Genomic DNA, 212,387 nt, shown 5'->3' with positions numbered 1-212,387 from the left:
TGTGAAAAATTTTGTGTGTCACTCGGTGGCGAATTTATTTAACCTACGTGCCTTGAAACCCTCGCAACGCTCAAGTGGTTCGCTTGTTCGGGTGTAAATTTTAGCACATGCAGTTGAGCATTTCTTTTTTTTTTGCCACTTTTATGAAGTGTGATATTTTTGAAAAAAAATATGCTATTTCTACTCAAAATTACTAGCTTTTTCAATCCTAGTAGTTAAAAAAATTGTCCCATACGATTTTTTCTTATTTTGTTACCATTTTTCGTACATTTTGTATGGGGTAACAGAAGAGGAAAGTAACAAAAATGTATGGAAATTCTGGGACACTTTTTGTCTCCTATTGAGATTGAAAGTACTCGTGATTCTGAGTACAATTGACCTAAAATTCCCTAAAACAATTAAAAAAAATTTATTGGCAAAAAAAAAAGAAATGCTCAGTTAAACAAGAACTTTGCCCGCTTATAAAACAAATAAAATAACTATTGATGTGCGTAGCGAAATCATGATTTGCTGTGTATTAGTTGAATTATTTTTACTGGTCGTTTAAATAGTAGTAGTACAAAAGAACTTACTCGAAACTGCACAAATGCAAGCCGGAGGCGCACTGAACAATGAACCCAAACGAATTCATGCATTTTCATTAGAAAACCATAATAACTAGAGATGTACGAGGATTGGGCAACTATTCGGTATGTGGCGGATTGCTGATTACATATTCGGTATTCGGCCGGATATTGTCAACTATTCTGCTGAATGAATAGGTACCGAATATCTGTGACATGTCACAAAAAGAAAAAGAAATGCACAAACCTGGGTAGTAGGCTAGTTTCCTAATATACTTGAGATAATAGTTATTTGTTATACAAGGGGGCAAAGTTGTATTTTAACGCCGAGTGTGGAATTGAAAAACGAGCAAGGGAAAGGATTCTATAGTTGAACCACGAGCGAAGCGAGTGGTTCGAGAATAGAATCCTGAACTTGCGAGTTTTTTAACACACGAGAAGTAAAATACATTTGCACCCGAGTGTAACACAAAACTTTTCCCCTCACTATAGCGAGGAAACTACAACGCAAAAAAATGCGTTTATCACTGCTTCCAGTAGTTCCACAGGTGGTAAATTATCTTTATTACTAGATTCACCTACTTTTATCAATTTTAAAGCAGTTAATTTGGCTTTATTCAAGGTCAAATTACTTTACCCACTAGTGGATAAAATGCGTTTTTACCCGCTGGTATTAAAGGACAAAACACGTGTTTCCGAGCTAGTGAGGGGAAAAATATTTTATGCAGTGCACGAAATAAAGCACCACATAATTAGAAGAAAAACATGGACCGTAGTTATGTTTAAACATAATTTCTATTTAACAAGTCAAAGAGAAAGATATAAAGTAAATGAATTGACAGTGACGTCACTCTTCAGTATTTCATAGTAATTCCGTATTGGCAAATCGTTTTGACAGTTCTTAAAAAGAAGCTGATTTGACTAGTAGGAAACTAGCCTGTTACATACCTTTCTTCGAAAGTTATTACCTTTTTTTGATAACTTATTCATTGAAATAATTATATTTTCCCCTCACTAGCTCGGAAACACGTGTTTTGTCCTTTAATACCAGCGGGTAAAAACGCATTTTATCCACTAGTGGGTAAAGTAATTTGACCTTGAATAAAGTCAAATTAACTGCTTTAAAATTGATAAAAGTAGGTGAATCTAGTAATAAAGATGATTTACCACCTGTGGAACTACTGGAAGCAGTGATAAACGCATTTTTTGCATTGTAGTTTCCTCGCTATAATGAGGGGAAAAGTTTTGTGTTACACTCGGGTGCAAATGTATTTTACTTCTCGTGTGTTAAAAAACTCGCAAGTTCAGGATTCTATTCTCGAACCACTCACTTCGCTCGTGGTTCAACTATAGAATCCTTTCACTTGCTCGTTTTTCAATTCCACACTCGGCGTTAAAATACAACTTTGCCCCCTTGTATAACAAATAACTATTTTTACCCTGGTTTCGATTTGATTACCTTGAACCACATTCGCTATTTCTGAGCATCAAAAATTCAATCTTAATATCAGAGCAGTTTTCAGTTGGCGAACATTGGCGTTGGTTTTCATAACAAATGTGACTAAAACTGAACGATTTTCAAGGCATATAATTATATTCGGTATTCGATCAAGAGAGGGTGCTGAATATTCGGTATTCGGTACAACTTCGGGACATCTCTATAATAATAACTTGATTTTAACCGCAACTCAGGTTTACATGCTGCGCTTTTGTGCGTATCTTACGTGTACTTCGGTAATCGATTTTAACAAGTTTTTTTTACTTTTTATATAAAGCAATAAGTACCTACAAATTACCTTGTCTTTTGCGACATACAGCTAGGTTTTATCTTTCCACATGTTTTGTCACTTGTATTACTTGTATTATAAAATATTAAACAAATAAATATTATATTTCTATCAAAGATATATATAACTCTGTATAGACAGATAAAGTCTAAAAAAACCTACCTCAGTACCATACAGAAAAAGGTACGGTGGCCTAGATGGCATTACACCTTTGGGGTACGCTCGGTTAGATGGCGCTAATATTAATTAATATTTGACATTTTAACACATATCAAACTAAGAATATGGACCAAATTGTCAAAACTGAGGTTCAAAAGTTTTAAGCCTGTGTCAAGAGATGGCAGTCTATGCACTGTGATTACACATTTTACTTTGACAGTAACTCTCTATCATAAATGGGGAAAATGATTAATTGTCAAAATATGTTTTTCCTCTTCACATTGCCAAAATATATTCTTTTAATTAAAAAAAAAGTCAAAAAATCACAAAATTCAAAAAAAAAATCGGAAAAAATCCTTACTGTCAAGATATACTTCCGGTAAAACACTTGACTGTCACTGAATAGTCCGTCTATGAACTGAACTGCAGAGCTAATGGCCAGCAAATGATGGGTCTCATAATCTGTGTTATCTATTGTTCATTGACTTATTACGTGTCATAGCAATTTGTGTGCAATCGCTTTCAAAAACAGTTTGCCACCATATTGCCACCTTGAGCAAAACAGGAAATAGTCGTACCTTAATATTTTTTGAGAAATAAAAGGAAATTATGCAGCACTGCGCAGAGGATGTAATAAATGGGTTACATTTAAACACACTTTATAATAAAAGGTATAGCAGAATATATTTAGCACAAGATACAGGAATATAGAAAATCAACAACGATGTCAATCAATATTGACATATCATATGTACTCGCTAGGCGGCCAGGATTACAATCAGAAGGTTTATACTATAGACATAAATTAAACCTCTATTTAACAGGATGACATCAGAGACCAACCACCTACTAGACAGAGAGTCATTATCATCCTCCTTGCGTTATCCCGGCTTTGCCACGGCTCACGGGACCTGGGGTCCGCTTTGACAACTCATCCCAAGATTTGGCGTAGACTAGTTTTACGAAAGCGACTGACATCTGACCTTTCAACCCGAAGGGTAAATAGACCTTATTGGAATTAGTCCGGTTTCCTCACGATGTGTTCTATCACCGAAAAGCGACTGACAAATATCAAATAACATGACTGAGAGTGCAAACGGAATATTTTATTAAAGCTTGACCAGAAATATTATTTTCCCCTCACTAGCTCGAAAACACGTGTTTTGTCCTTTAATACCAGCGGGTAAACTAAAAACGCATTTTATCCACTAGTGGGTAAAGTAATTTGACCTTGAATAAAGTCAAATTAACTGCTTTAAAATTGATAAAAGTAGGTGAATCTAGTAATAATAGTTATTTGTTATACAAGGGGGCAAAGTTGTATTTTAACGCCGAGTGTGGAATTGAAAAACGAGCAAGTGAAAGGATTCTATAGTTGAACCACGAGCGAAGCGAGTGGTTCGAGAATAGAATCCTGAACTTGCGAGTTTTTTAACACACGAGAAGTAAAATACATTTGCACCCGAGTGTAACACAAAACTTTTCCCCTCAATATAGCGAGGAAACTACAACGCAAAAAATGGGTTTATCACTGCTTCCAGTAGTTCCACAGGTGGTAAATCATCTTTATTACTAGATTCACCTACTTTTATCAATTTTAAAGCAGTTAATTTGACTTTATTCAAGGTCAAATTACTTTACCCACTAGTGGATAAAATGCGTTTTTACCCGCTGGTATTAAAGGACAAAACACGTGTTTCCGAGCTAGTGAGGGGAAAAGATGATTTACCACCTGTCGAACTACTGGAAGCAGTGATAAACGCATTTTTCGCGTTGTAGTTTCACTCGGCTGTAGTAGCACTCGGGTGCAAATGTATTTTACTTCTCGTGTGTTAAAAAACTCGCAAGTTCAGGATTCTATTCTCGAACCACTCGCTTCGCTCGTGGTTCAACTATAGAATCCTTTCCCTTGCTCGTTTTTCAATTCCACACTCGGCGTCAAAATACAACTTTGCCCTCTTGTATAACAAATAACTATTTATGACTATTGACTACGCGCTATCATGTTGCGGAATTTAATTTGAACTATTTTTAACCCCCGACGCAAAAACGAAGGGGTGTTATAAGTTAAACGTGTCTGTCTGTTTGTCTGTCTGTCTGTGTGTGTCTGTCTGTGGCATCGTAGCTCCCGAACGGATAAACCGATTTAGATTAAGTTTTTTTTGTCTGAAAGTTGAGTTAGTCGGGTCGGGAGTGTTCTTAGCCATGTTTCATGAAAATCGGTCTACTATGTCGCAGTCGGGGGTTTTTTTCAAAATTTTAATTTTGTGGTTAGGTTATCATCATACTATAATAAACTGTCACCGCATACCTACATCAGAATACAGCGCCCTCTTGATAACAGTCATTGTATTTCTGGTTATGGGCAATCCCATACGTTGACGAAAAATTTAAAATGTCCCTTTCAAGCGCGTAAAGTCAATTAAACTTAGTTAACGTTTATTTGGCAACGTTTATAAACGTTGCTCACTTGAAAAAAAATAATCATATAATTATAGGACATTCTTACACAGATCGACTGAGTCCCAAAGTAAGCTCAAGTAGGCTTGTGTTGTGGGTACTCAAACAACGATATATTTAATATAGGTACAAATACTTATACAGGGTGTAACATTAATGCTGGTGATCCATTTAAGAGCATAACCGGTATCAAATAGCGGTTACGAATACCACTTCCTTTTTTTAAAATAAACACCATGAAAATTAAAGGTACTATAGAAGGTAATGTATAAGCCGTAGGATTTATCTTCGGCAATTATGTTACATAGTGTATACATAGAAAACATCCATGACTCAGGAAGAAATATCTGTGCTCATCACACAAATGAATGCCCTTACCGGGATTCGAACCCGGGACACGGCTTAGCAGGCAGGGCCGCTAGGACAGACCGGTCGTCAAAGGGAAGGGAATAAGGTAAAGAAATAACGATCGAGTTTCCGATAGCAATAGCTACACGGTATAAAACCTCTCGTCACGGCGTATGGGCGTTACCGCGATCGTACGCAATAAACGTATTATGATCGTACCCGTTAATTGTGACGATAGGCGAGTTTAGCAAACAGCCGGGTTTGAAGGTTTGAACCACCAGCTGCTCAGTGTGCTTTTTATAGGGCAATATCTGGGCGACCGAGCTTCGCTCGGTTCTGTTTCGTATCCTTGACATGTGTCGCCATCTAGTTCAAAAATGAATAATACCTACATCGAGCAAAAGAATTCTCAGCCTTAACAACACAACTACTCCACACGAGATGGCGCGCATTTCGCCACAAAAACTCAAATAGTGTATTTTTCTATTCGTTTTAGCCTTGACCTGTGTCGCCATCTAGTGTTTGCAATAAATAGTACTTACATCGACCGAAAGAATTCTGTCTTAACAGTACAACTACCTACTGCACACGAGATGGCGCGCGAAGAAAAACGCATGAAAACTCGAAAATTCGCGTTTTCCGGGACCTAAGGATAAGTTAGACCGATTTTTCACCCCCAAAAACCCCCACATAACAAATTTCAGCGAAATCGTTAGAGCGGTTTCCGAGATCGTCATTGTAAGTAAATATATAAATAAATAAATAAATATACAAGAATTGCTCGTTTAAAAGTATAAGATAAGATAAGATAAGCTTTAGTTCGCGTTAAATTTGAAAATTGCGGAATGCTACATACAAGCTTCCAGCAAGTTTCCTACTAGCTACTAGTCAAATCAGCTTCTTTTCAAGAACTGTCAAAAAGATATGCGATGGATGATAGGCCTTCCACGGTCGGTGTATGTTATTGTAAAATAATTGTATGTGTCGTTGTAATATATTATATTTTATTGTATATTTTTTGTCCATGTTAGTTTATTCGGTGTATTGGTGTTTTATGCTGTAATTTACAAAGAGACAAAAAGTAGCTTATGTTACTCTCCATCCCTTCAACTATTTCCGCTTAAAAAATCACGTCAATTCATCGCTCCGTTTTGCTCTGAAAAAGGCGGAACAAGCAGACACACATACTTTTCCATTTATAATTTGATAATATTAAGGCGCAGTCGGTAGTGAGCCTGCTAAGCCGAGAGTCCTGCGTTCGAATCCCGGTAAGGGCATTTATTTCTGTGATGAGTACAGATATTTGTTCCTGGTTCATTAATGTTTTTATGTACCTATCCATTAGTCCATACTCAATATTATATCCATATCAATTTGTTCATACTTAATATTATTAATAGGAAAGTGTGTGTGTCTGTTTGTTTGTTCGTCTTTCACGGCAAAACGGAGCTACGAATTGTCGTAATTTTTGAAGTGGAGATAGTTGAAGGGATGGAGAGTGACATCGGGTACTTTTTGTCTCTTTATAACCCCCCCCACTTCCCTAACATAGGGGTTGGAAGTATGGAACATTCCGCAATTTTCCAATTCGAATCCGCTGGTGAAAGCTAGTACAATTTACATAAACTTTATATCTCGTAAGTATTAACTCTATAAACGTAGCGTTTTCAACATCCTTATTTTAACGCCTAATATTATTTATAAAGGAAGGGAAAATTATTCTAAATATTGATGACTTAGTATTAGCATTTATTCACTTAGCAAAATGCACTTCGGACTGCGAAAGACCATTGTGTACCGACATCTACAAGGCACATACCTATTTACGACAATAAAGTACCTATTGCTTATGCTATGCCTATTATAAATTGTATGGTCTGTCGAAATTATGGTACGCACAACTATTTATCAGCCGTCTACAATAAATTATAATAAAATCATCGAAGTGCATTGTATAGTGCATTGTAAATAAATATGAGTGTCTGCAAACAGCGCCATCTTGTGTCGGATAGCAGAACTTGTACAACATATTAGCAAGAACAAGAATATAGTGCTATCAGTGGTGCAGTGGTTCCTTCACGTTCTATCAAACGGTAAAGTTCTGAAGATCGAAGGAGATAGAGCATATATGTCCCCCAAGGACCTAGGGTTTATTGACCATAAATACTCGTGACATGACTCACTACCGATTGTAATATTTATTTGTTTTGTTAGGTTGGTTAACCTCCTGCAATATGCGTTTTTAGTCGAATCACACATAGTTTCACTTTTGTTACATCAGCCACTCTGACCATAGACTGCAGATTTTTATAAGTACTATTTCCTTATCTTTGCCCTTTATTATTCTCAAAATGGCCGAAGTGTAAAGATGTGTGTTTAATGTGTTTTCGCAATTTTGCAATAATGGAGCCCATCAACGTTAGTTACTACGAAGAAAACAAATCTACAAGTTCTACAGACGTAGCGGACATCGTGTCGCGTGGAGATACAGTGTTTGGTCGCGAAAAAGTGATTCCCTTGAACTCTATTGACTCGATTTCAGTGTATCCACCCTTGAAGTGCTCAAGAAAGTGGTGTAGACTCCCTCATAAGCCGTTCCTAGACCCTTTTACAGCAAGACTATTGGACCCTATGTTAGCTTGAGTGCTAAAATGGCCTAGCATCCTCATAGACTTTACGTAGTGTCTTAGTAAAATATCGTAATCACAATGCATACTAATCAGTGGCGCAATAGGCGTAATAATCTCAATTTGCCTTCAAATCCAGCGTTAAACATGTACTCAATAGCTAACTATAGTACTGATACATCAAAGACAGACTTTTCAAAGACTTACGCCGACGAAATGTTGATACACAACTTGCATATGATGCCAAATCCGCTTCAAAAGAACTTAGCGGATACCATACCAACAGCGGAAAAGCCTAAACCTAAGTTTACAGAGCCTATAATTGGGTCCAAAGTATTTCCGGAGCCTAAAATGGAGAAAGAGCAAGCTAGAACGGAGTATACGTTTAGTTTTGGTAGTTTTTTCTCTGGGGTTATAAGTGCAATATCGAGTGGCGTTTTTGGGCGTCGCGAGCCGACGCAGCAGTACTACGATTGTTTTGATCCCGAGCCGAACTGGCAGGAAGCCAGCGAAGCGGATTTAAATAAAATACGCTCGCAGTCGCTCAAGGAAGACGCCATGAGCGCGGAGTGTCGGAGCGCCGCGGCGCATTGCGAGGACAAACTCAACAGGGTGAGACACTTACTTAGCAGCAAACCTGTTCCCACCACCCCGAAATACAGGAGAAAGCCTAAGAGAGTCTTTGTCGAACCTGGCTCTGTCGAGGAATCCTTCGAAGATGCTTTCTCACCGGAAGACTTTATCCGACTATCAAACAGCAACCATATTGAGTGCATCAGTCCGATTAACCATCATAACGAAGAGATAATAGAAGCAGCGGCCTCTAAAGTAAAAACAGAGATGAAAGAGGTTAAGAATACCGTCCAGACGGAGGTCAAAGAAGTTATGGATATTGTTCAGACGCTTCCGGAGACCCAGATAGAGCCCGTAGAAAAACCGAACACTCAAAATGTAGAAATAAAAGTTGCTAAAGATAATACTCAAGTAGAATCACCAGCTAACGACAATCAAAAAGCAATAATGGACCAGATAGAAGCTAAAATTGAAGTCAAACCGGATGTAAAACCAAATGTACCTGAAGAAAAACAAAAACAAGAAGTAATCGCTGCTTGTGAAGACAAAGTAAATAGATTGAAAGCTTTGTTATCTTGCCGAAAACCTAAAACTAGACTAACGAAAACTGAATCAGATTCTACGGAACCTGTGACAGACATAAAAAACAAGAAAGTACAGGACAAACACTTTAAGAACCCGGCGAGAACAACGGACAAAAGAAAGCAATCTCAACTAATAAAGAACATACAAGAAGACATGTGTTTCGGAAACTCTTTAGACACCGAAGAGGTTTCAACTCCTGATAATTCACCGATACTACCGCCAACGAAGCTTTGCGATATGATCAACTTGCAACCAAAGTTGGTTCCTGAACCGGAACCTGAATATTTCGATGAAGTGCACGGTCGCTTCCGTTCAACATCGACAGACAGTGACGACTCATTCCAAATAGTCTTCACGGACAGTCCGAAAACTACAAGACACCGGACTATATCAGACTGTGAATCGGAAGACTCTTTCATAGTCTTTGAAGATTCTCCAGACAGCTGCTACACATCTCATGATGTCTTCGGTGAATCCACAGCGGAAAGTGACTCAGATTCGGATGTTAGTGACTCAGGCTGCGGTGTTTCGTGTAAGCTGTCGCATTCGTTGACTCGGACTGTTGGAGATTTGACGGATGACAGTTTGTTTGACAATACAGTGCGGGAAGAGAGTGAGGATGAAGTGGACAGTGTGACGGTGTGCGAGGAGCTGATGGAGGAGGTCAACACGGGATTGCTTCTGAACGATGCTAAGAAACTGTTAAGGAGACAACAGCCACCTAAGAGGGTAAGTTATTATTTTATTATGATGATATGGATATGATGAAGCGCTGGTGGCCTAGTGGTAAGAGCGTGCGACTTTCGATCCGGAGGTCGCGGGTTCGAACCCGGCTCGTACCAATGAGTTTTTCTGAACTTATACACCGTGTTTCACTTAACACTAAAAACCTGAAAACTGTTTGTTCAGAATCGAGAGTAGAATCGATTTAGCTATATCTTGATGGGGGTAATATTTTTTGTTTTAATTTGTATTATTAGTTATTGTTTACGTGCCCATTCTACAAATTTGTAATACAACATTGTGCATATCATATTGTTAGAGGTTGTATACCTTTTTCAGTATTTAAGGGTATTAATACTGGCTGGTTACTTGGACGATTATTTTTTCCGCTACGAGATAGACGTTGTGCGTCAGTTTAATTTTAAAGTTTATCATAAGTCATAACAAATTGAACTCGTACCTAATTACAACCTTGTCATTTTGAATTTTAGGTTTAAATTTGCTTACTGAGTCACCTCTCCAATTTGAAGTTTACTGTGACACAGGTTAAAGTGCTTTACATTGACATAGCTGTCTATTGGTAAACCTTATGTCGTTGCAGTAACGTACACAATTAAACAGTTTGAAGGTTTATGATGGTAGCTAGCAATTATTTTATTGAGTGTAGAGTTAAAAGCCGAGTAGAGCTGCACAGAAAATTTAAAACTCAATTTAAAAAAATAATAATCATCAGATTAAAAAATGAACATTCTAGATACGTTTAAAAAATAAAAATCAGTTGGGGTGTCTGAGCTTTTGAGTGATACCGGAAACACCGTGTATACGAAATGTCATTTGATATTTGCCAGTCGCTTTTCGGTGAAGGAAAACATCGTGAGGAAACCGGACTAATTCCAATAAGGCCTAGTTACCCGTCGGGTTGGAAGGTCAGATGGCATGCAGTCGCTTTCGTAAAAACTAGTGCCTACGCCAAATCTTGGGATTAGTTGTCAAAGCGGACCCCAGGCTCCCATGAGCCGTGATAAATGCCGGGATAACGCAAGGAGGATGATGATGATATGCCTTCATGAAAATTCTATACTCCTTTATGAAAGGTCTATGTCACAAAACATTCTTATGACAACCGGTCTGGTGCAGTTGGTAGTAGCCTAGTGGCCCTGCCTGCTAAGCTGGGGTCCTGGGTTCAAATCCCAGTAAGGGCATTTATTTGTGTGATGAACACAGATATTTGTTCCTGAGTCATGGATGTTTTCTATGTATATAAGTATGTATTTATCTATTTAAGTATATCTATTTAAGTATATCGTCGCTTAGCACCCATAGTACAACCTTTGCTTAGTTTGGGGCTAGGTTGATCTGTGTAAGGTGTCCCCAATATTTAGTTATATTTATGCTACTTCAGTAAATATTAACTTTCTGCTAACAGATGTGACCTTTCTGAAATGGAATACCACATATGTTACAAACATACCAATCATTATATTTTTCACCACACCAACTGTTAAAGGTTTACATTGCTATTCGAAAACAGATAGCAAAATTGCATTTTATCCTCAAGAGTGCAAAGTTATTTCTTACAAATTTTAACTTGATGTCTTAAGCTGGCTAGTAGAATTTACCTATGAATGATGATTTTGAATCATAAATATTGAATACATTGATAGATTTGATTTAATTTGATGTTTTGTAGTTAGTATTTTGTTCATGTTGGTGTGGTGAAAAATTTTGTGTATCACTCGGTGGCAAAGTTTGTTTAATCTTCGTGCCTTGAAACCCTCGCAACGCTCAAGATTCCACTTTTTGAACCACTCGCTACGCTCGCGGTTCAATATTGGAATCTTTCGCTTGCCCCTTGTAAAACAAATAACTATTGAACAGTTGAAAATATAAATTTAGCAGTGAATCATAATTCAAATACACATAACGTGTGACACATAAGGATAGAATGAATTAGCTATAAAGTATTTCCTGAACCTGTTATTTGACCTTGAGAAGTATAAACACTTGCGTGACCTTTTGTGGACGTTTGTCATAGTACCTAAAGTTTGTATTCTAGTATACATTGACCATTACTGTTCAGGTAGGTACAGTCAGCCAAGAAAGTGGTTTGCCACTTTTCGACTCTATTTTAAACACAAGGTCGAAAAGTGGTGAACCACTTTTTTGGCTGACTGTACTTGACTACCAAAGATAGTGTTATTATCAAAGTAAAATTTAAATTTTGAAAAAAAAAAAGCTCCCGAGTGGACCGATTTTCATCAAGAATGGCTAAGAACACTCCTGACTAATTCAACTTTCAAACAAAAAAAAATGAAATCTAAATCGGTTCATCTGTTCGAAAGCTACGATGCCACAGGCCACAGACAGACACACAGACAGACAGACAGACTTTCATGAAAATCGGTCTACTATGTCGCGGTCGGGGGTTTTTTCAAAATTTTAATTTTGTGGTTTTTCAATCAGTAATTGAACATACCTATTATCGAATTTGTAGCGTAAAATTATAATGTTTATCGTTCTTATCAAAATAAAAATCGTATCAGTAATGATGAGCTGGCCGGGCATCGGCAATGAACAATGAACAACTGAAATGAAATTTCGTATGATGTTAATGACTTGCACCATTAAAATAGATAAGTACTTACTTACTTACTTGGCTAGCGCGATAACCCAAAATGGGTTTTGGCCTCCAACACAAGAGCACGCCATTTGACTCGGTCTTGAGCGGTATCTCGCCAGCTTTCGCCGACGCCGAGCTCACAGAGGTCTACCTCCACTCTATCCGCCCAACGATATTTTGGGTGACCAGCAGGACGGCGTCCAATCGGTCTCCCCGAGTAGGCCCTTTTGAGTTTTGACTGCCAGCCAACGGAGACGATGTGCTTTGGTTTCACCTATTATATTAGTTGACGACCGGTCTGGCTCAGTCGGTAGTGACCCTGCCTGCTGAGCCGCGGTCCTGGGTTCGAATCCCGGTAAGGGCATTTGTGTGATGAGCACAAATATTTGCTCCTGAGTAATGGATGTTTTCTATGTATATATTATAAGTATGTATTTATCTATTTAAGTATGTATATCGTCGCTTAGCACCCATAGTACAAGCTTTGCTTAGTTTGGGGCTAAGTTGATCTGTGTAAGGTTCCCCAATTTTTTTTTTTTTTATATTTGGCTCGGCTACCAGTTTTTCAATTTCGGCATTTTTGCGGATCCTCCAACTGCCATCGTCTCTTTTTTATTTTTTGAAATAGATAAGTAATTTATGTAATGTATACTATTTGAAAGTGTGTCATTTCTACGTGGCATTGGCATGCCACGATTCTTGAGAGCCTGAGGTCCACATTGACAACTAAGGGTCACCCCACATCTAGCGTCTGGCGAGCGTAGCGTCGGGCCAACTGTATGGCAAAGTCTGACGCCACGTCGGCGCGACGTCGACGCTACGCTCGTGAGACGCTATGTGGGGGGACCCTGACAGTGCAACGCATACGTCACAAGCTGTGTGACGTCTCCCATAACAGATCTATATATTACAACTCAAGTACACGCACGCAGTGTACACAGCTGCTAATTTATATAAACAGGCCTTGAATCAACAAAAAAAGAAATCCATTAATCGCTACTTTTTAGCTACATTTGATCCGTTTAAACATTTTGGCAGCTAGCTTGCAGTGTGTGCCAAAAATATTACGTCTTGTACAATAGAATCGTGTTTATTATATTTTTTTAGTTGGCACGACAACCGACATATCTGGGGTCGATATACGATAGATTACATTGTGTTATAAATTTATAACCTAAAGATAATAAATAAATAAATATATTGGGGACACCTTACACAGATCAACTTAGCCTCAAGCTAAGCAAAGCTTGTACTATGGGTGCTAAGCGACGATATACATACTTAAATAGATAAATACATACTTATATACATAGAAAACATCCATGACTCAGGAACAAATGTCTGTGCTCATCACACAAACAAATGCCCTTACTGGGATTCGAACCCAGGACCGCGGCTCAGCAGGCAGGGTCACTACCGACTGAGCCAGACCGGTCGTCAGAAGATATTATACGGAAATGTAGAATCTAGTTTTTTAACCCCCGACGCAAAAACGGAGGGGTGTTATAAGTTTGACGTGTCTGTCTGCCTGTCTGTCTGTCTGTGTGTGTGTCTGTCTGTGGCACCGTAGCTCCCGAACGGATGAACCGATTTAGATTTAGTTTTTTTTGTCTGAAAGCTGAGTTAGTCGGGAGTGTTCTTAGCCATGTTTCATGAAAATCGGTCAACTATGTCGCAGTCGGGGGTTTTTCAAAATTTTAATTTTGTGGTTATTAAAGTCTTTGTAGTCCGTTAAAACATTTATTATCATTAAAAACATTATAATACATTTATTATCATTAAAAATAAAAAACATGTTACACATCACTTTACAAAATGCATCCACAGCGCAGGCTTCGTCAAAGTATGTTATATTATGTAATTTATGTCAAAAGGGTCATCAATACAATTAAGTAGGTCGTAAACGTTATTATAACTAAAATATTCCTCCCTGGACCGTACCTGGCTCAAAAGTCCCCATTATTCCCGCCGCATTACCCCGCTGGACGGCAATGGAGACCTGTTGGACCAGATACGACCCAGAACGAGGATCGCAGCCCCTCTCCCGCAACCGACGCCCTAACTCTTTGAAAAAGGAGCGAGCCTCCGAGCCCCAAGGCCCCGCCGTCTCAATCGCCACCGGCACAAAGTCGTAAGCCGATTCCAACGCGGAGTACTTTGCGTGCTTAGCCTTTGCCGCGGACTCCGCTGCCGAGCCAGCACAACCTATAGTCTGCCTCAAATGGGATGCAGCGTAAGTGCTGACACAAGTTGCATCCCAAATAAGGCAGCGCCCTCTACGCCACGGGACCAAAGTCAGCCCGTCCGGCCTTTTACCATCGGTGCGACTCAACCCTGGCGGTTCCAAGACGCACGGCACATTAGCCGACACTAAGGCTCGGCGCACGATCTCATTAATAGAGTGATGCCTCGGGAATCGGCCAGCACACCTCTGACAGCTAAGGCCGTGGTGCCCATCTTCCCCCACCAATATTCCACAACGGCACCGGTGAACCTCGCACACCCTCGCCCCCAACCTGAGAGCCGTCGAGATTCTCAAAGAGTCATTGTCTAAGAGCGTTCCAAGCTGAGGCGAAGGCAGGGCGTGTAGCCAAGCCCCAGATTCCGGACGCTCCAGAGCTTTAAGACGTGCCAGGTCCGAATCCGATGCATTACCCAATAAGGAATCGTAGACGTGCTTGCTCCACAAGTCATCCCACTGCTTTAGAAAGTGCCACCATTTAAGGGGAGAATGCGAGTGGCAAGATCCGCCGCCCCGTGCGCCGACGCAAGAAACGCGACTAGTCCTAATCCCTCAACCGCGCGTACTCCTAGGCCACCATATCGTATGGGAAGAGCCGCCTGGACCCACTGCGTATCATTCAGCTCTACATTCAAGACCACCTCCAAAGTCGCCCTGAGCTCACGGTCGATATTCCTCGCTTCGTCCACAAATTGCCACGTCGGGGACGTTCGGAGAATATACGTCATCCGAGGCGTGGCAAAGCAGTTCCGCAATAGAGTCAAGGCAACGTGCGATGATAAATTAAGCAAATGGTCCCGAACAGCAACTAGAGCATTATTTTTGACTTGAAGAGCCGCGCCGACTCCTTCCGGGAAAATGGGCGCTCCTAACAAAGATAACCCTAATCTATCTACCGTTTTAACCCCGGGCAGCAGACAGTGCAAGCTGTTTAAATCAGACACTGACACCGATCTCAGCAGGCAGGGTCACTACCGACTGAGCCAGACCGGTCGTCAGAAGATATTATACGGAAATGTAGAATCTAGTTTTTTAACCCCCGACGCAAAAACGGAGGGGTGTTATAAGTTTGACGTGTCTGTCTGTCTGTCTGTCTGTCTGCCTGCCTGCCTGTCTGTCTGTCTGTCTGTCTGTGTGTGTGTCTGTCTGTGGCACCGTAGCTCCCGAACGGATGAACCGATTTAGATTTAGTTTTTTTTGTCTGAAAGCTGAGTTAGTCGGGAGTGTTCTTAGCCATGTTTCATGAAAATCGGTCAACTATGTCGCAGTCGGGGGTTTTTCAAAATTTTAATTTTGTGGTTATTAAGAGGCCTTATTCCTAAAGACGAGCGTTTTTTGCAAAATAGAACCTTTTTCATTCAAAATTATAAAGAAACTATAAATGATTATTAAAAAAATGATAATGTTCCTAAAAGTACATATCTTAAGCTAGAAAGTCAATTGGTACTACTTTAAAATATGTCTTTTTATACTTCCGAAAAATCAGTTTTTTCGGAAGACGTTTTCAATTTTCATAGTGGGATAGCTCGTTTAGAATCGTGATTGTGCTGTTAAAAATGTTATTTGGGGTAATAAATGATCACAATCCTATTTGTTATATCCTGTACGAGTTAGCTAATACTTTGACATTTTAAGATTTACTTGAAATGGTGGATAAATAACCTTCCGTATCCTCCCCATTTTTTCGATAAAAAGAGGTTTACATTATCTATTTTTCCTGCGATTCCTGCATTTTTTGTAACTCTTAAATAATATTATCCTAAACTAGAACTTCTTATTGACCTATAAGAAAAAAATCATACATATAAGACATACCTTTCTGTCGATAGATATGTTTTTAAAACACCTAAAATTCGAATAAAAGACACTGTGCTAACGCGAGCCCGCTCAGTCTGCGCCGAGCGCTCGAAGACAACGGACCTGCGTTTGATCGTCCGGCGCACCTAGCTTTCGTAAGCAGCTCGATAGTTCCGAGAAGTGCCGTAAACTGCGACTAAACAAATCTTGATCCTTTTTACACCTTATGCAATTTTAGCATTCGACATGCTTTTCATATGATTTTGGATTTTAAGTTATACGTGACGTTTGTTGAGAGTTTGAATTATTATTATATTTTGGGACCAGGATGAGGTTCTGGTTCTCATGATGATGGAATCAGGCAGGAGATGTTCAACAGAACTGCTATTCTACTTATCATAACTCCACCATGTTTGGGCTCATTAGATTTGGGCTGATGAGCACCATCGATCTAGATGAGGTCCAAGGTCTCATGATGGAGTCAGGAGGTGGTCAACAGAATTGCTATTCTCCTCATCATAACCCCATCATGTTTGGGCTCATTAGATTTGGGCTGACGAGCACCATCGAACTAGATGAGGTCCAAGGTCTCATGACGGGGTCAGGAGGTGGCCAACAGAACTGCTATTCTCCTCATCATAACCCCATCATGTTCGGGCTCATTAGATTTGGGCTGACGAGCACCATAGAACTAGATGAGGTCCAAGGTCTCATGATGGAGTCAGGAGGTGGTCAACAGAACTGCTATTCTCCTCATCATAACCCCATCATGTTTGGGCTCATTAGATTTGGGCTGACGAGCACCATCGAACTAGATGAGGTCCAGGGTCTCATGATGGAGTCAGGAGGTGGTCAACAGAACTGCTATTCTCCTCATCATAACCCCATCATGTTTGGGCTCATTAGATTTGGGCTGACGAGCACCACCGAACTAGATGAGGTCCAAGGTCTTATGACGGGGTCAGAAGGTGGCCAACAGAACTGCTATTCTCCTCATCATAACCCCATCATGTTCGGGCTCATTAGATTTGGGCTGACGAGCACCATCGAACTAGATGAGGTCCAAGGTCTCATGATGGAGTCAGGAGGTGGTCAACAGAACTGCTATTCTCCTCATCATAACCCCATCATGTTTGGGCTCATTAGATTTGGGCTGACGAGCACCATCGAACTAGATTAGGTCCAGGGTCTCATGATGGAGTCAGGAGGTGGCCAACAGAACTGCTATTCTCCTCATCATAATCCCATCATGTTCGGGCTCATTAGATTTGGGCTGACGAGCACCATCGAACTAGACGAGGTCCAAGTTCTCATGATGGAGTCAGGAGGTGGTCAACAGAACTGCTATTCTCCTCATCATAACCCCATCATGTTTGGGCTCATTATAAATATGTGGAAGGTCGTTAATAATAATAAATGTTTTATTAGGGTACCCCTACATGTAAAGAGGGGGCAGATATTTTTTTTCATTTCAACCCCAACGTGTGATATATTGTTAGATAGGTATTAAAAATTAATTAGGTTTTACTAAGATCGATTTTTGATAATTTTCATATTTTCGGAAATAATCGCTATAACTTTTGAACCATATGTTTAAAAATATGAAAAAAATCACAAAAGTAGAACTTTACAAAGACTTTCTTTGAAAATTTGTTTTGAACTTTATAGGTTAGTTTTTGAGAAAAATACGGAAAACTACGGAACCCTACACTGAGCGTGGCCCGACACGCTTTTGGCCGGTTTTTATTTTATTTTAATACTTTTCTGTGCTATTCATACATAGCCACCCTAGGGGATTCAGTATTGACAGCTTCTTTTTTTTCTTTCTGCATATATTTGTTTCCGCTTTTAAGTTTATTGTAAATAAGACTGCTTGCACTTACATTGAGATTATAATTACATAATGCTATTAAATTAAACCTAATGAAGCGTTGTTTCATTTCCTAAATCTCAAAACCCTTTAAATCGAATATGTATAGTAATGAGCAAAAATTTAACCGCAGGCTTTCCAAACCGACGATGCTTGATCAGCTACTTTTAGAACGAACATGTACACCGTGTCCAATAAGTCCGAATACTCACATTTTACCTCAGTTCTAAAGATATAGGGATCACAGGCCATCAAATTCTTATTTAAACTGAAGAGTATATTCCTTTTAATAAAATACAAGCACAAAGTTCATGAAATTTCCGAAGTGTCTAAGAAAAACAAAGAGGTAAAGTGCCAACAAAATACTTGCTCGGCACGCAGGTGACGAGTTATTTTTTATAAGCAGAATCTGTATGTGATAAAACAGACGCCACGTGTCCAAAATAAACTATTATGGGTACCGAGGATAGATAACGTTCCGGGCAACTAGAAAAATGTGCCTAGGTTCCAGAGCTCACCATCGGCCCAGGTGTGGGATGCAGTATGTAAGCGAGGTAAACTACCTTCAGTACTTACAGATAAAAGCGTTAAAATCAACGTTTTTTTCTTTAAAACCAAGGTTTTGGAGAAAAAAATGCCTTAAAGTTAAAAAGGATGCTTGGGAATGAGTATCATGTGTCCCAACAAGACGCACCTCCAGCACATTCGGCAAATGGTATTCTAGCGTAGTTTCAGACTAATTTGGCAGTTTTTTATCCGAAACATGAGTGGCCACCCAGGCCTCCAGGTTTAGGCGTATTATACTACTTTGTATGGTCATACATGCTTTGAAGACTAAATTTTTATAAAATCATAAACCTAGATCATTTCAAAAAGATTATTGAGAGTATTTGGGATGAAATGTGAAGAAAACGGTGCGTGCCGCGTGTGATCCGTTTGAGAAGCGTTTGAGGCTGGTAAACAAGTTAATGCTGGAGTTATTCCAAAACATTTGTTGTGAATGTAGTAAATAAGAGTGCCATTCATAAAATATAATAATAATGTAGTAACTATTTGTTCATTTTGTTTTATTGGCTATTTGTGCTGTATTCAAACTTATTGGACACGGTGTACATATTTCTATTTTCACCCTTTAAAATGTTTCTAAGACGCAACGTTTTGCAAATTTGGTCACGTCATGCACAGTTAAACTGTGGAATGAATTGTCGCCAGCGGTATTTCCGGACCAATGCGACCATCAAACCTTCAAGAAAAGAGCGTACATCCATCTTAAAGGCCGGCAACGCACCTCCAACAGTTCTGGTGCTTCTGGTGTCCATGGGCGGCAGTGATCGCTTACCATCAGGCAGCCTATCTGCTCGTTTGCCTCCTATCCCATAAAAAAACGTTTAATATTTTTTAAGAAAAAAAAAAACCGCCGCCTTTCGGGTTGTGGTGAAAGCTACTTGCGAATGTTGGATTATGTAGAAATGTGTAGGTATTTTTTAAAACTGCTTTTAATGCTTTAATTATTTGATGGCAACACAAATCAATATACGTATAACGCTAAGGTTTGAGGAGTTTCTCAATTCCTCATGAATCCGATTATAAGAAATCGAAGCTTGACAAACTTTGACTTGAAAACTCAATAATTATGCTTAACAAACATAACTAAATAAATGTCACTGTTCTGAACTTAAATGCATGCTTTTCTTACAAAAATACCAAAGTCACTATGAGTGTGCCGTTCAGATTTGAGGAGTTCGGTTCTGACCATCATCAGCAGTTCCACTGCACCAAATGTCACTGTTCCGGACGTAAGTGCATGCTGTTCTTATAAAAATACCAAAGTCACTATAAGCGTGCCGTTCAGATTTGAAGAGTTTGGTTCTGAGTGTTCTGACCATCATCAGCAGTTCCACTGCACCAAATATCACTGTTCTGGACTGGACGTAAGTGCATGATGTTCTTATAAGAATACCAAAGTCACTATAAGTGTTCCGTTCAGATTTGAGAAAATCGGTTCTGATCTGACCATCATCAGCAGTTCCACTGCACCAAATGTCACTGTTCTGGACGAAAGTGCACGCTGTTCTTATAAAAATACCAAAGTCACTATAAGCGTGCCGTTCAGATTTGAGAAGTTCCGTTCTGGCCATCATCAGCAGTTCCACTGCACCAAATGTCACTGTTCCGTACCTAAATGCATGCTGTTCCTTTAAAAACACAAAAATCACCATACGTATGCCTTTCAGATTCGAGGAGTTCCCTCGATTACTCCAGGATCCCATCATCAGAACTGGGTTCTGAGAAAAATGGGACCAATCTGTATTCATATACATTTAATTTTTTTTTTTATCGGTCCAGTAACAACGGAGATATCGAGGAACAAACATAAAAAAATGAAAAAAATAAATAAATATACAGACGAATTGAGAACCTCGCCTCAAATCTCTCAGATTTGAGGCGACGGTTAAAAAGTGACACATCATGAGCAGTTCCAATTTCCAATGCACCAAATGTCACTGTTCTGGACGTAAGTGCATGCTGTTCTTATAAAAATAAGAAAGTCAGTATAACTGTGATAATTTCCGAAAATATTAATATTATCAAAAAACGATCTTAGTAAACCCTTATTCATTTTTAAATACCTATCCAAAAATATATCACACGTTGGGGTTGGAATGAAAAAAAAAATCAGCCCCCACTTTACACTTTACACTAATAAAACATTTTTTTCCATTTTTCATTTTTGCACTTTGTTGACGTGATTGATATACATATTGTTACTAAATTTCAGCTTTCTAGTGCTTACGGTTACTGAGATTATCCGCGGACGGACGGACGGACGGACGGACGGACGGACGGATGGACAGACATACATGGCGAAACTATAAGAGTTCCTAGTTGACTACGGAACCCTAAAAAACAGAAATCACTATTAAACTATTCTCTAATTTCAAGTTCCTAACTAAAATTTTCCTAATAAAAAAAAAACAAATTGATCCCGCTACAAACTTTCACCCCCTTTTTCCCTCTACTAGGGTTGTAAATTTTCATAATCGATTCTTATCTCTTCGAAATTTTGTTAATGCAATCTATACAAATTTCGACTTTCTAGCTTTCGTAGTTTCGGCTCAGCGGTGTTGGTTGTTGAATCAATCAATTAGGAAACCTGAATTTATATATGTACATGTAGACTAATACTATACTTTTACTACATTCATATACCTTATTTACTACTACCATACCATGAATATGAAATTAAATAAAGAGTCCCCATATAAAATTGAAAATTATGTTATTAGCAATTTAATTCAAAACTATCAAGATTATTCGTGTCTGCGTTGAAACGCGCGTTGAGTTGCCGGTGCTCGCGTACCGAGCGCCAACGCCATCTATCGATGGCCGTTTCGTGAAATTGATGAGCGCTCTAAGGAGTAAGGGGTCTTAAAGTCTTTGTAGTCCGTTAAAGCTCTGAATAGTCAGAACCGAAAATGAACCTAAAATATTATATAGGGTTCGAAATTATCAAGATAATTATCGGATAATTATCCAAGTATCTCACGGTTAGCATAGTACGGTCATGAGAAGGGATGAATCTCACGTAAGGGATGAACCTAACCACAAAATTAAAATTTAGAAAAACCCCCGACCGCGACATAGTGGACTGATTTTCATAAAACATGGCCAAAAACACTCCCGACTAACTCAGCTTTCAGACAAAAAAAAACTAAATCTAAATCGGTTCATCCGTTCGGGAGCTACGATGCCACAGACAGACACACACACAGACAGACACGTCAAACTTATAACACCCCTTCGTTTTTGCGTCGGGGGTTAAAAATTAAAAAAAGTCACACACTCTTATTTCTTTGTTTTATTCCGTCTAAAAATGTTAAAGTAGATCAAGTAATCGCATTTTGTTGTTTTACGTACTACGCCTATACTGACAAACTACGTTCAACAACTCGCACCGCTAGATGGCGCTGCTAAAATCGTTGCCGCTTCATTGTATGGGAAACGTCACAAGCTGCTCGTATTACTCGTAGAGTTTATATAGAACTAGCTTTTACCCTCGGCTTCGCTCGCGTTAGAAAGAGACAAAAAGTAGCCTATGTCACTCCATCCCTACAACTATCTCCTTAAAAAATCACGTCAATTCGTCGCTCCGTTCTGCCGTGAAAGACGGACTAACAAACAGACACACACACTTTCCCATTTATAATATTAGTACAGATTTGGGATAAGGTAGGAAGAAAAGTCTGTGTTGATAAAAGTCAAAATGAATTCTCTTCCTAATGACCTTGTTTTGTAATAACCTAACCACAAAATTAAAATTTTGAAAAAACCCCCGACCGCGACATAGTGGACCGATTTTCATGAAACATGGCTAAGACCACTCCCGACTAACTCAACTATCAAACAAAAAAACTAAATCGAAAGCGGTTCATCCGTTCGGGAGCTACGATGCCACAGACAGACACACACACAGACAGACAGACAAACAGACAGACAGACAGACAGACACGTCAAACTTATAACACCCCGTCGTTTTTGCGTCGGGGGTTAAAAATCACGTCAATTCGTCGCTCCGTTCTGCCGTGAAGGACGGACAAACAAACAGACACACACACTTTCCCATTTATAATATTAGTACCGATTTGGGATAAGGAAGAAAAGTCTGTGTTGATAAAAGTCAAAATGAATTCTCTTCCTAATGACCCTGTTTTGTAAAAACTGGATCCTTAACGACAATTTAACGATTAAGTAATTACTTTAAATGCTCGGAATTGTTGTCGATATTTTAACAAAGGATGTGGTTAGACCTTATCATGTATAAACAAACTTGTCTCATAAGTGAGCTGTGTGAAATTTGAACCAATAAATAATAAAATAATAGTTATTTGTTATACAAGGGGGTAAAGTTGTATTTTAACGCCGAGTGTGGAATTGAAAAACGAGCAAGTGAAAGGATTCTATAGTTGAAGCGAGTGGTTCGAGAATAGAATCTTGAACTTGCGAGTTTTTTAACACACGAGAAGTAAAATACATTTGCACCCGAGTGTAACACAAAACTTGACAAAACTTTTCCCCTCACTATAGCGAGGAAACTACAACGCAAAAAATGCGTTTATCACTGCTTCCAGTAGTTCCACAGGTGGTAAATCATCTTAATTACTAGATTCACCTACTTTTATCAATTTTAAAGCAGTTAATTTGACTTTATTCAAGGTCAAATTACTTTACCCACTAGTGGATAAAATGCGCTATTACCCGCTGGTATTAAAGGACAAAACACGTGTTTCCGTGCTAGTGAGGGGAAAAATCTAAAACATTTATTCAGTAAGTAGGCCACAGGGGCACTTACATTAAATTTACATGTCAACATTACAATAATAGTTATTTGTTATACAAGGGTGCAAAGTTGTATTTTAACGCCGAGTGTGAATTGAAAAACGAGCAAGTGAAAGGATTCTACAGTTGGACCACGAGCGAAGCAAGTGGTTCGAGAATAGAATCATGAACTTGGCGAGTCTCTCAACATACGAGAAGTAAACTACATTTTTTGCGTTGTAGTTTCCTTGCTATAGTGAGGGGAAAAGTTTTGTGTTACACACGGGTGCAATAGTACATTACATCAGAGGCCGGGAAAATGAGGATTTCCGGCCAAGTGGGTATATACGGCCGAGCGAGCGTGCGAGCGAGGCCGGATAGGGATACGAGGCCGGGAATCCGTTTTCACGCCGAGGCATGTATAGTGCTTTTCTCAAACATACAATGAAATAAAAAAAAATGCTCTAAAGGACAATATTTTATAAAAAAAAGTTACTTTGCAGGCCTAGGCCTAAAATAATATTAAATCCCTTTACAGTCTTCTCGAGTTGTTGCGCCCAAAAAGCGATACTTCCCAGCCCATTTTAAGGAACGTAAAGACAATATTTCATTGCATGTTTGAGAAAATGCGTTTATCACTGCTTCCAGTAGTTCCACAGGTGGTAAAAATCATCTTAATTACTAGATTCACCTACTTTTATCAATTTTAAAGCAGTTAATTTGACTTTATTCAAGGTCAAATTACTTTACCCACTAGTGGATAAAATGCATTTTTACCCGCTGGTATTAAAGGACAAAACACGTGTTTCCGAGCTAGTGAGGGGAAATAGTTATTTGTTATACAAGGGTGCAAAGTTGTATTTTAACGCCGAGTGTGAATTGAAAAACGAGCAAGTGAAAGGATTCTACAGTTGGACCACGAGCGAAGCAAGTGGTTCGAGAATAGAATCATGAACTTGGCGAGTCTCTCAACACACGAGAAGTAAACTACATTTGCACCCGAGTGTAACACAAAACTTTTCCCCTCACTATAGCGAGGAAAGTACAACGCAAATAACGCATTTATCACTGCTTCCAGTAGTTCCACAGGTGGTAAATTATCTTCATTACTAGATTCACCACTTTATCAATTTTATAAAGAAGAACATTTGACTATACTCAAGGACAAATTGCTTTATCCACTAGTGGACCTTGTAAAACAAATAACTATTGTAGTTCGTTTTCTGAATAACCTAATCTAACCACAAAATTAAAATTTTGAAAAAAACCCCGTCCGCGACGTAGTGGACCGATTTTCATGAAACATGGCTACGAACACTCCCGAAGTCCCGACAGTCCCGACTAACTTAGCTTCCAAAGAAAAAACTAAATCTAAATCGGTTAATCCGTTCGAGAGCTACGATGCCACAGACAGACACACACACAGACAGACAGACAAACAAACAGACAGACAGACAAACAGTTTTACAGACGTTTTTGCGTCGGGGGTTAAAAAAAGAAACAGAATGTGTGTGCCGTGTGGTCAATAGTAAATTGTATGCAACTGTATGCACACATTACTACTGGGTTAGCTAGGGTTGCTAATAGAAAAAAAAACAAATGTTTTTTTTTTTCAGAATTGTGAAAAAAAAACATGAACAAAAACCGAGCACCGTGGTTTTTTTTCTAAATATGTTTTTTTTCAGATGAACAAATAATTCGACAATAACGGTTTTTCGTGAATTGTAACGTGTTTCAATAACAATAACGTACATTTTAATTCGATTAACATTCAGCATACAAACGTTTATTGGGGAATCCCCGATGCGGCGTGCAGCGTGGAGAGGCGGTGGTGTTGCCAACAATAAATAGTGATAACTACCAACTACAGATTTCGTAAATGTTACTTCTATAAGACCAGAAATTAAAGTTATTTGATAAATTCATTTAATAGTTAACATTAAGTCTAAAAAACCGTATAAAAGTATTAACTGCTTTGCAAATTTTGAGATTTCGTACATTAGAATAAAAACATACTCCAGAAAAAAAACTGGTTTTTTTCACGGTTTTTTTTCATGATTTTTTTCAAGCCAGAAAAAAACCGTTTTTTGCAACCCTAGGGTTAGCTATCTCGCGTCGCATGAGACGACATATTAATTACCATTTGGCGTGCGCCCGTCATAAAAGCCTATGCATATGGCGTCCGTCAATTCATCATGGCGGTGGTCGCATATTTGGCGACAGACTCGACATGGGAATGATATTACGATAGTTTAGATAGCTGGCATGTCGAGAGTTCTGGGTGACCAATAATAGTGATATATTATGTTATTATATATAAAAACCGGCCAAGAGCGTGTCGGGCCACGCTCAGTGTAGGGTTCCGTAGTTTTCCGTATTTTTCTCAAAAACTACTAAACCTATCAAGTTCAAAACAATTTTCCTAGAAAGTCTTTATAAAGTTCTACTTTTGTGATTTTTTCATATTTTTTAAAAATAATGGTTCAAAAGTTAGAGGGGGGGGGGGACACTTTTTTTTCCTTTAGGAGCGATTATTTCCGAAAATATTAATATTATCAAAAAATTATCTTAGTAAACCCTTATTAATTTTTAAATACCTATCCAACAAAATATCACACGTTGGGGTTGGAATGAAAAAAATATTAGCCACGACTTTACATGTAGGGGGTACCCTAATAAAACATTTTTTTTTTTTCATTTTTTTATTTTTGCCCTTTGTCGGCGTGATTGATATACATATTGGTACCAAATTTCAGCTTTCTAGTGCTAACGGTTACTGAGATTATCCACGGACGGACGGACGGACAGACAGACAGACATGGCGAAACTATAGTTGACTACGGAACCCTAAAAAGGTAGCATAAAGGGTATACAGCGATCGTACACCCATCTTAAAGGCCGGCAACGCACCTCCAACACCTCTGGTGTTTCGGGTGTCCATGGGCGGCAGTGATCGCTTACCAGGCGACCTGTCTGCTCGTTTGCCTCCTATCCCATAAAAAAATGTACATAATATAACATTAGGCTGTCCCTATCGACAGTAAGTGCGATAGGGACGGCCAGATGTTTTTAACCCCCCATGCAAAAAGGACGGGGTGTTATAAGTTTGACGTGTCTGTCTGTCTGTCTGTCTGTCTGTCTGTCTGTCTGTGTGTGTGTCTGTCTGTGGCATCGTAGCTCCCGAAGGGATAAACTGATTTAGATTTAGTTTTTTTTTGTCTGAAAGCTGAGTTAGTCGGGAGTGTTCTTAGCCATGTTTCATGAAAATCGGTCCACTATGTCAGGGTTTTTTTCAAAATTTTAATTTTGTGGTTAGGTTATTATGTTTTGCTCCCAGTGCGAAGCACTGGTGGCTTATAATAGTACAAGTACAGAAGGCTCACTCCTTTGATATTCACAAAATGCCGCCATTCTAAATTCTTACATACATTAATAAACGGACCGCACGCGAGCATCCGAGTTTGAATTCTATTCCGCCGCGTGAAGGTCGTCACCACTGAATAGGCCCGCGGGCATGTACTTATTGTACTTGTAGCGTGGCGATAGAATCGCGGAGTGAGGGGTCAGTATAAAATTTACCTTATCGCTAAACGACAATATAGCTGAAACGTTTGGATTGTATTATGTCGTTGTGACCACATAGACATGAATGCTAAATGCCTATTTAGCAAAACGTCTGGAACTCATAATGTTACAACTTAAAATGAGCTAGCAACAAAACTTATTTATCTTCGAATATCTGTATTGCTTAATTGACATTAACGCTAAATGGTCCGGTCGCAAAACATTTGCAACGCAAAATACCCATGAAGCAAAACGTCTGGATTGTGTGACGTCTTCATAATTAAATATGACAAACAAATTCTAATTCACACGTATACTAATTGTTTTACTTCAGACATTTCATGACGTTATGCTACTAACTCGTTCTGTGTTCATGTCAATGAACTTGTATCACTTTCGGCTTATTGGGTATTCTAATCATAAGGGCTATTTATATTTCCAGACGTTTAACTACTTGTCCATTCTAATTCTTAGTCATTCAGCTAAATTGACGCTTTGCTGAGTGTGTATTATACTTTTATGTCGTCGCGGTTGAATTGACTCTATGCTGACCGTAATATATTTAACTTTTATGTCATCTAAGGGACCGGCCACATCAGAGCGTCGCGTGTCTCGGAGCGCGCAACGGACGTCCGCGCCACGCCACCTGAGTGTAATTCAAAAAACGTCTCCTCAGTACATTTTGTATAGGAAGGACGTAAGACGCGCCGCGCGCCACGCCGCCGCCACGCCACCTGGGGCGCGGCCACTCAGGTGGCGTGGCGCGGACGTCCGTTGCGCGCCCCGAGACACGCGACGCTTAAGTGGGAACGCTGGCTAACTGAAATGGTCGTTTAGCGATAAGGTACATTTGATAGTGACCCGAGTGAGCCGCCACTGCTCCCAGTGCGAAGCCAGGTTGAGCGACATTATATATAAACTCCCTCACATATAATGTGGACGTGTATATTCGTTCATAGGAATGTCTACATACCTACTAGACGTAGTGGCGATGACGTCACTAACGAAAATAGATCGTGAGATATCGTTTTGGCAGTTTAAAACAAACGAAACGAAGTCATGAATGAATTACACACACGGGTAAAAAACAGCGATGTCTTATCTTGTCTCGTTTGCGATAAGCGATGTTAGTTATTATAACCTTGAATGACGTAATTTTGGTATTTCCCTCGCTGTTTCTAGGTTGGAACAGATTTTTCACCACACCAACTGTTAAAGGCTTACTTTGTTATTCGAAAACGGGTAGGAAAATTGCATTTTATCTACAAGAGTGCATAGTAATTTCATACAAATTTTAACGATGTCTTAATGTTGTATAAATGTTGAATAAATTGATGGATTTGATTTAGTTTCATGTTTTATAGTCAGTATTTTGTTCGTGTTGGTGTGGTGAAAACTTTTGTGTTTCACTCGGTGGCAAAGTTTGTTCAACCTTCGTCCTCTGAAACCCTCGCAACGCTCAAGATTCCACTTTTTGAACCACTTGCTAAGCTCGCGGTTCAATATTGGAATCTTTCGCTTGCTCGGGTATCAATATTGGCACGTGCGCGTGTGGTTAAACAACAACTTTGCCCCCTTCTAAAACAAATAACTATTTCTTTCAACCCCTTATTTGTCAAGAACCGAACGGATGAACCGATTTCGATTTAGTTTTTTGTTTGAAAGCTGAGTTATTCGGGAGTGTTCTTAGCCAAGTTTCATGAAAATCGGTCCACTATGTCGCGGTCGGGGGTTTTTTCAAAATTTTAATTTTGTGGTTAGGTTATTGTTAACAAGTTAAGCTAATTGGGGGTTCCCAAATTCTGAAAATGCCCTTTATTATAACAAACTTATTTTCTATTCTCGTTAAAGTTACTCACATGTACAATTTAAAACGTTTTTCTTATCGAAAATTGAAATATGTAACGTGCTAGTGACAACACTGTACAAATAGAGACGACAGGTGTGAATTTATCAGTTTTACATGAAAACTGTCACGCCTTCCAGCGTCACTACAAAACAAAATACACAATTGCATATACATTTTTAATTTTTCGTAAGTGACACTTCTCAAACGGGGTATTTGTCTCTGGTGGTTTTTTTTAACCCCCGACGCAAAAACGAAGGGGTGTTATAAGTTTGACGTGTCTGTCTGTCTGTTTATCTGTCTGTCTGTCTGTGTGTGTGTGTGTCTGTCTGTGGCATCGTAGCTCTCGAACGGATGAACCGATTTTGATTTAGTTTTTTTTGCCTGAGTTAGTCGGGAGTGTTCGTAGCCATGTTTCATAAAAATCGGTCTACTATGTCGCGGTTGGGGGTTTTTTCAACGGACGGACAAACAGACAGACACGTCAAACTTATAACACCCCGTCGTTTTTGCGTCGGGGGTTAAAAAAGAAATAAAAGTAATAAACTATTGACACAGAATAAATACTAGTACAAGTACAGAAGGCTCACTCCTTTGATGTTCACAAAATGCCGCCATTATAAATTCTTATCTACATTAACAAGTGGACCGCGCGCGAACAGCCGACATTGAATTTTATTGCGCCTCGCGAAGGTCGTCACCACTAAATGGGCCGCGAACTCGCGGCCGCCGGCATGTACTTGTAGCGCGGCGATAGAATCGCGGAGTGAGCCGCCCCTGCTATTGATCAAAGTCTAATTTAACAGTGCACTACGCAATATATGACACATAACCATCATAGTGTGAAAGAGATAACTATAGCTTAATCATCCTTAGTCGGATAAAGACAGACTTATGCCACGTCAGTCCGTAATTGTAAAATGCGGTTTTGTTGTGCAAGGGATGATACATTGAGTAATTTTCCGAGGTCACTGACCTTCTTTTCCTAGTGACTAGAGGTAGTCTTGTGTTACAAGCTTCTATTTAACTTGCCTTGTTAGTATGTTAGTTTGGGTCAAAACGTAGAAGCTAAATTTGACCCACTTCCCGGTTTCTGATTGATCTGAAATTTTGCACACATACAGGATGTAACATTAATGCCGGTGATCCATTTAAGAGCATAACCGGTATCGAATAGCGGTTACGAATACCACTGCCTTTTTTTAAATAAACACCATGAAAATTAAAGGTACTATAGAAGGTAATGTATAAGCCGTAGGATTTATCTTCGGCAATTATGTTACATAGTGTATGTAAATCACGTGACAATGCAATATTATGGTATCATGGAGCTGATCTGATGATGGAGCAGAAAGGTGGTCATAGGAACTCTATTATGAAACGTCGTATCCCCATCGAGTAAGGGGTTTGTAGAAACGCCTCGGAAAGCAGCAGATGACTGTTGAAAGAAAGGTACAGTCGGCGATAAAAGCTTGTTCCAAAATAGTTATTTGTTATACAAGGGGGCAAAGTTGTATTTTAACGCCGAGTGTGGAATTGCAAAGCGAGCAAGTGAAAGGAGTCTATAGTTGAACCACGAGCGAAGCGAGTGGTTCGAGAATAGAATCCTGAACTTGCGAGTTTTTGTAACACACGAGAAGTAAAATACATTTGCACCCGAGTGTAACACAAAACTTTTCCCCTCACTATAGCGAGGAAACTACAACGCAAAAAATGCGTTTATCACTCCTTCCAGTAGTTCCACAGGCGGTAAATCATCTTTATTACTAGATTCACCTACTTTTATCAATTTTAAAGCAGTTAATTTGACTTTATTCAAGGTCAAATTACTTTACCCACTAGTGGATAAAATGCGTTTTTACCCGCTGGTATTAAAGGACAAAACACGTGTTTCCGAGCTAGTGAGGGGAAAATGAATTTTTTGCAATAAAACTTATTTATTGCACAAAACCAGAGAAATAAGGTAAGAACCCAGCAAACATTCTAAGTGCTTTTACCCATGCTCTAGAATATATTACTAATTTAGGTAAAAATTACATCATACGCACCACATAAATTCACATCTCGTACATTTATACTTCTGGGTAAAAATATAGAGCCATTGAAACGTAAATTTTCCTTCATCAAAGCACCATAAGGTCACAAACTTAAAGGTTGATTATGAGCAAAATGTAAGGTAAAATTAACTTCGAAACTCGACCAATTGTTCATATTTACTTGTACGTCCATATTAGGTGTATATGCGACGTAATTTTTCTTAAACTGGGGACCTTTAGGTCATCGATTTAAGTCGCTTTTGCTACCAATTTCGTAGTAAATATTACCTTCTTGAGAGACCAAATTTAGACCATAAAGTTATAAATACTTGTAAGGTACTAATATTACCATAAGGTTTCATTTAGATTTACCTAATAGTCAAATTAACCCTAAAAATAACCAATAAGTCGACGTTTGCGAGGCGACCTCAGATCAAGTTATTTTTACTCACAAATAAGTCATATCTCGGTGAAATAGGACGTATATACTCAATAGTTATTTCGGTTTTTTAAATCAAAAGTTGTGTTGTGTTAACAATGGCCAAAGAGAAAAAAAAATATAGACATTCCAGTAGTTATTATAGGAAGATTAAGAAGGCTAAGGCTAAGGCTAATTATAAGGACGTTCAGAGTGAAACACCAGAAGAAATAAATTGTGAATTGGCTTCTACATCCGGTTTTCAAGGAGTATCTACTTTGTGTGTTTCTTCTGATCCTGATACCACACACACAAGCAAGGATTTTTTGCCATCTGATAATATAGATGAGAAGAGTGTAGTGGGCATAAGTATTGCATGCATGTGTAAGCGAGTTAGTATTAATAAATCGTTTGAACTATCAACACGTGTTCACCATTAATCGAACCTGACTCCGATCCCCACATGGCGACCCTGAGCCATGAACGCGCATATCGCCCGCCGCCGGGTGCATTCCAAGGCGACGGCGCCGCGCGCGTCAGCATTTTGGACGGTCCGGTGCAGTGATGTTGCTAATATTATTGAGTAATACCTTCATGACTTTTGCAAAGACAATACTTGTTCGTTCGGTCAGAAACAACCGTGGTGATCGATTTAACTGATTTTATGAACTTTACCTATTCGCGTCGTGTTGTGTTGGACGTTTCGTCTGTTGTGCTACATTTAAAGGACGATGGGAAAATCCTACTCGAAACAAGAGGAGAAGGAAGTTATAATTACGCAAAATGCGGCAGGTTCCAACGAAGGACAAGGCATCTCAGAGCACACAGAGCATCTGCGAGTGAACAACATTTTAGTGTCATGCATATTGACCATCGTCGCTATCGGTGTTTTGATCTACGCGTTCTACCGATATAGAAAATGCCACCATAAATGGATACGACGAGAAATACAAAGTGACATGGTACGGCGCATTCGACTGAGGCTTTCCGGACGCAGGCAGACTCGAGGCGATGACGCTGGTCCCGGTGACGTTGCAGAAGAAGAAACACGTGTGATGTGAAGTGAGATACGATAAAAGTGAGGTATGATAAAAGGAGTGTTTTTCGTATTAATTGACGCGATTATTCTTAATTTTAGCAAGTAGTTTAGCAATTACTATAAAAACTTGGCATGTTTTACTTATGGAAGCAGAATTAAATACCATATTAAGTGAACTTGGCAAACTACAAGTAGATTTAAGTAAATTAGGACCCAACCGCCGTTTGCAAAAGATAGGGGTCGATAAAATTAAAAAGGCCCAGGAACTATATTTGTGTTATGTAAAATTAATTGAGTCTACCTCAAGCAGCAGTACAGCGGAACAGTTTCCCGGCTGCATATTTGATGTTCTATGCGATAAAATCGATAAAATATATAATAAAATACTAGAGTATAGTAATTACAGTACTTGCGGAATCCAAAAACGAATCGAAATGGCTGAGAAATTTGACTTAAAGGAAGTAGGGTCTCTGATTCCCTTGTACGACGGCAAGGATGAAACTGTTGAAAGAATTATCGAAGGCATTGAAATGATGGAAAGCATATTACAAGAGGCAAGTAACAAGAAATTGCTGATTTCTTTTGTCCTTAAAACAAAATTGACTAAAAATGCGAAACTCAAATTAAAGACAAGCTACGATACTGTTTCAGCATTAGTTTCAGACATTAAAAAATATTTACTCCCGAAAAAGTCAGCAAATTCATTGTTAATGCAACTTAATAGCATTACACAAAATAATCTATCACTTTCAGACTATGGCGATAAAATTGAGGAATTGTTTACAAATCTCACGATTGCGCAAGCGGACAATGATACAAAAGCTTGCGAAATCCTGAGACCTATAAACGAAAACTTAGCTGTAAAAAGATTTGCAGATGGTTTGCGTAACAGGAGGCTAGGTACTATCATTGCGGCAAGGAATTACAAGGAATTGAAAGAAGCGGTGCAGGCTGCGAAGGATGAGGACAACAGCCAGCCAACACCAGTAGTGATGCACATGAGAGGCTACAGGAGAGGATATCCGGTAAGTAGACACTTCAACAGCCGTGGATACTACTCTCAACGTTATAGTGGTCGATCTAATAGCCGTGGCTCATATCCGCGTTATAACCAATACCACCATACCAGCAACTGGGCACCAAATAACTTTAACAGGTATAGAAGTAGCAACAGTTATCAGCAATATAGAGGACGAGCTACGCGCAATAATTCGCGTACTAGGAGCCAGAGTGCGCGGGACAACCGCGGCACCTCACGGAATGTGACCTACGCTGCTACAACAAGAGAGGGAAACCAGGTAAGTGACGAACACCCCAACCTTTCAGAATTTTTTCGTCCATAAAGTATTAACATGTGACGGAGTAGATTACGTGTTTACATGCGAAGGGTTAAATTATGTAAGTTTAAAAGTACAAGGACAAGAATTAATTTTCATTATTGATACAGGGGCGACGTGTTCATTAATTCATATAGATAGAGTTCCAAATAACTTATTGCAAAAGGTAGATGCAACAATAAAAGGCGTGGGAGGTGATATCACCTGCAATAACAAAGCTTATGTATCGCTAGAGAACGGTAACCAGATATCATTCACACAGAAGTTCTACGTATTAAATGAAATGCCATGTCATGCGGATGGACTTCTCGGTTCAGATTTCTTACGAACTTATGGCGCAGATATCAACTTACGGACGAACTTGTTAACTTTGCATTCTGACGATCGAATGTGTGTGTTACCAATTCACGGAAATGGTGACACCGATACACATTTATCTGTACCAGCTAGAACTGAGACATTGCATTTGATAAAAGTCGATTCATCTTTTCAAATAGGAAATGAATATGTAATTAGCGCAGGAGAGTTATTCGAAAATGTTTTTATAGCCGGTAGTATAGGAAAGGTCAAAAATAATAGGATACCGATTAAAATATTAAATACAACTGACAGGGACATTCAAATACCTATTTTCACGCCAAAACTTACTCCCTTGAAGGACTATGACATATGTTACTTTTACAAATATGACAATGGAGTAGATAGGGTTTCACGATTGCTACAAACATTAAAGTTAAATCACTTAAATAAAACCGATAGGAAGCTTATTGAATCAATTTGTGTGAAATACGCAGACGTTTTTTACTTAGATGAAGACAAGCTAGGCACTACAAATATATTAAGTCAGAGTATTAGTGTTAAACCCAACACCAAACCAATATACGTAAAACCATACAGACTACCAGAAACTATGAAGCCAGAGATTAGTAGACAGATTAAAAATATGTTAAAAGATGACATCATAGAACCCGCAAATAGTGATTGGAATAGCCCAATTCTTTTAGTTCCCAAAAAATCGGACGGTAATACGAAAAAATGGAGGTTAGTCGTAGATTATAGAAAAATAAACAACGTAATTCAAGATGATAAGTTTCCACTACCTAACATCAACGAGATTTTGGACTCATTATCAGGCGCAGTATATTTCAGTCACCTAGACTTGCAACAATCTTATTATCAAACAGCATTGGATGAAGACAGTAGAAACATTACATCATTTACCACCAGTCAAGGACAATTTAGGATGAAAAGGCTCCCAATGGGATTAAAAATAAGTGCCAGTGCGTTTTCGCGTGTCATGTCAATCGCCATGTCAGGACTTTCGTATGAACAATGTTTTGTTTATATGGACGACCTCGTGGTTTTTGGTAGAAATATGGAACAGCATAACAAAAATTTAACTAACGTTTTAGAACGATTGCGAAAGGTAAATCTCAAGGTTAATCCGCAGAAATGCGAATTTCTAAAAACTCAACTCTTGTACCTAGGTCATACAGTAACATCCGATGGAGTTTTTCCAGATCCAGAAAAAACTAGAGTATTAAAAAATTATCCAGAACCCACAAATAGCGATGAAGTAAGACGTTTCGTAGCGTTTTGTAATTATTACAGGAAATTTATACCCAATTTTGCATCAATCACATTACCATTGAATAAATTAAGTAGGAAAAATGTTACTTTCGAATGGACGGATGAGTGTAAACAAGCATTTTCAACTCTGAAGCAAAAGCTTATTTCCCCACCAATCTTGCAATATCCAGACTTCTCAGAAGATAATGAATTCATTTTACAAACAGACGCCTCCGGATTGGCGATAGGCTCTTGTTTATGTAACAAAGATATGAGACCAGTGGCGTACGCAAGTAGAACATTGAACAAAGCCGAGTTAAATTATCCGACTATTCAAAAAGAGTTATTAGCTGTGATATGGAGCGTCAAGTACTTTAGACCATATTTGTACGGAAAAAGTTTTACCATTATGACCGACCATAAACCTTTATTGTATTTATTCAGCATGAAGGACCCGTCCACCCGTTTAATTAAATTCAGATTGCAACTCGAACAATATAACTACAAAGTTGTTTACATTAAGGGCAAAGATAACGTCGTCGCAGACGCGTTGAGTAGAGTGACCATCACTTCGGATGAGTTAAAGAGTATAGGAGAACAAGTTTTAGTTACAACTAGAGCGCAAAGCAAAAAAGCTTTACAACAAAACGCAGATTCGGGAAATACCGCGGATCTTAATATATCCAATGATTCGGGGCCTGATCAACCTCAAATTTCGGAAATATTAAGAAAACCGAGTAATTCTGTTGAGTTACAATTTATAAAAAATATAGAATTAGACAAGTTACGACAAAGAGGTGAAGTAACTACGGAACAGGAATGTTTTTCGTATGTTGAGGCAAAGTCAATTATATACATAAACCTTAGTTACATGTCGCACTATACGCGAGTCGATTTTGCGAATAAACTGAGTGTGTTTTGTAATAAATTAAATATAAATGAGATATTTGTCATTAAGACAGTAGATAACGCGTTATTTTTAAAGAATCTCAGTGAAGAAATAATGAATAATAATCAGTGGTCCGGACCACGCATTAGCATTCTCAGAAATGTTAAAAGGATAATTGACGAAAAAGAAAAAACTATCATATTGAACGACTATCACTTATTGCCAACGAGTGGGCATGCCGGCATACGACGCATGATAAATAATATCAAAAGTAAATATTTTTGGCCAAAACTAGAACACGATGTTAAAAATTTTGTACGAAAATGTAGTAAATGTCAATTTACGAAATATTCGCGAGAAAATAAGGAACCAATGCAAATAACGACAACAGCCACTGCGGCAATGGAAAAAATATTTCTTGATATCGTAGGACCATTACAAACAGACTCAGACGGATTCACCTACATCTTAACCGTACAATGCGAGCTAAGTAAGTATATAGAAGCGTACCCGCTACGCAATAAGGACTCAGTCAGCGTGGCGCGAGCTTTAGTCAACAATTACATATTACGGTATGGTATCCCCAAGGTCATTGCTACAGATAAAGGGACCGAGTTCACGTCAACAATATTCAGTGAGGTATGTAAACTTTTAAAAATTAATAAAATTCATTCGACAGCTTACCATCATCAATCCCTAGGATCAATAGAAAATATGCATAAACATTTAGCGGCATTTTTACGAATTTATTGTGACGAACGTTCTGATACGTGGAGTAGTTGGCTACCCTTTTGGTGTTTTGCCTACAACACCACAATTCATAGCTCAACTAAATATTCACCATTTGAGCTCGTTTTTGGAAAAGTATGCCAAGTACCTAGTAATTTAAGTAACACCTTGGATCCATTGTATAATCCTAATAACTACATGTTAGAATTACGATATAGGCTACAATTAGCACATAAGGATGCCAGAGAGCATTTGCTCCGGAGTAAATTAGCTAATAAGAAATTGTATGACCAGAATGCTCATTCTTTTGTTTACAATAAGGGTGATTTAGTATTAATGAAAAACGAAACTGCAAAGAAATTGGATAAATTATATAAAGGACCATTTAAAGTTGTTCAAGATTGTGGACCAAATATAAAAATAATAAATAAAGGAAAAATTGAAACAATTCATAAAAACCGTATAAAATTGTTTATTGAGTAAAATTCAATGATTTATTATTTGTGTAATAGATACAGGTATAGGAATATATATAACAATTTGAGTCATTTTGACTTTTTCCAGGCTTTTCTTGTTATTAAATAGAAATATAACAAAAAAAAAAATTGTAATAAGTACTATTTTTTTTTCTTTTATTAGCCCGGTGATGTAGTGGGCATAAGTATTGCATGCATGTGTAAGCGAGTTAGTATTAATAAATCGTTTGAACTATCAACACGTGTTCACCATTAATCGAACCTGACTCCGATCCCCACAAGAGCGACGATGAAGAAATCTGTTCAAACAAGGAATCAGAAAATGAAGATTCTGGAGATGAGTATGTGACAAATAAAGATTATTTAAATATGAAACTTGTGGAAGACCTAAGAGAATGGACAGTACAGCACAAACCCACCAAGTCATCTTTAAACGACTTGTTAGCTGTACTGAGTAAATATGGTTTTAAATTGCCTAAATCCGCATCTTTCTGTAGCCGGCTCACCATCGTAGGAGGCCACGACAGAACGCCGTTCTCCTCCCACGCTGAAGGGCAAAGCGTTATTTCCAGTCCCCTTCGGGACGGGGTGGCCACTATCTTATATGACATATTGCAATAATAAAAACCTAAAACCAAAATTGGAGTCAATTAAAAATAAATATTTATGTAATTTTATTACATATACGCGTGCAGCACGTTGATATGTTTTAAACTAAGCAAACATTCATCAAATCAGGTATTATGTTGATCCCTAAAAACACCCGAAAACGTTTCAAAATCAATTGTCACATATAACTTACCTATTGGGAAACCACTATGCGTAATATTTATCTTTGGCACGTCTAATCGTTAGCACGCAACCTACGTCCGCGCTGTCAAACAAAATACTGTCTTGCGATACGAGGTCGAATTATAGTCATGATGGCGGTCGTTTTGACCTTGTATGGTTACTCGACACCATTAGGTCGTAGAATTAAGTGTATATTACGTAAAATTGACTTAAATACCATTACGTCGTATTTTTAGGTATATTTAACTTCTTAGTCGAGCCGACATTTTGTTTTCTTACAATCAGACGGTGTTATTGTAAATTGCATATTATAGGTATGTTGTAATACTAAAACGATAACATTTAACGGTGTTTTTATTGTCATTTATATGACAAAAATATATATAGTTAAGTTAATATAATTACAAACACCGAACACAAAATTACGAAACCTATTTACAAGCAATACATACTATTTATGAGCTTTAAAATAAGTAATACTTAAGTATTTCGAAAGCCCATCAGTACTTTTGAATAAAAACCTAACATACTGCACGAGAAATTTTTCAGCGCACAAGATTTCATCGTATAATTCCTGCGTAATCGACCTAGATAATTAGTTTACGTAAAGTAATGGCCGCCATTCTCGTTGCAAAACTCAAGTTAGATTTTTAGCCAGACATTTTTTGTGAGCGTAAAGAAAATACTCTCGTAATATGTTTGTCTCTTTCTTTGCATGATACCTCGTAAAAAAATAACCTTTTTTAGTAATTTAATGGTAAAAACCACGTTGAAATAACGTTGAAAAATGGTAAGTCTTACCAATTTAGTACATTACAACCCATGGCACGTCGTGTCGACGTCGATTCCACGTCGCAAGAATCACCTAAGTGGCGACCATTAGGTCGCAATTACTTAAATTACGTGGAGTCGACGTAGCCGGCACGTGCTTTTTTTCCCCACTTTGGTCGACTCCACGTGGATTCGAGGTCGATTCGAGGTAACTCATTTTGGTCACTGTCAGATTTGCGACCTATAATAGGTAGTTTTATCGATATTTTTACCTAAAATGTTTGCTGGGAAAGGTGTACTTAATACCAAATTACCTTCTAAAATAACATAAACATGTAATAGTGAAATGATTAAGATAACGATGAATCCATAATTCCATACTAATATTATAAATGGGAAAGTGTGTGTGTCTGTTTGTTAGTCCGTCTTTCACGGCAAAACGGAGTGACGAATTGACTTGATTTTAAGTGGAGATAGTTGAAGGGATGGAGAGTGACATAGGCTACTTTTTGTTTCTTTCTAACGCGAGCGAAGCCGCGGGCAAAAGCTAGTTTAGAATAAATAGGAAAAATGTAAACAACAAATATGATCAAAGATTACTGACGGAAATGACGAATAAAGAATGGGAGACGAAACCAGAATGATACGACTTTAAGAACTTGTTAAAAATATATTTAAAAAAAAACACTGGAAAACATAGTGGACCGATTTTCATGAAACATGGCTAAGAACAGCCTTCAGATAAAAAAAAACTACTACAGACACATCAAACTTATACATCGTTTTTGCGTCGGTGGTTAAAAAACAATATTTTTTATAGAAATTTTATGCTTAATTATCAGTGATCGGTTTTTTGGATTCGACATGGGGTGAACGACCTCAATCATTATGTTAGTATGGATATGCCCCGGGAATCCGGGCTTAATGTTGTTAGAAAAGGCAAAAAAATATGTACAATGTCCACAATGACAAATGGTGTTATTGCTGAACCAAAAATATAAAGCAACAACATTAACATTATAAACTTAAACTAAAAAAAATAGTACATAACGTAATAGGCCTTACTAACATGCGATTTCATAACCACTATAAATCTCTCCAACAATTTAAAAATGTGAACTCTTTAGAAAAAGAAAATAATGAAATGTCAATGTCAAGTTCAATCATGAATATCATGATAGATGTAAGGTAATACTTTGTGGAGGTTCTAATATATTTTGCTTAATAGAGTGTAGAGATTAGGAAAAGAATAGAAGTTTTTGTCTCAACTGGTTGCCATGTAAGAGTAAAAAGTTCCTTAGAGATAATTTCTTCGTATCAATATTAACTTTTCTACTTGATATCCCGCGAGGGTGAATCCAAAAAACCGATCACTGTTAATTATCGTCACAAAACTGACAGTGAGTTAATTTTTGTCAACAAAATCAAAAATCAAAATCAAAATAATTTATTCAGCAAATAGGCCACAGGGGCACTTTTACACGTCACATGTACATAGGTATTTAAGAAAATATTTAAAATTTAGTTGAAATTACAATTGATACTATTATATACTAATTCTAAGTTCTAACTAAAGTTAACTCTATACAATTAATTAGAGATGTAGAAGGTCTCTAAATGTCGAATTACAACCAAGAACTACACTAAATTTTAATATAAAAAGTACAAATACAAAAAAAAAAGTCTAAAATTACTTTAGAGGTGCAAATGACTCTAAATGTCACAACTAAAAATAAAATGTATATCTACTTAATCTAATTCTCCTTAGAGATGTATATGGTCTCCATGAGTCAAAATCATATATTTAAAATATTCACTAAAAGAAAGGAAACAAACGACAACCGAACAAAGTGTCCTAATTTAATAAAAATTAGAATTAAAGTTACTAAGTTATAACAGCCCCAGTAAGCTTAAACAGACCGGTCTTCACAGACGGCACCCGTTCACGAGTATGACGCAACAACTCATTGAGGGGTCCCAAATTATTAAAATGCCCCTACGCAGTCTGGACTCTGGTCGAATAATACACCTTGTTTTCCACGCGACCACGTGACCTAAATGACCGATAACATCTAGACCTGAATCGTATAATGTAGTACTATCTGGAAGGTCGTTGAACCCCGATGTCTTTAGCCACTCAGTTGCTTTTATCAGCTGTCACTTTTATTGAGTGGTTTCACCATGTTAACTATTAAAAACATGTCAGTTGGAATGGAACAATAGCTGTGTTTTGTATATAGAATACCTGTAGTATTTTCTTAGACTTGCGTGGAATAATACCTATAGCAATGTTTTTTTACCCGACTACGGCAACGCAAAAGGAGGGTTATGATTTTGACCGGTATGTATGTGGCTATGTATGTATGTATGTATGTATGTTCATCTGTTCCCTCATAACTTCTAAAGTACTCGTTAGAATTTGACAAACGATATGTCATTCGAATATATAACGGTTATAGGCTATATAACGTCACCGCAAACGAAACATGGCGCCCTCTAGAGGTCATAAAGTAACGAAGCAAAAAAATAAAATGAAGTTAGGATGACATGTTGTATATCATTTGAAAGGGCTTAATTAGCACATTTCAAATATGTACATATTGTAAGCTTTTATTTCCAGAATTACCTGATTACACCGGATAATTCAGTAATTTCTCGGAAAAATTGACTATTTGCAAATCCGCAAGCGCAATGCCATAGTTCCATGCATTATCCGACTTCGGTTACACACGAAGGCTTTTGCCAAAGGAACTAATTTGGCTGCTTTATATAATTATTTTATTAAAGACTTGCAATATTTTTTCGACCTAAAGTTCAATTTCATACAGCAAATTGTCGTAATAACAACTAGAAGTAGTTTGACACTGTTTTGACATTCTGACGTGTATCATAGATTGTAGGACACCCTAGATGTAGTAGATGTTACGTCATCATGGCATGGCATAATGAGTTTCCACTACTACAATATATTATTGAAAGCCAGTTAATCATTTAAAATTAATATAATTTTCATAAAGAGAGAGAAATGCGGTATCACGATACTGATTGTCAGCTATTCCTGTCTCTTTCAGTATATGGTATGCTTCATGAGAGTGTATATACATACCGTAGACGCGGTCCTAAACCTATTTAAAGACCCACGCGGTCCTAAGCGGCGTCTAAACTTAAAGTGTCGAGCGAAGCCCGACGCACGCGATCCCAAGCCGGGCGCCGAAGGCGCCCTATAACTTAAAGTGTCGGGCGAAGCCCGACGCACGCTGTCTAAGCCGGGCGCCGAAGGCGCCCTCAAACTTAAAGTGTCGAGCAAAGCCCGACGCACGCGATCCCAAGCCGGGCGCCGAAGGCGCCCTATAACTTGAAGTGTCGGGCGAAGCCCGACGCACGCGATCCCAAGCCGGCGCCGAAGGCGCCCTATAACTTAAAGTGTCGGGCGAAGCCCGACGCACGCTGTCCTAAGCCGGCGCCGAAGGCGCCCTCAAACTTAAAGTGTCGGGCGAAGCCCGACGCACGCCGTCTAAGCCGGGCGCCGAAGGCGCCTCTAACTTAAAGTGTCGGGCGAAGCCCGACGCACGCGATCCCAAGCCGGGCGCCGAAGGCGCCCTCTAACTTAAAGTGTCGGGCGAAGCCCGACGCACGCGGTTCTACGCCGGCGCCGAAGGCGCCCTTTAACTTAAAGTGTCGGGCAAAGCCCGACGCACGCCGTCCTAAGCCGGGCGCCGAAGGCGCCCTCTAACTTAAAGTGTCGGGCGAAGCCCGACGCACGCGATCCCAAGCCGGGCGCCGAAGGCGCCCTCTAACTTAAAGTGTCGGGCGAAGCCCGACGCACGCGGTTCTAAGCCGGGCGCCCAAGGCACCCTCTAACTTAAAGTGTCGGGCGAAGCCCGACGCACGCGGTTCTAAGCCGGGCGCCCAAGGCGCCCTCTAACTTAAAGTGTCGGGCGAAGCCCGACGCACGCGGTCTTAAGCCGGGCGCCGAAGGCGCCCTCTAACTTAAAGTGTCGGGCGAAGCCCGACGCACGCGGTCTTAAGCCGGGCGCCGAAGGCGCCCTCTAACTTAAAGTGTCGGGCGAAGCCCGACGCACGTGGTCTAAACCGGGCGCCGAAGGCGCCCTCTAACTTAAAGTGTCGGGCGAAGGCCGACGCACGCGGTCCTAAGCCGGGCGCCGAAGGCGCCCTCTAACTTTAAGTGTCGGGCAAAGTCCGACGCACGCCGTCCTAAGCCGGGCGCCGAAGGCGCCCTCAAACTTAAAGTGTCGGGCGAAGCCCGACGCACGCGGTCTTAAGCCGGGCGCCGAAGGCGCACTCTAACTTAAAGTGTCGGGCGAAGCCCGACGCACGCGATGCCAAACCGGGCGCCTTCGGCGCCCTCTAACTTAAAGTGTCGGGCGAAGCCCGACGCACGCGGTTCTAAGCCGGGCGCCTTCGGCGCCCTCTAACTTAAAGTGTCGGGCGAAGCCCGACGCACGCGGTCTTAAGCCGAGCGCCGAAGGCGCCCTCAAACTCAAAGTGTCGGGCGAAGCCCGACGCACGTGGTCTAAACCGGGCGCCGAAGGCGCCCTCTAACTTAAAGTGTCGGGCGAAGGCCGACGCACGCGGTCCTAAGCCGGGCGCCGAAGGCGCCCTCTAACTTTAAGTGTCGGGCAAAGTCCGACGCACGCCGTCCTAAGCCGGGCGCCGAAGGCGCCCTCAAACTTAAAGTGTCGGGCGAAGCCCGACGCACGCGGTCTTAAGCCGGGCGCCGAAGGCGCACTCTAACAAAGTGTCGGGCGAAGCCCGACGCACGCGATCCCAAACCGGGCGCCTTCGGCGCCCTCTAACTTAAAGTGTCGGGCGAAGCCCGACGCACGCGGTTCTAAGCCGGGCGCCTTCGGCGCCCTCTAACTTAAAGTGTCGGGCGAAGCCCGACGCACGCGGTCTTAAGCCGAGCGCCGAAGGCGCCCTCAAACTCAAAGTGTCGGGCGAAGCCCGACGCACGTGGTTTAAACCGGGTGCCGCAGGCGCCCTCTAATTTAAAGTGTTGGGCGAAGCCCAACGCACGCGGTCCTAAGCCGGGCGCCGAAGGCACCCTTTAACTTAAAGTGTCGGGCAAAGCCCGACGCACGCCGTCCTAAGCTGGGTGCCGAAGGCGCCCTATAACTTAAAGTGTTAGGCGAAGCCCGACGCACGTGGTCTAAGCCGCGCACGCGGTATTATTGGGCGCCCTCGGCGCCCTCTAAATTAAAGTGTCGGGCGAAGCCCGACGCACGCCGTCCTAAACCGGGCGCGAAGGCGCCCTCTAACTTAAAGTTTCGGGCGAAGCCCGATGCACGCGGTCTTAAGCCGGGCGCCGAAGGCGCCCTCTAACTTAAAGTGTTGGGCGAAGCCCGACGCACGTTGTCTAAGCCGGCGCCGAAGGCGCCCTCAAACTTAAAGTGTCGGGCGAAGCCCGACGCACGTAGTAATAAGCCCGGCGTCCTCGGCTCCTTTTAAGGTGTCGGGCGAAGCCCGACGCAGGCTTTCCTAAGCCGGGCGCCTTCAGCGCCCTCATACTTAATAAATAAAATAGTAACCCCAAAGTAAGTTAAATAAAAAATAAGTTCAAAAACTAAAACCCGACTACTATAAAATGTGCTCTTAAAAGTATGAAACAAGATAGAATTGTTTTATGAAATTATCATGCATGAAATACACAGTGTGTATTCTTTTCAATACATAAACTCAATGTTATAATAAGTTTGTAAATTTTAGAAATACTTGCAGAGATTCAGAAGATGGCCGTGGTCGTATGCCACTTACCTTAAAGTTTATAATTGTGGCAAACGACCACGGTTATCTTCGGAATCTCTGCAAGTATTTCTAAAATTTACAAACTTATTATAACATTGAGTTTATGTATTGAAAAGAATACACACTGTGTATTTCATGCATGATAATTTCATAAAACAATTCTATCTTGTTTCATACTTTTAAGAGCACATTTTATAGTAGTCGGGTTTTAGTTTTTGAACTTATTTTTTATTTATTTTTAACCTCCGACGCAAACGTGTCTGTCTGTCTGTCTGTCTGTCTGTGGCATCGTAGCTCCCGAACGGATGAACCGATTTAGATTTAGTTTTTTTTTGTCTGAAAGCTGAGTTAGTCGGGAGTGTTCTTAGCCACGTTTCAAGAAAATCGGTCCACTATGTCGGGTTTTTATTTTTTATTTTTTTTTGTGGTTAGGTTCTTCAAGGTCGATTTTGCGACCCTGTGATTTGCAAATGTTTACTCGTCTGTCACCACTGTTAACATAAACTATTAAAACGTAATATTACGTAACGTAGCATACGTGCTATCTGGCATGCGCTGCGTTCACATAGGACTATGTCGTCATAGATTACGATATGTTTTTATACAAACCTTGAAATCTAGTGCGACATTGAAAAAACCCCCGATATATTGGATCGATTTTCATCAAACACGGCAAAGAACAGTCAAGTGTAAAAATATGGGTGCGTACAACTTATCAAAAATATGTCCCATAGCACTTTATGTCGGCGGAATAAGGTCTCGGTACATATTTTTGAGCTGATAAAATCGATACGTATTTTTGCACTTGACTGAACACTCCCGACTAATTCAGCTTTCAAACAAAGAAACTAAATCCAAATCGGTTCATCACTTCGGGAGCTACGATGCAACACAGACAGACAGACAGACAGACACGTCAAATTTATAACACTCCGTCGTTTTTGCGTCGGGTTCATTTTTTAACCCCCGACGCAAAAACGACGGGGTGTTATAAGTTTGACGTGTCTGTCTGTGTGTGTGTGTCTGTATGTCTGTCTGTCTGTCTGTGTGTATGTCTGTCTGTCTGTGGCATCGTAACTCCTTAACGGATGAACCGATTTCGATTTAGTTTTTTTTGTTTGAAAGCTGGGTTAGTCGGGAGTGTTCTTAGCCATGTTGTATGAAAATCGGCCCACTATGTTACGATCGGGGGTTTTTCAAAATTTCAATTTTGTGGTTAGGTTATTAAACTGCCGAGAGCCTCGGCGAAGAGTGCAAGAATATGTATCCACACAACCTTAGGGACCGGCCACATCTAAGGGACCGGCCACATCAGAGCGTCGCGTGTCTCGGGGCGCGCAACGGACGTCCACGCCACGCCACCTGAGTGTAATTCAAAAAACGTGGCGGCGTGGCGGAGACGTCCGTTGCGCGCCCCGAGACACGCGACGCTTAGATGTGGCCGGTCCCTTACTAGCAATAAAATCGTGTATACATGTTTTTGGCTCTTTGTCCGCGTCTATAATACTGCCATTCCCGAGAACGTTCTCCCGTTTGTATGGGAAATGTTCTCGCAAGAGAATATTCTCCATAGTAAAATGAGAACGTTCTCGAGAACGGCACAACTCTACTCATAACTATACATATAGCATAGGCAATTCAAATATGTAGTTTTAATCGTTTTGCATGGAAATTATTGATAGCAATTAAATGCATCAGTGCATTTTAAAGCATGCTATTATAACCTTGTTCAATATGAATATAACGATTATAAAATTAAACACACTTCAATGTGATTAGCATAATATGTGAGTGTGCACGGGAAAACGTCCCACTTTGTCGATTGCTATAAAGCCGATTTGTCAGTTTATTCATATCAAGATACCAGTAAATCTCGCCTTAATGGTAACCGACAAAGTAGTACGTTTTACTAAATACACTCACATATGTAAATACAAAAAAAAACTTAAAAATAAAGCGTTGTATGAGCACACCTCGGACACTGGCGATCAAATATATGAAAGAGGCGCGTTCCTAGCACACATTCTAAGCTCGTGTAGGTGAACGCGTACCTTGTATGAGTGAAATATGACAGGTCGACTGTTCGCGTTTTTGACAGGCGGTAACTGTGAGGTAACAGAGAGGGCCCACCCCCTTGGCAGAGAGGGCACTTTTTAGCGAGGAGCGCGGGAGTGGCCATACTGTACTATAGTACTCTTAATTATACACTGAGAGAAAATACAACCAGTTTTCATGTTCGTTCAACAAGTTTTTTAAACATTAAATAAACATTAAATAAATGTCATATACAAAGAAAAAGTAACCAAAGCCGAAGAGAGATAATAGTAGTGTTACTACTTAAAAATAACAAGTTAAAATATTTTCTATGAAAGTAATTTAATTTGTTCTTAGAGAACAAGTTTTTTGGTTAAATTAGCGCCTACGTGCTCTTTGGTTCAAACAACAAGCTAATACTTGTCATTTGAATCGGCAATATATTTGAATCAACAAGTCGATTTTATAAAAACAACCTGACACATATTGTTTTAAACATACGTTTGGCTGATTCAAACGGATAAACCGCAACAAGTCGAACTTGTTAAATTCACAATGCAAATTTCTCTCAGTGTGCGGTGGTATGGTATGGACATATGCGTTAGATAGTGATAAAGAGTAACATATGTCACTCTCCATCCCTTCAACTATCTCCACTTAAAAAATCACGACAATTCTTCGCTCCGTTTTGCCGTGAAAGACGGACAAACAAACAGACAAACACACTTTCCCATGTATAATATTAGTATGGATGACAGTCAATGTGGGAGATAGTTACATACGCACCTAAGCATTAAAAAACCGGCCAAGAGCGTGTCGGGCCACGCTCAGTGTTGGGTTCCGTAGTTTTCCGTATTTTTCTCAAAAACTACAGAACCTATCAAGTTCAAAACAATTTTCCTAGAAAGTCTTTATAAAGTTCGACTTTTGTGATTTTTTTCATATTTTTTAAACATATGGTTCAAAAGTCAAAGGGGGGGGGGGGGGGGACGCACTTTTTTCCTTTAGGAGCGATTATTTCCGAAAATATTAATATTATCAAAAAACAATCTGGCATGGCGAAACTATAAGGGTTCCTAGTTGACTACGGAACCCTAAAAAACCTCTATATTGGACACAGACAGTGTTTATGAATAAAGTAAAGACAAATTAACAAATGCACGTTGATAACCTTATCGCTCGCAATACGAGCGAGTTGTTTCATCATTTCAATGCTGGTTGTACTTGGTTTCTAAGGGACCGTCCACACTCAAGAGACGCATGTCCGTCGACGCGGAACGGACGTCATCGCCACGCCGCTTGAATGTAATTTAAAAAACGTCTCCTCAGTACATTTTGTATATGAAGGACGCGCAAGGGACGTCGCTTGGCGCGCCCCAGGCGACGCGTCGCTAGGCGCGCGCCGCGCCGCCTGGGGGCGCGTCTTACGTCCTTCCTATACAAAATGTACTGAGGAGACGTTTTTAGGGTTCCGTACTCAACTAGGAACCCTTATAGTTTCGCCATGTCTGTCTGTCCGTCCGTCCGTCCGTCCGTCCGCGGATAATCTCAGTAACCGTAAGAACTAGAAAGCTGAAATTTGGTACCAATATGTATATCAATCACGCCAACAAAGTGCAAAAATAAAAAATGGAAAAAAATGTTTTGTTAGGGTACCCCCCCTACATGTAAAGTGGGGGCTGGTATTTTTTTTCATGCCAACCCCAACGTGTGATATATTGTTGGATAGGTATTTAAAAATGAATAAGGGTTTACTAAGATCGATTTTGATAATATTAATATTTTCGGAAATAATCGCTCCTAAAGGAAAAAAAAGTGCGTCCCCCTCCCTCTAACTTTTGAACCATATGTTTAAAAAATATGAAAAAAATCACAAAAGTAGAACTTTATAAAGACTTTCTAGGAAAATTGTTTTGAACTTGATAGGTTCAGTAGTTTTTGAGAAAAATACGGAAAACTACGGAACCCTACACTGAGCGTGGCCCGACACGCTCTTGGCCGGTTTTTTTTAAATTACATTCAGGCGGCGTGGCGTTGACGTCCGTTCCGCGTCGGCGGACATGAGTCTCTTGAGTGTGGACGGTCCCTAAGGGTATGTTGATTGAAAGTACGAGTAATATAAAGGTAAGGTAGCCGACAGGCGGATATAGTCAAGGACTAGTTGTACCACGAGTTTTGCACTGAGATACTCTCTAACGTCAGCGCAGCTTACTTTCATCTAGCTCTCGCTTATATGCCAGTACGAGCGAGACAGCTTGTCAGTCAAATGGAAGAGCGATAAAGATAGCTAGTTACGCTACGATAACGATATGTATTATCATAACGTTTATGCATTTGGCTAAGTATCCTGAGTCAGTGGACCCCACACCCCATTATTACCGATAAACTTAACAAGTAGCGAAAAGATTTTTTTCACCACACCAACTGTTAAAGGCTTACTTTGCTATTCGAAAACAGATAGCAAAATTGCATTTTATCCACAAGAGTTCAAAGTAATTTCATACGAATTTTAACTTGATGTCTTAAGCTGGCTGGTATAGAATTTACCAATGAATGATGATTTTGAATCATAAATATTGAACAAATTAATAGATTTGATTTAATTTTATGTTTTATAGTTAGTATTTTGTTCGTGTTGGTGTGGTGAAAAATTGTGTGTTTCACTCGGTGGCAAAGTTTGTTTAACCTTCGTGCCTTGAAACCCTCTCAACGCTCAAGATTCCACTTTTTGAACCACTCGCTACGCTCGCGATTCAATATTGGAATCTTTCGCTTGCTCGGGTATCAATATTGACACGTGCGGTTAAACAACTACTTTGCCCCCTTGTAAAACAAATAACTATTTCCCCTCACTAGCTCGGAAACACGTGTTTTGTCCTTTAATACCAGCTGGTAAAAACGCATTTTATCCACTAGTGGGTAAAGTAATTTAACCTTGAATAAAGTCAAATTAACTGCTTTAAAATTGATATAAGTAGGTGAATCTAGTAATAAAGATGATTTACCACCTGTGGAACTACTGGAAGCAGTGATAAACGCAGTTTTTGCGTTGTAGTTTCCTCCCTATAGTGAGGGGAAAAGTTTTGTGTTACACTCGGGTGCAAATGTAATCATAATAATAATATCGTATTTTACTTCTCGTGTGTTAAAATAAAAAAAACTCGCAAGTTCAGGATTCTATTCTCGAACCACTTGCTCGTTTTTCTATTCCACACTCGGCGTTTAAATACAACTTTGCCCCCTTACAACAATAACTATTACTACCCATAATAATTTTAATTTTATGGATGTCAACAGTTTGTTTATCAGTAAGAATTAGGTCCATGTACCTCTCGAAGCAGCTAGTCGTTTCTCGACAGTATCATTGACCCAGTCCGCTTTCGTATCACGCCGTGACGTCACTTATGAGACATGAGTCACCTGGGTGTTTACACTTTACAGATGACTCTGACTTCATATATTGTGACGTAGACTTTTATTTGTGACGTCATCGTCTCGATTCTCTGGATTCTGCTAACTGTAAACAAAACTATATAAGGCAAGGCATAAACTACGATATAAAGGCCCATCTTAAAGGCCGGCAACGCACCTCCAACACCTCTGGTGTTTCGGGTGTCCATGGGCGGCGGTGATCGCTTACCATCAGGCGACCTGTCTGCTCGTTTGCCTCCTATCCCATAAAAAAAAATACGATTCTTTTTTAATTAATATATTGCCACCTAGTATCGAGTAGTGGCACTAATAATTTACGCTAGTTGACGCGTGATTGTCGCTAGATGTCACTTAACTATGCATATACAAATAAATAACCCGCATTTACTGATGTATGGAGTTACAACAGAACTCATCCCTTACTTATTCCTCTATGCTATGTAATATAATAAAAACATCTTACGGAATTTCCAATAGTCTTACATGATTATTAGTGTTTTTAGGGTTCCGTAGTCAACTAGGAACCCTTATAGCTTCGCCACGTCTGTCCGTCCGTCCGCGGATAATCTCAGTAACCGTTAGCACTAGAAAGCTGAAATTTGGTACCAATATGTATATCAATCACGCCAACAAAGTGCAAAAATAAAAAAATGGAAAAAATATGTTTTCTTAGGGTACCCCCCCCCCCCTACATGTAAAGTGGGGGCTGATATTTTTTTTCATTCCAACCCCAACGTGTGATATATTGTTGGATATTAGGTATTTAAAAATGAATAAGGGTTTACCTAGATCGTTTTTTGATAATATTAATATTTTGGGAAATAATCGCTCCTAAAGGAAAGAAAAGAGCGTCCTAACTTTTGAACCATATGTTTAAATAACCTAACCACAAAATTAAAATTTTGAAAAAACCCCCGATCGCGACATAGTGGACCGATTTTCATGAAACATGACTAAGAACACTCCCGACTAACTCAGCTTTCAGACAAAAAAAAAACTAAACCTAAATCGGTTCATCCGTTTGGGAGCTACGATGCCACAGACAGACACACACACAGACAAACAGACAGACAGACGGACAGACAGACAGACAGACAGACACGTCAAACTTATAACACCCCTTCGTTTTTGCGTCGGGGGTTAAAAATATGAAATAAATCACATAAGTAGAACTTTATAAAGACTTTCTAGGAAAATTGTTTTGAACTTGATAGGTTCAGTAGTTTTTGAGAAAAATATGGAAAACTACGGAACCCTACACTGAGCGTGGCCCGACACGCTCTTGGCCGGTTTTTTATATCTCATGAGGAGATACAATAGTGAGACAGACAATGGTCAGCTATTTAAACAATGGCTCTTTGTTATAGCACAAGACGACTTGAAAGATATTTAAAAAATTTGCGATAACTCGTCCCCGTCATTTACGAGGGTGGTATGATAATTTGTGAGCTTTGAAACAATGCGTTATGGCTGAATATTAATAACCTAACCACAAAATTAAAATTTTGAAAAAACCCCCGACCGCGACATAGTAGACCGATTTTCATGTAACATGTCTAAGAACACTCCCGACTAACTCAGCTTTCAGACAAAAAAAACTAAATCTAAATCGGTTTATCCGTTCGGGAGCTACGATGCCACAGACAGACACACATACAGACAGACAAACAGACAGACAGACAGACAGACAGACAGACAGACGGACAGACAGACAGACACGTCAAACTTATAACACCCCTTCGTTTTTGCGTCGGGGGTTAAAAATGTCTTTGCCTAAAGCCAACATCTGTGACGCGGGAAAATATGCAGTTTCAAATGATTCTGTCAATTACTTCATGAATTATAGCTTTTTAAATAACCTAACCACAAAATTAAAATTTTGAAAAAACCCCCGACCGCGACATAGTGGACCGATTTTCATGAAACATGGTTAAGAACACTCCCGACTAACTCAGCTTTCAAACAAAAAAAACTAAATCGAAATCGGTTCACCCGTTCGGGAGCTACGGTGCCACAGACAGACACACACACAGACAAACAGACAGACAGACAGACAGACAGACAGACAGACAGACAGACAGACAGACAGACACGTCAAACTTATAACACCCCGTCGTTTTTGCGTCGGGGGTTAAAAAACTAAGCGGCGTTCTTTGCGTTCAATGGAAATAACCTAACCACAAAATTAAAATTTTGAAAAACCCCCGACCGCGACATAGTAGACCGATTTTCATGAAATATAGCTAAGAGCACTCCCGACTTAATCAGCTTTCAGACAAAAAGAACTAAATCCAAATCGGTTCGTCCGTTCGGGAGCTACGATGCCACAGACAGACACACACACACAGACAGACACGTCAAACTTATAACACCCCGTTGTTTTTGCGTGGGGGGTTAAAAGCAGACTTCATGAACTGTGTAATAAAAACAATTTTATAGGTGCAATGAAACTAAAGCACAGTATAATAAAGAGTACTATCGTACAGTATGGCCACTCCAGCTCCCCGCTGAAAGTGCCACCCACCCCCTCTCGGTTACCTCACAGTTACCGCCTGTCAAAAACGCGAACAGTCGATCTGTCATATCACACTCATGCAAGCATGGTACGCATTCACCTACACGAGCTTAGAATGTGTGCTAGGAACGCGCTTCTTTCTTATATTTGATCGCCAGTGTCCGAGATGTGACTAAAGCAAGAAATCAACGTAGCTCATGATGATATTTCTTCGTTTGCAGGTATCCTTCTCGGAGAAGCCTCCGAAGGTGCGCGTGATGCGAGTGTGGGCGTTCGCGGCGAGGCAGGCGCGCCGCGGTAACTGGGAGCAGGACGCCATGGACCGGGACAGGTTCAAGAGGAAGTGAGTCCATTTTACCATTCCTTTCTTAGGTCAAAGACATGTAACTCCGTATAGACAGATAAAATCTAAGAAAAAAACGTACCTCAAAACCATAATGAAAAAGGCACGGTGGCCAAGATATCGTTACACCTTTGGGGAACGCTCAACTAGATGGCGCTAATAAAAATATTTGACATTTTAACACATATCAAGCTAAGAATATGGGCCAAATTGTCAAGACAGGTTCAAAAGTTTTAAGCCTGTGTCGTGAGATGGCAGTCTATGCACTGTGATTACACATTTTACTTTGACAGTAACTCTCTATAATACTCAATCCTCTTTGCTTAGGCTTATAAGCACACCTTTAGCGGCAACCCACACTCGGGCGACGCATGTCTTAAGACGCGGAACGGACGTCAGCGCCGCGCCACCAGAATGTAATTTATAACCTAACCACAAAATTAAAATTTTGAAAAAACCCCCGACTGCGACATAGTAGACCGATTTTCTTGTAACATGGCTAAGATCACTCCCGACTAACTCAGCTTTCAGACAAAAAAAAACTAAATCTAAATCGGTTCATCCGTTCGGGAGCTACGATGCCACAGACAGACACACACACAAACAGACAGACAGACAGACAGACGGACAGACAGACACGTCAAACTTATAACACCCCGTCGTTTTTGCGTCGGGGTGTTCTTAGCCATGTTTTATGAAAATAGGTCGACTGTCGGTCGGGATTTTTTCAAAATTATAATTTTGTGGTTAGGTTTTATGAGTACTATTATGTTAACTAACCATTTTATTTTACAGGATCGCTGATGTAGACATGGCGGTATCATGGGTCTTGAAGCCCCAACACCGGCGTCGAATCATGTTCCAACGTTTCATGCCCTGGTGGAACAAGCAACGGCGACTAGAGATAGAAGAGAGGAAGAAGAAGAAAGAAGAAGAGAGAATAGCAGAGGAAAAGAGGTTAGAAGAAGAGAGAATAGCAGAAGAGAAGAGAGTTGAGGAAGAAAGATTAAGAGCTGAAGTTGAAGGTGATGTTAATGTAAATGTAGAAGTGAAAGATGGAGTTAGTGATAAAGATGATAATGAAATAAAAACGGAAATTAAAAGAGAAAATAATGATGTAGCAAAGGTTGATAAAAATGTAAAAAACACTAATAGAGTCCAAGAAAATGGTTTGAATGATGTAGATCTTAGTGACAATGGTAAATCTAAATTAGAATTAAAAAATATAGATTTAAACGTAGATGAAATAGGGAAGACATTGGCGAAGTGTGATTTTTATGACAAAGCTGACAATAGTAATTCCATTTTAACTTCCAAAGTTGCTACATGACACGGAATTTGTTGATTCTGTCAGATCCATTAAAAAAATACAAGAATATTTGTTAAAGGAACACATCGTAAGGAAACTGAACTAATTCCAATAAGGCCCTTAGGGTTGAAAGGTCAAATGGCAGTCGCTTTCGTAAAACTAGTGCCCACGCCAAAATTTTGGAGTTGTCAAAGCGGACCCCACGCTCACATGATGTTTTAATATGAATTAAGCAGTAAAATCTAAAGCACTAAGTTTTTTTCAACTTCCCTAGATTTCTCTTAAAATATCTACTTTACGTTATTTTTATAGTTCAATTATTAAAGTTTTTTTTCAAAGGTTTTAGTGTTTAGATCGCATCTAGCAATGTTGCGCTCTCGGCGCTAAAAGTTTTGATTCTTCTGAAAGTTTAAAAAAAATATAACTTTTATACGCGTTCAACTAAGGAAAAAATCAAATTATTGTATTGTTTTTTTTTTTTTTTTTGTTTTTTTTTTTTTTTCAAGTAGTCACAGTACTATATATAAACTATAAATTGAAATAGATATCATACACGAAAGAAAAAAACGGCAAGGCCCACTGGTGGTGGGTGGGCGGGTGGTGTAGTGGTAAAGACGTTAGCCGCGTAAGCTAAAGACCCGGGTTCGTTTCCCGGCTAGGCCACCAGTGGGCCTTGCCGTTTTTTCTTTCGTGTATGATATCTATTTCAGTTTATAATATTACACGCGTTCTCAAAATACAGGGTGCGCCAAGACGTAACATGATGGGAAAGTACCTTCAATATACCGTGTATACCTTTTGCTTCAAAAAATAAAATCGCGTTTTTTTGGGTTTCTGGAAATCACTTTTGTTTTATTATCATTTGCATTTTCTTTTAGAGACACTACGATCTTATATTTTTTTTAAATATTATGAAATATAAGATATTTTCTATCGATAAGAGGATGCTATTGAGTGCCTATTAATATTTTATTTATAAACATTAATAAAACATTATTTAGGTTTTAAAAATATAATGGAATGAAAACAGGACGAAATTCGACGTAGTATGTTTTTATGTGATTGAAAAATTACTATAAGTTTTAAATAAACATAAATGTGGCTTTCTGTTAACAAGGGATCCTCAACCATTTAAATTCCAACAAAAAAGGTCCATTTTTTAACGGAAAACTACATATTTTTAAGGCATATAAAAAAAACTTACACCTGTATCATAGATTAAAAGATGTATATAAAATAAAAACAATATATGTATATTCCTTTAGTGTATATAAATTGTATGTTAACAAAACTTGCCTTATGATATGGAATAAAAAACTTTATTTTCATACAAAAATGGTATGATCACACATTCTTTGCAATTTTTTTTATATTGGTAATATAAGCAAGCTCGTATAGTATATTTACTTGAATAAATTTAAAATACTGATTTTTCCTCTAAAGGGAACATCCAGAACTTAGTATCAAAACTGTTTTTTTTTTTCATACAATTTGAAATGTTACCATAAAAAATGTGAATTGTATATTAGTTCCATTTCTTTTGATATTATTTGTTGTTAAGTGTTGTAAACATAATATTGTGATTTTCTGTAAACATAAAATATTTGTTAATTCATCAATTTAGGATAAAAAATAGTGTTTTTTTTAATCAACGCAAACTTTTTTTTATCCTAAAGTGAATTTTAGTTTTAATAGAATTATATTTTGTTATCTATGGTATATATAGCATATTATTTAGAATTAAAGCAGTGCATTTGTGAGACATTATTTGCTTGAGTCATGAAAATCTTTCGAGTCTTTCAACAAGATATAAATCATAAAAAGCAAGGTTTTTGTTTAACACTTGTTTTTGATTACGAAACATGCAAAAGATTCCTAAAGTACAGTACAGTGTTTATTTAAAAATATTTTAAGCGGGTTACTCACGTATTAAGTCGATATAGCGTTCGACATGTTTCGATCCAATTTTCGAGGATCTTTCTCAAGAGTAGCGACCCCGCCTTAATACGTGATCCTTGATACGTTATGTCGACTTAATACGTGAGTAACCCGCTTAAAATATTTTTAAATAATATATGTATGAGTCTCACGGGACTTTCATAGTTAAAATTACGGTACAGTGTTTTAAAAAAAGTGTAATCTTGAGCGTTGCGAGGGTTTCCTTCAAGACATGCACACATGTCTTGAAGGAAACCTTGAGTTTAACTTGTAAACTGTTTAACACATTAAACAGTTTACAAGTTAAACTCAACATTTTTCACCATACCAACTACAAAATATAAAAATAGTCAAATCCAAATTAACGCTTATCAAGATTTTTTTCGAAGTACTTTAGCGCTCTTGTAGATAAAATGCATCTTTCTTGTCAGAATCTGAAGAGTGAAGTGAGCCCTTAAAGCCTCCGCCACGCATAAAGCGTTTTGATAGCGTAGCGTTAGCGATTCCGCTCTCAATCCGCGCTCCGCTAACGCTCCGCCTACGCTCTCAAAACGCGCATGTGTGGCCGAGCTTTAAGAACTGGTGTGGTGATAAATTGTATGCTACTTTGTTCCTTGAATCATCACATTTATAAAATATCCAAAATTAGCAAATTGTACATTTTCGTTTAAATTTTCGTAATAAATTGTTGGAGTTAGAGACAGACCTAAAATCGCCGTCAATAGAAATTGTCAACAATGTAAACAAACCATTCCATAAAATATCAATATTCTAGCACAATTTTATTATTTTAAAGGTTGAGGATCATAATGTGATATGAATTGATTAAGAGGGCTTTCGTGTGAAAAACAGTGAAATCGCAACCGAGCGCTTAATGACATCGTGTGTGGTATCAAATTAAGGGGCTTTGCGAGTAGTTTACAAATATATAACATATTATAGGACTTTTTCTACTTGGTCTAACAAAATATGAGAAAATGTCCAAAAGTGGTAATAATTGTACCGGTGAAGGCTCGTTTTCAAAAAATTGCCAAAAATAAATAATAGCAATTTATAATCACTAAGGCATACCAGCAATTCAAGTAAACGTTGCAGATTAATTAAGTACAAAAATTATTTCGATGTGATTTAGATTTTCAAAGAAATTGTCACTTAATTTTAGGTAATTTCTGAAAAAAATTGAATTCGTCTTAGCCTCGTTTACTCTTTTTTAAAACCTTATAATCAAAATGTAGTCTGAGAAGTTTGTAGTACAGGGTATACGAATTATAAATTTACCTGTTTTAGTAATCAAAATCGTCCAAATTTTACAAATAAGATCGACTGATTCAGCTCTATACGTGAGTTTTTCTAAACGTGCATTAGAGAAAAAATCATAATTAATTTAGTGACTTGGTTTTCAAAAATCCAGTCTTATAAAAATCAAGATAATAAGATGCTCTAACTGAAATTTGAATTAAATAAATCTGTTGGATAACGGAAAGTGTAGTATTTCACCGACTAAAACTATCAATTTTACATTATTTTGACGTTTTTTTTAAAGCAGCCTTAAATAACACATGGATTGAGTCAGTACCTGATGAGTTAGAATGGAAATTAAAGACATTTTGACTACAAGGTTTGTTTAAATTGTTCACAAATTCTATTGACGGCGACTTTAGCTAACTCTGCGCGGATATTGCAATGACATAGTGTGAGGTGTCATAATAAACAAAATGTATAATGTTGATTACCTTTGTCAAAATCGGTGCACAGTTAGCTGTGATCCACACACAGGCGACGCGCCTCAAGCGACGTGGGCCGGACGTCAGCGCCGCGCCGCCCGAATGTAATTTAAAAAATGTCTCCTCGGTACATTTTGTAAAGGTCGCGTCGCTTGGGGCGCGTCTTAGGACATGCGTCGTCTCTGTGTGGATAGTCCTTTAGACCGTCTGTGTCGTCTCTAACATCATTTGGATGGCACATTTTTGAAGTTACATACGTGTTTGGCATTAATGTAAGGTAAAGGTTCGGTTTTGAAATACACTGCAATAAAAGCAAATACATCGTTTTATTTTATTTTTGAGACTTCCTGCCCCTTTCAGCGAACGCTAGAAAACCTATGATTTGATTTACTTTATTAAACGTAATCCGAATAAGTTTTTTTATTTTTTTTTATTTTTGGCACACGCTTTTATCGCCGACTGTACCTTTCTTTCAACAGTCATCTACTACTCCCCGAGACGTTTCTAAAAACCCTTTACTCGATGGGGATACGACGTTTCATGACAGAGTTCCTATGACCACCTTTCTGCTCCATCATCAGATCAGCTGTATGATACCATAATATTGCATTGTCACGCGATTTACATATGTGTGCAAAATTTCAGCTCAATCGGAACCCAGGAAGTGGGTCAAATCGAGCTTCTACGTTTTGACGCACACTAACATACTAACAAGGTAAGTTGAATAAAAGCTTGTAAAAACTGCGGGTCACAACTGGATGAGATTAGCCCAGGACCGGGAGAAGTGGCGTACTATACTCTGTCAACCAAGTCTGTCAGTAAATAAGAACAAAGAAAACTATATGCATCCTTTTCTTTAGGGTGCTAGAGAAAAGGATACCTATAGTTTTCTTAGTTCTTATTTACTGACAGACTTGTTTGACAGAATATAGAAGACACGCCTATGCTCAGCAGTGGGCGATAGAGGGCTGATATGATGAATTAAAATAATCCATACTAATATTATAAATGGAAAGTGTGTGTGTCTGTTTGTCCGTCTTTCACGGCAAAACGGAGCGACAAATTGACTTAAGTGGGGATAGTTGAAGGGATGGAGAGTGACACAGGCTACTTTTCGTCTTTCTAACGCGAGCGAAGCCGCGGGTAAAAGCTAGTTCTATTATATGTGAGTGTGTTTAGCCTCACTTTGTCGGTTACCATTAAGGCGAGATTTACTTGTATGAATGAACTGACAAAGCGGCTTTATAGCAATCGACAAAAAATGGGACGTTTTCCCGTTCACACTCACATTATTTAAAACGCTTAAAAATTATATTGTGTGGAGAATTTAAGCAAAATTCATAATACATAAATAGTATTTGTCATTACATACATTCAATACATTACATTCTGCTATAAGGTTGATTATCTATGAGATCATATGACATTTTTTATATATTCAACCAGGGGCCTATTGCATAACAATTTACAACTTGTATTACAAGTGGAACTCTCTTTCTTATAAAATGAATTGGAGGGGGACTACCGCTTGTAATATGAGTTGTAACTTGTTATGCAATAGGCCCCTGAATGGATTTACCCACATTTGAAAACTCAACTGTCTCCAGATATTTTTGACCATCTCGACGACATAGTTGTCAGAACAGCGCCATCTATTGTTGAGTAGATTTAATAAAGGTGAATTGCACAATGGAGGGCAGAAGTGACAAAACTGAAGATTTTGTTATATATGGTCGTTTTCTGTGATATGGTATAAATATGTATGCATAAACAGGTTAGCCAATGTATTAAAAATATTCGTCCATAGACTCATAGAGTTTTTTGGTGAAAACTGAACTGTCATATTGACACTTGTCAATGGTTCCTTGCGTCGTTGCACGCGGCTTCTAGGCGGAAGTGGACTATTCGAGCAATTTCCTTTTCCTATTCGTAAAATTTTGATTTTTTTAAAATAATACAACTTTACCAAAGTGTAACTACTTTAAATAGTTTATTACTCTGATCGTGCAAGTAAAAGACTCATGGAGGTGACAGATTTGAACGATCTTCTTAATGTACGCACAATTAAAATGGAAAGTGTAGAAAATGCGTTTGAGGAAGTTTCAAGTAGTGTCGATACATCGGATCCCCTTTCCGTGATTCCCCAATATGTTACTGAATCTGATTTAGGTAAGTAAGTTATTTATAAGATCATTTTAAACACTACAGTAGGCAGGTCTTTGTTTGAAGGTCAAATGTTTATGCTGTTTTTTTATGTTGTTTATTTTTTGTTCAAGGTAGGTACGTAATAATGTTGTTGATATAGCTTATTGTTAGAAATAGTAGACTAAGTATTATCTGGTTTTTCGCTATTCATTACTGGTATATGCACTGAAACGCTTTTATTATGTTGAATTTGCGTGTAAACAATCTTCATGAGGAATTAAACGATAACCAGAGTTCCTTGTTGCTTCGCTCTCCTCAATACTGAGTGTCATGACCTCCTACGTGAATCACATGACTCCGGACAAACTTTTTTTCCCTTAAAAAAATTAATTGGGGACACCTTACATAGATCAACTTAGCCCCAAACTAAGCAAAGCTTGTACTATGGGTGCTAAGCGACGATATACATATGTAAATAGATAAATACATATATACATACAAACCATCCATGACTGAGGAACAAATATCTGTGCTCATCACACCAATAAATGCCCTTACCGGGATTTGAACCCTGGACCGTGGCTTAGCAGGCAGGGTCATTACTGACTGAGCCAGACTGGTCGTCATAAAGCAACCTTGTAACTTCTAAGACATCCTGGACCTCGATGGAAAGTGATTTGCTGATTGGGTCAGACCAGAATCATAGTTAAGTTGCACTGTTAACCGTGGTTAACCGTTTGATGTTAAAACACTTATTGCAAAATACAAATTATAAGTGCAGACATGAATCGCAATGAAAAAATCAACAGTGATCAACTCTAGCCAACTTGGGACTCCAACCCACATCCTTGGATTGCCGGTCCAATGCACCAATTGCACCAGCCGACCATCCGTCCATGACTGCGAATTTAACCATTGCGACTGTGATGCACGACTATGTCACCGTGATATAGTCATGCATCACCAGCGACATCTACATTCTATAGGTTTATATTTAAAACATATGGATTATTAACACTTATTCCAGTGGCTATTAGAAAAGACATTCTATTCAATAAAAGATTTTTTAAATAATTAAGTTTAGTGCTCTTGACCTAGGATATTGTGATTATAACTTTTATATTAATGTATTATTTTCAACTTATTTATTGATGGTAATGAAATGTAAATTTAAATGACTGACTAGTAGTATATTTGCATGCCTTTTGTCAATAGACATTTTCTATTTATAAAAATGGCCTAATATTTTATTTATTTAATTTTAATTTTACTGTAGGTTAAGATATAATTTTGCATGCCATTTGTGGCTAAACATGTATTGCTACTCAAAAATAATAATGTACCACCTAATGTATACCATGTTTATCGCAATAAAGTAATTCATTCATTCATTATATTTCAGGTCTGATGCCGACAGGAGTGGAGATCTTGCAGGCTCCGCTGCCCGTGTTCGAGGATGCTCCAGAGGATGAAGATACCATGCAAAGCACAGAATCTAGTGGTATGAAACATGGATTTAAATATTTATTAATTTCATGACTTAACAACACTTAAATAATCTATACAAATACTTTATTATTTGACCATACTACTCAATAAATGTTTATTTTGCTAATTAATCTTAATTGACATTTTTTGTAATGGTTTATTAGTAACATGACATTATAGTTACTTACTTACCAATATTATAAATAGGACAGTCAGAACTTACATTTTTTTTTAATGTTTTTTCTTTTTATTTTTTTGATGACAAACTTAAACTTTAACGTAAGAACCATTCTATTTTTAAGAGAAATTAAACTGTAATAAAAATAGGACATTTTAATTAATTTGTATTAATTTGGTGCCTTTTTGACTAAATATTTTTGTCCTTAAAATAAAGTCAGTCATAACATAAAACCTTCATTTTAATTTTATTTTCCCCTCACTAGCTCGGAAACGCATTTAAAAACGCATTTTATCCACTAGTGGGTAAAGTAATTTGACCTTGAATAAAGTCAAATTAACTGCTTTAAAATTGATAAAGTAGGTGGATCTAGTAATAAAGATGATTTACCACCTGTGTAACTACTTTAAGCAGTGATAAACGCATTTTTTGCGTTGTAGTTTCCTCGCTATAGTGAGGGGAAAAGTTTTGTGTTACACTCGGGCGCAAATGTATTTTCTTCTCGTTTTTCAATTCCACACTCGGTGTTAAAATACAACTTTGCCCCCTTGTATAACAAATAACTATTTTTCCAGAGGAAGTAATAATCCAGTTGATGGATATTCGGACGCGGCTGTCCAAGCTGAGATGTATGTTAGAATGGCGGCTCGGCGTGGATTTGTCTGACTATACCTTCTGGCTCCAGGACGCTAAAATTGTAAGTCAAATTTAAAATTATTAAGTCAAATTTAAAATTGTTAATTTTATGCTACATTATTTTCCCCTTCAACTTCATGTAAATATTTCTACGCCGTTGCATGCCGGCAGAATATACTGTTCTAACACCTATTTTACTAACCAAAACTGTACCATATTCTTAGAAATAAATGATTATGATTAAATTTCCAGTACAGATGAAGCTTCCTTTATGCACTAGTGCGAGAAGTCGTTCATTTCTTGTTAGATCAAAACTTCGGAGGGCCATCTGCTGAAAAACGTCTTACTATACACGTGCGAAAAGGAAATTCGTAACTCGTGTCTATTTAAAACACGACCGAATTAAATGAGAATTTATCGCTTCGAACTTCCTCTTTTTCGCCTTTTTATTATTTTCAGTACAGATGGTGTTTTTTTTACGCACTAGTGCGAGAAGTTGTTCATTATATGCCAGGTCGAAACTTCGGAGGCTCATCTGTACTGAAAAACGTCGTACGATACACGTGCGAAAAGGAAATTCGTAACTCGTGTCGATTTAAAACACTCACTTCGGTCGTGTTTTAATTTATCGCCACTCGTTTCGAACTTCCTTTTTTTCGCACTTGTATCGTAATGTACTATTATATAATCGTCTTTTAAATACCCATTTAACCAAATTTTCCAAAATTTTCAGCTAGAAAACCACAAAACCCTAGTGGAGCAGTGCATCAGAGGTGAAGGCGTGGTCCAGGTCAACATACAGGTGCGAGCGGCGGAGAAAAAGATCAACATACTCGACGTTTTGAAACCCGACGAGGAGCTAGTCACGCTACCCACCCCTGGTACGAATCTGTTTTTAACCCCCGACGCAAAAACGACGGGGTGTTATAAGTTTGACGTGTCTGTCTGTCTGTCTGTCTGTCCGTCTGTCTGTCTGTGTGTGTGTCTGTCTGTGGCATCGTAGCTCCTGAACGGATGAACAGATTTCGATTTAGTTTTTTTTGTCTGAAAGCTGTGTTAGTCGGGAGTGTTCTTAGCCATGTTTCATGAAAATGGGTCCACTAGGTCGCGGTCGGGGGTTTTTTCAAAATTTTAATTTTTCTTTATTGAATATCACGTAAAAAGTTCGGCCACACATGCGCGTTTTGATAGCGTAGGCGGAGCGGTAGCGGAGCGTCAGCGGAGCGCAACGATAGCGGTTATATATACAGGGTGCCCGGTAATTAATGGACAACCTTTTAACCACCAAGAGGGCACCTTATACTGGTCCAGAAAATCGACTTTAAGGTTTAGTAAAAGACGCCTGGTTTTCGAGATTTTCACACTTTTTAAAATTTTAATACTGCTTAAAATTTTAAAAAGTGTGAAAATCGTATCGTGATAACTAATAAAAACACAGAAGTACATAAACAGAATGGTTCCGGCTCAGCATGAATGCTAACCCGAGACACAGTATAATAAAGAGTACTATCGTACAGTATGGCCACTCCCGCTCCCCGCTGAAAGTGCCGCCCACCCCCTCTCGGTTACCTCACAGTTACCACCTGTCAAAAACGCGAACAGTCGACCTGTCATATCTCACTCATACAAGCATGGTACGCGTTAACCTACACGAGCTTAGACTGTGTGCTAGGAACGCGCCTCTTTCGTATATTTGATCGCCAATGTCCGAGGTAAATAAAAAAAAATACTGTAAATTTAGTTTTTTTTAATGCTGAATAAGTCGGGAGTGTTATTTAGCCATGTTTTGATGAAAATTGATCCAAAATTTAAATGTATCTTATACTATTAAACGAGCAATTCTTGTATATTTATTTATATATACCGATGATCTCGGAAACCGCTCTAACGATTTCGCTGAAATTTGTTATGTGGGGGTTTTCGGGGGCGAAAAATCGATCTAGCGTAGCCTTAGATCCCGGAAAACGCGAATTTTCGAGTTTTCATGAGTTTTTCTTTCGCGGTAGTAAACGTAAAAAATATGGTCCTTAATTTCGCCGCGCGCGCATCGATTTCGCTTAGCTCAGTCGTACGAGGTCGGTCTAATGTACGCAGATAGATCGTAGGTGTCAGGGTTTCGAATCCCGGCCAGAAATTAAGTTTTTGTTTTTTGTCTTTTTTTTTTGTTTTTGTATTTATAAGAGTTTTTTTTTTATCTAAAGACGTGATATATTAAAATAGAGCCGAGTGAAGCTCGGTCGCCCAGATATTTGTTATTAAGTAAGTACTTTTTTTTTCAGCCCCGCAAGCTGAGGAAACAGTGGAGGCGGCGGAAACGGAAACGGAAGCGGAAGCTGAAGCGGATAAAGATGCCCCTCACGCCGCCGCCGTCAAGTGGGTGGTCGACGCCAACTTCAAACAGCACCACAGCCGCGCCAGTATACCTGATGATCCCGCTGAATGGTAACTCTATACAAATAATACATACCCGGTCCTGGGTTCGAATTCCGGTAAGGGCATGTATTCGTGTGATGAGCACAGATATTTGTTCCTGAGTCATGGATGTTTTCTATGTATATAAGTATGTATTTATCTATTTAAGTATGTATATCTTGCTTAGTTTGAAGCAAAGACATATATAACTTCGTATAGACAGATAAAGTCTAATTAAAAAACGTACCTCAGTACCATACAGAAAAAAGCACGGTGGCCTAGATGGCATTACACCTTTGGGGTACGCTCAGCTAGATGGCGCTAATATTAATATTTGTCATTTTAAAACATATAGAGCTAAGAATATGGGCCAAATTGTCAAAACTGAGGTTCAACAGTTTTAAGAGGGCTTTCGTGTTAAAAATAGTGAAATCGCAACCGAGCGCTCGATCATACTGTGTGTGGTATCAAATTAAAGGGCTTTGCGAGTAGTTTATAAATATATATCACATTATAGGACTTTTTCTACTTGGTATAACAAAATATGAGAAAATGTCCAAAAGTGGTAATAATTGTACCGGTGAAGGCTCGTTTTCAAAAAATTGGCAAAAATCAATAATAGCAATTTATAATCACTAAGGCATAACAGCAATTTAAGTAAACGTTGCAGATTAATTAAGTACAAAACTTACTTCGATGTGATGTAGATTTTCAAAGAAATTGTCACTTAATTTTAGGTAATTTCTGAAAAAAATTGAATTCGCCTTAGGCTAGTTTACTCTTTTTCAAAAACTTAAAATAAAAATCTAGTCTGAAATGATTGTGGTACAGGATATACGAATTATAAATTTACCCGTTTTAATATTCAAAATTGTCCAAATTTTACAAATAAGATCGACTGATTCAGCTCTATACGTGCGTTTTTCTAAACGTGCATTAGAGAAAAATTCATAATTAATTTAGTGAGTTAGTTTTCAAAAATCCAGTCTTATAAAAATCAAGATAATAAGATGCTCTAACTGGAACTTGAATTAAATAAATCTATTGGATAACGGAAAGTGTAGTATTTCACCGACTAAAACTATCAATTTTACATTCTTTTGACGTTTTTTTTGAAAGCAGCCTTAAGCCTGTGTTGAGAGATGGCAGTCTATGCACTGTGATTACACATTTTACTTCGACAGTAACTCTCTAGCTTCGCTCACGTTAAATCCGAAAATTGCAGAATGATCCATACAAGCCCCCCCCATTTTAGGGAAGTGGGGGGTTGTAAAGATACAAAAAGTAGCCTATGTCATTCTCCATCACTTCAACTATCTCCACTTAAAAAAATCACGTCAATTCGTTGCTCCGTTTTGCCGTGAAATACGGACAAACAAACAGACACACACACTTTCCCATTTATAATATTAGTGTGGATTTCACTTTTTACTAAATACAGGACTTTCCTTATTAACATTTTTTTTGACAGGTCCGTCCAACACGTCAAACTGTGGATCCAGTGGGCCGTCCGACAATTCAATTTGACAGGTGTCAAACTGTCAGACTGGCATATCAGCGGTTGGACCCTGTGCGCGCTTACTAATTTAGATTTCAAGTGAGTATAGTAGCAAAATAGCATTATTTACAATTTGTTGACTGAAGTCATGAATGACTACTCTGGCGGTCACTCACGCCGCCACTGGTCACTCACTGCACCGCCTGTTACTCACATAATATCACTCGGTCACTCACGGCACCGCTGGTCACTCATATCACACCACTCGGGCACTAACGGCACCACTGGTCACTTAAAAAACATCACTCGGCACCGCTGGTCATGTCAACTGGCAACATATCATTCTGGCAGACTTCGTGTGCGCTAATTTAGATTTCAAGTGAGTGTAGAGACATGTCACATTGTTTTATTACTGACACGGTCACTCACGAAACAGTACACGCGTACCATTGTTGGTCACTCACGAAGAGTTTAAGTCATCCATCAAGCTATTGCTAAGGTCACTCACGCGACAGCTTACACTACAATATACCTTCTTACTATGCGGTCACTCACAGGCAAAGCAATTTCCCTTATATGTATAGTAATGTACTATTACCGGGATTCGCGGTCCCGGGTTCGAATCCCGGTAACGGCATTTATTTGTGTGATGAGCACAGATATTTGTTCCTGAGTCATGGATGTTTTCTATGTATATAAGTATGTATATATTATATATATCGTTGTCTGAGTACCCACAACACAAGCCTTCTTGAGCTTACCGTGGGCCTCAGTCAATCTGTGTAAGAATGTCCTATAATATCCTGTCCTATAATATAATATTTAGTTTTTATTTTTTAGATGTAATAAATAATATGTAAATGTAACTAACATAGGTTTAAGGGAATGTACACTAACACTATGGATTTTTTCCGAAATAAAAATTATTGAATTATTGAATTGAATATTTATTTATTTATTACTTTGTGTGCAATTTATCTTATTATTATATATATTTTTGATATATATTTTTTAATTTCAGAGAAAAAGTGCCTTCGGACCCAGGCGACTTGTTTTGGACACACTTTGAACTTCTGAGGAAATGCAAATTTATAGGTAACATTTGGATTTGGATGCTTTTTTAACTTATTTTATAGCTTTTAACCTTCGACGCGAAAACGACGGGGTGTTATAAGTTTGACGTGTCTGTCTGTGTGTGTGTTTGTGTGTGGCATCGTAGCTCCCGAACGGATGAACCGATTTAGATTTAGTTTTTTTGTCTGAAAGCTGAGTTAATCGGGAGTGTTTAGCCATGTTTCATGAAAATCGGTCCACTATGTCGCGGTCGGGGTTTTTTTTTTCAAAATTTTAATTTTTTTTTTTATACTACGTCGGTGGCAAACAAGCATACGGCCCGCCTGATGTAAAGCGGTCACCTTAACCTATGGACGCCTGCAACTCAAACAGTGTTACATGCGCGTTGCCACCCCATTAGAAACTTGTATGTATTCCCTTTTGCTGTGTTAAGTACACAGCAAAAAGGAGTGTACAAGTTCCAAGGAGGGTTCGGGTTGCCGACGACTCAAAGGACAATAGACGGAACAGGTTAGTTCCGTAAGTCCTCCCGTCATCAGCATACCGCACCCTTGTTGAGCTCTGGCAGCCTTACCGGCAGGAACACAACACTATGAGTAGGGTCTAGTGCTATTTGGCTGCGGTCTTCTGTAATATTTTGTGGTTATTACTGTTCAAGGGCAGTAATCTGACGCTTTTCGACCTCAGAACAGAATAGTAACTTGTATTTTTTGTATTTCAGCGGTAGTACAGAACCAAAATCAAACAAAACAAGACCCTCTCGAAACGCCACAGTCTGCCATCAAAAAACGACCTAAAACGGTAAGTTGCCTATTTATATTACACAAAATAAAAACCGGCCAAGAGCGTGTCGGGCCACGCTCAGTGTAGGGTTCCGTAGTTTCCTGTATTTTTCTCAAAAACTACTAAACCTATCAAGTTCATAACCATTTTCCTCGAGTTTTGTAAAGTTCTTTTGTGCTTTTTTTCCTATTTTTTAAACATATTATGGTTCAAAAGTTAGAGGGGGGGATGACACTTTTTATTCTTTTAGGAGCGAGTATTTCCGAACATATCAATATTATCAGAAAACTTGTTTAGTAAACCCCTATTAAATACCTATTATTATTTTTAAATACCTACCTATCCAACAATATATTACACGTTGGGGTTGGAATGAAAAAAAAAAAACAGTCCCCACTTTACATGTAGGGGGGGTACCCTAACAAAACATTTTTTTCCACTTTTTATTTTACCACTTTGTCGGCGTGATTGATATACATATTGGTAAAAATATTTTTTTTTAATTCATTCATTGCAGCAAGTGATCCATACATACACAGACGAAGAGGCGACTTTTGCGCACGCGCGTAACGGAAATAATGGACAAGTCCAACTGTGGCAGTTCCTACTGGAGCTGTTGACTAGTGCAGAACATCTAGACGTGATACGGTGGCACGGTAACTATACTCTCGGTTTCTCACGCGGTCACTCACTTATACTAATACTACCTTTTGCCCGCGGCTTCGCTCGCGTTAGAAAGAGACAAAAAATAGCCTATGTCACTCTCCATCCCTTCGACTATCTTCACTTAAAAAATCATGTCAATTCGTCGCTCTGTTTTGCCGTGAAAGACGGACAAACAAACAGACACACACACTTTCCCAGTTATGATATTAGTATGGATACTACAATAATATGCTCATGTCACAGACGGTTACTCACACAACAGTCGGTAATTAACAATGACCCTAGCCTGGTAACTCACTGGTCACTCGCGCGATCACTAACCGCCTTATACATACAACACGCATGTTACAGACGGTTACTCACACAACAGTCGACAGCTAATAATGACACCAGGTCACTCACTAGTCACTCACGGGCCATAAAGAGGAAATAACGGACGAGTGCAACTGTGGCAGTTTCTACTGGAGCTGTTACTGTCTCTCACGCGGTCACTCACGATGTTATATAGTAACATGCTCATGTCTCAGACGGTTACTCACACAGCAGTTGATAATGAACAATGACCCTGTAGGCGACAGTACCTAATGTTCCTATACTAATATTAGTTTAAGTATATTTAGTGATATACTTGTTTACTTATGCTTACGTAGTATAAGGTCGTATAGATCTTTTTGCACTATGTTTAAAATAATAATGTGTAAATCCCTGGCTATTTGGTCATTGTATTAGTTTTAATGTTAATTACTTACCTATTAAGATTTATTTGTGCATACTAACGCCATCTGTCCAATGTAATGCGCTTTATTATTGATTTTACCTAAATAAAGTCACAGAGGGCGCTGGCGGCTATACTTAACCTAGACGTTCGTTTTACCGTTATCTTTTGCTTCCACGCGACACGCGAGCACTCTCTAATTCATTTTCACTCAAAATCATTGTTTTAATCCATCTTTCCACCTGCGTATCCTACAATAAGCTGGCCCATCGAACCAAATCTGAAGTAAACAGTGCAAACTAATGTTTGATACGCCACCAAAGATGGTAATTACTCGACGGCAGAAGGGTTTGGCCGAAGCCAAGGCGAACTCGGAACCGCCACCTGCAGAAGAAAGGTTACCTGGGCCTTCCAGCTCCAAAAAGGAAATCAAGGCCTCAGCACCTTCAGTTACAAGCAGTAGAAAATCTACAGCATCCTCTATAGCGAGACGTAAACAGCTGGAGTTGCAGGCAGCAGAGGAGAAGGCTCGAATCCAGATGGAGTTGATCGATAAGCGCCTAGAAGCTGACCTTGCCGCCGCCGAAGCCCAAGATCAAGAAGATTTAGACGTCGCTAGTTTGAGTGAAGTGAATCAAGACATAGTGTCGGACTGGTTGACTCATCACCAGAATGCCACCGAGTACCGTTCACCTGTGCACGATCCTCCTGAGCCGGTCGCACCCATTTTCGACCGTGCAGCACCCGCACAGCACGTGGACACCGCCAGTAGCATCATGGAGTTAGCGAACACTCTAAAAAACATGATGGGTCAATCGTCATCACAACGCGAGGAACGTCTACTCAGCCGTTTGGCCACTCCGCGCGACCTACCTGTATTTAGCGGAGACAGTCTAGAATGGCTACATTTTAAAAATGCCTACGATGAGTCATTATCATCATGTAAGTACTCAGAATACGAAACGCTGTCCAGACTTCGGCGAGCATTACGAGGCGAAGCCAAAGAAGCTGTCACCGACCTACTGATAGGCAACACTTCGTCCCAGGATATCATGGATGCCCTCGAACTGAAATATGGACGAGCAGAAACCATTATTTGCAATATAACTGCACAATTACGTAAGTTGCACCCTTTACCTACGCATTATCAGCAAGATCTCGTTAACTTCGCTACAAAGGTAAACAACTGCGTTGCAACTATTCGTGCGCTAAAACAAAGTGATCATCTCCGTAATCCAGAGCTCGCGTCCGCTATTACAAGCAAATTACCGAGCACACTTTTGGGAAAGTGGACTGAATATGCTTATGAAAAGATTCTAGCAGGAGAATCTAAACTAGAATTGCTGGCTCAATTTTTGAAAAAAGAAGCCAACATGACCCTGGTCACCGGAGCTGTGCAGCCGCGAGAAGTCAAAAAGCCAGCACCGACCGAGCCCCATTATAAACGAGACAAGAACGAAAGTCGTCATGCGCACCCTATACTTGCCACAAGTACGAAAACTGACAATATTTCGTGCTCATTTTGTAAGAAAGGCGCACATTTACTGCCCGACTGTCGCGTTTTTAAACGCGCAATGCGCAGAGATAAGTGGAAATTTGTTAAAACACACAGATTGTGTTTCAAATGTTTGACCGCAAGCCACGATATAGACACCTGTGATGCACCTGACTGCGATATAGAGGAATGCGGACGTAAACATCACCGCGTACTCCATTGGAAACAAGCTACATCGTCTACGAGTACGCCATCGGACCCCGCGAGCAACGAGCAACCGAGCGCGCCGGCCTCGCCGGCCCCGCCGCTTGCTCAACCGCCGCGCAGCGCAGCCAGCGACGCCGATGCTACGATCGCTCACGTCGCGACGCCCGACGAAGTGACGGCCGACTCGAACGAAAACATTTTACTAAAAGTAGTTCCAGTGAAGTTGTGTGGACCCCGTGGTGTAATACAGACTTATGCAATGCTTGATGACTGTGCCGGAGTCTCAATGTTGGACTCTAGTCTAGCCGATGAACTTGGTCTTCACAGTGAGCGTCCTAGTGCGGTAAAATTCATAGACGCGTTCGGCCTGGAAGTGTATCAACCGGACGCACCTAAAGTTCGCCTTAAAATTGCCGGTCTGGACAATACCTATTACGATATCAGTTTACGTAAAAGTTCCAAGTTAAAATATCCCCCGCAAAACCTATCACCTATAAATCAAATATCGTGCAACAAATTGTCTAAAATTAAAGATATTGTTTGTAAACAACGTGTTGTGCCCCGTGTGCTTATAGGTGAAGATAATTATTATCTAATAGCACCGCTCGAGATCATTCATGGCAGTAGAAATTCTCCATATGGGACCCGCTGTCGGCTGGGATGGTGTATCCACGGCTACTGCAGTCGCGCTCGCTCCTCCGCGTCGCAGGTAAGTCACAGTGTTTGCCATCTCGCTCTCGCTAATGATGGGATCGACAGTACTACTGACCTAGATATCAGTGCGCTTAATGACCTTATTAAACAATCGTATTGCCTAGACTCCATAGGAGTTTCGACCTTATGTCGCGAGAATAAGGCACATCTGCGTGCTATACAGATTTTAGATGATACTGCGCGTTTGATTGATAACCGGTGGGAAGTAGGTTTACCATTTAAACAGGATAATTTCACTATGCCCGATACATATAGCTATGCATTATCTCGCATGCAATCTTTATTGCGTAAGTTCGAATATGATCCTGTTTATGGCAATAGGTACGCCCAGGAAATAAATAAATTATTATCCGAGGGCTATGCGCGTGAGCTACAGGAAAACGAGCTCTCAGCTGAGCACGTATGGTACATTTCACATTTTGGAGTACAAAACGTAAACAAACCTGGAAAATTAAGATTGGTATTTGACTCAAGCGCACGCGCAAAGAATAACATGTGTTTGAACGATTATCTTTTGACCGGGCCTGATTTATATAACTCGCTGTTAGGTATAATGTTGAGACTGCGCGAGAAGGAATTTACGTATTAAAATTCGTCCGGAAGATCAACACGTCTTTCGATTTCTATGGCAAGCGTCTGCCACTGAACCAATTAAGATATATGTGATGCAAAGCCTTATTTTCGGTGCAAATTGCGCGCCTTTTATCGCGCAACATATAAAAAATAAAAATGCACTTAAATACGAGGACCAGTATCCCGAAGCCGTTCAAGTGATTTTAAACTCTCATTATATGGACGATTGTTATTATTCCACAGATAGTGAGGAAAATGCTATTCAATTAATTAAAGATATTACGTATATACATAGCATGGGTGGCTTCGAGATACGTGGTTGGTCTAGCAACAGCAGGAGTGTTCTGAACGCGTTGCCGGCCACGGCGCTGGCTCAGTCAGCTGTTCAGTTCAAGGACGGGGCCACTAATATGACTGAGCGCGCTCTCGGTTTAATGTGGCATCCTGCTGACGACACTTTTAGTGTAAAAGTGTCGACTGGGCAGATCTCGCCTGAGATTTCAAATGGAAGCGTTCCGCCTACAAAGGCTAAAATGCTTAGCATTATTATGTCAATTTATGACTTACATGGTTTTCTCACACCGTTTGTTATAAAAGCTAAAATTCTATTTCAAGACGTACACCGAAGCGGAGTCGACTGGAAGTGCCAGATCCGGCCTGAAGAACATGCTCGTTGGCAGGTTTGGCTCGACGAGTTGAAGCAGCTGGAGTCGCTGCGCATACCGCGCTGGTACCTGCGCGCCGGCACCTGGACGCCGTGCTATGACTCACCGTCAACGTCTGCGTCATGTGAGAACATAATAGATACACAATTGCACATTTTTTGTGACGCATCGATTAAAGCCTACGCCACTGTAATATATTGGCGTTTTACGCGCGCTGATGGTTCCGTACTTGTTTGTTTTATTGCCAGTAAAAGCCGCGTAAGCCCCTTACGTCCGATTTCAGTCCCGCGACTTGAATTACAGGGATGTCTTCTTGGCACACGCTTGGCAAAGACGATTGCCACTGAACAAAAAAACTTGGTGCCAAGTAAGCGTTGTTTTTGGACAGATTCCAGTACTGTCTTACAATGGATAAGAAGTGATCCCAGGAGCTACAAGCCTTTCGTTGCCCACAGGCTTGGGGAGATTGATGAGCTGACTAATGCCAGTGAATGGCATTACGTGCCATCCCGTCTGAATATAGCCGACATTGCGACCAAGGTGGACAGTCCTCCGCTGAACTATAGTCAAGCGTGGTTTCAAGGTCCTGCATTCCTGCGTCAACCCGAAGACCAGTGGCCGATGGACTTGAAGAACGCGAAGGTCGCCGAAGAAGCTACCTGTGAAAAAAGAAGTGTTAATATGATTAGTACACTTGAAATACACTTACCTGTACCCGATGAAGGACGTTTCTCCAACTGGATCCGACTTGTGCGCACTGCTGCAAGAGTTATATATTTTATAAAAATATGTAGGCAGAAATGCCAAGAAAGGAAATTAAATCAAAGAAGAAAGAAGAGTAATAAAGACACGGTGTATCTCGATTCTGCTATGATGAAGATGGCAGAAAAGCATATAATAAAAAAGTGTCAAAATGATACCTTCGCCGCCGAGATCGCCTGTTTGACACAAGGAAAACCACTGCCGTCAAATAGCCGTCTTCTTAAATTGACTCCATATTTAGATGACGACGGCATTCTTCGCGTTGGCGGCCGCATAGATCAGACTGCAGGAGTAGACCTGTCAACTACACGACCACCGATATTGGACGGTAAACACAGAACCACTCGGTTATTAGTTGAATACTATCACCGACGTGCCATGCACGTGGCAAATGAGCACGTCGTGAATGAACTACGGCAGTCTTATTGGATTGTGAATTTACGTCCCACTGTACGCAGCGTCGCCGCGCAATGTTTGTTTTGCCGCTACCGGCGCGCCAACCCGCAGCCTCAAAGGATGGGTGACCTACCTGCCGCGCGCTTACAGTACAGTCGAAGGCCATTTTCATACACAGGGGTTGATTTCTTTGGCCCCATTGAGACGACCATTGGTCGAGGAAGACAAAAAAGATATGGCATGATATTTACATGTCTCACTGTGCGAGCCATTCACATCGAGATCACGGAGTCTTTGAGTACAGACTCTGCAATCATGGCGCTGATACGTATGGCAGCTCGCCGTGGCACCCCGCTGGTTCTATTTTCAGATAATGGCACAAATCTACGGGGAGCCGACAACGAGCTGAAGATGAGCCTGAAGCAACTTAACGTAGAGAAACTGCGTGAAGATGGAGCTGTTCGAGGGATAGAATGGAGATTCATCCCCCCCGGAGCCCCAGAAATGGGGGGCGCCTGGGAACGTATGGTGCGCACAGTTAAGACGGCGCTCAAGGTCGTCATGAAGGAGCGCGCACCGCATCCTGAGACTCTGTCCACGCTGATGGCAGAAGTGGAGGGTCTCGTAAACAGTCGTCCTATCACACACGTGTCGACGGATCCCGGTTATCCTGAAGCGTTAACGCCTAACCATTTTTTAATCGGTAGTTCATCTACTGGAGCTCCTATCGGTAAGTACGACGATTCTGACCTTTGTCTCCGCAAAAGGTGGCGCGTAGCTCAACGTCTCACCGATATGTTTTGGGCTAGGTGGGTAAAAGAATATTTACCTACGCTCCTACCTCGTCAAAAATGGACTAGGGAATCTAGATCGTTAAAAGTAGGAGATTATGTAGTACTGGTCGATCCCAATTTAGAGCGCGGTTCCTGGCGACATGGTGTAGTGAGCGCGGCACACGCAGGCCGAGATGGCCGTATCCGTGTGGTAGATGTGCGCACACGCTTGGGACAACTGCGCAGACCTGCCACACGAGTCGCATTACTGTCCCCAGTTGATGGCTAGTGCTTGACAGCACTAAGGGGTGGGGATGTAGGCGACAGTACCTAATGTTCCTATACTAATATTAGTTTAAGTATATTTAGTGATATACTTGTTTACTTATGCTTACGTAGTATAAGGTCGTATAGATCTTTTTGCACTATGTTTAAAATAATAATGTGTAAATCCCTGGCTATTTGGTCATTGTATTAGTTTTAATGTTAATTACTTACCTATTAAGATTTATTTGTGCATACTAACGCCATCTGTCCAATGTAATGCGCTTTATTATTGATTTTACCTAAATAAAGTCACAGAGGGCGCTGGCGGCTATACTTAACCTAGACGTTCGTTTTACCGTTATCTTTTGCTTCCACGCGACACGCGAGCACTCTCTAATTCATTTTCACTCAAAATCATTGTTTTAATCCATCTTTCCACCTGCGTATCCTACAGACCCTAACCAGGTCACTCACGGGTCACTCACGCGCCATAAAGAGGCAACACAACACACACATGCCAAATCGTTTTTTGACGATTGCTGAACACCTAAATGTCACCCAGTAAACATAATCTTGGTCACTTACGTGGTTATTTACATGATTATACCAGCTTGCTCACACACGGAGCTACATACTCAATTACTCATACACACATAAATTAACCAATCCCTCGGTCACTCACGCAGGCCATACAAACAACTAAACTTTAGTCGTTTTTCATTTTCATGTCTGCTTGAATGTCAAAAATTACAAATTCAAAATTCAAATGTAACCCGCTCATGCGCGCGTATAACCCGGCAACCTTCACGGCTCAGCCACGACATTGGTCTAAGCGCGGCAGCGGTGAGCGACGGCCATACATTAGAGCGAGACACAGTGATGGGACTTTTCATTTGCACGTATGGCTGCCGCTCACCGCTGTCGCGCTTAGACCAATGTCGTGGCTGGGCCGTCAAGAGTGAACAGGCATCTCCTGGGCGAACTCACTCCATCGTAGATCACGTCTTTATCTTTGGCTCGTCTGCGGCCATTTATAATTAAAAAACCGGCCAAGAGCGTGTCGGGCCACGCTCAGTGTAGGGTTCCGTAGTTTTCCGTATTTTTCTCAAAAACTACTGAACCTATCAAGTTCAAAACAATTTTCCTAGAAAGTCTTTATAAAGTTCTACTTTTGTGATTTTTTTCATATTTTTTAAACATATGGTTCAAAAGTTAGAGGGGGGACGCACTTTTTTTCCTTTAGAAGCGATTATTTCCGAAAATATTAATATTATCAAAAAACGATCTTAGTAAACCCTTATTCATTATTACATACCTATCTAACAATATATCACACGTTGGGGTTGGAATGAAAAAAAATATCAGCCCCCACTTTACATGTAGGGGGGTACAAACATTTTTTTCCATTTTTTATTCTTGCACTTTGTTGGCGTGATTGATATACATATTGGTACCAAATTTCAGCTTTCTAGTGCTACCGGTTACTGAGATTATCCGCGGACGGACGGACGGACGGACAGACAGACATGGCGAAACTATAAGGGTTCCTAGTTGACTACGGAACCCTAAAAATCAAAACATTGTGCATTTCGACCTCTCTTAATCTAATTCTTCTATTAATTCTTTGTTCTAATTTTATTTTATTTTATAATTTTATACGAATCAAAATGTTTTATGTTTTTTAAATTTTAATTTGATGTATAATTTAACAAAAAATGTACTTTATTCTGTATTTTAATTATTCTGTTGTTTTCTACTTCTAGTGTTAAATTTTATGTGCCTAATCTATAATAAATAACCTAGTTTTAAGCTAAATGTGGGTCGAAAAACAAAAATATGGGTCGATAGACCTGGGGCCCGTTTCTCGAAAGGTACAAGCCTTGTATTACAAGTGCGCGAACTGTCAAATCGTATGGGTTGTCATGGAAACACACTTGTAAGGTTTGTAACTTTCGAGAAACGGGCCCCTGAAATAAAGAATTTCAATTTCAATTAAACAACGGTCGCATAAAATACTATCAGGATGTTTCTAAAAATATTTTTTTATTATGTATTAAAATACATCTTTGCAGGCACAGAAGGCGAGTTTAAGCTTATAGAGCCGGAGCGAGTGGCTCGACTGTGGGGGGCGCGGAAACACAAGCCCGCCATGAACTATGAGAAGTTGTCAAGAGCCTTAAGATATTACTACGATGGGGATATGATCGCGAAAGTAGCAGGGAAAAGGTGAGAAATTTACAATGGGTCACTCACGCTCGGTCACTCACCGATTTACAAAGTACAAAGTTTTACAATGGGTCACTCACTGTATCATATATATCACGGTCACCAGGTGCCATCTTTCTCCACTCACACCCTCTCGTTGGGTCACTCACGTCAGTATTATATTGCGTGTGGCTCGACTGTCGCGGTAACACAAGCCCGCCATGAACTACGGGAAGTTATCAAGAGCTTTAAGATATTACTACGATGGGGATATGATTGCAAAAGTTGCCGGGAAAAGGTGAGTAAATTTCCAATGGGTCACTCACGGTCGGTCACCCACCGATTCACTGTTGAATATCTACAAAACTTTTCAATGGGTCACTCACGCTCGGCCACTCACAGAGTCACTCACACCAATCCGCTATTGTGTATATTGCGTATAGTATTGTGGCGTAGGCGAGAGGCTGGCAACCTGTCACTGCAATGTCACAGTTTCGTTTTCTTTCAACCCCTTATTTGCCAAGAGTGGCACTGATACCCGAGTAGACTCATGTGCTCTGCCTACCCCTTCATGGGACATAGGCGTGATTGTATGTATGTATGTATGTATGTATGCGTATAGTATTGAGTATGAGTAGGTATAACACAAGCCTTGTTGAGCAACTTACCGTGTGACTCGGTCAATCTGTGTAAGAATATCCTATAATATTCATTTATTTATTTATTTTTAATCCCCGACGCAAAAACGACGGGGTGTTATAAGTTTGACGTGTCTGTCTGTCATCTCTGTGTGTGTGTCTGTCTGTAGCATCGTAGCTCCCGAACGGATGAACCGATTTATATTTAGTGTTTCTTGTTTGAAAGCTGAATTAGTCGGGAGTGTTCTTCGCCATGTTTCATGAAAATCGGACCTAATGGTTCGGGGTTTTTTGTTCAAAATTTTAATTTTGTTGTTATTGTCAACAGGTTCGTGTACAAATTCGTTTGCGACCTGCAACAGCTGCTCGGGTACGGCGCGGGCGAGCTCGCGCAGCTCGTTCAAGAAGCGCAGGAGTAGTCACTCACGCGGTCACTCACTACAGGGTCACTCACTCTAGGACACTAACACTTGAGCTCGCGCGGCTCGCGCAGGATGCGCAGGAGTAGTCACTCACGCGGTCACTCACTATAGGGGGTCATTCACTACGGGGTCACTCATGCTAGAGTTCGCGCGGCTCGTGCAGGACGCGCAGGAATAGTCACTCACGCGGTCACTCACGCTAGGGGTCACTCGCTCTAGGAGTCACTCACGCGATCGAACCGGGTCACTCACGCAAAACAAATATGTCACTCACACAGAAATGGCCCTTGCCAAAATGTCGTGACTCATTCAGCAATGTGTCTTCTGTACGTGTGGTGTGGTCACTTACGAATAAGTAGTGGTAATATTCCTGAAAAAAAAAGAGATAATTGTTAATATATTATCAACCATAGAGGACATCAGTAAGTGAAAGTTATCTGTAGTGACATCTAGTGTCATTCACGCGTTAACTAGCGTAAATTATCAGTACTGCAACTTGTCAATAGATGTCGCGACGAACAAAAAGTCTAATGCTCAACAATTTTTAGCTAATATTACAATAGTATTAATCAGTACACTGTTTTCAATTCCTTCTGCTTGTAATATAAGTTGTAAACTGTTTTAATATTACATTTTTGGCAGACGCGACACTGTTGACACCTAGTGTCGAGTACTGATCATTTACGCTAGATGACGCGTGATTGTCGCTAGATGTCACTTAACTATGCCTATACAAATAACCCGCATATACTGATGTATCGAGTTATAACACTTCCCTTACTTACGTTTTGATAATAGTAATATTTTCGGAAAATAATCGCTCCTAAAGGAAAAAAAGTGTGTCCCCCCCTCTAACTTTTGAACCATATGTTTAAAAAATATGAAAAAAATCATAGAAGTAGAACTTTATAAAGACTTTCTAGGAAAATTGTTTTGAACTTGATAGGTTCAGTAGTTTTTGAGAAAAATACGGGAAACTACGGAACCCTACACTGAGCGTGGCCCGACACGCTCGTGGCCGGTTTTTGCTGAATTATTTTGAAGTTTACGGTGATCAATACTAATATTATAAATGGGAAAGTGTGTGTGTCTGTTTGTTTGTCCGTCTTTCACGGCAAAACGGAGCGACGAATTGGAGATAGTTGAAGGGACGGAGAGTGACATAGGCTACTTTTTGCCTCTTTCTAACGCGAGCGAAGCCGCGGGCAGAAGCTAGTTTGTAATATTTACAAGAGTACCACGGGTTACCACGAAACCCGGCTCTAAATGACCGGGTTTTAGGGTAACCGGGTACCCGGGATTTCGGGTAACCAGGTACCCTGGTTTTCGGGTAACCGGGAACTCTGGTTTGCTCTCCCTAATCCTGTATAATCTAGAGAGGAAAACTTATGTATGTATGAAGTAGCTTAAGTGCGTTTTCACATTATCCGATCCGATATCGGATGTCGGACCGATATCCCATACATTACAGGCGCCATCTTGGATTTTTTCCATTGAAATCCTTCCGACATCCGATATCGGATCGGATAATGTGAAAACGGACTAAGGCTGATATGTAATTATGTATATTTAGGTAATGCAAATACTCCTTGATCGATGTATGTTTAAGTATGTGTGTTAATAATGTAAGGTCTGTTTGTACAAATAAAATTTATGATTGTTTACAATATTTGTTGTTTTATTTGTTTTCCCCTCACTAGCTCGGAAACACGTGTTGTGTCCTTTAATACTAGCGGGTAAAAACGCATTTTATCCACTAGTGGGTAAAGTAATTTGACCTTGAATAAAGTCAAATTAACTGCTTTAAAATTGATAAAAGTAGGTGAATCTAGTAATAAAGATGATTTACCACCTGTGGAACTACTGGAAGCAGTGATAAACGCATTTTTTGCGTTATAGTTTCCTCGCTATAGTGAGGGGAAAAGTTTTGTGTTACACTCGGGTGCAAATGTGTTTTACTTCTCGTGTGTTAAAAAACTCACAAGTTCAGCTCGCTTCGCTCGTGGTTCAACTATAGAATCCATTCACTTGCTCGTTTTTCAATTCCACACTCGGCGTTAAAATACAACTTTGCCCCCTTGTATAACAAATAACTATTAATATCCGGGAGATTGAGCCTTGCTCGAAAAACTCATAATATCTTTGCCTTCTTTGAGCTTACCGTGGGACTCGGTCAATCTGTGTAAGAATGTCCTATAATATTTATTTATTTATTTATTAAATATAACCTAACCACAAAATTAAAATTCTGAAAAAACCCCCGACCGCGACATAGTAGACCGATTTTCATGAAACATGGCTAAGAACACTCCCGACTAACTCAGCTTTCAGACAAAAAAAACTAAATCTAAATCGGTTCATCCGTTCGGGAGCTACGATGCCACAGATAGACACACACACAGACAGACACGTCAAACTGAACACCCCGTCGTTTTTGCGTCGGGGGTTAAAAAAAAAATAGCAGACGCCGGACATTGTTTTAAAAACGGACAACTTAGTGGATTTTTTTTACTGAGTTCATTTGACACGCCATCGTTACATAGATACGTTTGCTTGATCTATGTCTACACAGTATAATAAAGAGTACTATCGACTATCGCACAGTATGGCCACTCCCGCTCTCCGCTAAAAGTGCCGCCTACCCCCTCTCGGTAACCTCACAGTTACCGCCTGTCAAAATCGCGAACAGTCGACCTGTCATATTTCACTCATACAAGCATGGTATGCGTTCACTTACACGAGCTTAGATTGTGTGCTAGGAACGCGCCTCTTTCGTATATTTTCACCATACCACAGATCAAATAATACTAGTACAGATACCTAATCCCATACTAAAAATGGGCGCCGTCCTAAGTATTCTAGACCTGTAGGCTAAATTTAATCCACATTCAAAGAGCTAGATGGCGCTAGTAGCCACGCGTGGCCAACAAAACTCTTATCAGTATCCTACGTCGAAATAGTCATCAAACTGCAACATCTTGCGACATCTGTTTTAGCTATCACGCACTAAACCTATAACGTCACATGGACGTTTAAAGTCGAACATTACTAGATGGCGTTGCCGTGCGGCTTGTATGTGTGCTCGCCGCGTACGTATAATATACTCGCTCTGTCCGCAACACATGCAAGCGGAATTGAATGAACGAGATCCGCGGCGCCCCACCCCGCACCCCACGCCCCGCGCCCCGCGACCACGGCGCCGCGCGCCGGCGACCTTGAGTTGAGAGGCCCCAGCCCCCGACCAAAGGATGCATTGATTTGTTAAAATTTAAAGCACTCGAAAGCAGGCGCGTAGTTACTTAGAAATATAGAAATGAATATTATTACATTTCATCCTTAAGACGATACAGGAGGAGTTAATTCTCCATACAAACGCTCTTGACTATTTATAAGTACCTAGGTAGTACTTAGTTGCTGACGGCGTCGCGTCGAGGTCTTGGCCCACTCCGCCGCAGATCGGCGACCGAGCGCGCATTCGTGTGCGTTCGGAAATCCTAGCCAGTCGGCAATCGTCGCGTCTCATACTTCCATATCGATAAGGTTTGATTTCGCATGAATCGCATCGGTCGTGCATGTGGCAAATGTCGGAAGGATTTCAAAGGCAAAAATCAAAGATGGCGGCTTCAGTGTATGGGATATCGGTCCTACATCCGATATCGGATCGGATAATGTGAAAACGCACTAACGGTGAATGCTTAGGCCGTTTTCACATTATCCGATCCGATATCGGGTGTCAGATCGACATCCTACATGCGATAAACGCTTCCGATAGTGTCGGATGTAGGTCCGATAAAAAGCGTTGTTCCAAATCAATGAAGTATGATTTTGTATCAAAAAGTATTTAAAAAATGTTTTATATTTAATAATTATAAAGCACTATATTCCAAATATTATATTGTAAAATTAAAATAACGGCATAAAAAAATACTCAAGAGTGTCAGGCAAAATAAATAATTTTACATTCAATTATATCTACTAAAAGATGATAAAACTAGTATCCGCAATTCGGACCGATGCATTACATTACAAACTTTTTTTTCAATGGAAATTGTTCAACTAATTTGAATTTCGATCATTGGCAGCTGTTTAATAGACGACATTTTTGTCACGCACACTACTACAAACGTATACCTACATTATTAACGCACAAAAACAAATATTATCGGCCGACACGACAGCTGAATATTCTACGAACACGCGAGCGGGAGCGAGGCTTCCGCGATTTTGGTGACGCAATCATAGACTAAAAAGTTAACCACGCAGATGTGCCATTTTCATTGTTCCTACTAATGTGTTTCACCTCTAATAGATTTGCGAAATATATTTATTTCAATTTGGAAAATTATTAGGTAACTACTTACTACTTTATGAATTATGTTACTATAATATAAAAAAAAAAGTTAATTTGTTTATTGATTGTTAATAGTTATTGAGTAAAATTGTATTTTTAGCACGCTCACTTTTTGCTGTTTTCTTTGGCCTGGTCATGAAAAAAGAGAACAATGGATACGCTTTGTCCAAAAAAACTGACCGCACTATATATATATTATTATATATATATAAGTATATATTTGTATTTTAAAGAAGAAGATAAATCTTCAAGAAAAGAGCGTACACCCATCTTAAAGGCCGGCAACGCACCTCCAACACCCCTGGTGTTTCGGGTGTCCATGGGCGGCAGTGATCGCTTACTTTGTATTTTTTAAGTTGTAAATAAATAAATAAATAATTTTGACAGGCGGAATATAATAATGTGTCACATCTGATGGTGGACTTACTACTCTACGCGTAAATTACCGCTTCGCGCACTCCGCGCATCTGTCAGCTTGTGCAGAGTTTCCGTCTGGCAACGTCGCCTATAGTACGTAGTACATATAACTCAATGAACGGAACGCACACAATCGCACCGTTTCGTTGGCAGTATACTGTAGATAGTGGCAGCTCCATCTAGTGACAATATGCAATAAAATTTAGGTAGCTCGATACTGTCGCGCGCAGGTTGTTCACGTTGTTGCGTCATAGTCAGTAGCAATATATTACGTGATATTATTTCTTTGAAAATTTCTAAAATAATGCATTAAATTTGTGTTGTCATCGATGTTTGTATTTAATTTATAATGTACTTAATTTATGACGCTTCAAATACCTTTAAATCTAGTTGATAAAAAAATAATAATCGTCAATCGTGACACTTAGCGCCATCTATGACTTCTATTTGGAAATAATTTTGCACTGTTCCGGATGAGACCCCATGACCATACCAACTGGTAAAGGCTTTCTTTGCTATTCGAAAACATTTTATCCACAACGGGGGCAAATTAATTTCATACAAATTTTAAACTCGATGTCTTAATCTGGCTGCTAGATTTTACCTATAAAGTGATGATTTTGAATCATAAATATTGAACAAATTGATAGATTTGATTTAATTTGATGTTTTATAGTTAGTATTTTGTTCGTTTTGGTGTGGTGAAAAATTTTGTGTTTCACTCGGTGTCAAAGTTTGTTTAACCTTCGTGCTTTGAAACCCTCGCAACGCTCAAGATTCCACTTTTTGGAATCTTTCGCTTGCTCAGGTATCAATATTGGCACGTGCGGTTAAACAACTACTTTGCCCCTTTGTAAAACAAATAACTATTTATGGCCAGTGTCCGAGATGTGTCTATACGGAGTGGTTTACGAGTACATAATATATCTTCGTGAATACTCTCGAACGAAGTCAATAGAAACGTGACGCGAACGTGATCGTAAACTGGACGACGTGAATTCTTCCGTAAGCGGTGTCGGCGCTTTTCGCACATAAGTGTTGGGAGTTTCGCGTCAGCTAGACGTGTAAAGAAATAATTAAAAAAATAAACTAAATTTAAACTTTATAAGTGATTTGAAGTGACAAAGTTGTGATTTTTGATACAATTTCAGTGAGTTAATTAAATAGTAAGTTTTTTTTTTATAATTTTGTGTTTATTGATTTAATGGGCATTTTCAGAAATTGGGACCAAAAATTAGTGACAGTTGTTAACGAAAATTATCTCGATGTTAGTTTGTGTGACGACAATTAAGAATAGAATTGTTGCTTAAAGTTTATGTAATTAACGCAAAAGCAATATTTTTATTGAAATTTCATGCTTAATTGTCGTCACAAAACTTGACGATGAGTTAAGATTGAATTTTTAGTCTTCTTACTTTTTGTGGAATCTTGAGTGTTGCGAGGGCTTCAGGGCACGTAGGTACCTTTTGCCACCGAGTGAAACACAACATTTTTCAGCACACCAGACTAACTCAGCTTTCAGACAAAAAAAAAAATCTAAATCTAAATCACAACACACACACACACACACACACACACACACACACACACACACACACACACACACACACACACACACACACACACACACACACACACACACACACACACACACACACACACACACACACACACACACACACACACACACACACACACACACACACACACACACACACACACACACACACACACACACACACACACACACACACACACACACACACACACACACACACACACACACACACACACACACACACACACACACACACACACACACACACACACACACACACACACACACACACACACACACACACACACACACACACACACACACACACACACACACACACACACACACACACACACACACACACACACACACACACACACACACACACACACACACACACACACACACACACACAAACAGACAGACACGTCAAACTCATAACACAGCGTCGTTTTTGCGTCGGGGGTTAAAAATAAGCTTTCATCAAGTTACAATTTGTATGAAATTACTTAGCGCTCTTATAATAGTTAATATCTGGGCGACCGAGCTTCGCTCGGTTCTATTTTAATATATCACGTCTTTAGATAAAAAAAAACTCTTATAAATACAAAAACAAAAAAAAAGACAAAAAACAAAAACTTAATTTCTGACCGGGATTCGAAACCCTGACACCTACGATCTATCTGCGTACATTAGACCGACCTCGTGCGACTGAGCTAAGCGGAATCGATGCGCGCGCGGCGAAATTAAGGACCATATTTTACGTTTACAAATGCGAAAGAAAAACTCATGAAAACTCGAAAAGTCGCGTTTTCCGGGATCTAAGGCTACGCTAGATCGATTTTTCACCCCCGAAAACCCCCACAAAACAAATTTCAGCGAAATCGTTAGAGCGGTTTCCAAGATCGTCGGTATATATAAATAAATAAATATACAAGAATTGCTCGTTTAATAGTATAAGATTTGTTATACAAGGGGGCAAAGTTGTATTTTAACGCCGAGTGTGGAATTGAAAAACGAGCAAGTGAAAGGATTCTATAGTTGAACCACGAGCGAAGCGAGTGGTTCGAGAATAGAATCCTGAACTTGCGAGTTTTTTAACACACGAGAAGTAAACTACATTTGCACCCGAGTGTAACACAAAACTTTTCCCCTCACTATAGCGAGGAAACTACAATGCAAAAAATGCGTTTATCACTGCTTCCAATAGTTCCACAAATCATCTTTATTACTAGATTCACCTACTTTTATCAATTTTAAAGCAGTTAATTTGACTTTATTCAAGTTCAAATTACTTTACCCACTAGTGGATAAAATGCGTTTTTACCCGCTGGTATTAAAGGACAAAACACGTGTTTCTGAGCTAGTGAGGGGAAAATAGATTTAGATATATTTATTTCACAACATGATATATATTGATTACAGTCCAAATTACATTAATATCAATTTATTATAATAATCTATGTTGTGATAGTAAAAAGAAATTCAATCTTGTTATTAGCTTTTTTTATGAGAGACTTTTCCAGTTAGTGCGGTAATAAATAATAAATAAATATTATAGGACATTCTTACACAGATAGACTGAGTCTCACGGTAAGCTCAAGAAGGCTTGTGTTGTAGGTACTCAGACAACGATACATATTAATATACAATAAATACTTATATACATCGAAAACATCCATGACTCAGGAACAAATATCTGTGCTCATCACACAAATAAATATCCATACCATATACGGGATAATATATGTGGGTAAATGTAAACCATAAAGAATTCCTGAAGAATCACTCATTTTAAATAAGTGAAAATCCGTCCAGAAAATTTTGAGTTTATGGCGAATAAACAAACAGACGAGGAGGGAACTTAATTTTAGAATGTGCTGGTGGGATGAGCTTCATCACAAAAGTAAATCTCTTACCGGGATTCGAACCCAGGACCGTCGACTTAGCAGGCAAGGTCACTACCGACTACGCCAGACCGTCGTTTGTCCATTTTGACCATCCACTGACGGATCTGAGCCAATCTGTGCCAAATCAAACTAATTATAAATTTAAATCTTCTCTATAATTTTACTATAACCGCGTTTAGTAGGTAGTTATAGAAAGTAAAAGCCAAAAATCTAAGAATTTTCATAATTATGTTACGTTTCGTGAATTAAAACAATAGAGGAATAACAAGCGCGGATCCAGCTTCGTGCCCAGGGGGGGGGTCACGTGGTCTATTAGTATGGCCAATTTAGGCTCCAAACTCCATACATCAGTGAATGCGAGTTATTTGTATAGGCATAGTTAAGTGACATCTAGCGACGATCACGCGACTAGCGTGCATTATCAGTACCACTACTCAATACTAGGTGGCAACTGTGTCTCGTCTGCCAAAAATTTTATATTAGAACAGTTTACAACTTATATTACAAGCAGAAGGAATTGAAAACATAAGCATTTCTTTTTTTTTTGCCACTTTTATGAAGTGATATTTTTGAAAAAAAAAAATGCTATTTCTACTCAAAATTACTAGCTTTTTTAATCCTAGTAGTTAAAAAAATTGTCCCATACGATTTTTTCTTATTTTGTTACCATTTTCCGTACATGTTGTATGGGGTAACAAAAGAGGAAAGTAACAAAAATGTATGGAAATTCTGGGACACTTTTTGTCTCCCAGTGAGATTGAAAGTACTGGTGATTCTGAGTACAATTGACCTAAAATTCCCTAAAACAATCAAAAATTTTTTATTGGCAAAAAAAAAAAGAAATGTTCTAATAATACCAGCTAAAAATTCGCTACATCTATTGACAAGTAGCAGTACTGATAATTTACATGATCCCCATGACCCCCTCCCCCTGGATCCGCGCATGAATGTAGGTATGGGGGGTATCGGTCCTACATCCGATATCGGATCCGATATAAGCGACATTGATCTTTGAAAATGTCGTGGTTTTTGTGACACACCACATATGTGAAGCTCTTGGTATAGGTACTTATGACGGTCGCTTACGTCACTACCTACGTAAAGCTATCCTACTGATCAAAGACATATATAACTCCGTATAGACAGATAAACTCTAAGAAAAAAACGTACCTCAGTACCATACAGAAAAAGATACGGTGGCCTAGATGGCATTACACCTTTGGGGTACGCTCAGCTAGATGGCGTTAATATTAATATTTGACATTTTAAAACATATCAAGCTAAGAATATGGGCGAAATTGTCAAAACTGAGGTTCAAAAGTTTTAAGCCTGTGTCAAGAGATGGCAGTCTATGCACTGTGATTACACATTTTACTTCAATGCCATCGGATCACATCGGATCGGATTGTGTGATCCGATGGCCGAGTGGTTTTACAGGCATCCGTCCGGTTAACGGAGTACGCTGGTTCGATTCCAGCTCGGAACACTCGGAGGCCTTGGTCACTTTTTCTTTGTATATAACATTTATTTAATGTTTATAGTATAATAGTAGTGTTACTACTTAAAAATACAAATTAAAATATTTTCAAAAATGAGAATAATTTAATTTGTTCTAAGACATTTTACTTCGATAGTAACTCTCTATAATACTCGATCCTCTTTGATACTGACGTAAGTGCTAACCACTAAAAGGTACCTTTACCCATGGAATATCACTATTGACCCAAGATCGTACAATAACGCAAAAAATGTGTTTACCACGTTTTTTTTAACCCCTGACGCAAAAACGACGGGGTGTTATAAGTTTGACGTATGTGTCTGTTTGTGTGTGTGTCTGTCCGTGGCATCGTTTGAACGGATGAACCGATTTAGATTCAGTTTTGTACAAGCTTTTATTCAACTTGCCTGGTTAGTATGTTAGTGTGCGTCAAAACGTAGAAGCTAAATTTGACCCACTTCCCGGTGTCCGATTGAGCTGAAATTTTGCACACATATGTAAATCACGTGACAATGCAATATTATGGTATCAAGGATCTGATCTGATGATGGAGCAGAAAGGTGGTAATAGGAAATCTGTCATGAAACGTCGTATCCCATTGAGTAAGGGGTTTTTGGAAACGTCTCGGAGAGCAGTAGATGTCTGTTGAAAGAAAGGCACAGTCGGCGATAAAAGCTTGTGCCAAAAATGAAATTTTTGCAAAAAAAAAAAGTTTGAAAGCTCAATTCGCCGGGAGTGATGTTCTTAATCATGTGTGATGGAAATCGGTCCACTACGTCGGGTTTTTTTTCAAAATTTAAATTTGTTTGAGTAGGCAACGTATAAACATCAGCAGCGGCTGGTCCTTACAAGCCGATTCCCACCGGCTTCCCTAAAATTGATTACTAGTAAAGTGCCTAATGTTAAGAGGATACGGTAGCGAAAATGCTAAAATGGAAAGGAGCCCCCCTTTCAATTTGGGAATTTTAGTTAAATATACAAGTGTTATTAACTAGATTTATCGAAAAAAAATTGTGCATTAAGAACAACTCATTCAAAAGATATTTCAAAAAAATCTTTATAATCGAGGTTTCGCTCTCGACTATTTCCTTCTTCAAAACTTAATCAATCGGAATGAAATTTGAGAATCTGAATAACAATGAAATAATCTATGTCGGACCGTTTAGCTTTTTTGGTTAATTGTTACCAATCTTGAGTAACACACCTTTTTTTGCGCCACAATGAAAAAGGTCGTTTTTGGAAATTTTTGATTGGCTCTAGAGTCTTTAAAAAGCAGAATATCAAAAAAATCAAAACGGTCCGACACAGATAAAAATAATAACAATCTGTGTCGAAAAAATCATTGCTCTATCTTCAAAAACCAGGGAGGAAATAGTCGAGAGCGTTTGTATGGAGAATTAACGCCTACCGTATCGTCTTAAGGTAGGTTTCTTTTTGCTCAGTGTTGCCTAGCAGAAATTTTCACCAGCCGCCACTGCTAAACATAAAATTCTACTGGTAGACACTCAATAAATAAGTCCTTTAATCTTTTATCAGCTGTCGTAATTAAAAAAGTAATTTTCAAGAAATCAATTAAGTATTCGATATTGAAGCAATGGTCGGTAACAGTTCCGTTCATATACACCCTGTTTTTATTGAATTTCGTTAACTTTAAGGGAAGATTCTTTAGTTGAAATATAATTAATTTCTCTAAGAAACTAGCCTCTTAACTCTTGCGGTTATCGAATTATTAAAAAAAATATTTAATTACTGAACACGTGTGTGGCATCCCTTACCACTTCTTAAATGTTATTTGTTTTGACATGTGCCATCAAACACTTGACAATGACTTTACAATACAATACAAATACTCTTTATTGCACACCTTAATAAAATACAACAATACAAACAAGGAAGCAACGCGAACAAAAGTAAACAACAGGCGGTCTTATCGCTAAAGAGCGATTTCTTCCAGACAACCTTAAGGTAGCGGAAATTGATAAATTTATATTATGTCAGACTTTATGTTATGATTAAGGTCCTCTCACACTAATTAATCCATTTATTATGTATGGAATCCACAGAGAACCTCCTATAGAGTCGCAATCTTGTATATTTTGTTCGCGATACGAGTCACCAGTGTTTGGGGTGCGAGGAGCAGGCGGGGAATGTGTTAAGCGCGCTGTGATTGGCCGTTTCAAGGACGGCGGGCAGTCGCGCCAGATGAAAAGGGACAGAAGTATGACTGTCCCTCTACTGACGCGTAAGTGGCCAATGTAAGTTGACCTATGCCGGCTCTGAATAAATTATAAATATGACTTATTTGTGGAATGTAATGCCGTCTGTTTTTAAATTTGAGCTTCTTGTTACCTTTCCACACCATTTCACACTACAGGTGGACATCTTTAAGGCATCAAAATACCCTTTTCCAATTTTTTAGTGTGAAAAACACGTCTGCTTTCGGGTCTGTTACTTGGTCGCTACTGATCGGGCACGGCGAGCGCCCGCGCTTATATCAGTGCAAATACTAGGAAGGCTGGCGACCGCGAGTCGTCTTGTAATGGATGTCTATAGGGGTTGGTCTGTGATGGAATCGAAAAAAAAATGTTTTCGAATTTAACAAAAAGCGATATACAGCGATATACAATTCCTGATGATGAACCTAACTGCGTGTCGGATTTACTTAACGGAAAAAAAACACGGTGTAGAGGTATGTAATTGACGACCGGTTTGGCCCAGTCAGTAGTGACTCTGCCTGCCAAGCCGTGGTCCTGAGTTCGTATCCCGGTAAGGGCATTTCATTTCATGGGATAGGAGGCAAACGGGCAGACGGGTCGCCTGATGGTAAGCGATAACTGCCGCCCATGGACACCCGAAACACCAGAAGTATTGGAGGTGCCGGAATTTAAGATGGGTGTACACTCTTATCTTGAAGGTCGTATCGGTCCGGAAATACCGCAGGCGACAATTCATTCCACAGTTTAGGAAGTTTCTGGAGGACGCATTTATTTATTACTAGCTTTTTCCCGCGGCTTCGCTCGCGTTAGAAAGAGACAAAAGGTAGCCTATGTCACTCTCCATCCCTTCAACTATCTCCACTTAAAAAATCACGTCAATTCGTCGCTCCGTTTTGCCGTGAAAGACGGACAAACAAACAGACACAAACACTTTCCCATTTATAATATTAGTATGGATAAGCACAGATATTTGGTCCTAAGTCTTGGATGTATTCTATGTATATAAGTATTTGTATATTATGTATATCGTTGTCTGAGTACCCATAACACAAGCCTTCTTGAGCTTACCGTGGGACTCAGTCAATCTGTGTAAGAATGTCCAATATTTTTTATTTATATAAACCTAAAACAAGAATATGTATTATAACAATCAATATAATTTCCGTGACGTCAATGCTTTCAAGTAACGTCTTATAAAACCACAAAAACGAATGGTAGAACTAAACTCTTAACATGCAACACGAGGGATCAATCCATACTAATATTATAAATGGGAAAGTGTTTGTGTCTGTTTGTTTGTCCGTCCTTCACGGCAAAACGGAGCGACGAATTGTCGTGATTTTTTAAGTGGAAATAGTTGAAGGGATGGAGAGTGACATAGGCTACTTTTTGTCTCTTTCTAACGCGAGCGAAGCCGCGGGCAAAAGCTAGTTCTCCATACAATCTATACCACCACAGTGACACTTGACACTGACAATAGGCTAGTTTCCTACTAGTCAAATCAGCTTCTTTTTATGAACTGTCAAAACGATTTGCTAATATGGAATTACTATGAAATACTGAGGAGTGACGTCACGGTCAATTCATTTACTTTATATCTTTCTCTTTGACTTATTAAATAGAAATTGTGTTTAAAAATAACTACTGTCCATATTTTTCTTCTAATTATGTGGTGCTTTATTTCGCGCACTGCATAAAATATTTTTCCCCTCACTAGCTCGGAAACACGTGTTTTGTCCTTTAATACCAGCGGGTAAAAACGCATTTTATCCACTAGTGGGTAAAGTAATTTGACCTTGAATAAAGTCAAATTAAGTGCTTTAAAACTGATAAAAGTAGGTGAATCTAGTATTAAAGATGATTTACCACCTGTGGAACTACTGGAAGCAGTCATAAACGCATTTTTTTGCGTTGTAGTTTCCTCGCTATAGTGAGGGGAAAAGTTTTGTGTTACACACGGGTGCAAATGTATTTTACTTCTCGTGTGTTAAAGAACTCGCAAGTTCAGGATTCTATTCTCGAACCACTCGCTTCGCTCGTGGTTCAACTATAGAATCCTTTCACTTGCTCGTTTTTCAATTCCACACTCGGTGTTAAAATACAACTTTGCCCCCTTGTATAACAAATAACTATTATTTTAAGTATAGGAAACTAGCCTATTCTGTGCCTATTTCTGTGTTGGTAAGTAACATTGTTACTCAGCGTCAATATTACCTTGTTGAACAGCCAATGAACGGCCAAGTGTCACTGTCGGACGACTATTGTCAGTTGTCAAATAACTTCAAATAAGCCATTGGTTTTTGAAGCTAGATCAATGAGACTTTCAACCTAGATTTTACTATTAAGTATTTTTATCTGTGTCGGTCTGTTTTGCTTCTATTTTTAACCCCCGATGCAAAAACGACGGGGTGTTACAAGTTTGACCTGTATGTCTGTGTGTCTGTCTGTGGCATCGTAGCTCCCGAACGGATGAACCGATTTTGATTTAGTTTTTTTGTCTGAAAGCTGAGTTAGTCAGGAGTGTTCTTAGCCATGTTTCATGAAAATCGCTCCACTATGTCGCGGCCGGGGGTTTTCTCAAAATTTTAATTTTGTGGTTAGGTTATAGCATTTTCTCTCCTGTTGCCTCTTAAGAACGGTTTTAAAAACGCAAAAATCATCAAATAATATTGGTGTTCTAACTCACGTTTATTACATAAACAAAGCAAGGAATCTAGGCCAATGTCTAAGAAACAACGAATTTTTGTCAACGTGAATCAATATTTGATTAGTAAGACATTTGCTGATGAATTAAGTTTGGCGCGTACGCGTATAATTACGTAATAGGTAAATATCAAAGACATATATAACTCCGTATAGACAGATAAAGTCTAAGAAAAAAAGTACCTCAGTACCGTACAGAAAAAGGTACGGTGGCCTAGATGGCGTTACACCTCTGGGGTACGCTCAGCTAGATGGCGCTAATATTAATATTTGACATTTTAAAACATATTAAGCTAAGAATATGGGCCAAATTGTCAAAACTGAGACTCAAAAGTTTTAATCCTGTCCTGTGTCAAGAGATGGCAGTCTATGCACTGTGATTACTCATTTTACTTCGACAGTAACTCTCTATAATACTCGATCCTCTTTGGTAAATAAAAAGTAGGTGAAGAAAATAAGGTACAGACTGATGGGGTCACTATCGAATGTACCTTATCGCTAAACGACCATTTCAGTTAGATGACATAAAATTTAAATATACGGTCAGCATAGAGTCAATTCAACCGCGACGACATAAAAGTATAATACACACTCAGCAAAGCGTCAATTTAGCTGAATGACTAAGAATTAGAATGGACAAGTAGTTAAACGTCTTGAAATATAAATAGCCCTTATGATTAGAATACCCAATAAGCCGAAAGTGATACAAGTTCATTGACATGAACACGGAACGAGTTAGTAGCATAACGTCATGAAATGTCTGAAGTAAAATAATTAGTATACGTGTGAATTAGAATTTGTTTGTCATATTTAATTATGAAGACGTCACACAATCCAGACGTTTTGCTTCATGGGTATTTTGCGTTGCAAATGTTTTGCGACCGGACCATTTAGCGTTAATGTCAATTAAGCCATAAAGATATTCGAAGATAAAGAGGTTTTGCTGCTAGCTCATTTTAAATTGTAACATTATGAGTTCCAGACGTTTTGCTAAATAGGCATTTAGCATTCATGTCTATGTGGTCACAACGACATAATAAAATCCAGACATTTCACAGCTATATTGTCGTTTAGCGATATGGTAAAAATGATACGGACCCGACTGAGATGCTGTGCGAAAAAGGTTTCCTTCATATTTTTAACCCCCGATGCAAAAACGTTCGTATTATACGTTTGACGTGTCTGTCTGTGTGTGTCTGTCTGTGGCATCGTAGCTCCCGAACGGCTGAACCGATTTAGATTTATTAAAACCGAAATAAATTACATATATGAAAGAAAAAGTGACCAAGTCCTCTGGTGCCTGAGGCTGGAATCGAACCAGCGTACCACCACCACCACCACCACCACCAGGCACCACCACCAGAGCACCAGACCACACCAGCACCAGACACCAGAGGACTTGGTCACTTTTTCTTTCATATATGTAATTTATTTCGGTTTTAATTTATATACATAGTAGTGTGACTACTTTAAGACAGCACAAGTTGAAATATTTTCAATAGATTATAATTTAACTTGTGTTCATTAGAATCGATTTAGATTTAGTTTTTTTGTTTGAAAGTTGAGTTAGTCGGGAGTGTTCTTAGCCCTGTTTCATTAAAATCGGCCGGTAGTTGGCGTGGACGGAGGGTACCTCTTATGTGTAGCGGTCATGGGGTCTCATCCGGAACAGTGCAAAATTATTTCCAAATAGAAGTCATAGATGGCGCTAAGTGTCACGATTGACGATTATTATTTTTTTATCAACTAGATTTAAAGGTATTTGAAGCGTCATAAATTAAGTACATTATAAATTAAATACAAACATCGATGACAACACAAATTTAATGCATTATTTTAGAAATTTTCAAAGAAATAATATCACGTAATATATTGCTACTGACTATGACGCAACAACGTGAACAACCTGCGCGCGACAGTATCGAGCTACCTAAATTTTATTGCATATTGTCACTAGATGGAGCTGCCACTATCTACAGTATACTGCCAACGAAACGGTGCGATTGTGTGCGTTCCGTTCATTGAGTTATATGTACTACGTACTATAGGCGACGTTGCCAGACGGAAACTCTGCACAAGCTGACAGATGCGCGGAGTGCGCGAAGCGGTAATTTACGCGTAGAGTAGTAAGTCCACCATCAGATGTGACACATTATTATATTCCGCCTGTCAAAATTATTTATTTATTTATTTACAACTTAAAAAATACAAAGTAAGCGATCACTGCCGCCCATGGACACCCGAAACACCAGGGGTGTTGGAGGTGCGTTGCCGGCCTTTAAGATGGGTGTACGCTCTTTTCTTGAAGATTTATCTTCTTCTTTAAAATACAAATATATACTTATATATATATAATAATATATATATAGTGCGGTCAGTTTTTTTGGACAAAGCGTATCCATTGTTCTCTTTTTTCATGACCAGGCCAAAGAAAACAGCAAAAAGTGAGCGTGCTAAAAATACAATTTTACTCAATAACTATTAACAATCAATAAACAAATTAACTTTTTTTTATATTATAGTAACATAATTCATAAAGTAGTAAGTAGTTACCTAATAATTTTCCAAATTGAAATAAATATATTTCGCAAATCTATTAGAGGTGAAACACATTAGTAGGAACAATGAAAATGGCACATCTGCGTGGTTAACTTTTTAGTCTATGATTGCGTCACCAAAATCGCGGAAGCCTCGCTCCCGCTCGCGTGTTCGTAGAATATTCAGCTGTCGTGTCGGCCGATAATATTTGTTTTTGTGCGTTAATAATGTAGGTATACGTTTGTAGTAGTGTGCGTGACAAAAATGTCGTCTATTAAACAGCTGCCAATGATCGAAATTCAAATTAGTTGAACAATTTCCATTGAAAAAAAAAGTTTGTAATGTAATGCATCGGTCCGAATTGCGGATACTAGTTTTATCATCTTTTAGTAGATATAATTGAATGTAAAATTATTTATTTTGCCTGACACTCTTGAGTATTTTTTTATGCCGTTATTTTAATTTTACAATATAATATTTGGAATATAGTGCTTTATAATTATTAAATATAAAACATTTTTTAAATACTTTTTGATACAAAATCATACTTCATTGATTTGGAACAACGCTTTTTATCGGACCTACATCCGACACTATCGGAAGCGCGTTTATCGCATGTAGGATGTCGATCTGACACCCGATATCGGATCGGATAATGTGAAAACGGCCTAAGCATTCACCGTTAGTGCGTTTTCACATTATCCGATCCGATATCGGATGTAGGACCGATATCCCATACACTGAAGCCGCCATCTTTGATTTTTGCCTTTGAAATCCTTCCGACATTTGCCACATGCACGACCGATGCGATTCATGCGAAATCAAACCTTATCGATATGGAAGTATGAGACGCGACGATTGCCGACTGGCTAGGATTTCCGAACGCACACGAATGCGCGCTCGGTCGCCGATCTGCGGCGGAGTGGGCCAAGACCTCGACGCGACGCCGTCAGCAACTAAGTACTACCTAGGTACTTATAAATAGTCAAGAGCGTTTGTATGGAGAATTAACTCCTCCTGTATCGTCTTAAGGATGAAATGTAATAATATTCATTTCTATATTTCTAAGTAACTACGCGCCTGCTTTCGAGTGCTTTAAATTTTAACAAATCAATGCATCCTTTGGTCGGGGGCTGGGGCCTCTCAACTCAAGGTCGCCGGCGCGCGGCGCCGTGGTCGCGGGGCGCGGGGCGTGGGGTGCGGGGTGGGGCGCCGCGGATCTCGTTCATTCAATTCCGCTTGCATGTGTTGCGGACAGAGCGAGTATATTATACGTACGCGGCGAGCACACATACAAGCCGCACGGCAACGCCATCTAGTAATGTTCGACTTTAAACGTCCATGTGACGTTATAGGTTTAGTGCGTGATAGCTAAAACAGATGTCGCAAGATGTTGCAGTTTGATGACTATTTCGACGTAGGATACTGATAAGAGTTTTGTTGGCCACGCGTGGCTACTAGCGCCATCTAGCTCTTTGAATGTGGATTAAATTTAGCCTACAGGTCTAGAATACTTAGGACGGCGCCCATTTTTAGTATGGGATTAGGTATCTGTACTAGTATTATTTGATCTGTGGTAGCGGTACTTTAAGCGATATATATATATATATATATACATAATTCATAATAATTTATTGGTAATTTAAAATTACATGTCAATAGTTACAGTGCGTATTTACATTTAGTTTATTACAATATTTCAAACCATTGGTTTCACATAACTAAATAACTCCTTGTGGTCGTAAAACGTCTGCTCGAGAAGCCATTTTTTAAGTTATAACATATATTGTAACAACGAAGAATTAAAGAATTAGATATAGTATGACGACCGGTCTGGCGCAGTCGGTAGTGAGCTAGTGACCCTGCCTGCTGCGCCGCGGTCCCGGGTTCGAATCCCGGTAAGGGCATTTATTAGTGTGATGAGCACAGATATTTGTTCCTCAGTCATGGATGTTTTCTATGTATATAAGTATTTATATATTATATATATCGTTGTCTGAGTACCCACAGCACAAGCCTTCTTGAGCTTACCGTGGGCCTCAGTCAATCTGTGTAAGAATGTCCTATAATATTTATTTTTATTTATTTATTTATATTTATAGTGCCTCGTATCAGCCTGAAGAAATATTTGATTACCGCTAGCCGTATAATGTCAATAGGAACCACAAAAATAGTTATTTGTTATACAAGGGGGCAAAGTTGTATTTTAACACACGAGAAGTAAAATACATTTGTACCCGAGTGTAACACAAAACTTTTCCCCTCACTATAGCGAGGAAACTACAACGCAAAAAATGCGTTTATCACTGCTTCCAGTAGTACCACAGGTGGTAAATCATCTTTATTACTAGATTCACCTACTTTTATCAATTTTAAAGCAGTTAATTTGACTTTATTCAAGGTCAAATTACTTTACCCACTAGTGGATAACATGCGTTTTTACCCGCTGGTATTAAAGGACAAAACACGTGTTTCCGAGCTAGTGAGGGGAAAATAAATAACTTAAATAAATATTTGTGCAAGAAAACTTCATTCGTAGGTAATTATGATTATGTGTCAGTATGCCATGATATGCGTCAGTACCTATCAATACTGTTTATTACCTGATTTGATACTATATTTGTTATATCCTATTCGTAATCGATTTTTCAATTTAAAAGGTTATCCATTCGATAAGACTTTTTCAGTACAGATGGTGTTTTTTTACGCACTAGTGCGAGAAGTGGTTCATTATATGGCAGGTCGAAACTTCGGAGGTCCATCTGTACTGAAAAACGTCGTTCGATACACGTGCGAAAAGGGAATTCGTAACTCGTGTCGATTTAAAACACTCCCTTCGGTCGTGTTTTAATTTATCGCCACTCGTTTCGAACTTCCTTTTTTTCGCACTTGTATCGAAATGTACTATTTTCTAATTACTTTAATATGCGTAACATTTCACTTCTTCCGTTTTGAATAATAATACATTTTTTGCCAAAATCCAGTTTAAATAATGGAATTTAATAAATTATTCGTATTTTCACAAAAAAAAAATGCCTTATTAGTGTCATATTATACAAAGTGGGGCCTGGGCCATATTATACAAAGGCGAAGAATTGAACTGTAGGTTATTCTCCTTATACTGATCAACATTTGTTCAGTGACTTTTAAAAATTATGAAGTCTTAAATTTTTTAATTTTTCATACTAAATAAATATTCTATTAAGAACAAATTAAATTACTTTCATAGAAAATATTTTAACTTGTTATTTTTAAGTAGTAACACTACTATTATGTTCTAAACATTAAATAAATGTCATATACAAAGAAAAAGTGACCAAAGCCTCCAGTGCTCCGAGCTGGAATCGAACCAGCGTACTCCGGAGTAATTTGTTCTTAGAGTGTTAATGGCAGCGCCATCTCTCTTCGCTAGCTTGTAATCACCTGAGTTGATTTGGCTAGGAGGTCGAACCATACTGTTCTACCTCAGGGATGGCCAGAGGGCGCCACGAGCCTTCGGAAATGTCATATACTTAGAAATTTCGACCCTTGCTTTCGTGGACCGATAGCCGAGTGGTTCTGGCATTCGCCCGGTAAGCGGAGTACGCTGGTTCGATTCCAGCTCGGAGCACTGGAGGCTTTGGTCACTTTTTCTTTGTATATGACATTTATTTAATGTTTAAATAAATATTAGCTTCAATGTACGCCATTATTGTTGTCATTGACGTTGTCTGTCACACTTTAGACTTAACAGAATTCGCAATACATTACCTCTTGGAAAAAACTTTCAAGGGTGATAAAAATCAAAATACAAGTTATTTTTAAAAGTCGCCGAACAAATGTTGATCAGTATAAGGAGAATAGCCTCTATTTCAATTCTTCGCCTTTGTTACAGGCCCCACTCTGTATATCACTTAATTATGCATTTAATTAATGTTGACATTTAAAATTGGAATTCTTAAAATAAATAACGAATCGATTTTCTCAGTCAAGGTCTTGAGATCTTCTATGTTGTCCTGAACTTTTATTTTATTGAAGAAATTATTATTATTCAATTATAGGCGAGCAGCTATTCAGCTGATGAGCCTATGTCACACAGAGTCTCATGATTTATAGTTAGCAAAGTCATATCACTATCTTATTATTCAAAACTATCAGCCCTATCACTACACTATCTTATTATAGAAATAATAGGTACATTACGATACAAGTGCGTAAAAAAGGAAGTTCGAAACGAGTGGCGACAAATTAAAACACGTCCGAAGGGAGTGTTTTAAATCGACACGAGTTAGGAATTTCCTATTCGCACGTGTATCGAACGACGTTGTTCAGTACAGAAGGCCCTCCGAAGTTTCGACCTGGCATATAATGAACCACTTCTCGCACTAGTGCGTAAAAAACACCATCTGTAATGAAATTTTTTCACCACACCAACTGGTAAAAGCTCCTTTTGCTATTCGAAAACAGATAGCAAAATTGTATTTTATCCAGAAGAGTGAAAAGTAATTTCACACAAATTTTAACTTGATGCCTTAAGCGGGCTGGTATAGATTTTACTTATTAAAGATGATTTTAATAAGTAAAATATGAATAATGTTGAATAAATTGACGGATTTGATAAATATTTTGATGTTTTATAGTGAGTATTTAGTTCGTGCTGGTGTGGTGAAACATTTTGTGTTTCTCTCGATGGCAACGTTTGTTTAACCTTCGTGCCTTGAAACCCTCGGAACGCTCAAGATTCCACTTTTTGAACCACTCGCTACGCTCGCGGTTCAATATTGGAATTTTTCGCGTGCTCGGGTATCAATATTGGCACGTGCGGTTAAACAACAACTTTGCCCCCTTGTAAAACAAATAACTATTTCAGTACAGATGGTGTTTTTTTTACGCACTAGTGCGAGAAGTGGTTCATTATATGCCAGGTCGAAACTTCGGAGGCTCATCTGTACTGAAAAACGTCGTACGATACACGTGCGAAAAGGAAATTCGTAACTCGTGTCGATTTAAAACACTCCCTTCGGTCGTGTTTTAATTTATCGCCACTCGTTTCGAACTTCCTTTTTTACGCACTTGTATCGTAATGTACTATTTCGTACTAGCTTTTGCCCGCGGCTTCGCTCGCGTTAGAAAGAGACAAAAAGTAGCCTATGTCACTCTCCATCCCTTCAACTATCTCCACTTAAAAAATCACGTCAATTCGTCACTCTGTTTTGCCGTGAAAGACGGACAAACCAACAGACACACACTTTTCCATTTATAATATTAGTATGGGTTTAATAACCAACGTGTTCCACAGTGACAACTATGGACCCGGCGGTAGCACAGGAAGTCGCGGCGATGTCGCGACACCGCGCGATAGACGATGCGATATCGCGCGGCGATTCCGCGGTACAGGAGTTTTATAAGGACGCCGTGGTCTTCGTCACGGGGGGATCAGGGTTCCTGGGGAAGCATTTGGTGGAGAAACTGTTCAGGTATGTACAACACAATTAATTTAAGTATTAGCAAGCTGAAGTGGCAGTGAGCTGGCCATATTAGCCGTAGAACCGACACCCGTTAGGGTAAACGAGTTCTTGAGTGGAGACCGCGTCTCGGCAAGCGTAGTGTAGGACGCCCTCAGGCAAGGTGGAGCGACGATTTGCGCAGGATGGCTGGCAGCAGCTGGATGCGAGCAGCCGAAGATCGGAAACGGTGGCGTGAAATTGGGGAGGCCTATGTCCAGCAGTGGACTGCGATAGGCTGATTATGATGATGATGTACAACACAATACAGAACAAAAAAAAACGATATAGTAGACCAATTTTCATGAAACATGGCCAAGAACACTCCCGACTAATTCAGCTTTCTAACAAAAAAACGAAATCTAAATCGGTTCCTCCAGGGAGCTACGATGCCACAGACAGACACATAGACAGAAACGTCAAACTTAATAAGTCTTATAAACACTCCGTCGTTTTAACCATACCTTCTGATACCATACCTTCGCTAGATAAAAAGACTCGTTCCAATAATCTACGTTCCCTAGACTACCTACCCGCATATCCTATTCCAAAAAGTAGCAATGTATACGGTAAAAGAGTAACAGACTTTCTGCTCCCATTTATATTAAATACCTTACCTAGCAATATACTAAATGAGTTAACCAACACTACTGAAAACAGCAACAAATGTATAACTACAATAAAAAAATACTATTTAAGTATAGATAAATGCACATACCTATAGAAACAGATATAAGTATAATAAGTGTTTAGACTTATATTGACCGGGATATGGACCGTGATTACTTTATTGATTTCTATGTCTAATGAAAATAACTGTGAATCATTCAAAACTCTTAAATGTGTTTAGTATAGATTATTATAGGTTTATCATGCACCTGTAAGAGCCGTCATTGTAAATTGATCCTTATACATAACACTTAAGACCGTCTTTAAATAAATTAACAACAGTGAAGAATACAATGACGGCTTCAACAGGAAAATAACGTAACTACCTAACAATTGTTTTAAGTTTTAAGCAAACGCGGATCGGACCGCGCGATCTCGCCAACTATTAAATAAACCCCAGAGGTTTACAATAGTGGCACTTTTTGTAAATGTAATTTAAGTAAACCTTACAGTAAATAAATAAATTAAAAAAAAAAAAAAAACCCCCGACGCAAAAACGACGGAGTGTTATAAGTTTGACGTGTCTGGCTGTCTGTTTGTCTGTGTGTGTACGTCTGTGGCATCGTAGCTCCCGAACAGATGAACCGATTTAGATTTAGATTTTTGTTTGAAAGCTGAGGTAGTCGGGAGTGTTCTTAGCCATGTTTCAGAAAAATCGGTCCACTCTGTCGGGGGTTTTTTCAAAAAAATATTTTGTGGTTAGGTTAGCTCCCGATGTTTCAACGCAGTTAGTGCGTTTTCACATTATCCGATCCGATATCCGACGTCCGACAGATATGCCATACATCACAGGCGCCATTTTGGATTTTTTCCATTGAAATCCTTTCGACATCCGATATCGGATCGGATAATGTGAAAACGGACTTAGACTATATTCCGGTCAATATAAGTTTAATGACCTTCTGATATATATAGGTATTATATTATATTACATTGCCCGTGTGGTGACGGGTTAAGAATTTCACCACCTCCTTTCTTCCCGTGGGTGTCGTAGAAGGCGACTATGGGATAGGGATTAAATTGTGGCGTAGGCGAGAGGCTGGCAACCTGTCACTGCAATGTCACAGTTTCGTTTTCTTTCAACCCCTTATTTGCCAAGAGTGGCCCTGAAGCTTGAGTAGTTTCATGTGTTCTGCCTAGTGCCTACGCCCTTCATGGGATACAGGCGAGATTGTATGTATGTATGTTATGTATATTATATTGTATGTTTGTCCGTCAGGTCGTGCGACATCAAACGTGTGTATCTCCTGCTGCGAGAGAAGAAGGGCCAGACTTCACAGGAACGGGTCACAAAGATCTTCCAGGATCCAGTAAGATATACATTGTTATTTACTAGCTTTTGCCCGCGGCTTCACTCGCGTTAGAAAGAGACAAAAAGTAGCCTAAAAAAATGAAAATGAAATATTTATTTTTCAAGTTGGCATATTACAATGCGCATATGAACGTCAAATAAAGCTACGCCGGCTCTAACCTTACGCCTCAGCCTCGAGAAGATTTCAGTCCCCCCTCAGTTGGGAGTCCCCTATGTCACTCTCCATCCTTTCAATTTTCTCCACTTAAAAAATCACGACAATTCGTCGCTCCATTTTGCCGTGAATGACGGACAAACAAACAGTTACACACACTTTCCCATTTATAATATTAGCACAGTGTAATAAAGAGTACTATCGTACAGTATGGCCACTTCCACTCCCCGCTGAAAGCGCCGCCCACCCCCTCTCTGTTACCTCACAGTTACCGACTGTCAAAAACGCGAACAGTCGACCTGTCATATCTCACTCATACAAGCATGGTACGCGTTCACTTCACCTACACGAGCTTAGAATAAATATAAATATAAATAATAAATATTGGGGGACACCTTACACAGATCAACTTAGCCCCAAACTAAGCAAAGCTTGTACTATGGGGTGCTAAGCGACGATATACATACTTAAATAGATAAATACATACTTATATACATAGAAAACATCCATGACTCAGGAACAAATATCTGTGCTCATCACACAAATAAATGCCCTTACCGGGATTCGAACCCAGGACCGCGGCTCAGCAGGCAGGGTCACTACCGACTGAGCCAGACCGGTCGTCAGAATGTGTGCTAGGAACGCGCCTCTTTCATATGTTTGATCCGCAGTGTCCGAGATGTGATATTAGTTATGGATATTGTTAACAGGTCTACGATGGTCTACACAAACGCAAGCCTGGCTTCGTAGACCGAGTGACAGTGGTCAATGGAGACATCACACAGCTTCGACTGGGTATAAGCGACCAAGACTGGTACACATTGAGCAATGAGGTAAGACATACAAATACATTAATTTTTATTTCTAACCGCCGACGCAAAAACGAAGGGGTGTTATAAGTTTGACGTGTCTGTCTGTTTGTCTGTCATTCTGTGTATGTATCTGTCTGTGGCATCGTAGCTCCCGAACGAATGAACCGATTTAGAGTTAGTTTTTTTGTCTAAAAGCTGAGTTAGGCGGGAGTGTTCTTAGCCATGTTTCATGAAAATCGGTCCACTATGTCGCGGTCGGGGGTTTTTCAAAATTTTTATTTTGTGGTTATTTTCCGCACTTGTATCGTAACGTACTATTATAGCAATCTGCAGAGCTGTGCGGTTATTAGATAAAAAGTATCACTACTGCAACATATTATTAGCCAATGAGGTAAAATTAGCAAAAACGCACTAGGATATAGATTATACAATTGTCTCATAATGGCTGAATTGTTAAATGATGGTATAAACTAAAGTTACAGGGTCAAACTAACGCATAATAAGTATAATAAAGTCTGAGAAGCCATTTCCGTCAGTAGAAATAAGCGGCAAAAAAAATTGCGCAAACATCACTATACACAGTTTAGATATATACTACCACAGTTAAGATGTAGATCGTCTAGCAGATCATGTCATGTCACTGAAAAATAACCTAACCACAAAATTAAAATTTTGTTAAAACCCCCGTATAAGTTTCACGTGCCTGTCGGTATGTCTGTCTGTCTATCTGTGTGTCTGTCTGTGGCATCATAGCTCCCGAACGGATAAACCGATTTAGATTTAGTTTTTTTGTTGGAAAGCTGAGTTAGTCGGGAGTGTTCTTAGCCATGTTTCATGAAAATTGGTCTTTTTTTAAACTTTACAAGATTTTTTTGACCATCTTTAAATGCAACCCCTTATTCATAATAAAGCTGCTGAACTGATTTGTTAAAAAAGAGTTTTGTCCCTTTCTCACAAATACATAAGTCAACATGACAGAAAGGGACAAAACACTTTTTTAAATGGGCCTTCTTTTTTAATCAGGTAAACATAATTTTCCACGTGGCCGCAACGGTGACCTTCGATGAACCTCTACGTTTAGCGACAAGGACCAATGTCAGAGGGACCATGCAAGCCTTACTGCTCGGAAAAGACTGCAAATATATCAAGTAAGTCTTAAATAACATACATACATACATACATACATACAATCAGACAAAACCTTCATCTGATCCCCACTCATAGCCAACTCAGGAGCAGCGTGACGCGCAGGCGTAACCAGCTGGTCGTGCCAGCGTGCCGCCTTGCAAAAACTAGAAAGTCTGTGCATGTAATGGGTATCAGACTTTACAATATACTGCATGATGACATAAAGCAAGCTTCTAGCGATGCAATATTTGTCCGCAAACTAAAATAATAGGAGGTAGGGCATAGCGAATGATATTCCGCTTTGTGTGGTAGGGCACAGCACAGCGGATATCGTCTCGCTCGAATCTAGAGCAGAGCCCAACTGGGGTCGTAGTACCTCCGCCTTACAGAAGACCGCAGCCAAATAGCACTAGACCCTACTCATAGTGTTGTGTTCCTGTCGGTGAGTAAGGCTGCCAGAGCTCAACGAGGGTGCGGTGTGCTGATGACGGGAGGACTTACGGAACTAACTTGTTCCGTTTATTGTCCTTTGAGTCGTCGGCAACCCGAACCCTCCTTAGAACTTGTACACTCCTTTTTACTGTGTACTTAACACAGCAAAAGGGAATGTACAAGTTTCTAATGGGGTGGCAACGCGCATGTGACACTGTTTGAGTTGCAGGCGTCCATAGGTTACGGTGACCGCTTTACATCAGGCGGGCCGTATACTTGTTTGCCACCGACGTAGTATAAAAAAAAATCCATCCTACTCGAAATGGCTTGCTATACTTTGGATGAGTTCCTTGATACCTACGGGTCATTGACTGGATCGTGTACCTACTAATGTAATATGTGTGTCTGCATTACTTAGAATACCCAATGTGAAATGTGATTTTTTTTTCTAAATAATCATTGTATGTAAATAATTGACGTGTGAATGTGAATATTTTACCAATAAACATCTATATCTATATCTAATCACGCCTGTGTCCCATGAAGGGGTAGGCAGAGCACATGAAACTACTCAGGTTTCAGTGTAAGTCTTAAATAATAATGTAAAAAAAGCAAAAACACGTGACCTTGGCCTAGATTTAATTGACCTTGAGTCGTAGTAGTGACAAGAATCAACATCAGAGGGACCATGCAAGTCTTACTGTTACATAGGAAGAGACTGCAAACATAAAAGTGACCTTGACATTGATTTAATTGACCTTGAGTCTTAGCACAGAATATATAATAGTACAAGTACAGAAGGCTCACTCCTTTGATGTTCACAAAATGCCGCCATTCTAAATTCTTACCTACATTAACAAACGGACCGCACGCGAGCAGCCAACATTGAATTTTATTGCGCCGCGCGAAGGTCGTCGCCAATGAATGGGCCGCGAACTCGCGGCCGCTGACATGTACTTGTAGCGCGGCGATAGAATCGCGGAGTGAGCCGCCCCTGGTCTTAGTAGTGAAAAAAACCAACATCAGAGGCGTGAGTATATTGAAATTGAGTTTTTCGGAACTTATGTGTGAAACTGTGAAATGTCATTTGATTTGCCAGTCGCTTACCGCGAGCTTACCGTAGGATTCAGTCGATCTGTGTAAGTCCGTTTTCACATTATCCGATCCGATATCGGATGTCGGCAGGATTTAAATGGGAAAAATCCAAGATGGCGCCTGTAATGTATGGGATATCGGTCCGACATCCGATATCGGATCGGATAATGTGAAAACGCACTTAGAGTATCCTTTAGTATATATACTTTCAATTATGCTTCGCGAACATTTAATATTAAAATTGACGCATTACAACAAACATTAAACTTCTCATTGTAACGTAAATCCCCTTAATGTAGATACATTTACTATTTTACACTATTTTTAAGTACCACTCACACATACAAACAGTGTTTTTGTATTCCTTCTAGTCGATAATTTCACGCGGCGACAGCTTGTTTAAATAGCCTTACGGTAAATACGTGCCATCGCATGATTTGCATGGAAGTACTGGGTTCGAATCCAGGACTTTTTCTCTTTTTTTTTTGTTTTATTATTATACATCAATGTATATGTACAGTAGTTACTGAGCGTTTTCCACAAAAAAAGATTAAAAACCTATTCTCTTGAATGGTAATAATTTTTGGGTTCGTCCAACTCAGAATTTCTAACATAATTATCTTAATCTGATATTTTAAAAAATCCCAAAAAGTATAGATACATTTTAGTTTCTAAACTACGATTCAAATGATTTTTTTCTAATTGTTTATTTTCGATGGAGTATGGGTACCTATTCAAATCGCTTTTTAAAGCTTAAATTAGTAAATGAGAATGCAATACTTAACTGAGTAACGTAATGCTTTAAAAACTGAAGAGGACTTCTGTCTTTTTTTATCTAAGGAATAATTTCGAGAAAATATTATATTTAGCGAGGGTATTAAAAGTTGTGTTTTATATCTCAACTTAATAAGTGGAAAATCAAAATGACAATAAAAAATCAATATGTTCTCTAAGATAAAATTGATACCTCCGGCTCTCCATTCTTGCTCGGTCAATAAAAAATACGAAATTTATATCCAAAAAAATACAAAAAGTTTATAGAATCCTGGGATTCGAACGCAGACTCACGGCGTGACAGACGCCTGTTCACCAACGACGCCATTACATAACACGCTGTTACCGAGGAAATTAGGCTATACATATATAATTATTTAAATATAAATAATAATGTCAAATCCATACTAATATTACAAATGGGAAAGTGTAGAACATTTGTAGGAGGTAGGTCATACTCGTAGCGAATGATATTCCGCTTTGTGTGGTAGGGCACAGCACAGCGGATGTCGTCTCGCTCGAATCTAGAGCAGAGCCCAACTGGGGTAGTACCTCCGCCTTACAGAAGACCGCAGCCAAATAGCACTAGACCCTACTCATAGTGTTGTGTTCCAGCCGGTGAGTAAGGCTGCCAGAGCTCAACGAGGGTGCGGTGTGCTGGTGACGGGAGGACTTACGGAACTAACTTGTTCCGTCTATTGTCCTTTGAGTCGTCGGCAACCCGAACCCTCCTTAGAACTTGTGCACTCCTTTTTGCTGCGTACTTAACACAGCAAAAGGGAATGTACAAGGGAATGTACTAATAGGGTGGTAACGCGCATGTGACACTGTTTGAGTTGCAGGCGTCCATAGGTTACGGTGACCGCTTTACATCAGGCGGGCCGTATGCTTGTTTGCCACCGACGTAGTATAAAAAAAAAGTGTGTGTGACTGTTTGTTTATCCGTCTTTCACGGCAAAAAAGAGCGACGAATTGACGTGATTATTTAAGGGGAGTTAGTGACATAGGCTACTTTTGTCTCTTTCTAACGCGAGCGAAGCTGCGGGAAAAAGCTAGTACTGGATCAGATTATATTGATGATAATTTGATGATAATTATTATTTGTAACCATTTAGTTAATATTGTCTTCGGTTACCGCGATAGTTACTCATGAAATAAAACTATGAAAACGGATTAAATCGCGTATAATGAATTTAAATTTCATCCCGACGTTTCGAACACTTTACAGCGTTCGTGGTCAACGGGTGACTGAGGAAAAATTACAATGTGCAAAAGCTACCCATATTCTTGCTATTATATTCTTGTATATGTATAACCATTTAGTTGTTGAAGAAAAACATTCACACAACAACAACATAGGTCAACCGGCTCAGTAAATGCAAGGAGTACAGCACATTACTAATACTATGCCCACACTATGACCTATGTACCAGACGTGTAATATTTTATTTTATCAACAAAGGCATAATAAAGGATTGTATTGTATTTTTGTATGAAAATAAAAAATAGGAAAGCAATATAGTAAGAGTCAAATATTCCATTAAAAAAATATAAAAAACTTAATAAATCCAAAAAAAGATCAAATTATTAAAAAAAACCTCGGAACGGAACTCAGGATCTTCAGCATCATAGTCAGCCCTTTAACCGAGACGCCATTTCGATTTACACTAGCAGTGTCGAAATATACAATATGTATCTTTATTGACAAGATGCGTCATTATTTCTGAATTTGCTTGAGTTAACTAAACCAATATCTTTAAATAATTACTTGTCAAGAGCCAAGTGTCACTGATGACAATGTCAACTAAAAATGCGCGAAATATGACGGCTCTGTGTCTGTACACAAAATTTGGCACGCACATTTACGTAAAATTAATAAAAAATTCACATGGATTTGTCCATGATTTCTGTATGAAACAATGTATTTCATTCACTACTGCGACGACGGATAATGTATAGTAGATGTATGCGCATATTTTTATTTAGTTGTAGTGTGCGGTGACTAAATAAATGGTAGATGTTTTTTGTATGGAAAGCGAGCCACCTTAAAAATTCACGTCAATTCGCTTCGTTTTGCCGTGAAAGACGGACAAACAACAGACACACACACTTTCCCATTTATAATATTAAGCATGGATTTTATTTAGGTACATATTAAAGGCACGTATTTAACCGGGCGACTAAATAACCATAGAAATGGGTATCAAAAATAATACTTTGGCGACTAAAATGTGGCCTCAAATTATTTAAATATGAGGTATCATTTTAATGTCATTACGGCTACGGTTTATTCAGACGCGAGTACCAACTATTTATTTGGCATCTGAATTATATTGGAAACAATTTAAGAAATACAGTTTAATAGGAAAACGGCTCTCTATTTATATAAAATATACAGTTCTTTTAAAATATTTATATAGCAAATTAACATAAAAAGTACATTTAAAATTTATACATCGGCACTCTTCACCTGAGCTTTCATTTTAATAAAAAAAAGGATTCTTATAAAATATAATGGTCGACAAAATATTATACTTACGGGTAAGAAATTAGGTGTTTGGGGGTGCTGACAACTTCGTCTCTATACAATGAATTTAACTTTTCATTACGTTTACTCTATCGAATCTAAGGCCGGCCTTACGCAGTCTTAACATCACTCTGAAAGATTCATTTTTTTGGCAGGAAAACCTTACTCAGAATATGCTTTGGCATAAATCGTTCCGCAGATTTTAAAATATCGAATCTTATGCTGGAATGATGTGAGCAAAATAATCTTCTAAATTAAGAGTACTTCCGTAGATTTTTGTTTGCATAATATTTAGGCGGTAAAAAGTAGTCCATCTTTTCCTATTTCTGTTTTGATAGCGAGTCATGTGTGTTGGGGATGCAAGATACCTAACACTCCTCCTCGCTTCGCTCGTCGTCGTACCTAACGGTGCCTCTGGGACTGTATTTCATTTCCTTTTTGCTATCGTTGTTTTGTTTATACAAAGTATCTAAGACTCATGCCATAGCAAAATTTGGTAGGACTTATATTCTACTAAAAAAATAACCTAACCCTAACCCACTTTTCTGCTAGCAGTAAATAATTCTGTTCTTGTAATATTATACTACACGATTATCATGGTAATGTTTTTAAATACCAAACTGGCAAACAAGCATACGATCGGCCTGATGGAAAGTGGTCACCGTAATCTATGGACGCCTGCAATTCAAAGGGTATCATATGCGCGTTGCCGACCCATTAGAAGCTTATACACTCCTTTTTGCTGTGTACTTATTATAAAATGATTTGGTACGCGTTCCCTTATAGAGATATTTAAATACTACTTGTGGTTTACGGGTCGCAAATACGATGTTTGAATAGAATAGAATAAACATTTTTCACGAATAAATACAGGCAAGACAAAATATACATAATAACAACAAGACAGAAAGGAATGAAGTGCCACGAAATGGCCTCACCTCAGCGTGTTGCTGGTGACTTCCAGCGCTGATCTTCCGATGAGACCATCGGTACGTAGCTACCTTTCAATCCGTTTTCATAAAGAAACGATTTTATATGTGTTTTAAAAACCTACTTCCCAATTAATTTTTTTAGTTGCCTCCGCAATTTAAATACTACTTTAAACGATGAGCTAAGTATAATTATTTAGGTGCTAACATCTATATGACTACAAATATTAAAAATTTTACGCTTTACAATACTAGGTGCCAATTATTATTTTAGTCGCCAAAGTATTGTTTAATGTTCCTCGGAAATATTTTTGTCGCTTGAAATTTGCTGCCGTTTTTTCAATAATAATGATGCTTAATATTTGAGGCTCATATATTTTTTTTGTCGCCACAATATTAAAACACAGCCAAATTATATTAATGTATGCCCGACTTAACTTCCCGTTTAATATTTTAGTTGCCCGGTTAATTATATGCCCATATTAAAAACCTGCAAAGTCCTCACGAAGTGTTGACCTTTACCTTGAACTTCGGAATTAGCAACAAGACTATAACATGACAACACGAAGAGGTAAATATCTACCGATAAATAAAACTAATGGATCTACTCTGGCCTCGCCAGTCGAGTTCATATTGAACATTAAAATTCAATAAATCAATAAATTAAATCTGTTTCCCCTCACTAGCTCGGAAACACGTGTTTTGTCCTTTAATACCAGCGGGTAAAAACGCATTTTATCCACTAGTGGGTAAAGTAATTTGACCTTGAATAAAGTCAAATAAACTGCTTTAAAATTGATAAACGTAGGTGAATTTAGTAATAAAGATGATTTACCACCTGTGGAACTACTGGAAGCAGTGATAAACGCATTTCTTGCGTTGTAGTTTCCTCGCTATAGTGCGGGGAAAAGTTTTGTGTTACACTCGGGTGCAAGTGTTTTTTGCGGCGGGGGATTAAAAATATGAAGACACATGTCACAAAAATTAATTTAAAAATGTTATAAGGATACTAAGAATAACACAGTCCTTGACCGACTTAAAAAACCGGCCAAGAGCGTGTCGGGCCACGCTCAGTGTAGGGTTCCGTAGTTTTCCGTATTTTTCTCAAAAACTACTGAACCTATCAAGTTCAAAACAATTTTCCTAGAAAGTCTTTATAAAGTTCTACTTTTGTGATTTTTTTCATATTTTTTAAACATATGGTTCAAAAGTTAGAGGGGGGGGGACGCACTTTTTTTTCCTTTAGGAGCGATTATTTTCGAAAATATTAATATTATCAAAAAACGATCTTAGTAAACCCTTATTCCTTTTTAAATACCTATCCAACAATATATCACACGTTGGGGTTGGAATGAAAAAAAATATCAGCCCCCACTTTACATGTAGGGGGGGTACCCTAATAAAACATTTTTTTCCATTTTTTATTTTTGCACTTTGTTGGCGTGATTGATATACATATTGGTACCAAATTTCAGCTTTCTAGTGCTAACGGTTACTGAGATTATCCGCGGACGGACGGACGGACGGACGGACAGACAGACATGGCGAAACTATAAGGGTTCCTAGTTGACTACGGAACCCTAAAAAGGAGGAGGTTATATAGTTTTTGTTACGTTTGTAATGTAAACTTAGAACGTTGATAAAGGACGATGTGGGTATTTTGGTCAAAATTACCTACATGATATATTTTTTTATACCACGTCGGTGGGAAACAGGTATACGGTCCGCCCGATGGAAAGCGGTCACCGTAGCCTATGGACGCCTGCAACTCAAGGGGTGTCGCATGCGCGTTGCCGACCCATTAGAAACTTGTGCACTCTTTACAATCTGTATCACTATCAATCCCTACTACACCGTAATAATGTCCCGCGTCTGTCAGTGTGTATTCGTGTTCGCTATAATAGTTATTTGTTATACAAGGGGGCAAAGTTGTATTTTAACGCCGAGTGTGGAATTGAAAAACGAGCAAGTGAAAGGATTCTATAGTTGAACCACGAGCGAAGCGAGTGGTTCTAGAACTTGCGAGTTTTTTAACACACGAGAAGTAAAATACATTTGCACCCGAGTGTAACACAAAACTTTTCCCCTCACTACAGCGAGGAAACTACAACGCAAAAAATGCGTTTATCACTGCTTCCAGTAGTTCCACAGGTGGTAAATCATCTTTATTACTAGATTCACCTACTTTTATCAATTTTAAAGCACTTAATTTGACTTTATTCAAGGTCAAATTACTTTACCCACTAGTGGATAAAATGCGTTTTTACCCGCTGGTATTAAAGGACAAAACACGTGTTTCCGAGCTAGTGAGGGGAAAACTCAATTAGTGGGTACGTAGCCAAATGGCACAAACGCTCACGAAACGAAACGCTCGTAGATATCTATCTCTATCGCTCGTGCGTATTGGCGCGACAGAGCCAGACCTTTCGCGGCGTTTCGTTTACTTTTCGCGACGCAGAAATGCCATTCGGCCACGGCAACACTTAATGAACAGTTTGAGAATCGGTTAATAACCAACATCAAAACTTAAAACGAATAAATTATTTTTTTATAAAAATCTAGTAGAACCGGCGAAACAAGGATTTATCAACCTTGTATCGTGTCACGTGTTTTAGGGTTCCGTGCATCAAAAGGTAATAACCTAACCACAAAATTAAAATTTTGAAAAACCCCCGACCGCGACATAGTGGACCGATTTTCATGAAACATGGCTAAGAACACTCCCGACTAACTCAGCTGTCAGACAAAAAAAACTAAATCTAAATCGGTTCATCCGTTCGGGAGCTACGATGCCACAGACAGACACACACACACAGACAGACAAACAGACAGACAGACAGACAGACAGACGGACAGACAGACACGTCAAACTTATTAAAAGTAAAAACGTTAATCGTCACTTCAAGGGAAACAAAATGGGCTAGTTTCCTAGTATATTGATCTAGTAGTAGTAGTTAGTTTAGTAGTAGGTATATTAATCTAGTTAATAGCACTAGTATATTTAACTAAAATTCGCCAATTGAAAGGGTCCTTTCCATTTTAGCATTTTCGCTCTGGGGGCCGATTTTTAGTCTCACTGTCACTAAAATACCGGTTGAAAACGGTGACTTGCCTATTATTTTCAGTGTCAATTTTCTGAATTCGAACGCGTGAGACTCAAAAATCGGCCCGCTGGAGGGCGATTTTTGAATCTCGCATACGGGATTTTGTCACTAAAATACCGGTTGAAAACGGTGACTTGCTTATTATTTTCAGTGACAATTTTCTGAATTCGAACGCGTGAGACTCAAAAATCGGCCCGCTGCTGTAGCGTTTTAACCGGGCAACTAAAATATTAAACGGGAAAATAGGCCAGGAATTCAATAATATAGTTTTTTAGTGTTTTAGCGACAAAAAAAATATAAGCCTCAAATATTAAGCGTCATATTGAAAAAACGGCAGCAAATTCAAGCGACCAAAATATTGCTGAGGAACTTTAAACAATACTTTGGCGACTTACATTTGTACGGAACCCTCCGATGGTGAATCCGGCTCATACTTGGCGGGGTTTTTGATGATGTAAAATATGTAGATATAATCAAAATTAAACGTGAAGACCGGTCTGTTTAAGCTTACTGGGGCTGTTATAACTTAGTAACTTTAATTCTAATTTTTATTAAATTAGGACACTTTGTTCGGTTGTCGTTTGTTTCCTTTCTTTTAGTGAATATTTTAAATATATGATTTTGACTCATGGAGACCATATACATCTCTAAGGAGAATTAGATTAAGTAGATATACATTTTATTTTTAGTTGTGACATTTAGAGTCATTTGCACCTCTAAAGTAATTTTAGACTTTTTTTTTGTATTTGTACTTTTTATATTAAAATTTAGTGTAGTTCTTGGTTGTAATTCGACATTTAGAGACCTTCTACATCTCTAATTAATTGTATAGAGTTAACTTTAGTTAGAACTTAGAATTAGTATATAATAGTATCAATTGTAATTTCAACTCAATTTTAAATATTTTTTTAAATACCTATGTACATGTGACGTGTAAAAGTGCCCCTGTGGCCTATTTGCTGAATAAATTATTTTGATTTTTGATTTTGATTTTGATTTTGATCTAGGTAAGACGACCATATTTGTTGGTATACCGATCAAAACTTGAATTATTCATGGATTAAGCCCATGATGTTTATAAAAAAGATCTTAGGAAATTGTTACACAGATTGACATTGTGACGACCGGTCTGGCTCAGTCGGTAGTGACCCGCGGTCCTGGGTTCGAATCCCAGTAAGGGCATTTATTTGTGTGATGAGCACAGATATTTGTTCCTGAGTCATGGATGTTTTCTATGTATATAAGTATGTATTTTTATATATTTAAGACGATACTGTAGGGGTCAATTTTCCATACAAACGCTCTCGACTATTTCCTCCCTGGTTTTTGAAGATAGAGCAATGATTTTTTCAACACAGATTGTTATTATTTTTATCTGTGTCGGACCGTTTTGATTTTTTTGATATTCTGCCTTTTAAAGATTCTAGAGCCAATCAAAAATTTCCAAAAACGGCCTTTTTCATTGTGGCGCAAAAAAAGGTGTGATACTCAAGATTGGTAACAATTAACCAAAAAAGCTAAACGGTCCGATATAGATTATTTCATTGTTATTCAGATTCTCAAATTTCGTTCCAATTGATTAAGTTTTGAAGGAGGAAAGAGTCGAGAGCGGAACCTCGATTTTAAAGATTTTTTTGAAATATCTTTTGACTGAGTTGTTCGTAATGGACAATTTTTTTTCGATAAATCTAGTTAATAACTTGTATATTTAACTAAAATTCCCAAGTTGAAAGGGGGGCATTCCATTTTAGCATTTTCGCTACCGTATCCTCTTAAGTATGTGCATGGTCGCTTAGCACCCATAGTACAAGCTTTGCTTAGTTTGGGGCTAAGTCGATCTGTGTAAGTTGTCCCCAATATTTATTTATTTATTTAGATTGACTGAGTCCCATGGCACACCTCGGACACTGGCGATCAAATATATGAAAGAGCGTTCCTAGCACAGTCTAAGCTCGTGTAGGTGAACGCGTACTATGCTTGTATTCATGAGTGTAATACGAGTATGGCAGGTCGGCTGTTCGCGTTTTTGACAGGCGGTAAGTGTGAGGTAGTCGAGAGACATTTCAAACAAGATGTTAATACGACAAGGTACAGAAATCATCACTTATTTATGCTGGTGACTGTACTAATCCCTTCGAGACCCTTAGTACAAGCAAAGAGGATCGAGCATTATAAAGAGTTACTGTCAAAGAAAAATGTGCAATCACAATGCATAGACTGCCATCTCTCGACACAAGCTTATGACTTTTAAACATCAATTTTGACAATTTGGGCCATATTATTAGCTTGATACATACATACATACATACAATCACGCCTGTATTCCATAAAGGGCTAGGCAGAGCACATGAAACTACTAAAGCTTCAGTGCCACTCTTGGCAAGTAAGGGGTTGAAAGAAAATGAAACTGTGACATTGCAGTGACAGGTTGCCAGCCTCTCGCCTACGCCACAATTTAACCCATATCCCACAGTCGCCTTCTACGACACCCACGGGAAGAAAGGGGGTGGTGAAATTCTTAACCCGTCACCACACAGGCAATTTAGCTTGATATGTGTTTAAATGTCATACATTAATGTTCGCGCCAACTAGCTGAGCGTCCCCCAAAGGTGTAACGCCATCTAGGCCACCGTACCTTTATCTATATACTTTACACACACATACATAATATATCTATATTTATACACACACACACACAACACACGCACGCACGCACACACGTACGTACGCACGTACGCACACACACGCACAATAGACGGGGAAGATACGGGGTTCTGTCCTATGCATCCCGAAACTGAACGACCGACCCGTAGGAAAAGGGGCCCACCTGAAAACCAGCGCTGGATATATGTACCTATATATCTGGCAACAAGCTGAGACGGGTACCCATTGCCTAAGCCTACCAAATGTTTATCTGTAAATATAGTTTAAGATGTAGTTGATGTTAATTTTTAACCGACTTCAAAAAAGGAGGAGGTTCTCAATTCGACTGAATGTTTTTTTTTTTTTTATTTTTTTTTTTATTTTTTTTTTGTATGTATGTTACTCGATATCTCCGAGAATCGTGGACCGATTTTCAAAATTTTTTTTTTGATCGATCGGGTATAACCCCGAGATGGTCCCATTGGCACCAAGTCAGGGTCTGATGATGGGATCTTGGAGAAATCGAGGGAACTCTTCAAATGTTATAGGCACATGTAATGTTTTTAGTGTATTTTTCAAAGGTACACCAGTATTTACGCCTGACGGTAGTAATTTTATGTGGCTGAGCTGATGATGGAAGGTCAACTCCTCAATGGTTAGGAGTTAAAGGATAATTCTTTCACTACTGTACATATATTCGGACTGATACATATAATATCACTAGGAACCACTAAAAATCAACAAATAAATTAACTTTTTAACAAAAAATAAAACCGCCTTCAAAAATAAGCGCGTTACAAAACACGGAAAAACTAAAAAGCAAAAAATAATAAACCTTTGAATTCAGATTTCTTATCGTATTGCAATAATCTAAACATCCAAATTATAAACAAATCAATTATTTTTGGAGTCGGTACCAGCCTGTGTATGGTTGGGTGGGGCAAACAGGCAATAGCAAGGCGACGAACAGGTCTGGTACCGACCACAAAAATAATTGATTTGTTTATAATTTGGATGTTTAGATTATTGCAATACGATAAGAAATCTGAATTCAAAGGTTTATTATTTTTTGCTTTTTAGTTTTTCCGTGTTTTGTAACGCGCTTATTTTTGAAGGCGGTTTTATTTTTTGTTAAAAAGTTAATTTTAGGTTTATTTTTTTTATTATTCTTATTTCTACTGCTACATTGTTTAAGTTTTTTTATCCATTTTGTTTCTAATTTATTCTCATGTATTTGTATTGGTAGTTATGGCAATAAAAATATTTTTATTTTTTTTATTTTTATTTATTTTTTATCTATATGTTTCTATACGGATAAGATACAATTGACACGCGAATTTCCACAGATTTTCAAAAGTAGTGTTGCTACCCCGCGATTTTTCAAAATTGCCGCCTTTTTTTAGTGACAAGATTTGGTTGACGGTCTATATTAACTTAAGACCTCTTTCAGATCATTCGTCCACGTGTCAACAGCGTATGCTCACGCAACCCGCAGCCGCATCGGTCGCGTTGTGCGAGAGGAGTTCTACGACAGTCCTGGCGACCCTCGCACTATGGTGGACCTAGTAGAACAGCTCAGTGAAGAAAAACTGGCCGCTATCAAGCCCAAGTAAGTTTACTAAATTTCATGGTAGATGGCGCTGCACGGATGCAGCAAAATCCTACATCGCGGTGTTAAGATTTTTCCTGATTTCATGACCTTCGCTTGGTAGGTTTGGTATGGTGACTAAATTGTAGCGTAAGATGGAAGATTCTTAATTGTATATTTATGACAATCCTAGAGACCCTCGCACTAGGCTTGTGCCGTTTCGTTCGTTGATCGGAGCGCTCGATCTCGTTCAATCGCTCCCACGAACTAGTTCGCTTTTTTAGGTCTTTTGCTCATTTAAGTTCAGCCAGACCAGCGACCACTGCGGTGTGCGGTCGGAAAGATCAGAACGAATGGGACCGAATAGTGTCAAAACGATACGAATAGTCCACAGATAGTAACATTCCGGGCCGAAAGTTAGTAAGTAACCGAAGTTTAATATGAAAACTTGACTTTTTTTTGTTGCTCTGCTAAGTAGCTCTCGCTCTCGGTCGGCGCAGTCACACATTCGTTCTCGATCCAAACCGCTCGCGCTCGCCGATCCTATATTGAATTAAATGAACAAAGACCGATTCTCAGACCACGGAAAGATTCAGTTCATTTCGGTCATTGATGGGATTTTATTCCTAACAGTTCATAGTTCGTGAACGACACAAGCCTACAGCTCAGTGAAGAAAAACTAGCCGCTATCAAGCCCAAGTAAGTTTACTAAAATTCATGGTAGATGGCGCTGTACGAATCAAAATTCAAAAACATGCTGTTTACCAAATACATAGTACTAATTTGTGTGCATCCGTCTAGCTTAGTCAATATTTACATACATACCAGAAATAAATTTTTGTTATCATTATTTTGCGATGTTTGTTCAAACATCGCAAAATAATGATAACAAAAATTAGCGGTAGATATTTATGCCTAAAATCGAATGTACCTCTAGGTATGTACTAAGGTTATTGAGATCAAAGAGGATCGAGTATTAAACTCGTAAGGCCCAATGTACATTACAATGTACATATTGTAGCAACCTAATTTGAATCTTTCATGAACCAAATAGAGTAGAATTTCCATTGATACATTGAATTCTGAGTTATAGAGAGTTACTGTCGAAGTAAAATGAGTAATCACAGTGCATAGACTGCCATCTCTTGAGCCTCAGTTTTGACAATTTGGCCCATATTTAGCTTGATATGTTTTAAAATGTCAAATATTAATATTAGCGCCATCTAGTTGAGCGTACCCCAAAGGTGTAACGCCATCTAGGCCAACGAGTACCTTTTTCTGTATGGTACTGAGGTACGTTTTTTTCTTAGACTTTATCTGTCTATACGGAGTTATACAGAGTGGGGCCTGTTACAAAACCAAAAAATTAAACTGTTGGCTGTACTCCTTAAACTAACTAACATTTCTTCAGCGACTTTTAAAAATTATGAAGTCTTTAATTTTCAAATTTTTCATATGAAATAAATATTAGCTTCAATGGACGCCATTATTGTTGTCATTGACGTTGTCAGTCACACTTTAGACTTAACAGAATTCGCAGTACATTACCTCTTAGGAAAAACTTTCAAGGGTGATAAATAACAAAATACAAGTTATTTTTAAAAGTCGTTGAAGAAATGTTGGTCAGTGTAAGGAGTACAAGCCTACAGTTTTTTGCTTTTGTTACAGACCCCACCCGGTATATGTCGACTCGACTTTCGATCCAGAGGTCGCGGGTTCGAACCCCGGCTCGTACCAATGACTTTTTTTGAACTTATGTGCGAAATGTTATTTGATATTATATTAGCCAGTCGCTTTTCGGCAAAGGAAAACATCGTGAGAAAACCAGACTAATTCCAATAAGGCCTAGTTACCCTTCGGGAAGGCTAGATGGCAGTCGCTTTCGTAACTAACCTAACCACAAAATTAAAATTTTGAAAAAACCCCCGACCGCGACCTAGTGGGCCGATTTTCATGAAACATGGCTAAGAACACTCCCGACTAACACAGCTTTCAAATAAAAAAAAACTAAATCGAAACCGACAGACAGACAGACAGACAGACACGTCAAACTTATAACACCCCGTCGTTTTTGCGTCGGGGGTTAAAAACTAGTGCCTACGTCAAATCTTGGGATTACTTGTCAAAGCGGACCCCAGGCTCCCATGAGCCGCGGCAAATGCCGGGATAATGCAAGGAGGATGATGATGAGAATGCTTAGATTAGATTACCAATTAGATTCGAACCTAGGACCATCATAGGCAAGGCCAGCCACTAGGCCATACTGGTCAATCATCAACCGGAAAAACCGGCCAAGAGCGTGTCGGGCCACGCTCAGTGTAGGGTTCCGTAGTTTTCCGTATTTTTCTCAAAAACTACTGAACCTATCAAGTTCAAAACAATTTTCCTAGAAAGTCTTTATAAAGTTCTACTTTTGTGATTTTTTTCATATTTTTTAAACATATGGTTCAAAAGTTAGAGGGGGGGGACGCACTTTTTTTCCTTTAGGAGCGATTATTTCCGAAAATATTAATATTATCAAAAAACGATCTTAGTAAACCCTTATTCATTTTTAAATACCTATCCAACAGTATATCAAACGTTGTGGTTGGAATGAAAAAAAATATCAGCCCCCACTTTACATGTAGGGGGGGGGGGTACCCTAATAAAACATTTTTTTCAATTTTTTATTTTTGCACTTTGTTGGCGTGATTGATATACATCTTGGTGCCAAATTTCAGCTTTCTAGTGCTAACGGTTACTGAGATTATCCGCGGACGGACGGACGGACAGACAGACATGGCGAAACTATAAGGGTTCCTAGTTGACTACGGAACCCTAAAAATCAATACAAACGTGTTTTCCGTAACTTTGTATATAATTGTCGTTAAATTATATATTCACGTTAAACACGTGTTGACCTCACTTCACGGAACTATAGTTGATGTTCTCAATATAAGGTTGCCGCCCATACTTTATCCAATACAGGCTGTTAACCCTACCCTGCATTTATATATTACAGGCTGCGCTTTTTGTCCGGGAAAATTCAGATTTATTCGTATTAACGAGATAAGGAAAATACTAGACCGCAATACAGGAATAAACTCCTTTTACCAAAAACTAATTTAGCTGAGCCTAATTTAACTAAAACTAATTTATTTTACTACTTAATTAAATTAATAATTAATTTAATTTATTTTTATTTTACTAATTTATTTTGTTTTACATTAGCTGAGCCACCTACCTTTTCAATTAGTTTGTAAGCATGCCTGTGTACTTTTATAATGTACCTGTGTTCAAACTTTTGAATAAACGTCTTTATTATTATTATTATGTCTTTCCCATCACGGAACAATGGTATTCCGGACCTTTGGAAGGCGTGCGCGGGGCCGAAGCCAACGCGTAGAGGCCCTTTCGACACTTTAATGAAATGTAAGGGGTACACCGAGCGAATGTTGCCCTTGCCCGTATCATGGGACACACACAGAGGCAACACCCGCCAGGGTGTAAGGACTATTTGAGAGTTAATGGAATCTAAAATGAACTGGTCTATTTTGATGAAAGTGATGGACTAAATACTAGGCTATGGATAAAAAACCGGACGCCTGCCTAATAAAACGGTATCCAATTTTATTTCTGGCAGACGGTGACTCGTCCCCACAAGATGGGCCCCCACAAAAAGCGACATCCAAGATGGCTCAAGGGCAACACCGGTGTGAGAACTCAAGGGTGTCGAGAGGTGTACACCGCTTTCTGCCCAGTGGCTGTTAAGCCACTGTACCAACTCGCGTCTTATGCAAATTTTCACTTCCACCCCTGGGGCATGTATAGCCCTAACGACTCCACTCTGGACGGCCAGCCAAGGCAAGCCAGAGGTAGAGAGTACTGTCCCACCCACCCGCCTTACGGGTAACAGAACTCCCCAGGAGCACTCGGGTACGTGGGGTCGCTGTTCCCTAACAGCTCGCCACAAGCTGCCCTGCGTTGACTGATTGCACTGGTAAAACCAATGGGCGATGGGGTCGTCACATCCCTACGCCTTTATTATTATTATTATTATTAATTTAGAAATGTGTAAAAATAGTCCCCAAATGTATAAATGCATTTTGATATTTAATAAAATTCCTAATATAATCAAATTAGAACCTAGAAATGAATTATTTAAAAGCAAATTTAAAAAATTACTAATTGATAAATGCTATTACTCGGTTAAGGATTTCCTTAATGACAATAGTTTGGATAGCATACCATAATCTTTCAAATAATATTAGAATATTAAATGAATTGTATTTATTGAATGTAATCAAATTAAATCATTAAATTAATTGTTATTATATAATAATACCTAAAGTTTAGCTTTTAGTCTAGTTTTAAGTTTCTGTTGCATGCCCTTCCAGGGTGTCATGGCCTTACTTGTACCTTATTATGTAACATCCTAATTTTATTGTACATGACTACAACAAATAAATGAAATGAAATGAAGGTACATTGTCCGTTGTCGAATCTTGAGCGTTGTGAGGATTTCTAGGCACGTAGGTTAAAAAATTATCACCGAGTCAAACACAAAATTTTTCACCATACCACACCTCGGACACTGGCGATTAAATATATGAAAGAGGCGCGTTCCTAGCACACAGTCTAAGCTCGTGTAGGTGAACGCGTACCATGCTTGTATGAGTGAGATATGACAGGTCGACTGTTCGCGTTTTTGATAGGTGGTAACTGTGAGGTAACCGAGAGGGGGTGGGCGGCACTTTCAGCGGGGAGCGGGAGTGGCCATACTGTACGATAGTACTCTTTATTATACTGTGACCATACTAACACGAATAAAACTAGCTGTAAAACCTCCATCAATTTATGATTCAATATCATCAATCAATAGGCTACTTGACCCTTTTTAAAAGTTTGTCTTATATTATTACTTACTGTCCAATTAACCGAAAAAAATATCACTATATTTTATTATGGCTTTTATATATAAAATATTTTTAAAGAATACTTTTTCTCAAACATGCAATGAAATATTGTCTTTACGTTCCTTAAAATGGGCTGGGAAGTATCGCTTTTTGGGCGCAACAACTAGAGAGGACTGTAAAGGGATTTCATATTATTTTTCAGGCCTAGGCCTGCAAAGTAACTTTTTTTTATAAAATATTGTCCTTTAGAGCATTTTTTTTTAATTTCATTGTATGTTTGAGAAAAGCACTATACATGCCTCGGCGTGAAAACGGATTCCCGGCCTCGTATCCCTATCCGGCCTCGCTCGCACGCTCGCTCGGCCGTATATACCCACTTGGCCGGAAATCCTCATTTTCCCGGCCTCTGATGTAATGTACTATTACGTAATAAGGCAAAAAACAACATCAGCCATGTGATCTATAGATTTTCTGTGAATGAAGTCATTCAGTGCGAAAACAACACTTTCTGACACTTTAAGTACGAGGCATAAAGAACATTATGTCAGTGATTGATTTGACATGAATTCTATGACGTCACTACACAGCCGACAGCGTTTTCGGTGGCCAAAAAAAATGTATTTACATTTTTGAATTAAAAATACGTAGTCATACACATTTAATACCCAAAATCGTTAAATATTGGTTTCTTATGTCAAATATTACAGAAGACAATCATTTATTGTGCCAAATTAGATATGAGTCTAGTAGCCTATAGATAAAGTCTATCATACATACATACAATCACGCCTGTATCCCATAAAGGGGTAGGCAGAATACATGAAACTACTACAGCTTCAGTGTCACTCTTGGCAAATAAGGGGTTGAAAGAAAACGAAACTGTGACATAAAGTCTATCAACCAGCTTAAATATGAATTTAGTATAAAATTTGTTTGCACTCTTGTGGATATAATGCAATTTTGCTATCCGTTTTGGAATAATTAGGACTTTATTCTTCGAAAACAGGTAGCAAACACGTTGGAATCTTTCGCTTGCTCGGGTGTCAATATTGGCACCCTTGTAATAGTTATTTGTTATACAAGGGGGCAAAGTTGTATTTTAACGCCGAGTGTGGAATTGAAAAACGAGCAAGTGAAAGGATTCTATAGTTGAGCCACGAGCGAAGCGAGTGATTCGAGAATAGAATCCTGAACTTGCTCGTTTTTCAACACACGAGAAGTAAAATACATTTGCACCCGTGTGTAACACAAAACTTTTCCCCTCACTATAGCAAGGAAAGTACAACGCAGAAAACGCGTTTATCACTGCTTCCAGTAGTTCCACAGGTGGTAAATCATCTTCATCACTAGATTCACCCACTTTTATTAATTTTAAAGCACAAAATTTGACTTTATTCAAAGTCAAATTACTTTACCCACTTGTGGATAAAATGCGTTTTTACCCACTGGTATTAGAGGATATTGCGAGTTGTTTTGTGTGTATGTATGAATGCGTGAAATAATACTACATAGGTACCTACATATAGACCAAGTATTACCAAAGACTTATGTAACTCTGTATAGACCGATAAAGTCTAAGAAAAAAAAATCAAAATCAAAATCAAAATCAAAAATCAAAATAATTTATTCAGCAAATAGGCCACAGGGGCAATTTTACACGTCACATGTACATAGGTATTTAGAAAATATTTAAAATTGAATTGAAATTGCAAAATAACGTACTCAAAACCATACAGAAAAAACACGGAGAAACTAAAAAGCAAAAAATAATAAACCTTTGAATTCAGATTTCTTATCGGATTGCAATAATCTAAACATCCAAATTATAAACAAATCAATTACTTTTGCAGTCGGTACCAGACCTGTTCATCGCCTTGCTATTCCTGTTTGCACCACCCAACCATACGTAGGCTGGCACCGACTCCAAAAATAATTGATTTGTTTATAATTTGGATGTTTAGATTATTGCAATCCGATAAGAAATCTGAATTCAAAGGTTTATTATTTTTTGCTTTTTAGTTTCTCCGTGTTTTGTAACGCGCTTATTTTTGAAGGCGGTTTTATTTTTTGTTAAAAAGTTTATTTATTTGTTGATTTTTAGTGGTTCCTATTGATATTCTATGTATCAGTCCGAATATATGTACAGTAGTGAAAGAATTATCCTTTAACTCCTAACCATTGAGGAGTTGACCTTCCATCATCAGCTCAGCCATATAAAGTTATCACCATCAGGCGTAAATACTGGTGTACCTTTGAAAAATACACTAAAAACATTACATGTGCCTATAACATTTGAGGAGTTCCCTCGATTTCTCCAAGATCCCATCATCAGACCCCGACTTGGTGCCAATGGGACCATCTCGGGGTTATACCTGATCGAATGAAAAAAAAATTTTGAAAATCGGTCCATGATTCTCGGAGATATCGAATAACATACATACAAAAAAAAAAAAAAAAAAAAAAAAAAAAAAAAAATTCAGTCGAATTGAGAACCTCCTCCTTTTTTGAAGTCGGTTAAAAAGGTACGGTGAGCTAGATGGCGATACACCTTTGGGGTACGCTCGGCTAGATGGCGCTAATATTAATATTTGACATTTTAACACATATCAAGCTAAGAATATGGTCCAAATTGTCAAAACTGAGGTTCAAAAGTTTTAAGCCTGTGTCAAGAGATGGCAGTCTATGCACTGTGATTACACATTTTACTTTGACAGTAATTCTCTATAATACTCGATCCTCTTTGGTATTACGAGTACTTATTGCGTTTTCACATTATCCGATCCGATATCGGATGTCGGACCGATATCCCATACATTACAGGCGCCATCTTGGATTTTTTCTATTGAAACCCTTCCGACATCCGATATCGGATCGGATAATGTGAAAACGGCCTTATGTGGGATACGAATATTAACTGGGTCTTCAAGTATTTGATTACTTTGCAAATAGTTACGATGCAAATGAACCTTGAACGGGTTGAACCATAACATACTATATTAGTTAAGAGTCACACAAATACTTATAAATCTTATACTTTTAAACGAGCAATTCTTGTATATTTATTTATTTATTTATTTATTTATATATTTATTTACAATGACGATCTCGGAAACCGCTCTAACGATTTCGCTGAAATTTGTTATGTGGGGGTTTTTGGGGGTGAAAAATCGGTCTAACTTATCCTTAGGTCCCGGAAAACGCGAATTTTCGAGTTTTCATGCGTTTTTCTTCGCGCGCCATCTCGTGTGCAGTAGTTGTACTGTTAAGACAGAATTCTTTCGGTCGATGTAAGTACTATTTATTGCAAACACTAGATGGCGACACAGGTCAAGGCTATAACGAATAGAAAAATACACTGAGTTTTTGTGGCGAAATGCGCGCCATCTCGTGTGGAGTAATTGTGTTGTTAAGGCTGAGAATTCTTTCGCTCGATGTAGGTACTATTCATTTTTGAACTAGATGGCGACACATGTCAAGGATACGAAACAGAACCGAGCGAAGCTCGGTCGCCCAGATATTATATAATTATGTAAGTATATAAGTATATACACCGTGTTCTTTTTGTTTTCCGGAAATTCTACAAGTCGTTAAGTTCATTATCAGGAACCAGCCTGTATATCACTTTTAGTTAAATTCGCAAAAAAAAAAACATTTTCATACGTAATAAAAAATGAATTTATTAGTGTGACCCTTAAGAATAACATTCAAGTTAGTGTCAAGTGATTGACGGCACATGTGAAAACAAATAACATTAGGAATTGGTAAAGGTTGTCACACATGTGTTCAGCAATTATCTTTATTTTTTTAATAACTCGATAACCGCAAGAGTTAAGAGAGGGTGAAGTTTCTTAGAGAAATGAATTGTATTTGATGTAATAAATCTTCCCTTAAAGTTAACGGAATTCAATAAAAACAGGGTGTATTTATCTATTTAAGTATGTATATCGTCGCTTAGCACCCATAGTACAAGCTTTGCTTAGTTTGGGGCTAAGTTGATCTGTGTAAGGTGTCCCCCAATTTAAAATTATTTTTGATAAAATACGATGACTGTGGCAAACAAGTACGCCCCGTCTGATGATAAGCAGTCTATACACATAGCCAATGGACGCCTGCGACTCCGTAGGTGTTAAATTCGCATTGTCCGTATGCTTGTTTGCCACCGACGTAGTATAAAAAAAAAATTGTCGGAAAGATTTGAAAGGCATAAAGGCGGCTTGAATGTATGAGATATCGGTCCTACATCCGATATCGGATCGGATAATGTGAAAACGCACTAATGCTTCAAATTATGTTGTGCTACTAGAAATAATTATATTAGACTAATAACACGATCCATACTAATATTATAAATGGGAAAGTGTGTGTCTGTTTGTTTGTCCGTCTTTCACGGTCTAACGGAGTGACGAATTGACGTGATTTTTTAAGTGGAGATAGATGAAGGGATGGAGAGTGACATAGGCAACTTTTTGTATCTTTCTAACTCCCCACGTCCCTAAAATGGGGGGTGGAATTTTGTGTGGAGCAATTCTCAAGTTTCGATTTGAAAGCGAGCGAAGCCGCGGGAAAAAGCTAGTAATTATGTATATTCTACCAGTCAGTGAGGGTATTAAAGAGAAACACTACGATATGATACTTCGTATCGCTGCCATATTTTGAAACTTTTGTTTGAATACGGCCAGATAGAACATCTTGTCATAAAGCACAGTATAATAAAGAGTACTATCGTACAGTATGGCCACTCCCGCTCCCCGCTGAAAGTGCCACCCACCCCCTCTCGGTTAGCTCACAGTTACCGCCTGTCAAAAACGCGAACAGTCGACCTGTCATATCTCACTCATACAAGCGTAGTACGCGTTCACCTACACGAGCTTAGACTGTGTGCTAGGAACGCGCCTCTTTCATATATTTGATCGCCAGTGTCCGAGATGTGTCATGAGTATGACGTTATGCAAATATTTGCTTACTTTAGATGACCTACGCAGTACGCACTGACGTCAATACATATTTGCTTTTATCATTATAATATACGTTGATATTTGCTGACTATAAAATAGCCAAACTACAAAATTAAAATTTTGAAAAAAACCCCGGCTGCGAAATAGTGGACCGATTTTCATGAAACATGGCTAAGAACACTCCCGACGTCCCGACTAACTCAGCTTTCAGACAAAAAAAAACTACATCTGAATCGGTTCATCCGCTCGGGAGCTACGACGCCACAGACAGACACACACACAGACAGAGAGACAAACAGACAGACAGATAGACTCATAGACAGACAGACACGTCAAACTTATAACACCCCGTTCGTTTTTGCTAAATTTAAAATTAAATTCGCTGCTAACATGGCTTGGACTGGCTCTAGGAATGCGTATACTTTATTATGGAACTAGTTTTTGCCCGCGGCTTCACTCGCGTTAGAAAGAGACAAAAAGTAGCCTATGCCACTCTCCATCCCTTCAACTATCTCCACTTAAAAAATCACGTCAATTCGTCGCTCCGTTTTGCCGTTAAAGACGGACAAACAAACAGACACACACTTTCCCATTTATAATATTAGTATGGATAATTGATATTCAATGATCGTGGACGTAATCGTATTGCTCTAGTATTGATTATTGTGCGATTATTCACAGAATAATTATGATTAATAGTGTACGTTCCTGCATTCATAATATATTAAGTATATTACTTTGTTATACAAGGTAAGTAAAATACATTTTCTCAAACATGCAATGAAATATTGTCTTTACGTTCCTTAAAATGGGCTGGGAAGTATCGCTTTTTGGGCGCAACAACTCGAGAGGACTGTAAAGGGATTTCATATTATTTTTCAGGCCTAGGCCTGCAAAGTAACTTTTTTTATAAAATATTGTCCTTTAGAGCATTTTTTTTTATTTCATTGTATGTTTGAGAAAAGCACTATACATGCCTCGGCGTGAAAACGAATTCCCGGCCTCGTATCCCTATCCGGCCTCGCTAGCACGCTCGCTCGGCCGTATATACCCACTTGGCCGGACACCCTCATTTTCCCGGCCTCTGATGTAATGTACTATTGCACCCGAGTGTAACACAAAACTTTTCTCCTCACTATAGTGAGGAAACTACAACGCAAAAAATGCGTTTATCACTGCTTCCAGTAGTTCCACAGGTGGTAAATCATCTTTATTACTTTTACCTACTTTTATAAATTTTAAAGCAGTTAATTTGATTTTATTCAAGGTCAAATTACTTTACTCACTAGTGGATAAAATGCGTTTTTACTCACTGGTATTAAAGGACAAAACACGTGTTTCCGAGCTAGTGAGGGGAAAATAACTATTAATTATTCTTTACAGGTTGATCGAGGACTGGCCTAATACATATGCTTACACAAAAGCATTAGCGGAAGAAGCAGTCAGGACTATGTCAGGGGACCTTCCTATATGCATCGTCAGACCAGCTATAGGTGAGCACAGACAGATCAGACATACAGACGCAGAGACAGATAGACACCAACTACCTGAGACTATTAGGGTCATGACTGGAGACCGGCTCGTTTGCATCGGTAGACCTGCTATAGGTGAGATACAGACACGAACAGACAGACAGACGGACAGATATCTAAGTGTTAGCAGAGGAAGCAGACAGGACCATGTCAGGGGAGCTGCCTGTATGCATCGTCAGACCAGCTATAGGTGAGCACAGACAGACAGACATACAGACGCACAGACAGATAGACACCAACTACCTGAGACTATTAGTCCGTTTTCACATTATCCGATCCGATATCGGATGTCGGAAGGATTTCAATAGACAAAATCCAAGATGGCGCCTGTAATGTATGGGATATCGGTCCCACATCCGATATCGGATTGGATAATGTGAAAACGCAGGGTCATGACGAGACCTGCTCGTTTGCATCGTCAGAGCTGCTATAGGTAAGATATAGATACGGACAGACAGACAGACGGACAGATATCTAAGCGATAGCCGAGGAAGCAGTAAGGACCATGTCAGGGGAGCTGACTGTATGCATCGTCAGACCTGCTATAGGTGAGCATAGACAGACAGACATACAGACGCACAGACAGATAGACACCAACTACCTGAGACTATTGGGGTCATGACTGGAGACCGGCTCGTTTGCATCGTCAGACCTGCTATAGGTGAGATATAGATACGGACAGACAGACAGACGGACAGATATCTAAGCGTTAGCAGAGGAAGCAGACAGGACCATGTCAGGGGAGCTGCCTGTATGCATCGTCAGACCAGCTATAGGTGAGCACAGACAGACAGACATACAGACGCACAGACAGATAGACACCAACTACCTGAGACTATTAGTCCGTTTTCACATTATCCGATCCGATATCGGATGTCGGAAGGATTTCAATAGACAAAATCCAAGATGGCGCCTGTAATGTATGGGATATCGGTCCCACATCCGATATCGGATTGGATAATGTGAAAACGCAGGGTCATGACGAGACCTGCTCGTTTGCATCGTCAGAGCTGCTATAGGTGAGATATAGATACGAACAGACAGACAGACGGACAGATATCTAAGCGATAGCCGAGGAAGCAGTAAGGACCATGTCAGGGGAGCTGACTGTATGCATCGTCAGACCTGCTATAGGTGAGCATAGACAGACAGACATACAGACGCACAGACAGATAGACACCAACTACCTGAGACTATTAGGGTCATGACTGGAGACCTGCTCGTTTGCACCGGTAGACCTTGCTGTAGGTGAGATACAGACACGGACAGACAGACAGACAGACGGACAGATGCCTAAGCGTTAGCCGAGGAAGCAGTAAGGACCATGTCAGGGGAGCTGCCTGTATGCATCGTCAGACCTGCTACAGGTGAGCACAGACAGACAGACATACAGACGCACAGACAGATAGACACCAACTACCTGAGACTATTAGGGTCATGACTGGAGACCGGCTCGTTTGCATCGTCAGACCTGCTACAGGTGAGCACAGACAGACAGACATACAGACGCACAGACAGATGGATAGACACCAACTACCTGAGACTATTAGGGTCATGACTAGAGACCTGCTCGTTTGCATCGTCAGACCTGCTATAGGTAGGCTAGAACCAGACAGACAGACAGACACCAATTATCTGAGACTATTAGGATCATGACTGGAAATCTACCCGTCTGCATCGTTAGATCCGCCATAGGTGAGCTACAGACTGACAGACGGAGAGACTGACACATACCAAAGCGTTAGTCTAGGAATCAGTCAGGACCTGCCTGTATGCATCGTCAGATCTGCTATAGGTGAGCACAGACAGACAGACGGACAGACACCAATTGTCTGAGAGTTTTAGGATCATGACTGTAGACCTGCCAGTCGGCATCGTCAGACCCGGCACGGGTGAACTACAGACTGACAGACGGAGAGACAGACAGACAGACAGACAGAGAGACAGACAGACTGACACATACCAAAGCGTTAGTCTAGGAAGCAGTAAGGACCATGTCAGGGGACCTGCCTGTATGCATCGTCAGACCTGCTATAGGTGACAGACTGACACATACCAAAGCGTTAGCCGAGGGAGGCGGGCGCGTGGCGCCTCTCGGCTACTTGTTACCTCGAGGCAACTGCTAGCGGGTAGGTACTTAACGCGCGACCGCGAGCGAGTGACGTAGGCCTGAGACCGTTTTTAACCCCCGATGCAAAAACGACGAGGTGTTATAAGTTTGACGTGTCTGTCTGTGTGTGTGTCTGGCTGTCTGTCTGTTTGTCTGTCTGTGTGTGTGTCTGTCTGTGGCATTGTAGCTCCCGAACGGCTGAACCGATTTCGATTTAGTTGTTTGAAAGCTGAGTTAGTCGGGAGTGTTTTAGCCATGTTTTATGAAAATCGGTCCACTATGTCGCGGTCGGGGGTTTTTTCAAAATTTTAATTTTGTGGTTAGTATAGTAATCGTCACTACTTTTAAAAAATCTCGTATCCCACGCTGTTCCTCAAAGTTAAAACGCAGTAAGTCTATATGCATTCCATACATACTTACTACAATTTTCTTTTCATTGACAGATGAAGATACAAGTTTTTTTTAAAGTAGTGACGTAATGTAAATATAATATAACCTTCCGTTGAAGACATATTTTTTTATGTTTCAGTCATAGCATCGAACCTGGAACCCAGTCCTGGTTGGGTCGACATCAGCAGTGTCTACGGACCTAGTGGGGTAAGCATCATTTTGTATTGTTATTGACGACCGGTCTGGCGCAGTCGGTAGTGACCCTGCCTGCTAAGCGACGGTTTTGGATTCGAATCCTGGTATTTATTTGCGTAATGAACACAGACAATAATTATGTTCCTGCATCATGGGTGTTTGATATGTGTGTTTTACTTAAGTATTTGTATAATTATTTTATATATTTTACATCAACAGTTTCCGCACTAAAAAAGTACAAATCGCGGACCTAATGCCTCACGACATTCTCTACTAGACAAACTTAGGGCAAAACAGAAATTCGCGAATGTGGGTGCAGTGAGAAATAGTTATTTGTTATACAAGGGGGCAAAGTTGTATTTTAACACCGAGTGTGGAATCGAAAAACGAGCAAGTAAAAGGATTCTATAGTTGAACCACGAGCGAAGCGAGTGGTTCGAGAATAAAATCCTAAACTTGCGAGTTTTTTAACACACGAGAAGTAAAATACATTTGCACCCGAGTGTAACACAAAACTTTTCCCCTCACTATAGCGAGGAAACTACAACGCAAAAAATGTGTTTATCACTGCTTCCAATAGTTCCACAGGTGGTAAATCATCTTTTTTACTAGATTCACCTACTTTTATCAATTTTAAAGCAGTTAATTTGACTTTATTCAAGGTCAAATTACTTTACCCACTAGTGGATAAAATGCGTTTTTACCCGCTGGTATTAAAGGACAAAACACGTGTTTCAAAAATAATTTAGAGAGCATGACAACTGTAGACTATTTAGTGCGGGGCGGAAACGGAGAATTAGTATGAATATATAGTCCCTGCCGGCAGAAAGCATGAAACTAGGCACGTATATAGCTTATAGGTTTCCTAGATAGGAAAAAGATTGATGCTTTTGAGATGTGGTGCTGGAGACGGATGCTCAGGATCCCATGGACTGCTTTTAGAACAAACGAGTCAATTCTGCGAGAACTGAATATCACCAAGCGGCTCTCAACTTGTCAGGAGAGAATACTCAGGTTCTTCGGGCATATCATGCGTTCTAAACTGGACACTTTCGAAAGGAACATTATGCTCGGCAAAGTCGAAGGCCGACGCTTCAGGGGTGGAATACCGCTGTGGGCTGAGACCGTGAAGAAAGCTTGTGGTTCCATGCAGATGGCAGTCCATATGGCCCTAGACCGCGTCAAGTGGAGAGAAATCACTGTTGGTCACGATCCTCAGCCATGAGGGAACGACTGTATATTGTATTGTCTGTATATGTATATTGGTGTATTAATGTAATTGTATATGTATATACATATTTGTTACCATTTGTGTATACAAAATTTGCATTTCATTCTTTTAGTGTTTGTACATTTTTAAATTAGTTACTCATCGTTAATCGCTTCTACTCATTTCCTCAAAGGTTGACTGGAAGAGATCCCATTAAGGGATAAGTCCGCCTACATTGTATATTACTGACTCTGTGTCTCTTTTGTTTCCTTTATGTACAATAAAGCTTATACATACATACATACATACTGAAAAGATAAGCTTATAGGTTTATAAGAAAATAATTATAGAAGTAGAAACACTCCGAGGTGTCAATGTTTCCCCTCTTTCCTCTCATTTACTCTCTCTCAGGGATACAAAAGTGGGGGGAAAGAGGGAAAACATTGACACCTCGGCGTGTTTCTACTTCTATTTTTTCTTATAACCCTATAACCTATATACATGCCAAGTTTCATGCTTTCTACCAGACGGGACTATAGAAGTATAGATCTGGTTAAGAACTCGTACTAGAGCATTTTTTTTTTTGCCACTTTTATGAAGTGTGATATTTTTGAAAAAAAATATGCTATTTCTACTCAGAATTACTAGCCTTTTCAATCCTAGTAGTTAAAAAAATTGTCCCATACGATTTTTCTCATTTTGTTACCATTTTCCGTACATGTTGTATGGGGTAACAAAAGAGGAAAGTAAAAAAAATGTATGGAAATCCTGGGACACTTTTTGCCTCCCAGTGAGATTGAAAGTACTCGTGATTCTGAGTACAATTGATCTAAAATTCCCTAAAACAATAAAAAAAAATATTGGCAAAAAAAAAAGAAATGCTCACTAATTATTTCATTTATTCATGTATTTAAATAAATTTCAGCTCTTCCTCGGCTGCGGTCTCGGCGTCATACACACTATAATGGCAAACGACGACACACACATCGATCTGATTCCAGTTGACTACGTTAATAATGCTACAATTGCTGCCGCCTGGGCCACCGGGGTCCGCCGTAAGAACGGGCACCAAGATATTAAGATTTATACCGTGTCACCGGCCAGAAACCCGAAGAAATGGCGTAAGTTTTCACAAAAACTTCATTTACTTTTTATTAAGCAGAAACGTCTGCTAACGATTCTAAACATTTTTAATGGTGCGGGTTCAAGTCCCGCCGGAAGCGTAAATTTTTCCATTTTTTCCTTTAATATAAAAAAACTTCATTTGTCATAGACCGAGTGCACTGGGGTAGTTTCGAAGCACAGAAATGGCCCATTTTTAGGGTTCCGTAATCAACTAGGAACCCTTATAGTTTCGCCATGTCTGTCTGTCCGTCCGTCCGTCCGTCCGTCCGTCCATCCGTCCGTCCGTCCGTCCGCGGATAATCTCAGTAACCGTTAGCACTAGAAAGCTGAAATTTGGTACCAATATGTAAATCAATCACGCCAACAAAGTGCAAAAATAAAAAATTGAAAAAAATGTTTTATTAGGGTACCTCCCCTACATGTAAAGTGGGGGCTGATATTTTTTTTCATTCCAACCCCAACGTGTGATATATTGTTGGATAGGTATTTAAAAATGAATAAGGGTTTACTAAGATCGTTTTTTGATAATATTAATATTTTTGGAAATAATCGCTCCTAAAGGAAAAAAAGTGCGTCCCCCCCCTCTAACTTTTGAACCATATGTTTAAAAAATATGAAAAAAAATTACAAAAGTAGAACTTTATAAGGACTTTCTAGGAAAATTGTTTTGAACTTGATAGGTTCAGTAGTTTTTGAGAAAAATACGGAAAACTACGGAACCCTACACTGAGCGTGGCCCGACACGCTCTTGGCCGGTTTTTTTAAAGTTGTCCACCCCACTTTTTTTGTAACATGGGTATTTTTTACGCTGTTCATACTCAGAATAGAGAGCTCTTTCGATCCTGATAGGAGAAAAGAAATGTCCCAAGATTTCCATACATTTTTTCGAACCTTCCATTCCGTTACCGCCATACAAAATGTATGAAAAAATGGTAACGGAATGGGAAAAAAACCTTGGGACACTTTTTTCTCCTATTAGGATTGAAGCAGCTGGCGATTCTAAGTGGAAAACACATAAAAATTTCCAAATCCAAAAAAAAGTGGGGTGGACAACTTCGAAAAAAATGGCCCAAATGCTCGGGTAATTTCGAAAGGGGAATCTTGATATGATGGAAATAATGGTGATTTCTATGTGACTTTCGAAATTACCCCAATGCAGGAACGAGCCATGGGAGTAGACAGGATGATATCAAAGATTCATAATAAGTCGCTGAGGAGAGACAGGTTAAGAATTTCACCACCCCCTTTCTTCCCGTGGGTGTCGTAGAAGGCGGCTGTGGGATATGGGTTAAATTGTGGCGTAGGCGAGAGGCTGGCAACCTGTCACTGCAATGTCACAGTTTCTTTTTCTTTCAACCCCTTATTTGCCAAGAGTAACACTGAAACTTAAGTAGTTTCATGTGCTCTGCCTACCTCTTTATGGGATACAGACGTCATTGTATGATTGTATGTATGTATGTCATACACACTATAATGGCAATGGCAAACGACGACACTCATATCGATCTGATCCCAGTAGGCCTATCACATGATGGCCGCGGGAGTATGTCGCCGCGAGATAGATGACACGTCTTTGTCTAATTGTATTAATGACATAAGGACAGGTAGTCTATCTCGCGGCGACATACTCCCGCGGCCATCATGTGCTAGGCCTGCAGTTGACTACGTCAATAATTTCGTAATACGAAATTCATAACCATAATTGAGCGAAAATGTCAATGATTATAATCACTATTAAGTTTGCGTACATTAAAAAATTAAAATTTTGTAAAAACCCCCGACCGCGGCATTAGACTGATTTTGATGAAACATGGCTAAGAACACTCCCGACTAACTCAGCTTTCAGACAAAAAAAACTAAATCTAAATCGGTTCATCCGTTCGGGAGCTACGATGCCACAGACAGACACACACACAGACAAACAAACAGATAGACGGACAGACACCCCGTCGTTTTTGCGTCGGGGGTTAAAAATGTTCACTTACAGGGGGACACATTCGAAATATCCTTCTCGAAAGCGGACTTTTCCTCGTATTTATCATTTTTCCCCTCACTAGCTCGGAAACACGTGTTTTGTCCTTTAATACCAGCGGGTAAAAACGCATTTTATCCACTAGTGGGTAAAGTAATTTGACCTTGACTAAAGTCAAATTTAACTGCTTTAAAATTGATAAAAGTAGGTGAATCCAGTAATAAAGATGATTTACCACCTGTGGAACTACTGGAAGCAGTGATAAACGCGTTTTTTGCGTTGTACTTTCCTCGCTATAGTGAGGGGCAAAGTTTTGTGTTACACTCGGGTGCAAATGTATTTTACTTCTCGTGTGTTAAAAATAAAAAAAACTCGCAAGTTCAGGATTCTATTCTCGAACCACTCGCTTCGCTCGTGGTTCCACTATAGAATCCTTTCACTTTTTTTATGGGATAGGAGGCAAACGAGCAGGCAGGTCGCCTGATGGTAAGCGATCACCACCGCCCATGGACACCCGAAACACCAAAGGTGTTGGAGGTGCGTTGCCAGCCTTTAAGATGGGTGTACGCTCTTTTCTTGAAGATTTGAAGGTCGTATCGGTCCGGAAATACCGCAGGCGACAGTTCATTCCACTTGCTCGTTTTTCAATTCCACACTCGACGTTAAAATATAACTTTGCACCCTTGTATAACAATAGTACAAGGGGGCAAAGTTGTATTTTAACGCCGAGTGTGGAATTGAAAAACGAGCAAGTGAAAGGATTCTATAGTTGAACCACGAGCGAAGCGAGTGGTTCGAGAATAGAATCCTAAACTTGCGAGTTTTTTAACACACGAGAAGTAAAATACATTTGCACCCGAGTGTAATACAAAACTTTTCCCCTCACTATAGCGAGGAAACTACAACGCAAAAAATGTGTTTATCGCTGCTTCCAGTAGTTCCACAGGTGGTAAATCATCTTTATTACTAGATTCACCTACTTTTATCAATTTTAAAGCAGTTAATTTGCCTTTATTCAAGGTCAAATTACTTTTCCCACTAGTGGATAAAATGCGTTTTTATCCGCTGGTATTAAAGGACAAAACACGTCTTTCCGAGCTAGTGAGGGGAAAATAACTATTACCTATTTCAGGAGACATCTTCGAAATATCCTACTCTAAAGCGGTGTACTGCGGCACGCCGAAAGCAATCTGGTACAACTTCGATATCCACACGAGGATCAGATGGGTGTTCATACTTTTGACCTGGCTACTGCATTATATACCTGGATATTTGGCTGATGGTGCGCTTATGTTACTGGGGAAGAAGCCAAAGTAAGTACGAATGTAATTTACATAATAACACTTCTCCTCGCTTCGCTCGATGTCGCACCTGTTAATAAAAGAGAGAGCGGGCGAGTTCATGGCTCGGTGATGGACTATAACTCGCTCGCGCTATCCTCGCGTCTCTTTTATTTATTTACACGGGAGCGACTATATGTGAGTGAGCACGGGAAAACGTCCCACTTTGTCGGTTGCTGTACAGGCGCTTTGTCAGTTTATTCATATAAAGATACAAGTAAATCTCGCCTTAATGGTAACTGACACAGTGGCACGTTTTACTAAACACACTCACATATTTATTTCTTTTCTTTCGCCGATAGGTCAACCTCGGTTAACCTCGGGTTAACCCTCCATTTGTGGTGGTGCAAGTGACCCTTATCAACGTGGATAAGACATCTGAGCCATTTTTTTTTCAAACTTGTCATCCCCACTTTTTTTTTGGATTTGAAAATTTTTATGTGCTTTCCACTCAGAATCGCGAGCTCTTTCAATCCTAATAGGAGAAAAAAGTGTCCCAAGGTTTTTTTTCCATTCCGTTACCATTTTTTCATACATTTTGTATGGCGGTAACGGAATGGAATGTCTGAAAAATGTATGGAAATCTTGGGACATTTTTTTTCTCCTATCAGGATCGAAAGACCTCGCGATTCTGAGTATGAATCGCGTAAACTAACCTAACCACAAAATTAAAATTTTGAAAAAACCCCCGACTGCGACATAGTAGACCGATTTTCATGAAACATGGCTAAGAACACTCCCGACTAACTCAGCTTTCAGACAAAAAAGACTAAATCTAAGTCGGTTCATCCGTTCGGGAGCTACGATGCCACAGACAGACACACACACAGACAGACAAACAGACAGACAGACAGACAGACAGACAGACAGACAGACAGACAGACACGTCAAACTTATAACACCCCTTCGTTTTTGCGTCGGGGGTTAAAAATACCAATGTTACAAAAAAGTGGGGTGAACAGCTTTGGAAAAAATGGCCCATCTGTCACTCTCACACTTACATACTCGCTGAAACATAATGCATGCTTTATCCACGTAGAAAAGTGATAAAATCGCAAGCATCATAGACCATGGGCCTGTTTCTCGAAAGGTATAGTCAACCAATTGGAACCCTAGGCCACTGTAGAACTATGTCACAGTGACGTTATTAATCAGATTGTAAGAAATCTCTTACTGCTTGTCATTTTGATATGGTTGTAGAGTGGCCTAGGATTCCAATTGGTTGACTGTACAAGCCTTGTATGACAAGTGCACTAACTGTCAAATCGTATGGGTTGTCATGGAAACACACTTGTAATACAAGGCTTGTACCTTTCGAGAAACGGGCCCGTTCATCCCGCCACCTCTTTCCGGGCCGACCCTTCGGGTGTTTGCATAAAATAAACAGCTTAAATTGTTTATTTTCAGAGCAATGAAGATCTACAGAACGACGTACAACCTGTCTTCGGTGCTCGCTTACTTCACATGCCACGAATTCTTCTTTAAGGACGACAATTTGGTGCAGTTACAGGATAGTTTATCCAAAACGGGTAAGTTTAAGTAATTTTAATAACAAAACTACTCTAACATGTATAACCACAAAATTAAAATTTTGAAAAAAACCCCGACCGCGACATAAATAGTAGACCGATTTTCATGAAACATGGCTAAGAACACTTCCGACTAACTCAGCTTTCAGTCAAAAAAAAACTAAACTACCCACAACAAATGCCTTAATTATTGCTGCTATTGACCCTCTCTATTATTATGCCAATTTAAAGTAAAAAGCGAATCAGAATCCATTACATCCAACCGTAGTACCTATATCACCGTTGTTCGCTAAATTTTATTGTGTAGGAAGTTCTATAGACCTCTCCTGCGTTGATGTGATTATCAAATGTGATACCTGAGTATCAAATGTGAGGCCTTAACTTGATTCCATTTCTTTCCTCAGATAAAGAAATTTACAACTTTGACGTGGAAAAGATGAACTGGACGGAACAGCTGGTGATGTGGGCCATCGGGCTAAGGAAATACATCATCAAAGATGGCCTCCGAGACACTAACTATGCTGTGAAGAAACAAAAGGTAAATACAGAAGATATGTATCGTCCCGGAGTCTCTCTATACAGAAGATATGTATCGTCCTGTAAGTGGGACATTTTTTTCAAAGTTGTCCACCCCACTTTTTTGTAACATGGGTGATTTACGTGATTCATACTCAGAATCGAGAATTCTTTCGATCCTGATAGGAGAAAAAAAATGTCCCAAGTTCTCCATACATTTTCTCGAACCTTCCATTCCGTTACCGCCATACAAAATATATGAAAAAATGGTAGCGGAATGGGAAAAAACCTTGGGACACGTTTTTTCTACTATCAGAATTGAAAGAGCTCACGATTCTGAGTGGAAATCACATAAAAATTTCCAAATCCAAAAAAGTGGGGTGGACAACTTTGATAAACATGGCCCAAGTTCACATTTTTGACACATGACAGCGTCCACAAAACGTAAACTGGCGCGACCTAATGAAATTTTAAATGAAATACTGTAATAATAATTATTTTAAGAAATCAAGTACTTAAAAACAATATATCGCTTATGTTTAAATCTGATACAGGGGTGTCTGGCCCCTGGTCTTTAAAGATTGCAATAATTAAAATTTTGAAAAACCCCCGACCGCGACATAGTGGTCCGATTTTCATGAAACATGGCTAAGAACACTCCCGACTGACTCAGCTTTCAGACAAAAAAAACTGAATCTAAATCGGTTCATCCGTTCCGGAGCTACGATGCCACAGACAGACAGACAAACATACATTCAGACAGACAGACAGACAGACAGACAGACAGACAGACAGACGGACGGACGGACGGACGGACGGACAGACAGACAGACAGACACGTCAAACTTATAACACCCCTCCGTTTTTGCGTCGGGGGTTAAAAACGTCTGCAATCGATGGCATTAGGCTTAGAATAAATTTAAAAGTGGAAAAATGTCTGCCTTGGTTGAGACTTGAACTCACGGCCTCTGGATCATTTCCAGATCAGTAACGAAAAAATGAAAAAGCATTGTTTGGCTCTGTAACCATGGCAACGCATTGTTATAACATTACTGCGCGCATGCGCGGGAAGCCGGCGGTGGATGACGTTGGGCAGCTGGCTCGAGCGCTGACAGTGCAAACCTTTGCGTCAAAATACACGAAACAATGTGAATTTCACGAAAGTTATTGTAGAAAACTATTAAAAACTAAGTCGTAGAAAAAGTATTGTATGCAACGGTGTTTAACTGAGTCAAAAAATACTCGTGGCATTCGGCTTCGCCTCAAATTGTTACCCACGCCACTCGCCTTTTTTGCCCTCCTTTAAACGCCGGTTGCATAATACATAGTACATTGTGCAACAAGGGGAGGAAATGGAATATTACTAACGAGAGTAAATTAAATCGCGACGGCTTGCCGGAGCGATTTAAAGACTCGAGTTTGTAATATTCATACTCCCCGAGTTACACACAATTTTTTCATCACACTTGCAGAATAAAATATGTAAAAAGTTAAATACGGTACTAGAAATTTCATAACTCCCTTGGGAGAACGATTTTTCTATAACTCTCGCTCCGCCTGCGTGCAAAATCACATTTAGTGTGCGAGTGTGATGAAAAATACTATATTTTTATGTCAGTTCTTTATTTGTAAATACTAACAATTAATTTGACGATCGGTCTGGCTCAGTCGGTAGTGACCCTGCCTGCTAAGCCGCGGTCCTGGGTTCGAATCCTGGTAAAGGCATTTATTTGTGTGATGAGCACAGATATTTGTTCCTGAGTCATGGATGTTTTCTATGTATATAAGTATGTATTTATCTATTTAAGTATGTATATCGTCGCTTAGCACCCATAGTACAAGCTTTGCTTAGTTTGGGGCTAAGTTGATCTGTGTAAGGTGTCCCCCAACATTTATTTATTTATTTATTTTATTTTCAGGTCCTGAGGGTGCTAAATTATCTAGTCGGCGCACTTTATTTATACGCTATTTATAAGCTATGTAGTTACGTTTTCCGGTTTGTATGGATGTTAGCTAATTTTTAATATTGTATTTAGTTTGTACATTTTTTTAATAATTATTAAAATTTATAGTTTCTAACAATTTCGTATTATTTCTTCCTTCTAAGATTTACAATATCCGATCCAATATCGGATGTACAGTAGCGGAAAAAAACTATCATATAAATGGGAAAGTGTGTGTCTGTTTGTATGTCCGTCTTTCGCGGCAAAACGGAGCGACGAATTGACGTCATCATCACCTGCGTGCGTAGCCGAATGGCATTTCTCCGACGCCAAACGAAAACGAAACGCCGCGCCAGTTTGTCCGGCTCTGTCGCGCCAATACGCACGAGCGATAGAGATAGATATCTACTAGCATTTCGTTTCGTGAGCGTTTCGTGAGCGTTAGTGCCATTCGGCTACGCACCCTGAAACGGCAATAGACTGTGTACGAACAATCCCTGCTAATAAATGGATCCTAACCTAACACTATGTTTGTGATTTCAAAATGACGGACTTATTTTTATCGAAAATATTTTTTCACCACACCAACTAGTAAAGGCTTACTTTGCTATTCGAAAACAGATAGCAAAATTGCGTTTTATTCACAAGAGTGCAAAGTAATTTCATACAAATTTTAACTTGATGTCTTAAGCTGGCTGGTAGAAATTACCTACAAATGATGATTTTGAATCATAAATATTGAATAGATTGATGGATTTGATTTAGTTTGAGGTTTTATAGTCAGTATTTTGTTCGTATTGGTGTGGTGAAAAATTTTGTGTTTCACTCGGTGGCAAAGTTTGTTTAACCTTCGTGCCTTGAAACCCTCGCAACGCTCAAGATTCCACTTTTTGAACCTCTCGCTACGCTCGCGGTTCAATATTGGAATCTTTCGCTTGCTCGGGTATCAATATTGGCACGTGCGGTTAAACAACAACTTTGCCCCCTTGTAAAACAAATAACTATTAATCTGACTAAAATAAAAATCGATGTAACAATTCACCTTCTTTTATTATCTTATAAATTAAGTAATTTTAATTACTTATAAAACATCAAACATATTTAAGATCTGATTTTCAAAGAAAAAAGTTATTCGCCGAAAAATGAGGCCACAAAATATTTAACTGTCCCACACCAAAAAAAGCATCAGACATTTGTAAAAAAATCCGCCTTTCCTTCATTTCATTTGTAAAGAACCATTTTTGTAATTTATTTACAATTCTTATTTTGCTAGTTACAGTATGTAATACCGCGTGTGGATTCCATACGGGCGAATAATGTATCCAGTTACAGTATCTGACCTAACGAATCGTTTAGTATAATTATTTTGTTAAAAAGTGTTATTAATTAAAATAATTATTTTTTTTAATCTGACTAAACGGCAATGTACGCCGTCCAACTTAATTTCACATGACATAAACGTCATGTCGTAATAACAATTAGGTAGGTACGCTAATTGATGTGGGCATAATACATTGCGTGCTGAATTATTATGTATGAAAAATCTCGTCTATTGAAAAAGAAAACATGTAGTTAGGCTCCTTGGGTCCGATACTAATCGTTATTAAGATATACGCCCGTATGGAATACACACGTTGTATATTTAACTAGTTTAATGCTTGTTTTTCACATATCAGGGGAACTAGCTTTTAAAACCGTAAATAATCAATTTTATTAGATTCTTATTTTATTTTATTGACATATTTCTAGACGGAAAGTTTTAAAAGGACCTGACGAAAGAGACTTTTAGATTTTGAAAACAAACAATGATTATTTTTTAAACGGAATCTTGAGCGACATTAATATGTATTTAGAAAAAAATATTTATGGAAAAGTCTCAATTTTACACAGAGTTATTACATATGATATCTACTCTGATGGTCTTAAAACTTGCTGGCATTAATAATTTGTTTTTAAGAGCAATTTATACATTCTGCTGAAGGAGGGCCAATGCTCTACATTGTCAAACCCTTTACCAAATCTTTCACTTAATCCTTTTTACAGTACAATCTGGTGCTTCACTTCATCAAACGCTTTACCAAAATTTTTTCACCTAGTCGCCACCGAACTAGTAGGACCTATTAGTTTCTTGTCCATTAGCATTAACATTTGATCCTTCAATTTGGAAGTCCTGGCGATGTTTTCAACAAGCCGCGCCGAGTGTATAGTTTCATCCGAAGGAGATTACCACAACCAACAGAAAGTATATACAGTATAAGCCAATGCTCCACCTAGTCAAACGCTTTACTAAAATCTCTTCACAAAGCCGCCACCGAACTGGTAGGACCTATTAGTTCATTGTCCATCAGCATTGATATTTGAGCCCTCAGTTTCTACACTTTGGAAGTCCTAAAGTATCTGCAGTAGAAGCGAATGCTCCACCTTGTCGCACGCTTTACCAAAATCTGTTTACCTAGTCGCCACACTCCCCACCGAAGCTAAAATTTGCTTGTCCATTAAAAGTGAGTTGCATAGTTTTATCCGAAGGAGATTTATACGACCTACAGAAGTATAAGCCAATGCTCCACCTTGTCAAACGCTTTACCAAAATCTTTTTACCTAGTCGCCACCGAACTGGTAGCAGCTAAAACTTTCTTGTCCATCAAGGCCGACATCTGGGCCCTCAATTTAGACATTTTGGAAGTCCTTGCCATGTTTTCAACAAGTTGACCAGTAGGTTTAATAGGCTTATCTTTCTTAGTTTCAATGTTTTCCGACTTGTCGTCTCGTCTTGTCTCGTCTCGTTCGATGCGGGCGGAGGCGGGTTTGCCCTTGGCGGGGGTTTCGGGGAAGGGGGGGAGACCGAACTCTTCTGGTTTGAAGTCGCGGAGAGATCTGTGGAATAGGTTGTAATTTAAGGATTTTAAGGAATATGTAGACGGCCAACCAAATCTTGACACTAAATCATTATTTAACGTCAAGATCTACATTATTCTTAAAACTAACCACAAAATTAAAATTTTGAAAAACCCCCGACCGCGACCGCGACTTAGTACGGCTGCTTATCCCGATACCGTCTAAATTTGAGTTTCGGCCTCGAAACCGCTGTCTTCTGTCAGTGCCAAAATCTCGAACAGTGTCGAGAAGGAACTCTCCTTTTGTTCGAGCATTACACAGCTTGAATTCACTCCTCGCATCAGCGTGTAATGTGATGTGTTTGCTAGTAGATGGATGGTTGTACGTGATGAATGTCTGAGGTTCAGCGAGATGATGGATGTTCGTCCTTCTGCTGTGCCATATTAGTGTTTTTTGTATGTTAACTTTTTCCCGTTATGTATATATAGGGATCTTATATGTATTTTCACAGTGCTTTGGTTTATCTGTCATGCTGTGTTAATTATTATGAATAAAAAATAAAATAAAAATAAATAGTGAACCGATTTTCATGAAACATGGCTAAGAACAATCCCGACTAACTCAGCTTTCAAACAAAAAAAAACTAAATCGAAATCGGTTCATCCGTTCGGGAGCTACGATGCCACAGACAGACACGTCAAACTTATAACACCCCGTCGTTTTTGCGTCGGGGGTTAAAAATAGCGCGGAATTAAAATTTTCTAAGCGAATTAGAAGAGGGTGTTTCCTAGGAGACACCTTTGTCTGTATATTTTCAATCAATTTTTAAGTGTTATAGCTCGTCAATGATTCCACCAGCGTCAATAAAAAAGACAATTGGCCGACGAGCCCTACATTTTTCAAATTTGCCGCATTTAGTTGACCGCCAATACCAAAATGTTTGAAAATTGGTCGACTTAATTTACTTTGATGTGATTTTCCCCGTGTTAGTGTGGTGATCAAAATTGTTGAATTAAACTTTGTGTCTTGAAACTCTCGCAACGATCAAGATTTCACATTTGGAACCACTCGCTACGCTAGAAAACTAAATGCCATACTAAATGCCAAGGGCCCCTAGGTGTCATAATCCGACAGGAGACGCCTATGTCACGCTACGAAATATCATAGAGGAAATATCTGGGCGACCGATAACCTTAATTTCTGGCCGGGATTCCAAACCCTGACACCTACAATCTATCTGCGTACATTAGACCGACCTCGTACGACTGAGCTAAGCGGAATCGATGCGCGCACGGCGAAATTAACGACCATATTTTACGTTTACTAACGCGAAAGAAAAACTCATGAAAACTCCAAAATTCGCGTTTTCCGGGGGGTTTCCGGGGGCTACGCTAGATCGATTTTTCACCCCCGAAAACCCCCACATAACAAATTTCAGCGAAATCGTTAGAGCGGTTTCCGAGATCGTCGGTATATATCTTATACTTTTAAACGAGCAATTCTTGTATATTTATTTATTTATTTATTTATTTATTTATTTATATATATATTTATTTACACTGACGATCTCGGAAACCGCTCTAACGATTTCGCAGAAATTTGTTATGTGGGGGTTTTTGGGGGTGAAAAATCGGTCTAACTTATCCTTAGGTCCCGGAAAACGCGAATTTTCGAGTTTTCATGCGTTTTTCTTCGCGCACCATCTCGTGTACAGTAGTTGTACTGTTAAGACAGAATTCTTTCGGTCGATGTAAGTACTATTTATTGCAAACACTAGATGGCGACACAGGTCAAGGCTAAAACGAATAGAAAAATACACTATTTGAGTTTTTGTGGCGAAATGCGCGCCATCTCGTGTGGAGTAGTTGTGTTGTTAAGGCTGAGAATTCTTTCGCTCGATGTAGGTACTATTCATTTTTGAACTAGATGGCGACACATGTCAAGGATACGAAACAGAACCGAGCGAAGCTCGGTTGCCCAGATATTAAATAAATAAATATACAAGAATTGCTCGTTTAAAAGTATAAGATAAGATAAGGGAAGAGTTCTAACTCCATACATTATCACCATTCATCATTCGCCTGCCCTTATCCCATTCATTTGGGACTTACTCCATACGATATAGAATAGTAATAAAGTGCCACGAAATGGCCTCACTTCAGTATATTGCTGGCGACTTCCAGCCAGTATAGGCAAACTTAAGTGACATCTAGCGACAATCACGCGTCAACAAGCGTGAATTATCAGTACCACTACTCGATACTAGGTGGCAACTGTGTCTCGTCTGCCAAAAATGTAATATTAGAACAGTTTACAACCTATATTACAAGCAGAAGGAATTGAAAACAGAATACTGATTAATACTATTGTAATATTAGCTAAAAATTGGTGAGCATTAGACTTTTCGTTCGTCGCGACATCTATTGACAAGTAGCAGTACTGATAATTTACGCTAGTTGACGCGTGATTATCGCTAGATGTCACTTAACTATGCCTATACAAATAACTCGCATTTACTGATGTATGGAGTTATGTAACTTTTCCCTTATACTTATTCGTCTATAGTATAGGAAACTAACCGTAGGACTACTGTCGCTTCGCGTGTCTTCTGCCGATCCAAGCGTCGGTCCGGAACCATTACTACCTGTAAATTTAGAATATGTTGGTTAAATATTTATTGGTGGGGGTATAAAAATCACTGCAATCTTAGCTTGGTCGGCTCAATTTGCACTCACCTGCATGCCCGCTGCTACAGCCGCTTTTACTCCGATTTCAGAATCTTCGAACACTATACACTGTGGGAAAATAAATCCGTTTTATTCTTGAGATTACCGTGGGCCTCAGTCAATCTGTGTAAGAATGTCCTATAATATTTATTTATTTATTATTATTTATTTATTATTCTAAATAAAATTCTTATCTTATTTCATGAAACATGGCTAAGAACACTCCCGACTAACTCAGCTTTCAAACAAAAAAAAAACTAAATCGAAATCGGTTCATCCGTTCGGGAGCTACGATGCCACAGACAGACACACACACACACACACAGAGACAGACAAAGAGACAGACAGACACGTCAAACTTATAACACCCCGTCGTTTTTGCGTCGGGGGTTAAAAATGGCGCGGAATTAAAATTAAGACGCCTTAAGACGCTACAGGACCGAAAGTGCTAAAATGGAAAGGAGCCCCCCTTTCAATTTGGGAATTTTACTTAAATATCCATACTAATATTATAAATGGGAAAGTGTGTTCGTTCGTGTGTGTTCGTGTTTGTTTGTCCGTCGTTCACGGCAAAACGGAGCGACGAATTAACGTGATTCTTTAAATGGAGATAGTTGACGGGATGGAGAGTGACATAGGCTACTTTTTGTCTCTTTCTAACGCGAGCGCAGCCGCGGGCAAAAGCTAGTACTAAATATTGTTATTAACTAGATTTATTAAAAAAAATTTGTCCAGAACAACTCGGCTAAAAGATATTGCGAAAAAATCTTTAAAATTGAGGTTCCGCTCTCGGCTGTTTCCTCCTTCAAAACTTAATCTATCGTAACCAAATTTGAGAATCTGAATAGGAATAAAATAATCTGTACCAGACAGTTTAGTTTTTTTGGCTAATTGTTACCAATTTCGCATAAGTACGAGTAGTGGTACCTTTCTTGCACCATAATCAAAAAGGCCGTTTTTGGATATTTTTGATGGGCTCTAGCGTTTTTTTAAAAATAAGAATATAAAAAAAAAAACCGGTCCGACACAGATAAAAAAATAGTAGTGTGCGTCGAAAAAATTATTGCTCTATCTTCAAAAACCAGGGAGGGAATAGTCAAGAGCGTTTGTATGGAGAATTGACCCCTCTTGTATCGTCTTAAAAGTTAGAGTTTTTGGTGCCTCTTCATTTTATGGATCAACTATTCTTACTCGAAGATTTTGCTATGCGTGGCCGTAAGACACGAAACAGACACGAAACACACACACGAGACACGAGACAGTCAAGAAAATCCGATTTCACCACACCAACTGGAAAAGGCTCTCTTTGCTATTCGAAAACAGATAGCAAAATTTCATTTTATCCACAAGAGTGCAAAGTAATTTCATACAAATTTCAACTTGATGTCTTAAGCTGGCTGGTAGAATCCGTACTAATATTATAAATGGGAAAGTGTGTGCGTCTGTTTGTTTGTCCGTCTTTCACTGCAAAACGAAGCAACGAATTGACGAGATTTTTTAAGTGGAGATAGTTGAAGGGATGGAGAGTGACACGGGCTACATTTTGTCTCTTTCTAACGCGAGCGAAGCCGCGGGCACAAGCTAGTTTACCTATAAATGATGATTTTGAATCATAAATATTGAATGAATTCATGGATTTGATTTAGTTTGATGTTTTATAGTCAGTATTTTGTTCAGGTTGGCGCGGTGAAAAATTGTGTTTCACTCGGTGGCAAAGTTTTTTTAACTTTTTGCCTTGAAACCCTCGCAACGCACAAAGATTCCACTGGATTCCCATATTGGAATATTTTGCTTGCTTTGGTATCAATATTGGCACGTGCGGTTAAACAACAACTTTGCCCCCTTGTAAAACAAATACATAACTATTTCTGGGCTGTCTACAACACGCCTTACCGCTACGCATAGCAACATCTTCAAGTAAGAATAGTTGATCCATAAAATGAAGAGGCACCAAAAACAACTCGCTGCGTTTGCGGTAATTTGAGGCGAAACCGAAAATTGTTATTGAGACGCCACGAGTATTTTTTGACTCAGTTAAACACCGTTGCATACAATACTTTTTCTGCGACCATGCACTTAGTTTTTAATAGTTTTCTTGAATAACTTTCGTGAAATTCACACTGTTTCCTGTATTTTGACGCAAAGGTTTGCACTGTCAGCTCAGCTGCCTAAAGTCTTTCCGCGCACACGCGCAGTATCGTTAAAACAATGCGTTGCCATGGTTACAGAGTCAAATAATGCGTTTTCAGTTTTTGCGATACTGCACGCATGCGCGGAAAGCCGGCGGATGTTGGCTTTGGGGAATAGACTTTTATGTAGGGTTTTAAAGATCTATTTATTTTTTATTTATTTATTTATTTGGATATGAAACAAACGGTCATACAAAAATGTTTATACAGTTTCTTTTCTTAAATTAGACCTATAGTTTCCATTTTTCTTTAACAAATATTTTTATTTTTTTCTATGCACGACCCTGTAAATGACGAATTACAGTTCGGGAGTAGAAAAAATTAGGTTTACCTGTGCTGGCTTGGGTTTGGTCGGGAAGCGGCTGGCAGCGACCAGGTAGATGTCAGGGTTCGGCTTGCCTCGGTCCACTTCGGGATCTGTAGCGCAGACCTGTGGAAATAAGGTAGTATCCATACTATACAAGATGCTCGCGAGGAACCCATATAACTTTAACGGCATATTCTTGGTCACATTTTAAGACTAAAATGTCATATAAACTTTTCTAGATTTCGTCTAGTTTCAGAGTTATTGCCAATTAAAAAAAAAACATTTCCGTATTGTTACTCAGTAGAAAAGGTCTTCTTAACGGCGCTGATGCGCAGTTGTGGAGCATAGTCTCACAGTAGTCATTGATAGATGTCAAAATGTGACAAGAAAAACTTCCAAAAAATTTGGTTTTTAGAAGAATAAATTAAGGAACTCATTTTAATTGCCAACTTTATGGATAAAAATTACTTTTTATGTGAAAATACGTCCAAAAAAATAAAATAAAAAAATTAAAAAAAAATTTTTTTCGCGAAAAATTTTAAAATTCATATTACATTTTTTCTTTCTTTTGGCCTCAGAAAAGCGTGGTTCAAGTTATGTGGGTTCCTCGCGAGCACATTGTATAAATAAGTATTATAAATGGGAAAGTGTTGGTGTCGGTTTGTCCGTTTTTAACCGACTTCAAAAAAGGAGGAGGTTCTCAATTCGACTGAATGTTTTTTTTTTTTTTTATTTTTTTTTTGTATGTATGTTACTCGATATCTCCGAGAATCGTGGACCGATTTTCAAAATTTTTTTTTTGATCGAACGGGTATAACCCCGAGATAGTCCCATTGGCACCAAGTCGGGGTCTGATGATGGGATCTTGGAGAAATCGAGGGAACTCTTCAAATGTTATAGGCACATGTAATGTTTTTAGTGTATTTTTCAAAGGTACACCAGTATTTACGCCTGATGGTAATAATTTTATGTGGCTGAGCTGATGATGGAAGGTCAACTCCTCAATGGTTAGGAGTTAAAGGATAATTCTTTCACTACTGTACATATATTCGGACTGATACATATAATATCACTAGGAACCACTAAAAATCAACAAATAAATTAACTTTTTAACAAAAAATAAAACCGCCTTCAAAAAAAGCGTGTTACAAAATACGGAGAAACTAAAAAGTCAAAAATAATAAACCTACGAATTCAGATTTCTTATCGGATTGCAATAATCTAAACATCCAAATTATAAACAAATCAATTATTTTTGGAGTCGGGGCCAGCCTGCGTATGGTTGGGTGGGGCAAACAGGAAATAGCAAGGCGACGAACAGGTCTGGTACCGACTACAAAAATAATTGATTTGTTTATAATTTGGATGTTTAGATTATTGCAATCCGATAAGAAATCTGAATTCGTAGGTTTATTATTTTTGACTTTTTAGTTTCTCCGTATTTTGTAACACGCTTTTTTTGAAAGCGGTTTTATTTTTTGTTAAAAAGTTATTCTCACTAAAACCTCACTTTGGACACTGGCGATCAAATATATGAAAGAGCCGCGTTCCTTGCACACAGTCTAAGCTTGTGTAGGTGAACGCGTACCATGCTTGTATGAGTGAGATATGACAGGTCGACTGTTCGCGTATTTGACAGGCGGTAACTGTGAGCTAACAGAGGGGGTGGGTGGCACTTTTAGCGGGGAGCGGGAGTGGCCATACTGTACGATAGTACTCTTTAATATATTATACTGTCGCAAAACGGAGCAACTAATTGACGTGATTTTTTAAGTGGAGATAGTTGAAGGGATGCATGGAGAGTGACATAATTGTGTTACTTTTCATCGATCATTGTAGAATACACAAATTTGATAACTAGTTCCGCAGTTATGAAAGCACTAAAGACGTATAACAATAACCACGCAGAAGATAAATTCAATACATCATGCCTTGATCTGCCTGGAAAAAAACTCCCAATTTTTATCGCTGAATCACTTACTCCTACAGCCAGGAAACTATTCTTTCTTGCACGAGGTCTTCGAAAAGACCATGGTTACCAGTACTGTTGGACTTCGATGGGCCGGGTGTTTGTCAAGTACGCTGAAGGTTCCCCTGCAATACTTCTGAAGTCTACACAACAAGTGGAAGCCTTGAAAGGATCACCTGCTGCGGAATCGCCTTTGACACTTCAGATGGACGGGCAGGGACATAGCAGGGGGCTGGCTAGTACAACGTCTCCCGGGGTAATGGAAGCTACAATAACTACGCCAGAAAATACCTTGTGACTACATATTACTTTTCGAGTTGACAGGTCAAATCTTTTGTTTTTGATTTATCTTGCTTTATATATTTTGTTTTCAAATAACACAAATGTATCTTATACACATTTCACATCCTCAATATTTACAAACATACATACACCTACTACACATACAAAAAAACAACATACGTGCACACAAATTCACAGAAAGCCATATTCGTTTATGTTCCGTACATCGCTCTGGAATAAGATTACCACATTGAATCATAATGTTATTCACATAATTCAATCAAAAGATCTAAATGTCTGAAATAGAAAGATTATCAAGTGATATTGACGAAACTGTCAGTATCGGTAATTCAATGGTGGTGAATATTCCAGAGCAATGCAGAAGTCTTTTAACGAATTCGAGGGATGTGTTGAAACTTTTTACATTAAACATACGCAGCATAAACCGAAATTTTGATGATTTTCAAGTGCTCCTAAGTAGGCTTCATATTGATTATGACGCAATCATACTGACAGAATGCTGGTTATCCAAAAATTCTATACTACCTAATTTACAAAACTATAAACATATTGCTACTCACCAGAATTTTAATCAGAATGATGGTATAGTAATCTATTTAAAAGAAAACATACCCTTTAAAACTTATGAACCTACAGAAACTATAGAAGCTAACTGCCTAATAACCACACTTGGTTCAGAATATGCTATCGTTTCAATTTATAGGCCCCCGTCATTTAAAAATACAGATAACTTTATAAATGGACTGGATAGTATTCTAAATAAATTAAAACGTTACAAAAATATTATAGTGTTAGGAGACATAAATATCGATTCTAAGGTAGATAGCCAGGATGCCCGTGCACCTGATTATTTAGATATGCTTGCATCTAACGGACTGCTGCCAGCGCACACCCTCCCAACGAGAGTGAACAATTGTATCGATCATTGTTTTATTAAATCAAAGCTACCTATATCAACAATAGTCTGCGATACAACTACAACTGATCACTCCTGTGTTATGGTTTCCATCTCCAATGTACGGGCAGCTAAAGTTACTTCACGTAAAATAAAAAAAACCGACTATAGTGCAGCTATTAAGGAACTCGAATCTGTTAACTGGCATGATTTATTAATGCACAAAGATGCTAATAATGCTACTAATACAGTCATCTCTCTTGTGTCCAATACACTAACTAAATATACTAATTATATAACTATATCTCGTAGTAAGCGTACTATCAAACCATGGATTACCCCAGGTTTAGTGCGCTGTATGAGAAATAGAGATCGACTTCATTTAAAGCTAAAAAAGGATCCTCATAATACAATCATTCAAATCACTTACCGTAGATACCGTAATACATGCAATAACATTCTCAATAAGCTAAAAAGAGCTCACCTTAGAGCACAAATTAATTCGAATACACGTAATTTAAAAAAACAATGGGCTCTTATTAAAAGTATCTGCAAGATTGAAAACACAGATAAATCTATACACTTAACCTTTCGTATGCGTCTGTCAAAAAATTGTCATTAATATATTAGTCATAATAACTACATGTTAAAGTTGAAACAATATGGAGCAGATCTGCTCCTAAGCATACGAGAGGTTAATTAATTTGAAATCGAACCCTATAGATTCAGTTAATTACGCCAACAGTTATTTTACTAACATCGGTAAAAATTTAGCTACAGAAATAATTAACAGATCCCAACTTACTGAAACTGAAAGGGTACATAATATGAAAATTCCCTCGACAATATATGGCTCCATGTTTATGACGCCTACAGATGATCAAGAAGTTAAACAAACTATCCTTAGTCTAAAGTCAAGCGCAGCCACGGGTTGGGATGGAATCTCATCACTATTCTTAAAAATGAGTGTCGATATTCTTAGTAAGCCTATAGCTACTGTTTGCAACCTATGTTTTCTGGAGGGTAAGTTTCCAGATAACCTAAAAAAATCTGTAGTTATACCTATATACAAGTCCGGGGACAGTGACTGTATCAGCAATTATAGGCCAATTTCGTTATTACCGGCAATATCTAAAGTAATTGAGAAACTCATAAATAAGAGACTAAAATCATATCTTGAAAAAAATAACATCTTAGCTGTACCAAAGAACCTCCCCGCCACCCGATTGGCGTGAGTTTGGGTTCTTTGGACAAAAGGGCGCTGGTTCTGTCCGGAAATCGGCACCTTAGGAAGATTTTCACCGTTTCGGGGTGCAAACAAAAATGGGAAGAACTTAAAAGAAAAATATATAAATAAAAGCCCTACACTCACCCGCGCTTTGACGTATAGGCCTTTGCCGCACTTTTGGTTTTAATTAAATCCACGGTTTTTCCGCTCGCCGTTTTATTTCTTATTTCTTTATTTCTTTCCGCAGTTCACCACCGCCGTGAACGTCACCGATTTTCTTTCTTCATCTTCTGACATATTCTTTTTCTTCTTTCATGTCATATTGTTTAAATCTTGTTCTAAAGATAACGCCTTTTGCGCATGCCCGTAATTTCCCCATACGAGATAAATATATATGATAAAATGATGTGAGAGCGAGACATGATAAATGTAAACAATTTAGGATGCGTTCCGAAACTACTTATGGTATTAAAAACTAAACATTCCCCGCCCGAGAAAGGCTAAAGCCTTTATCAACAATAAACAAAGAAAATAAAACACTAAATTAAAACAATTTGGTACCGCTAACTCCGCTTAGTCGTCCAAAGGAAGCCTACAAATTTTAACAACAGGCCGCGTGAGGCTACCTGTAGAAGTTTTGAGACGTACTACCCTAACAACACCGTCTTTGCCGGGTAGCAGTTCTTCTATCCTTCCTAACTTCCATTTTAGAGGAGGTAAATTCTCCTCCTTTATCAGGACAAGATCACCCAGCTGAGGCGGATCAGTTGGAGATGTCCATTTTCTACGCATTTGAAGAGAATGGAGGTATTGTTCACTCCATTTTCTCCACAACCGTTGAGACATAGCTTGTATTAAGTTAAACCGATTCAACCGTGAGTTCGGAATGTCCTCGAAATTGTACTCCGGAACCGAAAGCAAAGGTCTTCCAATAAGTAGATGAGCAGGCGTCAAAACCTCCAATTCATTAGGATCTTGGGTCAATGGGCATAGAGGACGACAATTAAGGACTGCCTCCACCCTGGTAAATACCGTTACCAATTCGTCAAACGTTAAAACCTGTTCACCTATGACGCGCCGCAATAGTGTCTTAGCCGACTTTACGGTCGCCTCAAAAAGACCACCGAAATGTGGCGCCGCTGGCGAATTAAACCGCCACGTTATAGACTGTTTGGCCGCGCCGTCGCTAAGCCCTTGTTGTGCTTCCTCAGAAGCCAAATATTTCCGCACATCATCCAAGTATCTGTTGGCACCTGTATAATTGGTTCCGCAATCTGAACGTATCACACTCGGCATTCCGCGTCGAGATGTGAACCGTGTCAAAACCGCAAGAAACCCTTCTGTCGAAAGGTCAGTGACACACTCCAAATGAACCCCTTTGGATGCAGAACAGATAAATACGCAAAGATACGCCTTCAGAATTTTTGCGTTCCGCAAACGAGACTGCTTAATGCTGAATGGACCAGCAAAGTCAGTTTGAACTGTGTGAAACACACCAGTTGAATTAACTCGATCCCATGGCAGCGCTGACATAATCGGCGCTGTTGGTCTGGCTTTGGTTTTAAAACATTTCATACACTTGAAAATTCGTGTACGAGTCACTTGTCCCGCAGAAATAATCCAAAATTGCCGCTGTAATACCGACATCAAAACCGTTGCCCCCGCGTGGCAATAGGTCACATGAAAATGATCCACGATCAAAACCGTTAGAGCATGTGATTTTGGTAAAATCACCGGATGCTTTCGTGGAAAAGACAAACTTGAATGCTCCAGACGACCTCCAACGCGCAATAAACCGTCATCCGCAATAAACGGCAAAAGCCGACGTAGCCGCTTGGAACATTGTTTATTCTGGTCTAAGCAGTGGATATCATCCGCAAACTCCTCCTGCTGAACCAATTTGATTAACCGCTGCAAAGCGAACCGTCGCTCTGGGACTGATAATACCCCCCTAAGTTTCTCGGACAAAGGCCTGGCATTGTTGACAAACCGGAAACAATATGCTACGACCGTCAATAGCATATTTAAACAACTAAACCGCGTAAAAATATTATCTTTGTCAACAATCCCGACCAGGGCCTGAACATTTACCTTCACTTTCCGCAATCCAGGTAATGGATCTTCCGCTTTGTCCATTATATTCCTGGGCCAGGTCTCCGCATCACCTGATAACCAAGGAGGTCCCCACCATAAAGGATGCTCCAATAGTACTGACGCGCGACAACCGCGACTCGCGACATCAGCAGGGTTCATTTCTGAAGGTAAGTGTCTCCAGGCTATGTTTAAACCGCAATTTAGAATCTGAGAAACTCGATTTCCCTCAAAAGTCTGCAACAAATGTGGCGATGTCTTCAACCACGAGAGAACGATAGTGCTGTCACACCATCCGAAGATTCCGTCTATCGTCAGGTCATCACTGATTGCAGCAACAACGTATTTCAAAAGTCTGACTAGCAACGCCGCACCGCTTAATTCAAGTTTCGGTATAGTTAGTTTCGATTTAACCGGCGAGACTCGCGATTTTGCCATCATCAAACTAACCTTGACCCTTCCGTCATGTCCCACAGTCCTCAGATAAACCGCTGCACCATACCCAAGTTCTGATGCATCTGAGAAACCATGCAGAGAACACGATTTGACGTCTAATAAGACAAAGCGTTCCAACCGCAGATTTGAAATAAGAGGCATATCTTTTAAAATGCCTTGCCATTCCGCAACTACGTCATCAGGAGCTTTCGCATCCCATGACATATTTTTCAGCCAGAGTTGCTGCATGAGGACCTTGCCCTGAAAGATTACTGGGCAGATCCACCCCAAAGGATCAAATGCCCTAGCTAAAGTTGACAAGATTGACCGTTTAGTACATCCGCTAGTGTCATCCAGCTTCGTACGATATGAGAAACAGTCACTGCTAGAATCCCATTGAACGCCTAGGATTTTATAGAAACTAGGCCCATCCGCATTGTCAAATATTTTGCGAGGTTTTTCTAAATGCTCCTCTGCTATGTCCTGTAAGACTTCCTTACTGCTTGACGTCCATTTACTAAGCTCAAAACCGCCAGAGCGTAGTAAATCCGTCAGTTCCTGCTTCAACTTGCTTGCGTCTTCTATGGAATCGGCTCCACCTAAAATGTCATCCATATACACCGAAGACCGCAGAAGTTGTGCCGCAGCAGGAAACTGCATCTCTTCGTCATCTGCCAACTGCCTTAGCGTCCGAATCGCAAGGTATGGGCTTGACTTCATTCCGTATGTTACGGTATTTAGCCGATACACACGCAAAGGTAAGTCTGGGGACTCCCGCCAGAAAATGAGCTGGAAACGCCGATCCTCCTCAGCAATCAAAATCTGTCTAAACATCATCCTGATGTCCGTTGTAAACACGTAACGATGTAGCCTTAACCTACATATAATTTCCGCGATATCCCGCTGTAGTTTTGGACCCGCATGCAAACAATCATTTAGCGCAACACCATTAGTAGATGCGCAACTAGCGTCAAAAACTACGCGAATCTTATCACAATCCTTTTTAAAAATTCCATGATGAGGTATAATGTAACTACCACTGGCGTAGTCGTTTGGTTCCCCTTCACACAGTGACATATGTCCTGTTTCGGCGTACTCCCGCATAAACTCCGTGTATTTCTCCCTGAAGACCTCGTTGCCTTTTGCAAGGAGCCGCCTCTCCATGGCTAAAAACCGCTTCATAGCTATGGGTACAGTGTTACCGAGTTCAGGGGCGTCCGATATAAAAGGCAACCGTGCTGAGTATCTACCCTCTTCAGTCCGTGAATGGGTATCTCTAAAAATGGTCTCGCATTCAAGATCTTTAGGGTTTTCCGCCTTAAACGGGATGTCTTCAACCTCCCAGAACCGTTCTAAGATCCGATCTGTGCTTGTGCTACAGAAAAAGGCCTGAGACGCACAAGGAACTCGAAGGGAAACTCCAATATTGACAGGACCTGACAAAACGTGTCCGAACACCGTTTTTGTCACCCGTGGAATGTTATCATGGATTTTGATGCGTCCGCTGAGTACAATGTCACAAAGTAAATCCTCACCTAATAAAATATCAATCTCTCGACTCACAAAGAACTGTTCATCCGCAAGATCCAGTCCCCGATAATTATCCGCCAACTGAGCCGGCAACGAATATCCAGGCAGGTTATAACTGATTTTATTTAAGACATTAGCCGTGGTCACCAGCACTGGCTGATCCGTCAGCCTAGGTGTCATGGTCAGATTAACTGCTCCCCTACAACCGGTTATAGGAGTACAGCCCAGTCCTGTGATTGGGTCGTCAGGCTTAAACCGCTCTAAGCCTAACCTCTGCACACAAGACTCCGATATGAATGTGCTCTCGCTCCCTCCGTCCAGTAAGGCCCGCGCCTCCTGGTAGCGTCCGCTGCTATCCAGAACTCTTATTATTGCCGTCGCAAGTAACACCTTTGGTTTCTTTGCCTGTGATGCCATCAATCCAGAGACTCCAGGAACCGCACCTTCTGGATTGCCGCTGGTTAAGGGCGCACTGACAACAGGAACACTTGAAGAGGACGAGGCAGCATTGTGAGATTTCCCATTTGTAGCCACGTTTGACGTCAAACGTTGTTCACGATCTGAACCACTTGCCGGAATATCAAAATGCAATAAATAATGGTGTTTAGCCGAATTACACTTGTAACAATTCTTGTTATAAGTGCATTTATCAATGTTGTGACCGTTCAAACACTTGAAGCACAATCTAAGTGAAACGACCTGACGCTTCCTAGCTGCAGGCTTCATCTCCAGGAATTTCTCACACTTCGCAATAAAGTGTCCGCTTTTTCCGCATAACCGACACGACGACGCCGACGCCGAACCCGCACCTTGAAATGCCGCATGAGCCTTTACCGCCTGGCTCTGCCCACCACCAATACGCCTTCCCGCCGACGTACTGGCCTGTGGTTCCGCACTGGATTCCAAAATCCGTATTTCAGTTTCCAAAAACTTAATGAGGTCCGCGAATGTGGGTAATTCTTTATCGGCGTGCTTGTCTTCAAAGTGTTTTTTCAAGTTACCGTCTAACTTTTGGAAGTTGATGTAGAATAGCAAATAACACCACGAATCCACCGGAAATTCCATCTTTTCCAACGCTTTTGTGTTTTCAATTAATGTGTTCAAAAACATTTTTAAACCAGTTACCCCCTTAGAAGTTACATGAGGTGCACTCAATAAGTTGTGCAACAAACGATCCGCTAACAACCTTTTGTTATTATACCGCGCATTCAATAAATCAATCGCGACCGAAAAATTATCTCCTGTGACTGATAGATGCTGAGTCAAAGTCTTTGGTTCGCCTAAAAGCGACCCCGCTAAATAATACATCTTCTCAGTATCCGATAAGGTGGCATCATTGCCCACCAACGACTGGAATAATTCCATAAAAGGAACAAACTCTTCCACCTGTCCCGCAAAGGTAGGAAGTTTCACTTTAGGGAGAACTGCCCTATTCCGCGCGCTCTTAGGATTGTCATTATTGTTACCGCTGCTACAGCTATTATCCGCATTAGCTGAAGCGTTTAAATTTGTCAACCCTAAATGCCGTTGTTTAATAAAATAGTATTTTTTGTTATACGCGTCATACTCCTGAAGATGACTTTCCAAATCAAAGCTCTCTATATCCGCAGCAGAGAGCTGAAGTTCATAAAACATTTCCGTAAATGTCTCATAAACCTTTTCTAAGTCTTGAAACCGCACTATGAAATCACTTTCTTGTTCTGGAGACAATTCAGGATTCCGAGCCAACGCATCCAATACGTCAATACTACGACACGCTGTATGATGTTTTATTTGCAACAACTGTATCCGCCTAGCTGCCGCCATCTTTCCGTTGGTAGTATTTGAATACGTAACCCAAATCAATATAATCAATAGAATCCCAAACCCTAACACAAACCACAACATGAAAACTACACGTAACAATTACACATTATTTTTAATTAAAAGTTCCGCACTAGTAAATCACCGCAATAAATCTTGAAATTTTAAGTTAAATATAACCCGCAAGCCGCAAATAATACATTAAGATTTTACCGCTAACCTTAATATATTATAAAATGTTTATTTTTTAAACTTTTAAGAAAATGTTTAAGACCCCTGAAATTTTATTTTGTACCGAAATAGCATCAAATACCGATAAATAATGCTCTATACCACTTTTGTAAAAAAAAAAAAAAAAAATTTGTGACAACGTCAACTCTTGAAAACGATCCCAGAAAATTATCATTTTATGTATTTTTCTCCTATCATTTTATAATAGAAAGTGCGCGCATATTAGTAAAAAGTACGACGAGCATAGTTATTAATCATAATTGCAGATACATGCAGAAATAATCGTTGCAAACGAGGAAGCAACGCGCCCCGCTTGAGATGACAGACGTCAGACAAGAAAATAACAACAAATAATAATACTTACTGAGTAATATTATATCTGGATATCGTGTTTATAAAGTGCATTTAGCATTCAAGGGGCGTGCTTGTGATATATATAGTTTGCACGTGTTCCGAAGTTATACAACCTTCCTTGGAATCAACAGAACTTCACAAGCGGTTCTCTTACCTCAAAGAACCCTTGCAGCAGCAGCGCAGCACACAGCGGGCGGCCCAGGCCCTATTCTCCATTCGCTTAGCCTGGGCCCGCGACGGGGAATCTTTATTTTTTGTTTTTATACATTATTTGTCCTTTTAAGCCTTTAGTTATAAGTATTGTGTAGTTTTTTATGTATTTTAATTTTAAATAGTTTATTTATCTTTTTAAGACTAGTTTGCTGATGCCTATTTCTATCCTTCCTAACTCCGCTCCATCCACTGCATCTTCAGAAATCATCCGTTGTCCCGAATGTACAGAGCCCAAGTTTTTTAAAGGCTCTAGAGGTCTGAATATTCATATAACTAAAAAACATAGAAAATCAGCTAGTCAACCAACACCTAGACCTACGTCATCTCAGCCCAACGTCGAACCCATCCCGGATCTCCAGGCTCCTAACTCAAATATACCATTTTGGAAAACCCTAACTAATTTAAAAAACACTTGCCCTGTTTTAAAACGCGTACCGCGTGGAGCGCGTGTGTCGGTAGCTAAATTTCTTAGTGAGACTATCAAATTAATTATTTCAACCAATTCCATTCACAGTTGGGAAAATATTTTAACTTTTACCTTTAAAGTGCTCCACATCAAACCTGATGAAAGTACACATTCTAAATCGCTTACAAAAATAATCAAACAAAATTGTTGCCGCGATGTTTCACTTTGCCCTGCTGGCGATAGTTATAAACGTCTTAGTAATAATTTATTCAAAAAAGTTGAAACTAAAATCTCTGATGGTGACATTAAAGGAGCCGCCCGCCTCTTGTTTTCTGATGATGCAGTGGCACCGGCCAATTCGGAAACCCTCGCAGCTCTCGCCGCTAAACATCCACCTTCAGACCCGAACCTTCATCTTCCAGATCCCCCTCAAGCCAACCATCCCGCTCTGACCGCCTCCGCCGAGGATGTTCTCGGAGCCATACTATCATTTCCCAATGGCTCTGCAGGAGGCCTTGACGGTTTGTCTCCACAGCATCTCAAAGACCTCCTGTACTGTGGTTGCGGTGACACAAAGGAAAATCTCTTGAAGGACTTGACGGCCCTTGTAAACATCATGTTGGCTGGTCAAGTCCCTCCAGAGATTACAGACATCCTTTATGGCGCCAACCTATGCGCCTTGACTAAAAAAGACGGCGGCATTCGGCCCATTGCGGTTGGCTCCACTCTGCGTCGACTCGCAGCCAAGATAGCATGCCGCGCTATACTTAAGGACCTTGCCTCCGAACTGCAGCCTATACAGCTCGGTTTCGGCTCCAAGAGCGGCTGCGAAGCTGCTGTCCACGCTGTACGGACATATGTAGAGCGCCAAGCAGGAGATGTTATTCTGAAGGTGGATGTCTCCAATGCTTTTAATTCAGTAGACAGGGGCGCCTTGTTGACACAAATAAAGGATAAAATTCCATCTACTTATAACTTTCTCTGGCAGTGCTACAGTTCCCCCTCTAAATTGTTCTACCAAACTGACCCTTTGTTTTCTTCCGTAGGTTGTCAACAAGGCGACCCTCTCGGTCCAGCAATATTCAGTCTCGCCATTCATCCCATAATTAAAAATCTAAATTCTAAATTGAACATATGGTACCTAGATGACGGCACCCTCGGTGGTGAAGCAATTTCAGTTCTTGATGATTTAGAAAAATTAAAAACTGACTTAAAAAACATTGGCTTATCCCTCAACTTTTCGAAATGCGAACTCTTTGTTTCAGAGACTTGTCCAAACAAAGAGCAAGTATTTGAACAGTTCGAACAAGTAGCTCCTGGAATAAAAACTATTAACAAAGAAACGCTTCACCTCCTTGGTTGCCCCATCATGGACCAATCATTTAATAATTTCATAGACACAAAAATCGAAAATTTTAAAGCATCTACACATCGTCTGGCTCAAATTAACATACATTCGGCATATTGCATCATAAAACACTGTTTATTTGTACCAAAATTTACATACATCCTCCGTGGTTCACACCTCTGGAAACACCCTTCTTTGATCTCAAATTTGGATAACTTAGTTTTGGAAACTCTCACCACCATCTTCAATATATCCTTTGGCGAAAGAACATGGACCCAGGCTAGCCTACCCATCAGGTTGGGCGGCTTGGGCATCCGAAAAATTTCTAGTGTGGCGCTGCCTGCTTTCTTGGCTTCGGTACACGGTGCTCAAATCCTCATCGGGAAAATTTTAGCCCCTTCCATTGGGGTCCTGGAGGCTGCGCACTGTACCGAGGCCAAGAATGTTTGGCAGCTAACATGCCCCAACACAGACCCGCCTGTCAACCCATGTTCGCAGAGGCGATGGGACGAACCTCTCTGTCGTCTAACAAGGGACCGCCTTCTAGAGACGGCTCTTGATTCGACAGATCGGGCTCGCCTCCTCGCTACTGCGGAATGGGAGTCGGGTCTGTGGCTGCAGACACTACCATCCATCACAATAGGTACATTGCTGGACAATACCACATTCCGGTTGGCTACCTGCCTCAGAATAGGGGCATCAACAAATGTGCCCCATCGGTGTCAGTGCGGAGTTATGGTGGATAATCTTGGCCACCACGGCCTTTCATGCAGCCGAAGTGCTGGGAGAATTCCTCGCCACGCCAGCCTCAACGATGTCATCCGGAGGGCCCTTGTGAGTGCAAAAGTGCCGGCCGTCCTCGAACCCAATGGACTGGCCAGGGTTGACGGCAAGAGGCCTGACGGAATGACGCTGGTGCCTTGGAGTATGGGTCGGCCGCTTGTCTGGGATGCTACTTGTGTAGATACCCTGGCGCCGTCCCATGTTCCAGGCACCATAGTTGGTGCTGGGGCGGCTGCATCATTGGCTGAAGACCTCAAGCGTCGCAAGTATGTCACCCTCGGCAGTAGTTACATATTTGCGGCGTTTGGGGTCGAAACCATGGGGCCGTGGGGGCCAAGTGCGCGTTGCCTCTACAAGGAGCTATCTAAGCGCCTTATAGACGCTTCTGGTGACCAGAGGGCTGGTCAATACCTTGCTCAGCGGATCAGCATTGCTATCCAGCGGGGCAATGCGGCCAGCCTTCTGGGCACCTTACCCAACGAGCAAGACCTGGGCCAAATATTTTATTTATAAGTTTTATTGTAAGTTTTAATTTAAGTGTTTATTGTATTATTTTTATGTTGTTTATAAATAAATGAAAATATAACTTTTGTAAGAAATATAAATGTTTAGAAAAACACAAAAAGCCACACCTGAGCTGAGGTTCGAACCTCCAACCTTCAGCTTCTAAAACCACTCTTATAACCGCAAGGCTAATCAAGCACTAGGTTACCTAGCCGAAATAATCCTATAGTTTCCTATATGGAGTATATGGTAACCTAGCAACCAAACTGTTTTAATTTGAAATGTCAACGATAAAATAAATTTATAAGAAATTGAATTTCTAATGAATTTATGTAATAAATTTCAATGTTGAAATGTTAGTTTTCAAAATACCATAATGGGTTGCCGCGAATGTAAATCCAAAAGACGAAATTGTTTGTAAATGTAAGATATGAACGAGAATGTAATAAATAAAATCCCCAGTCAAAACATAAAAAATATTAAAAGATGAGAACTCAAAAACAAATGTCCCCCCCAATCGTATGAAATGAGTATTATATTTCGACCGCTCGAAATATAATTTGGTGAAATGAAACGGGTGAAATATTCCAAGGCGCCGAAAATGAGCTCGAATTTCCGCAAATCCGGCTCGAAGACCAAATGTACCAAAGAACCTCCCCGCCACCCGATTGGCGTGAGTTTGGGTTCTTTGGACAAAAGGGCGCTGGTTCTGTCCGGAAATCGGCACCTTAGGAAGATTTTCACCGTTTCGGGGTGCAAACAAAAATGGGAAGAACTTAAAAGAAAAATATATAAATAAAAGCCCTACACTCACCCGCGCTTTGACGTATAGGCCTTTGCCGCACTTTTGGTTTTAATTAAATCCACGGTTTTTCCGCTCGCCGTTTTATTTCTTATTTCTTTATTTCTTTCCGCAGTTCACCACCGCCGTGAACGTCACCGATTTTCTTTCTTCATCTTCTGACATATTCTTTTTCTTCTTTCATGTCATATTGTTTAAATCTTGTTCTAAAGATAACGCCTTTTGCGCATGCCCGTAATTTCCCCATACGAGATAAATATATATGATAAAATGATGTGAGAGCGAGACATGATAAATGTAAACAATTTAGGATGCGTTCCGAAACTACTTATGGTATTAAAAACTAAACAATCAATATGGATTCAGAACTAATAAGTCGACTGAGGATGCGATTAAGCATGTAACGTCTTATATTGTTGACCACATCGAAGATAATAAAAAAGTTATAGGTATATTTCTTGATATGAAAAAAGCTTTCGATACAGTCTCTGTCCCTATACTCGTTAAAAGGTTGGAAGCGATAGGTATACGTGGTGTACCTCTCTTGCTCTTGAGTGACTATTTAAGTAACAGAAAACAAGTATTTAGAGTAGGTGATTATTACAGTACGGAAGAAAATGTCATCTATGGTGTTCCACAAGGCAGTGTCCTGGGGCCTACTCTCTTCCTTATTTACTTGAACGAGCTCTGCCTTCTTACTTTGAATAAGGGACAAACAGTAACATTCGCCGATGATACAGTTCTATTATTTCAAGAAGATACTTGGTCTAAACTTCAGAAAACAGCTCAAGAGGGGTTCGATCAAGTAAATAGCTGGTTAAATTACAATTTACTTACTTTAAATTCATCGAAAACGAAGTATATTACATTTAGTATACGGAATAATACCCAACCTCCTCCCGGTACAATTTCGATTAAAGCTCATAGCTGTCAACGTCGCACAGAATGCACTTGTCTTCAAATCGAAAACTCAGACAATATTAGATACTTAGGTGTTGAACTTGATAGAAACCTTAACTGGAATAAACATATTATGAACCTAACTACAAGAGTAAGGAAGCTCATATATATATTTAAAAACCTCAGACATGTGTGTGACAGTAAGTTGTTAATCACTATATATTATGCACTATGTCAATCTATTGCATCTTACTGTATCACTGCGTGGGGGAGCTGCCAAAACTCGAATAATGACTCTTGAACGTGCACAACGGGCTGTTCTGAAAGTCATGACATTCAAGAATTTCAGATACCCTACGAGAACACTGTATAGTAACACATCAGTGCTAACAATAAGGCAACTTTTTATAAAAGCTGCTTTATTAATGCAGCATCAAAAGCAGCCTGACTATTCGCCAACGCGTCGCAGATGTGATTCTGTATATTTTATCCCTACATACAAGTCAGCATTTTCTCGCAAATTTCATAAAGCGCTTGCTCCCAAACTATATAATACAATTACGTCACTTAAGCTATTACGAGTGTAGAAAAGTGTTAGATACATTTTTGAAAACCCTCAGTTATGAAGACACGGAACAATTATTAAAATAAATGGCTAAAAAACAAACACACACACACACACACACACACACACACACACACACACACACACACACACACACACACACACACACACACACACACACACACACACACACACACACACACACACACACACACACACACACACACACACACACACACACACACACACACACACACACACACACACACACACACACACACACACACACACACACACACACACACACACACACACACACACACACACACACACACACACACACACACACACACACACACACACACACACACACACACACACACACACACACACACACACACACACACACACACACACACACACACACACACAACACACACACACACACACACACACACACACACACACACACACACACACACACACACACACACACACACACACACACACACACACACACACACACACACACACACACACACACACACACACACACACACACACACACACACACACACACACACACACACACACACACACACACACACACACACACACACACACACACACACATTTTAGTATAATAGTTTTGTTAATATTAGTTATAGTGCACGAATATTTCATCTGCATCTTGTGCATATACTACATGTTTACGTTTTACTCATAGTCTAACTTTTTGCAACCATCGTGTTATTAATGTTGAACTAACTAATGAGCTCAATGTAACATAGATATTAAAATATTAAATATTAGTTTTAATAGCATTTTGGCAGTAGCCGTAATTTAATTATTTAAGTATAACACATCAACCTACTATCATATTTTGTTTATTAAATGCCAATGGATGACGATTCTTACCTCACCGTGATACAGTTTATAACTAGTACGGGAGGTAAAGGACATCATTCTACATAAAGAATGTAAATTACAAACAAATAATGTAAGTGACATATCAAAGTGATTTGTTAAGCTTGTTTAACGTTGACACATTCGATATTAGATAATCTATTTGCCAAACTACCTACTAAAATAATATCTACGCATAAAAATAACGTTAAATACGAGTATAGACGAAATCGAATGTAACAACTAAACCTAATAGTAAACTTAATAGTTTTTTACTACTATAATTGTAGAATTTAGTCTTATGTCTAATAATTACATACTTATGTAACATATTATGAAATAAAGAATTATTATTATTATTTGTTTGTCTTTTCCATATCTCGGGACCATGGGGTCCCGGACCTTTGGGAGGCATGCGTGGGGCCGAAGCCAACAGCACAGAGGCCCTTTAAGACATTTTAATCTAAAGGCAAGGGATACACGTGGCGGATACCATCCCCGAGCGCACAATGTGATACACCCGAAGATGGTCCCCGCCAGGTGCAAAGACTATTGCAGTGCAACACTTTTGTGTTGCGATGGGAACTAAGGTCATAAGGCTATTGTTTTGCAAATTGGATGGACTGGTTAATGGGCTATGGGAGGAGACTATCGGACACCTGCCGTGACAATTAGTCTCGGAATTGTAGAAGACAGGCGGTGACTTGCCAACTCATTGAGTGGGCCCTGCAAAACGGCCGCACGCACGGTGCGACAACAGAGCAACACTTGAAGAGAGGCTAAGAGGTTGTCGAGAGGTGAGACTGCGGTAGCCAGATCCCGGTGATCCGTTCAGCAGGCCGCCGGCGTTATGACATTTTACACTTCCAACCTGGAGCATAGGTCCCGCTCTTGCGAATCCACTCTGGCCGGCCGGTTAAGGCAAGCTCAGAGGCGAGGGCCATAAAAAAGGGCCCTCTGGAATAGGGGTCCGCGGTGTCGCCACTCACCGTCAGCTCGCCACAAGCTGCCTTCGCGGGCTTATTATTATTATTATTATTATTACTTTTGTCTCTTTCTAACCCCCTCGTTCCCCTAAATTGTAGTGGGGGGAAGAGAAGGGGGGGGGGGGGGTTGTATGGAGCATTCCGAGGTGGGGACTTTAGAGTCATTATAAATGTGTTAGAATCACATTAAACACAACTTCACCCAACGGTGACAACTTTGCCCGCCGTCAACTTTGCTCACATCCATCGCAAAATGGAGAACATTTTCTTGGGTTCCATTTTCAAATAAAAATAGAATATTTTTTTGCCCTCACTAGCTCGGAAACACGTGTCTTGTCCTTTAATACCAGCGGGTAAAAGCGCATTTTATCCACTAGTGGATAAACTAATTTGACCTTGAATTGAGGAAATTTTCTGCTTTAAAATTGATAAAAGTGGGTTAATCTAGTGATGAAGATGTTTTACCACCTGTGGAACTACTGGAAGCAGTGATAAGACGCATTTTTTTTGCGTTGTAGTTTCCTCGCTATAGTGAGGGGAAAAGTTTTGTGTTACACTCGGGTGCAAATATATTTTACTTCTCGTGTGTTAAAAAACTCGCAAGTTCAGGATTCTATTCTCGAACCACTCGCTTCGCTCGTGGTTCAACTATAGAATCCTTTCACTTGCTCGTTTTTCAGTTCCACACTCGGCGTTAAAATACAACTTTGCCTCCTTGTATAACAAATAACTATTACTTCTCGTGTGTTGAAAAACTCGCAAGTTCAGGATTCTATTCTCGAACCACTGACTTCGCTCGTGGTTCAACTATAGAATCCTTTCGCTTGCTCATTTTTCAATTCCACACTCAGCGTTAAAATACAACTTTGCACTCTTGTATAACAAATAACTATTATACCTTATGATTGAAGAGAGCAAAAAGTTTCGGTCTAGCTTGTGCTGCGATTCTGACTGATCGTTCAGTGCTGTTAGTAGCCAGTGCTATGGGGACTTTTGAGTCATACAGATGTGTTAGTAGACGCTCGGCACCTAAAATGATAAATTGAGAAATAAATCTAAATTATAAATCTAGAAACCACTGCCTTGGGTAACACTTGAACTCATGACCTCTGGAGTTCAAGTCGCAGTAGAGGTTTTAAATGTAAGGGGACCCGTGCGTGCCCCGCCGTTGTTAGGGTTCCTTAGGGAGAGGTGAAAATTGAAGATAATGTTCCACCGCCCGAGGAGGTATTGTCGTCCATCCTAGGCTTCCAAGACTGCTTGCTAGGCTGTAAAGTGGCGAAGGCCTTCTCAACAATGTCTGTATGGAAACGTTTTTGAAGGTCCATAGGTTACAGAATGAATAAATAAATTAATTAATGATTTAATTAATGGATGTATGAATTACTTAATGAGTAAATGAATCATTGAATGATTAAATCAACGATTGAATAAATGTTTGAATGAGTGAATGATTGTATGAACGACTGAATGGCTGAATGAATGAATGAATGAATGAACCTTACAGTCCTTACACTCCTTAAGGCTGCAAGGGAGCGTTGGCAACAGCTTTCCCGACGAGGTTTGTGAGCTGGTGCTCAAAATCATCCACTAATCTGATCAGCGGCCATGAAAGACTATAAGTAGTAGTCGTCCATAGAATACAGAATCAATTAATTAATGATTGATTGAACAAATTAATGAAAGAATGACTTAACGAATGAATGTATGTATGAATTAATTAATTAATGAAGAACGAATGATTAAATAAATGGAAGTTTGAATGAATGGTTGATTGATCGAATGAATGAACGAATGAACCTTACCAGGCTGCAAGGGAGCGTTGGCAACATCTTTCCCGACGAGGTCCGTGAGTTGGTGCTCGAAATCGTCCACGGAAATCGGCAGCAGCACGCGCTGTACGATCGTTTCCGACAGGTCGCGGTCCGTGGCACCGTAGCACTGAAGATAAGATAAGATAAGATAAATAATAAGATAATATAATCGATGGAATCAGGCGTTACTTTGCGGAAATCCATGTTAATCGTAAACTAGAACATTCCTTTGCTAATCCGCGAATTGATAAGTCAATCAGTGCTAAGTATAACGGGTTAGCACTGATTGACTTGCACGTTATCAATTCGCGGATTAGCAAAGGAATGTTCTAGTTTACGATTAAGATAATATAAACTGCCGGTAGTGCCAGTACTCGGCAGCTGTACGACTGTTTCTGACAGATCGCTATCTGTGGCGCCGTAGTACTGAATATAAGATAAGATAAGATAACTGTATTACTAGATAATTTTTAAGAAAAAAAACCGCCTTCCTTTGGGGTTCTGGTGATAAATACTTTCAAATGTTGGATTATTTTATTATTATTTTTAGGTTTTGGCCATAATGGTCATCTGCGTTTATGGCCTATTGCTTTATTAGGTTTTGGTCATCTGCGTTTATGGCCTATTGCTTATTAAGATAAGGACATCTGCGTTATAGGTATTACGCGTAATAAAAATTTGGTAATTCACGTTTTTGGTATGTTGCGTATTTGGAACTAAGCGAGTAAAGCCTTTAGCGTTTATTGGCCATTTGCGTTTTTGGTCATATGCGTCGGAAGGGTCTGTATATTTTTTAATGTTTGTTATTCGATATCTCCGTCATTTCTGAACCACTTTTGAAATTTGGATGATTCTGAAGTACTTACAGATGAGAATGATTATCAGAACGGAACTCTAACCAGGGGCGGCTCACTCTTCATCAGCAGTTCCACTGCACCAAATGTCACTGTTCTGGACGTAAGTGCATGCTGTTCTTATAAAAATACCAAAGTCACTATAAGTGTGCCGTTCAGATTTGAGGAGTTCCGTTCTGACCATCATTAGCAGTTCCACTGCACCAAATGTCACTGTTCTGGACGTAAGTGCATGCTGTTCTTATAAAAATACCAAAGTCACTATAAGTGACGTTCAGATTTGAGAAGTTCCATTCTGACCATCATCAGGAGTTCCACTGCACCAAATGTCACTGTTCCGTACGTAAATGCATGCTGTTCCTTTAAAAACACAAAAATCACCATATGTATACCTTTCAGATTTGAGGAGTTCCCTCGATTTCTCCAGGATCCCACCACCAGAACTGGGTTCTGAGAAAAATGGGACCAATCTGTATGCATATACATTCAAACAAAAAAAATTTTTTCAAAATCGGTCCAGTAACGACGGAGATATCGAGGAACAAACATTAAAAAAAAATAAAAAAAATACAGACGAATTGAGAACCCCTTCCTTTGAGATTTGGAAGGCGGTTAAAAATACGGTATAAACTATGGAAATTGGCAGCAGCACCCGCTGTACGACTGTTTCTGACAGGTATACATTTTACGACAACAAGTCATTATACCAGTTTGCGGGTGCATATCGTCACTACTTTGAAAAAAACCGGCCAAGAGCGTGTCGGGCCACGCTCAGTGTAGGGTTCCGTAGTTTTCCGTATTTTTCTCAAAAACTACTGAACCTATCAAGTTCAAAACAATTTTCCTAGAAAGTCTTTATAAAGTTCTACTTTTGTGATTTTTTTCATATTTTTTAAACATATGGTTCAAAAGTTAGAGGGGGGGGGACGCACTTTTTTTTCCGTTAGGGGCGATTATTTCCGAAAATATTAATATTATCAAAAAACTATCTTAGTAAACCCTTATTCATTTTTAAATACCTATCCAACAATATATCACTCGTTGGGGTTGGAATGAAAAAAAATATCAGCTCCCACTTTACATGTAGGGGGGGTACCCTAATAAAACATTTATTTCCATTTTTTATTTTTGCACTTTGTTGGCGTGATTGATATACATATTGGTACCAAATTTCACGTTTCTAGTGCTAACGGTTACTGAGATTATCCGCGGACGGACGGACGGACGGACGGACAGACAGACATGGCGAAACTCTCGTATCTCGTATCTCACGCTGCTACTCAAAGTTAAAACGCAGTAAGTCTATATGCATTCCATACATACTTACTACAATTTTCTTTTCACTGACAGACGAAGATACAAGTTTTTTTAAAAGTAGTGACGATATAATTGTTTTTCACGCCCTCTATCGTTGAGTTTCCTAAACATATCCTAAATACATCGGATTTACTATTTCCCTTGACTGAAAACACCGTGCTCTGTACCATAATATTCAATACACTCTATGCTTACATCGACTTCCACCTCCTTGGAGTATGTTTTTCCATATTTTTCGCAGATTGACCGGATTGCTCTCTGGTAGACGACTTCGGAATCTGTAGAAATATTCATAATTTTATACACCCCGTAAAAATGTTAAAAAAAAAATCATTTATTCATGTACCAAAAATAGCAGTTATAAACAGGCCATAAACTATATTAACACAAAATAGGCTTCACCATGTCCGTGCCTGAACTAGGTTCTAGGTTCTAGGTTTCAATTCAGCTTGCACAAAATTTTGCAGAGTATTTGCAGAGCCAAATAGCACTAGACCCTACCCATAGTGTAGTGTTCCTGCCGGTGAGTGAGGCTGGCAGAGCTCAACGAGGGTGCTGTGTGCTGGTGACGGAAGGATCACGGAACTAATTTGTTCCGTCTATTGTCCTTTGAGTCGGGATCATTGCAGGCGGGCGGCCGTACAGCGAAATTTTGCATAATTATATAATTCTGTATAATTGTACGTTTTTGTATAATTTTGTGCAATTTTGTATTATTGTTTAATTTTGCATAATTGTATAGTTTTCTATAACTTTGTATAATTTTGTATAATTGCTTACCAAGTACAGTCCCGTCCAGGTCGAACATGCAGTGAGTGACTTTCTTAAACTTCCTGGTGCAGTAAAACTTCGCCGGGATGGGGATCATTGCAGGCGAGCGGACGTACAGCGAACTTTTGCATAATTGTATAATAGTACAATTTTGTATAATTGTATTTTTTTGTATAATTTGGTAAAATGTACAATTGTTTTTGTATAATTTTGCATAATTGTATAATTGTACAGTGTTGTATGATTGTACAATTATGTATAATTTCGTATAATTGTATAATTTCGTATAATTGTACAATTCTGTATAAGTGTATGTTTTTGTATAATTTGATACAATTTTGTATAATTGTATAATTTTGTATAATTGCTTACCAAGTACAGTCCCGTCCAGGTCGAACATGCAGTGGGTGACTTTCTTAAACTTCCTGGTGCAGTAAAACTTCGCCGGGATCGGGATCATTGCAGGCGAGTGGCCGTACAGCGAAATTTTGCATAATTGTATAATAGTACAATTTTGTATAATTGTATAGTTGTATTTTTTTTGTATAATTTGGCAAATGTAAAATTGTTTTTGTATAATTGTACAGTGTTGTATAATTGTACAATTATGTATAATTGTATAATTATGTATAATTGCATAATTTCGTATAATTGTACAATTTCGTATAATTGTATAATTTCGTATAATTGTACAATTCTGTATAACTGTATGTTTTTGTATAATTTGATACAATTTTGTATAATTTGATACAATTTTGTATAATTGTATAGTTTTGTATAACTTTGTATAATTGCTTACCAAGTACAGTCCCGTCCAGGTCGAACAGGCAGTGGGTGACTTTCTTAAATTTCCTGGTGCAGTAAAACTTCGCCGGGATCGGGATCATTGCAGGCGAGCGGCCGTACAGCGAAATTTTGCCAGGACATTGTTCATCTTTGCCCGGGGAACTGGGTAAAGTTGTAAATAGATAAATGAGCATAATTGGGCAATCTCAACTTTTTTGATTTCGGTGGCAGCATTACCCGAACCCCGTAAGCGTAGCATGAGTTTTCTTTGTTTCTTTTTTTTTTAATACTACGTCGGTGGCAAACAAGCATACGGCCCGCCTGATGTAAAGCGGTCACTGTAACCTATGAACGCCTGCAACTCAAACAGTGTCATATGCGCGTTGCCACCCTATTAGAAACTTGTACATTCCCTTTTGCTGTGTTAAGTACGCAGCAAAAAGGAGTGCACAAGGTTTCTGGTAGAAATCGCGACTTCTATTTAAATTGACAGAATTTCATGTGACTCTTACAGAATTCACGTAAAAATGTTGCCACCGAAATCAAAAAAATTTAAACGCTCTGAGAAATGCCCTTTCTTTCTTTTCGCCACTTTTATGAAATGTGATGTTTTTGAAAAAAAAATATGCTATTTCTACTCAGAATCACTAGCTTTTTCAATCCTAGTAGTTAAAAAAATTGTCCCATACGATTTTTTCTTATTTTGTTACCATTTTCCGTACATGTTGTGTAGGGTGACAAAAGAGGAAAGTAACAAAAATGTATGGAAATTCTGGGACGCTTTTTGTCTCCCAGTGAGATTGAAAGTACTCGTGATTCTGAGTACAATTAACCTGAAATTCCATAAAAAAAATCAAAATAAAAAAATGGCAAAAAAGTAAGAAATTCTCAAATATCGCTTGAGATAATTTTACAATAACTTAACCACAAAATAAAATATTGAAAAAACCCCCGACTGCGACGTAGGATCGATTTTCATGAAACATGGCTATTGGCTAAGAACACTCCCGACTAACTCAGCTTTCAGACAAAAACAAACTAAATCTAAATCGGTTCATCCGTTCGAGAGCTTCGATGCCACAGACAGACACATACACAGACAGACAGACAGACACGGAAACTCATTGGTACGAGCCAGCATTTGAATCAGCGATTGGTTTATCTAATCTATCTATATTTTATACCTTTAGACGAGCAATTCTTGTATATTTATTTATATGTAGGTACATATCGATACCTCTGGGTTCAATTGGCGTAAAGGACATTTTGGCGAAAATGAGTTATATATACAGTTTTGTTCAGAATTTCAAGCGCTATCGATCTGTGTAGTTAAAATTTCGATATCTCTTAAAAAGTTGCCTTTACGACCAAGATTTTCTACTATGGACTTGCAAAAATAGCTTTTCTGAAGGGGCGTAAATATCAAGTCATTAATTATAAATTATTATTTGTGTCGTAAAGGAAATCTACAAATAAAAATATAGTCGCAAGTCACCTTGTTATATATTGTTGACCTTTAAGCCCTTACTTTCTAAGGATCACTTTCTATAGTAGTGTGATAAAGTTGGGCGTAAAGGACAAGTTTTTTGTTCTTCGTCCTTTACGACCTGCACTAAAAATATTTTATCCGCAACTGTAATCGATATCTTTGGGTTCAATTGTCGTAAAGGACATGTAATGCAGGTTTCTAAGAGAAAGATAAACCCACTTTTTTGTTTTTTTGACCTATATTTGTGACGTGTATAAGAAAAATATGCAGATTAAACTAAACGAGTATCTTTAACCTAGTGTAGCAACCGTAGTGATAAACTAAACGATTTAGAAGATAGATGGTTGTAAAGGACACGTCAAAATGTTATAACGTCCTTTACACCCATGATTTGATAGGGTCGTAAATGACGGTCTTAGATGATTTTTATACAAAGTCGGGGCGTAATTGTAACCGAAATGGTACAAATGTTGTTCTAAGTTTACAATTAAAAACTGGAAAAATGTATCAAAACGTACTTAATATGGCATAGAATAGCTCTACATCAGTTTAATGCAGTGTATTATTTATCTAAGCTACTTAGCAACAAAAAAGAACAAGACTAATATTTTATATCCAGTTTTGTAATAAAGAAACAATATTTGCTTAAAAACTATCTAATACTTTGGCAACAAATTCAAAGTTATTTTTTTAGTATTCGCCGCTGTCTGAATAGTCAGTAGGTTACGCATTCAGTCTTTAATTCTAGCAGGGAAACGCTTTCGTAGTATTATTATACTGCGGCGAGATGTAGGTAATTAAAAAAAACATTATGGTAATCAGGGTACGTACCCAAATGCACAAACGCTCACGATAATATCTATTTCGTAGCTATATATCTTTATGGCTCTTGCGTATTGCACCAGACTGCATTTTTGTCGACGATTGCCATTCAGCTACGCCGGCAGTAAACTTTAACAGTAGACTATACTAACATTTAGTGCGACTGCGACAATAACAGGTGCGTTTCGCTAGCGAATGAGCGTTAGCGTTTGGTGACTTGGCACTTGGCTATGTACCCAGGTACTTAAAGCATTGACTATAATATTTCTAGGATTGAACTCATAATTAAAATTATTCTTATTTAACAGGTTTAAGACTAAATAACAATCTTCTATTTTAAAATTATCAAAAATATGAATCAACATAGTAGGTAGTCTTGACTACAGTTTGTATATATGTACGCGTCCTAACTTGCGTTTATAAATAAGTACTTAACTCTTAGTTATTCTTAAAACTTCTTTCTACTTTAGACTTAAAATTACTGTCGTATTAATATAGTCTACTATTCACAGTTGCTGATTAAAGTTTACGTGATTACAATTAGTGTTTTACTTAAACTACGAAATCGTTTCCCTGCTAGAATTAAATACTGAATGCGTAACTTATTGAGACAGCCGAGCGGCGAGTACTAAAATAATAACTTTCCAAAATATTAGATAGTTTTTAAGCAAATGTTGTTTCTTTATTGCAAAACTGGATATAAAATAGTCTTGTTCTTTGTCTCTGTTAAATATTTAGATAAATATACACTGTAACACTAATGTGGCTATTCTATGCCATATTAACTACGTTTTGATACATTTTTCAAGTTTCTCAATTGTAAACTAAGCTAAAAACAGTTGCCATTTGTACCATTCCGGTTACATTTACGCCCCGAATTTGTATAAAAATCATCTAAGACCGTCATTTACGACCCTATCAACTCTAATTGTTAAAAAAAATCGTGGGTGTAAAGGACGTCCATAGCATTTTGACGTGTCCTTTACAACCATCTAACTTCTAAACCGTTTAGTTTATCACTACGGTTGCTACACTAGGTGAAGGATACTAAAAATCTACATATTTTTCTATATACGTCACAAATATAGGTCAAAAAACAAAAAAGATATAAACATTTTTCTAAAAAAATAGTTATTTGTTATACAAGGGGGCAAAGTTGTATTTTAACGCCGAGTGTGGAATTGAAAAACGAGCAAGTGAAAGGGTTCTATAGTTGAACCACGAGCGAAGCGAGTGGTTCGAAAATAGAATCCTGAACTTGCGAGTTTTTTAACACACGAGAAGTAAAATACATTTGCACCCGAGTGTAACACAAAACTTTTCTCCTCACTATAGCGAGGAAACTACAACGCAAAAAATGCGTTTATCACTGCTTCCAGTAGTTCCACAGGTGGTAAATCATCTTTATTACTAGATTCACCTACCTTTATCAATTTTAAAGCAGTTAATTTGACTTTATTCAAGGTCAAATTACTTTACCCACTAGTGGATAAAATGCGTTTTTACCCGCTGGTATTAAAGGACAAAACACGTGTTTCCGAGCTAGTGAGGGGAAAAAGTTGTTTTTTGCTTCTCCTGAAAACCTGCATTTTGTCCTTTACGCCAATTGAACCCAAAGGTATCGATATTATATGTAGGTAAGTATACCGGCAATCTCGGAAACCGTTCTAACGATTTTGCTAAAAATATTATCAGTAAATAGTTGTCGGGGGTGAAAAATCGCTCTAGCTTATTCTTAGGTCACGTGGAACGCGCATTGTCGTGTTTTCGAACTGCGAGAGAAGCTCGGTGGACCCAAAATAGTTATTTGTTATACAAGTTGGCAAAGTTGTATTTTAATGCCGAGTGTGGAATTGAAAAACGAGCAAGTGAAAGGAAGCTATAGTTGAACCACGAGCGAAGCGAGTGGTTCGAGAATAGAATCCTGAACTTGCGAGTTTATTAACACACACAAAACTTTTCCCCTCATTATAGCGAGGAAAGTACAACGCCAAATGCGTTTATCACTGCTTCCAGTAGTTCCACATCCACAGGTGGTAAATCATCTTTATTACTAGATTCACCTACTTTTATCAATTTTAAAGCAGTTAATTTGACTATTCAAGGTCTAATTACTTTACCCACTAGTGGATAAAATGCGTTTTTACCCGCTGGTATTAAAGGACAAAACACGTGTTTCCGAGCTAGTGAGGGGTGAAGGTACTTTAATAGTAAGGAATGGAAGATTTTTTTTTATTTTTAACCCCCGACGCAAACACGAAGGGGTGTTATAAGTTTGACGTGTCTGTGTCTGTCTGTCTGTTTGTCTGTCTGTCTGTGTGTGTGTCTGTCTGTAGCATCGTAGCTCCCGAACGGATGAACCGATTTTTATTTAGTATTTTTGTCTGAAAGCTGAGTTAGTCGGGAGTGTTCTTAGCCATGTTTCATGAAAATCGGTCTACTATGTCGCGGTCGGGGGTTTTTTCAAAATTTTAATTTTGTGGTTAGGTTATATATTTATACATAATATATGAAAATAGATGTACATCTTAGCCATACCTGTTGTTTTTAGGTAGTAATTGTTAATCTGCTGAGAAAACTGGAATTTTCGATAAAATGTCTGTTTATTGAGCTTTGAATTTCATGTTATCTAATTTGAAGTTTTGACTTTTTTATTTTTTTTATGCGAAATGTCACAATCGGTTACAAAGAAGTTCTTTACTGTCAAGACAAAAACACTATGACCAAGGAGTATAATAAAAATTAAAATTTTGAAAAAATATGAGTTCTCGGCATAATTAGACCGATTTTCATGAAACATGGCTAAGAACACTCCCGACTAACTCAGCTTTCAGACAAAAAAAAGTAAACCTAAATCGGTTCATCCGTTCGGGAGCTACGATGCCACATACAGACACACACAGACAAACAGACAGACAGACAGACAGGCACGTCAAACAACACCCCGTCGTTTTTGCGTCGGGGGTTAAAACTGTAAATTCTGATTTCGTTTATGAGTTAAGTCGCCCCTGTGTTTCAAAGCCACCTTGGTTGACCGTATAGGTCTCCACTCAAATCGCATCCCTTCGTCGTTACAAACAAAGAGATATACACACACTTTCTCATTTATAATATAAAAATATTAGTACTTAGTAGGTAGGTTGGATAAATTACGCAACCAACACGGGAAGCATGGTCGCGCGATAGACGATAAAATAGCAGGCCGTCCCTATCGCACTATCTGTAAGTGCGATAGAGACGGCCTGATATTTTATCGTCTATCGCGCGACCATGCTTCCCTTGTTAATCATCTCCGATTTGATATGAATTAATAAATGATCTCCGGTAAGTAGCTTCCTCCCAAGGACCTAAAGGATTTGTGTCATAGCCAAGATAAATTGAATTCCTTACTTTTTAAATAGTCTGCCCGAAAATATTAAGCATCAGCCAAATAAGAATTAACAAAAAATAAAACCGCCTTCAAAAATAAGCGCGTTACAAACCACGGAGAAACTAAAAAGCAAAAAATAATAAACCTTTGAATTCAGATTTCTTATCGTATTGCAATAGTCTAAACATCCAAATTATAAACAAATCAATTATTTTTGTAGTCGGTACCAGACCTGTTCGTCGCCTTGCTATTGCCTGTTTGCCCCACCCAACCATACACAGGCTGGTACCGACTCCAAAAATAATTGATTTGTTTATAATTTGGATGTTTAGATTATTGCAATACGATAAGAAATCTGAATTCAAAGGTTTATTATTTTTTGCTTTTTAGTTTCTCCGTGTTTTGTAACGCGCTTATTTTTGAAGGCGGTTTTATTTTTTTGTTAAAAAAGTTTATTTATTTGTTGATGTTTAGTGGTTCTTATTGATATTATATGTATCAGTCCGAATATATGTACACGAGTGAAAGAATTATCCTTTAACTCCTAACCATTGAGGAGTTGACCTTCCATCATCAGCTCAGCCACATAAAATTAGTACCATCAGGCGTAAATACTGGTTTACCTTTGAAAAATACACTAAAAACATTATATGTACCTATAACATTTGAAGAGTTCCCTCGATTTCTCCAGGATCCCATCATCAGACCCTGACTTGGTGCCAATGGGACCATCTCGGGGTTATACCCGTTCGATCAAAAAAAAAATTGAAAATCGGTCCATAATTCTCGGAGATATCGAGGAACATACATACAAAAAAAAACATTCAGTCGAATTGAGAACCTCCTCCTTTTTTGAAGTCGGTTAAAAAATTTAAAAACGCATTAAAACTGTACCTCTTGCTAACACTGACAGTGCTTGCTGACAGTTATAAAGGTGTACTCGTAAATGTCATTTAATTGTTTAAATATGTAACTAATATTTTTTATATTATATGTACCTATATAAGTAGTGTAATTTACATATCTGCTAACTAGAGACTCATACCTGCAGACAAACTGTAGATGCAGCTTTGGGATGCAAGAATATGTAATTGATAATAACAATAATAAATAAAAGACTAAACTCATAGAGATATCTGCATTTTACATAACCAGGGACCCGCTGTGACCTCCGAATATTTTGCCCCAACCACGGAAAACCTTAAAATGACACCTCTTTGACACAACAAACGCCGTGTCATTTTATCACTCATATTGTACGGTAAAGCCTCATAAACTTGTATACATCTTCGTCTTACTTCAAGTGCAAAATTGTATACATACTTTTGACGTAACACTTACACGCGTGACGTAACTGGAAAACGCACGGAACCACTATCGGTTTCGAAATATGAAAGTGGTGGTCAGCTCACATGTTGAAACGTCATAAACGCTGCGTCCTTGAAAGAGAAAGTTGGGTCTTAAAAACTTAAGCTTTAAGTTTATATTGAATTGGCAAAATGACGTCATTAATTCTTTTCGAAAGTTACTCTAGGTCGTGGTGAATGGAAACGCACACATATGCAATTAGCAAATTACGGTCAGACGCATTGAAAGTTCTACTTACTGTTAAAGTTAATAGATATCAAATTTCAATGTGTGGTGTTTGAAAGATACTTCTAAACGATTTTAAAATTCGAACGCAAGGAACGAGTTCGTGGCCGGTCGAAAATGAATCATGTCTGTGAATCATAAGAAAGGAATGTATTCCTTAATGGTATGTCATTAGGGTGTATTATGGATTAGGTTGATTATTAACTTACGACCTTCTAATAGCAGTGAAAGTTTTAGTGCGGATATCATATGTTCCTGAGCTCAGTTTGGCGGCAAAACTTGGCACTGACAGTTTAGTTTTTTAAATCAACTTTTTAAAGACATTTTTTAATTCAACTTTTTAAATAACTACTTGTGAGAAATGAGTTTGGTTGTGTGATATTTAAGTTATAAATGTTAAAATGGTTGTGAAATCGTTGGTTTTCCTGTGTCTACTTTCATTGGGTGAGTTCGCGTAATAATCATAATTGATTAGTTTACTGGTTCTTGTAAATAGCTAGTTCTCGTAATCAATTTAGAAGTCGTCATATTAAATCACGTAGGTGTCGTGGAGAAACCATATACCTTCAAATCAAGGGTGAACAGGGGCATTTTCTAAATTTATGCCCCCCCAATTAACGTAAGTTGTTAACAATAACCTAACCACAAAATCAAAATTTTGAAAAAACCCCCGACCGCGACATAGTACCTAGACCGATTTTCATGAACCATGGCTAAGAACACTCCCGACTAACTTAGCTTTCGGTTCATCCGTTCGAGAGCTACGATGCCACAGACAGACACACACACAGACAGACAGATAAACAGACAGACACGTCAAACTTATAACACCCCGTCGTTTTTGCGTCGGGGGTTAAAAACCGCCCAATGTATGCAATAAAGAAGAATTACTAAGCACATGTAATGTCATGTTTATGTATGTATTGTTAAATTTTACCTTCTGATTAGCAGAAACGTCTGCAAATGGATGCCACTAGGCTAAGAATAAATTTAAAAGTGGAAAATGTCTGCCTTGGGTGAGACTTGAACTCACGAACACTGGATCGATACTCCAGCGCTCTGCCAACTGAGCTACCGACTTCAACCAAGCCAGCGAAATTTTCTACTACTAGGATCCAAAGGCCGTGAGTTCAAGTTTCACTCAAGGCAGACATTTTCCACTTTTAAATGTATTGTTAATGCTTGGCACTTTATACAATCGTTACGTAATGAATCATAATACTCATAATGAGTACAGTACAGGTCATGGGCGACCAGCACTCACGTGTACATTGTATGTACTCATCATCATCCTCCTCGCGTTATCCCGGCATTTGCCACGGCTCATGGGAGCATGGGGTCCGCTTTGACAACTAATCCCAAGATTTGGCATAGGCATTAGTTTTACGAAAGCGACTGCCATCTGACCTTCCAACCCGAAGGGTAACTAGGCCTTATTGGAATTAGTCCGGTTCTCTCACGATGTTTTCCGTCACCGAAAAGCGACTGGCAAATATCAAATGACATTTCGCAGATATGTTCAGAAAAACTCGTTGGTACGAGCCGGGGTTCGAAAGACGCACGCTCTTACCGCTAGGCCACCAGCGCTTTTTTTACATACATACTATCAGCTGCAAAATTGCATGGAGAAATTATGAATGAATTCATTAATAAATGAATAAATGTACATAGTAGGCACTAGGCCACACGTTTACAATAGCTTGCCGGGATTTTCCTTGTTATTGATTTTTAACCCCCGACGCAAAAACGACGGGGTGTTATAGTTTTGACGTGTCTGTCTGTCTGTCTGTTTGTGTGTGTGTCTGTCTGTGACATCGTAGCTTCCGAACGGATGAACCGATTTAGATTAAGTTTTTTTTTGTTTGAAAGCTGAGTTAGTCGTGAGTGTTCTTAGCCATGTTTCATGATAATCGGCCCACTATGTCGCGGCCAGGGGTTTTTTTTAATTTTAATTGTAGGTACAATAATATTCCTTAAATAGGAAGTGTTTTTAGGAAGTGTAATATTCCTTAAATAGGTAGGAATTTATTTACAATGATTGATGTTAAACTACTTGGAACCCTCGTGTAGTGACGGGTTAAGAATTTCACCACCCCCCTTTCGTCCCGTGGGTGTCGCAGAAGTCGGCTGTGGGATATGAGTTAAATTGTGGTGTAGGCGAGAGGCTGGCAACCTGTCACTGCAATGTCACAATTTGGATTTCTTTCAACCCCTTTTTGTCAAGAGTGGCACTGAAACTTAGTAGTTCATGTGCTCTGCCTACCCCTTTATGGGATACAGGCGTGATTATACAAGGTGCTCGCGAGGCACCCGCATAACTTGAACCACGCGTTTCTGAGGCCAAAAGAAAGAAAAAATGTTATTTGAATTTTAAAATTTTTCACGAAAAGAATTTTTTTTGTTTTTTTTTTGGACGTATTTTCACATAAAAAGTATTTTTTATCCCTAAAGTTGGCAATTAAAATGAGTTTCTTAATTTATTTTTCTAAAAACCATTTTTTTTTTAAGTTTTTCTTGTCACATTTTGACATCTATCAATGACGACTGTGAGACTATGCTCCACAATTGCGCATCAGCGCCATTAAGAAGACCTTTTGTACTGAGTAACAATAAGGAAATGTTTTTTTTAATTGGAAATATTTCTGAAACTAGACGAAATCTAGAAAACTTTATATGACATTTTAGTCTTAAAATGTGACCAAGAATATGCCGTTAAAGTTATATGGGTTCCTCGCGAGCACCTTGTATGTAGGTGTGTATGTATGTAACTACTTGGAATGTAGTATTCGTACCTCCTTGATCCCAACTAGTTGGCCAACAGCGGGTCAAGTTGCGCAATGCAACATACAAGTATTGACTAGATGTGTAAATTGCAATTTACTATGTATGAATTATGAATCAAACAGCACGGGAAGCATGGTCGCGCGATAGACGATTAAATATCAGGCCGTCCCTATCGCACTTACAAATAGTGCGATAGGGACGGCCTGCTATTTTATCGTCTATCGCGCGACCATGCTTCCCGTGCTGGTATTTACAATACAATACAATACTCTTTATTGAACACCTCACATAGTTTACAAGTAATACACAAGAAACAAAACAAATTAAACAGAGGTAACAACAGGCGGTCTTATCGCTTAAGAGCGATCTCTTCCAGACAACCTTTGGGTACTGGAGTTAATATAATCAGAATATGAATATGAATATGAATATGAATATATGGTAGGTGGCTCTAGAAATATGAGAAGTAGAATTTAAATACAACCAAACAACACAAAACACTCATTCAAATAGACATACATAGAGTATTGTAAGTACTGGTATTTTGTAAAGAACAAGAGGTACCTTACATAAATATTGAAAAAAAAAACCATTCATATAGTGGACTAATTCCCATCAAACATGGCTAAGAACACTCCCGACTAATTCAGCTTTCAAACAAACAACTCAATAGTGTTGTGTTCCTGCCGGTGAGTAAGGCTGCCAGAGCTCAACGAGGGTGCGGTGTGCTGATGACGGGAGAACTTACGGAACTGACTTATTCCGTCTATTGTCCTTTGAGTCGTCGGCAGCCCGAACCCTCCTTGGAACTTGTGCACTCCTTTTTACTGTGTATTTAACACAGCAAAAGGGAATGTACAAGTTTCTAATGGGGTGGCAACGCGCGTGTGACACTCTTTGAGTTTAGGGCGTCCATAGGTTACGGTGACCGCTTTCCATCAGGCGGGCCGTACGCTTGTTTGCCACCGACGTAGTATTAAAAAAAAAACGAAATCTAAATCGGTTCAGTCCGTTCCAAAATATCATTTGTATTATTCGTAAACCGTTATAAATTTCGTTCAGTGTTTCGGTTATGGTTCTTTATTTCGTTCCCTAAAAGAACGGTTTATTAGAGTAACGTTTAAATGAACGAACATAATTATTTCGGTTATTACCAGTATTAGAAAAGAACAGATTTCGCCTTAGTAGCTTCCGAACGAATGAACCAGTCCGAGTGTGCTGCAGGGCAATCATGGTCGCGCGATAAATGATAAAACATCGGGCCGTCCCTATCGCACTATTTGTAAGTGCGATAGGGACGGCCCGATGATTGCCTGCCTGGAAACAATTTATAAAAACCTATGTTAAATTGCAAACGGGACTTAATCGCGTATTTACTATGTTTTAAACACTGACCTCCGACGTTTCAAGGACGGCATTGTCCCCGTGGTCTCGGAGCAGACTGGCTGAAGTTGACATCAACATCTTCTAGCTGTACGAGTTTTTCGAACTACCCGCACTTGGTCCTGACTACCCACTTGAACAGTTTGTGCACTAGGGATGTCACCTTGTCGACACACAACACTCATGATACACATCTCATCCACATGGAACGGTCATTAGTAAATGCAAGAAGAAACAATTATCGCAGGTTGAAAAACCGAATATCGCGATTAAGTCCTGGGGGCCGATTTTTGAGTCCCACTGTCACTAAAATACCGGTTGAAAACGGTGAATTGCCTATTATTTTCAGTGACAATTTTCTGAATTCGAACGCGAGACTCAAAAATCGGCCCCCTGTTTGCAATTTAAAATGTATGTAAAACTCGTGAAAGTTTAAATCAGTGTAAACCTATGTGTTTATATGTTTCAGGATATGGCTCCGTTATTATCCCGGAGGAATTGCCCTCACTACTCTCAGTGGCCTACTCCAACATCCCACCAATCAAGAAAGGTAGGGGAGACTTGCCATTCGTACCACCTCAGTGTCGCCCGAAACATCGACACAGATAACAATACAATACAATACTCTTTATTGCACACCTCACATAGTTTACGTAATACACAAGAAACAAAACAAATTAAACAGAGGTAACAACAGGCGGTCTTATCGCTTAAGAGCGATCTCTTCCAGACAACCTTTGGGTACTGGAGTTAATATAATCAGAATATATGGTAGGTGGCTCTAAAAATATGAGTAGAATTTAAATACAACCAAACAACACAAAACACTAATTCAAATAGACATACATAAATAAGTATAACCATAAACATACATAAACATACACACATAAATATATATATAAAAAGGTTTATATTCATAGAGTAACAAACAACAGTGTCATTCATAAAATCTAAGGAAGGGAAAGATAGTAAGTATTCTTTAAGGTTTGTCAGATTCGGCTCTTGTCGACCAAAAGTTTTTTTTTTTTAATATTGGGGACACCTTACACAGACCAACTTGGCCCCAAACTAAGCAAAGCTTGTACTATGGGTGCTAAACGACGATATAATACTTAGATAGATAAATACCTCTACATACTTATATATAGAGATGGGCCGAATATTCGGTATTCGGCAAATTCGGCAAGTTTTTAATTATTCGTATTCGGCCGAATTATTCGGTTGGATTGCCGAATATTTACCGAATAAACAAAGTAAATAATTAATGAAAATCTTACGTATTCCATTGGATAATAAGCTCCCATTTTAGTAGTTTTTTAAGGAACTGCTAAAAAAGAGAAAACTATGCGTCAAAAGATAAATACAATTGTTTTTTAAAAAAGGAAAAAAAAACCGTAGCCATAGTTGGAAGAATTCAGAGTTGTTTTAACTAAGTCTTAGTAATCCACTTAATCATAAAAACATAGTTGTAATAACATATGTAACGATTATCAATCATTTAATAGTTTTAATTAATCCCCTTAAAAAACATGGCGAAACCGAATATTCGGCCGAATGTTCGGTTCAGTAAGAGCTAAACCGAATGCTCGGCCGAATATTCGTATTCGGCAAAGTCCATATTCGGCCCATCTCTACAGTTATACAATACATAGAAAACGTCCATGACTCAGGAACAAATATCTGTGCTCATCACACAAATAAATGCCATTACCGGGATTTGAACCCAGGACCGCGGCTTAGCAGGCAGTGTCACTACCGACTGAGCCAGAAAAGTCGCTCGTTATAGTTGTACATGCGTTCGGCTGCGTTCAGCGAAGACGAGCTAGCTATTACCATACTTCGGACACTGGCGATCAAATATACGAAAGAGGCGCGTTCCTAGCACACAGTCTAAGCTCGTGTAGGTGAACGCGTACCATGCTTGTATGAGTGAAATATGACAGGTCGACTGTTCGCGTTTTTGACAGGCGGTAATTGTGAGGCAAGCGAGAGGGGGTGGGCGGCGCTCTCAGCGGGGAGCGGGAGTGGCCATACTGTACGATAGTACTCTTTATTATACTGTGCTTAGGGGCCACTTGCACCAACAGGGTGTGTTCCTGTCGGTAAGTAAGGCTGCCAGAGCTCAACGAGGGTGCGGTGAGCTGATGACGGGAGGACTTACGGAACTAACTTGTTCCGTCTATTGTCCTTTGAGTCGTCGGCAACCCGAACCCTCCTTAGAACTTGTACACTCCTTTTTGCTGTGTACTTAACACAGCAAAAGGGAGTGTACAAGTTTCTAATGGGGTGGCAACGCGCATGTGACACTGTTTGAGTTGCAGGCGTCCATAGGTTACGGTGACCGTTTTACATCAGGCGGGCCGTATGCTTGTTTGCCACCGACGTAGTATAAAAAAAAAAAATGGAGGGTTAACCCACCATTTTATATGGAACTAGCTTTAGGCCGCGGCTTCGCCCGCTTTAAATTCGAAAATTGTGGTGTGCTCCCTACAAACACCTCCCATTTTAGGGAAGTGGGGAAGAAAGAGACAAAAAGTAGCCTACGTCACTCTCCATCCCTTCAACTATATCCACTTCAAAATCAACTATATCCACTTCAATTCGTCGCTCTCTATCACGACTACTTTAGCGAACGTTTATAAATAAGGGGGTAAATAAACAAATATATAGAATGTGATGATTTTAGTAAATAAAAGTTAGTTTTAGAATAATTTTATATTAAACTTGTTTTGTACGGTAAGACAATAACACTGTTTTGATAACTACCCGCCTCCCACTGGTGAAGTAGTGGAAAGACGGGGGTTAAAACCAGCTGTTGGGATGGACGAGCGGCAGTTGCTATCGGGCATTGGTCGAGGGTAGGGTATGCAAAAACCGGTTAATTTAAAAAACCGGTTAATAACCGAACCTTTTCCTTCAAAACCGGTTAACCGGTTATAAACCGGTTTTGAGATTTTTTAGTAAATGGCCGTACTACGCAATAATTACCATTACATTTAAGAATTCTGATGTTGATGATATCGTAGCAGGTATTACTTGTACGATGAAGATCATTTTTATCCAGTTTTTGGAAGTTTTGTAAAATGCGGAAATTGCTAAAAAGGGCTTGAGTGGTTTGACTGTGATTTGTCAGTTTTGCGTTTTCTAGGCATGTCACGAAGGTCTACAGCTCCCAGAGCCACTAGTAATACAAGCAATTGAAGAAGACCAAGATCTCCATTTGTAAGAAAACCAAGATCTCCATTTTACCTTTCTTTTAAAAAATATAGTTTGAAATATACAGTAGACTCCGGTTACAACGACGCTCAAGGGACCGCTGATATTACGTCGTACTAACCGGATGTCGTACAAAACGAATTTCAATTCTTTTAAATAAAAGTAATATCTACACATCACTATTACTAAAACATTTCAATCAATAGGTGTATTTACAGGGTATGATTATCATAGTATTAAGCCTTAAATTCATGAATTTTTCTTTTAACGAGATATGAATATATGTAATAGACAATGGTTTTCTAACTCTGGGAAAAAAAATAAAAAAATATTTAAGACCGATTTTTATACTAAATCAGTGTTAGAAGTTAAATAGGCCAAATCTTATTTATATAAATATATCGTTATTGGTAAGTTTTATTTAAAAAAAAATTACTACTATTAAAAAGGTACACTATTTGTGAAACCCCTATGATAAATGTTTAAACATAAACTAATTACTAACTTAGAAAAAAACAGCCTAAATCACATACTAAAAATCGCCATCATCCTGTTTTTTACACTTTTCCGCCATTTAATCTTAATCCTTTAATAATAAATAGTAAATCATTATATTATTTAATTTATTTAATCGTTTATTAAATAGTAATAAATAATGAATAATAATTCAGCAATAAATGTGATTGTGGATAGCTACATATCGAGCCACGGGCCATCAAATATATGATGCATATATACATCACCATGCATTTAAGGGTTAATACCTTATTATATTGTTACTTGTTTAGTTATAAAAAGTAATTTTAGTATGCGTGCTTGCTCATTAAAGCTAGTTAATACGCAATCGAAAAATAAAAATTTGGTTCTATTTAGCTTATAAGATTAAACCCGAGGCGAACAAATTGTTAAAATTTTAAAACTAATGCTCCAAAAAGTTACATGGCCATAATGTAATCTTGCTACTTGTTGTAGGCAAGACAGGGGGCCGTGCTCGGGCGGAAGTAGCTTTGTTTCCTTAATTTACTACATAGTAAAACTAAAAACGTTGTCGCTCGTCGTTGCAACCGGACTTGACGGACGGATTTTGTGTAAAATGTGTCGTAAAAAGCGGCTGGTCGTTAAAATCGGAGTCGTAATAAACGGATGTACTTTCATACTATCACATATGAAAACCAAATAAATACCTGTGCTTACGTCGTTGTAAGAGGTTGGACGTTAGGTCTATGCGGAGTCGTAATATACTAACCGGACTCTACTGTATAAAATGTATATTTGAGTGGACTCGGGACTAATTTTTAAAATAAAATCATTACAGATAATAATGTTGTCAATGAAAAGTGATAAATAAATGTTTATTACTACAAAACATTAAATAATTACGTATTTTTGACCCTTTTTATGCCTAATTTAACAAATTTTGAGAAATAAATATAGTTTCGGTTATTAACCGGTTAGAGAATATAAAAACCGGTTTTTAACCGAGGCCAAAATGTCTCGGTTAACCGGTTTTTCGGTTAACCGGTTAACCGGTTTGCATACCCTAGTCGAGGGCAAGTGCTGCTGGCTAGTGTAGATACTAAAATTCCACAGTTCAAGTTTAGAAATTCTGTTACAAGTTCTAGATTGAGTGTCAATATTGTAGAATGATAGTTCTGTATTTGAGAAGTAATATTTAATGTAAACATGTTAACTACAAGACATACGGACAGATTACGGGTGTCCGTATGTCATAGCCATTTTATTAAAATAATATTAAGGTTGTTATTTGTAATTGAAATGTAAATTAATAGTCATAGTAGCGTAATGTAATAAACTGTATTGAATGTGAATACTGAGTTTTTATTAAAACATAGATTTTACAACTAGGGAACGAATCAATTTTTTTTTTCAAGTAGTCACACTACTATATATGAATTACTAGCTTTTGTCTGCGGCTTTGCTCGCGTTAGAGACAAAAAGTAGCCTATGTCACTCTCCATCCCTTCAACTATACCCACTTAAAAAATCAGGTAAATTCGTCGCTCCGTTACGCCGTGAAAGACGGACAAACAAACAGACACACACTTTCCCATTATGGATTTGACAGATGACATGACACCCCACTAACCCCAAGTTAAGTGGTTGGTGCAAGTGAGTCTTATTATTCATGTCATCATCCTCCTTGCGTTATTCCGGCATTTGCCACGGCTCATCGGAGCCTGGGGTCCGCTTTGACAACTAATCCCAAGATTTGGCGCAGGCACTTTTACGAAAGCGACTGCCATCTGACCTTCCAACCCGAAGGGTAACTAGAACTTATTGGAAAAATTTCCTTCACCGAAAAGCGACTGGCACATATCCAATGACATTTCGCACATAAGTTCCGAAAAACTCATTGGTGTGAGCCGGGGTTCGAACCCGCGACCTCCGGAACGAAAGTCGCACGCACTTACCGCTAGGCTACCAGCGCTTGATCGAAGAATTCATGTATTTTCATAATATTTAAAGAGTTATTAAATATTGCCTGTGTGGTGACGGGTTAAGAATTTCACCACTGACCACCCCCTTTCTTCCCGTGGGTGTCGTAGAAGGCGACTATGGGATATGGGTTAAATTGTGGCGTAGGCGAGAGGCTGGCAACCTGTCACTGCAATGTCACAGTTTCGTTTTCTTTCAACCCCTTATTTGCCAAGAGTGGCACTGAAGCTTTAGTAGTTTCATGTGTTCTGCCTACCCCTTTATGGGATACAGGCGTGATTGTATGTGTGTTGATTGTATGTGTATTATTATCTTTCCAGGGACGGACTCGCGAGTCGGGTTCGGCTTCGCATTTGGGAATCACGCAGACTTCCAAGTAATGTTCGAACTGGGTCCTCAGACCAACACTGCCCCGCTAAGTAAGTGCCTACCTGCTTTCATAATTAGGTATTTTACTAAAGGTATCATAAAAAAATGCTATTAGTTTCGTTTTCTTTTAACCCCTTATTTGCCAAGAGTGGCCCTGAAGCTTTAGTAGTTTCATATGCTCTGCCTACCCCTTTATGGGATACAGGCGTGATTGTATGTATGTATGTATGTATCATAAAAAGGTGGAGGGGGGGAGGCCGTACGGTGTGCATGTCAAACAATTGAAGCTCATACAAGTCAGTGTAATGACTCTAGCGACAATCACGCGTAAACTATCAGTACTGCTACTTGTCAATAGATGTCGCGACTACCGAAGAGTTAGTTAACTAGACTCATTAATTTTTACCCCGCAAAAACGACGGGGTGTTATAAGTTTGACGTGTCTGTCTGTCTGTCTGTCTGTCCGTCTGTCTGTCTGTCTGTCTGTCTGTCTGTCTGTCCGTCTGTCCGTCTGTCTGTCTATCTGTCTGTCTGTCTGTCTGTCTGTCTGTTTGTCTGTCTGTGTGTGTCTGTCTGTGGCATCGTAGCTCCTGAACGGATGAACCGATTTCGATTTAGTTTTTTTTATTTGAAAGCTGTGTTAGTCGGGAGTGTTCTTAGCCATGTTTCATGAAAATCGGTCCACTAGGTCGCGGTCGGGGGTTTTTTCAAAATTTTAATTTTGTGGTTAGGTTATTAGCTAATATCACACTAATATTAACAATAGTATTAATCAATATTCTGTTTTCAATTCCTTCTGCCTGTAATATAAGTTGTAAACTGTTCTAATATTAAATTTTTGGCAGACGAGACACTGTTGACAACTAGTATCGAGTAGTGGTACTGATAATTCACGCTATTTGACGCGTGATTGTCGCTAGATGTCACTTAACTATGCCTGAAAAGAAAAGAAAAGAAAAAGAAAAATCTTTATTGATAACAATTGTTATATGTCCATATTTTGTTCCATACTATTTATGTCTCTATGTATATGTCATGCGTTTATCATCATTTATAAATCAATCAATCTACCTAATACACTTACTACATACATATCCAAATCGTTAAAATACAACATTAAATTGTAAGTGGAATGTCAAAAAACTCATCATAATTGTAGAACATCTTCTCAAGGAGCCATTTTTTAATTTTTAATTTGAAAGTTTCTGTGGAAGCTGCATTTCTAATGTAATCGGGTAATCGATTGTAGACTGTGGGTCCGAAGCAGTAAATCGACTTCGCCGACTTTGCGAGTGTGTGTCGCTCCGCCACCAGCCGATCCCCGTGCTTGTTACTGCGCAGGGGGTATCTGGCGTTCATACCTCTGCGTTGAAACTTATCTAGATTGGTGTGTGTGAACGCCGCTACCTGCTGTATCAGCATACAAGGCAGAGGTAGAATTTGGAACTCTATGAAAAGCTCCCGGGCAGGAGCGTCGTTCGGCTTACCTGCCATGCCGCGGAGTGCTCGCTTTTGCATTGAGAAAACACGATACCAATCCGCGGCACGAGCCCAGAGCTCCACGCCATACGTCAGCACGGAGTGGACCGTCGCGAAGTAGCATTCGCGGACCGCGGCCCTACCAGCGGTGCGCGCCAGTCGACGCAGTGCGTAACAGGCGCGACCGAGGCGACTACACATCTCGTCAATGTGCCTCTCCCATGTGAGCGCACTGTCGAGGTGGAAGCCCAGCAAGCGTGTGCAGGACGCGTGCTGTATAGGGGCATCATCCGCACACACTCGTAGGTTCTCACTAAGATGCCCGTTTAGTTTTATTGTCATAAAACACGTTTTATTTTTGTTTAGTGCAAGTCCGTTTGCCTTGAACCACTCATTTAGCTGCCGTACAACGTTATTTAGTGCAGTTTCGAGCTGTACAAATAACCCGCATTTACTGATGTATGTTACAACTCTTCCCTTAATCATTCCTCTATTGTGTTTGTCTTAATTCTCTCTATTCTTATATCGTAATTCTTTATATTTTCAGCTGGAGCTTCGGGCAGCAGCAACGCGAAACGGCAAGCGCCGTCACCACCAAAACTCACCAAAAACCGAGAAAAGGTATGAGGCTCATAATATTTCTTAAATTACAACTAGGGAACAAATCAAATTATTTTAATGAATATTTTTGATTTGTTCTTTTTTCAAGTAGTCACACTACTATTTATAAATTATAAATTGAAATAGATATCATACACGAAAGAAAAAACGACAAGGCCCACTGGTGGCCGAGCCGGGGATCGAACCCGGGTCTTCAGCTTACGCGGCTAACGTCTTTACCACTAGACCTTGCAGTGGCAGTGGGCCTTGTCGTTTTTTCTTTCGTGTATGATATCTATTTCAATTTATTTCTGTAATTTTTTATTGATATATAACATAATAAAACATTAGGGACATAAATTTATTTCTTAAATTAGTTACTTATTGTGGGATTGCAGTGACATGTTGCCAGCCTCTCGTCTACTCCATTATATATTAACCCATATCCTATAGTCGACTTCTACAACACCATGCCTAAATGTTAACTGGTAGAGAATGCTACGTATTTAACATTAAGTCCGTCTTTGTACTATAAGTTTTTATTTTTTTATTTACAATAAAGATTGACTCCCTTTCATACACACTATAGGTACCAGGGATGTTGCGGAGGCAGATTTTTTGACATCCGCGGATGCGGATGCAGATGCGGATTTTTCAAGTCCCACATCTGCAGATGCGGATGCGGATGCGAATGTGAGGATAGGCACTTACTCAGGCATATTAAAAACACAAAATTTGATCAAAGAAGTTATATTTATTCAAAAAAATAACCTTTCATATTTAAAAATCTTAGAAATTAAGATAAAGGTGGGCCAACGATACTAAAAATCATAGAATTCTATGAAATAAGGGTGGATTCTTGTTGATGTTTGCAACTTTGCAATAGGCGCAACCCGCGATCCACGAATCACAGACGTGTAACGAGACTCGTATTGGCCAATGGTGAATTTACCGTGCACGTGGGCCGCGTCTAAGTCGTTCCTGTACCGACCTGTTCAACATCCGCATCATGCGAATGCTCCGTATTGATTTTTGCGGAGGCGGATGCGGATGCGGATTTTGAAAATGATGCGGAAGTTCCGCGCGTGCGGATGCGGATGCGAATATCCGCAACATCCCTGATAGGTACTATCACTTGCTATCACTAAAGTTAACAAGCCGATCATTTTTTGTCCCTTTCTATCACACCAACTTTAGTGAACGTTTATAAATAAGGGGGTAAATAAACAAATAGATAGATTTTCTTAAAGCCGATTGTCAACTTTTTCTAAAAAATGCCAAAAATTCCAGCTCCTCCAAACCGAAGCCGGCAGCTATCTCCAAAACTGGGCATCAGCCATGCGAAGGCCTGGAAGACCATTGCAAGCGTCCACGGAACTGCCGAGCCTTGAGGATTCCGTGGTGGAACTGATCAAGAATAGCAAGGGAGAGTACGAGATACATCAGCCGAGGCCTGACCATATTCCAGTTGAGGTAAGAAGAAACGTTTTTAGGGTTCCGTAGTCAACCATGTCTGTCTATCCGTCCGTCCGCGGATAATCTCAGTAACCGTAAGCACTAGAAAGCTGAAATTTGGTACCAATATGTATATCAATCACGCCAACAAAGTGCAGAAATAAAAAATGGAAACAATGGTACGGCCACGCTCAGTGTAGGGTTCCGTAGTTTTCCGTATTTTTCTCAAAAACTACTGAACCTATCAAGTTCAAAACAATTTTCCTAGAAAGTCTTTATAAAGTTCCACTTTTGTGATTTTTTTTATATTTTTTAAACATATGGTTCAAAAGTTAGAGGGGGGGGACGCACTTTTTTTTCCTTTAGGAGCGATTATTTCCGAAAATATTAATATTATCAAAAAACGATCTTAGTAAACCCTTATTTATTTTTAAATACCTATCCAACAATGTATCACATGTAGGGGTTGGAATGAAAAAAAAATATCAGCCCCCACTTTGCATGTAGGGGGGGGGGTACCCCAGTAAAACATTTTTTTCCATTTTTTATTTTTGCACTTTGTTGGCGTGATTGATACACATATTGGTACCAAATATCAGCTTTCTAGTGCTAATGGTTACTGAGATTATCCGCGGACGGACGGACGGACGGACGGACAGACAGACATGGCGAAACTATAAGGGTTCCTAGTTGACTACGGAACCCTAAAAACGATCTTAGTAAACCCTTATTCATTTTTAAATACCTATCCAACAATATATCACACGTTGGGGTTGGAATGAAAAAAATATCAGCCCCCACTTTAAATGTAGGGGGGGTACCCTAATAAAATGATCGGTTTTTTTCATGCTTTTTTTCATAATTCTGAATAAAAAAACATATGTTTTTTTTTCTATTTGCAACCCTAGTCGTTACTAGATACAAAGACGTGGCCTACGATGGAGTTAGCTCGCCCAGAAGATGCCTGTTCACCCTTGACTTTTTATCTTTCAGGTTATGGACGAGTTGAAAAGGCTATACGGACAGAAGAAAGAGGAAGCCAAGAAGATGACGGAGAAGGCTAAAGAAAAGAAGAGAAGCGACGCAGAAATTAAGAAGATCACAGAAGACTTGTCTAATGTAGACTTAGATTAGTTTTGTAAGGGAATTGGGCGAATCAACTTTTTGACCGACTCAAATCTCTCCGCACATCCTTAACATAGTTGTAAAATTACATCCTTAAAAAATGAATTTTATTGGTATTTTTTACTTTACCCTGTATATTAAAACATAACCCTAACTGTTAGATCCAATAAACTGAAACTTTGTTCATTAGAAGTTCGATTTCTTTGTAACTCCGGAGACATTTTGAGTAACGCCAGAGACACTAAAAATGTCGGTTAAAAAGTTGATTCGCCCAATTAGGAAGTTCAAAGTTGTACTTATGGGTCTAAAAATGGTTTGATATACACATAGTCATTCGTGAGACTAGAATATTATAAGTACTAAGGCTGTATACTTAGTAAAGAATCGGTCACTATCTATTTTAGTAAACAAAAAAGTTTTTTGGAATTTCAACAGTTCCTTGCTTGCTTTCCGATGCGTTTCTAAAAACCCCCACTCGATGGGGATACGACGTTTCATAACAGAGTTCCTATGACCACCTTTCTGCTCCATCATCAGATCAGCTCCATGATGCCATAATATTGCATTGTCACATGATTTACATAGTGTGCAAAATTTCAGCTCAATCGGAAACCGGGAAGTGGGTCAAATTTAGCTTCTACGTTTTGACCCAAACTAAGTAACATACTAACAAGGCAAGTTAAATAAAAGCTTTATGTCATATCATAATATTTTTAAATTTCAGGAGACGTAGTCAAGGTGTCGTTTACAGACACACACGATTGCCACTTTGGCTAGTCCACTAGTTACAAGATTGGTAAATACAAGGTGTTTCAATGAAATACTATTTTTTGTAAGATTATCAATAAACTTTTCTAGGTAGACAGGGGTGTAGAAATTGTAGAAAACGGTGTCATTTTAATTATTAGAATTTTATACTTGTAAATAAAAATGTTTATAATTTTTAATATTCCTATTTGTTTTACTATGATTACCTACTTTATAGGCCATGATCTGGGGCCCATTTCTCGAAGCTACAAGTTACAATTTGCAAGAGGTGATCAATGTCTAATATGACAAGTTGGAAAGAGACTTCCGCTTGTAACTTGTAGTTTTCAGTTTTTCGCTTTATAGACACTTATTATTGTTATGCCTGGGAGCACTGTCTGTCCGCAGCTCGGCCTGTGGCCTTCGCTAGTTAGTTATTATTATTATTATTGTTTGTTATAGTGGGCCTTTGTGTGTCACGTCGACCAAGAGAGATCTATTGTGACGGCCCTTTGTGGTTAGATAACCTTACTTATGCCCGCTGAATCCAGGAAATTCCAGATTCTTTGGGCTGTAAGGTCTTGTACCTCATAGGGTTGCAGTACCTGCCGCCCTAAGTAGATACTTCTCTTTGACATTAGTGGACCGCAGGAACAAAGGATGTGCATCGCTAGTTAGTTACGTCCCCACCTCAATAGCGGTGGTCCACACAACGTTTCACGTTATCCTTCGCGGCTGTGTCCCTGACGCAGCCTACCTTAATTTTTTAAGTCGTAATAAAATATGGTAGTATTTTTTTCGGTTAATTGGACAGTAATAATATAAAATAGACTTTAAAAAAGGGCCAAGTAGCTTATATATGCGATTTCCAATTTTTTTTCGCGATTTCATTGCACTGGTCCCATTATAATAATTCATTATGCGAAGTATGGTCCTTTTTACTTCACCCTGTTTATGTGCCTATGGAAATGTGATGAGCAAATATTACTGACCTGTAGAATATAATAATCTGAAGGTTTAGGCGTTATCGTTTCAAATCTCTGGGAAATTACTTGGGCCATTTTTAACCCCCGACGCAAAAACGACGGGGTGTTATAAATTTGATGTGTCTGTCTGTGTGTGTGTCTATGTGTTGGTAAAGTCTGGCTAACGAAAATTGATCCCGCTAAAAAGAGGCAATTTAATTGGAATTGGCAAAAACTTGGAACTGGCAACACATTGATTACATGGATTTATTTTTTAACTCCCAACGCAAAAACGACGGGGTGTTATAAGTTCGACGTGTCTGTCTGTCTGTGTGTGTGTCTGTCTGTGGCATCGTAGCTCCCGAACGGATGGACCGATTTCAATTTAGTTTTTATTTGTCCGAAAGCTGAGTTAATCGGGAGTGTTCTTAGCCATGTTTCAAGAAGATCGGTCCACTATGTCGCGGTCGGGGGTTTTTTCAAAATTTTAATTTTGTGGTTAGCTTATTTGTACATGGATATTTTTTACGAGATTCATATTCAGAATCGCGAGGTCTTTCGATCCTGATAGCCGCAGAGGGCGGAATTGCTCATGGCAAAAATCAAACGTCAATCGAGTTGCAACGTTAAATTTTATCGACTATCGATTGAACTGAAATTATCAGTATATTGAGTTGTTTTCATCGTAAGTAAGACGAGGATACTTCTTTATCCATTTGTTGACTGTTTTTCGTTTTAGATTAACCATTTTCTTTCAAACGTTTTTGCAAGAGGACTAGTGACAAAAATGGTATTCAAATGTTATACAATTTACTTTTAATCTAGTCAAAGAGGTCAAAATCAAATGGTCGAATAGCTAATCAGAGGTCAAATAAAGGCAGAAATTTAAAAGGTGACTGTTTTTATCGATAGCTGAAAATGTCGATAAAATTTAACGTTCCAACTCTATTGACGTTTGATTTTTGCCATGAGCAATTCCGCCCTCTGCGTGATAGGACAAAAAATGTCCCATGATTTCCATACATTTTTCAAACCTTCCATTCCGTTACCGCCATGAAAAAATGGTAACGGAATGGGAAAAAAACCTTGGGACACTTTTTTTTCTCCTATTAGGCTTGAAAGAGCTCGCAATTCTGAGTGGAAACCACATAAAATTATCCAAATCAAAAAAAATGTGGGGGGGACAACTTATAGACAATAACAAAATATGGATTTGAAAAAAATGGCCCACTTATGCTCACTAGATTTTTCATGTGGGGGTTTTTGGGGGTGATAACTACAAAATTAAAATGTTTGAAAAAACCCCCGACACAGGTGCCCGATTTTCATTGAAACATGGCTAAGAACACTCCCGACTAATTCAGCTTTCAAAAAAAAAAACTAAATCTAAATTCGTTCATCCGTTCGGGAGCTACGATGCCACAGACAGACACACACACAGACAGACACGTCGAACTTATAGCACCCAGTCGTTTTTGCGTCGGGGATTACAAAATAAATCCATGTAATCAATGTGTTGCCAGTTCCAATTTTTTGCCAATTCCAATTAAATTGCCTCGTTTTTGCGGGATCAACTCTCGTTAGACCGTTTTCACATTATCCGATCCGATATCGGATGTCGGAAGGATTTCAATAGAAAAAATTCAAGATGGCGCCTGTAATGTATAGGAGTTCGGTCCGACATCCGATATCGGATCGGAAAATGTGAAAACGCACTTAGCCAGACCCTACCAATATATAATACTACCGGAATAGAAGCCTTAAAAGCATAGCTATTAATAAATTGTTAATACATACAAATTGAATGGCGATCATACAAAACAACTAGGAAGTAATAAGTATGATGGTTGCGACTAAGAAGCTTTTAGGCCTATTAGTTATGTTTAATTTTGTGCGGGACAAGCCATAAGCGGTAGCGGGTAATCTTAGGTACCTAAATATATACCTACGAGTATTAAAGTTAGAATCAGGAAAAACGGATGTATTGTCAATTACACACCAACACACACACACACACACACACACACACACACACACACACACACACACACACACACACACACACACACACACACACACACACACACACACACAATGTGCCACCTACGTAGTATAAAAAATTTTGTCAATTATAGCCAGAAATCCCATTTTTTTGCGTCATCTCATCTCATACTAAATGTCATCAAAATGACGTAAGTCACTTAAAAGTCGGAAATCCGTGCGATCTCTGAGCTCTGTGACACGATAGGTCCTGTAACGGTATCAAATCATTTTAATAGAGAATATACTCGTTAAACTAATGTACTTATAAGTATTCAAGATCGGGTGAGGAATGCCGAGATCCGTCGTCGCACCAAGGTGCAAGACGTGGGTTTCGTCATTACCAAACTAAAATGGAGTTGGGCGGGACATGTTGCTAGGCGGAGTGATGGCAGATGGACTAAAATGTTAACAGAATGGTGGCTGCTCACAGATGTAAGAAGTGCTTGGCATCCGTTAGCTAGTTGGGTGGACGACATCCGGGAAATTGCGGGTCACAACTGGATGAGACTAGCTCAGGACCGGGACAAGTGGCGTACTAGAAGAGAGGTAGTGGGTGATAAAGGGCTGATTTGATGATGATGATGAAGTATACAATATTTTCTACTATCTGTGCCCTAGATAAATGTGTGTAATGTAGTGTATATGTAGTATATCGTAATGCGAACGACTAAAGAAGAAAACGCTACATCCTATGACTTGCACCCGTCCCTTTCTAATCCTCTTACGTCTAATAGACACGTCACTGTCACAGAGGATGAGGCTCAAGTATCCATAGGCTATAGATTTATAGATACAAAATAGCTTGGCAAATACAATACAATGTATAATGTATGAAGAAAGAGACAAAAGAGACGTTAGAAAGAGACAAAAAGTAGCCTATGTCACTCTCCATCCCTTCAACTATCTCCACTTAAAATAATCTAACCACAAAATTAAAATTTTGAAAAAACCCCCGACTTTGACATAGTAGACCGATTTTCATGAAACATGGCTAAGAACACTCCCGACTAACTCAGCTTTCAGACAAAAAAAAAACTAAATCTAAATCGGTTCATCCGTTCGGGAGATACGATGCCACAGACAGACACACACAGACAGACAGACAAACAGACAAACAGATAGACAGACAGACAGACAAACACACAGACAGACACGTCAAACTTATAACACCCCTTAGTTTTTACGTCGGGGGTTAAAAAATAAAAACACGCAAAAATATTTTGGGAAAATATGATTTCGAACACTTCCAGGCTGCGAACAGCGCCATCTAGTTTTAAGCCTAAAAGACATACATTTCAGGGGTACGCTTTTTTGTATGGCCTTTTTCTGTCCTTGTATTATATTGTACTTGGTGTCTATAAATTATTTGTCAGTATATCTAAAGGAGCTAACGTGAATCATTAATCAGTAAAACTTGACATTTCTTAGGTTTAAAAAGTCACAAATAATGAAATCATATCGCAGTAAACGTTCAAATCATTAAACACGACACTGATTGCCCTAAAACCACCAAATTACATGTAAAAGTGGGATGCAAACCATTTTCCCATTACTAAGGAGGGGTCACTAAAAACCCCACCCAGACCTAAAAACTGAGGCGGGCCCAAATTGTATTATTTTCACCAATACTTTACCACCCCCCAAATTCATAAACACTTTTATTCAATTCTAATAGAATCTACTTTTAAATAACTTTAAGTTTCTGAACTGAAATGTAACTTTGTAATTTCATCCAAGCGCTTGCGCATTGCAAACTTATCTTTTCCGTTTCCAAACGATTTTTAAACTTTATTACATTTATCTTAAAGTTATGTTTCGTGTAACATGTAGTTTGACAGTTGCAAATGGCGGTTGTGTTTCAGTTGTAGAGGTTCAGGTTTTAAGAAATGATTAAGTCCATAGTTTGTTGTGTTCGCTGTGTTTTTTGGCGCGCGTTTCTGGGCAGTTGGATGGTCCACTATGTCGCAGATATTTGGGGACTAGGATGTACGAAGAGTTTAAAACCACGATACAAAAACATTTAGAAAAAAATACCCCGACACAGTGGACCGATTTTCACGAAGCATGGCTAAGAACACTCCCGACTAATTCAGCTTTCAAACAAAAAAAACTAAATAAAAAACTGGTCATCCGTTCGGGAGCTACGATACCACACACAGACACACACAGACAGACAAACAAACAGACAGACAAACAAACAGACAGACTGACACGTCAAACTTATAACACCCAGTCATTTTTACATCAGGAGTTAAAATTTGTAAGTATGTAAAAGCTTTAAAAAATGTGTCCACTACTCCACAAGTCCACACTGCTTCCTCATAGCAGGGAGGAAAAGTGCCATTTTGCTCCCTCCTAGCAGGGAAGATAATATTTTGAAAAAACCTCCGACCGCGACATAGTAGACCGATTTTCATGAAACATGGCTAAGAACACTCCCGACTAACTCAGCTTTCAGACAAAAAAAAACTAAATCTAAATCGGTTCATCCGTTCGGGAGCTACGATGCCACAGACAGACACACACACAGACAGACAGACAGACACGTCAAAGTTATAACACCCCGTCGTTTTTGCGTCGGGGGTTCAAAACACGAAAATCACCATATGTATGCCTTTTAGGTTTGCGGAGTTCCCTCGATTTCTCCAGGATCCCATCATCAGAACTTGGTTCTGATAAAAATGAAACCAATCTGTATGCATAATCAAAGAGAATATAGTCTTCTAGAGCGCTACGGTCTAAGTCAATTGTGTAACGGACTACGTGAATTGCTTGGCTGTCGCTAGATGACTCTAGCAGTTCTTTTTCATGGAGTTACGTCCTTTTGCCTCAAATCATTTTGAGTTTCTGCTGCTTTGACAGTTTCGGAATTCACAAGCATTCATTAAGTTGCGATAGCTTTATAGCCAACTAATTATATAAGTCTTTGGCATAATATACATTCAATCAAAAAAATATTTCATCACGGAGATATCGTGGAACAAACGCACAACCCAAGATTTGGGGGGGCGGTTAAAAATGCCGCATCCACCAACTATGCGCCTGCGCGCGCGCGGTACAAATTACAGAGCATTTAACGGTAAGAGGGATTTTTCGCGTGTTTTTTCCAAAAGAGGGCGCCGTTTTTCATGCGCGGGAGTAATAGCGGGGATTTTGGACATATTGCGGAATGTATAATGTTGAAATGTTGTAAAAGGTGGATAGTCGGACTAAGCTATGTTGGCAATGATCCATACTAATATTAATATCTGGGCGACCGAGCTTCGCTCGGTTCTATTTTAATATATCACGTCTTTAGATAAAAAAAAAAACTCTTATATATACAAAAACAAAAAAAAGACAAAAAACAAAAACTTAATTTCTGGCCGGGATTCGAAACCCTGACACCTACGATCTATCTGCGTGCATTAGACCGACCTCGTACGACTGAGCTAAGCGGAATCGATGCGCGCGCGGCGAAATTAACGACCATATTTTACGTTAACTAACGCGAAAGAAAAACTCATGAAAAATCGAAAATTCGCGTTTTCCGGGGTCTAAGGCTACGCTAGATCGATTTTTCACCCCCGAAAACCCCCACATAACAAATTTCAGCGAAATCGTTAGAGCGGTTTCCGAGATCGTCGGTATATATAAATAAATAAATAAATATACAAGAATTGCTCGTTTAAAAGTATAAGATAAGATAAGATACATGGGGAAGTGTGTGTGTCTGTTTGTTTGTCCGTTTTTCACGGCAAAACGGAGCGACGAATTGACGTGATTTTTTAAGTGGAGATAGTTGAAGGGATGGAGAGTGACATAGGCTACTTTTTGTCTCTTTCTAACCCCCCCACTTCCCTAAAATGGGGGGGTGGAAGTTTGTATGGAGCATTCCGCAATTTTCGAATTTAACGCGAGAGAAGTCGCGGGCGAAAGCTAGTTTTTATATCGTAGTTTTATTGTAGCTAGTCTGTGTGTGTGTGTCTGTCTGTCACATCGTGGCTTCCGAACGGATGAACTGATTTAGATTTATTTTTTTAACCCCTGGCGCAAAAACGACGGGGTGTTATAAGTTTGACGTGTCTGTCTGTCTGTCTGTGCGTGTCTGTCTGTGGCATCGTAGCTCCCGAACGGATTAACCGATTTAGATTTAGTTTTTTTTTTCTTTCCATTTGCAACCCTAGGGTGGACGCACGCTCGCCCGCCCGCTACACTCTCCGCTCCGAGCGTCCACTCAGACCTTACTCTAAGTGACCGCAATGCCCTTATTGGGGTCCCACATTGTGGTCACAATTTCTGATGTTTATGACCCTGCAGACGGTCGAATTGGCGTTATATCATAAATCATTATAAACATGTACCAGGGGCGGCTCACTCCGCGATCCTTTCACCGCGCTACAAGTACATGCCGGCGGCCGCGAGTTCGCGGCCCATTCACTGGCGACGACCTTCGCGCGGCGCAATAGAATTCAATGTCGTCTGCACGCGAGCGGTCCGTTTGTTAATGTAGGTAAAAATTTAGAATGGCGGCGTTTTGTGAACATCAAAGGAGTGAGCCTTCTGTACTTGTAGGTACTATTATATATTCTGTGCACGTACCTACTTATTGCTGTAAGACAGGGTTTCTTGATTTTTTTTATTTAGTCACAAACAGGTAACTTTTTAACCTCCGACGCAAAAACGACGGGGTGTTATAAGTTTGACGTGTCTGTCTCTCTGTCTGTCTGTCTGTGTGTGTGTCTGTCTGTGGCATCGTAGCTCCCGAACGGATGAACCGATTTAGATTTAGTTTTTTTTTATTGAAATCTATCAAGTTTCTAATGGGTCGGCAACGCGCATGTGACATTCTTGAGTTGCAGGCGTTCATAGGTTACGGTGACCGCTTTCCATCAGGCGGACCGTACCACCACAGAAAAAAATCTGAGTTAGTCGGGAGTGTTCTTAGCCATGTTTCATGAAAATCGGGCAACAATGTCGCGGTCGGTGGTTTTTCAAAATTTTAATTGTGTGGTTAGGTTATTACAAGTTTTTATTGAACTTGCCTTGTTAGTATGTTAGTTTGGGTCAAAACGTAGAAGCTAAAGACCCACAATACGTTGTCCCCGTGGTCTCGGAGAAGACCACGGGGACAACGCCGTCCTTGAAACGTTGGAGGTCAGTTTAATATGTAGTTATACGCGATTAAGTCCCGATTTTAAAAATAATTATGTGTAATAATCGTGAAAGTTTAAATCAGTCTAAAGACCCACTTTTCGGTTTCCGATTGAGCTGAAATTTTGCACACATATTGTAATCATGGAGCTGATCTGATGATGGAGCAGAAAGGTGGTCGTAGGAACTCTGTCATGAAACGTCGTATCCCCATCGAGTAAGAGGTTTTTAGTAACGTCTCGGAGAGCAGTAGATGACTGTAATTAGGCTAGATTAACATCATAATATAATATGTAATGAACTATTCATAATAGCTTGTAATTAGGCCTACAATAATAGTACATTAAGATGCAAGTGCGTAAAAAAGGAAGTTCGAAACGAGTAGCGATAAATTAAAACATGACCGTAGGGAGTGTTTTAAATCGCCTTTTCGCACGTGTATCGTACGACGTTTTTCAGTACAGATGGACCTCCGTAGTTTCGACCTGCCATATAATGAACCACTTCTCGCACTAGTGCGTAAAAAAAAACACCATCTGTACTGAAAAGATATTTTGAGTTTGACTTTTGAGTTTGATTAAAGCTTGTGCCAAAAAATATTTTTTTGCAAAAAAACTAATTAATTTTAGCACACATGAAACTGTATGTATGTATGTATGTATGTATGTATGTTCGAACCCTTGTGACCCCCTGGACACTGGGGCACATTTCCATAAGTTAGGCAGTTGCGCTAACGCAAACAAATAAATAATCACTGCGTGGTCTCCGTGCGACGTTCGCGCGATTACAGTGCGATTTCTAGATAGGTATTTCAAGTTTTTGCTTACAAAAAAAAAAAAAAAACATTTATTCAGCAAAGAGTAGGCCACAGGGTCTACCTAAATGATATTATACTTCTGCACAGTTAGTGCGTTTTCACATTATCCGATCCGATATCAGATGTAGGACCGATGTCCCATATTATTTAAGCCGTCATCTTTGATTTTTGCCTTTGAAATCCTGTCTACATCCTATATCGGATCGGATAATGTGAAAAGGCACAACAGCTGATGTAAGACACATTATGAAATTTGTATTTTTAACCCCCGACACAAAAACGACGGGGTGTTATAAGTTTGACTTGTCTGTCTGTGTGTGTGTCTGTCTGTGGCATCGTAGCTCCCGAACGGATGAACCGATTTAGATTTACTTTTTTTTGTCTGAAAGCTGAGTTAGTCGGGAGTGTTCTTAGCTATGTTTCATGAAAATCGGTCCACTATGTCGCGGTCGGGGGTTTTTTTTAAATTTTAATTTTGTGGTTAGGTTAGTTTAAACTTTATTACACAAAGGAGCAGAGAGTAATAGTGGCGCCACCGTCTATATAAACCGTTTTGCATGTGGCAACTATTGAGTCAGTTTTGTATGATGGAAGTAAGTACTGCTATAATACTTAAAATTGCATTAGATTCTTTTTTGCCCAGTTATAAATATTTCAAGTTATCCTTATCTTGGCAAAAGCTCAACATGTAATGAAAACATTTTTTTTTAATTTTTGGCACCTATTTAGCATGCTGGCCCTTTTTTTAACATTCGGAAAATCATACGTAGGTATCATATGTGATAAAATTCAAGGGGCGACAAAAACAGAGAAAATAAATATTTTTCGTCAAATCATAACTTACGCTTTTTTGGGTCCTAAATTCTGAAAATGCCCACATAAAACTTAAACCTAATAATCTAACCTAACCACAAAATTAAAATTTTGAAAAACCTCCGACCGCGATTTACTGGACCGATTTTCATGAAACGTGGCTAAGAACACTCTCTCAAATAAAAAACTCTTTCAAATAAAAAACTAAATCGAAATCGGTTCATCCGTTCGGGAGCTACAATGCCACAGACAGACACGTCAAACTTATAACGTCGTTTTTGCGTCGGGGGTTAAAAACGCGCACCTCCATCAGTCGTACGACGTCTCTGCATTATTTATGTTACCATGGAAACCGATTTCAATTATATCACCCAGTCTTTATTGGCTTTATTTTAGGCGCGAATAAGCATATTTACATAAGTGTGCAACTCACGAGTGACATTTGTACATACAGGGTGATTTTTAAGACGATATGATACAGGTCAATTCTCCATACAAACGCTCTTGACTATTTCCTCCCTGGTTTTTAGGGTTCCGTAGTCAACTAGGAACCCTTATAGTTTCGCCATGTCGGTCTGTCCGTCCGTCCGTCCGTCCGCGGATAATCTCAGTAACCGTTAGCACTAGAAAGCTAAAATTTGGTACCAATATGTATGTCAATCACACCAACAAAGTGCAAAAATAAAAAATGGAAAAATATGTTTTATTAGGGTACCGCCCCTACATGTAAAGTGGGAGCTGATATTTTTTTTCATTCCAACCCCAACGTGTGATATATTGTTGGATAGGTATTTAAAAATGAATAAGGGTTTACTAAGATCGTTTTTTGATAATATTAATATTTTCGGAAATAATCGCTCCTAAAGGAAAAAAAAGTGCGTCCCCCCCCTCTAACTTTTGAACTATATGTTTAAAAAATATGAAAAAAATCACAAAAGTAGAACTTTATAAAGAATTTCTAGGAAAATTATTTTGAACTTGATAGGTTCAGTAGTTTTTGAGAAAAATACAGAAAACTACGGAACCCTACACTGAGCGTGGCCCGACACGCTCTTGGCCGGTTTTTATTGATATTTTTATTTTTAAATACGCTAGAGACAAACAAAAATTTCCAAAAACGGCCAAAAAAATGGTGTGATACAAGATTGATAATAATTAGCCAAAAAAAAATACGGTCCGACACAGATTATTTCATTGCTATTCAGATTTCCAAATTTCGTTCCGATTGAAACACTTTCGAAACCGGGCTCTACGCGGCGCTACGACATTTTCGCTACATACGGGGAAACCCATGTAATCGGCTACGCTTCTACGAGCGGTGTGCCCGACAGTCGGGTTCTTGGTAGCGAAAGTGTTAAGTTTCGAAGGAGGCACCAGTCGAGAGCGGAACCTCGATTTTAAAGATTTCTTCAGTACAGATGGTCGTTTTTTTACGCACTAGTTCGAGAAGTGGTTCATTATATGCCAGGTCGAAACTTCGGAGGCTCATCTGTACTGAAAAACGTCGTACGATACACGTGCAAGAAGGAAATTCGTAACTCGTGTCGATTTAAAACACTCCCTTCGGTCGTGTTTTAATTTATCGCCACTCGTTTCGAACTTCCTTTTTTACGCACTTGTATCGTAATGTACTACGAGTATTTTGCAATATCTTTTAATCGAGTTGTTTTTAATGGACATTTTTTTTTCGATAAATCTAGGTAATGACACTAGTATATTTAACTGAAATTCCCAAATTGAAAGGGGAACTCCTTTCCATTTTAGCATTTTCGCTCCTGTAGCGTCTTAACAACTTCAAGACAAGATATTGACGACGGTGCGCGTAGCCAAATGCAGAAACGCTCACGATAATATCTGTTTCGTAGCTATCTATCTCTATCGCTCTTGTTGACGCGACAGAGCCAGACTGCATTTCTGTCGGCGTCTGGCCATTCGGCTACGCTGGCGCGTCTGCCCTAGTCGGTAGTGATAGTGACCCTGCATGCTAAACCACTGTACTTAGTTCGAATCCCGGTAAAGGCATTTTCCCCTCACTAGCTCCGAAACACGTGTCCTTTAATACCAGCGGGTAAAACGCATTTTATCCACTAGTGGGTAAAGTAATTTGACCTTGAATAAAGTCAAATTAACTGCTTTAAAATTGATAAAAGTAGGTGAATCTAGTAATAAAGATGATTTACCACCTGTGGAACTACTGGAAGCAGTGATAAACGCATTTTTTGCGTTGTAGTTTCCTCGCTATAGTGAGGGGAAAAGTTTTGTGTTACACTCGGGTGCAAATGTATTTTACTTCTCGTGTGTTAAAAAACTCGCAAGATCAGGATTCTATTCTCGAACCATTCGCTTCGCTCGTGGTTCAACTATAGAATCCTTTCGCTTGCTCGTTTTTCAATTCCACACTCGGCATTTAATGTCAGAAATCCACCGCTATACAAATACACCCTGTATGTTCATATTTTTTGGATATTTTTGTAATGACTCAATGTTGTAAGATATGGTTTAAATACTGTCTTTTGTGTGTATTCATTATACCAAAATACCTACATAAGTATAAGTAAATATTTACATATTATAAAGTAAAGAAAACTTAGTAAAATATGTAATACATGTAACACATAACTTAAGATTTTTTTTCCTGCTACGTCATCGGTGGCAAACAAGCATACGGTCCGCCTGATGGAAAGCGGTCACCGTAACCTATGGACGCATGCAACTCAAACAGTGTCACATGCGCGTTGCCATCCCATTAGAAATTTGTACACTCCCTTTTGCTGTGTTAAGTACACAGCAAAAAGGAGTGTACAAGTTCTAAGGAGGGTTCCGGCTGCCGACGACTCAAAGGACAATAGACGGAACAAATTAGTTCCATACGTAGGTCCTTCCGTCACCAGCACACCGTACCCTCGTTGAGCTCTGGCAGCCTTACTCACCGGTAGGAACACAACACTAGTAGGGTCTAGTGCTTCTTTAAGGCGTAGGTACTTCCCCAGGTAGTGTTTTTTTTTTTTTATGGGATAGGAGGCAAACGAGCAGACAGGTCGCCTGATGGTAAGCGATCACCGCCGCCCATGGACACCCGAAACACCAGAGGTGTTGGAGGTGCGTTGTCGGCCTTTAAGATGGGTGCACGCTCTTTTCTTGAAGATTTGAAGGTCGTATCGGTCCGGAAATACCGCAGGCGACAAATCATTCCACAGTTTACTGCCCGGCCACGACATTGGTCTAAGCGCGACAGCGTTTAGCGGCGGCCATACATTGGAGCGAGACACAGCGATGGGACTTTTCATTCGAACGTATGGCTGCCGCTCACCGCCGTCGCGTTTAGACCAATGTCGTGGCCGGGCCGTTAGCTGTGCGGGGCAGGAAGTTTCTGGAGAAACGCACAGGTATTTTAATGCTTAAAAAACTTATGTAAAAGTCTCATGGGAACCAACCACACGGCACAAGCCAGGGTATCGTTCGAAAACAAATGTTATCCCTCAATAAAATGTGTCTCACTAACCATTCTTCATCTAAAGCAGCCAAGATAAAATCAAACAGATTTCTTATTAAATAAAAATAGATTATTATCACACAAGACCCCGGATGTCAAAGGAAATTCTCGACCCAAGAAACTGGCCAAGAGCGTGTCGGGCCACGCTCAGTGTGGGGTTCCGTAGTTTCCCGTATTTTTTAACCCCCGACGCAAAAACGAAGGGGTGTTATAAGTTTGACGTGTCTGTCTGTCTGTCTGTCTGTCCGTCTGTCCGTCTGTCCGTCTGTCTGTCTGTCTGTCTGTCTGTCTGTCTGTCTGTCTGTCTGTCTGTCTGTCTGTCTGTCTGTCTGTCTGTCTGTCTGTCTGTCTGTCTGTTTGTCTGTCTGTGTGTGTGTCTGTCTGTGGCATCGTAGCTCCCGAAGGGATGAACCGATTTTGATTTAATTTTTTTTGTCTGAAAGCTGAGTTAGTCGGGAGTGTTCTTAGCCATGTTTCATGAAAATCGGTCTACTAGGTCGCTGTCGGGGGTTTTTTCAAAATTTTAATTTTGTGCTTAGGTTATCTCAAAAACTATTCAACCTCTCTTTTTCCTCCTACGGAGTTGTGCCGTTCTCGCACTGAAAGAAAATATAACCAGTTTTCATGTTCGTTCAACAAGTTTTTTGGTTAAAATAGCGCCTACGTGCTCTTTGGTTCAAACAACAAGCTACTTGTCATTTGAATCGGCAATATATTTGAATCAACAAGTCAATTTTATTAAAAACAACCTGACACATATTGTTTTAAACATACGTTTGGCTGATTCAAACGGATAAACCGCAACAAGTCGAACTTGTTAAATTCACAATGCAAATTTCTCTCAGTGCGGGAACGTTCTCATTTTACTATGGAGAATATTCTCCTGAGAGAACATTTCCCATACAAACGGCACAACTCTACTCCTACCCTTATCCAACGTTATGTGGAGTCGGTACAACACGTCTTCCTCTTCCATTCTCCTCTATCTGTCGTCATCTCAACACTATCACTATTCAACCTATCAAGTTCAAAATAATTTTCCTAGTAAGTCTTTATAAAGTTCTACCTTTGTGATTTTTTTCATATTTTTTAAACGTATAGTTTAAATTTAAAGGGGGGGGGGACGTTTTTTTTTACTATAGGAGCGATTATTTCCTAAAATATTAACAATATAAAAATATAAAAAAATATTTTCGTAAACCCGTATTCCTATTTAAATACCTATCCAACAATATATTACACGTTAGGATTGGAAGGAAAAAAAGTCACTCCCCACTTTACGTATAGAGGGGAGGGGGTACCCTATAAACACATTTTTTTCAACTTTTCATTTTACCACTTTGTTCGGCGTGATTGATAATATATTGGTACCAAATTTCAGCTTTCTAATGCTAACGGTCACTGAGATTATCCGCAGACGGACGGACAGACAGACATGGCGAAACATGGTTGCTAGTTGACCACGAAACCCTAAAAAGGACATCAAAGCAAACATCCAATATCATTTTTAAATTCTTTATGAGCATAACTGGCCGGTTGTAAAAAAAGAAAAACTTCACCTCTCTTTTTATCGATGAACATTCGAGAAGGATAGAAGAGCGGTTTTATCGGAGAAACAAAACGGTTGTTTTTTTTTTCGAACTTAAAATGTATTCTTTTTTTAAAATGGCGTCACACGCAGTGAGATAAATGTGAACCATTCGTTGTATGCGTGTATTTAGATGTTCGGAATCCTTCGGTATTTGGACGTTCAAAGGCGTATTTTTTAAAATTGAATTAACGTCAAGTGAACTGTGATTAAATATGATATAGTTCTTTATTATTGTTTGCTTTGGAGAGTGGGTATTTTTTTTTATAAACACTTCTATTTTTAACCCCCGACGCAAAAACGACGGGGTATTATAAGTTTGACGTGTCTGTC

At 39.1% G+C, this 212,387-nt stretch overlaps 5 protein-coding genes across 10 annotated transcripts; 4 read left to right on the top strand and 1 right to left on the bottom strand.

Moving 5' to 3' along the window:
- Positions 1-7,654: 7,654 nt before the first annotated feature.
- LOC125240374 lies at positions 7,655-79,474 on the top strand. Its single transcript, XM_048148283.1, has 13 exons — positions 7,655-9,831; positions 53,105-53,226; positions 54,022-54,251; positions 61,745-61,843; positions 62,584-62,705; positions 63,378-63,525; positions 64,924-65,086; positions 66,528-66,653; positions 67,576-67,649; positions 68,350-68,429; positions 68,929-69,067; positions 77,717-77,870; positions 78,816-79,474. Exons 1-13 carry the CDS (start codon positions 8,026-8,028, stop codon positions 78,904-78,906), a joined length of 3,354 nt encoding a protein of 1,117 aa, XP_048004240.1. The 5' UTR covers positions 7,655-8,025; the 3' UTR covers positions 78,907-79,474.
- LOC125240375 lies at positions 72,801-74,059 on the top strand. Its single transcript, XM_048148284.1, has 2 exons — positions 72,801-73,570; positions 73,902-74,059. The coding sequence occupies exons 1-2, from the start codon at positions 72,874-72,876 to the stop codon at positions 73,922-73,924; spliced, it is 720 nt and encodes a 239-aa protein (XP_048004241.1). The 5' UTR covers positions 72,801-72,873; the 3' UTR covers positions 73,925-74,059.
- Positions 79,475-84,712: 5,238 nt separating the features above from the next.
- On the top strand, positions 84,713-142,598 carry LOC125240364 (fatty acyl-CoA reductase wat-like). The gene is made up of 13 exons (XM_048148270.1): positions 84,713-84,843; positions 101,379-101,556; positions 103,472-103,562; positions 104,429-104,551; positions 105,554-105,678; positions 118,613-118,771; positions 129,984-130,093; positions 132,772-132,839; positions 134,963-135,158; positions 138,267-138,447; positions 139,882-140,003; positions 140,408-140,541; positions 142,439-142,598. Coding segments are annotated over exons 1-13 (1,593 nt in total). The 5' UTR covers positions 84,713-84,842; the 3' UTR covers positions 142,544-142,598.
- A 1,391-nt stretch (positions 142,599-143,989) lies between these two features.
- Positions 143,990-181,070, bottom strand: LOC125240264 (probable pseudouridine-5'-phosphatase). 4 transcript variants are annotated; one of them, XM_048148118.1, is made up of 9 exons: positions 181,040-181,070; positions 174,327-174,475; positions 172,952-173,034; positions 170,577-170,712; positions 169,670-169,800; positions 150,544-150,642; positions 148,033-148,092; positions 147,877-147,941; positions 143,990-145,336 (listed from the first exon to the last, which is right to left on the bottom strand). In XM_048148118.1, the coding sequence occupies exons 2-9, from the start codon at positions 174,412-174,414 to the stop codon at positions 145,057-145,059; spliced, it is 942 nt and encodes a 313-aa protein (XP_048004075.1). In that variant the 5' UTR covers positions 174,415-174,475; positions 181,040-181,070; the 3' UTR covers positions 143,990-145,056. The 4 variants fall into 4 exon arrangements, with proteins under 4 accessions (XP_048004075.1, XP_048004074.1, XP_048004076.1 ...); XM_048148117.1 differs by lacking the exon at positions 181,040-181,070 and adding an exon at positions 179,163-179,218; XM_048148119.1 differs by lacking the exons at positions 174,327-174,475; positions 181,040-181,070 and adding an exon at positions 173,900-174,013.
- A 797-nt stretch (positions 181,071-181,867) lies between these two features.
- Positions 181,868-197,038, top strand: LOC125240362. Of its 3 annotated transcripts, none has more exons than XM_048148269.1 (7): positions 181,868-182,031; positions 186,224-186,304; positions 191,748-191,846; positions 193,823-193,896; positions 195,166-195,348; positions 196,324-196,476; positions 196,731-197,038. In XM_048148269.1, exons 1-6 carry the CDS (start codon positions 181,989-181,991, stop codon positions 196,462-196,464), a joined length of 621 nt encoding a protein of 206 aa, XP_048004226.1. In that variant the 5' UTR covers positions 181,868-181,988; the 3' UTR covers positions 196,465-196,476; positions 196,731-197,038. The 3 variants fall into 3 exon arrangements, with proteins under 3 accessions (XP_048004226.1, XP_048004225.1, XP_048004224.1); XM_048148268.1 differs by having other exon boundaries at positions 196,324-196,481; positions 196,735-197,038; XM_048148267.1 differs by having other exon boundaries at positions 196,324-197,038.
- The last annotated feature ends 15,349 nt before the right edge of the window (positions 197,039-212,387 follow it).

The sequence above is a fragment of the Leguminivora glycinivorella genome, chromosome 27 (genome assembly GCF_023078275.1).
Source record: "Leguminivora glycinivorella isolate SPB_JAAS2020 chromosome 27, LegGlyc_1.1, whole genome shotgun sequence".
NCBI lineage: Eukaryota > Metazoa > Arthropoda > Insecta > Lepidoptera > Tortricidae > Leguminivora > Leguminivora glycinivorella.
This window is presented reverse-complemented; position numbering and strand designations above follow the sequence as displayed.

Excerpts from the sequence above, each read along its gene's own strand:
- LOC125240374 (XM_048148283.1), top strand. The coding sequence starts at position 8,026 with ATGCATACTAATCAGTGGCGCAATAGGCGTAATAATCTCAATTTGCCT. Across the intron at positions 63,526-64,923 it reads AGTCACGCTACCCACCCCTG|CCCCGCAAGCTGAGGAAACA; the intron begins GTACGAATCTGT and ends TTTTTTTTTCAG. Across the intron at positions 77,871-78,815 it reads GCGAAAGTAGCAGGGAAAAG|GTTCGTGTACAAATTCGTTT; the intron begins GTGAGAAATTTA and ends TATTGTCAACAG.
- LOC125240375 (XM_048148284.1), top strand. The coding sequence starts at position 72,874 with ATGCAAAGCCTTATTTTCGGTGCAAATTGCGCGCCTTTTATCGCGCAA. Across the intron at positions 73,571-73,901 it reads ACCGTCAACGTCTGCGTCAT|GCTTGGGGAGATTGATGAGC; the intron begins GTGAGAACATAA and ends CGTTGCCCACAG.
- LOC125240364 (XM_048148270.1), top strand. Across the intron at positions 105,679-118,612 it reads AAAGACTGCAAATATATCAA|ATCATTCGTCCACGTGTCAA; the intron begins GTAAGTCTTAAA and ends GACCTCTTTCAG. Across the intron at positions 140,542-142,438 it reads ATGCTGTGAAGAAACAAAAG|GTCCTGAGGGTGCTAAATTA; the intron begins GTAAATACAGAA and ends TTTTATTTTCAG.
- LOC125240264 (XM_048148118.1), bottom strand. The coding sequence starts at position 174,414 with ATGATCCCGATCCCGGCGAAGTTTTACTGCACCAGGAAATTTAAGAAA. Across the intron at positions 173,035-174,326 it reads CCTGGACGGGACTGTACTTG|ATTCCGAAGTCGTCTACCAG; the intron begins GTAAGCAATTAT and ends ATATTTCTACAG. Across the intron at positions 170,713-172,951 it reads CCAAGGAGGTGGAAGTCGAT|TGCTACGGTGCCACGGACCG; the intron begins GTAAGCATAGAG and ends TCTTATCTTCAG.
- LOC125240362 (XM_048148269.1), top strand. The coding sequence starts at position 181,989 with ATGGTTGTGAAATCGTTGGTTTTCCTGTGTCTACTTTCATTGG. Across the intron at positions 193,897-195,165 it reads TCACCAAAAACCGAGAAAAG|CTCCTCCAAACCGAAGCCGG; the intron begins GTATGAGGCTCA and ends CAAAAATTCCAG. Across the intron at positions 195,349-196,323 it reads CTGACCATATTCCAGTTGAG|GTTATGGACGAGTTGAAAAG; the intron begins GTAAGAAGAAAC and ends TTTATCTTTCAG.